The 288,358-nt window shown below is 40.8% G+C and overlaps 9 protein-coding genes across 24 annotated transcripts; 8 read left to right on the top strand and 1 right to left on the bottom strand.

Annotated features, from left to right (window-relative positions):
* Window positions 1-542: 542 nt before the first annotated feature.
* Window positions 543-5,794, top strand: LOC115045021 (uncharacterized). Of its 2 annotated transcripts, XM_029504474.1 has the most exons (3): window positions 543-930; window positions 1,219-4,427; window positions 4,590-5,794. In XM_029504474.1, the coding sequence occupies exons 1-3, from the start codon at window positions 543-545 to the stop codon at window positions 4,788-4,790; spliced, it is 3,798 nt and encodes a 1,265-aa protein (XP_029360334.1). In that variant the 3' UTR covers window positions 4,791-5,794. The 2 variants fall into 2 exon arrangements, with proteins under 2 accessions (XP_029360334.1, XP_029360333.1); XM_029504473.1 differs by having other exon boundaries at window positions 1,219-5,794.
* Window positions 5,795-6,892: 1,098 nt separating this feature from the next.
* Window positions 6,893-17,318, top strand: LOC115045528 (zinc finger protein 16). 3 transcript variants are annotated; one of them, XM_029505266.1, is made up of 3 exons: window positions 6,893-7,261; window positions 9,278-10,843; window positions 15,666-17,318. In XM_029505266.1, exons 1-3 carry the CDS (start codon window positions 7,144-7,146, stop codon window positions 16,907-16,909), a joined length of 2,928 nt encoding a protein of 975 aa, XP_029361126.1. In that variant the 5' UTR covers window positions 6,893-7,143; the 3' UTR covers window positions 16,910-17,318. The 3 variants fall into 3 exon arrangements, with proteins under 3 accessions (XP_029361126.1, XP_029361127.1, XP_029361124.1); XM_029505267.1 differs by lacking the exon at window positions 9,278-10,843; XM_029505264.1 differs by lacking the exon at window positions 15,666-17,318 and having other exon boundaries at window positions 9,278-14,135.
* Window positions 17,319-18,059: 741 nt separating this feature from the next.
* Window positions 18,060-28,851, top strand: znf576.1 (zinc finger protein 576, tandem duplicate 1). The gene is made up of 10 exons (XM_029505392.1): window positions 18,060-18,197; window positions 18,680-19,187; window positions 20,360-20,866; window positions 21,547-25,148; window positions 25,226-25,496; window positions 26,030-26,227; window positions 26,319-26,411; window positions 26,521-26,710; window positions 26,839-27,046; window positions 27,155-28,851. Exons 2-10 carry the CDS (start codon window positions 18,710-18,712, stop codon window positions 28,427-28,429), a joined length of 6,822 nt encoding a protein of 2,273 aa, XP_029361252.1. The 5' UTR covers window positions 18,060-18,197; window positions 18,680-18,709; the 3' UTR covers window positions 28,430-28,851.
* A 1,331-nt stretch (window positions 28,852-30,182) lies between these two features.
* On the top strand, window positions 30,183-33,730 carry znf576.2 (zinc finger protein 576, tandem duplicate 2). 2 transcript variants are annotated; one of them, XM_029504888.1, is made up of 5 exons: window positions 30,183-30,247; window positions 30,934-31,114; window positions 31,209-31,324; window positions 31,605-31,748; window positions 31,932-33,730. In XM_029504888.1, exons 2-5 carry the CDS (start codon window positions 30,970-30,972, stop codon window positions 32,772-32,774), a joined length of 1,248 nt encoding a protein of 415 aa, XP_029360748.1. In that variant the 5' UTR covers window positions 30,183-30,247; window positions 30,934-30,969; the 3' UTR covers window positions 32,775-33,730. The 2 variants fall into 2 exon arrangements, with proteins under 2 accessions (XP_029360748.1, XP_029360749.1); XM_029504889.1 differs by having other exon boundaries at window positions 30,246-30,374.
* Window positions 33,731-37,870: 4,140 nt separating this feature from the next.
* Window positions 37,871-42,473, top strand: LOC115045079 (zinc finger and SCAN domain-containing protein 10). 2 transcript variants are annotated; one of them, XM_029504571.1, is made up of 4 exons: window positions 37,871-38,847; window positions 39,412-40,373; window positions 41,046-41,217; window positions 41,311-42,473. In XM_029504571.1, the coding sequence occupies exons 1-4, from the start codon at window positions 38,352-38,354 to the stop codon at window positions 41,874-41,876; spliced, it is 2,196 nt and encodes a 731-aa protein (XP_029360431.1). In that variant the 5' UTR covers window positions 37,871-38,351; the 3' UTR covers window positions 41,877-42,473. The 2 variants fall into 2 exon arrangements, with proteins under 2 accessions (XP_029360431.1, XP_029360430.1); XM_029504570.1 differs by having other exon boundaries at window positions 41,046-42,473.
* Window positions 42,474-43,796: 1,323 nt separating this feature from the next.
* LOC115044417 (zinc finger protein 551) lies at window positions 43,797-46,725 on the top strand. The gene is made up of 3 exons (XM_029503389.1): window positions 43,797-44,007; window positions 44,166-44,424; window positions 44,497-46,725. The coding sequence occupies exons 1-3, from the start codon at window positions 43,981-43,983 to the stop codon at window positions 46,023-46,025; spliced, it is 1,815 nt and encodes a 604-aa protein (XP_029359249.1). The 5' UTR covers window positions 43,797-43,980; the 3' UTR covers window positions 46,026-46,725.
* Window positions 46,726-47,483: 758 nt separating this feature from the next.
* On the bottom strand, window positions 47,484-58,345 carry LOC115044415 (discoidin, CUB and LCCL domain-containing protein 1). Of its 6 annotated transcripts, none has more exons than XM_029503387.1 (16): window positions 58,278-58,345; window positions 57,279-58,184; window positions 54,429-54,650; window positions 53,758-53,895; window positions 52,468-52,519; window positions 52,313-52,385; window positions 52,087-52,220; window positions 51,893-51,930; window positions 51,591-51,782; window positions 51,070-51,182; window positions 50,779-50,953; window positions 50,563-50,661; window positions 50,361-50,454; window positions 49,884-49,921; window positions 49,698-49,805; window positions 47,484-48,247 (listed from the first exon to the last, which is right to left on the bottom strand). In XM_029503387.1, exons 2-16 carry the CDS (start codon window positions 57,379-57,381, stop codon window positions 47,805-47,807), a joined length of 2,022 nt encoding a protein of 673 aa, XP_029359247.1. In that variant the 5' UTR covers window positions 57,382-58,184; window positions 58,278-58,345; the 3' UTR covers window positions 47,484-47,804. The 6 variants fall into 6 exon arrangements, with proteins under 6 accessions (XP_029359247.1, XP_029359246.1, XP_029359245.1 ...); XM_029503386.1 differs by having other exon boundaries at window positions 49,698-49,808; XM_029503385.1 differs by having other exon boundaries at window positions 50,563-50,664.
* Window positions 57,827-65,542, top strand: LOC115044418 (glucocorticoid modulatory element-binding protein 1-like). Of its 3 annotated transcripts, none has more exons than XM_029503391.1 (10): window positions 57,827-58,214; window positions 59,471-59,612; window positions 59,843-59,901; window positions 60,153-60,274; window positions 60,437-60,540; window positions 61,092-61,276; window positions 61,635-61,781; window positions 63,093-63,230; window positions 63,369-63,485; window positions 63,572-65,542. In XM_029503391.1, exons 1-10 carry the CDS (start codon window positions 58,082-58,084, stop codon window positions 64,105-64,107), a joined length of 1,683 nt encoding a protein of 560 aa, XP_029359251.1. In that variant the 5' UTR covers window positions 57,827-58,081; the 3' UTR covers window positions 64,108-65,542. The 3 variants fall into 3 exon arrangements, with proteins under 3 accessions (XP_029359251.1, XP_029359253.1, XP_029359252.1); XM_029503393.1 differs by having other exon boundaries at window positions 63,420-63,485; XM_029503392.1 differs by having other exon boundaries at window positions 60,156-60,274.
* A 1,957-nt stretch (window positions 65,543-67,499) lies between these two features.
* Window positions 67,500-210,543, top strand: ptprub (protein tyrosine phosphatase receptor type Ub). 4 transcript variants are annotated; one of them, XM_029503380.1, is made up of 31 exons: window positions 67,500-67,666; window positions 111,527-111,658; window positions 142,450-142,721; window positions 149,591-149,672; window positions 152,273-152,388; window positions 156,901-157,075; window positions 159,446-159,739; window positions 165,853-166,170; window positions 168,301-168,410; window positions 170,693-170,894; window positions 172,473-172,575; window positions 172,673-172,946; window positions 177,696-177,732; window positions 180,920-181,058; window positions 182,047-182,070; window positions 182,311-182,465; window positions 183,131-183,318; window positions 188,977-189,049; window positions 189,155-189,231; window positions 192,052-192,069; window positions 193,621-193,657; window positions 194,496-194,593; window positions 197,246-197,362; window positions 198,365-198,519; window positions 199,270-199,405; window positions 200,103-200,252; window positions 201,815-202,129; window positions 205,708-205,833; window positions 207,884-208,041; window positions 209,846-209,981; window positions 210,093-210,543. In XM_029503380.1, the coding sequence occupies exons 1-31, from the start codon at window positions 67,597-67,599 to the stop codon at window positions 210,153-210,155; spliced, it is 4,350 nt and encodes a 1,449-aa protein (XP_029359240.1). In that variant the 5' UTR covers window positions 67,500-67,596; the 3' UTR covers window positions 210,156-210,543. The 4 variants fall into 4 exon arrangements, with proteins under 4 accessions (XP_029359240.1, XP_029359239.1, XP_029359242.1 ...); XM_029503382.1 differs by having other exon boundaries at window positions 67,597-67,666; window positions 182,047-182,065; window positions 182,297-182,465; XM_029503379.1 differs by lacking the exon at window positions 192,052-192,069.
* The last annotated feature ends 77,815 nt before the right edge of the window (window positions 210,544-288,358 follow it).

The following is a 288,358-nucleotide window of genomic DNA, read 5'->3' on the forward strand; positions in this document are numbered from 1 at the left end:
TGAAACTTTAATCCATATGTTTCCCGTGCAATTTAAAAGCATACATAAGTATGTGGGGGATATTTATTATAATCTTGCATGCAGTATGATGGATATGTCTGGTAGTTGCAAAGAAACAACATATGGCCATCATCTACATAGTTTTGCACAAGCTATATTTTGTAGATAGCTACTGTTCGGTTGAAATGTAACTAAACTGTAATAAATTCCAGATATGGACAGCAAATAAACCCAACAGATCACTTGTGAATTTGTCAGAGCCTATAAAAACCTCACTGTATACTCAATGGACATGTTGAAAAGTTTATCTTGAGTTGTGCGGAGAACATTTGCTGTGTCGAGCGACAAAACGACAACAGTGGCGGAAAGGGAAAGTTGTTGGTTAAGGCCCGGAGTTAAAATGTTCTGAATGGTGAACCTGAGCAGTCTGTGAAAAAAATGGGAGTTTTATTTTGAAAGTTTGGGCCGGAAATGTCATTCCACGCTCATGTTGGCTAACGTGATCCTTGTGTGCTTTGGACAAGGGGGTGCATGGGTGAAACATGGCCGCCGTAGACCCATCGGAGTCTCCAAACATACCCAAATCCCCTGCGGAGGAGGGGGAAAGCTCTGGGCAGAGGACCGGAGCGGAGGAGCAGAGAGACGAAACAACACACGCTGAACCCGCGGAGAGCCCCGACCGGGAGCAGGGGGCAAGTGCTGGTAATGACGGCGGGTGCGCTGCCAGCCATTCTGGGGTTAGAGTCGCGTCCGGTGCCGGAGCCGGAGCCGGAGCCGACACAACAACAACATGTAGTCCGCCGGAGGACCTGACGCTGGCTGGAAAAATGGCCGAGGCTGCCGGCGGAGAGCAGCGGGCTTTCGACTGGTCCGAAACCGAAGATGACGATGAGGAGGCGAAAACACAGAGGGAGGAGGATGAGAAGTGTGGTATGCTAACGTTGTTCATGTATTTCACCGTTAGCTTTAGCTTCCAGGCTACTCTGGGTCGGAGCTCTCACTAAAGGTCCAGTACACCCTGTCAACTCTGCTAACCCTGTTCACCTGAGCACAGCCGAGCTAGCATCCTGCCAGGCGGACTGTTATCTGGACCTGAGCTGCTGTGCTGTGATAGTTGTGTGCAGTTTGTTTGGCTGTCAAAACATGCTGTTTACTGTTTGTTATTATAACTATCTAAGTTATTATAACACCATTCTGTGCTTCCTCTCCCTTTTCCAGATCCCAATGCTGTTGCAGAGAGTGCTGAGAAGGTGCAGCAGGACACAAATGCTGACAATAACATTGCTGCTGATGCCAAGGATGTTGTCAAAGAGGAAAACTCGGATCACAACAAAGGGACTGCTGAGAGGAAACTGGCTGAGGAGCTTGTGGGAAAGGTGGACAGTGTGGAGGATGCTGTTGAAGATGATGAAGAGGCAGGCCGAGGAGGGGATGCTGATTTGGCAGCTAAGCCTAAAAAGTGTCGCTTGGTGTGCAAAGAGTGCGGGAAGAGGTTCAACCGCCGGGAGACATTCAACCTGCACCGCCACTTTCACGCACATGAGGATGAGCTCATGCCCCTCACCTGTAAAGAATGCGGCCTTTCCTTTCAGCACCGCAGCAGCCTCATTAAGCACAGAAATGAACATAAGGAGAAGGAGGAGCAACTTGTTACTCCAAAGAAGGAGGTGCATGCAACGGAGGAACAGACTTTTGAATGTGCTGAATGTAGGAGGATTTTCTTTACAGTGGATAAGTTGAGGGACCACAACTGCAGCAATACAGTCGAAAAGCCTTACCACTGCCCCCTGTGCCGCCAAGAGTTCCAGTTTAAGGTGTCTGTCACAAAGCACATGATGACCCACTCCCAGGAGAGCATGTTTACATGCCATGAGTGCAATCAAACTTTCCCAAACACCATGGCCCTGCGCTATCACCAGCGATGTCACACCGCTCTCAAACCCTATGAATGCCCAGAGTGCGGCATGGTTTTCAAACACTACTCTGTCATGGAAGACCACCGCCGCAAACACTCAGACAACCCACGCTCTCACCTTTGCAACATTTGTGGGAAAACCTTCAAGTACAGTAGCCTCCTCCATCAGCATCAGTATCTCCACACGGGCCAAAAGCCCTTCCGCTGCCCTGAATGTGGTAAAAATTTTGCCTTCGCTCAGAACATGAAGGCGCATTGTCGCCAGCATAGACTGCGAGAAACCAACTCTTCCAGTGAGCAGCCATGCAAGCAGGCCCCTGTGCCTGGACAGGAGGCAGTTAGGGGGCTAGGGAAGGAGAACGCACACCAGCGTGAGGAACCCAAACGCACATTTAAATGCCCTCTTTGTCCCCAGACTTACTGTGTGCCAGCTCACTTGAGAACTCACATGCTCATTCATGAGGCTGAGTATGAGAAGCTGGAGAGGACACCTCGAATCCCACGGGAGATTAATAAGTACTGGGAAAAAGGACACTCCTGTCCACACTGTCCATGTGTTTATCGTGATGAGTCCAGTTTAAATGTACACTTGTTAAGCGTCCATAAGTCTGTAGCACAATATTTAGAAAAGGTGGCAACACCACCTAAAAAACAATGTAATGTGTTAAGTAGCGATAACGTGCAGGGGAAATGGAGAAACGACGGCACAAGTGTTAAGTCGTATAAGTGCTCTGAGTGTGGGAAAAATTTCCGCCATCGCTCAGTGTTAGAGCTGCATATGCGCATACATTCCAAGGACAAGCCTTACCAGTGCAAAGTGTGTGGCAAGGGCTTTAGATTCAGTAGCTACTTACAGCAACATCTCATAATTCACACAGGCAAGAAGCCATACAAATGTCCCGACTGTGGGAAGGACTTTGCCTTCCTGCAGAACATGAAAACGCACCAAAAGCTGCATCAAGAGAAACCATTCCGCTGCACCAGCTGCCGTAAAGGCTACAGCGATGAGACCCAACTGCAGCACCATATGCTGTCCCACAGTGGTGACAAACCTCACAAGTGTGAGCTGTGTGAGAAGAGTTTTGGATTGGCCTATCTGCTCCGTGATCACATGAACACTCACACAGGAGAGAGACCTCATCGCTGTGATGAGTGTCACAAAACTTTTTCCTGGTTTAGCAGCTTGTTGGTACACCAGAAAATTCACACACGCAAGCGCCAAGGTTTTAGCCAGTATAACTCTTTACCAATTGGTGCTAGGATGAGAGGCAGGGGCAGCAGGGGGAGACGAGGGGGGAGGCTTGTGTGGAGCTGGTCTAGACCATTGGGCTCAGCGATGATTAACGCTCAGCCATCTCCATTTCCAGTGTCTTCAATAAGAGAGACTGAGTTGCATAGAAGGGCAATACAGCCAGAGTCTTCCATGCTCTCATCTCGCATGGATTTACAGAGCAAGCAGCAGAAGGAGCCATGGATGTCCAAGCTGCACTCTCAACCAGTGCAGTGGAAGGTGGATGGTGGAGAAGTAATGCTTGTTCCATCATCACAGCAGGCACAGTTTGACAGCCTGCCACAGTCAGGCCTGCAGCAGCACCATCATACAGGTTCAGGCTGGGCAGACAGCCCATTGATAACACAATCAGGTCCCAACTCTGCTCAGACTTTAGAATCATCACACATGAAGGAGAGCACAGCTTCTATTGTCAGTTCTAATGCATCATCAGCACCAAAAAAATCCAGCCCATTGATAGTGAGTGAGCTGGAGCAACAGAGACAGGTTAAGCCTGCCACTTGGAATAATGCAACTACATCCACAGCACTAGCTTCCACAAGCTCACTGCAACATGATTTTTCTGTTCCGTCTGCCTACATTGATGGGGCAGCTTTGTGGAGCGTCAGACCTGCTCATCTTGCAATTTCACAGAGTTCTCCAAATAAGCTTGGTCAAGAGCTTCAGCTGCCAAGATGGCCAGACACCCCAGTGTCAACACAAAAGGAGCCATCCACAACACCTAAAAGAGAGGACGATAGAGTGTGGGACGTTAATAGTCCTCAAGTAATACCATCGACTGTTAGCCAGCCGGAGAAGCCTTGGAATGGCTGTGAGCCGCAGAAACAATGGGCTTCAGGCTTAGCAAGTGCATCCACCTCAGCTCAAATAGACCAACGCAGTGCTATGCCAATTTCAACTTCTGTGTCTCTTGGGGTAGGTAGCACCTTGTGGGATGCACAAAAACCACCTGGGATTCCAAAAACTGTAAACTCCCCTGAGAAATTAGTAAATAATCAAGATTTGAAGCTGCAGCCAAAGCAGGTTTCATCTGGCTGGGCCAGTGTACAGAGCCAGACAGCAACACAAAAGGTTCCCATCTCCATTCAATACGAGCCTCATCGGTTTGGCCAGGGGATGGGTACACCAGTATGGGGCTTCCAAAGTAATCCTAGTCCTCAGACACTGCTCACTGGGCAACTCAAACCAGGGAATGGACAGGAGCTGAAGCAGCAACCAATGGTAACGGGCACTCAAATAATCATCAATCAGCCTTCTCCCTTTTTCTCAGCTCCACTTGCTCCACTCCCTCCTCTTGCTTTGCCTGGTGCTCATCCTCTTCACTCTGTCACAGTTGGTGCACTTCCACGACCTCCACACCCAAATATATTTTTCACACCACAGGCAGTCATGAGCGAGAGGCCACACATGCCACAGACCCTGCCCCTACCTCAGCTCACCCCACAGACCGAACCTCACAAACTTGGATCTCGTTTGCCTTTTGCCCCAGAACGACTTCTCCAGTGCATGATATGTGGGTGCTCTCTTCCTCGAGAGCTTGATCTACAGATGCACTACTTGCAACATGCACAAGGGGAAATTTGACATTTTTACACTAGCAACAAACGCATAGAATTTTTGTCCAATGGAACCTCATTCATTTGTCCCTCAGTTGTTCCGTTAGACCAGCTGAGTGGGTGGGCATTAGAAACAAAAAGATAAAAGTGAAACTTATTTTAGTCTGCACACTTGAAGCACATTTTTTTTTTCAAATCAATCAGAGTTCTGCTTTGTATTGAAGTGTGTATATATGTGCCATTGAATCAGTTTTACTTTTCCTTAAATTATGCATTATCAGTTATCCAAATACTTATCTGGTTTAAATAACTTTTGAGGATTGCAGATGAATGAGATTCCATGACATTACATTCCACCTTTCATCTATTGCCAATGGCATTTAAGTTTAGATAGTATTAGTACTTTTATAGCTCGGATCACATGTCCTGAACCATTTGAACTGTGTTTCTTCATGTACAGTATACTGTGTGCCTTTTATGAGTACAGTCTGCATGTCTGCTGTCTTGGTATTCTAGGCCTAGTTTGTGCTTAAGGTAGACTCAACAATGTGACCTCACTCCCAAAACACAGAGCAACTCTTTCTAAGATACTGTAAAGAAATGTAACTTTTTGGTTTTTGAGCAGGGAAGGGAGTTTGGGGAAGCAGATGTAGTGCTTACAGATTACATGTGTCTCAATATAAAACGAGAATCCGACAACAATATTATCCTGTCAGGAACCTAAGGTCGTTCCACAGTTAGTTATTTTGTGTAAATGTAATTATTGGGAAGCCAACGGAAAGTCACATCACTACACCAATTATATCTGACTCTATTGCCAAATAGAGAATTTTGTAATAAATTCAATTTGGATAAAAGAATGTTTTGTCATTTATATTTTGTTAAATGGCAAAAACATGAAAATGATTGTCAAAAATGTATGTTTTGCTCTGATCTATCCAGTTAAATGCAAAAAAATGTTGCAATGTTTCAAGACTGAACATATGTGATCACTTAAATTACAATAAAGCTAATCTGGTTGTTAGTGCTGAGCATCTACTGTAAACATATGAGTGCCATACAATGTGTGTCTCTTAACAGAATTACCATTCAGATTAGAATGTACCCATATTTATAAAAAATGCCACTTTTGAGTGCAATCCAATGTATTATTTGTGAATAGTGAATGATTTCATTCTACAACTGTAATTTTCGATAAATACAGAATCCTCTCGTCTGTTAATAATATGGGCATTTGAGAAGATTAAATGACTGAAAATCTTCATTACTACTGTAAATCAAACACAAGGTGAATTTGCTCAAGAAGAAAAAAATGTTACTGTGCGTTTGAAAAGTTTGCGTCTTGACATAAAAGCGTGCCCTTCTACCTCTATCTACTGTTTTAGCATGGAAAGAAATAGTAATTTCCCATGATGTCTATATATTGGGTGAAATAAAACTTGCCTTTGTTTATTATGTTGTGCTGTACAGTACTTAATAAGTTGTACTGTCCTTGTTAAGCCTAATTTGTAGGACATGAGCTTTATATGTACCAAAACAAAGCATTGAAAGAAAATGAGTTTATGATATGATTATACTATTCAGGGTGCTCCTGCAAGTGTGAAATGAATTTGGCTGCGGGAAATCAAAAACAAAGGAAACAAATATTGACCTAGTTAATTTCAACATGTTTTCTGAAATGCCGTTTGATTTTAACAAATATTCCTCACCAAAGACCTCAGTTTCATTGATATGGTAAATTGACTAAATTCTGAAATCTATCAGTATGAACTAGTAGCTAAAATAATGAAGCTGTAGTCAAATACTTGAATATTATAGCGATGTAAATAGCCTAACTGGTTAATTAATTAAAACTATTTTTTGCTGTGAAAGAACGAATTAAAATTTCATTTGGAAAATAGTCCTTTAATTGAATAAATGAATATATGTATGCATGTAATAAATATATAATATATGTAAAAAAATATAAATAACTATCATAACAAAATCAGAAAGGCTGATTGAATTGTTTAGAGGCTGCCTGCTGCATAAATTTCATTTTTAATAATCCTTCAAAGAGTAAACTGCGGAAGTGATGCATGTGGTGTCGTTCGGAGGAATCAAAACAGAAGAAGAAGAGTCCACTTCCGCTCAGAGGCGCTCGTCCCCAGTGCAGGTGTGTGAGCAGTACGGCTAACTGAGCTCTTCCTCCTCACACACATCGATGTAAACTCGGAAAGAAGCTGATCCGGGTCCGGCTGGAGAAGCAGACCCGCTCTCATCGTCCTCACTGCCTTCCGCTGAGGCTTTACGTCGATAAGGGAAACTCCAACAACCGCGGCGTTGCTAGGCTAACGAGGACTACCTTGACAAAGCTAGCGCCACCAACCAGCCACGCCAAGATGGACGGAGGCGCTCCCGCTGCTATCACAGAGGACGGGGCTGGGCAGAGACCCCTCCGTGGACACCCGGCAGCAGAGGACACCGACGGTCCGTCGGCCGAGGACCCACCGACTGACCGTAAGTATCCGGTAGCGGCCATTTTACTGCTAATTGTTCGCGCCGGTGTTATGACCTCCGATACTAACCTCAGTTTAGAAACATGGGACGAAAACAGCTACGTTTTTCTGCGGCAGACAATTTAGCATAAACTGCATTGACTTTCCCTGTTGTGTAGTTTTTTTCGCCTTTTCCTGTTTACTTATTGCCCTGCATTTAGTCAGCAGGCAAAGCGGATTTCCTCCAGGTGTTGACCATGTTTATAGGTTGGATTTCTAGCGAGCATGTTGGCAGATAATTGTGATATTGGGCTGCACAGGAGCAGGATCCATACCATAGATCCATTACACGCTGCGTACTCTTTTAACGTTGGGGCTAAGATCTACTCTTTCTGAGTCGAGTTAGAGAAACTATACAGATGAAACGAATCATTTGGGAAAGTGAATATTGCCTTTTTCTATTTGTTGACATTTTACATCAAGTAGTTCAAGCGCTGTGGTGCTATCCACTGTGCTAAAATAATGCTCATCATGCAGTTCACTTGGCGTGATCATCACTGTATGAATGTATGTATGTTTGTATGTAGGCCCTGGCTACCCCTCGTCTTATTCTCTCTCCTGGTATGTACTTTGACAGGTAGATACTTTATTGGTCCTTCTACAGGAAATTACTTCGTTGCAACAGCTAAATGATAAACAACTACACGCATTTACAATTTTGCACCTGTCTAACATGGCAAAATGTGTATCTATAATTGTCCTCTTAAAAAAAATAGCTAAAATTGCACGAATAACAATGGAGAGGTATACATGTGTACAAAAAGTATCAATGCACTGCAATAAATTTAGATAGCAGCATAGTACAGTCTGATAGCAGCTGGACGGGAAGACTTCCTGCTGTTGTCAGTCCTGCACCGCAGTGCTGTCACCCTTTGCTTGATATTTTGTTGGTATTAGCCGTTGAGCCACAACCAAACTTCACCAACAGTACTTTAGCTGCAAATGAAGATACAGACTAGCAGTTTGTCTTAACTTCTGCCTTAACTTTGGCACTTTGTAGTAGAAAATCTACTTGTTTTTCTTCCTTTAGCTCACATTTTTTGAATAGTAATTAATGTTACATGGTTTAAGATTCCTGTTTGTATTTGCCTGTTAAAGATGTGTTATAAGTATGTAATAAGTAATGGTAGTATGTTTGGTCATATAACTGCTTGAAGATGATTGTGTTCTAAATTGTCTTAAATTACATTTTGTCTTTATTTTATCTGAAGTCTTTATTTAATTGGCCATAATGTCTGCAATTGAGGGAGTAGATTCACTGCATACATTTTGCATCTCAAAATTCCATAGATATTGAATTTAGAACGTAATTGAAATTGTGCGAGTACGCTCACATCTTTACCAATGCTTACAGCACATTTATTAAAAACTCAACGATAAAGATTTTTTATGCTTACTTTTATTAATCATCAGTCTTTCTAGATCTGAAGGTTATTACTATGCTCTTCTATCAATAATAAATAATTTCTAATTCACATATGGCTGTTTTAAACTATAGATTTCATCTATTAAAATGACTTTACTTGTCTATTTCAACTTTGATCAACAAAAGGTCTCTTAATAATTTTTCCATTCGGAAGTTAGGCCAGGTTGGTTATAATAACCCAATTTACTGTTGCAAAGGCATGGCTTTAAGTAATCTCTAACCTTTAACCCTATTTTGCAGCAGCACTGCTTGACAAGTCTATTTAAGCTGTTACGAGGCTCAGTATACAACTTTTTTTTTTTTTTTGTGAAATTAATATATTTACATCATCAAATCTTTGTTTCTTTGGAAAATCTTATTGTTTTATCATACTGTAAAGTCAAATCAACTTGAAAATAAAGACAATTTTTGCATCCATTGTGGTTTTTTTTTTTTCCCCCCTGTTCTTTATTGTTTCTTTTTCTTTATTTTCCCCCCTTTCTTTATATCTTTCCCTCTTACTCTGGAAACAGGAGTGGCTTTGACCTCCTATTTTCCCCTTTCTATTTCTAGGGGTTGGGGTTTTCTGCTGTCAGGATTGTGGAGAAGCTTTCAGAGAGGAGGCAGTCTACTTGGAGCATCGCCAACAGCACCTACAAGAAAATGTGCATTTGGGTGACCAGTTGGATGGCCTACATGATGCAAAAAAGGACAGAGAAACAGTAAATTTTTGTACTTTATGTTCACTCTCATTTTCTGAACTGAGTGACTTCCTCTTGCACATGCAGATGAACCACAGCCAAACCTCCAAAAAGGGGTCTGGTATTCACATGAACTCTGGAATAACCAAGCAGCAAACCTACGAATGTCAAGACTGCGGGAAATGTTATGGTGTTATTGGACACTTTCTCAACCATCAGCGCTCACACAGACAAGCCTCTAAATCTGTATTTCATGACCTTGAACATTTGAAAAAGAAGTCGTTTCAGTGCGAGTCTTGTGGGCGAAATTATTCTCGTGCTTCAGCTCTTGATGCGCACCGTCGTTGTCATGAGGAAAAGTTAGTTAAGTCACGAAACAGGAGTTCAGGAGATTCCTTTCACACTGAAGATTCAGTTGTTGAAAAGCCCAGTGAGGGAGATAATACTTCTGAAAAACCTTTTAAATGTTCATGTGGTAAAGCCTTTTCTGCTCTGTTGCGCCTGAAAACACATCAGCGATTTAGCCGCAACAGTCAGTGCACTCCAGAAGAAATGAAAGAAAAGCCAAAGAAAAACTGGAGTAAGTTTCACTGTAAAGAATGTAAAAAGTCTTTCAATGGCCATATTGCCCTTTTCAACCATCAACGATGGCATGCAAATCACTCAGATGACTCCGCAAAAAGATTCCCATGTGAGGAATGTGGAAAAGTATTCATGACGTTAACATTTTACTACAGGCATCAGCGCATGGCACACAGTGATGAGACCCCAGCAAAGTCATTTCTTCATCAAGTGTGTCAGCTCCAGAAGAAGGCATTTGAATGTAAGGATTGTGGGCTGAAGTTTTCGAGGGAATCAGCACTTCACTCCCACCAGCTTCATCACACAGATGTTTTCAGAGAAACAGAGAAGGAGGCTCAGGTGGCCACATCTCTACCTCAACAAAAACGTTTGGAAAGTGAAAGAAAAGAGACTGATCATTTGGAGGAAAATGTGGAATTGGAGAGAGCGTTTCCTACCAATTCTATTGGGGAAGACATGCGCATAAATGAGACTGAAGAAGACTTGGAGAGTTATGAACCCGGGGACTTCAATGTTCAAGTGATCAGTGCGAGTGAATCTGAGGATGAGTCCACCCAAGACCCGAATCCTGATCTTGAGCTTCTGTGTGAATCAGATCAGGAAGTAAGAGACGATGGTGACACTGAAGTTTCCCACGGTAGTCTTGTTTCCAAGCCGGAGATGGACTTGAAGATTGTGCAAATTGACTTTGAGCAGGATGAAGAGCTGTGTGCACAGATAGCGAGGGAGACGGATAACGAAACCATAGAGGAAAGATTTGATTGTCCAGAGTGCTACCGTTGGTTTTCTAGTGCTTCATCACTGCGTGTCCACAGAATGTGGCATGGTGTTCATAAGAGAAGACAACAGTCTCAAGGTCAGTCAGTAGCAGTTTACACATGCGACATATGTGGGCATGAATCCAGTGGCTATACAGCACATTGCAGTCATATGCAGCAACACAAAGCTGAAAACCCAAGCATTAATGCATTAAACCATACAGAGGGATTAGAGAAGAAAAGCTTGACTTGCAGTGAATGTGGTAAATGTTTTTCACGTTTGTCTGCTTTAGTCTCTCATCAGTTACGTCATCCCAAAAGGAAAAAATTCCAATGCCCAGACTGCACGATGTCTTATTTGCATGCGACTAGTTTGTTTAATCATATGAAAAACTGCTCTGCGCACAAGAAAGAGAATATTTCAGGCCCCAAGAAAGAATACAATCCAAAGAAAACCCTTTTAGGCCCAAAGATTTATCACTGCGAGCTGTGTGGGAAGGGTTTTTGGTCTTTAGGAGCTTACTCCCACCACAAGCAAAATCAGACAGAGTGTTCAGATTTAAGGCTAAGAAAAGGTCTTGCAGGATCTGTGCACTCTGGTAATGGACACTCGCGCTCCAGTATTAAGGTTGCATGCCCAGTATGTGGGAGAACATTTCGCCACAAGGGTATCATGGCATTGCACATGCGAAAACATGAAAATGGAAACCATGTATGCGAACTCTGCAACAGGTCGTTCCGTCTTTTTTCCAGCCTTATAAGACACCAGGTTGTCCATAATGACCAGTTACTCCCACCGCCCATCAAGTCTTTTCAGCATCAGGTGGAGCAGTTGAAAAAAAACACATACAGCTGTCCTGACTGTGGGAAGCTGTTTTCCCGGGCAAAAGCACTTCAGTTTCATATGAAAAGCCACGGTTATGAGACTGGGCACTTGCCATCATCACCCAAATCTACTGTCATGCTAGAAGATCTTCAGTGTGCCACATGCCTTGCTCATTTCAGCAACAAGGCCTCATTACGAGCTCATCAAAAACTTTGCATGAAGAGAGACAGTCAAGCAGTTGATTGTAAGGCGGCGCCTGCCGAAATCACTGACACTGTGAAATTACACAAGGATGGTATGGATATCAGTACGCAGGAAAAGTCCGACCACTTAATTACTGCTCAAGAAATAAACAAAATGGACATTGGGGAGCTGAAGACAGAAGCTGAAACTGATATAACAGATTTAAAATACAAATGCAATAAGTGTGACAGAAGCTTTTCAGTGGTTGGAGCTTTGAATTTTCATAAAAGAATTCACACTGAGGCTAACAAATCTGTTACAAAAGCAAAATTGTCCATGCCAGTAATGCTAAAGAAACCTAAACAGGTAGAGCCAAGTAAAGGGCTGTTTCACTGCTCAGAGTGTGGGAGGCGTTTCATGTCCAACTCAGCCCTTGGCTCGCACAAACGATGGCACAAGGAAGGGACGTTTTCACGGTCCTCGCTAAAAGATGGTGATTTAAAATCTGTTAGCCACAAGATGGAGGATGGACCTTTTCAGTGCAACATGTGTGGCAAGCAATTTTTTAACCATTGTGTTCTCCAGCGCCACCAGATGTTTAACCCTCAGTGTCAAACCAAAACTGAGTCAGCAACTCATTCACGTCAAAAGGTGGCCAACAACAGCACCCAGGCTGAGAAGTATTCATGTTCTGAATGTAAAAAAAGTTTTTCAAAAGTCCTCCTTCTGGCTACTCACTATGAAAATGAGCATGGTAAAACAAGGGATCGTCAAGGAGATGAACTGGTCTCAGTAGACCATGTCCCAGAACAGATCGATGTTAGTCTCAACAGGGGTGAATTCAGTTTATCAACTATGAGCGGAAAAGTTCACCAGTGTCCCGAATGCTCTATGATCTTTGCTAAAGCAAGGGGTCTACGTGCCCACAAATGGCAGGTGCACTCAAACAGCAAAAATAAGGGTCGTTTTAGGACAAAAAAGTCTATTGCCATGAGCAGTGAATTCAGAAATACAAAAGGTTCGCTTGCTGCAGGCAGCACTATGGTGACAAACAGTTATCTTGTAAAGAAAACCAGCCCTGTTGACAGACCTGCTCCCTCCCCTGTCAAACACATCTCATGCCTTGACTGTGGAAAACTGTGCAGTTCTGCCAGAGCTCTTCTTGACCATAAGAAAGTGTGCCTGGGGGTAAAGCAGGAAGCCACAGTGGAGATCCAGGCTCATGAAGCCACAGCTGAGGTTTCAGTGCCCCTCAGCCGCCTGTCAGAGCATACAGTGAAATGCCTCTTCAAGTGTGATAAGTGTGGAAAGGCATTCCAAACAGAGGAGCAATTATCCACCCACAAGACCAAGGCAAAGAGCCGGCCTTATTGTTGTGCTTTGTGCTGCCATGGCTTTTGGACTGAGAATCAGCTGCAGCAACACCTTGCCTGGCATGACGAAGTCCGCTGTCGTCTCCCAAATGAGGTACGCTATAGGCTGTGTGCTGCTATGACCTCCAAGTCTCTAAAAGTCAGCATTCCTTCTCCTGATAACAGTGGGCTCTCCTTTCCATCGTTTACACCGACCCAACCTGCGCTTTCCTCAGACATCCAGTCTCAGAGTAGCCATAAGTGCCAGCATTGTGGCAAAGCCTTTCTTTCACCAACTGCATTAGAAAAGCATGAAACCCAGCACTGTAACACAGCCTCGTATCATTGCTCAGTTTGCCCCAGGACCTTCAGTGAAATACAGGACCTTATTGATCATCACCAGGAATGTATTGGTGATTACAAAGGGCAGAGTGATGCTCCCGCCGCTGTCTCATCAGGAGATGCAAATAGCCTTACTTGCCTTGAATGTGGAACTACTTTTTGTCAAGAAACTGATTTGCACCAGCACTATATTGAACATGCCAATGGAGTGTTTGAGTTAAAACTGTAAAAAGCTGGAAAGACACTGTAGATTGTGGGTTTTTGTTTTACTTTAAAGCATTGCCAAGTGTGTTGTGTTTGTAAAACATGCTTTCCTTAATTGTTCCTGTGTTGAGTTTTTTTTATATTTAAAAAGAAGTTCCTTAGTTTATTTTCCTGTTGCTCGACTTTCATTTACACTGGACTAGTATACGTACAAATGTGAAAGAATAAGCTTTTTCATGAACTTGTGACTTTACAAGTGCATAGCTCCGAGCCACTGTATGATCTGATGGTTACTGAGAAAACCTGTCATGAATGTCAGGTAACCCCCCTCGTTAATATCTTTTTGAACACTGGCTGAAGTGTTGAAGTTCAAAACGTCTACACACACACACACACACACACACACAAAAAGAAAGAGAAAAAAAAAAAAAAGATTTGCATGCAGGTCTGTCCAGAAATATTAAGGGATGTTGGCACAAATTATTGAAAAGTTTATCAAGTTATGAAGAAACCTAAATAATTCTGGGAAAGAATACTTAATAATTTTCCTGCTGTCATTTTGGATGTTTAAGATTTGATTGAATACAATACTAACTGCATATTTAAGAGAGATTAATTTGTAGGAAACTCAATGCACTGTGTGAATATAAATATCTACAATATTGAACATTACAGCTAGTTAACACCATAATACAAATTTCATAGTCAGTTAATTGTACATTATGTACAACATAGTTTGTATGATTCATTTATAAGTTCCATTGTCTTTTCCTTAGTCAGTATTTTGTTATGTTGTGGAAATCTGATTCATAGCCTAAACTAAAATAGAGTTTATGTTCATGTAGAATGCTTAGTTTACTGCACCACTTCTATAATGGAAGAATTACATGTATTGTATAAGAGGCATTACTTTGTTATTAAATTATGAAAAGCTTGTTTTTTTTCCCCCTAGATGACCAATATACCTTTGACTTCTTGTTTAACTTGCTGTTTTGGGAACAAAAAGAAAATGTTCACTAAAATTCAAATAAACAGATACATTTTCTTGTGATCCAATCGTCATTAATTATTCAGCAGTTTAGTTCTAGTGTTTGTTGAATTTGTTTTATTAATATTTCTACTTCAATCAATTGTACTTCTTCTAACTAGTTAAGTATCTGTGAAACATGCTACCAGAACAGCTTAAAATTTCTACCAAATCTAATTATCAGGTAAAAATCCTTTGGTTTTGGACCATGAGTTAGAAAGACATTTCATGGCATTGGTCTCTGCGCATCCCTCACCATTTTATGATTTTAATTTTTATTCATTTTTTTGTATGGCCTCTAATCGTGATATTCTATTCTAACATATAATAATTCCATTTTGTAATAGTGTTTGTTTAAAGCTGTATAGCTAATGTAGTCCATTCTACAGAGAAGCTTTAAATCAAATCAAATTTATTTGTATAGCGCCAAATCATAACAAAGTTACATCAAGGCACTTTACATATAGAGCAGGTCTAGACCAAACTCTTTATAAATGTATTTAAAGAGACCCAACAGATCCCCCGATGAGCAAGCACTTGGCAACAGTGGCAAGGAAAAACTTCCTTTAAGAGGCAGAAACCTTGAGCAGGCCGAGGGGGGGGCGGCCATCTGCCTCGACGGGTTGGTTTAACAGGATTATTTTAGCGTCCGTAGCTCCATATTTAGGTCACAAATAACCAGCTGCAGACATGGCCAGCAGTGTTTGATAGAAATGTTCAAATCTGCCACACTCTGAAATTTAATTGTGTTTATGAAGAGAGTTAAGATGGTCTGATCAGGCGAGATGAAGATGAGAGCCACCATTCAAGCTTGTAAGTTTTGTTTTACCAGCTGCAATTAATAATTACCTAGTAATTATCAGGCTTTTTCTGCAGCTGCAAAATATCAGCTGGAACATTAGTCATTTGTCCCATGTGATTAACAAAATCAGATGCTATTTGATCTTAACTTGTAAACTCAAAGCTCTTTTTCTTTCTTCTTGCAGCTCAACAGTGCAGCATTGTGTGTAAGGATTGTGGACTGAGGTTTACACACTGGCAAGTCTTCAAGACTCACCTGCATCAGCATGCCATGGAGGAGGAGGAGGAGGAGGAAGACAATCGGATGGGAGGCAACAAGAATTCTGCAGCAGAACCTAACCATGTGCAAGAAGATGGAGAAAAAGACAAGGTTGTTTCTGTCGATGGATGTGACACAAGCAGTTCATCGAAAACGAATCCCTCAGATACAATAGAAAGTATCTCAATGAAGAAACCTCAGAGGGGTTATAGTTGCCAGGTCTGCGGGAAGCTTTATACGTACCTGTCCTCTTTCCAGAAACACCAAGAGTTGCATGAAAGGCGTCCCTCCATGACAGAAGACCAAAGTGTGGAGAATTTGAATAAATATGAGTGTCCAGACTGTGGGGTGTCGTTCATCAGGCGAACACGGCTACTTAGTCACATGAGAGTTCACAGGTCATCCAGAAAACAAAAACCAAAACCACCTAGATGTGATCAGTGCAACAAAGACTTCACCTCTACAAAGTCGTGGATGAATCATAACGAGATGCACAAAGAGAAAACGTTTTGGTGCTTAAGTTGTGCCAAAGGCTTCAGAGATGACGTTTCATTAGATAAACACCTGCAGAATCACAGTCTGAAGCAACATAAGTGCAGCATCTGCCAGAAGCGTTTTCAAACGGCTGGGCAGCTCATAAGCCACTACAACACCCACACTGGAGCAAAGCCTTACCAGTGCTCATTCTGTGGGAAGAACTTTTCTGATGCTGTAAATCTAATCATACACAGGGAGAGGCATCTTAGCATTTCTTCAAAGAATTTAGGGATTTTCTCAACTAAGCAAGTGTTTAGAAAAAGTGTTGAAGAGGAGCTGGAAATGGGTGGGAACAAGGAGGAGCCGCTAGAAATTGAAATAGGAAAGAAAATTGCAAGAGTCGAAAATCAGGAAAATCCTGCATCTGGCAGTAATTTAAACCCTGATGATTCAGATTGTGGTGAGCCTATACATCGAATTACTGGCATGAGTAGCTCTAATCCACTTGATGAGTCGAAATTGGAAACTGTACGACAACAAGCAGAACGGGACCAGGACCAGAGGAAGCATAAATACTGGGAATGGGAGTGTTTTGAATGTGATATGGGATTTGATGATCTAGCAAAGCTCCATTTACATTATATACAACATGCTACTGGGGAGGTGCCTTTTCTACAGGATAATATTGAGTAATGAAGGCTCACAGAGGAGTTTATTTTCTCATCCTGGTTTTTAAAGGCCCCAGTAGTACTGACACAATGTGGGGCAGTGAAAAGCCTGTATCCTCTTTATTTTCTTCCTTTTTGTACTTTCCAAACGTTAAGAATTGTTTTGGTAAATGGAATAGGATTAGTAGAATTTTTCACTTTCAGTCCCTGTTTCACAACATTATGGGTAATTACTTGGAGAGAATATATTGAGTATCTACAGGCTCAGAAGTATCAACAGTCTAATGCTACAAGATTTCACTGCATGTTTTTTCTGTATGAGTTTCATAACTGAATTTAGATCAAAACTGTTGCAAATGTGGTCATAACCCAAGTGGAAAATGAGAGTAAATGAAAAATGCAAATAAAGCTACCTCATTGTACTATCAATAAGATGAAATGCATTCAAAATGTTTTTTTTTTCTTTCTTTCATTTTTTCTTGTACAAAACATGTACTTTGGATTGCTACACATTTGGACTTGTACACAGATAAGTAAAAAAAAAACTCAAATTTTTTTTTGACATTATTGTTGTAACAGGAGTAACTTGAATTAATGTTAGTGTAAGATGCTTGTTTTGTAAATATGTCATTGTAAAAAAGTTTAAATTTTATTTAAATAGTACAAAATTGGAACAAAGTAATTTCAAGGCACTTTGCATATAGAGCAGGCATAGACCAAACCCTTTGTGGAAGTATTTAAAGGGACCCAACAAATGCCTACATTGTCAAGCATTTGGCAAGGGAGACAAGGAAAAACTCCCTTTAAGAGGCAGAAACCTCGGGAAGAACCAGGACCAAGGTGGGCAGCCATCTGTCCATACCAGTTTGGTTGAAAGAGGGAAGAGGAGCAGACAGGGGGGAGAAACACAAAGTTAAAGACGTGGCAGTGACATAAAGATGTGTGTGAAGGAGAGAGGTGCTCACTGCATCCCCCAGCAGTGAAGGCCAATGGACACAGCTGAGCTGAACAACACATTAGTACAGCAGGTGATTACAAAGCTCCATCCTGCTCAACTGCAATGGAAAAACACTCTTAACACATGGTAACGGGGGCTATAAAAGCCTTTGTGAGAAGGAAACCACAACTCCCATGATTCCACCGCTGCTTTTGTCAGGCCTGACGTCACAGTGTCTGCAGCGTCTCCCTGTTGGCTTTGTGCGAAAACGACGCGGAGATGTTTGGGCGGATAAGTCAGCGGAGTAATCTTATATTTACCTCCTCCTCCTCTCACGTAGGTCGACGGCACTGTGCTTAAGGGCAGCACACACCAGGTGAGCAAATATTTGGCAGTTGTGGCGTCGGAACAAATGAGAACATGCTAACATCTGGACCCAGACTGTTCGCAAATCGCATAATTTAGGCTAACCCTGCTACCATTATATGTAAATCTGTGCTTACTACTGAGGGGGTGTGGAAAAAATATTAATTATTAATTTAAAATAAAAACACTTGCACGACCCAGCTCTTTATTTACATCAAATTAAGCCTTTCATTGAGATGAAAGCACAGCCCCCCAATGGCTGCGCTCTATGTCGATCTTTTGTAATTCAATTGTTTGAAGCCCATTCATTCTCTGCTTTTACCAGATATACCAGGACGACTCTTGTCGGCATCAAATCTGTTTTTAATGCTTCAGACGTTTACAATCCCTCTCAGAGAATAGTCCTACTTCCAAGGATGCACAATAAATGGGAAAATATGTTGAATTCATTCACATTTCTATTGTGTGTCTCTCCGGGATCTGTTTTCATAGACACATATGAAAAGGTACATTTGAGGGCCCATGGAGAGTCCTACCCCGGAAAACAGTGGGGCAAATCCTGTGACCAACGCAGCCCCAGGGCAGCCACTGAGGACCGAGGCTGAGGCAGCACCTGGTGAACCAGTTGCACAAGAGAAGGCTGAGTATGCTGCTCCTGATGAAAGTGAAACGCCAGTCTCACCACAGGAAAATCGAACAGGGGGGCAAATGGAAGAATCACCTGCAACTGTGGCATCCACACGAGTGGTGGAGAAAGAGCCTGCTGTTCAGCCACAGAGAGAGTCTTCAGAAAACTCTGAGGGGATAGATGGAGACTCTGCCACAAAGCCAAGTGCACCCACAGAATCTCATGCAAATACGGATCATCTGTGTGATGGTCAGACTGCAAAGAAGCATGGGGAAAGTCCACGTGCTGGCAGGAAATATGTTCCCTCCAAGAGGGCCATGATGGATCCTCTGAAGATGGACATGTCCAAACCACTTGTTATTCCTCTTACATGTAAGTTACCAAATCTGTGTGCGTGCTGTTCTGGAGTCAGGCTATAGCCAAGAGGTGTATCTGATTATAACTGATTATAAAGAATTTAGGATGACCGGTACAACAGTCACAGTTGAGTATGCTGGGAGATTCATGTGTTATATCAAATCTCAGGTTCCAATGTGGCAACCTGTGATCATAGCGGCCTTCTCAGTGCAGCACATTCCATGGAAATTATAATTATTTATCTGCATCTTAGATTTTTTTTCATTTACAGTGGCATCTTGATTGATTATTGCTGTCTAAAACATCATGAAAAACACTTTTTGGTTTAATATGAATGTGAATTAGGTGCGAGAGTAATAAAGGTAGCTTTAAAAAGTAAGATTTCACATTATTGTACTTACCTACAACACTTCCATTTTCACCAAATAGGTTCCTATCAAAGGTTTCTGGTGCTCAGAAGGAACCAAATAAACCATTGTGGGATAGAGTTGGATGAATACTCTGGGTTTGGCTGATATATTAGTTTATACCTTAGCGTCACATATGTTTTTATGCATGCAATAGACTGCATGTTTTAGCCCCCACAGAATACTGATAAGTACAAATTCATTGCTGTCACAATTCCTAAAAATGTTAAGACTTCTCAGCAAAATGAATGACTTTCTTGTGTATGCATAAAAGCACTGGGCTACTTATATTTTGTTAAACCACACTGATTTTGAGGCATAGTGGTTATAGCGCTGTTACCCCACAATAAGAAGGTTGCGGGTTCGATTCCTGGCCTGGGGCCTTTCTCTGCGGAGTTTGCATGTTCTCATTGTGCCTGAGTGGGTTTCCTCTGGTTTAGGGTTAGGGTTATCCTGCAGGTGTCTGTGTTCTGTCTGCGTTGAATGTTTGAATTCACAGAGGACACTATATTTTGTAAAGTTTGTAGATTCTGACTTCCTGTGTGTGTCAATATATGCAAAATTATCTTACAAAAGGTAGGTCCCTTTACCCAGACAGTATTTTGTTACAGTGTTTACCAGTTTTTAAGTCGAAGAATTTACCCTCCAGGCTACATTTTAGCTATATGTATGGAGCTGCAATTACTTTGTCACATTTTTCTTTTAGAAGGTCTTTATACTTTCAGAAAACAAAACAAAGAGTGTGTGCTACATGTTAACTTTCTCCCTGTTACCTTCTAGCATCGCAGCTGTCTCTGCAATGCACCCAGTGCCACATAATCTTTAGTGATCCTAAGAGCAAAGAGCGTCATTTGAAGTTGAGCCATCCTGAAGTGTATGAGAAGTGCATACTGAGGAATGCCCTTTTTGCCTGTTATGTATGTGATCGACACTTTACAAACTCCACTGAACTAATGGCCCACCAGAAAGCTCACACAGAGAAGAAACCCTTCAAGTGTCCCATCTGCTGCCTGGCTTTCAGCAAGTCATCAGAGCTCACCCATCATAAAAAAATTCACTTTGGCCGGGACGGTTACACCTGCACTGACTGTGGCAAAGCTTGCAAAACATTGACGTTACTGAAGTATCACCGGCGCACACACACTGGAGAGAGGCCTTATGTGTGCAAGGAGTGTGGAAAAAGATTCACCATGTCCAAAGCTCTGCAGAAACATATTCTGTCACACTTGCCAGAGGGAACTGAAGATGAGAGCGCCTCCAAACCTAAAGCACAAAACAAAACTGACGGTAAGAAAAAATTCAGTTACATTTTGCATTGTCTGACACATTGAATAAGTATTGTCCTTTTTAGCTCTGATAGAAACAGTGCTCTAGGGATGCCAATGTTTGATTTTCACTTTGGTTTAGAGGTTTCTCAAGTATTTTTGATTTCCACCAATGTTTGTAGAAAAATGTTCACAAGATTGTGAAAATTGTTGCATTACAAGTTAAAATGTGCCAATAAAATATCAAAAGTAACAGGACTTATATAAAGTCCAGTGGAAATACATGGATAATGTTATAGAAAGGCGGGGGGGGGCTAAATGTGATACATACATACATACATAAATTTGTCTGAAGATAATTGTTCAAAGCTGTTACCTTGAAATAGCTGTAGCAACAAAACATTCAGTGTCCGTTCTCTGTGATTTCTTTAATTTTACAAGTGCACTACTCATAGTGCATTTGTTTTTATCATGTTGAAAAAATGACCAAGATCCATTTAAAAATTTGAGTGGAGCACAAGTGATTTCCATGTCAGAAGCTGCAGTTTGCCATATATTTTGGAAATAGCAGCATGGGAGGTTGAACCTCCACACACTGCTCTGATTGCTGCTTGTTCATATTGAAATATTTTGTGCTTTTCATATTGTAATGCATGACAACTTTTTTTTCCCTTTTGTTGTGTCTGTCTTTATCTTCTACAGTTAAGTATTCTTGTTCCATATGCAAGGCCACTTTCAAGTCTACCAAGACACGGTTACATCATATGAAAACGAAGCACAATGTGCAAGGTGCAGCACGGAATGCCCTCCCAGCTCGACAGCAAGTGAAACAAAGTATGCCAATTATAACTCCAATTTCTATTTCCCAACCAGCGCTTCTACAGGTGGAGCCTAATGGACCTCTGCAAAAAGTTGATGCTAATATTGACACAGAGCAGATTTGCAGACTTATCGAATCTTTAGGAAATGTGCAGAAAGTAAATCAAGTTGTCATATTGGGACAGGTACCACCTCATGCCCCACCGCTGGAAGTACAGCAGGTATCACAGCTGGCAGAACCAGTGAATTTGAATCTCAGTCCACCACAGATAGATTTTCTACGACTGAAACAGTCAGAATGTAAGACGGTTGAATTGGACCTTTCAAACAACCAATGTAATTCACTAGAGCAAACCATTATACTGGAACCCATTACGCCAGATGGACAATTGGAAAACCCATCTTTCTCAGAACTAGGTTCCCACATAGCTGTAGGTGAAAATATAGAGCTAACACTGGTTCAGAGTGAACAAACAGAGCAGCAACCTGATGGAGAGGCAATGCATGAAATCCTCCAACAACCTGCAATTAGTACAATTCAGTCTGACCCTGTGGATCCAATGGTGTGTTCCAATGAAGATGCTGACCTCAAACAAAACCTTGAGCAAACAGTCATATTAGAACTGACCCCTGCTTTGATGCCAACTTTAGAGCTTGAACAATTGCAGAATGTGCCACAAAATGAAAACCCATCTTCCTCTCTGGTGCCAGCTGCTGAATTGGAGAAGACTCCCGATCAGCCTCTGCATCAGGCTGTAATAGGGGAGGAGGGTACCAGTTTGTCAGTCCCACCACTTACGCCTGTAGTTGAGTTGGAACTCACACCTTTACAAACAGAGCAACAGGACCTAACTTCTTGCCCTTTTGTTACACCAGATACACTCACACATACTCCAGGTGAATCTGAAAAAAATTCCAAAGAACATATTATTACCCAGATGGAAACAGCAAGTTTAGATCAACTGCATTGTGTCATTGATGAAGCAGCACCACAACAAACACAAAAGGCTGAAGAGCCAACTGAGCAAGAGCAATCTGATAATCTGCTAGAAACTCGCATGGAGGGCCAGGAGCAGTTGGAGAACCCGCCTGAGGTAAAGGACACAACTACTAAGGAAGTGGTTCCATCACAATTAGAAACCAAGAAAGTGCCACAGATCTCAGACTTGCCCATAAATGTAATGTCAGCTCAAGAACTGGTGAAAGTGCGGAAAAGAAAGCCAGCTAGGGCATTTATCTTTCAAGGATATATGCAAGAACTAGATGGATCCATATGTGAAGATTTACAAATTGATGCCCAACCTGCCAAACGTCAAAGAAGAAAAAAGCCTCATCTTGTTGTTAAATTTGGCCCACAAACCAAAGATAAGAAAAGCAAGAAACAGAAGATGCCACCGCAACGGCACCAGCCAACACAAGAAAAAGAGATAAATCTCTCTGATAAAACTGCAGCATCACAGAAGAAGGTAAGAAAGGGGAAAAAGGGAAGGAAAGTGGGGCATTTGGTATCCACAGCTGACCCAAAATCAGTTTCATCTGCTAAGGGCCCACAGGTTCAACAAGTCAAAGCCAACCCAAGAAAGAATAAGATGAAAAGGCAAAAAGAAGAGGCCAGGGAAGGTGCAACACATAAAAATGTAGCTTCACCAGTATTTAAAAAGAAAAAACAAGGGAAAAAAATGCAAAAAGATCAGCCCAAGGCTACAAGTGACGTGAAAAAAAAGGAAACCTTTTCCAAGGAGGAAAAACTCAAGACAAAAACAGTCCCAGCCTCAGTGGACATACTAGGCCCGCAAATAATACAAGATTCTCTACTTCTACTGAAAGGTCATAAACAGCCCCAGCTGAAAGTTTACAAATTAGACCCTTCAAAGACATCGGGCCAGACAAAGGACACCTCACTTCTTGAGTCCCAAACACTGTCCCAACAAAGTAAAGCCGACAATCACCCAACAAACAATCTAACAGCAGAAACTAAAAAAAAAGGAGGCAGGCCTAAAAAGAACCAGAAAGCCCTTTCATTGTTGTCCTCACTACAGATTTCCCAGCAACCCCCTGAGTCCCTGCCCACCCAAGCAAAGATCACCAGGAAACGTAAAGCCTCCTTGAAAGTAGAGACTGAAGGAATTATTACTGCTTCTCATTCCAAACGTGCCTTAGAGTGCAACGACTGTGGTGAGAGATTCAGTGAAGTCTCATCCCTTCAGAAGCATAAGGCAACAGTGCATATAGTAGAGAGTCCCAGTCTCACCTACACCAATGGTAACATCTTTGAAGGGGTTTCCAGGCTGGATATTTACCAGCTTCCGAAACATCATAAGGTTGTTGGGGTGATGGACGCCGCAGCAGATTGGGATACTGAGCCTGAGATGGCGATAGAAGACAGAGAACGAACTCTCTCTTTTCCAGCTTTGATCCCATCCCCATCTTTATCTGTTCCTCTTCCAGATGTTGAAGTGATTGCCTTTGGAGATAAAGATGGGTGTCAGTCGGGAGCAGATGATCAGTGTCATAGCTCTTCAATAGTTCACTCGCCATCTGGTCAACTGAAAAATAGTGAGATAGCTCCAGTTTTTCCATCCAAATCAGTTTCCAGTGCCTCTACTCATTCAAAGGGCTTTGAGACAAGAGAGGTATTGACATCAGATGAAACCAAGAAGGAAAAAGATATCCCAAAACATCTTGCCTTAGAATCTGAAGTCCAGGCTACAGCAGATGAAGATGTCAAGGAGGATTTACTTCTAGAGGTAGATTTAGTCACCGTTGGAGAGCAGAATGAAAGAGATAACTCAGTTTCTCCTCAAGAAACGGTTCTCCAAAGTGAGTCAAAAGGAACCCACAATTCTGAGAAAGAAAGTATAGGAACTTTTGTAGCAGCTGAGCAAACTGATGAGACAACACCTCAAAAGAGTCTGTCCCTGCAGACTGTGTCATGTTCCACACATCAAGTAGAGATCAAGGAGGAGGAGGAAGAAATGTTTTTCCAGAGAGGAAAAGAAAAACGGAAAGGAGCAGTCACAAGAAATGCCGCAAAGGGAAGGAGACAACGAACTGAATTTGCAAAAGGGGACAGAAATTCTAAAACTCTTTTAGGTGGCAATGTTGTCCAAAGAACAGAATTAGAGAAAGAGGAAGATGAATGTCAGGTAGTTTATGAACGACGTCCTGTATCCTCTGATTCAGAAATTCATGGCAATGATGAGATTGGCACAAAGACATCACAGCCAGAGACCAATCCTGAATGTGGGGCCAAGAAAGCTACCCCTCCTGCCACATGCTTTCCTTCCATGTCAGAGGAATCTCCTGAGCAGCCAGAAGTGTTAGAGCTGGACTCAGGTACCACTACTGTTGAAGAAGTAATAAATGAAAGAGAGGAAGCTGGCAGGGAGACTGCACAATCTCCAGGTATCATACAGAAGAAGATCCTCAGCTCTGGACAAAAGGACACTGCTGATAAAGATCCATGTCTGATGGTTGCGAGACAGGTGAGATACTGATTGTACCAAGAAATACCTTTACATTAATAATGAATTTAATTTAACGTTCAACACCATTTTTCCAGATTGTGGACACCATTGCTGTTAATGAAGTACAAGTACCTGGGAGTCAGGAGATCAAGGTCGAAGAGAATATCTCAGATCCACTTCTGGCTGCACCCACCTGCCAAAATAGACGGAGTGCAAGTGTGCAGCCACAGCACCACCGTGATATAAGGACTGTTCTGGTGAAAGAGGAGAGCAGCCTCGTGCTGAATGAGGCTCAAGCCTCTCCTGACAGTGGCCACATCAGATGGAATGTGGAGCCAGTGAGCCACAAAAACACTGCAACTCCATGTAAGTTGCAGTTTACATTTTTGAAATTTTAAAACAAAAGATCAGGGTTTTATGAAGTTTCGTGCTGAGTCAGATGAGAAGATGGACAGCTTTCTTATGTCTGCACATTTGGTTAGATGAGTTAAATGAGTTCAACTTAGCTTAGCATTGCCACAGAACAAATGGGGAAATGCAAATGTATTGAAGTTTTAAAGTGGATAACATGCCTTTTGGTTTTTTTTTTTCCCTGTTGCTTTCACTGCAAGTAGCAGGGATGAGTTATTAAATTATTAGTAGTCATTTCCTTTTAAATTTCAAATTGATGCTTAGTTCTTCCAGTCCCCCCCCCCCCCATGTTTGGCCGCATGTTCAACTCTTCATATAATCCACCATAGAGTACAAAATTAATACAATGGGAGAATTGTGTCATGCTGTGTTTCATTTCTGATTTTCTTGAAAACAGATAAAAGCTCAATGTGTTGCTATGTTGTACCTTTTCAATGCTTTATCTTCCCAGAGATAGGTAAATCACGTTTTAGGACTTGTGTTTTCAGTGATAGAAGGTGGGGAGATGATAAGCGACTGTCCCGTCACCCCGGAGTTCAACACCAATCAGTGTATCTTCTATCCAGTGAAGGAGGAGGAGCGGGAGGTTCTTCTGGGAGACAATCAGACCAGCAGAGGGAATTTAACCCTGGAGGGCTCTGTTGCAGGCCATCAGACCGAGGCTCAAACTGCAGATAGCACTCTACGTGAGTCTTTTTGTGTTGTGACCACATTCGCAGTACACATATGAGTATTAGAAAACCTCTGTGAGCATAATGATGAACATAATGTACACAGATGCAGGCAGCCATCCCATGCAGGACTGCCCAGAAGCAGGACTGAGAGGACCATTGTCAGAACCAGGAGTCAGTGACTTTGCAGATGGACAAGGTTTGTTTTCTTTTCTAAAATGACAAATAACATTAACTGCTTTGCTCATGTCCTCAAGCAATTTATAAAAATAGACATTTATATCTCACTAAAATAACTAATCTTACAGCTGAGGCTGATGGCGATTGGCCTCAGGCACCAGACCTCAGGGACTTTCTCCTCCAGAGTTCCGATGAAGAGGACACAGGTGCTTATAAACTGTCTGAGCCTCATTTAAACTCAGAGGCAGAAGTAATGGCCTACTTCTACAAGAACCAACCAACCTACAGTGCACAGCAGCCAGATCCAACGTCACAAAAGTACAGTGGAAATTTGTTTTTTGAAGTCTGTTGTCAAACATGGTACTCATGAAATAGTTGTGGTGATAATCTTACTTCTGATTTATGTCGGGTGCTCACTTGCTCAGGATGTTTTGTCTTTTTTCCAGTTTGCCAGGCTCAGTGATCCAGCTCAAAGTAACAAGTGAGGCAAACAGGACCAGAAAGCCCATTGATTATTTCTCCGATTATTTTGATTGGGATACCTGGGTAGATATTGCCAGTTGCACAAATAAACTATCCAACATGCCTAACCCTGCTACGGCAAGAGAAGTCGCACAGTTTGTTGGGATCCACATTGCAATGGGAACTTTGAAGGTTTGTCTTTCCTGCTAATGTCCTTGTTGGTCTTAAATGATCACTCTGTGATTTGAATGGGAAAACACCAATGGCTCTAATGTATTGGGTCTCTTGCTATTTTTTCAGTTTCCCAGTCCGAGGCTCTACTGGGAGGACTTGACTAAAGTTCCGTTAATTGCTGAAGCTGTGCCACTTTCACGTTTCCTTGAACTGTCAAGGAAGTTGAAGCTAGCTTCCCCAGCTAAAGACCTCGTCAGCTGTAATTTTCAGGAAGGACAACATGATGGTGGCTTGGAAAATAGACAGCAAGGTAAAACTCTGCTGAGCAGACAATGTCTCATTTCTCAGCATAGTTATGGACAATATCAACTTAACAAACTAAATGATTTGAACGATTCAGAGACACAGACTGATCCTCTCTGGAAGGTTCAACCATTACTCCACCGTTTCAAAGCAGGGTGCCAGTCACTGAAAAGAGAGGGCGATTATGCAGTCGACCAATATTTGCTTCCCTTGACCGGGAAGATAAACAACAACCTATCTCTCTGCTGCACTACTTTAATCGGATTTGGCGGTTTACTGTTGCATGTGGATTTTAAACTGGACCTTTCAGACAAAGAAAATGCTGTAGAAAAAATTGCCCCAAAAGGTAGTATGGTTTTTCTTTGCAAACAGGAGCTCTCCACCCCTGTAATGTTAGAACGCCTGCTGGTTGCTGGGGTTCATGGTGCGGGCAGGGTGGGGGGAGCACGGGGACAGATCGGGGATGAATTTGTGAGCTCAGATGGGAAGCTGATGTTACGCCGGTCACACTGTGGTTTCATACTTTCTACTGCGGGAAATAGCCAAAGGACCATGGCGTCACTCACTGAAAACTTTGAGAAAGCCCAAATGTCGGCTCGTCTCAGCCGAGATTTGCAGAGTCTTTATCCTATTCCGTTTACGGCGTCAGCTTCAACGTGTTGGCCTCAAGCGGTACTCTGGTACCTCACTGATGTGGCTCTGGTGAACTCCTGGCTCCTGTACCAACAGGATCACACAACAGCATCTTCACCTTTGACTTTCATGGCCTTCAGACTGGAGGTGTCCAAGGCTTTGATCTTCTCCAGTGGCTCTGATACTCAGGACTCAGTTCCCCCTCAACCCCCTACAGAGATCGCTCATTCAGCAAATGAAATCCCCAGTCCCTGCTTGGTGGAAGAAAGTCCTCTTCCTGATGCGGCCACACGGTATGATGGTTCAGGCCACTGGCCAGAGCAGCTCGCAGAGGGAGAAGGGGGCAGGTGTCGTTTTGGGGATTGTCAGAGAACATCTCGAGTCCTATGCCTTAAGTGCTGTGTCTTTCTTTGTATCTCACGCAACCACAACTGTTTCTTGAATTTCCATAACCAAGGGAATTAAGAAAAGGTCTAATTTTAACTCTTTTTATTTAAGGTGTTACTTTCTAATATAGAATGCAACAGTGATTTTGGTGTATATAAACCCAGCTAATCAAATCATCTCCTTTTTAACCTCACAACTTTTTCATGATGCACTCACTGACAGTCTCATTATTTTGTAGTATTATTGTGCTGCATTTTGAAAAAACAAATGCTTTGTGATGTGGCTTAATATGTCATTGAGCAAGTGTAAAAATGTATTTGCCTTCGGAAGGAATGTGAAAGACTATTGTAACACATGAACTTGAAATTGCTGGTACCATGTTATTTTTTACTGATTTCAATTTCCCATAATTGATATTCCACGAGGAGCCTGTTTTTTGGCTTGAATGTTAAAGATATTAATTTTGTTTCAAGAAAACAATAAAGAACGGATACAACGTATATTCATTTCTGTTATTTCCTTAGTTTAGGACTGCTAAAAAATGTTTCTATCAACAGCTTTTGTTTTGTCAAAGCAGGAAAAATGACAGTGAAGTAGGTGCACAGTAACAGGAGACTGAACCTGAAGCAGCAGCAGGGAATTTGTCTATAATTACTTACTTGAGTGACTCTAATTGTTAGTGTCAAAATGAATTAAATAAATGCAACAAAAGCAATATATCAAACCATAGATCACATCCTGGACAAATTTACTGTTCTTACAGTTGCAACTATTGCATTTGTCCTGCTTTTGTGTGCATGCACAAAATTATCCCCTCTTTTAGAAAATGTACAGTACAGGCCAAATGTTTGGACACACCTCATTCAAATGAATAGGAAAGTGTGTCCAAACTTTTGGCCTGTACTGTATCTTCCATTTACCTGCATTTAAAGAAGCATGTGATAATACCATTAACAGAAATGGTAACAAGAAATCCCTTATGGTGGCCAGTTATTTAGAAGTAATTAAAGTGCATTTAGAAGAAATTCATAATGCATTCATTTCCACTTTTAACAATGAAGTCAACGATTAAATAGCTATTGCTGATCCTGGTCATTGTATGCTTTGGACCAAACCCAAGTTATAGTATAACCCAAACGTAATTTGGGAAACTTTTTTAAGTCAAAATATCTTGTGTGGAAAATGCATTTGTACATGCCAAAGGGAAGGGCGGAATATAGTGTCGCTGAAACTGTTTTCCTAATTATACTGACACTGATGAAATCAAGTGTGAATTAAAATGATGATGATGCACACTTCTGTTCCAGAGAATCAGACGACATGCTAAATATGCGGTCAGTGTGTATCTCAATGAGAAAATGCCATGAATGAGAATATACTGAAGTAGACTAAACGAATTTAGAACAAGTAGTTTCTACCAAGTTGTTTCAGGTCACGTGACGAAGACGAATCATAGAATTGGACTCAATAGAAAAGGAGGTTCGTTCAAACCGGTGCTGATAATTGTGTATCAGTGAGACCGTGTAACGCAGCTCGTTTAGTCATTACAGCAGATTGTTTTGTGTGGTAACATCTCCAAAGCGGGTTGTATTACTGCAGTTTCACTACATACTGCAGGATAGCTGAACTCATGCCTTTTGTTTCAATTTGAGATTTGTATTATGGTCTGAAATCCATAACACTGCTCTTTGACAACTAAAGAGCAACTTAACGTGTCTCCGTCCATCATCTGAAAATCTCCTGTTAATAATAATCAATAAAAACATAGCAGTGAAAAGTGTCCGGCAGCCATCTTAGCTGTACGGGCGTCTATCACAACATACGCAGCCGATCTGTGTGCTGTATTTCTGTGGGGTCAACTCTCTCAGTCAAACTACCTTCAAAGAGCGGTTAGAGGTAACGCAAACGTCTACTCACTTCTACATTTGTTCCAGAAATAATCTGCTATTTGTACAAATACTAGCACACGTAACAGCTATTCGCGGCGGATGCATGCATGCTCCAGATAATGAGTTTAAACTCGGTGGGTGGAAAGGCACGAAAAGTCTTCAATCCGCTTTGAATGGCACTCTGTGTTGTTTGCGCTAACTGGCTAGCTAGCCTTAGCCCGCTCGGTAGCCAATATTTTTAAAAATGTGTTACGATTCGCGTTAGTTACGTGCACGTTTACTAAACTAATGCATCAAACTTACCTATAAACTCGTCCAATTAGCCAGTTGGGACGTTTCGATCAGCCAAATAAAGGCTGGATGCTTGTTAAATTGCGTGCTGCTAGTTAGCTTAGCTTCGGGGCCTTGACGGCAGTAGCGTACGTTAGCGTTAGACAGGATGAGCCCAAACTTAGTGATTCCCACCGGGAGGAAGTGGATTAATGTCTAAATGGGAAACACTGGACTCAGCATAGATTGTATAATAATGTCTTAACGGTTTTGTTACCCGAGCCTGGCAGTTTATTTGTAAATTTATGTGTGAATGTAAATCCTCATTATTGAAATAATAAATGCTGTTTCCCGCAAATTATTACATTGCTGCTGTTTTTAGCGGATGCCTCCCCTTCATTGTTTTTTATCTTTACCTCTAAGGAAATTTCGTGAATTGAGGCCACCCAGCATCCAAGGATGGACTCAGAGATTCTGAATATAGAGGAGATAGTGATGGGACGAGGATTGCCCGATCCACCTCCTGAAGCTCCCCCTGAAAAGCCAGCTGAACCATACAAACCCATTACTTTGAATGGCCCACCGCCCCCCCCTGTTCAATCCTGTAAGAGTCACAGTGATAATAATAATAATAATAAAAAAAAAGATTAACCTTATTTTTCTGCAGTCTCACAGTTTTCCAATCTGTCACCTTCCAGACCAGCATGAAAATTTGCAGTGTTTCCAGTGCTTCATCACATTCTGCAGTGCCAAAGCCAAGGAAAGGCACATGAAGAAGAGCCATCGGGAGGAATATAAGCAACAGCTTCAGCAGGTAACCATAACATTTTTAGTTTTTCCTTTTCATAAACAAAAGTGACAGTTTATAACTCATGCATACAGGTAAATGTATATGAATGCAGAAAAAAATCTAGTTTCAATGGCAAGCTACCACAAGCGAGTATGCCTTTGTAAAATTTTGGGCTCTTTTATTGAGTTTATTCATGGAATGCAGATTTATATTTTGCAAACATGTTCATGGGTACATAAACTCCTGCAAATCTCTTGGACTTGGAACATCAATCTTAGTCTTTAATTATTTTATTTGTTCACAGGGAAACACATTGTTTACATGCTATGTGTGCGACCGCACATTTCTGTCATCTGAGGAACTGACCCAGCACCAGCCAACACACAGCAAGGATGACAAGCCCTTCAAATGTGTTCACTGCAAGGAGAGCTTTAAGACATTTTCTGAAGTGAGTTTTGTAGCTTTTTAGAAAATAACTTCTGATTCATTGTTAAAACTGAATCACTCCATGGATGTCAAAAAATGTGATATTGGAATATAATAAAAAAATGTCTCAAGTTTTAAACATTTAAAGCTTCATAGATTGTATTAAACATTTCTCCTTTAAACTTTTTTCATTTTCTTTACATAGCTCACATCTCATAGAAGACAAGTGTGTCCAGAAAAACAGTTGGTATGTAAAGATTGCAATGAAACCTTCAGGAGTGCTGGACTGCTGCGTACTCATCGCCTTACCCAGCATCCCCGCCCAGATGTAGAGACTGCAGAACAGCCAGAGGACTCCACAAAAACTCATCGCTGTAAGAAGTGCGGTCAGGGCTTTGAAGCAGAGTCGGAGCTGATTGCTCACCAGGAGAAGTACCCTGAAGGTCAGCAATGCAACGGCAGTGCTCCATCTGTGAAGAAACGTGGACGGCCTTCCAAAACCGAAGACCCAGCAGGTGCTGAGAAAAAGGGAAAGCGGAAAAAGAAAGATGAGGCAGAAATCTCTGAAGAAGAAGTGAAAGCTAGCAGCACATTGGAGTCTGCAGCAACCCCAGCAGAGGAAAAGGGAAAAGCAGGTGGAGCAAAGCGAGGCCGTCCTTCTAAAGCAGCAACAAAGTCAGAAATGGAAGATAAGAAGAGTCCTGAGGAAGACAGTCAAGGTCCAGGGAAGGAGAAGAAACCTAAAGCAGATCCTGCACCTCCTCGTCAGCACCCATGTCCTGAATGTGATCTCTCTTTCTCTAGCTTGATTCAGCTCCGTGCTCACAAGAAGGAGAAACACGCTCCACGGAAAGCCCATCCCTGTGATGAATGTGAAGAGAGTTTTGCTCGTCCTGAACAACTGGATGCACATATGTCACGGGTTCACGCCATTGGCCGCTTTGCCTGTCCAACTTGTGGGAAGAGCTTTGGCCGTGAGCGCACCTTAAAGGCTCACCAGAAAAGCCACCCAGAGGAAAAGCCTGAAAACCCAAGTGCAAAGAGATAATTTGGACATGGGGACTCTAAGGAATATGTATGATTTTGAAGATTTTAGTCAGGAATTGCCTTTTTTGTTCTTTTAACATTGGAGTTCTGATGCTCCTGATCATGATTTCAGATGAGTTTGAAATTGTTTTGACAATGTTTTATCAAATTTGGGTTTAAAGTTAGGTTTTGATCAAGAGCTGACAAAATTATGGACAAACAGACATCTTCTAAATTGACTCACCAAATCTTCTAAAATCCATCTGTTACACCCTTTGTCAGATACATAGTTTATATGTAAAAACAAACTCCTTTGATTAACTTTTTAAATGATTTGTTTGTTGGTTTTTTGTTTTTTGTTTTTTAAGCGTGAAAAGCGTGTGGTGTGAATTTATTGCTTGGTGTCTTGAGTTTAACTCCTTTTGTGGTTAAAATGCATTTTCCCCCCATTCTTTTTTTCCTTCTTTTTCTTATTTCAAAACAGATTAAGTACATATTTTGAAGAAAATTAGATGCCTAGTAAACATACTGTGTTTGAATGTTTAGACAGCTTGTCAAAGAAATTTGTTATGTACAGCTTCTGGTTCATATTATGCATTTTTTACACTTAATATTTTGATTATGTTTATTTCTAAATTAAGCTTCATTCAGGAGGAATTTTAAAAGAGCAAAATTAAGTTCTGCTACATTTTTACGAGGGCAAAGTGCTCCAGATTCAATGTGGAGCATTATGCTTGTGGACACAAATAATCCACTATAATACTGATTTTGTCTTAGATTATAATTATTATTTTTTTTTTATTTCATTAGTTAGAAGATTCTCCATTGGAATTTGAGTTCTATAAAGAATTGTATATCCTGTTATCACTGATTGGATTGTTTCTCTCCCCATTACAATGTGTCTGGACACTGCAAAAAAATTTAATAAATCATGGTATCCCAAGGGAGGCTGCTGAAGAAATAATCTGACTGGTTGCCTTATTTCTCATTTCTAATTTGGGCACACAGCCTGAAACATTGGAACATGGCTTAAGTACTCCAGCGAGTGCCGTTGGACTGCGATTAAAAAAAAGATCAACATTAAAAAAACAAACCTGTTGATGCGGGATATTGTCCAGTTGTTCGGAGTCCGGACTTCACCTATCAATACAGTGAGAGTAATGCAGCTTTCCCTCTAAACCAAACTAACACTAGCCAAACAGCAGGGGTAACAGTAACAAAGTAAATTTACTTGAGTACTGCAGTGAAGTACAGTTTTTGAGTATTATTTTTGGGGGATACGTTTACTTAGACTTCACTACATTTGAAGGACAAATATTGTACTTTTTACTTCACTACATTTCTATTGAGGCTCTTGTTACTCGCTACCTTAGCGCTAAGTTCAGTCAAATTTTCTGTCAGTTTCAGTTTGTTTTTGAATTAGTTTTATTTTGGTTGTCACTTCCTGTTTTATTTTGAAGTCCTTTTTCCTTCCCTCGTCCTGGCAAGTTCCCACCTGTTGATGGCCTTCCCTGTCCTAATGTGTTTCACCTGTGTCTTGTTGTCTCCCTCCTCTTGTGCCTGCACAACCAATACACTCCCTGCCCGCCCGTCTCCAGACCTGCCCCTTGTTGTCTCGTTAAGTTCAGTTTGTATTTAAGTCTTGGTTTCTGTCCAGTCCTTGTCAGCTCCTCTGTTCTGTTATGTTGGAGAGCCTGTTTTTGTCCTGTTTTCTGGAGAGTCTATAATCTTTGTGTTCTTGAAAGCCCTGCTATGTTTTTGTATTTTTCTAGTGTCCTGACTCTTTAAACTCCTGTTTGTTTGGGTTCTAAGCCTTTGGTTTTCATTAAAATATTCAGCCTCACCTTCACCCCGCTTCTGCCTGCTCATGCCTTTGGGTTCTCACCCCTGCATACAAAAAGTGACAAGTCTAACATTCATTGTTTTTAATTGTAATTGTTTTTGTAACACGCACACCTCTGTGTGTGTTCTAGGTAAAAATATGGCCACGATGTATAATCCTCATCCTACCTGGATTATTTCTCCATTACTATTGGCTCATTATACATTGTGGCCATATTATTACCCGGAACACACATTAGCTTGTAGCCAGAGTTTGGATGTCTTCTGTGGACATCACTACAACACGGTCCAACTCCTCATCACTCACAGCTGAATACAGGTCTGTCTTTCTGCACCCATGAGTAATGTCCCGGTTCTCGTGTGTGTTGTTGTGTCTGAAGAGGTGGAGTACTTCTTCTAAATTTGTGGCCAATATCTTTGTCAGAAAGTGTGGAAATAATGCCAACAACTTAAATAAATTCCCCTCAGGACCCTCCTCGTCCCTCTCTCTGTGACCTGACAGCAGCTGGAGGTCTCTCCTCTCTGTCTCTTCTTTCTGATGGAGCTACCAAACTCAGCTGTATCAAAGATAACGTTTTGTGTCGGGCTTTAATAATACCTAGGCTAGGCTAATGGACGTTAGCATTAGAGCTGGCCAGTTAGCTTACACAAGCTAACTGCGCTGTTTCTTACCTTGCTCTATGTTTCTCGTCCCAGCTTCAACACGTTTTTAAAAAATATTTGTTCAAAAAATTTCTTAACCTTTTATTTTCTTATTCTCTTTCCTTCCTGATCACCGGATTTATGCTGACTAGACATTTTCCTATCGAACTTCTGACAACAGAAAACAGTCTAACATAGCAACAGTAACCAAGGGGGGCGGGGCTTAGCGAAGGATCGCGCTTCAATGGGTGAGTTTGACAGATAAAATAAATTCATGAAGCACTACAACAGGAGCCTGAAGTTATGAATTCAATTGGGAAATAATTCTATATATTTTTAGATTTAATGAACTGGTATATTAAATTCCCTTTTTCCCTCCATAAATAAGTAATCTCAGTGGGTGATATGTTCCGTTTTTTTCTGGTCCATACTCTCTGGTCTGGTCTCTTTTCTATTCCTGTTGCTGTAGCCCAGTCACTCTTCACCAATTGACCATCTGTCCCTACCGGGAATTGAACTCATGCCATCCTGCTCCAGTTACCACATACATTTACATTACTTAACCTAGGAATGTTCAGGTGCCACACTGGGAATCGAAACCTGCCCTCCGGGCGGCAGCACTAACTGCCACTGTGCTGCTCAAGTTTAAACAGCAGAAAAAAATCGGTAGATCAGAATCCTCCATCTGTATTTTTCCTTTACACCCCAAAATGGGAAACAGAATTTGTATAAAAAATATGATATATATGATAGATATCTACTTTATTTATCCTGAGGGAAATTCACTTTCATGCATCACTCACACAACAGACAAGCAATAAGACAGAGACATTCAGTCTCACCTTTACACTGCAATGTGTGTAAACATGACAGACACACAGCTCATTTTTGTAGAGATTAGAAGCTGAAAGGTTTACAAACACAAAATAGGTTCAGCATTGGGGAACTATATTGAAAATTGTGTTGATACTTGTGGCACATATTGGGATACTGCCCTTGTTTTTGCCGTCATCCTGCATCCATGACAAGAAGTACGATCATAGAAGGAGGCAGAGGAGGAACTAGACATGTGGCACACAGCACAGTCTATTAATCAAGGTGAATAGCAGAGACAGCAACACGAGGTAACACACAGCACAACCAGCAGAGACCGGACCTCCACAGACTGGACCCCCAGAGACAGGACCGCTCCAGAGACTAGACCAGAGGTCTCCAAATCCGGTCCTGGATGTTTCCTGCTCCACCACACCTGATTCAAATGAGTGACTCCTGATCAGACTTCAGCAGAGCTTGATGATCAGGTGTGTTGGAGCAGGAAACATCTAAAACATGCAGGACAGTGGCCCTCCAGGACCGGAGCTGGAGACCTCTGGACGAGACCGGTTCTTGTCGGGCCTCTTTAACTGAAGGTATTTTTGAGCTATAAACATGTCTGTAGCAGAATCGCATCAATGTATTGTATAATGACAATGAAGCTACTTTCCTTTCCTGTATTTCCTGAGGTATTTTTTTATACTTTTATTTAAATAATATTTTGACAAAGCTTGGGAAAAATAAGCTCCAAGTTGTCAAACTCGGGAATTACTGCTTCCAAAATAAACATAAACGGCTGCTGCACATATTTTAGCGTCCGAAAATGATGGCAGTATGCCAGGCTTATTTTTTTACCCTACAAGTTGACCTGTTGCGTGAACGCTATGATATCGAAAGTAGGAAATAAAGCATTCTCGGTTCCGAGTTTTATGAATGCAACATCCAAGTCGGCGTTTTTTTAATCAAAGTCACTGTTGAAGATGATGGAGAGTAAGTTTATGAAGCCAGGGGAAGACGTCCTAACAGACAAAGGACTCAAAATAAGTGGATAGAAGAGAGGGGCAGAGATGACAAGCCTATTGGTTATTTATTACCTATGTTGTATTTAGAATAAGAATTAAATAGTTTACTATTGCACACCCCTGGAACAAATTTCAGGCTCAGGATTTGTTCTTACTTTAAGCCCTGTAGGAAATCACTGATCAAACACAGTGTGTTTCCAGACTAGAATAACTTGAATTTTACTAATTTTTAAAGTAAAAATGCTTATCTGACATTTTATACACTAAATAATCAACTATTAAGGTATTTAGGAATTAATGTGAGTTCTTCTTTATTGGGCTAAGCGCTCTGGATTTAATGAGGAGTGTTAGGCTTGTGGGCAAAAATTTTCTACTATAATACTGATTTGTCTATAAAGGGTTGTCCCCTTCTTTTCTCACACACAACTTAAAATTTGTTTAGTGAAATGATTATTTTATTATGTGTTTATAGATTTACTTTATTTCTGGATTTTCGTGTTAGTGTAAATTGGAGTACTCTGGTCCAAGAATTTCCTTCAGGATTAATAAGGTTTTAATAAGTGAAGTAAACCGGGGGTTATTAGGGGGCTCTTGGGGTCTGGAGCCTGCTTTTTCTGGTAAGTTATCCTGCACATAAATATTGTATTAGGTGTATTTGGCCATATTACCCAACGCACTGACAGACATGCTGAGGAAACTGCTCATGCTTGTTCCGATGTTTTTACTTATAGTGCCACTCCGAGACACCGGAGGGAGCTGGAGCGCATGCGTAGGCTTCCTCTCTCTCGCGGTACTTCCTTTGTTTTCCTTTTTCCTCCCCCAGCTGCTCTTCATCATCAGAATAAGTGAGTTTTCGGTGATCTGCGGGTCGGGTTGTTGTCTCTTTGCCTTCCAGGCGAGCGGCCGTGTCGGTGAACTCCGTGTGACCAAATGTCGGCTTTAACTGGGACGAAGCGCCGGAGGTCGAAGCGACTGTCCGCCGTCTCATTGTTGTGAAGCCGCCAGGTGAGCGGTGGAGATGACCAGCCGCCCCTCAAGGTGTGCCGTTCGACCATTTCCGCGGAGAAGTCGTTTCGCATCTTCTATCGAGAACTAAAAGAAAGAAAAGCAGCAAACGAGGAGCCAGCAGAGGAATCCCCGCTACACCCAGATGTAGTCTCTGGACAGGTAGGGCGGCAGAGGTGTCGGTGAGCGTGCGGCGCGTCTCGTGCACCGAGCTAGCCTCCGATGCTAGGCGGACACCTGCCCCGCGTTGTCTCCTGTTGACTTCCACGGCCGCCATGTCCATTGAATACACCATCGACATCCAGCTGACGGAGCTCGGCTTTCCGGACATCCTGCAGCAGCAGGAGACGTCGGTCAGAGAGACAGCCAGTCGCTCCCCCGCCCCACTTGCAGGCAAACAGAGACTAATATCTGCGGAAGATGCGGGTGCGAACAAACGGAGGCCACGTGCTCATCAGCCCGCCGGCTCTCCCGCACCACCGCGATCACAGATATCCCTCCAGCTGCAGGATGGACAGACTGCCAAAGACACGGTGCTTTCGTCAGAGGACCGTCCCTCTGCCGGACCGGACCCTGCACACTGTCCTGACGGGGACAGTGGGAGAGACTTCCGTGAAGCAGTCCCTGCACTGGACAATTCAGCAAAGGGGCAGCCCGATGAGGAGGAGGACTCGGATGACAGTGAAGTGTCCGATGTGTATGAGGAAGAAGAGGCTGAGGATGATGATGATGAGGAGGAGGAGGATTATGAGGTCGAGGAAGGCCAAAACGGTATGGACCATTCACTGGACTCTCATTAGAAAAGAAGCAGCCTCAACGAGACACTTTGCAACTGGCTTGGTTAAATTTGATATGAATTTGTAAACATTACATTGACATTGCACTGATTTGAGATTTTATCTATTTGGAGACCAATTTTAAAAGGTTAAGTCGTGTGATGTTTTTCCAATTTCTAGTGAAGCACAAAATGACCAAAGCACGTTAATCCTCATGAAAATAGTACTCAATGAGCTTATTTTGTCCAGTAACATTTGTCCGAATCCAAAGTGCCGAGCTGTCGTTGCATAAAAAACCCCCCTCAAATTATACTTGTACATACATATAAGTAATTATGTTCAATATTTTTTTTTTGTTGTTACGTTTGTGAGATTGTGTGGGAATGAAATATTTTGAGAGTGAATAGCATAGTGTAAGTTTTTTTTTTTTGTTTGTTTTTGTTTTTAATAATTTGTCATATTTATTTCAGAGTTTTTATGCTTGTTGTATACCTTTTTTTTATAATGATCTAAACCCTTGTTAGGTAGCATACTTTTAATTTTCTGCTCTTTTCACCAGAGCCAAGTGAGCCATGCAGTTACCACTGCAACCTCTGTAGTCTGCAGCTCCCCTCAAAGTTCAAACTCCAGGACCACATGAACTTGCACACTGGTGCACGTCCATATTGCTGCGCTGAATGTGGGAAACGCTTCTGCCAGATTTATAACTACCGTGTCCATCTTCGCACACATGCGCAGACCAAGGTGGATCGTCTTGTGTGTCGCATCTGCCTGGTGGGCTTTACATCGCAGGAGGACCTGCAGGACCACTTGTCGAAAACTCACTTTGAGGATGAGTTTTATGAGTGTGACCTTTGCAAGCGCGTATTTACATCCTTGAAGGCATGTGAATCTCATGTGATGTTGCACAAATGTATGCTTGATGTTGTTTGTGAAATATGTGGTCGCAATTTCTCAAATCCAAAATCTCTTGCACGCCACCGGAGGAAGATATGCAACAGCAAGTTTAAATGCGCAGACTGCACCCAGATCTTCACCAAGAAGAATGCCCTCTTGAAACACAGCTTCTCCCATCTTGGTCTGCTGCCTTACACATGTGTACGATGCAACTGCCACTTCCGCTTGGCAAAGTTGTACCGCCAGCACAAGTGTGAACCTGAGCGTATCCACTGTGTAGCATGTCTTAGAGAGTTTGTCAGTCAGGCAGACTTCGAAAAACACAAGAAGGACACAGGCTGCTGGGGCAGCCAAGGCTCTAAAGGGGACGAGATCAGATGCTTGGAGTGTGGAGAGAAGTTTGACAGTTCAGAAGAGCTGAAGAAACATGCTGGGGCTCACCAGAGGGTGCTGAAATGTGCTGAGTGTGGGAAGGGTTTTCGGTCAGCCCTCCTGTTAATGTCCCACATGGGCGGTCATGCTGGCAAATCACCATGCCTTTGTCAGATCTGTGGACTGGGATTTCCCCACCAGCAAAACTACGACAGCCACCTCAAGACCTGTGGACAAACACCACAGCCTGTGGTGAGTGTGATGGCAGCTGATTGAAGGACCACATCTGCCTCTTTTTTCCTTTTGCTTGCATTCAATTCAAAGCCTACATTACAGCTACCACCAATTTTTCTAAAGCATTTTCTGTAATTTTAGATTCCCTACTTTCCTGCTAGTTAGTAGTTCACTGTTAAAGGGTAATCTGTTTTAGAGGTACAACAAAGTTATTTTCATTATTGACTAATTTGCCAAATATGTTTCCATTAATCGATTTTATGAAAAAGGGTCATAAATCCATGGTGATGCTCTCAAATATCCAGTTTGTATTGGACAAAAAAATAACTCAAATGTATATTTACAAAAATGTGATACAAGTAGATGGTAGTTCTTCACATTAGAGAAGCTGGAACCTGTAAATATTTGACATTAATATTTATTAATCAAAATAGCCACAGATTATTGGTATCTTTATGGCCCAATTGATTAATCGATTAATTTTCTAATCTCTAATGTGTATTAACACCAGGTTTCTATCAGTAGTCGGCACAAATAGATTTCTTGAAATATGGATTAGGGTAATACTTCATACTCTATTTCTTAGAACTCTGAAGTACTCCATTAAATCGATCCATTTGGTTGTACTGGCATGTTTTGCATAATTAATTTGGTAACTGGGATGCTTTTTGTTGTCTTTTTGAATTTTAGAGTGCTCCCAAGAAACGTCAGGCTCCAAAGAGCTCTTCATCAGAGGCAAAAAAGCTCAATGCCAAACAAGACTTGTCACATCAAGCAAAAACGGTGCTCCCACCTGCTGTTGATTTAAACAAATTTGCTAAACCCGTTGAAGACCCAGTTAGTCCAGGCGTTGTGACAGAAGGTGTGTCTCCTAGTTCTGGCCCAGATGGGTTATGGAAGCTAACCCTTGACAAACAGCCACCTCCCGGGGTTAAACTTGTCCTTTTTCTTCCAGTCAGTCCAACTCAGCATAATGGCCAGGCTGTTTCATCTGCAGCCCCTCAGACACTCCCAGCTCCATATTTGGAAGTCCAGTCCCAGGTGTCTCAACCAGCTGTTTTAAGTGATGGGCACCTAGGACCAGGAAACAAGCCTCTGGATTTGGTAACTAGGATTAACCAGGATCCTGAATGTGAAGCACCGTTGGATCTGTCTAAGAAGTGTAACTCGTCTAAGTCTATTTGGAGTGACCTTCTTCTTAGCAGTGTTAAAAATGAACCAGAAGAGTTTGAAATTGCAGGAGAAGTTAATCGACAAGAGCATAAAAGCAGTGACAGCAAACTCACAATAAAGATGAATCCAGGAGAAGCCGGTACAGAAATTACACCAATGAAAATGAGTCCCATGGATCTCTCCCCTCATGGTAGATCCTTTGGAGTGAGAATGAAGAAAGAGCCCCCTTCCCCTGGGTCTGACTTGTCGTCATCAAAAACCTACCCACTGATAGACTGGAAGTCGGAGAGAGAAATAAAGATGGAGGTTGATGTTTCACCCTCCGCCTCTGTAGATGAGGAGAAATGAAATGCAGTGTAGGTAGGCAGAATGGTACTACAAGTGCAACTTTCCACAAGTATGCGTGTACTCCTGGGGTATGTCACTGTCACTTGACTTATGTCAACATATGACTTTTTTTATTCTCTTGGAGCGAAAACATTCCAATCTTCCATTTGTTTCACTTGTTTTTTGGGTTCAGGTTTTCTCTGGGTTTTGCAATGAGAGAAAAGCGGTATATTACCTGTTATGAGGTCTATGCAATACTGTGCAGGCTTTTTCACAACATTTTCAAATATTTCTTAGTTCTACTTTTATGTAGTAGTCTTTGTAAGGGGAGGGGTGGGATTGCCACCCTTGGGTTTCTTGATGTGCTGTAAGTTAAAATGCTGGATTTGGAAATGTGTTCAGCTTGAAAACTTGAAAGTTTGTGTTTTAAATATATATGCACTTGACTTAAGTACTGCGTTAAATACTTAAATTGTGCAAATAAGGGTACTGATCCATACTGTCTGTTTGTCAATTTGTGATTTACATTTGCTGAGTCTTTATGGCCTCCAGGTAACTTTTCATGTTTTTCTACACACTAATAAAGACTTGTCCTTGAGACAAGATCAGAAAAGTGAATATTGACATTGTGTTTCATTTTTAATCTACTAGATTGACTTTGTGTGTTTTTGTACATGACGGACTTAACACATTGGCTCTACAAGGTCCTTCTCTGTAGTGATCAAAGCTTAATCAAAAAGGCCTGTTGTTCCTGCAGTTACTATTTAGTGTTTGATTAGTGACACCAGTAATAGTGGTAATGGTCCCTACTGTGTTTTATGTAAATTAAAATAAAGATTTGTAAATGATTTAGTTTTTAATTCTTGAAAAGGAAAAGCATTTTTCAAAACATTAAGTTCCAATCCAAACAATTAATTTCTTCACCACAGATTGGAATTTCTCATTCATTAAATCGAATTGCATGTTTCAGTAGTTGTGTGCAAAAGAGTCAGTGCAACTCTACAAGCTGCACAAAAGCCCTTTGTATATGTTTCACTGAGCAAATCTTGAGTCATATCAGTCATATATACTGTAAATATCTATGACATGTTGAGTGTTTGCTCTGTCTGCTAAATTGGCGAAAGACCTGTCAGGTGAGAGTAATGGACTAACAATCACAATCAAGTTTGAAAGCATATCTGTGCAACTTGCCCACAGAACAGTCTCTATCATCGCACGTGGAGGAACCTGAACAGCAGCTACATGTTTGTGGACAAAGCAGAGGAAGGAGGTAAGGAAAGTCTGAAGAAGTCACAGCCAGACCAGTGGATCATGCTGTAAACCACTGACTTTTGGCAGCAGAAGCTTGTAGAGCAGTACAGCCCAACAGTTGCAGCACAGAAATGAATTGTGCTTCCAAAAGTGCCCAGTGTTTTTGTGTACTGCAGTGTGCTCAAGGTACACTCCAAGTTTACTGGGAAAACGTATGAAACGTATTTCAAGGATTGACCATCAGGCTGAAGAGATTTACCAGAACGAACCAGAATCTCAACAACTTTTTTTATTTTGGTGCCATTGGCCGATTAACTGACCCAAAAACTTGGTTTTAAAACGTAAATGAAAAGGTTTTGGTGAATTTGGGTGAAAAGGGTTAGGGTTAGGGCGATAGAGCTTTGACTTGCCGCGGTACCGTTGTTACAATTAAAGTTCAGAAAATGTTAAGTGATTTGAAAAATGTGCAAAAACCATGGAGGAAAAACTTTAATTGTAAAGTGAAAACACGTTATATATATAATTAAATTGAAATTACAGGTACGTTAAAACAATCCCATTTACTGTCCTATTCTTCTGTCTAAGCAGTTACCTGTACTGCGATTTATTCCGATATATTTGTCTGTATATGGAAGAGGAGGCTACAACTCCCGTCACGTGATTACAAAAACCCGGAAATACAAAGTGTAGCTTTGACGTCACGTCTTCACGGGGTACGGCTACAGTGGAGCTGTTATTATGAAAATGGAAAAGAGGTGTTTTAAGCTGTATTGGTCGCTTTGAAGCCCGGACTGTGAAGAGCTGAGGTGGTTGATGTTGAGCTGAGCGGTGCAGCTCGGACATTTGGCGCCAGCAGCAGCGTCTGTGTGGCTTCATGGACAAAGACAAGTGTACCGACATTGTAAGTAAACGACCCCGTTAGCTGTTTTCTGAGAGAACGGCCCAGCATCGCAGCTCGCCTCCAGCCCTCCTCTGAACCCACACCACAGGCTGTACTTTCACTGGACTGGCAGCGCAGACATGCACACTGTGCACTCATGCTCTCTGTGCCTCTTGCAGCATGGTCCCTGCTCCTGGATGGAGATGCACCAGTACATCGGTGACCTCATCACCTCTGGAATCACCTCCAAGGATCAGCCAGATGTGCTGAATGCGGCGTGGGGGCTGGCTGCAGGGGACCCTGCCGCTCTGGGGTTCAAAGCTGCTGCTCTTGAGCCTCTACCACATCCTACACCAGCTCAGGACAAGGCAGAGGCAGCGCTGCACGTCCCGCCTAGAGCCACACAGAGCAAGGGAGAGGCCAGACACCGAAGAGAAGGTGAGAGAGTTGTTGTGATTTGCTTTTAAATGTTATTGTTTTTATTGTGACTCGTGTTTCCTTCATTTTTAGATGTGCCTCGTACCTGTACCTGCCCCGGCTGCCCTTACTCCACTTCCCCACCTTCCTTTGAGACTTTAAAACCCAGACAGTCTCTGTCCTCAACATCACGTTCACAGGCAGCTTGCCACCCCAAAGATCTGAGCAGGACTGCTCCAATGAGCCTAAGCACGTGCCTCCCCAATACCAAACAAAGCAGTACTGCCACATCCGAGTTAGAGATTGGGACGCCAAGCCGACTCCAGGGAGAGAATGCAGACCGAGAGTCTCAGAGCCCGGAGCCTAATTCAGAGTCTCCTCCAACCAGAACGTCCACAGGCACTTTGTCCAGTCTCTCCATGTTCCCCTGCTTGTGTTGTCACTGTGGCCTCCAGACCTGCACCCAGATACTGGGCTCCCAGGACAGCAGTGACTCCCCTTTTTCTCACACCCACGCCCATCATCATTTCCATCACCACCACTGCCCCATAGCTTCCTGTTTTTCATGCCCTCAGCTTGCCCACTCTCACTCCCCACAGCTCTCTCGTCCTTTGCCCTGCTTTTCTTGCCAGCGCTCCTTCCCTACCTGCTCTCAGGTCTGCCAGCACCAGAGCAGGCAAACGCAGCAACAAGAGAGAGGCAGGACATCCGCATCCTCATCATCACCACATCCCTGCATGCACTGCTCTGCCTCCTTCTCCAGGCCATCCCAGCTGCTGCAGCACCAGCGCTCTGAGCATGCCCACAAACCGTCAGGCTTCCTCTGCACAGAGTGCGGCAGGTCCTTCAACTCACACAGCAACCTCCGCATCCACCTCAATGTGCACACGGGTGCCCGGCCCTACACCTGCTCTGACTGCGGGAAGAGTTTTAGCCAGTCAGGAGCTCTGAAGATCCACAGACGAATTCACACAGGTGAAAGGCCATATTCTTGTGGATTTTGCGGTAGGGGGTTCCCCCATCTGGCAGGGGTTCGGGCTCATCAAAGGACCCACACTGGTGAGAAGCCCTACTGCTGCAGCCAGTGTGGGAAATGTTTCACGCAGTCTGGAGCTTTGAAGATTCACACTCGTATCCACACAGGAGAGAGGCCCTTTATCTGCAGCATTTGTGGGAAGGGCTTTTCGAACCGCTCCGGGATCCGCTTTCACTCCCGCACCGTCCACGGGCTGACGTCTGAACATGCTGGAGAAGCTGCAGTTACGGGTGGATATCGTGGAGCAGCAGGCTGTGGTTATTCACCTGGGCATCCCAAGACTTTTCTTCCCGCTAGCTTCGGTCCAAGTGTACCTAACAGGTCAGGCAGCAATCCGCGTGATTCCCCAAACTCTGGCGGTGCTGCTGCATCAACTGCTGCTCAGTCTGAGACAGGAAACGCTGGCTCTAACAGAGAGGGACTTCTGTATGCATGTGAGGACTGTGGCTTGCGTTTTAAAGATGCCCCCTCGAGAAACAGACACCAGACTCTGGTGCACTACTCCTCTGAAGGGAGAGAGGAGGAAGGGGGACAGAGGAAAGAGGTAAGTACCAATGAGAGCACCCAGAGTAACAGCAGCAAGTGACTTAACATTACATTACTGAAACTCTACAGTACATGAGCTTTTATGTGTTGAAATCATTAATGCACAATATGTTCTTTTGGTATCATGCTTATCAATATGGAAAATCTTGGAAATTGCGACAGACAGTTTTATGTGATTCAAGGAGTTGGACCTCAACCATTTTTCTGCTTGTGAGGTATCCAGCTGTCTATTTGTACAGATTCATAACTGCTACTGGCTGAAAGTGTAATTTAAAACAACCAATCACACACACCAGGCTTACTACTGAAGACCTTTCAGTGGGTTTATTGTGCCTTATCCAGCAGTGGAAGAAACAGTTTTCATATAGTATGGCAAATAACTTGCTTAATGTGGCACCAAAAATTTGTCAAAGCATTCCCAAAGTAAACAATTTTTAAAGTTTTTTTTGGTTTGCTTTTTTTTAGAAATGACAAATGGACTTTCTGCCACGTGACTCTTAATACAAAATGCCTTGTAGTAGGAAAAATTACAATTTTCTAAGTAAAAATCTATTTTCTATTTTTCCTCTTAAATTGATCAATGAACAAGAGCACTTTTATTTCACTTTATTTAAATAATGTTATTTTGTAGTTTCACCATTTGAGATATTTTCCAGGGAAAAAAAAGTAAAAACTAAATCCATTGGACTTTGCATGGCTTTGAAAAGTAAGTTTGGGGAAAAAAAAAAAAAAAAAAAAAAGTTAAAGTAGGTACTATAGAGTTAATTTAACATAGTTGTAAGTTTTTCTTGGTTTTGTTTTTTTTTTTTTCATGTGAGAAAGTTGTTGTACAATGGCAGAAGCCCAGGGAGCACATCTTTCTTTAATGTTACGGATGTGTGGAGCACTCCTTGTATAGCAGTTGCATTAACACCATTAAAGAGAATAATGGTGTTTTTCAGACTGGTGGGTAACAACTTGTCAACAACTCCGTAATATTGTTGCGGTCAAAGACACTTCAGTAGGTTGATCACAGGGGCATTTGTCAATAAGTCCTATCATTACAGAGGTCTGTTGTGCCTATCTGTGATATATATCATCCATGCATTTATTATAAACTGATGTTTGTTTGTTTGTTTGTTTGCTACCTTACTTTGTATTTTATCAACAATGATGTGAGCTCATCAGAGAGGACCAGCACACAGGTACACAATCAATTAATGTTAGATGTTCAACGGGAGCCACCTAGTGGTTAACTATGGTCATAACATCATTACCCCCAAGTTAGTGTACTATTTATAGTGCTTCCTAGATCTTATTTTTGTTCCCCATCCCACATATACATGTTAAAATCATTTGTTGTGAATACAATGTTTTGTAAAGACAAGTAACATTGTTTCCTTTTTGTTGTGTCAACCTGTTAAATATACTGAATCATACATTGGTGTGTATTTTCTCAAAGTGCAGCTCGTGATTAAACATTGCATCAATAAACAGTATCTCTGAGATACTATTCAACCTTTTTTTTTTTTTTTTTTTTTTTTTTTTTTTTTTACTTTGTGAATCACAGGATATCTGTTCAGTGACATACTTCCTGGAAGGAAGCATCTGTGTCCATATGGCTCTCAGATTATTCTGTCCTCTGAGGAGTGTACCCTCACATGTGTAATGGTCCATAGTGTCTCCTCTCTGGAGGTTCAGTTCTGTCAGTATTAGTACACTCTGAAAAAGACCGTCCAACTTAGCATCCACATGAGATCACCCCTATAGTCCTCTGGTCTCAATCGACATTTGAGTTCAACAGAGTCTTTATTTTTCTCTGTGACTCGGCTTGCTGTTCTCACAAAGGCTCCTCATATGTCTGCTTCCACAGTAAAGAGTCACATGACTTGGGCTCAGCGTAGACCGTGCTCAATGGTCGTGGCCCATTGGCATGGAGAGCAGGAGTGCAGTAGCCATTGGACAGTATTCTGTGTGAGGGGCAGTCGTACTGAGCGAGGCTGTGTGTTGTCTCTGGACCTGTGGCAAGTGCTGGGAGAGAAGGTCTGTGTGTATTGCTGTGAGGCATCCCCGTCAAAGTCGGCAGGCTGGCCTCAGAGGGCTGCTCACTGAATGGTGTGGCGTACTCTGGTTCTGGGGGAAGTGGCTCAGCATACTCTGGCAGGTTGCCCGGAGTGTCATAATGATTCAAGATGAAGGGGGTGGTGTAGCCCTCATCTGAGGAGGGTTTAAATGTCGACCCAACCTTCTGTCCGATAGCTGCAACAGCGGGCTCTGCATAGTCTGCAATGGATGAATGACAATGTATGTAGATGACAAGCAGACAACAAACACTGGCATTTGATGGTGATCAGCTGAAATCAGATCATATTAATTTGTCTAGATAATGACCTTAAAAATATATTGTATAATATTGGGCCAGTTTGTGGTGCTCACTGTCACACTCCTTAAGCAGTTGCCAGGCAACCAGCAGAGACTCCAGGAAGTTTCTGGTCCCAGCTGAGAAATGAGACTGGCAAGCAGTCCATGGGACCATTCATTCAGTTTTTGTATTGATTTTAAGAGTTGTAGAGCTTTGGAGGAGCTGGTAGATGGATTGTTACTACTGGACAGAAGCGGAGTGGTTATTTCCAGCCCAAAACTAACCGTATGCTTGTTGTAGCTTTACATGCGGGTGACATAGAAGAAGGTCACAATAATAAACTCAGAAGGCAAATAGGCAAACTTGGGACTGTTAGTTTGTCAAAGATTTTTTTTCAACCACTAAAGCTGCGATTGTTTTCATTGAAATTTGAATCTGTCAATATTACCTGTTATTGTTCAAGACTAATTCATCATCTTAGAATACCTTTAAAGCACTGTGGTAGAATTGGTAGAACTTGAGGCTTGCTTACTTATTTCCAAACTTTTGGTTGTATCTCACTGCCTGTTTTAGCTCTTCACCTTCTGAAGAAGGCGGTGAAACGTTATTGAAAGCTTTGGGATTTCTTTCATAGCCAGACATGGCTAGGTGTGTCACAGCACTCTGACAGTGTTTCAGTTCTACATTTTAGGACTCTTTGAAAACAGCTAATATGAAATGTCACACATTTTATGACCTTTGAAAACTATGGGGGACGGACCAACTTCATTTGCGCAGACCATACTCTTTACCCCAGCAGAGGGCTGTGGTGTGGGAGGCCCCGACCTCACTCTAGAGTCCACAGGGAGATGCAGAGCTAGAACTGTTTTAATTAGACAGGCTTTGGCGAGGGCTTCAACTGTCTTAGTGTTGACCCTCTGTCCTGTTTATCACTGGACCTCTCAGGGAAGGGCCCCCTCGCGGGGGGAGGGGATGGGGGAGTCGGAGAAGGTACTGGTGGTGGGGAGTAGGCTGAGTACTCTGTATCGAGCGCCAATTAAAGGGTCTCTTTCAGAGAGGCTCTGTGGACCAAAGAAAGGAATGTTTATACTGTGACTGGGTTGTGGGCCGAGCCAGAGCGAAGAATGGACAGCCCGTGGAGAGAGCTGTTTGAGGAGCTCATGCCAGGCCTGACAGGCAAACTGACTACTGGGGCCAGAAACTGTTTAGAGTGGAAAGATTGAGGGGAAATCTTGAGACATCTAGTAAACTTTGAATGGGCTTCAAAAGAAAAAAAAAAGGTAGCTACAGCTGATGGCTACTTGCAACACAAGTGTGTAGCTGTCAAACTGGAAAAAAACAAAACATTATAACACTTTTCTGAATTCTCACCATTTAGAGGAGGACTAGGTAAAGCATCATGGACATTTCGCTCCAGAGGGTAGGAGATGAGCTCTGATTGTGGACAGGGGAGACTCTTTGTCTGGAAACCCTGACAATCTGCTTGACACACAGAGACAAGACAGTAAGAAGTGTTCTGGCAGACGATTATAAAATGAAAAAGAGCACTTGACTTACTTGTGGGTAAAGTGTACTTCTTTTGTGAGTCTTTTTTCCTAAATAGAGGACATGAACACAAAGCATTTTAATGACGTGTGCCAATAATGGTACATTATCATTAGAGCTTAAAAAGATGATTTCTTGTGACTGCAAGGTGAAACACAATCAGACCAACAAGTCAACACTTCAATTTGAATGGTTTGTTTTGCAAATAAAGCTTTTTCCCGCTCATATTGAGGTAAGCAGTTCTCCCAAGCATCCATTACTCAGATACTATAGTTCAAGTTTTTGCATGTTAATTCAAGTTTACGGAGCTGAAACAACTCATTGATTATTGTTAGCCAGAAAAATTCTAACAAACACTATCTTTGATTTATATACACTTTGGTCAAATGTAACAATAATTACACAAGGCTCTGATTACCATTTGATAACTCAAGACTGAGTGTGTCTTTTAAACCAGTTTAAAATTCTGTACATAATAAAATGTGGTACCTTCGCTTCCACCAGACTCCAGCCAGCAAACAACTGCCACACATTATCAACCCCAGCACCACTCCCACGGCCACTATCACCGGTTGACTGGCGCCTAGACGAGCGTAAGTGTTACAGTAAGTTAACAGTTCCACAGGTGTGGGAAAGGAATGCTGTTTATTGCAATGTAAATAACGGTGGGTGTGAGATTTGTTTTTCATACTCGGTTTAGTTTCCATTAGCACTGGGTCCTCTTCGGGAGTGGAGGTGGGGCTCGGGTGTATACCTCCTGTTCCTATCTTTACTTTTATGGATGGAGATTCTGCTGGACAAGCACCAGCACAAGATAATTTAAGAATCATCAATTCTCCAGTGCTGAATAAATCATGTCAATGGATGACATTTCCTTTTGGGAAAATAGGAGATTAATAACACCTACCTCCAGCAAAGCGGGATCTTGGTGTCACCTTTGTGAAAGGACAACCCAGGACCTGGATCTGAGCTGAAGCTCTGCCATGCCAGTGCAGTGGCTGTAGCCGAAGAAATCGAGCCACCACAGAGGGAAACAAACTGTTGCGAACCCTGAGATGGCCGTCAGTATAGGCCCGAAACACCTGGGAACCAATAACAACCACATTACTTATTCACAGAGAACAGGAAAGCTCCAGGAATGACCTCACTGCTATATAAGTTTAGGCGTGTTGGACCATCAGTCCACGGCAGTGCATACCTTTTTCTCTCTGCTGAGAGTGCCTTTGTAAAGCTTCCAATTCTTTCTGTCCTTGCTGAAAAAAAGGATGTAGGATTCTGTGTAGTACTCATTAGACCCCATCGTTATTATTCCTGAGTGAGGAAAAAAACATATTTTCAGATCTTAGAACAACTTTAAAATGAGATAAAACTCGGTTCACATAACACAGAAGAATGTTAGAAATTAGGCTTTACTTTGACAAGAAACGGAGGAGCATTTGAATTTGACCATTTTCAGTGGTGAAGCGATAACTAATGTGTAAACTGGTGTGGTCCTATTTATCTTAATGCAACATCAGGACTCATTTTGAGCCACTGAGCAAAATTAATTGGCTCAGAGGAATAAACTAATGGTTTTGGCTAAACAGACAGCCCTTGCTGGTTGTTTTCAGTTTATTGCTGAGTTTGGTCTTTACACTGAATATGCTGTTAATATGCTTTCATGTTAATAGACAGACTTTTACATGCAAATGTAATTTATGATTTAGATTTTCAACCTACCGGTGACAGTGCTTTTATCGCTCAGCTCGATTTCCACCCACGGGTTGGGATCGTTTCTGTCAGCTGCCCAGGGCAGGAACCCATGGCTGGACTCCATGTTTCTGGAGGACCAGAACATTTTGTGCTCTTGACTGCTTTTGCTCAAGAAAGATGAGGCGTTAAAACCAGAAATAGTCAGGTTATTGTTGCATTCTGTTTGGAGAGAAGTACATAATTCAAGTGAAAGCGTACAGCAAACACGGTAATTCCAGCATTTGAAGAATTGGTAATGTGTAGTGATGAATGTCTCATCTCATTTGTACCTTGGTTGAAGAGCAGTTTCTTTTCAGATAATGATCCCCTGTAAAAAGACACTAGTTAAAAAGGTAGTAATCAACGTACGTAATCAATTTCAGATCAGAATTTCAATAAATCCTTTTGTAGTTTACTGTCAGCCTCTGTGATAAAACACTCATTTTATTTTAATTTTGGACCACAAATAACTGTAGATACACACGTTTTAGAAAGGATCCCATTGGCAAAGGTGGCTTCATATAGTGTTAGACTTTTCCTGCGAGTTACAGTGACACGACCTCCCATGTTATCAGAGGCAGCTCCAGCATGGATTGCAGACTTACAAAGCACTGAAGTCTGTAGACGAGAGCAAGATTGATGCACTTCAGATACGTTTTTAATATAAAATGTCTAACACAGATTAGCTGGATGAAATGTAGGTTGCTTACATCTCTGTAACCGTGTTCAGAGTTCCCCCACACGTCCCCTGTGACGTTCTTGCATCCAGCAGGGCAGTAAACACTGAGAACAGAGTAACGTGTTAGAAACACTCCTGTACAGAAACTGACTCCATTAGGGTAAACGGTAGAAGGCAATCACTTACCTCAAATGCTCCGAGTTAAAATGAGATCCTTGTTGCAAACAAGAAATGAGGTCTGTAACAAAAACAAATTGACACAAGTTGTCAATGACACAAATTGGCACACTTTAAAATTGCTTTAAAGTTTTCTTTAATAGCATGGTGCAAAACCCAGTATCTCAGGCTTACATAATACACCCGCCATTCACTCAAAGACACACAAACAGATTCTGTTTAGGACTGTGTGCTAAATTATGGGATGAGTGGTCATCACTGTTGATGTGACTAAGTCCTTTGTTACTGTGACTTTGTCACAGTTCACGAGTACAGCGAATGGTCCTTGTGTGATCACAGTTAACAGACAGTGGTTTCTATGTCTGAACACAGGCTTAGCTCCAGACGCTGCAGGATTTCATAAACAACTCAGTAAAAAACAGGAAACTGTGATACATATTGTACAAGACAGATTACCTCATGCAGAGAAAAGGAAATTATTTCTAAGTATAGACCAGCATTCAAAGTAAACATGGCCGCATTCAGTCAGACCAATGTGTTCCAAACTGATGAAGCCCCTGGGATAAGGAGGTGAAACGTCTTTGACAAACCCAAGTCCTAAGTCCAGTTGAATTCAATTCAATTGTTGGCCGGATATGGCTGTATCGTCATTAAGACAGGAGAAAACTGAACGTTTACATTATTTTGTGATTGAATGTAAATGATCCAGGAACACTGAATTTGTAGTTCAATCCCTAACTAAATGTACGTATTTAAATGTTACAATCTGTTACAAGAGTGAAAATATGGACCACAGAATGTGTACTTGTTCGCAGTTGAATCAACAGCTTCTGGGCTGTGATGCCTCACGGTGACAAACATGGGAATGAGCTCACAGTGGTTAACAGGCTAATGACGAAGAGGGGGTGAGAAAAAGAAAGCCAGCCACTTCATGCAACAGACTGGAGCCTGAGGCCTCATTCCATTGAGCTGGAGAGAGGGATTTAGACTTTCTGAGCAAACACGCCAGAGCAAAGATAGTGATGGAGGGGTGCATGCCAGTAAGAGGTGAGTAATGCATTCACAACCACAGTTACGTACACGTCAACACACAAGTACACATACAATTGGACTAATCTTCACTCAGACGCCGGTGTTATAATTACACCAGTGAGAATCTGGAAATCGGCTCATTTTAGAAACTCTATTTAAACCACAATTGAAAAAACACAGACATCATTCATATACTTATCATAATGACATATTACATTTATTGTGACATGTATTGCTGAAATCAGTATATGACAATTGCTGTCATACCAGGATACTGGTCTGTGGAATAGGACAGTAGAAACCCTCGTCCAGAGCGGTGTGGGCCTGACTTGAACGTTATTGTCACTTCATTGCTTTGAAGTGTCACATTTTTCTGTGATGAATCAAGCTTCCCACAGACTGGACCTGTGAACATGCAGACCCACAAACATTGAATGCATTTCTAAAAGAATGCAAAAGCATATATGCAGCGCAAGAAGTGTATTTCCAGTTCTTAATAATGGTTCAGTAACTGTCCAGAAGACAGTAGAGCCATATAAACTGTAATGCAACAAAGAAAACTAAATCCAATCACCATGTAGGTTATGTGGAATCCACTTGTAGGCACAAAGGATTGCCTAGAAGAATACTTCAGTGAAATGAAGTTGTCACATTTTATGCCCTGAGGACATGACTTAACACACCTGGTTGGAAAACATGCATGTGTCAGCTGTGCAACTGGGTTTGCCTCGACAAATCAATACGTCAATGGAGTGGGATGCTTTTTCTGTATTCCATAGGCATGACTGTGACAGCAATCAGTAATTAAAAATCTACCAGCACATATTTCAGCGTTATGGGGACACAGGAGACATGAGAGGATGTCTTTGATGTTCGGGGCTATTGACAAATGGACACAAATATGACATCCATTTAAAGACCACTGTGAACAAACTTACCAAGACTATATTCTCCATTGTTGTCTGTGATTACAAGTGAGCCATTGCTGCAGCCTGGACTGCTCTCAATGTTAAAATCCCCAAACAGCAGTCGCAGCGTGCGATCCTCTGGCACACGAAGCCTCCATCTACACCAAACATTACTGGGATAGGTGCCTGGATAGTTCTGAGAGGCCAAGGTGCCGGACTCTGTGCCCAGCAATGTATGTCCACAGCCATTACCTAAAATAAATGTAAATTCACTAGTGAGAGAATAAAAGGGGACAGCACATTAAGAAAATCCAATCTCAGCTTGAATGTTTAGCTGATTCCATCCTAACAACTTGCTGTTCATTTAACATGCTCTTAAAAAAAACAACAACAACAACAACAACAAAAAAAACAGCTTGGATGGAAGTCAAGATTAATCTTTCAGGTTTTCAGTTACTTTGTGAGTTTGTAACAAATTGTAGTGGCAAAGACTGAGTTCCTTTGGTTTTTTTCTTTTTTTTTTTTTGACAATTTAAAGGAAGCTGCATATCAAGTTAGGGTTAAGTCAAGTTTAGGGTTTTACATTTAAATTATTTACTAGATGTGTTGATGTTCATACTAGTTCTTACAGTGTTTGTTGCCTGAAATATTAACTGATCCAAAACCCAGAAGTGTTCAAACAACCTGAAAATAACAAGGATCAATTGGGATTGATTATTTATGATGTGAAAAACCATAAGTTGTACAATGAGGCTTAATCAACTAATTACAGTGTACTTATCAATCCTTAATTTATAATGCAGCTGCTAAATGTGACATTATTTCAAAACTAATATTTTTCACCTCTAAAACAGCTGTGAGAAGAGAAGCGTAATCAGCTGAGCACCTTCGGTGAGGCAACTGCAGATCATTTTATCATTAGTTTCCTTAATCAAATACACTTTGGGCTTTTGAAAGCCCATTTAGGGACAGATGAGTAATAAGTCTGTTCTATTCTGAACATGCAAGTCAGACCAGAACGTGTTTATACTCTACAGATCATGACTGTGGAAGGATACAAGTTCTGGTGTGAAAAGGGCTCAGCTCCAAAACCTATAACCTGTGCATTGATATCACAAAATATTTAATAGTCATTCTACAATTTAATTGTAAAGAAGGCAGTTCTGATCTTGAGAGAAAAAGCAAGAAGAAGAATACAAAGAAAGTTTTTCTCAAAGTATGAAAGTATGAGTTTATATTATGAATAATACTTCTTAATGTTGAATCATTATTCCTACCAACCTGTGGTTGCTGTGACTAACACTGTGAACTGGAGTCAGAAAAGCATAAATATTTAGATTGTGTAACATCCCTGTGGGTCACAGAAAATAAATTAGTCAATTCCTAGTGGTCAGACGGAGATAAGTGCTGTGGGGGCTGCAGACTCACCCTCAAAATGTCAAATTCCGAGAATGGTCAAAACACATACACAAAAAAAAAGGCACCAGTGTACATCAAAGCTGACAAATCAAGCCTGTCTTGTCTTCCTTATAAGGGTCTTGGAGATGTGTTGAGGGGAAACAAGAGAATAACCTTCCACTTACTCTGTGTCACACACACATCCTGTATCACGCCAGCTGTCCCCCGCTTCCTACCAGTGTCTCGGTTCCTTACACCATAAACCTTTGGATGTTATTACCCCACCTCAATTCCCCAAAGGATTCCCTGGAAATGCCACACCGACATACTGAGACTGCGGTCAACAGAGCGTTGATCTGTCACCTTCCGGTGGGAGGCCACAGTGGCAGTAATGCAGAGGAAGTTATGGGTGGCCGGGACTCTTTGCCTGCTCACTGAACCCTTTCGCCTACAGTCTGTCTCCAAACCAATCTGTTTCGAATTACTGACAGTGAGGGGTACGTGTTCAGCCATTTGTGACCGCTTTAAACATTTAGATGGTGATTTACAGAAATGTGGCGTCAAACTGGGTGGCAGGAGAGCAGACAGTCAATCAAAGGCACCCCAGCAGCACTGTTTTTCCAATTGTGGCTTTGCTGACAGGCCCTTGCAGGCCCACACTAGCAGACAGGATGTTCACCTGTGTTACCTGTCAATGCATTGCTTTATTTTGTCCTGTGTGTGTCAATCATAACATTACAACATGCAAGCTGAAATCTTTCCCCCATACTCTGGCCCCGCCAAAGCTCTTACTGCATATTACCAGCAAGTAACAAGTGACTCAGAATAAATAATTGACCCTGGACTTAATCATCCTGTTCCATCCGATCCAAAGTCCCAGAGTCAGTTAAAAACAACACAAAAAGAGAAGGTCTGTCGTATGTCTCAGTCTTGGAGTCATACTGTAAGCTATTTTCTGTATGTGATTCATACTGTACATGGACTTGACTGCTGTCAGTGGGAAGGTGCGCTCAGAGCTGGGATCAGTAGGTAAACACGGACAGGGGAAGAGTATGTGAAGAATGCTACCATGACATTACACAGTCGACCTTTACACCCTCTTCAGTTTGACATACCACATTTTGTCCGCTGACCCGACACACAGTGAGGTTAGATGAGTTTCTCGCGCTTGATAAAAATGTGTGTGTATGTATGATTTATATATATATATCAATCAATCAATCTCCAAAGTATGAGCAGCTGCTGAAGTTGATGGTTCCGTGTAAGAGTCACATCTATGAGTCTGAGTAGTTTGCATGGAGAAGATGTTTCTCAGCCAGTTCTTCATTTTCATTTCACTGCATGAAAATGATCTTACACCATGAATAAAATTAAAAACTATACTGGCCGCTCGTGACCGTCCGGCTTGCAGCTCGCTAACGACATACTTGTAATAAAGTCTTTCGTCAACAAAAACGCCAAACAAAACGGGACTTTTCTTACCTTCCTGTGCACGAACAACCGCGGAAAAGACGCTTAAAGTGATCCACAAGACGGCAGCGAGAGACTTCACGGCATCTCCGATGTTTCCACACTTGGTGAGCATGATTTCCAGACGTGTGTGCAGGAAAAGTAAGGTGCAAGCCCCGCAGGCTGGAGGCTCTGCCGTCTGGACCGAGTGCTGCCTCAAAATACTGCATATTTACTATTGGTCACGGGACGCCAACTCCGCTCCTCATTGGCTGGCCCGGCTGTCAATCACAGAATCCCAAACATTCCATTCCCAAATATGGGCGGGATGATTTGTAGGTGCGCTCTGATCTGACACTCTGTAGTTCAGAGCGTAGTTCAGTCCTGTCTGGCTCTCCACACACCTTTCTTTTTTTTTTTTTTTTTTTTTAATGGCCATGTCACAAACCAAAAATCAAAATGTTGTTGTTGTTTTGTTTTAAATCACGGTACACATTCTTGAATATTTTTTTTCTTCAAACCAAAACTCCGCCCCCTGGCGGCGAAGCGCGGGCAGCAACATAAACACAGCATGCAACCGTTTCCCCGGCAGGCAGGTTTTATTACACGGAGCGCCAGTAAAAGTGAACCACACAAGCGGCAATGGGAAGTACAAAGTGTGCGTTAGGTCTGAAGCCGGCCACGGGACTGCCTATGATTAAAAAGACATTTCCGCTTCTCCCTTTGGCGGCTGAAAACACGGGTTCCCGCCGCGGCTCAAACCGAGCCACATAACGGCAGTTTGACCGACTTACGCATCGCGTGCGAACTAACCACCTCTCGTGACAGCGGGACAGATGCTTCTCAGGCAAATGCTGCCTTCACTGCAGGAAGTGTCCCGGAGCGGCACGGCGCATGCTCTGCTGCCTCTCCGACGGGCGGAGGATGAATTATCCCCTGCTGTGAAAATAATAAAAATAAAAAAAAAAGGTAAGTCAAACTATGTCGGTGATAAAGTGTTGAAGTGGTGCGTTTGATGTCTTCGCCGCGGACCTGTGTGTTTGCTTTGTGCACCCTGAGCGGTACGAGGAGCGCGCGCCGCCGTCTCACTGTTGTTGTCGGGCTGTGCGTGCCGCCGCGCCGACACACGTCAGTTTGAGTGGGAGAAGGAGGGTGAGAAACACACACAACTGTCCGTGTAGGAGTTGGTGATCTTTATTATATCAAGTGCCGTGCACATAGATCAGAGCGGAATATGTTTATCAGCTCACTGTGTGCTGCTCTTCGCTGCATGGAAAGGTCGCCTGTTCTGTTTCTCTACCAGTCAGTGAATAATCTCTCCTCCGTTTCTTTATAAGCTGTTTGATATTGTTGAGCCAACGTCTCAGATGTTGCGTGTGCAGGACCAAAAGAGTGGTTTGGTTTGGGTCATACTGCAACTGATGTAGTGACAAGGTGTGTTTTATTGTTTTGTTAATGTTTACTGAGTAGTGGTTTTTTTTTTTTTTTTCAATTTTTCTAATGAGGAGAGTATTGCAGTTGACGGTTGAGTCACATTTTGCCAAGCTAAAATGTATTTAAATGCTGTATACCTTCACTGGCTCTTTGTAGGGGTATGCAATTACTTTATATGTCAACTTTTAAGGAACTGAAGTCTATAGACCAGATATATAGGTTACTGATCAGTATTACAATAGAGAGAAAGACCTAACATTGATAGCTATGTGGATTTGATGATTTGATCAGTATGACTTGGAAACAGAATTGCTGCTAAATTATATTTGTTCAACAGGTCAGTCATTGCTATCATTCCTGTACTTGTGGTCAAAACAGAGGCATGATGCAACAATGTAAAATATGAACGCAGTGATATTGTGTGATTTGGTAACTTTACTTCAAATGTATTAAAAATAACATTTAGAATAACAAAGTTTCACCTGTTGAGTCTGCACTGTCTATCAAATAGCTGCACCCGTCCTACAATGCAGACCTATCTCAATCGGGTTTAAGCTTTAGTCCCATCATTTAAGATATTCATGTACATTCTCCACAGCAATACAGAAAGCAAAGCCTGCCTATGGGAGGATTATGCCATTTTAAGCTCATTGTGGATTGATTTCAATGACAGTTGCATGCCAGAAAAGACTTGGGGGAGGCTTTCATTGATCTTTGCATTAAATGGCATCACTGCATGCATGTGTGTGCTTTGGATGTTAACATGCGTGCTTGGCCCTCTCTGCGTGCAGCTCTGTGGGGAGGGGCGATGGCGGGTTCTGAGGTCAATGTGTCTCCAGGGGAACTCATAATGGTAAAAGATGAGGAGGGGGAATCCAGTGGCAACAACCATAAGACTCAAGTCATCCTGCATCTGCAACCCCTCCTGCACGGGTAACATGCCATATTATCAATCAATGTGAATTTTTTTTTTTAAATTATTATTTTGCTGCAAAAAATATAGAGGCAGTTTTAGAGAATGCAGCAGTAAGCACCTAAATTAAAAAGATGTCAGACATGCAGTAGTTATTCACATATTAAGATGTTAATTTGAGAACTACTAAACTCTGGGTCAGCATTCAGTTGTTAGTATTTTGCATGTGAGAAAATGTTGCCCTCTGCAGGGTTAATGATGACATTGCTGACACTGGCACGACAGTCCTGGCCATAGAGACCCATCATGGTAAGTGATGAGAGACTTCCCTCTAATGCTGACATTCCTCAGACACAAAGCATGTTAAATCAACAATTACTTAGATGCCATAAAGATATTTAGTGCACAAATCAGTTTCTTGCAGCACATTTGAAGCTGAATTTGTTCTTTATTGGAAAACGTTTCTACAGAATACTGAGACACCTGTGTATGTTGTCGCAGATGTGTATGAGTGTACTCTATTGGTGGCTATACTCATGTTCTTGTTCTGTTTTTTCTAGAAGACAGTAAAGCAGAAGGAGAGGAAATTGAGTATGGCTACCCAATCACTTGTGGAGACAGCAGAGCTGTTCTGCTATTTAAAAAGTTTGTGTGTCCAGGAATCAACGTGAGATGTGTCAAGGTACGTTAACATACTTTGCGTGATTAAAGTGGTGAATTACTACCATGTTAAACTTTTCTCTTTGAACAAACATGATTATTTTCATCTTGTTTATCATTTATTTCTCATTTTTCTCTTTCTATGTGTAGTAGCTTTCATAAACATGCTACTCTTCTCTCACAGTTTAATGACCAGCTCATCAGTCCTAAGCAGTTTGTACACCTAGCCGGGAAAGCCACTCTGAAGGATTGGAAACGGGCCATCAGACTGGGAGGTGTTATGTTAAGGTAGATGTAATAAATTGAAACAGCTATTTGCCTGTTGTCTTTTCCACAGCTGCTGGAGACACACAGGTGTGTAAACCTGAATGACCTTTCAGGGAGTCCTTCACTCTTATGTTGGCGTCAAGACTTAAAACACCTCAATCTTATGCAGCCAACAGCGTATCTCAGCATATAATTTCACTCTTCACATGCTGAGTCTGTCTGTTACAGGGTTTGGCACTACATTCCTGAGGTAGTCGGTAAGCAGCATTATCATGATAGGAGGGTCAAATAACATACAAGCAGACTGCTGGGTGATACTTCTTACCCCTTTATCGTGTTTGCACTTGTTCTTGCTGTTGCTGTGAGTCATTAAACTGGCTCAATAGGCAATATTTGTTCTTTTCATCTTTATTTCTCTAAAGGTCAGATCAATAGGCTTTGTTGTCAACAAACATCTAGGAAGGCATTGGGATGGTTTGACAAATTCAGTCCATACTTTAACACCCTTCAGCAGCCTTGAAACAAAAAAACATTTTCTTGGACATTTTTAACCTCCTTCTCCCCATACACAGGAAAATGATGGACTCTGGCCAGATAGATTTCTACCAGCATGACACCTTGTGCAGCAACACCTGCCGCAGCACTAAATTTGATGTGCTGATTAACAGCACGCGGCTTCCTCCAGGGACCTCAGTGCAGCCAAGCCCATCATGTTTGGCTCTTGACCCTCTTGGAGGACAGGTGCCTCCCCTGACAGGTAGACTTCAGTTGGCATTCAGTTTCCTGTTTTTCCCCAAACATATGCCAGGGGTGCTGTTATTCTCATTGTGATGACACAGACTAAAAACCTTGAGGCCACCTGGGTGTATTTATTTGTAGTAATAAAACAGGTAAAGCAATATCTTCAAATGTCTTTAGGGTCTTATGGAAAACAGTAAATGATGAATTGAGCTTTGCATTTAAGTAAAAGCATGTGTCGTAAAGATACTTTTAATTCTACAGAATGATGTGGAGATCCTTGGCAGGCTTACTTACCCACATTCATTTGTAATGTGAGATGTTTTTGTGCCGTATTTACAATATGTGCCTGCTGTTCCTTTTTCCATTTCCAACAGAAGTAATGCATGACACAGCAGAAGTGGAGGAGGCTATGGGGCACAGGTTTAGTGCAACGGCAGAGTGGAGCCCTGGTCCAGCCCGGCGTGTAAACTCTGCAACAGCCAATGGACATGCAGCAAAGAGAAAGAGGGCAGAGATGCCTGGTAAATATAAGACATAGTTCTGTTAAGCAAATTAAATAGGTTGAGGATTAGTTTGTATGAAGCCAAACAAATGGGGTGAATGATAGGACAAATACCTGACGATTCAGGGTCTATATGTAGCATGTATTTTGTAAAATAGGTGGCATAAATAATTACAATCTAAAATTATATTTGTCAAACTAAGTTGCTGTGGTGCCATCGATAGTGGGTTTCATTTTCTTCCGAATGTCCTGTGACCTTAAAAAGTTGCTGATCCCGGCGAGCAAAGAGTGCTGTCCCTTTATATTACCATCTACTGCCTCTGACATTTCTAAGTGTGTTTTTTCTTTTCTTGCAAAGACTTAAGCTTTGATTTAAGGGCTTTTAAAGGCGACCTGATTGGGCATTGCACCAGCTGGGCTATAGTAGGTAAAACAGCTTCCAGTGGTCTTTTGTGAGAATGGCAAATTGCAATGCCTTGCCACAAAAGCAGTATTGCCTGTTACAGAGCTTTAAACAAATTGACACCTCAGAGTAAAAGCACCCAGCCAGTAACCACGCTCTTCTTTCTGCAGGAATGTTCTACTTGACATCAGCGTAGATTACTGAGGTGGAAAAATTAATTAATTTAGCTTCAGATAGCTGCAAATGGGATTTGGAATATTTTTATTGGGCACATTAAATTTATGCTGACATACATTAAAGCAAACATAAAAACAGCCACATTTCTTATAAGATATCAACTACATCTGACATTTCATCACTGTAATACACTCAATACATATATTGTGCAGTTTTGCACAGACTCCAGGTCAATTTTCATTCTTCCTCCGATCTGCAATGTCCTTTCTCTCCTCCAAAAGCCCCATTATTCGAACCCATCTTTCTTCTTTCCTACTCAGTCTTCTCTCTCCCTCTTACACCCATTTAACATCTTCTCCCCAAGTGCTAAACCTCTCTCATGTTTTCTATCTCCCTCTATCTTTTCTTCATTGTTTCTCCAACCTTGTCTCCTCCTTCTGTGTTTGCCCTGTCACTTTATTACTCTCATTTCCACTCCCATGATTCTCTTCAACTCTCAAGCCTTCATTGCTTTTCCACTTAATCTCATTTATTCCCCATTTCTAATTGGTTAAATATGCTTTGTCTCTGTTACTGTCCAACTGCACAGCTCACACAGGAATAGATCCTTACAGACATATACAATCACCTCTGTGATTGCTCCTACATGATTTTCCTTTATCTCTGTGGCTTTTTTTCATTTTAAGTGCTAAGACAAAGAAGCACAGTTATATGAATACATAATAGCGACCTTCATGATTTACAATCTAGATGGAGTACTGAAGCTGTGGCAGGGTGTGGCAGACTCAGGGCTGATGGGGCACGTCCTGTCCGGTCTCCAGACTGAATTCTTAACCGCTCTTAAAGGAGTGGAAGTCCGCAGTGAGAAGGCTAACCTGCAGGAGACAGGTAAGCTCCTTGAATAACAGTCAAGCAAAAATTACAGGATAAAATCAGTCTAGTAAAACTGTACAAATTGATATAGATAAACTGATAAATGAAAATTACTCAAGAGTTGCAACTGATAATTTTATTTTGTTTTGTCAGATGCCATCTTGCTTAATTCCTTGTGTGAGATGTTTGGTCTTGTTGACTCAGTGAAACAAACTCTGGACCTGACACGCAGCCAAAATGAAGACAGCAAAATCAAAGACAGTATTTTTGGTGAGAAAGCAGTTGGATGCAACATACAGTATATACAATAATGTTTATGTATTTATTTAACTGATTGTTATCATGTTTTTCATTAGCATTGGATGAAATTTTGGAGGAACGGCAGAAACAAGGTTTTGAAAAAAGCACGTGTTACAAACATACATCATTGAAACACTTTCGACGCCAACGGCAAAATCCATCAAGCAACCCAACCCAGACTGTGTTGGCCCCCGTGAAAACAAGCCCATTGACCCAGCCTATCTCTGTCAGTGGCTTATCTGCTGAATCTTTTACTCAGCTCACTGGCAACCCTCGTCTCTTCACCCATTTCTATACCTCCACTGATCAACATCAGCATACCACAGTTGGCAGTGACAGTGAAAGTACTACGTTGGAGTGGGACCATGAGGTCGGTGAGACAGGTAGCCGGGACAAGGCTCACCTGCTGGGACACAAGGATACCAAGAAAGAGGACACCTCAGGGATCTACGAAGAGTCTGGACAGAGGAATGTTAAGTCACAAGGAGATCATCGCCTTAAAAATGAGGAGGATGAGGAGACAGAAGGCTTGCATGACACCGAGAAGATAATTATAGAAGGAAACGTATCAAAGAAACATAAAAGTAAGTGAGTGAGAGAGATGATCCCTAAGGGATGCTGAAGGAATGTGCCTGAGACCTGAAGACTGAAAGGATCCAACCTCCAAAAACAAAGTTACTTTGTAAAACTGTTTTTTTTTTTTTTTTTTTTTTGCTTGTTTGCTCATATCTTTACTGTAATTATTTTAGCTGGGTTGTGGTTACTTCAGTGGTATTACAGGCACAGCTTAGCTTTTCACAGAGACTATTTCATTGTGCTTTTGAGTGAAACTCATTTTTTCATTGATGAGTAGACTAACAGAAAATAAGTCAGCAGCAATTCAATAGATTCAACAGTCAATTAGACAATTTTTATAGCAAAGAGATTTATAAAACTTGTTCAGCCTCTCAAAAGTGAATATATATATATATATAGCTGTTTTATTTTGTTAGTCTTGCCCTTAGGTTTTGGACCATTGGTCTGACAAAATATGCAGTATTTTGCAATATATTGCAATACTTCCTACTTTCTGGAGAAATGTAAAAGACATCCTCTTTCTTTTTTCTCCAATACCTTTTTCTGTTTTTGAAATTCTTTCAGTATTTTATAGACCAAAAGTAATAAATCAATTAGTAGAAAAAAAACAAACTGTATTTTAAATGACACATGACTTGCAGTCCTAAGAACCTCTATTGAATAAAGAAATAGAAATCTAGGTGGTAGTGATTTAACTCTAAACTACCTCTGTAACAGTTTCTATTTAAAAATCTGTAAATATAATTACTGATTCTTTACTGTACTTTAAAGTCTTTGGTGATAGTATTTCCCCAGCTCAAGCTATTTGTGATACATTTACTAAATATGTTTATAATTAACATCCAACAATATTTGTAATTTAACATACCTATTTTGTGAGTTCACACTTGTGTCTGGTTTTTCTTCATGACTTGGGTTTCGTGAAATAGTGGGTACTGGGCTCATGTTTAGGCCCTTGCAATAATGACCAAGCTCTATGCACCAGACACTCACTGTCTATATATAGAATAAATATTGTGATTGTTGACATTTATTGTTACTTTATACGGGATACTGTGTACTAATGTGCCACAAACACAGAATCGTGCTGACTGACCTCCTTTTACTATTGAACAATCCGTGTGTTTTTGTTAGACAATAAACAAAATTCCAATAAAACCACTCACATGTAGAGTTTGAACAGAAACTGTGTTTCACTAGTGAGATATACAGTGCTGGTTCGACCCTTTATTCATCTTTTACTGCTTTAACAAACCACTGATGTGAATGCTAGTTTCTCCAGTTACATTAATAAACAGAGATTAATGGCTAATTCAACAGCACAAATGGGAATTAAACAGCTGCCCTGTGAGTTCACCTCACTCAGCATGTCTAACAGACGATTACATGACAGTCTCTGTTGTCAAATATTAATTTTTCATTGACAAACATGAGGAATCTCTTGTGATATCACTGACTGCTAAAGATACAAGTGTAGCAGCAGTTTGCTGCTTCTGTGGGATTTAACATTTGCTTACTTTTTGAACACCATGCTGCCTGACAGACCTGTGCGATCGACAGTGGTGGTTTGATAGCCAGCTTGACAATTTCCTTCACAAGTATAATGATGTGTTATTATAAAGTCATACGCTGAACTGCCTGTGCAGATGCATTTGTTTGTGAGGGGTTGTGAGTGGCAGATGATAAAATACTTGATAAAATGACTTTCATCATAGTGCAGCTGTCAGCAGCCCTGCTGATGCCTGTCCTGTTGTTGGAGTTGAACAGCATTTTTGCAACATCCTGTCACAGCTTTACAGCAAATAAACCCGTCGTACAGTTGAACAGATTCAGGCCAAAATACTTGCTAGATTAAATTGCTACTCTGTGCCTTGAATACCAGGGTACATAATGGCTTCCATACATCAAGCAGGTGTAATTACAGGTGTTAGCTCGACATATGCTGTGCTCCTCTGGTTAAATTAAGCAATTTGCTGAGCAGTCCATCCTTTCGCTGTCATTTTGGCCAAACAGCATTAGAGATGTGCATTCATGTTGGGAGCCCTACATGTGTCTGTTGGCCCTCTTTAATTCAATCCGCAACTCTAATGTTTACACACAACAGCGAAATGATGAATAGTCTGTCTGATGGTGTCTTGATCCAATCAAGACTCCTTGAGCCACAGTTAAGTGTGTGAGCCCAGCTGTGATTTAACATCAGTTTGGTTCATGGAGACGAGGGTTGGCTACAATGCCAGCAGTGGTGCAAGATGTTTCATTTTTTAATTCAAGCCACAAATGCCACAGAAACCTCTGATTGAATACAACAGGACACCTTGTGGCATGTGAAGAGCGGCCAGCAATTCATGATGAAACACAACATCAAACCCTACACGTGCTGTGTAGCAACATACAAACTGTGCATCTAATTGTCAAAGTAGCCTTTTGGGAGATTACGTTAAAGCCAAGTGTCATACTCCTCGAATGAAACCATACCAAATGCAAAATTAGTTGACACCCAGCAGACTAATTTATGCTTTGCACCTGTCACTGGGAGACATAAGGCAAGCTGACCTCTCTGTGACGTGTGAATATATGACTCAGGTGTGAAACACCCACAAGTGTGACAAAAAAAGAAATAAACATTTCAGTATATGTTACAGATACAGTAGCTGGATTAAACACACCTCAGATTAAATGATTTTGAAACTCATGCACGGAGATACTGTTCACAGATTTATTTATTTTTTAAACACAAGCCTACGTGCAGTTCAAGGGCATAAGGGCATCTCAACCTGCAGGATTAAGAAAACAAAGTAACATTTCACATATAAAAATGTTTTAGAAAGAAATCAGCGCCTTGTCTTTGTCTCCTCAGATACGCCAACAAACACTTACTTAGGCAGAAAGAGCAATGAATTGACCTACCTTTATTTTACGGATACTTATCCTAACCCTCAACCATAATCCCTACACACATACTCACGTTTCTTAGCTGAATGAAGTCTCGCGTTCATCATCCCAAATCGCTGCATACCTAACCCTAATCCCCAACAACACACTTTATCTGTTAATCTACATTAGCCACACTTCTGTTTTCTTTTACTTTGAGACGAAGTAAGCACACAAATATCCCCGCTGTGTGAGACTGAAACGCCTGGGCCTCACACAGACACACACACCGGGTCGTGCTTGACCGACGCTTGAGCACCGAGGTGTCGCTGCCGGGCGCCGCCGCTTGGAGGCGCCCGCCTCATGCTGAGTACTCAGAAAGTGGAGGCTGGGAAAGGAAAGTGGGCTCGGGAAAGAAATCTCTCCCCTGAACTGTTTACCCTGACGTCAGTTTGCAGAAGTAGCTCTGCCCTGTCTGCCTCAGTGTCTGTGAAACTCCGCTCAGTGAGAACTCGGGGGGAGGGGGGGGGGGCTAGATGCGCTCGGCTATACTAACTTGCGCGCCCGGAATCTCGCGGAGTTGAATGAAATGATTTCTTGCGCACGTTTAAAGTGGACTACAAACAGCTGAACGATGAACACCTGCGCCTTTCTCTTGATTTTGACTGTTCAGATCTACGCCGATGGCATCGAGGGGCCAACAGGTAAGAAGCTTATTCATGTCGGTCTCCTGAAAGCAGTTGGGAAGTTTTTTTTACTTGTGGATGAAACTCTACTGAGAAAGCGAATCAGGTCTGGTCATGTGCCAACTTTGTGCCCCCTCTCTCACGACCACATTGCTGTATGTAACTGCAGTGTACTGCTGCTTCGGTGACTTATTATTGGGACAATGTAAGCGGCACACTAACAAAAACAACCAAAAACAAACAAACACAAACTTATTCACTTATGGACAGGAAATGGGACGAAACAGGACAGCCTGGGTGAATCTACGCTCTCATTTCCCCAAACAGACTCTGCTGCGCTGCTTTTTTTCTCCTTCTGGATCACATTTAAAGGAGCCAGGTTGCCTGATAGGTATTTGTCATTGTAATCTAAAGTTAGAAATGCGGACTGGACGACACTCCCGCCGCCTTCAGGCAATTTAATCAATATTTGTGACTGTAGTCTGTGATGACATCCAGAGACGCTAACCTGGAGCTGCTCCATGCTGCCTTTGGGTTGCATAACTGTGGACTGGGTGGCCTCTCTAAAGTTCATATTTGAATCAAGGTATTTTGGCATTGTAGTGCGAAGGTGTCGAATTTTCTTCCCCCCTGATTTGTTTGGCTGCCTCTGATGTCTGATGCGCTGAGTCTTTCACGATGAGGGAGGTACAGCATGTATAATGTTTGGGCGAGAAGGTCCTCCTTCGAGCAGACAAGCAGGTGATAATGTCCCTTGCGTATAAAATGTTGAAATTTGAAGCAATTTCTAAAAGTAACTCAGAGTTTTTCAACAGTTCGTTTTCATGGAAGTGTGAGAAATCAAACTTTTTGATTGGAAAAACTGCCACATATCGGTAGAGGGAGAGACAGAATAGTAAAAATAAACATCTCTCATATGAATGTGGCCTCAGACCTATATTCACATCTTTAGTTTCAAAATTTAGTCTGTTCACTGACTTGTTATGCGGTGCAATCACAGCTGTATTCTGGGTATATTGTGGAGGAGCTGAATTGGTCTTGAGTCACACACGCACACACACATAATTTTACCCCTGTGGAAGATAAAACTAGGGCAATAATATTGGTACCATTTACAGTGCAGGCCGATTCAACACTGTATAACAATACAACGCTGTGCTTGTCAAACCAGTGTTGACTAAAAAACCTGATTGTGCTGAGATGACAAGGGAGATTGCCTTGATATTTGGCAGCACGGCTCTTTCTAAAGAAATGGCAGAACCTACCAATGTTTGGTACCGTGCTTATTTGTATAATTCATTGTGAAAGGAGCACGAGGAGCGAACAAACAAACAAGATGAGAAACGATAGAAAAACAACATATCCATGCAAGCAGAATGTGTATGGCGAAGAGTTGAATGGAGCAGATCATTATGAGGAACGGGCTGAGACATATGAATGATTAAATCACACAGGTAATTAAAAGAGCTGCCTGGAACCACGACTCTTCACTGAGGCTGCACGAGGGTGTCTGTCAACAAAACAATGTGCATGTTGAGGCTGTTTATCGTTTGTTAACTGGAGTGCCGCACGCTGTGCTATCTGCATGCTTACCTTCCCATTAGGCTCGACTAGTGAATGCTGCTGCTTTTTTTTTTTTGGTTTCTCCTCTGTGTGACTGATCTCCTAACCTGAGTGCCCTCATGCCTCTGCACCTGCCTGGGTCCTATAAGGGGAGAAATTAAAGAGCAGGCAGCCTCACAGTGTCTCCTTTGATCTATGCTGGCTCTATTGCTGTGGTTTTGTGCAATGACCACACCTTAACCTTGACTTGAGAGCCTCTGTGTGCTGCAGATTTCTTGCCTTTTTCACACAGTTTAATCTGTGACTTCCACGTCTCTTCCTCTCTTGTGCGGCGGTCGGTCCGGGCAGTCAGTGCAGAGGAAGCAAAATTATTAGAGGCTATGAAATATGGAGGCGCTCTGCTGCACTGGACTGACTACAGGGAGGTTGATTAGGGGGTGGTGGGGGCTAGGAGGGGAGGGGGGCGGGCTTCCATTACATCATATTTACTCAGCCACAAAGAGGTTATGAACATGAAAGTCCAGTTTGTGCGTGAGTGTTTATGTGTTTTTTTTTTTTTTTTTTTTTTTAAATCCCATAAAGCCCACTCTGACACTTTACTCCTCTGTTGTCTCTTATGGGAGTAGAGTGGATGTTCACTTACCATCTGTCTCCTCTATTAGGAGCAAATGTTGTCAACTAAGTGCTGTAATTATCCTGTGACTCATGACTCATTTCACAGTTTGATCAAGTTAAGGCGGAAGATCCTTTCTTGCTTATTTCAGTGAAGATAACACTTGGACTGGGATGAAAAAGACTGTGAAGACCCAGACTGACTACTTAAGGCATGGGACAAAATGACTAACTCTTCAGGGCTCCAAGTTTACTGAGAAAAGTAGTGCGCTATCACGGGCACATACAAGCATAGAGGGAAGAGAGCTGCAGCTATGTTTTAAACACCCACTGGTTTCACCTTTTTAAGTGTGGAGAGCTGATACTTTTTTGTTATAGATGATGGTAAATCGATTATCTTTTGTGTTAGAGGATGCTTTGAACACACTGATACATACAGGAAACAGACATTAGGGAAACACTAAAATGATTAAAGAGCATACAGAGAACTCCTCAAAAGAACTGTCTTGATTCAGTTGGAGTGCAATTACATATGTATTTTAAATGGCTATTAATGGCAAATTGGTACCTGTGAATGCATTGCATGTGCTCACTGTAATATACATCAAGCTGAATGGGGCGGGGAAAGGGAATGAGATACATTTGCAAAAAGTTGGAGATAAAAAATAAATAAATGAAAAAAATGTAACCATCAAGTAGAAAATGTTGCTGTGCACCACAGAGCTGCAGCAAACCCACCAAGTGGAAGTGTTCCCTGCAGGAGACAGGCCACCATCTGTGGATAGAGGGGCGCTGGGGAATGGGCCTAAATCAGACTCCTGCAAAGACTGGTTGGGTTCCATCTTTGCGGGATCACCGACAGTAATTCAGTGAGCAGATGGAAAGCTTTGCAAGGAGGAAGGAGACTGGAGGGGAAGAAAAGGGGGAGAAAATTTTTTCGATAGAGAAACAGAATGACAGAGGGATTTATTCCAATAGATTGTCAAGATGGTTTTTTTTTTCTTTCTTTCTTTTTTTTTTTTTCTCTCGACTCAGGGCACAGGAGGGTTTTTTTGTATGTCGGCCATTCTGCCCTCAGCACACTTTTGTGAGATTGTGTGTGCGCATATGTGATTAAACTAGGCACTGATGAGAGGAGTCCTCTGCTCCTGTCTCTTCCCCTTTTCTCTCTCTGATCTATTGTAATGTGGGGTAGTCTGGAGGAGAGCCAGCTTCCCGATTGGCTTACTCTTCTCACAAGAATGGGAGATGAAACATATCCATCCACTTCTACACATTCAGGGGATTTTGCTGGATGTGCAACGCTTGGTTCTACTCATCACTAGAAGCCTGAGACCAGTTGTGGGCCTCCTCTGTCCTCAGCCGGTCACATTACTCCTGTTTTGGTGATGCATCTCACTTAAGTTCATGTTGTGCTGAGGGTGCACAGCTGCAGCCTACACACATCTTGTGATTGTTGTGCTTAATTAATCCAGCTAAGCGTTTTTGCTGTTCTCTTTTAATTATCGTGTGTTACTATTCTGTTTCCAAATCAGTCCCCATATGTTTCTTTCTTCTTTTTCTTTTTTTTTGTTTAGGGTGCAGTGAGTTGCGGCTTATTTAGGCAAGTAGGTTGGTCGCCATGTTTCAGTTCCAGAGGAAGACCTTTGATGGCAAGTTGAGGTCCTGAAAGCACAAATGTTTCTGATGTATATCTCATTTGCCATTTCTGTGTGACCTATTTCGCTCTTATAAAGTCCTGCTGGCCAATCCTGCAGGCCAACAATGAGCTCTGAATGGAACCACCAGGAGGGAAACCGGTCAGATTGGAGATAATTGTGTGACACTTGTGACACATGTATGTGACACAAAGGGTCAGACATCAGGACATTGAATGGAAAACCAAAAACTAATTCTCTCCTTTAGAAAAGAGTTAAATTACTGTGAAAAATGAACCCATGGTAGATTAACTTGACAGCAGATGATGCTTCCATTAGCATTAAGGTGAAAATGATCGTGCTATTATTGTGCTTCTGTCCTATGTTTGACTAAATATTTGGCAAAGAATGCTCCATGTTTCCTCCTTGTCATTTTCATTTTCTTGTTTTTTGGCAAAGCTTTTCAAATGTGATTCAATTTCCTTTGCAAGCGAAGCGATGCACAGCCCACTTGCTATTTTAATTAGAAACTTGCACTCTGTGATGTATGCTATGAATGATTTTACATAGTGATGAAGATACAGTGCACAAGTCTTTGTGTGTGTTGCTTTTTACATTTTGGTGCATGCATTGGTCATTTATCAGTGATCTTGCTCAGTAGTGTCTTTGCCCACAAGAACAGGAAATCGGGCGCTGAGGTTGTGCCACGAAGGAAGGTCCCATGGCGTTGAGTGACTCAACCCTGACACTGATCCTCGCAGGTGGCTGGAGCTGCCACTACTATGAGCTCCTCAGTGTGACTGTGACACCTTCCAGCACCCTGAAAGAGATGCCAAGACTGAGAGATTTACAGTCAGAGACCTGCCTTGGCCTATCTCCTCATTTTTACTCTGCAACAACATTGGGGGGTGCAGACGGGTGCAGCTCTTTCAGCCACGCGTTATTTATGTGATATTGATCCTTCAAGCTCCAGCAAGTCCTTTTTACTTAAATTTGATCAAAGTGGCATCCCAACTGTGATTTTTCAAGTTGGTATAGGAGGTGTGTATCTGTATGTGTGTGTGTGTGTGTGTGTGTGTGGGGGGGGGGGGGGTCTGTGTGCCAGCACCTACATGAAGTAAGCAGGGGAGGAATGTTGGCTGCCATGTGTAGAGCAAAGGGCAGAAAAAAAGTAGAAATCCTCAGAACATGATAAAGCAAGACTCAATTCTGTTACAAGACTGCATACATTACAAATAAGCTCGAAAATATCCCATTGATGTGCTTCTCTGAAGTGACAGGACTATTATGTTCATTATCGCTTAAAAGCGTATGTTTTACTTGAATAATGGACTCAGAAATTTATCATTCAACACAGATGGGCCACTGTTTATAGCCTGCACACAAAGAGAGTGAGACTGCGTAGTTGGAGCGCACACACACACAGATGTGTAATTATCTAACAAAGGAATAAGCAGAGCTGTGAGTTGCTGCCGCGCCGTTTCTCAGGTTTTTTTTTTTCCTTCCCCTGAGGTAGCAAGCTCCAGACTGCAGAAAGTGGGTCTACAAGACTGATGCAGTGAGTGCTGCTCCTTATCCTGTACCCAGAGGAAAGAAAGCCTCCTGAGCAGTTTATATTTAGCCCACTGGCCGTGTTTCAGTTCTTTCCCTTTCTGTCTGTGTCAACAAATTTATAGCCAGATTCCTCAGGGCCTCTGTTGTGGCGTTTGTGGTTTGTAACCATTGCTCTGATCGCCGAGTCAGGGTTCAGGATTAGGGCAGGACTGCGGTGTAGAAATCTGACCTGTCCTCTACATATGAACCCCCCCCCAGTGAAATATGAACTGCTGACACTCCTTTAGAAGTCAAAACAGAGTCTTCCGGACATTTTTCTCTGTGTCGCCGTAATGGATGCAGGTCTCAGTTGCCTTTGTGCCATGATGCCTGCATATTATGGTAAGTGGTGTTTCTGGTTTGATCTGTCCTTTTGGGCAAAAAAACCCCAATCCAAAAAAATCTCCACAGAGACCCAACCTGAACCTGAACTTGAATACTTATCACTCACCCTGACGTGTCTCACACTTTATTAGACTGACACTCTTTCACATAAACTTTATTAGAACAGTGGAAATTGAAGGGCATTAAAGTGCAACAGAGCATGGATAATGTCTAGTGTGATGATTTAAAAGAGTGCAGCATTTGAGGCTGTCACAGCGTGAAATCTAACTTAAACTGGGCTTCTTTAAGAAATGCCATATCTGCTCAGTTATATAGCCTCCAGCTAACATTGCACATCTCTGATGTTGCATTGAAGGCATTTTGTCCCCCTCTCTGCACCAAAGTCTCGGCGTAATAGCTGCTGAACTGGTGGGTTGAAGGTTTGCTGTCGCCGTTGTGGTGGCGGAGGTCAACTCGACTGATTTCAAGCCTGCACAGTGCAAGTGTGATACTCTCTTGACTTTTAAAGCCTTTTTTTGGGCAAGAATGTAATCTTGACAGCTCCTGTGCAAATGTTTCTTTTAGCTGTTTGTCCTATAGATGTTTAAATTAAAATTAAAACATCCCCGCAAACTAGAGTTGTGCGGTTTCCATTAGAGAAACATGTGTTTCACTCAGTTTCATCAGTTTTCACCAATGAAAAATTTCATTTTAAAAAAATATTATTTCAGAATTCATTAAAACCTTATTTCGCTCTGGTTTTCAGGCAATTTGTATTCATTCTTATTTAAGTGTAAACAGAAACAATGAATATACAGTATGGGAGATATGTTGACAGCGAAGAGGTGGATGATCCCTGATTAGGATGAAAAGCTTGTGTCCAATGGTTTTACATCGATGTTGCTTGGCCTTGGACGCTCTGTTGTGATTCAGGTGTTAGAGTAACAGAACAAAAGCAGCACCTATTGATTTCTGAAACACAGCCTGTCACAGTCAGCTTATTGTCTTCTTCCTCTTGAAACTCTCCTTTCGATCTTACATGACCCCCCATCACACTCCTCCTCACTCGGGCATGCTGCTCTGGGGTTTTGTGAGTACCATTTTCATAAAAAAACTAAACAAAACAAAACAAAACCCCAAAACCATCCATTTCCCCTGCAGCTGTCACTGCAAGATGTTTTAGTGGCAGGTGGCCTCAGGGTTCCACTATTTACCATTTCCTTTGTGTCATGCAATACAGCACATACAATTGAAGTCACTCATTAATAGCTGGCAAGTTGGAAAAAAATGTGGCTCATTTTAAACAGATTTCACAACATGACCATGAAAAAGACCCATGATTATGTCAGCTTTGCCTCCGTTCACACCAAACCAAAGAAATCTGGCATGGTGCTGCCAGACGGTGCAAGATTGACAATCTCGCCAAATCAGAGGTGTGATACACCTCTTCTATTGCCAGGGTCTTGCTAGAACAACAGCAACCCCACCAAGTCCGTATTCACACATTTTATTCAGAATGCTGAGTTTGACTAAAGGCACAACATTCCCACCTCGAACATGCTAAAAGGGGTTAAAGTTAAGGTAAGATTAACTGAGGGCAAAGAGATTAATCTACATTTGCTGCCCAGTGTGTTTAGTGCGTGAATCCGTTCTGCCAGGACACCCACGAAAAGAAATGGTTCCTGGCTAAGAAAGTATGTGTTGTCTATCCCCAGATCACGGTGCTACTATTATGTTGCTCAGAAACATGTAAATACCATTCCCCATAATGCCTGCATCACTGCTTTCATATGCAGGTCTGTTTATACACGGGGGCGAATGCCAGGCGCAGTAGCCTTAACAAACCTTCCCTCGGGGCACCCTCCATTTCCCTCCGGGGTCCACCTGGACCCTCCTGGGCTGTGGTTATTCTGTTGCACAGGGCTCCTGAGAGACAGCTCTGTAAACAGTTTGAAAGACCTTTGTTTTGTTTTTCCTGTGATGCCTGCCAGCTCGCAGCATTCTGTACACACGACATATTGTATGTCTGTCCAGGAGGAGAGATTCCTCCTCTGGGCCTCTGGAGTTTAGTTCGCTTGTTGAATAGCTTAGTTTCCCTTTGGACATTTTTCCCCATCTGAAAAGAGCATATCAGATTGGAGGATGTTGTAACTTGTACACATTGTGAAGTGTCTGAGACAAATTTGTGTTTGTGGGCTATATAAATTCAACCTACCTGACATGTCTACTCTAATACAGGCAGATTTGAAAATGCATTTATTTTTGGCCCACAGTGCATGCTAAACTGCTCCTGTTCAAAAGAACTGACCCTTTTAAAAACATTTTCCATGGATGACCCCCAAAATGTGAACATGGGAAAAGGATGCTTTCCAAAAATGCTGAAACCAGCATTGTGAAAGGATCTATTGTAAATCTGTCATCTCAAAGGACACGCTCATACCCAGCATAGAGGATTTCTCTTTTGTTTTTACCATTTATGATGTGAATGGCAAACTTTTGGACAAAGGCTCATGTCAACAGAAAGCTTTCATGCCATTTTCAAATGATGCGGTCAGCTCGGCTGCAGCTGAAGGCAGTGTCCCATTTGCATGCCTCACATTAGCACAAGAAAAATATGCAAGAATGCACAGGGGAACCCACAGGGTGTCATTTACAAAGGGCTTAATTCAGTGCCACCAATCAAAGATCCCAACTACTGCTTGGGTCTTCTCTGCGCATTTATGATTTGTGGGTGTTTGAATGCTTGTTTTCTATGCAGGCTGGCAGGAGCCAGCATGTGTGTTTTGCATGTATGTATAAGGGCCAGAACTGTGATTGCTCCCACCTGATCACGTGTAAATATTTGCTGAACCTCTCTGCCCATTTTGAATTTATACCAGCCACAGTTGTTTTGGATTATTATGAGGCTCTTGCTTTACTCCTCCAAATTGAAATAGCTAAAGGAAAAACGCATTGCCTACCACACTTAAAACATATTATTCTGATGATAAACACATTGCACTGCAAAGAGCAGAAAGCCGAGCTTTGGCACTGTTGCTGGCGCCATTCGGTGTTAAAAGAGTATAGAGTGCACAGCATGTCAGAGACCTTGGAGAAGGTCGGTCCTGGCCTTTGTCTGTTTGGACAGCCAGGGTAATTAACAATCATCTTAGACTGGGATTATGGCTGCGAGTAGGCTGATCACAGGGACAGGACAAAAGGCGTTAGGAGAATAGCGGTTAATATGGGAATTACTCTGCTTAGCAGTGGTATCATGTGACGGTAAGACAGCTGACAATAGAAACAGGTTGATGCTGAGATCCCTTGTGCCGCTCTAATAGGCTTTCCTCTAGATAGCTTTGTTTACCCCCAGCATGCAGTACTCCAACTTCCTGCTTTATCTTCTTTACTCACACATTCAAACTTTTTCATACTTTGTCTCAACCTAATTAGAAAATGGTAATATTTTGCTGTACACCTCCCTGAGGCATTTTAGCAGTGTTCAGATGTATTTGCCTTACACCAGCACCTTTGAAACGAAACATGCATGATTGTTCATCTCTCTTGTGAATGCACACATGCACTCGCTGTTTTTGAGACATTTCCGTGGGATTTAATTAATGTTCTCATTAACTGAGGGAACGAGTTGCAAGGTGGAACTAAAAGCTTGATACTCTGGGGTGCTTGTCCTCCGCTACTTTAGGAAACAGGGTTTTCAGAGAAAAATAGCCTGTCTTTGGCAGGGGAAACAAGGAGTGTGGAGATAGTTTCTTTCTTGTCAGTCCAGCCTTTTATTGTGATCCACATGCAGAGGTAATCGGAATCTCAAAGCTTATGCAGCACCTCCATAAGTGAAGCCATTTGTTGCCCTTTAGAAAAGGATATGGCACCAGGCCAGTGTGAATAATAACAAAGCAGGGAGAGGGTCTATCCAAACACAGAAGGTTAGCTCAAATGGCCCACCTAACTTGTCGCATTACTGTTATTTACAACAAACCTCCTTGGTATCAGCTCCTTGTGGATTTCAAAATGTCTCTGCGGTTAAATAGTTGGCGGAATTATCAGTGCATGACGTGACATAGCAATGCTTTGTTTTGACCTGACTGAGAGGGAGCAGGGATTTGTTTTCTACAGTCTTTAAGAGCTAATCCCATCAGAGGGACTGCATGGAGGGCTAACTCAGTCACGTCTGAGGCAGAGCTGCCAGAACAAAAGGCAGACAGGAATGTGTTTCTCTGGCTAACTTGGCTTTATTCACCCCTGGCTGCAAAAGCAAAGGAGGAAAACTCCTCCCACCCTACTTGACTTCTTAATTCCTCTTTCTGAGACAGGATGAGGAGTGAGTGTCTGATTCTTTGAGACCCTATATGTCGGTGAAAGCGGGGGACAACTTTTTGATTGCGATTCAGTGGTGGTTTGCGATGATGTAATGGCAGCTCAGACTGTCATTATGGCAGATGAATTAACTGGGTTCTGTTCTCAGAGGAGGGCTCCTCGCTTCACTGGATGGATGTTGGCTTGGTTAGACATATGTGCTCCTGGGGGAATGGGCTTTTACAGTGCTGAGGCCATGGAGATGAGGATTTATCCCAGCAGCGAGTCTCTGTGGCACCACAAGCTCCTGCTGAAGGATTTAACATCAGTCTGTACGTGCCTTTTTCCACTGAGATTGGGAGGAAATATTTTTTCAAGTTACAATAAATATCTCATTCCTGGCTGATGCGTTGTGGTTTAAATTAATAAGGGGAGAACTATGGGTAAAAGTTGAGGTTCACTGGAGTTCTGGATGATCAATTCACTCTTTGAATGTTGAACAACAGCAGCCTGGTGGCATAGTGGTTACCGCTGTTGACTCACAGCAAGAAGCGCTTGGGTTTGGTTCCTCCAGGTACTCCAGTTTCCTCCCACCGCCCAAAGACATGCATGTTTCACTTAACTGGTGACTCAGTCTGTAGGTCTGAGTGTGAGTGGTTGTTGGTCTCTGTCTGTCTCTGCCTGTCGGCCCTGTGATGGACTCTTGACCTGTCCAGGGTGAACCCTGTCCTTGCTCATTGTGAGCAGGGATTGGCTCCGGCATCCCCCACCATGTGAAAATGGATAAGCGGCAGAAGACGGATGAATGAATGTTGTGAGAAATCCCCTTGGCTAATTTTCGTGTCCGGAGTTACATATCTCAGTAAGGTATTTGAAGAAGTTGTACGTGGATGGATATTGGTCCAGCATCTCTGTTCCACAGGGTCAGAAATCAAACAGATTGATTATTGGGATTTTCCCAATGAATTGAGGAGCCAACAAGATAAAGTACATAGCTTGCCAGAGAAATGCCAGACATATATATTTTTCAGCATGGCATCCCAAAAGGTATCAGTGGCTGAAAACTGATCAATAAAGCATTAGCATTTTATTTACAATCAATTAATATAGCAATGATTAACAATTTACCAACTCTAAAATTTGATTCCTTATAGGAATGTGTGTGTGTGTGTGTGTGTGTGTGTGTGTGTGTGTGTGTGTGTGTGTGTGTGAGAGGTAAAAGGGACAGGTGCATGCCAAAACAAGAGGACATTGTTTGTTGTCGCTTTGGCCTGCTGATTTAGCCTGCTTACCAACACCCTCAGCAGTCAAAGCTACAGCTCTGGTTGAGACACATTTCATGGCGCCCAGTAAGGTATTTTAAACCCTTCATCGCCCCATAGCTGCAATGTGTGTACAACAATGTGTTCCTCTGTAGAGCCATTCTGACCTACGCTGGCTGAGCCTCCTGTGCCTCCAGTACTTGTTTGGAACTAATCCACAGATAGTTTTCTCTCCATTCATTAGATACTGCAAACAGGAACTGTTTTTTTTTTTTTATGGTAAAATTTGGTATAGAAGTCGAGGCCGTTCTCACAGTTTAGAGAAAGATATTTTACTCAACTTATTATTTCATGTGTTTCCTGGCAAAGCATGAGGCTGAAGCTGGTGCTAAAGGAGCGGCATGGCTAACACCTAGTACAACTGTCCAAAAGCAACTTCAGCCCAATCATCAAAATAACTTCAGTGAGTGCAACTCAGCACTTGTTGCGGTTACTTTGTAGTCATGAGTCACCATCTGTTTGTTTGTTTGTTTTGTTTTTTGTTGGAAGGCTTTTATTATAAAACAGCTGCAGAAAATGTTGAAGACTAACTTGGAAAGCATCTGCTTCCTCACACCTGTTGTCTACTCCTTGTTTTGTCCAACCACGCTGACTCATGCTGATGAGTAGTACATTTTTTTTTATCAGGCATGTGTTGATTGTAAATGCCTTGATTAGCCTCAGCTCTGATCCTCTGAAAAGCACCCAATTCAATAAGCCATTTTTCCCCCATTCATTCTTTTGTTCATCTTCTACTGCTTGCCCATTACCGGCTTGTGGAAGGTGCCGAGCCAATCCCAGCTCCCACTGGGTGAGAGCAGGGTACACCCTGGACAGGTCACCACTCCATCACAGAGCCAACACACAGTGACAGACAGAGACCAACAACCACTCACACTCACACTCAGACCTACGGACAATTTAGACTCACTAATTAACCCAAACATGATGTCTTTGGATGCTGGGAGGAAACCAGAGTACCTGGAAGAAACCCAGGCTGGCACGGGGAAAACATACAAACGCCACACAGAAAGGCCCCAGGCATTCCTGGGCCAGGAACCAGGTTCGGTTTCTTTTGTGTCATAGACTGAGCATGAAGTTAAACTAGATTTTTCACCGAGCTTTGTGAAAGACATGTCTAATCTGTCCCTGGGTCAAGGAGCTTTATCACTTTTCGATGCTCCTTCCCTCATTCCTGTATGTATCACTGTTGTCTGTGCTTGCTCCTAATCTTTGTCCTTGTCCCATCAGTTTGGGGCTTCTCAGGGATTTACAGTATGCTCTGTTTCTCCGTATTCTACAGTAGACAGGGGGAGCACTGAGCTCAAAGCAGGCCTGTCTCTGTGTGTACGAGTGTGTATGGGTGTTTGCCCGCCTCCCCAGGCGCTCATTAAGCTGGTGTGTGAAGGTGTGTATTTCCGGAGGCTGTGTGGGGGGGAACATGAGCGCATGTGGAGGTTAAAAGGCCCCTGACAGAGACATAATTTCCCAGCCTGGGGCTATGGGAGATGGTAACTTCATTAGCCAGATCCCGCTGTACAGATTAACTTGATTATACTAACTAAGTCTTGATGGCGACAGCGGTTGCGGAGTACAAATGTCACACCTGGAACTAAAATCTACATGCCTTTTTTTTTTTTTTTTTTTAATGGCAGTTATGCCTGCATGTGTGGGTGGATGTGTGAAGTGAAAAGAGGGAGAGAAGGAGGGCCTATTCATACACCTGGAACATCTGGCTGCTCTGTAATTTTCAAAGAGACTCATCGAGGGGTAATGAGCATGTGCCAGTCTAGAAACTCCTTTTTATAATTTCCCTGATGGAAGTCACACTTCTGCTTTAATGCATCGTTGTGCATGTTGACTCTCTCTCAAACACTCTAATGGAAGCGTCTCTGACTTTTGTTACACCTATACCCTTAACTTTTAACATCCCCACATCATTGCCACATAGAATTTCTTTCACTTAGATTGTACCTGCAGTACCCATCAAGCATTTTTATATGTGTAATATGCACAAACATTCACAGTCATGCATAGTCACACACTTGCCCTTTCATTACTCTGAGGGCAAACAACATTAACCCCTTTTAATCCAATGCACCTTTTGACTTTACTCTCTACACGGGCTGAATAGGCAGCCGTTGGTTTACAGATATAGATACAGAAACCTCTGTGTGCCCCCGGGGTGCTCCTTCATCAGAGAAATTTAAGATAAGTTAGTATCACTCACAGGAAGCAGTTCACTGAATTAATCAGTTGCAATATCTTCATGGCCATTTTTGCAACCTCGTCCTTCCATTCTCTCAGACTTTATTGACCAGAAAATGAGGGAATCTTGTTTCTTTGGGCCTTTTGGATCAGAATTGCCTGTGGACGAATGAAACTGTGGGCTTCAGATTAAGCACTTTAAATGTCTTGAGGGAGTTGTCTTGAAGGCCACTTTCATGAATAGATATGGCTCGGACCCTGGAATGCATTGTAATAGCTTTTTGTCAGTGTTCACCTGTTGAAATCGAGCATTTTCTCTTCTTCTCACTCCATCTATGTGTGTTTATTTTGTATTCTGCACACACACACACACACTGTTACAATATGACATCCATAAGCAAGGCTTTACTGCCAGTGCAAACTAAAACGTATTCCTAAGCCCTCTGTCAGACTCCCAGTGAGGCTATTTTTTCCTGACCTGCACACTCTTGGACTTGTCAGCTCCCTAGTCATGTATCCTGGTCAAGGTGAAAAAGTGCGAAGGGGAGGAGGGAGGGGGAAGGGAATGGTGGGTGAAGGGTGAAGCTGGAAAAATACAGACATGGAGATGAAAGGAAGGCACGAGAAAAGGAAAAATGCATCATCCCACATGTCCTTTCGACAGCCGGCCTGCTGTTGTCAGTCCTGAAACTGACACACCAGATTCAGAGGGATCTAGCCGAGGTGCCACTTCGATAAAATGTTTTCAGGAAATGAGGAAAGCTGAGCTGACTGCAACCCCTGGCTTTAAAGAGACAAAACACGATCCTCGTGAAAATGAAGTTGTCCTGGAAATGATTGCTGGAGGAGTGTTTTGGGGGTAATTTTTCTTTCCTCTGTTGCTGCTCGGCAAAGATAAGAGATTTAGGAGCTGCAGGGTAAACGAGCCCAGGGACACATATATGTTTACAAGTGCAGATTGTAATTTGAGGGAAATTACATCTTGGACTCCTCCAGTCATCTCCATTATCGTGGCACGGTGTGTGGCACAGGTTTACAGTAAAGCCACCAGGCACCAGCAAACCTAGACAAAGACAGTCACTCAGATAGATCATTAGTGGTTATATCAACATGAAAGCTAATAACACACTGTGCTATGTGATTATCTCAGCAACCACTACGCTCACATGACTTTGGCCTCTAGCAGTACACGGCGTGGAGAGCTTCCTGTTGCAGGTTATGCTTTCCCTGCCATCTTTTCAGAGCCGGGGTTCAGCTGCCTTTGTGGAGAAATACTGCCCTCTCTCCATGGCCTTTGATAAAATTGTCCACATCATGAAAAATAACTGCTTTCCCACAGGAAATCCAGCAAAGAGTGGCCGCATAATCAGGACCAGGTTTTTCTTTTGCCTGCAAATAGGTTTATATTAGCAGGACGGGGCACACATACAGAGAGGGGTTTTAGAGCAGGTTGGACCTTTTGGCTTACCGTGTTTTTGGACCAAGGGCCTCATCTTTGACACAGATAATGGTGTTTGTTGTTATGACAACATACTGTGCTCTATAATCCTCACATAGGCAACCACAGTGTCTCTTCATTATCTCTAGTTGTACACGACCATTTCATAGCAAAATAGTTTGTTGTTGAAATTATTGAATATCCAAAGGTAAGTGAGTTGAGAGCGATTCTATATTATATCAGGATATGGAACGTAGTCTCTCGACTCAATTCTCTTCAGATTTTTCAATGACCTGGATGACCTTGATTTGTTGCTTTACTGAAAAGTAGTTCAGAGTATTAATACAGAGTCATTTATAAAAGTAATATATCTAGTAAAACTGCAAAATATATTGCAGTGAGATTATAAATGTAATGTCTCCTGAAATATCTCCTTTTCACAATTTAAGGAATTTTATAAGCTAATTAATTTCTTCATGACTATAACAATGATAAATTGAGAAATAACTATTTTTATAAAATCATTTGTTTTATCAAATGCATGCAGTACTGCATGTTTACAGGGACATGTCACAGCATCTCCGGTGAGGTGGGTTGGGACCTTTAAAATGGATACACGACAAACACAAGAAAACACGTCAATCAACACAAAATGCAAGCTTTATCCGACTGATCTTCACTTTTGAATTTGTGGAAATGAAAAAGATATATATTAATATACATCTATTATTCTAATATTCATAATATGATATTGCGATATAAATTGACTGTTCATGAACATTGATAGCTAAATATTGCCCATATCAGCCAGTGCTGTTAGACCTACATTTATCATATGTGTGTGTATCGCACTTAGAACTGTCACTAACAATTCCTTTCACTACTGGTTAATCTGTGCTCTATTTTCCTGTCTGATTGATTGATTGATTATTTTTTATTTATTTATTTTTTTTGTAGTAAAACATCAGAAATAATTCTGAATACTGTTGAAAAGTTAAAATATCTGTCATGTATGTCTTGCTTTATCCTAGAAATAGTCTTAATATCATGAAATATTCAAATGAAATTAACTAATATTAATTAATTAATAGAAATGGCAATTGAAAGGAATCAAAATCTCAGTTTGAAAAGCTGTGCAGCTAAATATTTGACTACTCAACTTGTGAAAAGGGACTTAAATAATCAAATGATTATTGATTTGGTTGTGACCCACCTACATAAGTACACATGCTGCTGCCTTTTCTCTGTCTTTTCCACTCATGTTGTAATTCACAATGTAGTTACAAAGATAGCTGTTATCCCAGCAATGGTGCAGCACATATCATTTGTGCTCCAGCAGAGCGGTGTGTTCATTTTGTGCCTGAAGGAACAGGATTAGTATGAAAATACTGCGGACTGCTCCTTTAGCATCTGCCAGAGGTTTTCCTAGATTGTGCATTCACCGCTCAGTGTCTTACCTTCTTTTAATGATTTGGCACGCTCAACTGAATTCCTTCTTACCTGGATGAGGGATGAGAACTGAGGGTTGAAATAGTTGGTGATACCGTATGACTAGTCAATCTTCGCTTTATATGCCATACTTTGTTTTCACACGGTGCTCCTTTCACATCTTGATTGACCTGATCTATTCATTTGACACCATTCCACCCTCCTTCCCACAAACCCCCAGGCTATGTGTTAACAGGGGGCCTCTCTATACACAGCCGCCTCCTTTCTCTACATTATATTCAGATGTGCCACGGCATGTTCTTGGCAGCAGTGGGACGTTTGCATGTCTTTAGCGCCCACAGCACACAACGCCACGAGTTGAAAATGTTTCATTTTTCACAGCACCGCACTTCACATGACTTTTCAGCAGTGTCACAGCCAATAGGAGCAACCTGAGCATGCATGTGTTTAGTGCTGCTGGAGCTGAGAAAGAGGTGCTCAGTAGGCACAAGCTTCCCTCTCTAGTCTTGCTCTGCCTCTCCCGGAGTTTAACTTTCTCACCTTCCCTTTCTATCCCTCATCCTCTGTACTCGCTTTGCTTCTCCTGCTGTCTTTCCTTCACCACCCCACCCTCTCTGCCTCATCCTCTCCCTGTGAATTTCCAGCCACAGCATGGTGAGATCTGACGCTGTCCCGTGTGCAGCCTCAAATCAACACCAGCAGCAAGACCGGGTAGGGCCGATGTCATCCTGCAGGAAGGCCACACAGTGGTGTGAGATTGACAGGCTGTGTATCCAGATGCGTTCTGCTTCACTGCACTTTGTGTGTGTGCCTGTGTTTGTGGTTTGTGGGATGATGGAGGGGATGGATTCACAGAGGGTGAAAGAGAGAGAGAGCGACAGAGAGATGAAAATAGAGGCCAGGGGAAACAGCTTTGCTTTTCCTGGGTTTACATAATGAATGTTTTGTTAAACAGAACAGTGTCTACACACTGTATCAGCCCTGATCACACATGCAAATATTGTCTGGGGGGAAAAGTATGCAAAAGCTCAAAAGCTTCACATTTAGCCAAATGAAGCTTCCATATACATTCATTACTCTGGTGTTTGATGGTAATTAAAATCCAGGTAATGAAAGCTGAAAAACACCCATTGAAATGCTTCTGAATCCTTGTGTGAATATATTTCACCGAAAAATCCGAGACACATTTTATTATTTCATCAGTTTCTTCCTTCCTGCTCACGTAGTCATAAGATTGTTTGTCTAAGGGCTTAACTGACAAATCTCATATGGCTTAGCAAAATCTCAAACTTTTGGGGCAGTATAAATGAAATCAGTATTATGAGTATATGTATGTGTGTTGTTTGCCATTCAAAGGGAGAGGTGCTCCAGAGAGCCCACTCCAGAGAGCCCCCCCCCCCCCCCCCCCCCCCCCGGGACAGTATAGCTTTCTAGGACCTGCTCCGTCAGCAGCAAATAGGACATTTATCACACACTTCATCTCACACCCACACAACCCATACAGCAACGAATCATGCTTATATATCTGTATATGTACCGTATGCAAACACAGATATAAAGATAATGCATCCCAGTGCACTGGTGGTTTGGAATTTTTCATTTATAATATACACACAAATGCAAATTTCCATAATGATCAGCAGTGCAGTCAATGTATCAAGGGGAACGTCATGCTTTGCTAATCATAATGAATGTTAATTTTCACACACGGTAGTCAATCCACACACACTCAGAGCACCCACTTGTTTCACAAGTCCTGAACAACTCAAATTGGACTGGTGCCTTCTGTGTTGCCATGTTAAACCTGACTTCATTGTTTTTCTTTTTTGGGCAACAAAATGAAAACACAACATTGTCCTATAGTGTATAAATTGATGTGATGAGTGTGAGGCAAAGTGACTGACTTACACATACACCAACCTCAGCTTCATTTGTTGTCTCACCTTGTTAGTTATTTACTCTCCTTTAAGCTTTGTTTTTGATCTCCACCACCTTCTGAAGTAAATATCAGGCTATTTAACTAATTGCTAGGTAAGTGCATCTGACATTTGGTGCTTTGTAGGTGTGCTGTCAGTTTGAACAGCTTTTCCACCGAAAGCATCCATCTGGTTTGGTTGACAATGATTGACTGTGACATCAAATCACAACAGAAAAATGTTGTGGATTAATTCTACAAGGCAAAATATGGCAGCGGCAGATAGATAATGTTCACAAGTCGCCGGTGAACATTTAGCAGTTAAAGAAAGATACTCTCTCAGGATTTCGTTAAGAATTAAAATGACGACTCAGAATTAAAGATAATGTTGTTCTGCATCTGCTGGATGTGTAAATAAGGAACTCTTTGCTCCCAAGCTTTTCAAATCAACTTTAAAAGTCAATATGTGGGTTTACTAGTTCTGCTTTAATGAAAACTGCCACTAACCATCGTTAGCTTCAGTGTTCAGTTGTCCATAAAACTAATGGACATGGTGCTACTTGTTACTCTTTTACCAGCTAATAAAATTTGAAAAGAAATAAATAAATAAACACAAGTCCAAGAGTGTTTACCAAGTGGCATTAAATTAATCTCATTACCCAGTCTCTGCAGACACACGTTATTTATTTATTTCCGTGAGGAGCAGAGATTTAAAGCTGTGATGTTGAACCAACGTAGCAGGAAACATTTTTAGAGGAAGAAATGAATGACAGTGATGAATGACAAGCTGTACTCTTCCAGCTTAATTAGATCTACACAGCATAATGTACGGCAACAAACACATACTAACAGACACGCGCGCACACTCAGCTGAACTATAGCTGGTTTTGTTGGACTCTGGCATGTGACTATAATTCAGCCTCAGAGCTCCATAAGTCATATCCATAATGCACGGCATGCAACTGCAAATGGTAGTTAATATTACTGAATCACTTTGATGAATAACCGCAGATGAAATAGCTTTAATGTGGTCATGACTTATTGTTGGTGGTTCATGATAACCCTCTCAGAAGCACTGCAAAGGCTAGTACACTTTACAATTCTGTTTGGAGCCAATACATTAATAATATTGGGAACAAGTTTTGCTATTTTATCTTCATTAGCTGTAAGTTATTTGTACATCCTACAATGCCACTTATGAAGTTATTTAAGAACCCAGGATGTGTTTCTCCTGCAGAGTAGAGTATAACATTTTCAACAGAAAATTACCGGCTTCTCAAATATGAGTATTTTCTGTGTCTTGTTTGATTTTAGTAATTTAAATGTCTGGCCTTTAGACTGTTGCTGCGCCAAAACAAGCAGTTTGAGAAAATGGCATTAATTAAACCGGGTTATGAAACAGATAGCTCAAATCAAGCAATCCGATTGGTTCATAGGTGATGTGTAATGAGCGTATGCAGCAGTTATGATGTCAAATTACTTTTCAGTGACCCGTATCACTAAGCAACTGACAAACAACATAGCAACATAGAGAAAAAACACACAGGCTATCTAACGGTTATTTAACAACCTTAGAAACCTAAGCTAAAAAAAAAAAACAACCCAAAAAACAAAGTGATGAAATAAAATCGTATGGCCGTCTGTTGCATAGCAACCACCATACAGTATGTTCAGGCAGCAAGGTGGACCGACTTTTTTTTTTTTTTAAACTTTCGGTTACTTTTTGCTATACTTCAGTCAGTGATATGCGCTTAACATATCACATAAAGGGAATCATCACATCGCCCCTTAACTGTGATATAATAAGTACACACCACGGCCTGTCGTGAGTTCCTCCTTAAGAGAGAGCATTCATTTGCTGAAGGGTTTATTGTTTGTATTGGCCCTGTATTTGGTAAATGCAACAGGTTAATAAAAACATATGCTGAAGAGCCTATTACAAAAATTGATTTTCCATTCTATAAAACACAGAGTTTCTGTAATTGTATTTTCGCTGATTACGGGCTTCCTTCAAACACATTGCTAGAAAATGTCCAGTGTGTGTGTTGAATTGTTCCAATGATTCCTCCAATGCTGTCACGCTGTTGTGTGTCAGTTAGATTCCACTCATCATTAGCTGGAGGGTATAAACAGGATTCTGGGATCGATCCACCGGCTCTCTGCAGCAGTCTCTCGTCTCTCATCTCTCATCTCTCACACTCTTCCTCTCTCTCAGAGAAAGTGTATTTCTATGACTGGCTGCTTGTGTGAAGTCAATAACACATTTGTTAGAAGCAGGCTCTAGCCCTCACAAGAGGGACCACTCTGGGTTCATCATTGGCTTATTAGACATACGTTTGTCTCCTATCGACCTGTTAGGCCTGCTGCATGATCCACAATGTTCCCTCTCCGGCCGCTCTCAGTTTTTTTTTTTTTTTTATCTCCGCCCACCTCGCTGACAGCACACTGTTTGTACATAAAAGTGGCATGGAGACTGACAACAAATTTGTCTTGCTGAGGTTTTTGGCTATAATTGTGCCTGGAGATATGATGACCCATTTTGAGGGAATGAAATGATAAGTGACGCAATGCAAACTGTGAATCAGTTTTATGGGAAGCGAGGAAATATTCAAATGGTGATACATAAAAGTTTTCAGCATTTAGAGATAATCTGGGCCCCTTTTGACATGTAGTAGCTTGATTTAGTCTGCAAAAAATCACTTTGGAATTGTTGCCCATGAATTATTTTTGTTCAGTTCTCATTAGCAGTAGGTAGCTCTGTCACTGTACATATAAATCATTATGCTGCCCATCGTCTAATTGCTGGTCCAGACTGAGATTCTTCACTTAAAAGAAAAAGCTGCAAAGCCTTTCCTAGTTTTAGAAGTTTGTAAATAAAAACACTAAGCCTCCAGTTGCTTAGGCTTGAACCAATCTTCCCTTCTTCTCTCACAGGACTGGCAAAAAAATCCAACAGTTATATTTCATTGTCAAAACATATTTGAAAGTCTAAGGGTCCACAATAATTGGAAGAGTTCTTTTTTTTTTTGACTCTGTTTTCATAACTTGTGTCCATTAATGGCCAAATTGCCAGACTGTTAGCTTCTTAAGTGGTGAGATATTGCTCTCAAGATGGCCTACATAAATATCTGAATTCATAAGAGAACAAACAAAAGTTTACAAAAGACAAAAGCATCACAAAGATTGCACTAAATGTCGCTGTTGTTTTTTTGATTCTGGAGCATGATTAAATTGCTTGAGAAATGACTGCAGTCATTTTTCAAGGACACTGAATTTTTGTTTGCACAGACAAAAAAAGAATTTGCAATATGCTCAACACTAATTGGTACTGGAAAAAGCTTCCTGTTTAGATGTGAGGCAAGCAGAGTTGTTATTACTGTACCTCTGCAGAGGGGTGACGGGGCCGGGTCTCAGGTGAATGGCTACAGCGAGTCATTGTCAACAGGAGACAGAGATCACTTGCTGTCTGTCAGTGTCAGGCAAGGCACTAGTCAGGGTTAGTGATGCTTTCAAGGTCCTGTTCCACTCGGCACTGTCCTCTTCAGTGCCAAGCTGGGCCTGAAAATGATGCTAATCACTTTTAAGGCAAAGGAGGCAAAAACAAACCAATCAAGAAATGGGCAATGTGAAATGGCCGTACATTAATTTACTTTTGGGAAGATTTCTCTCTCCTTCTCAAACAGACTTTTCACTGTGAATGATGACGGGCAAGTTCCTTGTTTATGGTGAGGTCAAACTGCCACAGGCAAGATGCTAGGTGTGATTCATGTTCAGAGACTTTGTCTGTGATTGAAAAGGAACCCTGCTCTTTGATTTACCACGGTGCATCAATCAGTCAATCATGTGTGTGTGAGTGAGTGAGCCTCAGACTGAAGCGTAACTCATCATTAGAGGTTCATATGGGAACACTTCACATATAGTAAAGGTGTAGTAGCTGTTTTACATCAACGACATCTCACTCTACTCAGAGATTGCAAACACACAAACCCTCTAAAACTTTCAAAGCATCTGATCGAATGCTAATGACATATGATGACAGCTTGTGATTGGGGAAAAATGAGACATTTGAGTTTACTGTTGTTTGACACTGCTCTGCCGGTGTAAAATGGATCCTGCTGTTTGTTCCTGTGGTGTGATTTCTCTCTTGTAAAAGTCCCACCGCTCGCTGCTCCAAGTCCCTCGTTATACTCCCTCGACAGAAAGGAGGCACTTCCAGAAAGAGAACAGAAAGAGCAAAGGTGTAACTGAATGCAAAGTTAAATAGGTCAGGGGAAAGTAAATCCTTTGCACTTCTAAATAGTCATAATACCTTTAAAATTCAGACAGCTGCAGAATCCTGGTTAGTGTCCTAAAGTGCAAGGTAGCGATTTCAATTCTCTGTTTTGTTCTATTTTTTCTTTTTTCTTTTTTTTTCAACCCAAGACACTAGAGCCAATTAATTTGGATCCAATTTCTTCTTCCAACAAATCGCAACAATTTTGTTCCAACAATTTTTGCTTATTGCACTTCATGTCCCCCCTTTAAAAACTGAATCTCTAATTTGTTGGAATATTGTCAAAGCAACAGCTCTGTATGATAAATATGTTAAGTAGGCAAAGCTGTGTTGGATGTGTTTGTTTCATGTTGGACTGTTTGCTGCATTTTCATGGACGTGTATATCTCTACTCCTCTGTGTTTTGCTCTCTTGCTCTTGGACAGTTGAACCGCCCTGTTGATAGGCAGGTTTGTGCTTGCCCATGACTGACAAACATCCCCTCTTTGGTGTCTGGTCCCCGGTGTGTGGTTGGGTTAACAATAGAAATACCCAAGGACACATTTTTTCTGCATTTGAATACAGTAATTGGTGTTCTGTTTGATCTTGATTTTGAAACTGTGGCTATTCATTTTTTATTTCTTTGATTTTAGTTAACATAAATGTGAAGTGAAGTGTTGGACAGGCTGTATATTGGGAAGTAATGATGGGAGTGTTGCTGAAGGACGGATTTTTGTCGATTAACTCTCAGCAGGAACATCAAATGGGAAATAGGAGTGTATCCTTCCAGAAGAGAAAGATTCAAAGCAGTGACCAAACTGATTACCCTTGTGTTCACCTTGTCATCTGATAGCTCTGTGAAGAAAAGAGGAGACATGGAGGAAGGAATGCAGGAAAAAGCCAGTAATCTGTTATGAAAGATAGATACCTTTTTATGTAGATTGGATGCAGAGTATTTTTAACCATGCAAACTCTGGTGGATAACAAATTGTTTGTTTTGGGGCTTTGACAGTTTGTTTGAATATGTAAATATTACAGAGAGAATAGAGGAAGGATAGGCAGGCAGAGATAACGCTACACATTTGCCATCAAGTCTTGAGAGCAGATGATACTTGTTGGAATATAGCCTGCATTTGGTGCTCTTTGCCTTTTAGTAACCAGTAACAATTTTTGCTAGCCTTTTGCTAGCACATATTTAGCTGAAAGCATGTTCCTGGGCACAGTTTAAAAGCAGACGCTAGTATATACTCAGAAATGTATCAAAGCCTGGGACATGATGGCCACAAATACCACACGGAGACTGCAAGTGGTTAGTTTGGCCAGCTCCCATACATTTCTGACACTAGCAGGATTATCATAGTGAAGAACGATATGAAAGTGTGTCATCTCTCTCATGGTAGCTGTTATTTCCCCTTTGGTTGGTTAGGGCAGGTTAGGTGAACTTATGTTGGAGCTGGAGATGCTATATGTGGATCTGCGGTACCACAACAGCCGAGCCAGTTTATGTGATCTCCCAAAAGTTTCTGATGAGGCAGGTTTTACATTGCAAAGACAACACTGTTAAACAGAAGAATAGATGGGAACAAAGTAGCTGTCATCTCTGCTGCTCCCAATGCAAACACAGTAACTGAGGGTAATGCAATTAAACCATGACATGGCCCTATCACATAAAATACACCCGGCCAACCATGGTGCTATCACTGGTTGACGTGCGCTGCTGAAGTGTGAATCCAAACCCACGCAGTAGTTATATCTGACAGGCCGGCTGTTGACCTCTTCCATCAAGTTAAATTCAACTTGTGATCACAGATCCATGGAGCTGAAATTATTTTACCTTGAGGCTGGAAACCTGGAGAAGAATAGCTAATCCCGCTCACTGAAAAGTGTCAGGGAGTGTTTGCCATAGTTTAGATGAGCTGTCTAGTCTAACCTATGGTGATGATTTAGGATGCTGTAAGATTAAGGCATGCACAGCTGGAGACCCTGGGTCACACCCTGAGAAGGCTGAGGTGGCCCATCTGGTGTAGGAATGTGTCCCGATCCCTCTGGAGGAAGTAGAGGTAATGGTCATGGTCTTCCCCAGCTGTATAAATGGCAGAAAATGGATGGATGGATTGAGTTTGTAATGGCCCACCAGAAAGCCACTGTTCTTACGGGTTAAAACCAGATGAACTCCATAGCGGCTTGATTGTGGACCGCTGTGTCCAGCTCTAATTAATTTCATGCTGGGGTCATGCACATCCACCCCCTCAGACGCTACACTCACATCCCACCTCTCCCCCCCTTGTGTTCATGGTCTGAAATCAGACTAATTTTGGAGGTGACCTGCTGCTCCTGGGATTAAGTTATGTATCATTCTCCTAATCCTTGCTGACAAGTGTGTGTGAGTTGTGAAGCCAACTTCTGCAGCATGTCATCCACTAACAGATGGCATAAATCATTCTCTTAAATGCTGCATTAAGTATTAATCATTTTCAGTGCTGTCACTGTCACACTGCTCGGTGGGCCGTGGGCGTGCAAAGTGTGATTAATGGAGGTGGCGATTTAAGGAGCCACACTTGAGCCCCCTCAACCCTTTTACCTACCGTCCCCAATTGGCTGCGGCAGGACTAATGGGGGCACCTGCACTTCCACAACAATGACCTCGGAGAAGTAGCCACATGGATCATAGAGGTAATTCGCTGCCTCTGGTGTGGCAAAACCCAGCTGTCTCATCTAGGACGAATGAAGCAGTAAATGTACAATTTTTTTAAGATTGGTGTGTTTCATTTTGAGTTTAAGAGTCTATTTGCCTTTCTCTGTGGTTTCTTTTTCTTTAAGTATTGGAAAAACCTGACAAACAAAGCCAAGGCAACGTGGTTTAATACAGTGGGAGGCACATGATTATCCGTGGGAAACTATCTAATCCTTTTCATCATCACACCTTCATACTGAGGGTATTATTTCTGTAATATTTAATCATTTGGAGAAAACTGATAGTGTCCATTGTCTTTCTAAAATAAGATTTCATTAATCTTTCTGACAAAATGCAATGTGAAAAAACATGAGAAAATTCATTTGAGAGTAAGGGTGTAACAGTACGCTAGTCACAGTTCGGTGTGTACCTCATTTTTGAAATGCGGTTTGGTGCATTTTATGTCATATTGACAACATAAAACATTAAACAATTCCAGAAACAACGGATTGTTCTTTAAAAATAAAAACATACCTGGGTCAATAATTAAGTAATTAGGAGTGCGGCATGGAGACAATACTGTAAGGGTTTTCTACTTCACACTCAAACTGCTCAGTTGAATAAAAAAACCTCTTTGGCTTTATCGTGCCAGTTGAAATAAACTTGAAATCTTATTCACATGCTTAATTCTTCAATGTAGAGAACAGAAAATATGTACTTCATGCTCCTCTTTGCTAATGCTAGGTGCTAAAATTAGTTGCCAGGCGGTTTCACGTGGCCCCTCTTTACTAATGTTAGACTGGGTCGTTAGTTAGTTAACTCAAATTTGCTCGGGTAACGCCCTGTACAGAATGGTTTGGTATGAATGCACGCACCGTTACACCCCTATTTGTGAGCAATGAAATATTTACCAGTTTTCGAGGTGGTTACCACAGAGCATTCAGCTGCATTATGTCATTTTATTGTTTGCTCTATTTGGGTTTCTTCCAACTGAAGACAAGTATGGAATCTCCTAAACCCACGAACTGAGGTAATTTGTCAGTTTTTTGAAAATGCTGTTCCACGTCCTTCTTTCAGGTTCCTTTATTTGAACAAGGCTCTCCCTCTGTTGCAACCTGAACTTGAGATAAACTTGAGAAAAACAACTGCATTAATGGTTTCAGCAAATGCCCTGAAACAAAGTATGTTTACATTAAACAAAGTTGCTGTTGGGTCCAAAGAGGAGGAGGTAGCATGTTGATGATGAAATATAACTAATAACTAAAACCACCATGTTTCCCTCATTTTGACCAAAAATGACCTTAATCTAACTAAACCTGAATTATGGTGACTGCTTACAGAGGACATGAATGTCTTCCTGCTATTAATACTAACTTCCAACCTGGTCATCTGCATCAGCATTCAGATTCCACAGACCAGGATACATTTTTCCAGTCTTTAGTTGTCCAGTTTTAAGTCTGTGCCCACTGCAGCCCCAGATTTCCACTATGGACACAATGGGCCTCTTGATTTGGTAATCTGAGTTACTACAGCCTTTCTAGATAAACCAGATAAAACTGGTCTGGCCATTCTCCTCTGATTTCTCTAATTTTTTCCTTTTATTATTATCATGCTGCTCATTTGAAGTTTTTAGTTCTTTTTTTTTCAAAGTCTGAGTGAACTTTTATAGGTAAAATCACAGGACATGAGCGGCTTTAGAAGTACTCAAACCACAGTCCATGGTCAAAGTCGCTGGGAGGATACTTTTCCCTAATCTGATATTTGGTATGAACACAAGCTGAAGTTCTTGAGCTGTATCATCTCTTAAACTCATAATAATGTCTGTGTTTGAAAACACATGGTCATCTAATAATAGTGGTTGTTAGCACAGGCCTAATCCTTTGTTATGGCGTCAGGTTTCTCGTCATCGTCTTCCATCCTGTTTTCAGTCTCATAAAAGGACTTCCAGTCATGTGAAATGGCAGTGCTGGCTTCGGGATTAGCACGCTCCTCTCTTGCCCCCCACACCCCTTTGCCACCCTTGCCTCTCTGTGCCTTAGTTCCTGCTCCTCTCTCCAGTGCCCTTAATCTGACGTTGATGCAAAGTGAAATACCACTGGCGCTCCTCCGACATCCCTATTCAGTCCCCTCTGTGCCTGGTCTCCAATCTACTGCCTTTGCATTGCAAGTGCTTAGCTTCAGGCTGTGCGCTTCATCTCCCTCACCATCACCCTCTCGCTCTCGCTCCGCTCCCTCCCTCAGCTCCACTGCTGCTGGGATGCTCGACGTGGAGCTGTAGCTGATGTGGTTTGGCGAGCCGTGCGAAGTGAGATACAATGCATAATTATGTTGTCAGAAGACATCATGATGGAAACATCTCAGTCCGTAGACATCACTGTGGGATTCTATCACTGTACCCTGCTTCCCTCTTGTCTGCAGTTTTATTAAAATGGAGGCGCACTGTGGCCTTAATGGCAGCTGGAGAGATCCAGTTGGTGCTTGTTCTCACCAAGTATGCAGCTGTCTCAGAAAAAAGCTTGTTCAGGAAATTCTCACTAAAAGTCCTTATGCTGTAACACAGTGAAGGTATCTATTGTGATTGAGCCACGGTTGAGCTATAGTTTCATCCTTGAGCCTTGCATGTATGTTGAAGCAAATCAATATGAGGTTAGAGCATGTAGCGCAATTACCAGTAGAAATAACCTGTGGGAAGTTATCGGACATCTTGTTTCATCGAGTCTGATAATGAAGCCATGAACATGTTCATAAATGTCTGGTAATTTATTTTATTATTTTTTTTATTTCGTTTCATTTGTCAGTTGATTTGAAAGTGCAGCGTTATGGTTGAATAAGTGCGTACTGATATGCCAGTGATCACAAGTCATTGTGTACAGAAACGGCCATCATTTGTAATGAAGGAAAACAGAAGTTGTATAAACAGGATATAAACAATTAACAAAAACTGTACAAATGATTCTTGTTCTTATGAACAACAGAGATTCAATCAGCACTCACTGTGAAATTGTAACCTCATAGAAATTGTTGGACATAACAATAGCTGCCCAATTTCAACACAATTAGATTTTTTAATTGGAAGAAGAATGGCTCTGTTGGAACATTTACCAGGTCGTAAGCTAGAAGGACGCTCACTGAGAAAACGCGACGTGCACCAGCAGGGACTCTACCTATATGAAAGATAATGGCATTCTGGAAAGAGGATATTAGAGAAAGAAACCTCATAAAAAGCCTCTCTGTCCTCCACTCCAGCCTAATGCCAGATCTCCCTCGGTATTTCTGTCTTTAATCATCTCAGTGAGAGGTCTAAAACTACTTGATCCCTGATTAAGACCTTTAACTCATTTTATCTTGGCCGTGTAATGAGGCTGTAAAAGTCCCAATGTGAATATTGGTCGTAGAATGGCTACTTAGATGCTGTCAGGAAGTTGTTATGCTTGAAAAATATTTCAAAACTCATCTGGTCTCCAACACCATTGGTTTGATTGTGCAGAGTTGTGCTTTCCTTAAATGCAAATTAGAAATTTAAACACCCTACCGAGGATTTTTACAGAGTAACAATGTTTTCCTGTCTCTCAACAATTCATTTCACCTTTGAAGACCCTTGAAGATGAAGATCATGGCCTGTGGAAAAGGATCCCTTTTTGAGCTGAACTGTAGCAAAGTTCTGATTCATTTGTGTTCACAACAAACTGTTTTGGCTTTTGAGATATAAATTTTTGAGAAATCCACGTGTTTTTCAGCGTGACTGGACTTGTTTCAAAATGCAGCGTCTCTGAATGCAGGAGCAAAATGGATGTTGTTCTTTAAAAAGGCAGTACATATCAAAAAATGTCATTTGAAACGATTAGAGCCTTTAAGATAAATAGCATACCAGTCAAGTTTCTATGACTTGGACGATACTAATTGCTACATATTTGATTGTGGGCATTTCATTCGGTGTTTGATGTCAATGTTCGTTGGTACTCAAAAGGGAATTCTGAGTACTCGAAGAACTAGGCCATCTCAGATTAAGTTGAAGTTGTAAAATGAAAAATAGATCCATACAGATAAACTTGTAAGAAAAGCTGAAGATATTTTACATGCCATAGCTTAAATTGCTGCTTTATCATTCCATCGTAACTAGAAACTCAAGTTAATGAATAATGCAAGTGCATCAAATCTTCATCTTAAAGTTGAATCCAAATTGCTCTGTAGCTGTAGTCCTCCTGATCTCTCCTGCCAGCCATCTGTGGCTATATTACCTCTGCTTTCCCGAGCGGGGGCCCAATGACAGTTGCTAAATATATTGGGGGCACTATGCAAGTAGCCTGTGGGGTTCTCTCTCAGCAAGACTGACCAACTGGGGCAGATTCACAACTGACGCACCAGGATGCATTTATGTCTGAGGGCTCTGCATGTTCTTATGTTGGCTTTGTTAATGTTCAGGGTTACACCCTGCATTAACAGCTGATCAGAGAGCCTGCTACGGGCAAAGAATTTCTAAGAAATGGTGCTGCGGTGTTAATGCACATAATGGAGCTGTTCTTCATGATTTTCTAAGAATGGAATCATTGGTTGATTTTTAGGGATATGTAAATGTGTTAAATGACATTTTAATGCACAGCTATGTATTGTTTGGTACGTGCATTGATTTAAATAAGAAACTGTGAATACAAACCAATGAAAAGCTGTAAGTAATGTCTTCAAAGTAATTTGGGAATCATTCTGAGAGTCAGATCTCTTCAACTGTTTTAAAAAATAAAAATTTTAGAGGAATCTGGATGTGCAGTCAGAGTCCACATTAATGTGCATGGCCCTTACTCTCCTGGCCAGGAGCCATATATAACAAATGAACCCCTTACTCACCATCTTCCAGTGCCGACCCTCTACGTCTGCCAACAGAATGTCCCTATTCTGCAGATTTCTCCAAATTTTTCTTGGATCTCATAAATTATCCTCAGCAGCAGGAATAGAGGGTTTCTCAGAGTGTAAAGGAACCAAAGCTTTGCAGGGCCCAAAGGAACCATTCTATGTCTTCTTAAATGGATTTTCTTCATGTTGAATTTCATATTGGCAGGAAAGTCTGACAAACCTGCTTAGCTCCTACCTGTAGATTTACGCTTACAGTTCTGACTGTTGCAAGTTGGAACATGGACTAGAACAATATTTTGACTATACGTACATAAATCTCAGTATTATTTCGCAAAATGAATGAAAGAAGCTTGCAACTCATCACAGCCTCGTGTGTCACTTCTTGAAAGCAAAACAGCTGCTGCAGTCTAAGTCGGTGATAGACGCTCCCATTTTCATACCCTAATAAACCAGAATGTATAAGCACAGATGCCGGTTATAGACAGCACCGCTGGTCGTCAGCGTACTGTGAACATGGCCACAGATTTAAGGCAGAATTTATTGTGTGCTAGATCTTTGTGCGCTCCTTTTTAATGTGTGCACACATTAGTGCACTCAGCACACCTTACACAGGCCACAGTGATTTAACCTGCAGAGGAATTTCTGCAATTATTATTTGAACATTTGTACTGAAACCACAAGAATAGAGAGAGATGGGGGGGTAATCAGCAAAAAAGACAGGGGTATGATGGAAAAGCCATCGCTGGCCTGTAAAATCTGTGTGTGCAGCTGCTCTGACGCTACAGAGGTGCTTCCAGGGGGGAGCTTGTGTCCATTGTTCAGCCTTTGCCTCCTTCACAATGGGCCAATAGTTTAATTAGCTTTGTAACAGCCAGTCTTGGCAGCTTTCCCCCTCTCTCTCTCTCTTTCTCCTAGTGTTCTTACTTCAAACGCTGTCCCTGCTGGCTGGCTCAGGTCCAGTATAGAGTGCCACTCCCTACGACGTTTCACACCACGAGCATTCACGTTCAACTACAAAATAAAAATGCAAAGACTAGAGTTAAATTTACTTCCACTGGTGTTTGCTTTTATTAGCAAGCGTGCACCGTCGACCTTCTTTACGATAAGCCTATTAAATATTTTTCTAGTCTCATTTCTCCAAGTGTGAATTGGATATGTGTGCTGTTCGGTAACATCTGACTTCAAACCACAGGGAGAGAATGGAAATGTAGATTTGTTCAAAAAGGCATTTTCCACCCTGAGAGCGTTGAGCCAGTCTTCAAAGTGCTGTGACTGAAGCAAGGCTAATCAGTTAAAACAGGGCTTTTTGTTTCTGCCTTCTTCACTTGGCCTAACGTGGGAATTTGGTTTTCACATGTCCTCGTCTCTGTGCTGTCACACCCAGCCAGCGACCTGTACATCTCTCCTCTCCTCTCCTCAGCCAATGCTCTGTCAGACTTCTTTGATTTACCCCCCCCAAAAAAAAAAAAAAAAAATTGATGGAAACACTTTCAAAAGTCAGAGAAGCGGCCTAAATATAATGCTATTGTTTTTCTCACTGTGTGTCTGGAAGTCATTTTGGCTGGGAAAAAAAAACAAAACTCAAACCACGCATTAATGCGAAGTATCAAGAAGCTGGTAGGTGGCAAAACATTCAATTAATAAGATTTTTCACTTTCCACAGGAGCAGCTAAAATAACGAGGATTATTCAGGCGTCAACACTAGGCAGGAGAGGCAGAACACTAAACACCGAAAAGCCACATACGCAAGCAGTGACATTTCACAGAGCCCTCGAGCACTCGAGGTCAGTTTAATCACCTCTGCTGTTTTACCTTTTAAGAATTGAGGAAGGAATGAGAATTAACACTGAGGTTGAAGTTTATGCGCCATGACAGTTAAGATTTAAGTTCATTTGGTGTGTCTGTGCGGATCAGGAGTGAAAGCAGATCCTCTTGTTTGATAGCTGTATGTCTGGTCCCATTTCTCCACATGCCCATCTTTGTTTGAGTGATGGCCTGTCTTCAGTGTGTGGGTCCCTTGCGGGAGCAGCATACATCAGCATACATATAAATGAAGGCATACAGACGGAAGCAGGGAGCACACATGCAGACTCCAGGGTATGCATTTCTAAGCACGTCATGTTTGGACACATTGGACTGGCCACTTGGCTCCAGCCACAGTTAGATTGATGCAAAACACCACGCGACTGGGCAGGTGGCAGCTGCACCGGGAAGTGCGTCCGCAGCAGGCCAAAGCACCATGTGCTCACAAGAGCTGCCCGGATATGAGGAGATGATCAGGTGGGCTTTGACGGCTGGCTGGGTGGTAGCCCAGAAAGGGTGGCAGAGCAGGTGGACACTTGAAGCGTGTCTTTTTAGTCGAGCTTAACTTTTTGCCCTCCGTTTGATTGTCCTGGGTTTATTTTATTCACTTTCAGTGTCGCCTTTGTTGACATTGTTGTCATTCAGATTGGTGTTGTTCAGGAGCTGCCTCACTGGACACTGTCTGCTCCAGATGGAGGATAAGGTTGACTGGTTTTACAGGAACTGAATTGGTTTTCCTCAGTATCAGTTGACACAAACTCTTTCCTTTCCTTTCAGTAATGCCTCACGTCCTTCATAACACACATAATAATAATGAATGAAGTGGACATCTTGTGTGATGTCATTTGACATTATCGACATGTATAAAGTCCTACATTGGCAGTTTTTGCACCTATATAAAGCAACGTATTGTTTTTAAGCTACATGTCACGCTCTGGTAGAGTCCTCTGCTCAGTATGGTTTTGAATGACAGCGATAAGGTTTTTGGAGTGGTTTGCTCCTTTGATTCTAAATCTCTCGCTCTCTCTCTCTCTGCCCCTGATGCGGGGGGTGCTGGAGCCGATCCCAGCCAAAGTTCTGGTTGAAGGCGTTGTTCACCCCGGACAGGGTGCCAGTCCATCGCACAGCTGATTCCATATCTTTGCATTTGAATATTACCATCCCAAAACATGCGTATATGCCCTGACGAGCACAAACCCCAGCGTGTGTTCAGTGCGATCTCTCTGTGCTGATAAGTTGTTCAGTTCAGTGATCATGTCCTGTCCCTGCACTAACACTGGAAAGTTTCTATTTAAAGCAGATTGAAAAGACATACGGGCACCCCTCTGCGCACCTGCAGCATAGGTGCCCCTACCTTTCTTCAGTGATAATCCTTTGTAAAATGTCAGGCCTAAGTGGGAGGCTGCTCCCTGTCTGCTTAGCTGTGGAGTCACCAGACTTAAATACTTAAATACAATTCACTCCGACAAGACCATTGTATGTTTTAAAGTAATTAGCTTCTGACTAAACAATCAACACTGTTTTGATGTTTTTGGCATTTGCAGTCATGCAGATTTCTTATTTTCATGAATGTGGTAGATTTACACAGACCGCTGCTCCATCAGTTTGCATTAGAGTAGCTTAGCTGTGGCTTAAAATGGCCCTTTTAAAGCATTTACAAGTTATGCATCTGAATGCCAAGTACAATGTGATTTGTCTCTCAAAGTCCCATAGACCTGTTTTGTGATTTCTTTTTTCTTAAATTTTTGGCAGTTAGTTTAAACTGTTGTTTTTCTTTTGGTTTATTTTATTTTATTTTTTTTTATGAGAAGAAATACAATTTTTTTCTAACTTTTCTCATTTGTTGGAAGTGGATGTGGCTCATTTAAAATCTAAAACCTAGCACTGCGGGTTCAAATGTAAGAAAATAAAGATTTGCTCCTGTTTCAAAAAGTTTTTCCACAACATAGTCACATCATTTTCAAATATAAAAAAAAAGAAAAGAAACATGTTCTGGGAAAACAGACAAGTTTGAACCTCTGAAAACTGATCGGACATTCGCTGCAAGTGTGTGAATTACGAAGACAGAAAACTTAGACACTAAATAATTTTTACGAGGATTACATTTTTTTCAGCATATAAAAAAAAAAATGATGCCTTCAACCTTCAGTCTTGCAAAAAAAAAAAAAAAATTCATATTAGATTTTAAGCTTTCAAAACTGTGATTTTCAACATTAAAGAGCTTTTTGCTAGTCCTCAGAGTATGACATGATATTCCTCCCGCAGCTCTCAGAGGCTTTGAAATTTGTATTTGCCCATAAGTCATGTCTTTTGGAACTAAATACAGATTTGTCTCACAAAGACATTTAAGACAGAGCCAGTATTAAAATGGAAGATGACTTTTTATGGTGGGATTTATTTGTTCGCTGTTAAGAAAAGTGAACCGCTTCCTTGTTTGTTTTGAAGCAAAATTTGAATAGTATGATCCTGTTTGATTTCTGTGTCACTGTGAAATGATCCCATGACAGAGAAAATGAATCTTTATTTGTTACGCGCTTCTACAGGTGCTCAAAGACGCTACAAACTGAACACAGAATACAAGCAAAGTCAATTTCAAACAAACTACACACGAAAAGCCAAACTAAGAATAAAATACAAGAAAAATTGATCACATAACAGAAGAGCTAAAATTAACACAGTTAATTGCACATTACAAGCCAATTTAAAAAGGTGGGTTTTTTAGTAGGGATTTGAAGGTTTGAATGTCCGTGCAGCGTTTGGGTAGTGAGTTCCAGAGGCAAGGGGCGGCAACTGAAAAGGCTATTGATTGGGCTTTCAGAACAAGCTGTACTTTTAACACTTTTTTTTTTTTGCACAATAACATTTTAATCTTTAAAAAGGCTAAATGATCCGCTCTCTGTCTCCTTTTCATTGACGACAAGTACAGAAAAGAGAAGAGAATGAAAGCACTCACATCTAAATGGAAAATAAATAATGATAATGATAAATCACGAGGCAGGAGCAAGAGATTTAAAAACATAAAACAAACAACAAAAAAAAAAAAACAAACAAACACTCAGTTATATACTCCTTTACTGCTCCCCACCATTCATGGAGTCCTATACGGGTTAGTGGAATTGAAAGGCTGCAGGTTGTGGAGACAGCAATTGGCTGCCTTTGTGTTAGTGGAATTGACAGGCAGCAGAGCGGTGAAGCTGCTACAGGGTATGTGGTTTAGCTGCCTTGATAGACACTAGTTTATTTTTTTTAAATTTATTTATTTTTTCCAGTGAGTCAGGACGCTACAGGCAGTTTGATTAGGATGCATAGTTGAATGGAATTGGCTCAGCTTGTTAGGGGCTTGCGTGTAAGTAGCTGAGGTCAGTTGGGGTGCCAAATAAGAGTCTGTAGTTTGTGTTCGTGAAGGAAATTTTAGTTTACGAGAAATAATTGTCGACATTAAATTCAGGCTGCTCATGTGTGACCTATCAGTGAACCTTTAAATGTTTTCTTTGCTTGCACGACGTGATCTCAAAGCTCCCAATTGCACAAGTCACCCAACTGTGAACCAGGAAGTGATGTCATGCTTAAGCCGGAGAAAGGATCAAATATTTACTTTAGCTGTTAAGTTGTTGCAGCAACATTCAGGAAGTGCTAACAGGTGGAAATTTTCAGGTCAGCTTGGTTTGGCTTTTCATTTACTCACATAGTCCACTGTAAGCCTTTGTCCTGATCCTAACATGCTGGTGCTGGGGAGTGCATTCACCATTAAATATGTGTTATGTTTGACACATCAGACACACACACACCACCTCTTGAATGACATCGTCATGCTAAGATGGCTTATGAATCATTATAATTGGGTCATAACATGTTAGTGTCTAAATTAAAGACATCAATTATTTCTCAAGCAAGGTGTTTCACGGCATAATATTTATCTCCTTTTTATGAGTGCAACAACTGTCACAACATGATATATTTTCAATCAGTTTGCATCAAGCTATAATGTTGACATTACTCATTTGAGAAAGTACTGTAATTTACTAAACAGATCTGAAATACCAGTTGGGGTTTATATACAAAAATATGTGACACTGGCAGCATGCTTTCAAAATAGATTGCCGTAGTCTGGATAAAAACATTATGTGAGCATGTGTTGCAAAAGAAATCCAAATGAAAAATTTGCTGTTTTCAGATCATCTTTAATTATTAAAAAACAAAAAAGTTTAGGAAAGTGACGAAAGAAAATAAATCTTTAGAACTATTATTGAATTGAAATGACCTTGAATTTTCACCCTGTAAAATCTTCCTTCTTATTATGACTCAGCGTCTTCAGACTCCCTGTTATATATGGTCATCAGTCAGGAAGATTCATAACTGGAATGTACAGTTGATCATCATGTGTGACAAAATAAACAAAACGGTAGCTGCAGATGTTAGATCGAATAATGGAGCCATCTTTGTATTTCACTGACCGCATATCCTTCCATATCCATTTTGTAGTCTAACGTGAGTGAATATTTGGCATTTTTTGAAACATTTCATCAGTTAGTGAAATAATTTTTAACTATCTTTCATATTATCACTTAATCAAATGGGTATGTATTGACTGTGTGTATATGTATATGATTTTTCTAAATGATGAAAAATGCGGTTTAACACCCAAATTTGAGCTCTCACATAAATAAAATTTTCCTCTGCCACAGTCGGGTCTTTCACGGGTTGAAGGAAACGCGTTTTATAGGCCATCACTGTGTCAATCGCCTTCTTCGCTATATATTACACTGCAGTTTTTGTTCCCTTGTTTTCAACTTACATTTGCAAATTAGTTCCTTTACAAAGTCTCCTCACATCAATGCCACTCTAATCTAAGAGAGAATTCATCAAGCTGGATCCTAAAATGAAACGCATGTTGAAAAGTGGTTCACCAGATGAGAGATTTTCTCCTGCTAATTAAACTGATTTGTTGTATGGGCCTCTTCACTCGTGCCCCAGATGTCATTTCATTTTCTGTGGAGGTGAAGTGAAATGCAAAGTGAAGATGAATGGCACTGCAATCCAGCCCTGTCTGAGAAAAGACAGCAGCTCAAAATAGATCAACATTTTGAAAAAGAAAAAAGGGAGGAAAAAAAACCTCCAACTATAATTAAAACCTTATCAACATTGTGAATTGAGATTCCTCCTCCTCTCTACCTTAAACCCATAGGAACCAGGAAGTGGAATAATTGATGTTTTCTTTCTTTATCTGAGGAAAAGAAACAGCTCAGATTGCTTTTGTCTTAGTGTCCTTGTTTTCCCACCATGTTGCCCTCAGACTTGCGAAAAAAAAAATAAATAAAAAAATCTGACTCGTATTCTTCTGACATCTTAGATACTTTCATCTTCATCCCACCATTGAGAATGAAATATTCTGCCGCTCTTTTAAAGTAAAGGCAAAATTAATTTCAGCTGAGATGATTTACAGCTAACTGGTGTGTCAGGGTTCAGCTGTGGGATGCTTTTTTGGTGTTTGTTCTCCATCAGGATGAAAAGAGAAAATGTTCTTGAACTGCTGAACTCATTGAATTGGCAGGATGGTATGAGAAAGGCCTCTCTGGGGAGCAAAGAGAGGTCAGAGAGGGGAGTGTTTTTTTTTTTTTTTTATCCTACACTTAGGTTTTATTTAATTAGCAATTTGATATGAATGTATATGTAACATATTAAAATAAATTTTAAACCTGATACTGTGAGTTTAATTAAGAATCAATCCGATGACAGCACTTTTGAAAACGTTAAACACCAAATGCCATGCTCTCTCAACTCCCTTAGATTTATTTAAGAACTGCGAATCCGTACAAGATGCTTACTTGAATGCAGCATTTTGTAATGTGAAAATAAACTGGTGGAAAAATAATTAGAATTTTGCATCAATTATTTCTTACAAATATATCTATAATTTACTAATATTGGGCAATCTCAAGGCATACGCAGTCTATTGGCCATTATTAGGTCATCATAGATTGTTAATATATTAGGGGGAGTGGGCTGCAGAAGAGGGAGGGTCCAAAGAAGATATAATAAAATGCATGGAAGGTTCAGATCCCCACCCCCCAGACCAATCATTTTCATACAATGCCTTATTTTCCTCAGCATATTTCAGTGTAGTGTTGCCTGAAGCTCAGCACTTCTCTACCTGTTCACCATCTCCGGCCCCTTCTTCTCTCAGTCTGTTTCCTGGCCCTCTGTGTGTGGCAGGGCCCATCCAGCCACTGGGGTTGAGTTATTAATGCCTGGGGAGCCGGAGAGATGATTTCATTGCGTATTCAGCTGTGGGGATGGATGGCTTTCAGAGGCAGCCAGGGGAGTGCTGGGGAGGAAAGCCTCTGTAGAGAATAAATATACCTGTCTCCTGCTGATGCATCGGGCCACACTCACTGCAATGCAAATCGAGCACACTCCTCCTCCTAACTCCTCCAGTATTACTCACCTATTCCCACCTGGATCTCCACCAACCAGACACTCAGTCACCCCAGACTTAGATGAGGCTTCCCGTGTAGAGCCAAAGAGCTCTCAGATACGAGCTGCCTTGCCAACGTGGTATGGTACCCATTTGTAGACGGTGATGTGACAACTATCCGTGCCTGATCATTACGATGCATTTCCCAAGTGACTTCGCAGGTTCTAGTATTCATTATCCATCCTGACTGCCAGATAATTAAGGGCAAAAGCTTGGAGTTGGCGTTAAAAGCAGAATGGTCTCTTGGTGCAGCCCACACATAAGCCTTGTTTTTGTTTTAAATTAGAATCTGGGCTTTAAGTGTTTTACTCTGTCTTGAATTTTCTTTTAGTTTTGATAAGTCTCAGACCATAACGATGGAGGACTTTATTTCCAAGGCCGCACGAGTACCCAGCTGTATGTGTTCATCACTCCTTCTTGCAGTTTTTTTTTTTTTTTTCATTTTCTTTTTCTATTTGGCTGGTTGTGAACCTTTCTCATATACAAAGTCGCACACTGACTGGTAGCCACAATCCAAGGAATTTCAAGGAAATCAAGATTAAAACGTGACTTCAGTTATTTTTCATCAAACTTTTACTTGTTTTCTTGGTGTAGGATCACCACCTACTCACTTTCTTGTCAAGTGGAATTTTAGTGCATGACATTTTATGAAAATATGATGATATATGATAAAAAAAATTAAGTGAAGAAAGCACGATTACCAATCAGCTGATCAAGCTGGAGCTAACAGGAAACACTAAGCCAAATATTCTCTAGTTACTTAAATAATGTGTTGACTTCCTAATAAAAGATAATTCTGGGAAAATCTGTCATTTCTCCATTCATTTTTATGTTATCTCATCTTGTGTTTTTATTTGTATGCTAAAAAGCAAGGCTGGACAGAGATCATGTAGTTCATACTGCACCTCCCCAAAATTACATCTGGTGAGCTAATTTCCATCACTATTATCACATACAGCTTTTACAACCTCTGTGAGTAGCTTATCTGACTGTTTGGTACCCAAGCAAGTACTACAATTTGCAATTTACAATTTACAATCTGTGCTAGTATTGCTCTGTGGTGTTGACGGTCTCTGCAGTAAACTGCAGTGTTGCACTCTGTATCTAATGATGGATCATAAATTGCTTTGGAATATTAGGAATGAAAAAGTAGGCATTATAAAGCACTTTTATGCCTTCACACTCTTCATTTAGGTGATTTTTGCCTTGAACCTTTGGTACTACTCTTAGTTAGGGGACAGCTACCTTTTTGATGTCAACCTCTCCCCGTTTTGCTGTGTTTGATTTAGTCAAATGAAAGTACTACCACCTTAAACAAGCTCAGACCAGCTGCCTTCTGCTCAAAAAATATGCAAATAAAGGGGATAAACAGAGACAATGACAATATTCGTTGTGCATAGCTGACACTCTAATTAGAAAACAAGGCAAAGGATTATACAAGTAAACAGACGAAGAGATACCAGATCTTAATATGTGGGGCAGAATGTGACACGATCAACTGATGAGCAGAGAGACACTCACAGTGTTGATGAACAGCACACATAAAAATAAGGAGCGTTTTTTACGTACCGCTACAAATCGGTGCGGCAAATTGGAGTGTCTGGTAAACAAGTTGCCGCCTTTTGTTTTATGTCCTTATGAAATGAAAGAGGAGCTACTCCATCCATCGTCTGACAGAGCAGGGCTCCTCACTTCCACAGAGTAAATGTGACAATACTTTGGTTTGGCAAAAGTCAAAGAGGTTGAATATGGATTTATTTACCGGTTGATCTGTATTAGTGCTCTCGAGATCAAGTTTAGATTCACAGTTAACACTCGGATAAGTGCTAAACAAACTGACACCATGTTCATCATCACACGCTCGTGTTTTCTCCTACCGGGGCAGCTCAGGACTGCAGTCCATGGTACCATTTGCTTCCAAAAAGTGAAGCCACGTGCTCTTTCTGCAGACTTACTTTAATACTGCTGCAGATCTGCCTCATAATGAAAATGGAAAGCCTTGGAAGTCTCACAAGCATTTTAATAGTGTATGTTCTATGAGTTAGATAAATTTGTTCCCCAGAAATTGCTTTTCCAAGGACAAAACAGTGATATTAAGTATCAATATTTACAGTAGATATGAAAACAGTTTTTAGATGAACACATCCAAAGCTATATTTTTAAAATGGGTGGTTGATTTATCTCAGCAAACGACATGAAGCACAGAAAAAACTATGAAACATGAGTGAACCTCAGCCACGAAATCTTGGCAGTGTCTTGGCTTTGCCCTGGTCAGTGCACTAAATTATACTGTAATTATTCGGGTAAAAAATGGCCACTGACAACCCCCCATACTCCAGCATGAGCTGAGGGGCCTGAGTGTGATTGTCATGATAGATGAGCTGGATGTCTCTCGGTACAGTCTGAAGAGATGACATTCCAAGGCAGTGCTGACCTCAAGTCCCGGCTTCCTTCTTCTGCATGGCGAGGCTTCTGTATGGGGAGGAGTTAGTAAGCTTCATTTACTGAAGCAGCAGGGAATAATATAGTGCCAGCGTTTGGATGTGTCGGGTCTCATATCTCCAGCTGTTCTATTAGAAATAGACCCTAGTGCAGGACAATTAACCCCTGGCCTTACCAGCAGATCTGTGCAGTAAGAGCCCAGTGTGGGGCAATAAATCAAACCTAGAGGGAGAAGCCACTCTCCCTCCCCTGCTGGTCGGCTGCCACCATCACCCTATGGACTGAGCTCACACGATGGTGGATGTACGCTGTACTCTGATTTTAGCGTATAATCACTTGTAGGGGCAAGAGTGATGTAATGGGTTAGCTGTGGGCAAGGCTACTCTGAGGGCGTTTGTGCTGCAGTGAATACACCATCTGAAAAAGTTCAACACACGGGACCAACCTTAACCTTCTAATCCAAACAACAAGAGCTCATTTTCTGTGTTATCAAAGAGTCGGGCTCTGGTGGACCCTGATGCTGCTCTGGAGAGCTAACTGAAATTTGCCTTCAGCATCCAGTGTAGGAATCAATGGTGCAAGTTAGCTCTGCAAGAAGGGTAATAGACCCGAGTTAGCTATTGTTACCTGCCGGTGGTGTGGCTGCAGGACTGGCAGTGTTGGTGTGAAAGGCAGCGTAAGACAACCTGCTTTATTTTGATTGGTGATGAATGAACTCAGTAAGTTGTAGTTGTTGTTGTTGTTGTTGTTGTTGTTCTTCTCCTTCAGTGAAATGTCTCAACAATTTAATGAATACCTGTGCACACATTCACGTCATGGATTGTGATAACTTTTATCTGACACCATCACATCAGGTCAGACTTGAAATTGGTTGAATCAAATACTTCCTGACCTTGACTTTGATGAAGAAATAGCAAATGTTAGCATGCGATGTTCTTAGTTTGGAATTAATATAATTATTTATCCCACACTGTCCTAAATGCATGCTAACTACTAACAGATGATTTAGTAGGGCTCTTTTATATATATTTATATATATTTAGTAACCAGAAAATGAATGAGAAGAGGTGAGAGAAACAGCTTCCTGGAACGTTGTGGTGCATAGTCAGCCCTCAGTCTTGTTGTTTTCTTTTGTTTGTCTCAAGTCACATTGTTATTTGTCAAAAGTAGGAAATTGGAAAATTCTGTCAATTTTTAACAGTATTGCATTTTCAGTTTAAAATCAAAAGTTTGGAAAACATTACATGTTTAATGACAGATTTATTTTTAGGAAGAAATTTGGTGCACCACTTTTTTTTTTTTTTTTAATTGCAATTTGTATTTACCTTAATGTTTCATTCTCTCTAGACTGTAATTTAAGTAATTTAAGAAAAGGATACTCTGAAGTGGCCATTTCCACACACACCCGCATCTGAGTTATTTAGCTGTGTGAGTGTCTTAATGGAAATAAAGTTTTTGTTCTAACATTTATCTCATATTTCAAGCCCATCTTTTGTAGCCTGTAACATAACAATCACAATAGTCTATAATGGTAGCAAGCTGTGGATCTGATACATTGGTAGTAAAAATGGGACCCATGAATCCTCACCACAGAGAAGCCACCTGTATTTTTCTGCAGCCTGTCATATTGAGACCAATTGTTTAATGGGAGATTAGAGAAAAGAATGAGCAGTAATAAAGCTGTGAACCACAGGGGTCACCTTCAGGACCAGCTCATGGTTATTCCTGTCATTAGCATGCCATGACTCGTGCCGTCCTGCTCCAGTCATGACTGACATAGGATGTAGTCTTATGATTGGATGTCCAAGCTGCCCACTGTGAGACTGCAATTCTCATGCTGACTGACTAATGTGAAATATGGCAACAGATGCAGAGAGCAATGACTGAAGCACATTATTCAGGACCCAAGGGCCATTAAAGCCATAGCCATTAAATATAATTTGAAAATATTAGCTTTTTGGCACATGGAATAGCAGGTTGCGAGGTATTATGGTAATCACTAGATTCCCTAGGGTGCACGCTCTCTCCAAATGTTATTTCTATTTGTATATGCCTTTGTGAATGGGTTTTGGAATCCGTGGTCTTGTTTGTGGACGTTTTATGGGAGGGGTAATTCTCCTCAGATACTGGGGCAATTATTGCTTTTGCCAGAGCTTGTGGTCTTTTGTTTGAATCTAAAATAATTATTTCTCACTGGTATTGTGTGTTAGATGAAATGAATCTGTGCACATGTGAACACATTTCATTTTTAACCCACATTCCCCCGTGTACAACATGAAATGATGAACTGATGTTCTATTTGCACTCGACCATTTATAACAGGCTGATGGACGCAAGCGATGTTAACTCCGGATCACAGCTGCCACTTCTAAAAGCTGCGTATTTTGTGTGTCGCTATAGTTGCTTTTCTAATGTGTGTACTCTGGAGCTCCAGTGCACTGGTTGGTGCAGACAGATCACTTGGTCTGTTTAACTTGAATGTTTAAGTATCTTTGCAATCGCAAATATTGGAATATTTGCCTTACAGGGCCACATGTTTCTGCTCTGCCTGCTCCGAGAATACAGTATTTATCCAAAACACGTTATTAAACTGACCCGACATCAAAGCCATGCTTTAGAGCAGCAGTGCAAAGCTGAATTGTGCACACATGCTCAAATCAATAGTAAACACAGGTCACTGCTTTGGCCTTTAAGGCTAGAGAAGTGGTTACTGTGGCTGTGCTGAGTGTTTCATTGTGGCTGGCTGGGAAGATTGGCTCGACCTTCAAGTGGACGTAAAATATGGGAAGAAGTTTTTTTTTTTCAACAAGACAGATTTTTCTGACACTGTACATTATAGCAAGCCCTCCGTTATGGTGAATGGACTTCCAAGTATTACATTTTCTTTTGTTCCACCTACTCAAAAGGACATATTTGCTGATTTTCTGTATTTTTTTCTGGTGTTTAGAGAAGTTTAAATTGAGAATTTTGATTCTCAATCGTGTTTTTAAATGTAAGATATTCAAACTAATCTACAATGACCAATGTTTTAATATTTCCCTTTGTTTTCAGCTGCTGGCTGCACATTTGAAGAAGACTCAGACCCAAATCTTTGTGACTTCACCCAAGGGGAGGACGATGACTTTGACTGGCTGTTGTTTCGGACGTACAGTTCACCTTATGCCAGCTCTGACCTCCTGCGGGGTGAGTGCTCCTTTCTCCTACAGTGCCTTGTGATTGCCTTTTCAGGCTGCACCCATTTTGTGTTGTGAGACTTGTGTGGGCATCCTTGATTACATAGAGCTGATTGGGAGCTTGGCCCGCTACAAATCTTTCTCTGAGACTTATTAAGGAAGAATTTTCTGGGGCATAGCAGCAATTGATGTGTACTCTGTTTCTTTTTAAATTATCTGAAACCCTAGGGGGAAAAAAAATTGACTGTTTGTGTCAATATGAAAGTTAGCAGTAAAATGCGATGGTGAAAGTCAGAGCTCATGGCTGTCCAGTGTTCATTATGCATCAGCTCTGATGAACCACTCACCCCAGTTTTGTCTGCTTCCCGCCAGGATAATTTTATGTTAACCAGCCTCACAGGACTAATGGAAACCAGCGTTTTCCTGCCATCATCCTCTCTACTTGTGGTTGCCAGAGGGAGATGGCATGCATAGTTTATAAGGTGCTCCTCCATCTCTGCATTAACAAATACCTACAGGGATCTGACAAAAAAGGAGTGCTGTTTCAGCTTCTCAGCAAAAATATCAGTGATGGCAGTGGGGTCTCTGCTGAGATGCATCTACAGTGGAAGCTTTGCAAAATGCTGAACTCCCTTTAAGCAATCAATCAATCGATGATGGGATGATGAAAATTCAGCCAAAGTATGACAAAACCATGGATTTAAGTGTTCCTTCTACATGAGAGGCAGCAGCAGAAAGAGGTGCATGCTGAATAGCTGCAGCAATTTCAGAAGCCTGAAAGCAAAGAACCAACATCATACATGAAGGGGAACAAGATAAGGAAAGATTAAAAAAAAAAAAAAAAAAAGATAAGGAAGGACAGATTCAGATATTGTAGATCATTTCCAAAAAAAATTTTAGGCCCCAGGGCCTCAATAATTAATCCAAAAATTTTCACTTTAGCAGCGTTTCAAAAATGCTCTCAAGTTCCATTCAGGAATAAATGCAGTTATATTTAAATTCTGGTTTACACTATTAACATACTTTCTTGTCTACCGGTGTCGATTCAAATGGAACTCAGGGTTTTATGAATCGGAAATTTAATCCCAACCTCTTAAATCGCATTTAGTTCACCTCCACGTCATCAGCATTCACGTGAGGTTCTGCATGCACCCATAATCCAATTGAAGGCAGGCGATGGGATAATTAATACTTTTCCCTTTAGGTTTAATTAAAATTTTGTGCCATGGCATTTACAGCGATCCAGGGCTTACAGTGAAACGGGCTGGTGCAGGTAGATTGATGCAGGTGGTGCACTGTGCACATGATGAGATGCTATGGGACCTTCTGACCATCAGCTCTTGATCAACCAACTCTGAGCACAAGGAGACAAATTCAGCATAATTTATTCCTTCATCTCCATGAAGAAGAAGCGGTGTGTCACCCATGCTCTATTGCACACAGAGTAGTGTCTATTCCATGTATGCACCAGGACATTTTCCCTGTATTATTTAAGGTAGATAACCTTCCCACAGATACAGGCAGAGAAGATGTTTTCATTTTTCTTTTTCTTTCTCTCTGACTTAATCCCCCTGTGTTGACTTCTAACCATGTATCACATTGGGCAGCCATAGTAGAGGGATAACAAGAGTTTATGAGATAAGGCTATTTACATTGGACCAGCATTAACTTTGTGGGGCTGAGAAATTGGTGTCGAGGGAAGATTAGTAAACACAGCTGAGATAGCAGCAGCTTGTGGCTCCCAGGAGAAATTAGAGACTACCGTTCCCATGAAAGAGAAAATCATCTTGAAAAAAAAAAGGAAGAAAGATGATAAAATGTGAGATCTTAATAAGAATGGCCCCTTTTCCTCGCATTCCCCTTTGTTTTGGGTCAGTTTGGAGACGTCAGGCTTCTATTGATCATCTTCAGCCTTTCTGCTTTAATGAACAAGTTGGGCTTGCAGGATGATGACCTTGTAAAGAAGAATAGGTCTGCGTTACAAGTACACCTTGTTGTTTGAGAGGGAAATTCATTAGTTCCAAAGTTATGTCTGCTGCAAAATCCATTATAGTGTCTAGTATAATGTAGCAGGCTTGCTTAAACGGGAAATACATTAAATGTGAAGGGAAAAAAAACTGTTAATGGCAATTATTTTGCTCTTTCAGCTCATGTTGTCAAGTGTTCTCACTATTTTATCCTTATGGCCCAAAGATAAGATATGTGGGAGACACAATGTCTATATATTTACAGCAAAACAAGAAAGAAGGTTGCGCAGAACCTCTTTAGCTCATTGTTTGGTCGGGATGGTGAATTTAAAGCCCAGACAGGAACAGACACACATCACGCTTTTGTGTGGACAGCGAATGACAGGAACACAGAGAGAACCATTAAGGGGACTGAGTGGGTGGTTGTATCACCACCTCAGAGCAATGGCCTTCTGGGATTTGTCTTGGCATGCCCAGTGGCCAGTCCAACTGTGAAGGCTTTTGATATACCTTTGTGTTGTGCACCTGTAGTATGCCAGTGGTTGGAGGGACTATCAGGGGATGATGCTAACAAGCTAAATCTACGCATCTCTCTCATATCATAACTGATCTCTCTCTTTTCCTGTTATCCCTGTCAGGTGTTACCACCTGTCACCAGTTACAAATCATAAAGCATGCAGCTTATTGTGTAGTTATAAATTCATGACATTGCAGCTGTGGCAATGATTTTTGCAGCAGCGGCCAGGAAGCATGAAAACTGGAGTTTGACTGATTGAAGTCACTACAAAAGATAAATTGGCTGATATCCAAAATGTCTTCAAGACTTCCAACACTCCTTTGAATATCACAACTCGATAATGTATACGAGGATGAATTTGTCCTTTAAATTGGATATTAGAGACAGAAAGTTCCCAATTCAACCCTCTGTTCTGACAGGTGTTTGTTCTTGTTCAAGTGCCATTGAGAACAAAATCCTCACTCGGTTTTTCCACCTCAGCAGCAGTGTCTCTTAGATGTTCAGAAATTGGAGCTTTAGTTTCCAGTCGAGTCAAACAGAAATTCTCTGACACCACTGATATAGTGCTGAAATACGCTGCTGCTTCTTTTTCCTCACCTTGTGCTGCATGCTAATTCAGCATATCACCCCCCCTCCCTTTTTTTTTTTTATAGTGTGTCTGCTATGCTGTCTGATGGCACTCAGACAGTAGAGGCAACTTTTAAAAATAGGCTCTACAGCAGAAGAGACTCCAGCTCCATGTGTGTATTTTACATCACAATGCTAAAAGCTACAATGTCAATCAACTGACTTTTTTAGCAGCTATGAGCACAACAGATCATTAAACGCATACCCTAAGACATTCTGAATGGACTCTCATGTTTGATGGGACCTGGAGTTCAACAAAGGTTAAGACTCACGTGACGTATGGTTTTTCAGCATGGTCATGGGGTTAGAGCCTGGTCAATCGGCGCATGCTGTAGCAGCAGGCCCGGTATAATGACCTTAACGGATTTAATTCATACAATAAAACACACGGACAATCCTCCATCTGTATCTCCAGCATCGTCTACCAGTCAGCCATGGAGGACGGTGTCATATCTTATGGCCCACGCTATCTGTCACCTCTCACCCCTGCCTGGCCTCAGCCACACGCTGCAGATTGGCTGCGCATTAGTGTGCACGCGTGTCATTGACAGTGACCCGAGATTCATCTGCATCTGTGAAAGGAGGAAGTAGAGCGACGAGACAGATACATCTGCTGCAGGAGAGGTGTTGTTATCTGAACTGACCAGCCGTCCTCGCTGGCTTAATACTCTATTACACTGCTCTCTGCTACCTTTGCCCTCTGGCAGGCTGCATTTACCATATATATCCTGCCCATATCATCCCATTTCAAATTTTCCCATTTATTCTAAGATTTAAAATTCGGTTAGTTTTACTGATATGACCAGGTACATGGCTGGAAAGTTAATATGTTGTACAGCTACACTGTAGGTATAGCTATCCTGAAGGCGCTTTGTTACATTTTGAAGCGAAGGCGATTGCTGGAGCTGTTTTTATGGCATTGAACAACATGAATGCATTGAAATCCTAAAGGTTGTGACGATCTCTCTGTTACTAATGTCGTCCATCCATCCATCCATCTTCATCCGCTTATCTGGGGTCGGGCCGCAGGGGGTAGCAGCTTCAACAGGGAGCCCCAGACTTCCCTTTCTCTAACTACTAATGTCATATTTTAAAAATTTTTGAGATTTCTGTAGTAAGTAATCGTAAGAAAGACTCTGATTCGTTTACCAATATTTCAATTGTGGTTTAAACTATGTTTGATGTCTTCAAACTAAACCAGAGGCCTGCATTAGTGAAGAGAACTATCTAAGAGTGTGATTATGTATCAGGTTATTAATGAATAGCATAATTGCTGTTCAGATTTTCAGTGTGTGTTCTTGGACCATTCATTTAGAGAAAATATTTTTTTCAGCAAATGTCCCAAAATGACAATTTTAGGTCTTTAAGCTATGTGATGGATATTGACATCTGATGTACAGGTGATGTTGTATATCACGACAAACTCGAGATTTACTTCTCATCTGTCAACGTTGTTTCTTTTAAGCAGTTGTTGGGGGGTAAATGACAGGGACAGATGATTCACAGAAAATATGTGAACCAGGTAAACAGTAATTCAGAATCAATCAGCTATAGTTAACTGGCAACTTTACAGCCACTGGAAAAAAAAAGCAATGTCTTACTTACTAGAGCATTTAAAGCACAGGTACATAAAAAGTTAAATAAAAAACTGTCTTGGTCTTGTGGTTTCGATATTGCCCGTTTTCAAACAACAGTTTAAATATTAAAGTGATCAATTATCCAGCCATACCTCATTTCTGTTTCATTGGAAAATATCCAAAATACTGAGTGTTCAGAAAGCTTGAACTCTATTTACATATTCAGAGAAAGAAGAGCTTCCCTTTGCAGTGTTGAAACATTTTTCTCTTGTTAGGGTAAAAAAATAAATAAATAAAAAAGAAAAAGAAAATGACTCTGGACTTGAAACGGGTGAGCAGATATATGGAGCTTGAAGTCATGGTTGAGTAAATCTTTATAAACGTCATGTAATGGCCTAAGCAGTGCATAAGCTTTACAGGAAAGCTCAGCTTCAAGGATAAAAATCTGCGATGATGAATGAAATTAGAGATGAGATAAAGTGGCCTGTTGTTTATTTCTGGGGAACATCATCCTGCCGAGGAGCTATATTTGTCATTTAGCTTACAGATGGTTACAGAGAACAATTTTCCCTTGAAGAGAGTTGTGTCTGGCTATGCGCCGTTTAAGAGTCTGAAGGGTTTCATTTCAGCCAAATGTTCCACTATCTGATTTCACTAATTAACAAACCTTCAGTCAGAGAAGGAACAATTAGTGGAGTCAGCAGTTGTACTATTTGGTGAGAATGAAAACCTGCAGTCTTCCATGGCTGGTGTACTGGACAGCCTTGGCTGAAAGGGAAAATGGCTTACGACTCATTACCTGAAGGCATGGAAGTTCACATTTTATTGATCACCGATGCGGATGTGCCATATAAATAACTGAAATCTGTGTCCCCTTCAAAGTTTCTCAAAAATAGCTGTCTTGTCGAGACAAAACATTTTAAAAGATAACAAATCATTCAAATTCTTTTTCTGGCAAGCCAGTGCAGGATCCCTTTATGCCTTCTCAACAGGGTAAAGAGGCATCATTGTGCCAAATGCAGAAGCTTGCAGTTTAACTGGAATATAATCTGCAGTTAGTTCTATTCTCATTTTTTCAAACTCGTACTCACAAAATGAGGTGATAGGTAGGCATGGTAATACAACCCCTTTTTTGCTGTAGTTTTCGTCTAATTAGAGTCGCTTCAGAGGGACAGACACAGATACAGGGCTTTTAAAGTGTAAGGTCGCTGGTTTAACAACATAATTGACGCTCAGGGAGCGCATTTGGGATCATTGCCAAATGGCCTTAACTCAGGATGAGTTGAAGTGGCAGGTCACTTGGCGTGTAATGGATCAGCTCATGAAAAACCAGATGTGTAACACCAACAATAGTACACATTTGTATAAATTTAGGGAATTTTGAATTTTGGCTCAACTGTCGCTTTTTCATGCTCAGGCCTCTAGCTTTAATGCGGCGGCAACATGGTTAGCGTTTGAAAGACTTTCTTCTCAGTTTATTATGGAATGAATAGTACAACAAGCTGAACTGGACGGCTGTAGCATTAGCACATAGGCAGTGCAATCGAAGCATTTCTTGTTTTGTTTAGCAAAACAAAAAATCTAATATAGCATTTCACTGGAACATTTTCATCACCGTGGACTCAGGAAATGCTGCCAACCTTAGAATATAACTGAATTAGGCACAGTGTATAGCCACACTGTGGCTCTCTGCAGTGGAGAGGTGTATTGAGCTAAATTCTAATGTCTGGTCACATTGACAGTACATATGATAATCATAGTAATATACATGTTAGTATGGTAGCATACTAATATTTGTTAAATGCCCATTGTTGGTTTTACACTGTGGATATATATAACTTGATAGTTAAAACATTACCAGGTGGACAGTAGTGCCAGCTGAGTAACCGTAACAGTAGCAGTACTAAGCTTGGATTCATAAAGGTATCCAAAGCTTTTTTTATGTTATGATAGTAAAACAAAAACTCTACTTCAGATGATCCAATCTGAATTTTAGGGTGAACTGTCACCATTATAGAATATTGATTTTGAAAAAAATGAATATCTCTGACAGCTATTAATATTTGGAGATCCTACATTGATCTGGGAAATGGAGGCTTGGAGCTCAGAGTTTGGGGGTTGAAAACATGGATGCTCTCAAAACTATTCAAGATTTTCCATCACTCAATGTTAGGCCCTCTGTACTTCGTATAAAAAAAGAAAAAAAAAAGAAAAAAAGATGAAACTGAAGATGAAAAACTTCACTCACAATCCTTTTCCTGCCCACTGACTTTGAATGGTCTTTAAATATTTAAAGTTTTCGGTCTCTTATCCTTGTCCTCTTTTTTGCTAATCACACATTCCCTCTGTGGTGATCTGGTGATTGGATTAAGCGTTGTATGTGTACCTGAAGTGGATAGTTTCAGTATGTGCATTTAGATATCTCCCAGCCTCTGTGCACTCCTCTGTGTCCAACCTTTGCTCCAGCTGTCTATGAATGTTCTCCCATCACAGACTTGGGGGCCTTGGCACTTTGAAACCAGAACAGAAAGTATTTCTAAAAAGGCCAGCATTTTGCTCCTTCAGTACACAAGTTAGGCCGGGGAGTGAAAAATTCTAATACAGTTTGAAGTCCCTATCCAGGGAAAGTCATTGATATGCCATTCTGAGCTGTAGCAATTGCAATAGAGGGAGAAATATTTCAAACCTTTGGGACTGCTTGAACACAAGCAAGTGGGGTGTCAGAACAAGATGAATGCGGATTTGCCACTTTGATAGTGTCATTAATTTAAAAAGGTTGAAAGTCTTGACAGCTTTCAAGGCCCATCGTTGCTCCAAGCGTACGAGTTAAGAAAAACAGGGGAGAACTTGCAACTAAAAACACTTTCCCGCAAAACATCAGCAGACCTTGACCATCAAGCATTTTCCTGAATGTGCTCGACGCAATTCAGCCTCTGGGTAAAAACATATTTTCAGTGGAGAATAATGCTGGAGTTGCTCGGTGGCCATAAGATCAATATCACGTCAGAGGAAATCATTTAGAATAAAAGATAGAAATGGTGTCATCGAATAGTCAGAATTTCAATAATGCTAAAAATATTTTATTGCTGTAATTGTCATGTGCTATCATTCTTATCAGTTTAAAAGCTTCACTTGTGACACCATAGGACATAAAAGAGACATCTTTCGCATGCAGATCTGCAATTAAAGGTTTGCCACTGGATGCTTACCAGTAAAATAAAGTATTCACAAAAAATGAGCTGGGTAAATTTCCCAATAACTTAAGACTTACACTTAACAGTACAGGTAACTGCCCCAGCTTGGTGCACTCCCAGGAGGTCTGTTTATATTGCATAATTCACAATTTACCATCAAGGTCAAGTGCAGGATGCAGTAGATTGTCTATAGTGTCCATGCAGATTCAAATTTATTTTAGTAAATTGAAAGGGACATTTTCATGGACTTCAGTCAAGTGTTCCATCTAATTCCTCTTGAACATCACTATCAGTTACAATCAATATTATTTTAAAATAGGTTTATATGCTAATAGGAACTCATAGATTAAGTTGTGTATTTTACATTTATACATAATCACACACAGGAAAAACATCCTAATAATCAAAGCCCTTCCAGTCAGGAAATGAAGAAGTCAGTGATTCAAGGGAGCAAAATAAACTATAGAAATAAATGGAAGAGCTACAGTAATCATGCTCCAGGACTGGTTTAGTACACCAGTTGGTGCAGAACCAAAAGACAAACACCCTTACGGTGCAGAAGAAGAAAACAGAAAAAAAAAAAAGGTACAGGGAAGAAGTGAAGAGCAGCTGCAACCGATTGCCTGCCCATATACAGCAGAAGCTTTATCAGCAGTTTGTGATGACTGGTGACCTCCACAGTAAATTCTGCTTAGAGCACTGCAAATGTTAATTTAAACTATGTTACAGCTCTGAAATGAAAAGTTTAAAACTTTATAAATTAGTTGTGTTAAAATTCAAGACAGGAACACTAAAGTCATCTTCCTACGGGATCACACTGTTGCACTTGTTACTGTCGTTTTGCTGATGATGCTATTTGAATGGCATTATTCTCCACTGTACGCTTTATTTACATTTTGAGGTTGACTGCTTTTCTATTGGGAAATAAAACTCTGCAGTGATCTCCTGTGGGAGTGCGAAGCCTCCACCATCTGCTTATAAATGTAGTGCCCCGTGTCACTCTGGGAGCCAACTTTATGCTTTGGATGTCCCTCTGGGAAAACTGGTAGTGGCTCTAAGCATTTGCAAAGCAGGTCCTCCGGCCCCACAGCACTAACAAATCAGCCGTTCAGCAATGCACAGGCCCCGCGTTATAAGACTCATAACCGTAGAAGATCTTTTCTGTCTGACTAGCACTAATATTTATATGACTTTGTAGAACAACACACACATTTCAATTGTCAATCCACTTAAAATTAAGTATCTGTTCCATATTTATATCTGTCCCCACTTTGGCTGAGTAGGTGATGAATGCATCATTTAAGGCTGAAACTGCGGCATATGCTTGAAATATCCTCGACAGGGATAAATAGTGTTAGATAATGCCGGGGATAAACATCCCTGCAAATGCCATGAGAATCAGAAATTGTATGCAGCCATTGATTCTCTGCTGCGAGACCTAATGATTTCAGCAGATTCCGTCCATAGACACAGTGGGTGGCACGCCAGTTGCCAGGAGGGCTTCTGAGTATAGGTTATTTCATCTCCACTTATTGGAATAACATTGATTTGAGATGTAGGATCCTCTTGAGTCGGCAACTGGTTTGAAGACTCATGAAGTGCCAAGAGGGTCCTTCACACAAAAAAGTAGGAGGGACGAAGCATTTTATTCCACTTCCTCATGTTCCCTTTTCATCTCTCCTCCTTTCCTGCCATTCTCTTTCACGGACTTCCTCTCAGGTGCAATTAATTCAGCAGTGTTACTATAATAACTCTTGTCGTGCACAACACCCTGTCAGTAATTGATATGTAGGCACTGCTTCTGGGTGGAGCCATTTGCATTATATTGTGTTAACTGATATGATAATGAATGTGAAAGGCCTGATGCAAGCAGAATGACTAACAGGAGATGGATGGCCATTTGAATTATACACAATAAGTAATATATTATATCAAGTCTCAGGAGTCCACAGCTCTTCTCGCATTTGTTGCCTGTCTTTTGCTCAGCTCAGCTTTGGCTTCTTGGATATATTCTTGACTCCTCGGGCATCTCCTTTTTCAGTCTCCCATCAGCTATCATGTTTCATCCAACCGTTCTTAATATCTAATGAAAAGAGAAGTAAAAAAAACATAAATAAAAATGTGCAAATTAATTTTCAGTACTGAGATTACGACACTGAGGTGGTTGGTTGGTGGCATATTAATAAAATGGTCCTATCTAAAAAAAAACGAAACAAAAAAAAGAATAATCATAATAAAAAATAAAATAAAATAAGTGGCAAAATGCCTGCAGTGTCTTTTGTACAAGTCTGTTTGGTATGCGGTCCGTCTCCGTACTTTTAGCCTGACTGTTGATAATTAGCTCCTCAAGCTTCACCAAACTTTATTATTCTCCATTAACACATATGAAAAGCTTATTGGCTTTCAGACAAGTTATTACTGTGTGAAGGGCTTGGATGAAGATGGTGACACAAAATTCGGCTTAAAACAAAGATAAATTAGCTGCAGATAAGTCACTGACAGTTTAAATTATAATACGTTTTTTGATTTAAAAAGTTTTGTGTTAAGTTTGATCCTGTCCTGTACATCCTTTTATGTATATTTTAATTCTGCTTACTTTTCTAGTTAAATGTGGGAATGATTTATCAGAATTGTTATTGGAAGGGAAGTTTGCATACTTAATGAATCTTCATAAAGATTTGTATGTCATTCTTAAATAATGCAGCTTCCATCTTGACCACTATGGTAAAGAGCCAACAGGAAGCAGTGAGCAAATAACGACTGGTACTTGGAGAATTCCTGTGTCCAGTTTCATCATATAACTAAATTGATCAAATTGGAGAGAATGCGATTTCTAATGACAATTTTCGACAGACTGTTCTTGACACATAGAACATACTTGTCATCTTCACCCTCGCTTTAAAATGTGGAACATAAGGATTAGAAGAGGAAGGAATGATTTACATGGGGATTCTTCACTGTCATTGGAGAATGAGGGATGATTATGTGTCTGAGAAGATTATATGCGTGAGAGACAAAAGAGCTTCCCTAAAGCTGGACGTGGTGGAGATAGAACATTTTTGCTGCTCCAACTGTAAATGTCAGGGCAGACGGAGAGCGTGGAAATAAAGAGAATAGAGGTTACAGCAGCCACTGAAATGACAGATATTCGTTTTGAGAAGTGCCTTGTGTGCTTTTATGGCATCTGTAGGATTACTGCATTCGATTCCTCTCTCACAGTCCCAGTCATTACTGTTTTTACTGCCTCCATCAAATCTGTTCAGTACCTCCCACCTTCAGAAATATTGACTGCAATTATAGAGTGTGAATGGCATAAAACCGCGGCTGTCTTTTGCGATCATGATCAAAATGTGGCTTGTGCTGGTTGCAGCTTCAAGCCTTTCAATTGTTTTGGGTAAAAAAAAAAAAATCCCTACAGTCAGAGTATTTCAAGCCTCACAAAAAAATATCAGAGATGGTGGTGAGGTAGCTCGATTCGTGGTCCCACTCTCTGTGTTGTTTGTAATTGCAGTAAATAGCATGTCCCTCCGAGGAACATTCCCAGGTTGTTACAGCTAATGATTGCTGGGGTCCACAAGGAGCTGTCTGACAGCATTTGCCCAGATAGTAATATCAGACAATGGGAACGGGGACGATGGCAAGCGCTGTGCTGTCGCAAACACAAGCGAAACACGTCTAAATAAACTTGGCATGGGAACTTGGAAGCACAGCATCATGCATGCACACAGTATGCTGACTCTTATTTTCTATATACAGTAATTGATTTATGCAAAAAAAAAAACATGAGGCAGGCGTGCTTGGAGAATCAGCTGCTTTGCCTTCTTGTCAGTTAATGTGAGTTTTGAGGCGATGCCATAAACTGAAATCTGGATGCTCTGCATCAGTTTTATTGTGACAGTACAATTATGAAGTTCCAGCTCCCACTGTTATGTGGGTTGCTTCCTTGTCACCTTGCTAAGGGCCACTCTCTAAAGGGAGCAATAGAAAAAGCCATAATCGTAACTTCAGGGGAAACTCATATTCTTTTATATGCTTTGCTTGTAATTTTTTCAATGCAGAGAAAACATGGAATTTGAAAATTCATTTTGTGGGATGCAAACTATTTCAAAGGCTTTCCAATGGGCCTTATTTCTGTATGGAGGCAATGCTGCCCCTATCCAGCTCTGGTGGCAAGGACACAGAAAAAGGTGCCTTCTCAAAAAAATATGGACACGTGAGACACAAAAACATGGCTGGCATGGCTACTCTGAAGGCACCGGCAAATCTAAAAGCAGATGTATAGTTGCACTTCAGATTTAAAAACATTTAGCCATGACAGTCAAGAGCTGGACAAAAATGAAGAGAGATGCAAGATGTTCAACAAGATGTGTGTACCTGTTGGTGCACGTAATAACTGTTGTACTGAGGTGCATTAGCAATGCACATTACTTAAATAATGTCAGTGTAAGACTAAACTGTCGCTGTTGTTAAATAAAAACACATCAACTGAGCTAGTGCTAATGAATAGAATATGAAATCTCACTGAATCAGGGCTTTGTGAATCGGAGGATATCTGGAAATCAGAGCCAGCACCAAGTCCTGTCACACATACTTCCATTTTTAAAGCAGTCCTCCGACTGCATTTACACCAACATCTCACCTCTTCCACACCTTATCTCTAACTCATTGGCTCACTCGCTTCCTTTCTCTTTATTGATTCTTCAAAATATTCTATCGCTCCCAAAGTCTTGAGTTTAACTCCACAGCCAGCTGTAGCATTATATTGCATGATATTGAGAATGCGCTCAAATGGCAGTTCCCTTCCTGAGCTGTACTTGGGGCATTATAAATGCCTATACTCACGCAAGCTTGCTGCAACAGACTTGCAGAGCTAGACTAAGATATCAACAGCGATTCCCTGGAGAGGCAAGCTCTTTGTGGCATGGCAGCAGCAGCCGAATACTGCTATTCTAGCCTGTGCTCATTGCTGTAGGCATATATGCCTCTGGGTGTGAGGGCATCTGCATCTGCATCTGTTGTTTTGTTTTTTTGTTTTTTTTTTACTGAAATGTCTGCTGGTATGTCAAGACACTCCATCTTCACTACTAATGTAGAATAGTGAAGATGGAGTACCCAGAGTAGGGGTACTGAAATTACCCACACAGTTGAAGTTGAGGCGGTCTGCAGTTAGACACTCCCCCACTTTTCTCTATTTCTTTTTTTTTGTTTTTTGTTGAGGTACTGTCTGTCCTCATAATCATAATCCTGACCTCCCTTACTCTGTCAGGAAAAGTTCTTAAACAAATACACACAGTCAAGCTCGCTGCAGAGTACAGCCTGCCAATTTGAGACTAATCTAATGATGCACAACAATTTCCACAATGTACTTGCCTATCTTTTTATTAATTGAATTAGGAGAGGAGTACAAATAAAGCAGATATTCCCTCCACATTTCTCTGAGCTTGATTACAAAAAGCACAGACTATTAAAAATTCCAGCGGTGGGGTCAGAGTCGTGCTATCTTCTGCTACGATTAGAGAGCCAGATAAGCAAGATTTATTAGCCAAACATCCCGACAATTAATTAGGAAGTGGGGCTAGACTAATCCTGTTTCCACAGGCTTTAGCGGGTCGAACCTGCTTACACTACCAAGAGGAGCAGAAGAACACTTCAAAGACAAAGCAAATAAGGGAAGGCTTAAATCAGCACCCACATGTAAGCGCATGTGTTGATACAGTATAATTACTTTGTCTGTTGCTTGAGTTTGTGAGTGCATGTGACGGTGCATATACAGTGTGTGTGAGGATAATACCCTGCAGCAGTTATTATTATTGTATATATTGGCACTGGATGGACACATGTACAGGCCAGGCTTGCTTGTTTACGGTGCAGCTGCAAATCCACCCTCTGACGTCTTAAGCGTGAAGGTTTAGCCCACTCCTCAGTTCAAAGGCTTGTCTCTAATGCTGTTGGCTTTCGGGTTCCCACTCTTTTTCTTTTTTATCTTTTACCCCCGTGGCTGTGCTAGGCTTCATCTCATGGAGGCATTGCGCCCCGAGAGGCTCGGCAGATCGAGGCCCTATACGAGTGTGCACTCTGCTCTCTTTGTTTCGGGACTGCTTGGCCTTTGGGCTCACTAGACCTTTGGCTCTTTAAACACAATACAGACCAGCAAACAGATGGTTGAGAAACTTTGTTTTAGTTATAATTAAACCATCCGCTCTGGGACTGGTGCTATTTTTTGAGTACAATGTCAAGTAAAAGTCAAGATGGATCACTTGCAGGCACACTATGTGGGCGGAGAATCCTATGGAATCTGTAGTATAATTGTGATTGGAGCAGTTTAACTGAAGGTCTGTCAGGGCTGTGTATACTTATAGGTTATTATGCACTGAGCTGAAGTAAAGCGGTACCTGAGCATATGGTACAAAACCCTTGAGGAAATACAAATCTGTTGTTACGACGTGTGCTGAGTCTCCACCTCACTCATCTGACAGTAACCACATTGAGCTTTTCAAATACTCCTGTTTGCGCGACAATATGTTGGCTTATCCTCAGCTCTGTGTCTGCATCTGCATGACACAAGTACAGCAGACAGTCAAAACAAGTCAGTTTTATTAATGTCGCACATCTGCCTCCGGGGACTTCGCAATCTGGACAGCATTTTGTGTTGATAGTTTGATCAATGTCTTGGACAAGTCCCGGAAATGTCCTTGTCTCGAAGACGAGCCAAGAGACAGTCTGGATGGCTGGTGGGAATTCAGACCACAGAGGATAGTAGTTGTACTTCACACCCTCCATGTGTGAATAGTGGGCATGGTGTGAAACTAAGGAAAAACATGTGTGCTTTCAAGTTCTGGGGGGTAGAGACGGACATGCCTGCTCAGCAAAACTCCTCTGGCGAGAAGGGGATAGCAAACAGACTCTTTGAGTAAATCTCTGCTTGCACCTGTCCAGACCTGGTAAACTAAGGTCTTCATAACAAAGTAATTTCTGAGCACCATAATTCTTGGCTGGGATTCATATACTGGAAAACCAGCCAGTGAATCCTTCAGTCTCTGTCCATCTGGCTCCATTGTTAACTGCAGACAGACTGGCTGATGAGCGTAGCCTGGACGTAGAGGCAGAAATGCAGCCCCAAGCTCACAGGAGCCCCCTTAGGCTGGAGCTTGGCAGGCCTTTTCAGAGCCGCTCTCTCCAGCACCCTCTGAAAGCGAGCACAGTAGTCTCCACGGTTGCCTAATGGCCATACTGCTGCTCTTCAGAGTTTGGCAGTTGACAGTTTCTCATCCTATTTAAGCAAGAGGTGCAGATAAAAGCCCTGGCAGGCAACAAGGAGAAGTGAAGTCTGAGTTGTCTGTAGAGATTTAAAAACTAGGAGAGTTGAGGAGGAAAAAAAAAAGGTTTTGTCTGCCATGATTTATTGATTACTTTAAAGTTAGCTTTGTTCTGATACCAGAAAATGGATCCTCTGAATACTGACAATACCTGAGGAAGGCAATATGTTCACATGTGACTGTCTTATTTCTCAGTGGACCACTTACAAGGACATACTGCATCATCAAAATGGACATTCACAAAATAACTTCATTTTTATTTATTTATTTATTTTTTTACCTCAGCCTTGCTCCAGACCATGCACGAGGACAAACATCCAAAAACTGGCCCCTGCCTAGCCTGTCATCTGTAACTAGCTCTAGATAATTTCCTCAAGTAATGCACATAGAATAGAGAGGAATAAGAGAATAAGACTGCAAAACAGAATTCCATCTAGGTAGAGGAATATTAAAGGCAAAACTGGGAAGAAAACAGAAGGACAGCAGATTACATGCAGTAAAAGGAGAAAGCAAGAGAGTCCAAATTTGTTTTCCCTGCGTCACTCTTCATTGTATTTACTGTGCATAGTTGTGTTACTAAGGCGGTGTTTGAAAACATAGGCTCAATGAGTATTTGGCTTTGCAGCCTTGCTGCATTTTTCTTTTTCTTTTTCTTTTTTTTTTTTTCTTCCTCTGAAGGTTTTTCTTCCCCTCTCCTAGTCTCTTTGTCAAGAGAAGGATGTCACACCATAGACAAGACACCACAAAGAGGGCCAGAAAAAAAAAAAAAAAAAAAATCCCTCTGCTCTCAGCCAGCAGAGGTGGTAATCGATGGGAGGTTAAACAAAAACAGAGGAAGAAAAGCACACTTTCTGCCAAGCTTTGGAAAACAGGAACCACAAAAAAAGGAAAAAGAAAAAGTGTGCCTGTACTGGCTCAGCTTTTCTGTTATATTCAAATGTGATTTTTTTTTTTTCTTTTAAAGCAGTGGACAACAGCGAGAGTTGACACAGATGACGGCCATTTGTGTCAGTACAAACAACAAACGTGGAAGAATTTTACTTTGCCTTTCTGTAGGTGTGGGTCTATATACATACATATATGTATATATATATATATATTTAGTTTTGTATGACTAGCGGCCTTTGTTTTAAAAATAGTTGTGTACTTGGTAGTTAGTTGTCACAGTTTCTATAGTGTGTCATTATGCTGCTGCATGCAGACTCACAGAAGGTGTAACAGGCATTTCTCATCAAGCACACTCACTGTGAAGCACTTATGATGCTGCATCCTTTAATTTGCATAAAACATCTCAAATGAACACTCCAGTGAATTCCTCACTTTTTGCATATGCAGCCACGTATTTTCTAACCAGTTGTTCTCTGCTGGCTCCAAATACCTTTCGTGGTTAGCTGTATTGCGTTTCAGCTCAGATGATCTCAGTTATAAGGTGGGACGCTGGCTCACCAGCATGTTTCCATTTCATATCCTCATATAGGAAGATGCTGATATTTAATCTTGCACTTTGATAATGGAAAACCATCAATTCTTGAAGCAATATTTTGATGTAAAATTCAATAGTTTTTTAAAAAATTGGAAGTAGAATTCACAGTATTTTTTATTTTTTTTTTATACAAACAAGTAAACCTGTAATTTACACATGTATTTCATACACCAACTGCCTTCACTCCCAAACAATACAGGGGAATAGATTATGGTGTGGCACCGACTGAAGGGCGACGATCAATAGAAACTAGTTCCAGTAAAAAAGGTTTGTGGATTGTCAAGCGTAACCTCAACATCATTTTAACTCGGTGGTTAAAGCACATGGATGGCTGGCATCGACAATAGGAATTTTCACAGTCACAGTTAGACATGATGTGCTGTCCTGTGTATTTACAGCTACCTTTTTTTTTTAGGTACATTTTAACTTTGAATGTTGAAGTAGAAAATTTGGCAATTTGAAAAAAAAAAGGACAAAAAACAAAAAAAAAAAGTCATAATATTGCAAAAAGAAAACGTACAAAAAAAAAAAAAAAGTCACAAAAGCCGAATGTGCCACTTCAAAATTTGCAAAGTGGGAAGCACAGTACACAAAGCATGAAACCTTGATAGTCATTCAACAAACTGAAATGTGGACAGGTTTCTGATATAAAAAAAGAGAGAATAAAACTAATGTGTCGTTATTCTGTATTAATTGCTTAAATTTTGTGAATTCCTTTGAAAATGTCTGTTCCATTCTCACCAGAGGCCAAGGTCAGGGCTACTGTAGCTGTCACCATGATGAATGGTTGTTACTGCGCACCAAACAGGCGCGGATTGACAGTTAATCACAAGCACATTACACCTCAGGGATGGGCGGAACTGCAGCCTCCTGCCTTCAGCTTCTGCCTGACCATCATTATGGTGGCTCTGCAGCCTATCAGTGTCTCCCTCAGATTTATCTATCCAGCGCTATGCTGTGGCCTCATCTTGGGCTCAGCTTGGCACCTGTCCATCCATCTTTTTCTAAAGTTTTCCTCAGGCGCAGTGGACACAGTTTCTCTTTCTATGCAGCTCCTTTGCTGCCATGTGGCAATATGATGGTTCATTTAGTTGCTACAACTGAATAAAAGTGATATAGAATTTGCGCGTGTGGCGATCTGCCCCTATAATATAAAGCTGCAGAGCGCTTTATATAAGTGTTCACCAAACTCACCAAACATTCACCAAGGAAAGGGATAGTGTGGGTGGACAACTTTGCTGATGGAACTGGTTAAGGCAGATTAAAACAAGCAGAGTACTTACTAAAAAGCATGCTGAAGGCCATTTAGGCTGCAGCTGTTGACAACACTGACACGAATTTCGAGAATAGGTGTATTTGTGTGTGTGTGTGTGTGTGTGTTTTTGTGAAGAGAGGAAACAAGCAGATCCTATGTATGGTTGTGTTGCTTGAATGGCTTATTATGTTGATTTACTGTAGCACTGTTGACTCTAATATCCTGGGATATAGTGTGCCTACAGCCATTCAATTAAATCAGTACAATGTTGACTTTGAGCGCAGCTTTGACAACGACAAATATCTTTCAAATGTGCGCAGTGTGACAGTTCAGTTTGCCTGTCATGCAATTAATAATTCTTATGCATGTCAGCATTAGCCAACTGCCATTCATTTCCTCTCGTGACTAGCTCATTAGCTTCTGTCACAACAGACGACCAAACCATGGTGTATGTTATTACACAGTCCCCCCCCCCCAAGGTTCCCTGAAAGCCTCATGGTTTAACACACGGCCGTGTCGCCCATGCTGACATGTTAATGGGATCAGCCATTGATGACAGGGAGCTAATGAAAATCTAATCAGAAAACTAGCCCGGATGGCTTGGTCATCTTCTCCTGCTCTGAATGTCGCTGACACGAAGCTGTTGAGTTTCTCCCCTGCGTCCTGAGAGAAAATAACTGTCTCAGGTCTCATTACCTGCTCTGATTTGTTGAGCCATCCTGAGAGAAAGGCAAAATGCCCATTCATTAATTGATTGATTTATTTATTCACTCACGCATTAATTTTCTATACATCTTGTCCCCTGGGAGATGAAAAAGTTATATCAGAAATGGAGGAGGAAACGCATCAGACAGATTGGGCTTTCCATTGCAGCAGTGTTAAATTTAGCTCCACATTTTGAAGCAGCATGCAGGTGATGAGTTATTGGAGCCCCATTAATTCATTCTATTTTATCCTCCACCTGAGAGGCAGGACAAAGAGGAGGTCAGGGCTCAGGCCAAGATAATAATTTAACTATCCAAGGAGAGCAGACATGACAGATCTGTCCATTAAACATATAATCCCTCAACAATTAAGGGAACATAGATTATAGTTAGCATATAGTTCCACTGCTGTGACAGAGGACCAAGTGTGTTTTCTCTCCATGGCCAGGCAGTGTGACTCAGAGGAAAAACTAACTGGGATGAAGCCCTCAAGGCCTGGATGCTGCACTGAAACTAAACAATCAAGCTTTCCAGAGGAATGTGTGAATGCCCTGTAGGCGTTAAATGTAGGACAGCCATGCAGACCCATCTGTCTGTTGTTTTGAACGGTAATGTTGCACCTGAGTTACATATGAACATATGCTCAGCGATTAGACTAACGTGCAGATAAATTTCATACTACACAAATACTCAGTTCCAAATGTCCCAGTAAACATTTTGGCATTCCCGTTTGCTTCTTCCTGGGAGTTTTGTGAGGGAGACAATGCAACGAGCAGGGAAGGCGATTCAAGTTTATTTAAGTGGATCTGAGTTGACACACTTCACAAAAAGGTTATGGAGCTTCTTAACTACAAATTGTGCCTTGATATTGTTCAAACCTAAACTGGCAACAGCTATATTTGAGCAATTTAACAGATTGCATTTCAATGATCAATCCATGGATTAAAGATAACACTGTGTCTATTATTTGTGGTGGATGGTGATATAAAAAAGGCCTACAAACCCAGAGTGACATGCAGCACTTAACAGTATTGTATGTTTTGTTATGAAAGCCTTGGGGTAATTGTGTTGTAGACAGAAAGGATGTCTTTCAGAGCCATGCAGTGTGTTCTCTGAGGGTGATGACTGGCTGATGAAGTGCTGCTGAGTGCTCCAGGGCCACTGTTTTGGGGCACTGCGACACGATGCAGCCATAGCTTGAGCGGGATGACAACAAGGTGCCAGCTTCCTTCTGCACATATTCAGAATATGTCCTTTCTCAGCTTCTTGGCCTCTGGCACGTTCCACAGGGAGGCAGATGCCTTGTCCCGCATATCACAGCCAGCTGTCCATCAGCTGCGCACAACAGTAAATCAAATTCCTTTACTGTAGTGTGGCACACATGCAAATACAAGAACTATTAGCAGGCGATTGCTGTCCTGCAAAGTGCCATCGGTGCAATGAACAAACGCATCAAAATGATGGTTCTTCTGTAGATAGCCTTCCAATATCTCAGCAACACTTCCCCTTATGATGATCTTGTGGTTCATTTATGATGCCATTCTCAAGTAGTTCCTTGCTTATCTGAAGGGCCATCTGACACGTTCATTCTGCAGAATGGCAATGTGGGCTTGCACTTTGACCAGTCTGCTAATGGTGATACATGGCTCATTGGTGAGAGATAAATAAATATATTTCTTTCTTCCAGATCAAGTGGAGACAAAATTAATTTGGGCCCTCTTGGTTATCGAGTTTGTCTGTCTGTGAGGGAGGTTATAGCCTGACCACATGGTTGACTATATCCCTGACCTACCTTTGGAGCCCCAGGGGCGATCTTATCCTTGTAGCCAGGAGAGCACACACACTGATACGGAACACGTCGTGTGACAAAAAGCTGCTGTGTGAGCTCCAGGCAGCACGCTCCTCTAAAATCAGCAAGGATGTGGAAATGAAGAATTAACTCTGTGATGTATTCAGGTCATATTTGACTATATTTCACTCTGTAGGATGTTCTCAATTTAGCCAATTATTACAAGTTGCCCATTGTTTGCTGCACAATGCTTTTGTGCATCTGTGGGTGGAGAACTTCTCCTGCTACAAATAACTCCAAACTGCAAAGTTTATCAGTGTCTCAGCTCAGTTTTTGGGGAATCTTATGAATTTTAACAGTGCAGAATACATTAAAAGACTAATTTGCAATTATTCTATTAATTTGCATTTCTGGCAGTTAAAGCTGAACTAATCCTTTTTAATGACTTACTAATTTGAGTCATATGGTCAAGATCTGGTCCAGTGTGTGAGGGATTTTCTACTGCCTTTTTTTTTTTCAGGACTACATGAGACACCACCTCTGTGTGTCTGGCTATGGTTTGAGAGGACAGCTGGTATGACAGTCGCCCAAAGCTAAATATATTTCTGAGTTGGTTTGTCCTCAGAATCAAGTTAGTTCCTGTATTTCCAAAAAATAATAATCATGTTTATTATTTTTAAGAGTTGCGTGTGGTGTAGTTGACAACATGAAGGGCGAGTCATGGTCATTGCAGTGCGGAAAGTAAACAGGACTGGAGAGTGTGATTTTACTGTTTACTCTACTCAGGATTAGCACTGTATCCTTATTGCTCATCATAGATATACACTTTATAGCTATCAATGATGGCGCAAAACAACATCATTCATGCATTCACTCATCTAATACATCTGTTTCCGGGTTGGGGAGGGTGTTAGAGCCAATCCCAGCTCCCACTGGGTGAGGGTGGGGTACACACTGGACAAGTCGACAGTCCATCAAAGGGCCAACACACAGAGACAGAGAGAGACCAACAACCACTCAGACCTACAGACAATTTAGAGTCACCAAGTAACCCAAACATGCACATCTTTGAACGGTGGGAGGAAACAGGAGCACCTTGAGGAAACCCACGGGAAGCACATGCACCCTAACTCCGCACAGAAAGAACCCCCAGGCCGGGAACCAAACCCGAGAACTTCTTGTAGTGGGGCAACAGCGTTAACCATTATTAACTATTAAACAATAACAATTGTTTAGATGACAAAAACTGTGACCTGTTGTCCTGTCGAGGAAATCACAAAGGGATTAGAAACAAGTGAAAACTAACCGAAAGATGACATGAAATGCTGAACCTTTTTATCTGTAGGTCACAGTGAGTGAGTAACCTTGTGAAAGGCTTTACCTCCCATATGCAGAGAAGCTAAAGTGTCATACACTGCCCCGGCCGTGGCAAATATTCTTACAGATTTAAGATGTAAACTTTAGTCTGTCATTGAGAACTACAAAGTGGCATTTTATAGGCAGCAGTGGTTAATTTATGAGAAAGAAAGTCAGATTATAAATTAATAGTGATGATAACGATGATGCATTCTATTTATGCAACAACCTTCTTGCAATTCAATTTTTCCACAGTTAACTAAGCAATTGAGGGATGACTGAAGAGATAGCCAGTGTAGAGTTATTTCACTAATTTAAACCAGACGTCCACACATGGGGACATACTGGTGTTTCAAATGATCATATGATCTTGGTCGTCATTGAAAATGTCCTGAAACCTTGTTTTTGGAGTTGTAATTTTCCAAGACAAGTAGGCTGAGACATATAAGAGTTGTTCGTCTTCTTTCCTTCCTCTTTTTTTCTCATGTGTTGGCTTAGCTGCCTCTCTCCTGGACAAATCTGGCAGTTGATTCCAAACTGCCTGGAGGACAATTGTAAAGGTCAGCGCAAGCAGACTACTGAGAAAATGTACCTTTCCTCCTCTTCTTTCTCCGCAGAAAGAAGACAACCATGCTTGCTGACATTGCCTTATCTTTCTCAAGGCCCAAAAGACACAAGCTTCTTCCACAATAGCACCACTGGTATTTCAAGTCAGGTCCCCCTAATTTCTCACTCGCCATTTCTACCCTGTGTTCACACAGCTGTCCCTGAGAGGTGACAAAAATGGTCCACTCACCTTCCACTTGCGGCGATAACGCCCTGCAGAGAAACCAGTCACTGATCAAAATGAGGAGATGTGATGGAGTTAGGAGGAGAAATTGAGGATGAATTGTTAGGAATGTAGACAAAGGAAAGCAGTGGGGAAAAAGGTTAAAAGTGCCCTGTGGCGTCTCACAGACTAATTCAATACTTTACCTTCTGTCACTTTTTAGTCTGTTTTTGCATTTTAAATCAGGACTTTGGAGAACAATGAAGCTGTAAAATGAGGACAGAGGGCACAGTTGACTGAGAATATTTTAAAGTTCTCCAAATTGGATAGACTGCAAGCAGATGAAAGCAATAAGTTGATGAAGTGAATACTGTTCCATTATTAACATTTAAAAGTGAATGACAGAAGAGATGTCATTTGATATTGATCTTTGGTCAATGAAAATGCCACAGCTAGAGGGTTCAGATTGTTTCAAAGAACAGAAAATGTCAATATCTTACTGTGCACTCTGAATATTTTAAGGTTGTTTGAGAGAGATAGGGGAGAGAGAGAGAGAGATACTGCTTGACAGATCACAGCAGTGATAATGAAAAATGATATGAATGAGAGAGAATAAGTGAATGAATGATAGACTGAGTAGGGGGTAAAATTGAGATTAGGTTTCGCACTTGAGGTGGCGTGTCAACCTTGGAAATGGAAAACCTGCCAGTCTTTCAAAACCTGATACAAAGCTAGTCGGCTGCTCTATTGATCCAGCTGCAAATGGAGAAAGCTCTTAGGCAGCCAAAGCTGATGTTTTCACTTGTCTAACATCACAGTATCAGTGTAGGTGATGAGTGGTGAGGTAAATGTGATCTGGTTGTCATAAATGTTGGATTGCAATTAAAATTACATAAGCAAGTAAATATGCCATTTCTGTTTGAAATACTGTATGTCTATATTTACAAAAAAAAAACAACCAAAAAACGCACAATCTGAGTGAGATTATATTTACTGCTTTTGTGACATCCTGATGTGTTTCTCTGCAAAAGGAAATGGATTGAAAGTTTGCTTTAACTGCTGATTTTATGGCCTGTTGAGGGCAGCACAAGCAAGCCGAGAACACAGCACAGACTAATATTGAGTTGTTTCATTTTTATTTAATTTTCACTATAACATTTGGGACTATGCTTACTTGCTTTGTTATAGAGAGTTAGGGGAGAAGACTGATTTCACTCTGTGATTTAATCCTTTGCTGATTGAATTTTCTTATAGCAGCCTTAATATTCCTTCAACACAGTCAGGCATGTGAAGTGAGAACTCCTTCAATATTGTGATGAAATTACTGCTGCATATTTCACGGAAACTGTGCCGTTGTTTTTCTCTTTTTTCTTTTGGGATTTGAATCCACTCTCAGCCTGCTGTGAAGAACACTGTCATTGTATGTCATTGCCATAAGTTGATTAAGTCTCTATAATATCTTATTACTGCTTTGTCCCCTTTTAAGAGATGTCTTAATTGTCATTGTGGACATCCAACAAAACTATGCTTGTTAATTCTCAGAGACCACCAGCATTGTAAAAGAAGATAAAACAGAGCAAATGCATTTTCCACTGAGAGAGAGAGAGAGAGAGAGAGTCATGTCCCTCCCCTTAATGGGTTTACTAATATCCCTGTCTCTATTTTTACTATACAACTCAAGGCTCCAAGGTCAGAGACGCAAAAAACAAATAAATGCATTGAAGAATTGCAACTGTTTATTTATTTATTTATTTTTTATTTGTAATAAACACATTAATGTCCAGTGTTTGCGACAGGACATTTATGTCTGTGATTGCAGAGTCTTCTCCTAGAAGCTCTCATTGCTCTGCTAACAATTTTACTGCTTGATGGGGAGGCAATTTCACATTTGTGAGCTGGTTTCCTCAGAAAGAGCAGACAGCAGAAAAATTACAACACTAATATGTCTTTAAGGCCAATGGCCAGAGCGCCTCTCTTCCCACAACTTAGCACTTCATTTATTTATTTATTTGTGCTGAAGGTTATTGTGGATGGAAGCAAATATACAGTTGGGAGATATTGCACCCTCAGAAACTGAGTCTGAAATCCCACACAACCTTTTCAGATGAATGCACAGGGCAAAATGACGGCACCGAGTGAAAAGACGAACGTCAAAGCTGATGTGCTGAGAGCTTGTCGGGGGTTCAGGCAAGCAGCAATTGCACAGCAAGCAGCATCAAGGACAGATCTTAAAACCTAACACAGCCATTGATCCCATTATGTTCAGACCTCTGGTCTCTCTAGTATTTGAAATTACTTGGACTCTGGCCTTGGATGTCAGAGGAACAAAGCTATGCTGAATGGGTCACAGAGAGAAAGACTTAGTGCATTTTAAGCAAGAATAGAAAACACTGAAAGTATGCCCTAGGCTTCTGTTCTACTTTGATGTTGTTTCCCCCCCCTTTTTTTTTTACCCTCTCCCATGTGAACAATTCCACGTCTTATTTGCACCCTCCTGTATTTTCCTGATTCCGTGTTTATGACCTAACCTCAGTGTATCAATGTTGCAAGACACAACCCTCACTCTCTGTTTATCGTGCTCCTTTCTTTTGTTTGTCTGTGGTGGTTTGCCAAAGCTAGTGTCACCTCCAGCCTGTGACCACCTCGTCATCCAACAATGCTCTGTATGAATTATGATGTGCTGGATCACTCCTAATCTTGTTATGGATGTTCTTTTGCCCTTGGGAGGGGCATCAATGGATGGATAGAACTTTATCAGATTTCACAGTAATTCATGGAAGATGGTGTCCTGTGTGGTGTGTGTGTGTGTGTGTGTGTGTGGTTGAGGGGCAGCAAGCATTGTAACACTACAGTTTGATTATTTTAATTTAATATTGCTTGTATAAAAATATAAACATGAGAAACAGATGAGGAAACAGAGTAAAATGAAGGAAATGCACCGAAGAAGACCATTACTTCACCCTGGTTTTAAAATGCTAGTCAAATCATTTGAGATGCTGATACATGTATTTCCAAACTTTTGGATTTTTGGGCAAGAACTACTTTTCACATGTAATATATGAAAGCCACAGCCTCTGAAATGATAATATGGCCATTTGGGAGCATATAGACGATAAATAAAAAACAACAGCAGCTCTAATAATGATTCACGAGGAACACCGTGGCCACATTGTGTGAAGCAATGGTTTTCCAACAACAAATATGATAAAAACACATTTATACGTTGAACAATATGAGATTTACATTCTGCAGTTGCATAATGTAAGTCTCACATAACCGAAAGAGGATTTAAGTGACAGAAAGTATCTCGTATTTGATTTAAGTGGCTGTTGATTTTAGTAGCAGCAAAGCATCCTTTTTATACTTAGTGTTCACGTTTACATGAATCCTTAGATTTTTAATCACATTCTGAATGCAGCTATCAATTTATATCAAAACCTTGTAAGAAGAGGAAATGTTGAGTTTAGAAATGAGTGAGGGTAAATCAGTCTGCCAATTCTATTTTGTTTTTTAAACAAAGGAGCTGCTATACATGAGTTTAATGAAACATGATTCAGGCTGGAGCTGATAATGGCTGAAAAATAAAGTCTGTCAGATCTGTGCTAAACAAACCTAAGTGCTGATGACTGAAGTACCATTGGGTTATGGCTAAATCAGGCATTGTAATAGTCATAGAGCACATACAGAGCCTGACAATGTCTCATCACAAAGTACTTTCCTGATAAATCCGAGGATTTCTCTGAGTGGCAGTGACTCTCACTCTGACCTATTCTTTACTTTTGATAATGACATGGTGAAAAGTAACAGCTTCTCCAACTCCCCTGCTTCTTCTGAGGGTGCAATTCACTATTTCAAGGTAAACCTCAACTTGGGCAAGTATGTTTCGTCTGTGTCTACTTCACAATGAACCTTTGACCTCAAGTGGGGCTTCTTTTTTTTTTCTTGCTGTTTTACCAAATATCCATGTTTGCCTTGACATGCCATTTGCTGTCAGGAAATTCAGTGGGCTTTATTCCCCCCTTTTATCATTTTTATGCTCAACACGCCACTGCCATTGTTCTGGGCTGTACTCTGTAGTGAGAGTTGAGAGGGTTTGGGCAGAGTGCCAGTGCTGAACAACTTTTCTTGCACCATCATCCTCTTAACTACACTGCTATGTCACCCTGTCAGAGGAGAACATGTTGAAATAAGTACCTGGAGGTTTTATTTCCTGTCCTCCCCTATGTCTGTACGAATTTGTATCCTATCCAAGGCTAACTCTTTGCCATGCTTTCACAGTGATTTTATGATACATGTGTTTTAGGCATTGGCATAGGTTCATTAAGTGTTGTATCCAGGACCTCATTTCAATTCATCACATTGTTTAATTCATAGATATTGTCATACATCAGTTGCGCTCAGATTTTTTTTATTAAAGACTGGACTTCAGCAATGTTTGATCTGAATCTTCACGGAGGGTTAAAGGGCAGCAGAATGACCAGTTTGTATGTCCTTGTGTGACCTTCTAATAACTTCAGTCAACACAAAGGTGTTAATAAAGTCCAAATATGAAAGACGACAGCTACCCATTGAGGATATAACCAGCAGTATCGACAGCACAGCTGCAGCTCCTCATCCTTTTGCTATTATTTTATGAGTCCCCTGCGGCTGTTGAAGGTGCAGCAGAGGAGACGGAGTCTGAAAGATCTAATTAAGCAAAGCATAATGAGAGTGCTGAGATCCCCAGAATAGGACAAGACACAAATCAGAGGATGTGGACTGTGGGCTGCAGGGCGATGGGGCCTTTACAGTAAGGGGCTACACACTAGCCTCCAGATAATGACCATCCCAACTTCTCTGTGGTCCTCAGTTGAACTTTGTTTATAGCCTGAGGTTAGAGGTTGTGAATCTAATTGTCATTATTTTTAAAAAATTATTTGAAGTGTTTTGTTGTACTGGTTGTTCCCTCAGAAGTGGTTTATTGTACTGTTGGAGAGCAAGATGACCCCATCAGGTATGCAGTTTTGTCTAAAGGAGTTCTTTTCTCATCATTCATGTCAGTCACTGTTTTAACGGCGGGCGGTATAGAAGGTAGTGGGGTACATTGTGTGCTCTCTTTTAGAGGGGATGTTTCTTACTTTAGAGGTGCAGACGGTTTGGTTGTTAAGAATTCCCTCTCAGTATGGCTATTCAGCATTCACATGCCATTACATCTGAGTGGAGAACAAATGTCTTCAGGACACCTTGCACCAAGCTTGTGACTGTCTGATCTCCTGGGCTAATTTCTGACCGAAAAGAGAAAGACCTTGGAGTACAAAGACAACAGGCTTGATTATGTGAGTACACAGGAAGGTCTCCCAACATTGTTGTGCTAATCATGTTAGTGGGCACAGACTCAAAACAGGACAGATGCTAGGCAGAGGGCAACGGGGTTATGTTCTCCTGATTAGGGGAGGCTTTGTGAATCTTATTTCCTACCTCAGTGTCACCTTCCAGAGGTAAAACTGCTGCTGTTTTTTTTTTTCTTTTTTCTTTTGCTTGGCCTGTCAGCTTCCTCACCAGTCCCTCTCTGGTAGCTTGTGTCTAAGCCAGCCCTGACTTTGTCTTGTTTAATTTGACCAGGTGCATTTATTTTCCTGTTATCACCCACCCACTCACAGCAGTGGGTTGCTGAATAATACTTGTATTTTTTTTTTATTCCTCCTTGTGGTTTAACCTTGCTCATAGGCTACTAGTTAAAAACAAATTTGTTCCTTTGTGACTAAGGGAGCTCTGATCACAGTTTTTGGGGTTAATCTCTGATTGCCTGAAACTGTTTTGCATGATACACTGATTACTGGGTCTATTTGAAGCCTTCTGTTCGTTGTGTGGCAGTATGTATTTTTTAAACTGTGAATTATTTAATATGTAGACAGACATACATTAAATATTAATGTTCTCAGAGCTAAAACATGTTCTTTTTTACATGTTCTAAAAAAATCCGTCCAATGTCTCACTATGGGAGCAAGCCTCATAGCCATCCTGAGAAGTATTATTCTGATTACACCAATCCTGATTGGCTGGTGAAGGTAGAAATAATGTGTGTGACTGGCACGACTTCATTCAAAACCTCTTCCCGCCCAGAGCCTATAATCCATTGGCATTTTCTAGCTTAAGTGCCCATAGACAAATCTTAATCAGCATCTGTCGATGGAAGCTAGCTAACACTAGCAGACTTTGCCCTTGGTCGAATTAGTTTGGCTTCGATGTGCTTTTTTCCTCTCCTCACCTTGGCTTGGATTCTCTAACACCTTGACACTCCTCCACAGCTGTTCAGGTTAAGGATCCTGTCAGTGCTGCTGTGGGAATAAAATCCCTAACAAAGATATACACCAGATCTCATCGACCTGCTTAGGTTTGGAACATGTCTGGCAGATGATCCATGAACTTGCCGGCACTGCGCTGTGTTTGCTTTCAAGAGTCTCTGCAGAAGGCTAGCATGCCAAGCTAGGTTGTGTGTCCATGGTCCTTACATCCCTACTGGTGACCAGATTGGTGAACACACAGAGGAAGAGGAAATCACGTTGAATGGAACAACAGAGGCAAACATCGACTGGGCCACCCAGCCAGAGTATCATGACGATATCTTGGATTTTAGAGGATGATGATTAAGATTTTTCCACCTGTGGACTGGCAAATCCCTAATGAAGATGGAGACGAGAGGAGCACACCAGCTTTTCCTTTCACCATACACCTGCTCAACGTGTGCGAATGTGTGGCAGAAAAACAGGATATCCCCTGTCCGGCCAGTTGCTGCTGGCTAAGAGCGCAACAAAGCATTCTGCCTTCCCAGAACTGCTAATCAAGATAGCATGCCCTTGGAGAGACCATCTGTACCACAGCACCATTACCTGGCATTCCCTAGACTGTGAGGCGATGGAGGGCTGGACTTCTCCCTGTTTCGAAACCTCTGGTGCCCCTGAATTTGAAGCATCTGTCCCATAAGACAGTTTGCTGCGATATCCATGCACTTTCGATGAAGCCATCATGCTCACAGTTCGCTCCAGGCAATGTGAAGATGACATTTCAGCCCAATCCTAACCACCATAGCCTTAGGTAGTTGGTTTATTTTCACCCTGGTATCTTTTGCTGTCTCTACCTTAGAGAAGCGGTCACCTGTGTTATGTCCTGTGTGTGCTTCCATAGATAGAACAAGGGGTTTTAGGAGGAGTGATCAGCTGTTCGTTTTGAGTGCTAATCCCCTTTCTCCAGAAGCCTGTCACGAAGCAATGCTTCTTCCAATAGGCATTGGAGGTGATTGCTTTGGCTTATGCGGGTCTGCCTTCCTGCTCGGCGAGTTTTGCTTTTCATGAATGAGGTTGAGCCATCCGAACACATCTATAGTGGGTATCACTCCTAGGTGCCGATGAATACGTTCACCAGCCCATCAGGATTGGCGAAATGATTTGTGCCTCTGAGGGTGGCAGTAAGGCTTTCTCCCATAGTGGGACATCTCACTGAGATCATTCAAAGAGCTGTTGTGTAAATAAGTTTTCCTCCCCTTGGCTCATCTAGTTTTCTTGTCCAATTTTCCTTCTCTAACTTTAAACAACAAACATTTTTCAGAGCAACCTTTCATAATATATATATGTTGCAGTGATGAAGGGATAAATAGTTGTATGACCAAAGTAAATAATGAAATAAAAATTTCAAATGTATTCACATCGTGCACTAACTTTTTAATCAGCCCACATCAAAAACAATACTGCGCAATTCCCACTGCTCCAACAATGGAGCAAGAAAAGAAGCTTTTTTGTTTTAGTGAATCATGTTTTCTTTTCCATCATATGGATTGTTGGATGCATATACTTTGCTTAGGTGTATTACCAGAACGCTTCATGAGAATGGTTTGAGGAACACAACAATAAGTTTAAAAGAAAGAATTTTCCGGTACATAAAAGAAAGATTTTTCATGTACATAAAAGAAAAAATGCTGATGTACATAAAAGAAAGAATTTTTAGGTACGTAAAAGAAAGAAGGTTCATACTTGCTTTCTGTGGTCCCACAGCCACATGGAGGTCCCCCTCCCCCTCAGAGATCTAGTGGATCCCATACCTCCATGCATCAGGGCTACTATGTTGAAAAAGGGGAACTGTACAACGCTAGTAAGGCGTTCATAATGTTATGATTTCATTGATATACGTAGACTGACTTCACATCAAATCACCTGCCTACCACTACATACGTGGAACATTGTGAATGATTTGCATTTTTTCTGCTTCTTCCAGGATCTTATATGTTGGTGAACTCCTCCCAGCATGCAGTGGGTCACCGTGCTCAGCTGCTGCTGCAGTCACTGAGTGAAAATGACACCCACTGCGTCCAGTTCAGCTATTTCCTGTACAGTCGTGACGGCCACAGTCCTGGAGCCCTAAGGGCATATGTGCGAGTTAATGGTGGCCCGCTCGGAAATCCAGTGTGGAACACATCCGGTACTCATGGAAAGCAGTGGCATCAGGTTGAGCTGGCTGTCAGCACCTTCTGGCCCAACGAGTACCAGGTACGGACTTGTTCATTCTAAGCTGGTGATTGCACAAAAAATGTATGTATCTGACTTCCTGTTAACCATCATGGCCTGCAGTGATTTGACCTTTATTTCAGGATGTGTTAATGAAACATGATCCAGAGAACGTGAACTGTCAAGTGGTTCCTTTTTTCGTAATTAAGATCTGCAAACCTCATTGACTGACATGTTATACTAATTTTAGCCTGTTATAGTGGATGTAGTGTTAATTACTTGCAGTTGCAGGTTAATTAGCATCGTGTCCCTTATGAATAGAGGTAATGATAGCACTCTAGGGTCCTTAGTAGGTTTCAAATGGTATTCATGGTGTTCATCCTGTACAAACTGTCTTGTGGACTTCACCAGTTTACATGCCATTGTAAATGAGTATCAAACTGACATAGGCTCATACCTGTGGTTTCTTTATGCTGTGGGCTATGGAGCAGTCAGGTAAGCATGTTGGATATCCATCTATTAATCAAATTTCTTCTGTCAGCAAACTCTGCTAAGGTGTCAAAAAGCAATTAAGTTGAGTAGTGTACCTTTTATCAACCCCCCCCCCAACTTAATTAGATTCTATTTGGCCCTGAAAGAGCCGACCTTCACTATGTAAATAATAGTCTCACATGTCTAGATGTAGAGTGACGCTGTTTTACCAACACAACATGATCAAATCAAATCAGATTTATTTGTATAGTCACATCAGTCACATCAAGGCACTTTACATATAGAGCAGGTCTAGACCAAACTCTTTATAGAATTATTTAAAGAGACCCAACAAATCTGATCTGAAAATAAGGTATGTTGGGTTACCAGCAACAAACATCTGTGAGAATGTTTTATTGACGTATGCAGAGGATGTATGTTGTTTGCTGCTACGTGATAATACAAATTCAACAACTTGCTGCTTTGGCCAAGGTTATAATTGTTTTGTGTCATTTGAAAAGATAAAGTATCCCTTGGGTCTTAAGCGTTCTGCTTAAGTGAATTACAAATTTTCTGGCTTGAACTTCATTTTTTGGATAGAATGTCAGGACTGGTATGGCTCTTCACTGCTTTTAGGCATAAAACCAAAGAGGCGTAGTTCCCAAATCTTCCTATTTCTTATGCCAATGCCAACAAAATAGATGTCCTTTTCTCTGTAAATATGTTAAAGTGTAGTAATCTCTGCAGTCATTGATGTGTATTTAAATTGAAAGCATAAATCAACAAAACATAACTTGGAAATCTACAAGGAAAAACTGTTAAGCCACAGATGGTAGTGTAGTGTTAATTCTATATTTTACAATACCCCTATTAAATGCACGAAATATTTATTGCTACTATGTTGAATGTTTAACGAGTGAGCTGACAATGGTTGAGTGTTGTGCTAAAGAGGGCGTCACTGCTGCTCAATACACTGAGGACTGTTATAATACATGCCATCAAACCACTCCTCTGCCCGATCACCACATTAGGACAGGCAAGTCACGAATATAATGACACGTAATATCCTGCTTTGTCTATTTCTGTCCTCGCTTGCGGTGCTGTTGAATTTGCCTGTGCACTCAGCTGCTCTGTTCTCCATGTCCTATCTTTTGCTTCCTCAGTGGAGTGCTTTCTTGTCTTACATTCCTGCAGGCATCCCAATAAACAGCGATGGCTCATAGGTGAGTCAGGAATGTCCCGTAGCTGCCAATGAGTAGCTCTTGTTAGAAGAGGTAGGTTGATAATGGACTTATGAGGAGGAGTGGAGGACTCACAGGACAGGCTGGACAAGATAAGGAGATGGACCTAACACTTAAATTAACATTGACGGTGCAGCCTTTTAATAAAAAGCTTAAACTGATATCAGCTTAACGTTTATCTGATATAGGGGAGGGCAATATTGGGCAATATATTGGATTGAATTTGTTAATGTTGAGGTTTTGTTCACCAGGTATTGGTACCATCAAGGAATACATATTAAAGCACAGGATGTGGGGAAATAAAACAATACTTTGTTACTTAATTCTCCCTCTTTTCTACATTTCACTTGTGTTTCTCACTACAATAAAAGCTAAAGAAACTGCCCACACAAAGTCACATGCACAACAGCTTATATGGATAATCCTTAAGCAGTCAAAAACCCTCGTCCTGTCTTGTAACACGTCGCCACACAGAACAGCCAGAAAAGGGAGACTGGGGACACGTAAGGCTGGTTTTCTTTAGTGGCATCTTACTGCCCACTAATCTCCTTTGTTAAACATCAACAGTGCAATGAAAACAGAAAGGCGAACTGAAAAAAAGGTGAACAATGGAGTCTGTTAAAGCCTGATGCACTTCTGCAGTTCCCTTGTTATTCACCCACAGTTTTAGTAAAAGGGGGTGTTAGCTGCAGCTTGTGTGACTTTATATTCACCAGGGGTTTGGCCATTTCAGCTCCATAGCAAGCTTAATACAATCACTTTTGATTTTAAATGATAGGCAGTCAGATTTACCCTTTCATTAAACCCGCAAAGCACTCTATTAAAGCAGAGGTGGAGAATAGGCACCTCTTATCATAGTCTCTAAGTAAAATCAATCCCAGGATGATACACATCATTTTGGAGATGGTTTTCAAATCTGCCGTTGTTTTTTTTTTTTTTGTTTGTTTTTTTTTTCTCTACTTATTAGATTTCATTGCGTATTACAGCTCCCAGTTCTCTTCCTAGAGCACAACGATACCAAATCAGTGCAGTGCAGTCCTTCCACTGCACAGATACAGATGTTACTATCCAGAAAGTTATTACATGATTTTAATGTAATGTAATATATTGTTACAGCACTCACAGTCACAGTTTATGTCTTGAAAATGACATGTAATTAAAACAGTCAGAGCATTTCTTGATTCTGATAATAACCAAAACAAGGAGGCTTCATATACTAACCAAAATCACTCAGGTCGTATTTGTTCACCTGCATTGTAACTTCTAAGCAAGATTTTCTTGTTTGACATCTTTGGTATGATGTTCTTTTTACATTTGTACGGGACTTTGAATGCCTATAAGCTCTTTTGTTGCTTTTTACATTAATGTCAGGAATTAACAAATCTTGAGGTGGAAATCTTCAAAGAGAAACATCAAGTTGAAATGTTTTCATTGAAAATGTTGTGTATGTGTATTGTACATTGCCTTATTTATAGAAGTGTTTTAAGTACCTGGAGATCCTTTTTATAAAATATTGAAAATGTTATCCAGCCCTGCAGGACTATGTACCAACTAGAGCCAGAGACATGCCACCCTCCACTTTTTTTTTCCCTCTCTTCGTCTCTTTCAAAATGTCAGAATATTCTCCAAAACTTGCTTCTCTAAAGTGTGCCGTTGCGTTTCCCTTTCCCTACTTTTATAATGATATTATTATATCATGCCGATTATTGATCTCCTATTTCTCTACGCCCTGCCCCAGGGCTTGCTGCTCAAATGGTAAGAGAGGAGCGTTTTCAGTGTTTTCAGTTGCACAATTCTCACACTTCATGCCAGGTACACGCTGAGAATTATTTCTGCAGTGCAATCATTGCTGCTGTCCATTCTAGTCATTAAATCACTCTGACCCAGCATGACTACAGTGTATGATGTTACAGACTACTTTTCTGCACGCATGTATTGGTGAACCTAAGCTGATGTTAGGCTTAAGCAGTCTGAGTCAGTCAAACTGAGTGGGTATCTTTGGCCGGATGCTTTACGTAGGTTTCAAAACTACATGCTGCAGCAAACCTCAAGAAGAAGGCCTACTCCTCTCCCACATCTCAGGTTGCCAGATTTGGCATCATCATGCCTTTGCAGAGACCTTCACTAATCCCGTGCTTACTGTCTGTTTCTAACAACTAAAAGAGCTGCACAACAGCTTAAATGCTTCACCAAATCAACTTCACTGAAAACCACAAAGTTAAACAAACCAGATTCCTCCCAGCGAAATATGCAGTTAGAGCCAGGCGCCAGTCTTGTTATAGCTTCCTTTATCTTTTGTGATATGATGTGGTAATCATCGAACTCTGGAGGTACTTTTACCTCCAGGCAGAGCCAGAACTAAGCTGTCTCACCCTACCCCTTAACTAGGATAGGCTAATTGGAATTGATCTTCTCCCGGCAGTAGAAAGAATACAAATAAGTATATTTCACCAAAAGATGAATTATTTAAAGCCTTTTCATCTAAAGGATTGGAATATTTTGTACACATCAACTTGTTTTTACTTCACCTTTCACACCAGATGAGCCCACATCAAGACTTTCCCCATGATGCCATCTTGTTTACTTATTAGAGTCATTATTTTATTTTATATTTTTTAAATGAGCAAGTTAGCAGCAGGAGAGGAGACACATCAAAGAATTGTAAATAAGAATCTTTATGTCTCCGCTGTGTCTGATAGCATCTTTTTTTCCCAATACTGAGAGTCCTCCAAGCTGAGCCCATAACTTCGGCAAAGGGATTTTGTGAAATGCCAGAGAGTGCTTATTGAGATTCCTAACACTCAGACACAGACTCTTATTTACTTCAACATGTAACCTTTTCTCTGTGAGTAGTTAAAGGGTTTATTTATCCTGAACTGCACATAACACTGAGTGAAAGCCCCGTTTGCCTAATGGTGACTTCTGACCAGAGTGGAAAAGGTGGGAGCTGGTTTATCGAGCCAGATAAATCATCCTTTGATATTTATACATTTCAGCTGATTTTAAAAGCCAACATTACAGGGTAATGTAATATGCTGTCCGAAGAAGCAGTTCATATTTGTTGTATATCATGGTGTCTCGCGCGTTTATTTTTCTCTCAAACTGATTCCTGCATTTATACATTTTCATAATTCTTCATAACACTCATTTGGCTAAAGCACAGGCAGATGGAAAATTTCATTGGGAAAGTGGCTTTCAATAAAAATCTGGGAAGGTTATTTATTGAAACAAATGCTCAGGATGCCTTGCTCTGAATAGCCACCAATCTTAATGGCTAAGAGGACTGAGGATTAACCAGCAATCAATCTCTTATTGAGTGCTTTAGTTCAGCAGAGAGTAATAATACCTTCAATTAGACTTTCAAGACATTTTTTCTCCTATTTGTGTGCCATTAAGCCTCATCGGTGCTTTCTAGCTAATTTAATGTTAGTCTAATGTCATGGCAATGGTGCTCGCAGGAGGTAATTATTGTCAATATATTGAAGCATACTGTAGGTTTAATCATTGCTTTAAAGGAAGTGCATAGAATGAAAGGAAAAAAAAATGGGAGGTGAAATAAATCAAGAAAGACAATGAAAAAAGGAACCACAGAAGAAATGAGACACAGTGGATGATCTTGCATAGGCTTATAAAGAAATATACCAAAAGTGAAAATAATTGAAATGGGAAATGTTAATATCCATTTTGGTGGCGGCATCTTCCAGCTCAGGTTCCAACAGTGTCTGGAAACAAACAGGGAAATTGACTCTGGCAGAAGGAGATTAGTCTCATTGTTCCTCCCTGAGCCAGAGGAGCCCAGCCAACTACAGACACAGCGGGGTCACTCTCCAGCAGCCAGCTCCAACCTTTTCCTTCTGCTTTCCCTTTGACCTCTCCTCTTGTAAGCTTATAGCCCGCAAGCCCGGCCCTCTGTGTCTTGCTCTCTTGAGTTTTTCAGATGGCGCCAGTCTCCTCACATCCCACCGCAGTGTTGTCTGGAGGCGTTTTGGGGAGCCAGGCAAGGCCTTGGATACTATTGCATGTTCTCAGTACGCAAACTCCTGCTTCCTCATCTGCCACTCCTGCATCCTCTCACAGTCCAAGACATGCAGTGTTAACTCAGTTAGAGGTGGTTCATCTCTGTATGTAGACCCTGTGACCCTGCGTGATTCAACCACCGTTAAAATGTTAAATACATTTGAATGACAAAAACACTCTAATGTGGAAGACTGGACAGATGCTTGAACCCCTTTAAGAGTATCATGAGAGAACTTTACTCAAAGTCTGTGTACAACCTTTTTTCTAATGCTCTCAAACACATTGTGGCATGAAAGATAATTTTAAAAACTCTCTTTGTTGACCATGAGAATCTTTGGCCAAGCTCCTTCTGGCCTTTAAAGTTAAGAGACTTTGATGATGAAAGGGGAAAATAAAAGATATTTGTATAGGCAGGAAAAGTCAAAAAATGTAGGATGTAGGTTTCGTGTATGAGTGTGATGAGTTCAGTAAAAATCAAAAGCCAGTGATAGGAACCATGTTTTAATCATTTGGTCAGAAGATTATGAGAAACAATAACTCACAGCTGGCTTTCGGTCAAACGTGTGGATGGAGGACTGTCCTTGCTTCAGCGAAAAACAAACATCACCCGTGTGTCTCATAACTCTCTCACGATTACCTCGGATGGTGATTTGATATTGATTAGGTTTCATGAGAGCCCACTGCTCATCCAGCTTATTGGTCTATAGGATGATATTGATGTTTGTCCTCCCTTGGGTCTTGTGGCCCTCTGAAAGTTGTATTATGTTCTGTTGTAACTTGCGCCCTGAATGTCCAATGGGACTCATGACTCAGGTGGCACATTGCATGCTTCCTGATAAAGCTATTACTTCTCATGGGCCTGTGGACTCAAGAAGAAGTTATTCATCTCTTTATTTCTCACGCGTCTGTCTATCTCCAAATTCTCTCATTGTCTGTCTTGTTGTTTCAGGCCAGCAGATGTGAAATGTTCTCTTGATGGGCCAGTTTGTAATTAATGCATCTGTCACCAAAGCAGAACAAGAGCAGGAGAATTCACACACAGCCTTCGATCCTCTTTGGGAATTTATGATTGTACTTCAGCTTGGAGAGCATTACTTGAGTCACATATGCTTCTGCCGCTGTGGTTTTAAATTAAATCTGTTCATCATCTATTCACATTCACTTCAATTTTTGCGTCTGCAGGTTCTGATTGAGGCAACAGTTTCCAGGGAGCGGCGAGGCTACATTGCCATAGATGACATCATGGTGCTCAATTACCCCTGCTGTAAGTACCACTTCTGACAATGGATTGCAATTATAGAAGGGGCCGGAGGGAGAAAATGTATTTCAAAGCAGCATGAAATAAATAGGATGAGCAGAAGTGTAATGGCTGATTGACCTTTTAGATTCGTGTGTGTGTTGTCCTGAGGTGTCCTACAACAGCAGTGCTACTGAAAAACTGTGACACCCATTTGCCAATGCTCCAGCTTTTCCTGAACACATGCACCGCTCTGCCTCTGGCCTTGTTTGACAGGCAAACTGTTTTGTTAATCAAAAGCAATCTTAAATCCTCTCTTTGAAAACTTCTACACTTTCATGTGCTCTAGCCTGACTGGAAGTGTGCTGTAGCTTTTTGTCATGAGTCACTTTGTATGGCATGTTTTCTTTTTTTTTTTCCTTTTTTTTTTTACCATCAAGAACAACATTTAAAAGCTTTGCAAAAATGTCATCTCCTCAGGGTTTTTTTTTTCTTTTGGAAATGCGTGCACCATGGGCTGCCTGCCATTAGAGGCCTTTTTGTGTCAACCATAGAAAAAGTAAGGGCGTGTTTCAGCCCCCTCAGGATGTTTGGTAAAACATATCCTTTAAGACCCCTGAGCTTGATAGCCAGACAAAGTGTTGCGGTGTAAATCACACACTGCCTGTTGAACCCACCGCTGAAGTGCTCATGACAGCTCACTGGACATTTAGCTCCAACTTTCCACATTGCTTTCAAGTGACTTATGTAACTGACACAAGGCTGAAGGATATTTAGCTCTCAGGGGATTCAGTGTTATTTGCTTGTTAACAATTATACATCAGTGATTGCTACCAGCGAAATGTTTGGAGATTTTAGAGATTAGAGATTTTTTTCAGAATTTGCCATGCTACAGAGGATACATCCAGTGATTTTACAAAACAAACACTGGCAGTGAGATCGGTTCGCACCCCAACTGTATGCATACCGCCCAGTCAGCTACCCTGTTTCTCCCAGAGACAGCAGATGGCATTTTGTGAATGCTCACACTGTGGCCATTAAATAATTAAGACTCTCATTAAGACCTGAGCGTGCCTTATGACGTGGCACAAGGCCAGCCTGAATTATTTGGTTGCAAACAGTGGGAGTCGAGAAGACAAATTGAAAAATTGCAGAATAAAAAAAGTTTTCCGGAGTTAAAAGTGAAATGAAATGAAGAAAAATGAAAATAAAAGCTTGACAAGTATCTTTTCTGAATTGCTGTTAAAGCTTGGTTGGCATTTCTTTAGTGCGCTTCTGTGTCCCAATCTTTGACTCCGAAACCAGTGTCACAGTGGAATGAAATATTCATCTCGCTAAACATTCCTGGGGATAAGATCTGACACATTTAGCTGTATAACACTGTAATTCTTGCCAACTGTTTGTTTATGTTTTGCTCTCAGGCATGAATTATGAATTAACCTTAGGAGGGAGAGTCTCTAAAAGAAAACACGGCCACCTGTGGGACAACAAATGCAGACCCTTTTTCCCCCTCACTCTTTACTCTACACAAACAAGATCCACAAATTGCCGTCACCTTCCTCTACGAGATAGCAAGGAAGTGTTATGTGATACCAAGCAGGGGAAGGAGCCAGAGCTGAGCATGTGCTTCTCCCCAATGCTTCAGCCTCACCGTTGCTCTGCCATCTCTTCCTGTCAGTTATACGGAGCTGACATGTCAGTTTGTCCTAACCCGTTCGTCAGATATGGCAGGCACTGCTGCTGCTGTTTACCCAGTGATTTCGCTCCATGATGGTTCGTTCGCACCGTTCTTGTTAATGATGGAGTTAGGTGAGGGGGCTACTCCCACACACTGACTCATCATCCGCTCCACGCAGCATGCTTGGGCATTATTAGTCAAAATGTGGAGGACTGATACACACTCAGGGGCTTTTCCTCTGCAGATTCATTCTCATATTATGCTCGTCCACACATTACACCCAATCTGGGTAAGGTTAGGGTTGCGGGAGGTTATGGGACGCCTCTGGGAGCCCGTAATACATACTTTTTTATTTAAAGCTACATAGTGCCATATTTTTGTTTCCTTTAACAAGGTTAGTGTTATAGTGTGATGATTGACATATGCATCCTGTCTGTTCTGTGCAGAATCTGGTAAAACAAGTGCACAAAAATGTCTATCACCCAATGTCAACACAAATACGCAAATAAATCAAAAGAAATAGAAACTTTCTTTTTAAAGAAAATTTCTAAATGCATCCATTCATTCCCCATTTTGCTTGTTTTTGCCTATTTCCTTTACTTTCAAAATTCATGAACTAAAACAACATGAAGTGGATATAAACTGGGAGAAAAAAAATGTCAGAACGAAAGTTGAATATTGTTTCAAACTTTCATCTTAAAAATTTCTGTGGCTGAGTTACGTCCCTTGTGAATATTGCTGAATTAAAATTAATTATGATAAAACATTTGACAAAGATGTTTTTTTTTTCCCTCCCCAGCAGAAGTTACTGAGATATCTCCTTAATATAATTGGAAAACAAAAAACAAAGCGCCCTGATAAAAACATGCCCTGCGCAGCTGACTGATACTGTGAGTGGCTGAAAGGTAATGGAGTCTTTTGATCTCACTCTGTCTGTCTGTCTCACCAGATAAGGCGCCGCACTTCTCCAGGCTGGGAGATGAGGAGGTCAATGCTGGGCAAAATGCCACCTTCCAGTGTGTTGCTGCTGGAAGGGCAGCAGAGGCAGACAAGTTCCTGTTGGAGGTCAGTGGTTTAATGGTTGCTTAAGTAACCTGTGCATCCGACTCAGACAACAAGGAGTTCGTACAAAAAAAATAATAAAAGAATAAAATAAAGATTTAGTCAGCAGCTCAGAAGGAAAAACTAGTTCTGGTGTTTTTCACACTTTCACGCACTGATAAATGCCTTATAGTTTAGAAAAACTTGAGGTCATGGATGGATTATTAGACAGCGGGTTTTCTGGCATAGAAATGTTGAAGGCTCCAGATGGGAACAGAACACCCAGACTGAAAGAGACACTGAACTACAATAAACTGATCTGTCATTTTTTGTTTGTTTTCATGTTTTTCATAGTTATCCCTTTCAGCCTTTTAGGTTGCCATACTTGCCATACTTGCCATACACTAGCCTGCTTGTGGTGGGATCACTAAAAATGCATATTAATCCCATCTCTGAGCAGGGCTTATATGGCTGCTTACTACATCTATTTATGGTAATATTTTATGTACTGTAGTGTTTGGTTGTGCTGTATGATTTGTTGTTGCTTTGACATTAATTTACTGCCTCTTTGGTGCTTAGCACCTTACTGTAGGATTTACCATATTTTGGGGTCATTTTGAGTCTCTCTTTGTAGTCTTCTGACAGTTTGGAGCAGCGCAGCCCCTTATCTGTTAGGTCAGTTTAGTAATCCATTCATACATTTTAAAGACTTCACCTCAAATCACAAATTGCGTTGGTACATGAATACATATCTGAGCTGAGGCTGCTTCTCTAAGCAAACACTGAACAAAATTTCATCTGATTTTGATTCATGATATGTCTCAGACATGCTTGTGTCAAATAGATGCTGACCAGAGCTTGGATGCTGTGAAGGTCGTTAAGGCTGTGAAGCCTCTTCCTGTGACTGCCTTGGGAAAAGTTACATTGCTTATAGGATCATAGTGTTCTCGTTTCCTTTTTTCTTTCAGTTCCACCAGTTTTTCTTCAATACGCTGTGTTTTAGATATTAATCTTTTCATGTAGAACAGCTTTCTCAGTGACGGTCAGAGAAGTCCTTAAGTCTGGCAAGAATAGTTCTGTGGTCTTACCGCCCCCCCCTCCTCGTTCTGATTAAAAGAAGCAGGGTGCTGTAGAAGTTTCTTTTTATCTACTGCTGCAAATACACCCAGTGCTAATCGTGTTGACCTTAGGCAAACCTACGGTATTGTTTATAACTAGGAGATGTGTGATTTATGTAATTGAAGTGTCTTCATTCCTACGTCTTTCTGAACACTATCAAACCGCTCGTTTGGACACAACACAGTAAGGTTGAAGACAAATGCTTTAGGTAATTAGTTGGCATATCCATACAGGTGCTCCATATAATGAGATCTCTAGGCAACTGATGCTATTCTCCTGCCTGTCCTGTACCAGTTACTGTCCTCTTCGCCTCTCTCTGCCTCATGCACATCTTTGAGACCTGTTTTTACCATATGAACTCGTATCACAATTACTTGTTGTAGCCAGTTTAATTTTGACAGGCGATTTTAGTTTTAGTCATCCGAAATGCATTAATTGTGTTCTAGTGTAGTTGACAAAATGCCATTATGATTTTACTCAAACAAAATATACAGTAGCTTTAGTGGACTAAAATCTGAAAGGTTGAGTTGAAGTGCTCGGCTCTGCACTTATTGGGAGAATCTATTAGCCTGTTAAAATGAAATGGTATTAACGTTAAAAAATGCATCACATGACTTTCTATCCGGCTTTTTAAGATAGAACAGCTTGAAGACGGGCAGGAAATGGAGGTGAGGAATTGGGGAATGACATGCACCAAATACACTGGCCGGAACCAAACCAGCGTCATCAACGAGCACCTTGTAGCTTCCTGTTTATGGGGTGCACGCTTTACTCGCTAAGGCACTGGCTCCCCAGATACATGACTTTAAGTGTAATGGCTTGAAACTAGCCTTTATTTCAGCAAATCGTAAGGTCAACTACAAAAAATAAATCCGAAAATCAGACGTCCGCTCGTCTCTTATGACCAACCGTTGGTTTCAATGGCCAGGAAGACATTTTAGCAGAGACTGGCCACCGTCGACTTCCCCAAAGTCAAAGTGTTCGAAACTCCGGCCACCACCGCAAAGAGATTCACTCCATTTCCATGAAAATGAAAAAACGCTTTGGTTGGCTTTCATTCAAACTCGTTGACTGGTTCTTATTTGCTGATGAAAATTTCAGTGACATTTTATTTAGTTTTAGTCAACATCATGCAGGTCACATTTTGATGGAAACATTTTCATGACCAAAATTAACACTGGTTACAGCACAGTCTTTGCAGTGCTAGCCTACCCGATTACTCGATTGTTTTGTTGTTTCCTCACCAAAGGCAGATTTTATTATGTAACAGGAAGTTACAGGGTGCACATTTGATTTCCGGGCAGCACAGCAGCATAGTGATTAGCGCTGTTGACACGCAACAAGAAAGTCACAGGTTCAGTTCCCGTTCTTTTCTGTCTAGAGATGGAATGTTCTCCCACTGCTTGCGTGGGTTTTCATCCACTGTCCAAAGACGTACATATTTGGGTTACTTGGTGACTAAATCGTCTGTAGGTCTGAGTGTGAGTGTGAGTGGTTGCCCTCACCCAATGTGTGCTGGGATTGGATGAAGCACCCCCGCGACCCGGTAACAGATAAGAGGTGGAAGAGGAATGAATGAATGAACATTTGATTTCCTATAGTTTCTCCCGCCTCAACCCTGTAAACCACACTAGCGAAAAGAAAATATAAAAGATGCAGGAAGGAGTATGTGGTTGAGGGTTTTTTTTTTCCTGTTCCCGAAGTCACAGGTTTCATTGCCTTCTTAACCCTAATCACTGGGTGTTGGTTTATGCATTTGTTTTCGAATACTTGACCTGAGGTTTGTGTGGTCTGTGGGATTTTGATGGGCCCCGATCAGAAATTCAGTAGAAGTAGGGATAGTGAAGCAAAGCCCAAAGGTCTCCTTGTTAATGCCAGCGTGCACACATACTTGATTCTATAAAAACTGCCAAATCAAAAGGATGAGTATCAAGATTCAGGTCCAGCGTTTCACACAATGAAATGGAGAATAGCCTGAAAACATGAGAAAAACTGTCAGATTGAATGTGTTTTGTTGAGGCTACGTGGACTTGATGGATGCTAGCGGTTTTAATGGTGTGGAACAATGTGAGAAATGCCTCTCGCAGTGCAACAGCGAGATTCATCATGCAACATTCATTTGAATCAGCTTCTCTCTGTGTTTTTCCTCTCTTTCTGTGTCATATTCCTTGTTGTTTTTCGTTTGGTCTCTCCCACCCTCATTTTTGTTTAGGTTCTATTGCTGCGTTATACCAAAGCGAACAGTTGTCTCAAAGTAAATTCTACAGTTTCAAACCAAAACACAAGCCTACGAGCTGCTTTTTATCCGTTCAGTCTATATTCTAAACTGATTAAAGCTTAATGCATTAAAGCCCCTCTGTTTCCTACTCCCAGCTGCTGTTTGGTTAAATGTTTTGGTTCAGTAACGCTGTGTGACTGAGGCAGAAGATGGGCTCCATTAAGGGATGACACTCATGACATGTATTACCCCCATCATCATCATTATTTTAACAAGATTTCATTTGTTTTATTAAAGCATGTCTGATTGTCATATTTTGTGATTAAATCAGATAGATGGTCCAACCATTGTAATTAAATTGAATACAATTGAATCCCCTTCTTTTTTTAATCACATAATTCTAATAAAAGCCGACCCAGATAGCAATCATTTAAGTGTTTTGTTGCATTATTAGCTGAGTGTCCCTGGAGTTCACTGGGCATTCGAGGGCGAGGTATGGTGATATGACAGTGTTTGTGTATTGTCTACTAACTGGGGCGTTTGGATTGTGGTGTGTGTGTGTGTGTAAATGTTTTTAGTACATAGCACATGGCTCTGCACAACACGCAAAATGACTAATAACTAATGTTAATGTAGGTATTATGCAATAGATATAGAGAAGAAAAGAAATAAAAATCCACTGGCTATATGCAGATATACAGGAGAAATAGGACACAAACACCTCTGTTCTCACTGTCTTTAGACACTTAATGTTTAACACAAAGCTTGAGTTGATGAATGTAGTCATTTGTTGAGGCTGGTCGGAGGTCTTCATGGCTAAAAGGGACACTTCATAATTATGCACACTAACGCTAGTTTTCCGCTGCTGTCATGGAGAGAGCTCCTCAGCTTTTAACAACGATTGTGTTTTGACTTCTGTGCCTCTGGAGACCTGTATAACTAATTTGTGGCATTAAGTTTTGAAGGATGTTGGATGCAGGCAGGATCTAATGAGGAGGCTATACTGATTTGTCTTACGGGAAGTGTAGGACTCATGGTCTACAGTAGCTCGACTCCCTGATACTGTACGTACAGATCTGCCAATTCTCACAGCTGTGACAGCAATACCAATGCTATACAGTATGTATGAGGTGAGGTGTGTGAGCCCGACAAAATGAACCACTCTGTCCTCTCTCACTGTGTGTTTTTCTTCTTTCCAGAGGCACAATGGTGACATTTTAACAGCCGCGTCAGTCAAGCACCTGAGTCACCGGCGCTTTGTGGTGTCCTTCCAGCTAGACAGCGTCCAGCGAGCAGATCAAGACCTATACCGCTGTGTCACTCAGTCCCCCAGGGGTTCGGGGGTCTCAAACTTTGCTGAACTCGTTGTCAAAGGTAAACACTCTCACTTTGATGTTTCTCGTTGTTCTCTTTTGCTTTTTGTTCCTTCTCTGTTTCTCACAAGCCAAGCACCATTTTCCTTGCCGTGTTTGTGACAGCATATGATTATCTGCTGTTAATGATCACTGCCTGGGATTCAAAGACCAATTTAAAAAATCTAACTCATCCCTAAAAAACAAGCTGTATCCTTTAATCTGACGATATTAAAAATCACCTATCATTTATGCCTGACGGTGTAAATTATAGACAACTATTTCAAATTCATTTCTACAAAGCTCCATAATCACAAAGCGTGTGGTACTTGACTCACATGATGGCATCTTTACACGGTGAATACAATCTGCCTGACTGCATTTTTTTCTGAGTTGAAGTTGTCAAATAGGCTGCCACACTCCACTCTTCAGCTCTCTGTCAAAAAGCTGTTCTTTTGACTGGGACTCCCACAGCCCCTGTCATATCATGTACCACAGATGGTGACCTCACTCCCATTACTCACTCCAACCTCACAGCCTGACACCACTTTTCAGCATAGTAATGACATGGGTGTGAGATGGCTTGTTGGCATAACGGACTCCAGAAAAGGGAAGATGTGAGAAGGAAATAACAATGAGAAAGATGCTTATCCTCCTTATGCTCTGTCATCCCCCCACCACCAACATTAATACAGTTTTTTCAAAGTCTGTTGTTGTTGAAGCATTAAATAAGTCCTTTTGATTGATAAGCTAGCACAGCTTATGTTTAGTGTTACGGACTGATCGCTACAGTTCAAAATTGAGCCGTTTTGGCCAAGATGCTGCTAAACCCTCCCACCAGCAGCTACTACTAAACCAGGAGTCAGTGAACATGCTGATAGAAAGCCATGAAATCCCATTTAATGTGTTCACACCCCAAAAATGAGTACTATTGTGACCATGTGGTGGTTGCTTTCTGTCTTTAATTTGTAGCCAGGACAAAGACGTTATTTCTGCTATTCTGCTCACTCTGCCTCACAAATAGTCACGTTCAAGTCAACTGGCTGTAACTCTATAATCTATTACACAGGAACTGAGACTGAGTCCTAAAGAGACTTTCATAAATCCCTTTACCCACACTGCCTTGCTGAGATGGGCCTAATCATCCCCTTAATGAGTTGGCTCCAGTCATTTCAGGACCTTAGGTTGCATACAGAAATCAAGATGAAGCTCTCTTATTGCCCCGTAGACGACAGAAACATGTCCACCTAATGAACACATTTCCATTCTTCTTTTAAAGGGGCTGGATGTCTCTGCCTTTTGCTGGGCCTCATAGTTGTTATTTTCTGATCCTGCGCACATTTGGGGATGTGTTTCCAGGGATTTTCAGCCTGTTAAAGCATAAATCTCAGTGCAGAGAGATCCTTAATTAAACGGAAACTGAGAACGATTCTTGATATCAGAATAGCTCTTTATGCAGAAGGAAACAGTGTAAAAAAACAAAAACAAAGTAAATGAACAAAAAAATAAGGAAAGAGAAGCTGGAGCATATTGACTAAAATGCTGAACTTTAACCGCAGAGGACATGAGTGAGTTGTTTTAAAGTCGTCTCCTCTTGCTATTTACTTGTGCCCTAAATTTGCCCTTTCGCTGACAGCCCTAAGATGAGTTGCTTCTGGCTAAATCAAGGCAACGCAGGGCAGAGCAGAGTAGAAGTAAGCTGCTGGTATCGTTGAAAGCCCACATAGAAGAAGACCATAAAAGAGAGGCGCCTCTGCAAGAGTGAAGGATTAGTCACAGCCACAGATCAAACTCTGATCTTTTCTTATGGCTTGTCCTCATTTCTTCTGCATTCCTTCCACTCTCTCACACTGTTGTCAGTGTAATTGTTCAGTGACATGGACCTGCCAGGAAGTGACATTTTGACCAGTGGGGTCTGGATTTAATCCTCAGTTTGGCGATCTTTACCGACAGTGATGTAGTCTCCTCTTTCATCACCATGACCAGCTGCAAGGACAGAACACTCATTCTGTGAAAATATGTACAGCACTTAATCCTTTAGGTAAAAAGATCATATACATTCAATGTGCTGCATGCACAGCTGTATTTAACCTCACCACTTTGCTAAGATGTATGCAAGGCTGGAAACAATTTGTTAAAAGGTGTGACTAATATCTGACCACAGTTTGACCCGCTCTCGCCCAGCACCTCCTGGGGGACTCATTTAAGACTCTGGGTAGAAATCTGTTTGCATTCAACCGATTTGTAATATTAATACCACAATATGAAGTCCTTTGTGTGTGTGTCCAGTGTGTAAGTGCTATGGATATGCCAGCAAATGCTTATAGCAATACAAGTGTGTATTTAAAAAGCGAAAACAAAAAAGTGAACCTCTTTTTATTTCCTCAAACAGTACCACCATCCCCTATCGCACCACCTCAGCTGCTTCGCGCCGGCTCCACTTACCTGATCATCCAACTCAACACTAACTCTATCCTGGGAGATGGCCCCATTATCAGGAAGGAGATTGAGTACCGTGCCAGTCAGTCTCCATGGTCAGAAGTACACGGGGTGAACATGGTCACCTACAAGCTGTGGCACCTAGATCCGGACACAGAGTACCACATCAGTGTGCTGTTGACACGACCTGGCGAGGGAGGAACTGGCCCTCCAGGGCCGCCACTTGTTAGCAGGACCAAGTGTGCAGGTGTGCCATTCATCTATTAAGAAGTTTCCATGTTTTTGGCTTGTGACAATTTTTTTTTTTTTTACGAAAGTGTGATGTTTCCTACTTAGGTTCATTCAAAGATCATTTTAGGTCCAAGAACCTCTTACAACAAAGATTTAAAATATTTACCAAAAGTTTTTCAGAATTGGAATCAGAAATAGTTTTATTGCCAGGTATGCATAAACATACGAGGCATTTGACTCCAGTGTTTCAATCTGGGACAAGGGAAAAAGAAAAACAAATCAAAAGTAAAAAAGGAAATAAATATACATATATACCTTGAAATTAGAAATATTTGTAGTGGGATATGACAAAATGGTGTAATAGTGCAGTAATGTGCAAATTTGTTCGTGGGGTTGTCAGTTGGCTTATGGGGAGATCTGGGGGACAGCCTTGGGGGAAGAGAACAGACTGGATGATGGCGGTGTAGAAGATGAACAGCAGCTCCCGAGGCAGGTTGAACTTCCTCTGCTAACGCAGAAAGTACAACGTCTGCTGGGCCTTCTTCCTGACAGAGTCGATATGGGAGGTCCACTTCAGGGTTAGGGTTAGTCCACTGTCATCTCTCTTTTTTTTTTTGTATCAGAAACATGTATATTGCTTCTTTAGCCTTTAGAGATCTTATGAGTTCCTTGTTTGCAGCCTATGTCTGGCGTTGTCCCCTTGTCCCATATAGCAGCAGATTCCAGGCTTTGTTACTGAAGATAGGAGCTCTCACAGCTTATGTCCAGGCAGATGGCAACAATAAAATGAGTTTAACGACACTATATACAAATACAAATCATTAACATACAAGATGCAGATTAAAAAGGCAAATCCATTTGAAACAGAAGATGAAAGTTTTTTTCATCTTGAATTTAAATTGCCTGAGTGCAGAAGAATTTCATAGTCAGAGCTGAAAAGTTAAAGCAGATCTTTGAAGCTCAGTATGAAATAGACCTGCAGTGAAAGTCAGCCATTCAACAGACTTTTATATGGTGCAGAGGTTAATAATGCCTGACACCAGACATAGAAGTGCTATTGGCACTGCTATACACTGGCCAGGGGCGGCTGCTGCCTTTCAAGCTGAAAGCACACCACCAACCTCCTAGCCACCATCAATATGTTATTTGTTTTACGCTGAATAGCAGAGGGGTTATTTGCCATATCACTTACATCTTTCCCACTGCCACAGCTGAATCTTGTAGTGTGTTGACTTCTTTTTAGTGATAACGGTCTTTTCGTTGGGATGTTGCTCTGAGAGGAGCCATTATGCCACAGGGAGCACCGAGGGGAATCACAGTGAGCACTGTTTAAGTGATGCATCGCCCCCAAAATGTGAAAAGGGGAATATAATGTGTTGAACACCTGGGTCTTCACAAGATCCCCCAAGTACAGGGCAGCAGGGTCCTTGTTACAACCTGTGCCATGCTGCTCTCTGACTTTATAAATTGCATCTTTTATTGTGCCTGAGATATTTTGTCTAGATAAGCAATTATACCCCAAAATTTGCCTTGTTTATACTTCGGGAGGTCACTTTATAAAAGCTCCTCAGTTTAAAGTGCTGACATCATGGGACTGCAACCATTCCAATGTTCTGCAAATTCAATTACAAGTGAAACCGAGAGACGACTTCTGACTCAGACACTAAACTTATCTCATAAGAAAAAAACAACAACAAACAAACTGTGCTTGCTACCACTGACATTCTCTGAACTCTGGGGATAAGGAGAAAGAAAGGAAAGTATTTTTGTTGCCATTATTATGGCACACAATATCTAGATTATTAACTTAACTACAAATTCATATATATATTTTTTTTGAGAAATGAAAAATGATTTTCTTCATTAAATTATAAAATGTGAAAATGCACACTGTCACATATGACAACCTGTAACTAGTGCATACTTGACATGTTGAAATGATGGAAATGTTTAATTGATTATAAAAAAGTGAATTTTCTGTCAATCAGTCAGTTTGAAAATAGAGTGATTGTTTTAGTTCTACTAGTTTGCTTTAGGCCTCCTGTGTTTGTGTTTTCTATTGATTCACAAAAAGCTGATTTTCTGTCTTTAGAGTTTTTAAAATGAATAATTTTTTATCTCCATCAAGTGAATGTTTTCCACACCAGGCTTTTTTTTTTTATTTTTTTTTTAATTGAGTATATTCTTCTATCTGATGACTGTCATCTGTTGTAGTGCAGAGCCACAACAGGCAGGGAGGTGAGCCACCGACAGGCCACACCCATCCTCACTTTTAAATTTATGCATACTCAAAGAGCACAAAGACTATTATCTTAATGCAGATGCACAGACAGTCATTACTGCTGGCTGCATCTGCAATGTGTGCGTCACAGTCACAGACAAACGAAATAGAGAGCTTTGTGTTACCCGAAGGCAGTCTGTGGATTCATAACTTCCATGGTCATCACTCTTTTCTATGCCCAACGGTCTCCTCCTGCCACACACCATCCCTCATATACCTCCCTACTCTGCTTCAGTCAAGCTTCCCTGGCCCCCTCTCCAATGACATATTAAAGCTACTCTCCTCTCCCAACAGCCAAAGACACCGCTCATTCTTCACGCGCTCTGAATGAGCTCACAGCCCCCTCTTTCCAATCCTTCCCCAGCTCAAGAGACACAGCAGATTCACAGTAAAAAAGTAAAAAAAAAAAAAACCAAAACAAAACAAAACCCTACATCAGCAAGAGGAAGAAGAGGCTGAGGTGTGGGAGTGCGTATGTGGGAGAGGGTAGTTTTTAAAAGTGAGAGAGTGAAATGGTAAAAATGAGACGAGCGAATGTGGGAGAGGTGAAGTGAGAGAGGATTCACAACATACGGAAATTGCTTTCACGGTTACTGGTATCGGTTTTTGTGAAAGTCACCAAACTCAGCCTTTAATGATGTATTTACATTTCAACCACTGTGACATTAGCTTGTTCAACCATGTGTGGGATAAGTAATACTGCTGTGTTTGCTGAGCTGTTAAACAGGTCGTTTAGATGCAGTACTAGTTCAATACAGAGGAAATACAGGTGAAATTAATTTTCCAGTCGTGCTTTATTGTGTAATTTTCCCCAGGTATCTGTGAAGCTGCAGGCAACTGATGGTTGAATTTTGTTTATTTTTATTTTTTTATTTCAGCCACATTTGCATTTGACTGACCCCTGCATAGCTTGATCAGTGTTTATACTTCTTACCTTCGGCGTGTTGATGTATTGTACACTTTACAATAAGATGCGACCTCCTACAACTGCTGTATGTCACCTTCTTGTACCTCCAAGAGACTGTAATCACCACCTGGTTCCCAGAGCTCCCCTGACCCAACTTCCATGCCATCTGGTCTACACTACACCTGCTGACCCCATATGCCTCAGCTGAATCCTTATGCACCCCTGCTGCCCGCTCAGCTCACCTCTTGCAGTTGGCGTTGTTGGGTTTAAGAATGAAGAAAAAGATTGTTGGACGGATGCAGTGCTTTCGGGGAAGTGGTAATGATCATGTGCACCAAAGGGATTCTTGGACCCTATTTGTGTTTAGAAGGAAAGCGAATTTCCCCCTTTTAAAAGCTGTGTCTTGTAACTCTGACTATTTTCACTCTTTGGTGGTCATGCTGAATACTTCCCTCCCTCCTCAACATGTTGGCTAGCTGGCTTTGGCATGCACATTCCCTCCCTCACTGAACTGAGCTGTACCCATGCGGGTGCTGTAAAACTAATGTCCGTGAATGTGAACATGGTCTCTGCCTGGCTCTGATGGCCATCCAGGTGTGCTTGATGAGCCATTGCTGTGATTATCAGCACGGTGCATTAGCACAGCTTGAAGCAACTCAAGTAAATCAGAGAGGAGAGACGAGCATTTGTACTGCAGGTGGTCTCCAAACTACGTTAATGGGCTTCCACCTGCTGTTGGGTCACTAAGGCTTCTGGTGAGCCCCTTATTTTGGTCTCTTACAGGAAGCCAGCATTGGAGTTTGACTAAAATTAGGCACATTAGGAACACAAGTGCTTTGCCTTTCTTGGCATGTCGTTCATCATGTCTTCCTTTTAGTGCCAGAATTCCCAGTGTGTGCATATTCGGGGTATTTGGAGTTATACATGCTTGTATTTTTATTTTTTCCTTGCACGCGACAAAAGCCGTGCATGTCCATACAGATTTGGTGTTCCTGCCTGATGCAGTTAGCCCAGATCCCCTCCATGGATACACGCAATCAAAGGCAGCTCTGCTCTGTTGTGCTTTTGTCCCATGTTGCCATTTTTAGGGAGTTAATAAACCAGAATCTGTCACATCCACTCTGACTTTCTATCTCCAAGGATCAACATAGTGCTCAGGGCTTTTGGCCATGTTGGGGCGACTGCAGCTTTCACACTACAGGGAGCCAGAGAATGGGTCCCCATTGCATGTGGACAGATAAGACGAGGCAAGGGGAAGGGGCTGGCACAAATGTCCACTTTGAGAAAATCCACAATGGGCACACTGTGGCCTTTTTGGCGATGCTTTCATTAACTCAGCAGTTAAATGCCTCTCTTTATTTAGCTCTCAGACTGTGCAGACTATCAATTGCACCATTAAGACAATCCTCAATCACACTGGAACAATGGAACATTAAAATTTCTTTCTGGGTGCAGTACACTACTTTGTGATTACTGAGCCCACCCATTTATCTGCTGTCACATTTGTGTGGATGAGGTTTAGATCAATGCTGTGGTCATATTTCCATCTAGTATGAGATGCCAGACAGCAAATTAAAAGAGAAAGCTGTTGACTGTGGAGGCCTTCAGTATAGATTGGGAGTCTCATAAAATTGTACTTTCAAAGAATTGCTGTACTGTAGGCAGTAATAAGTGTATTAGACACTGGCCGTTATTTACATGGCTGTGTTTCTGTGTGAATTTGAGAATGTGTGCAACAAAGGGAAAAACAAGGAGGGAGCCGAGATTTGAATTAATAAACAATTAAAATAATACAGAAACAGGGCTGAATAATAATATTGTATAAAGAAATAGATGTTTGTTGTTGTAGCCCTCATCAGTGATGTATTAGCTCCCTTTTTTAAGTCCCCTGCACTAATCTGTGCTGCAGTGAGAATTCCACTGAGTGTGCGAGTCAGTAAAGGAATGAAGACCTTGGCCAGTAACCTCAAACTCTGCTGCTCCCTCCATGTACCCCATATCTCTGCTGTCATCCCCTGGCTCCCTGTGCCATTACTCACCACACCCTATTAAAGAACAAAGCCATACACTACATTATGTAGCATATTGCTTGACAAAAAGGCGTTGATTGTATTAATAATGGCTGCTGATAAATGCCCCCATTGATACAGAGGATGTCCTTGGCTTAACTCTGCCTCTCTTCAGTTTCCGACATCCTCCTTAACACTGGCTAGTCTGTGCCTCTGTGTTAAAGAGGCTCTCTGTGTCTTTCAGCTTGCCATTACATTTGTGTGCCATTTATGAAAGACAGAACTGTTGTTTACTTCAGTGTGAGTCGGACAAAGTCAGGGTTAACGTGGCAATGACTAGAATTAACCTTCTAAAAATATGGACATTGCAATGACCCAGATGTAAAAGTCACCAGTGGAAGTGAATGCCCTTGTATAGCACTGGCATTATTATTTTTTTAAAGTTTGTGTGTGTGTGTGTGTGTGCGAGGATTAAACCACAGGGCAACGATATATAACCGCTGGATAGTCCATTTGCTCGTAGATGTGGAGGCGGAGACTGGTGGGAGTGCAGTGGCAACCCGCAGCCTGTCCGATTAATTAGCGCAATTGGCATGAGTTCCTGCTCTGCCATGGGGGATGTGGGTGTGTTGTGCTGGCAGCAAACGGTTGACCTCCATGTTGTGCTGGGGCAGCATGGATGCACATTAGAGAGAAGCCAGTTATAACTGCCATTCCTGGTAGTCCTGGGATGTAAGTGATACTGTAATTTGCTGGTCATTCTTTCTAAAAATTCATTACCTGTGCTTTCGCATTGTAAAAGTCAGCATTAAGCCTTCCGGAGTTTTCCTGTGATATTACTCAATTTAATTTAATTTCTGCTTTCTTTGTGACTCAATCTCCCACCCCCCCACTCTCCCCTTCTCTCTCTCTCCAATCTTACTCATGCCCAGAGCCCATGCGTGCACTGCGGGGCCTCACAGCAACAGATATCCAGGCCAGGCAACTGTCCCTGCAGTGGGAGAATTTGGCGTTTAACCTGACACGCTGCCACACCTACTCAGTGTCCCTTTGCTACCGTTACACCACGGCAGGAGGTGGCGGAGGGCACAACACGACCGTGCGCGAGTGCCTGGCAGTGGAACACAATGCTTCACGCTTCATGCTGCGTGATCTGCCACCCTACCATGGCATCCACGTCCGCCTGTCACTGGCCAATCCGGAGGGGAAGAAAGAGGGCAGAGAGGTCACCTTCCAGACTGAGGAGGACAGTAAGTCCCAGAGGAAGTTATAGAAAAGTCGACACTGAAACACATGGCGAAAAACCTGAGAATGACATTTTGTATGAGAGCAGTTTAACTAACTATATTTCTTAAAACTGTGTGCTTTAGTAAAATTTTTTGGTAGTTAAATATCAGTGCAGAATATTTTCACACAAAATTTATTTGACTGCTATAGTTACTTTAGACTAGAAGTTAAACAAATAAAGATATATGATTATGTCATAAAATGCAACACATTTTTTGAAGGCTAAACAACTTTTGACCAAATTTCCTGGGTTTTTCCATGACATTTTCCTCTTTTGGGTGGGGCATCTGACCCCTAAAAAAACCCCCAAACTGCTCACTCTGGGCCTCTTGTCAAATGTCCATGACTTGTTAACATTTCTGCCAGAGTGATTTCCCCTGTAAACCTTTCATGGTTTGTTCTTTGAAGCATGGCTGGTTTTATTTAGATAGCTGGCTCGTGAGATTAAACTCTGCATCTATTATTACAAAAAAACAAGAATTTTATGAATATGAATTAGTCTAACAAAACTTATTTTTCCCTTCCCTCCCACCCAATTAATCATCTCACCACCCCTCAGATTGATTGTGCAACCCTTTGAGTGGGTCTTGCCTCCCAGGTTTAAAAGCACTGGACTAAAGTATGTCAAAAGCCCACTGAAGCATCGATGCGTCAGTTCTAACAATATCATCATCGTTATTATTATTATTATTAGCCACAGGGGCATGGTGCAGAACAACTGCTGTTACTTTTCATTCTGAACATGCCTGTGCACTGATTTTATTTAATTTCATTTACAATGCAGTCAAGATGCTGACAAAACAACAGCCATCCAGCTTCATGTGCATGCTATTGTCCTTTGTAAACTGAGAAAGAGACATTACTGTCACATCTAAAATTGGTTTGTCATTTGTAATAGCTACTGCACTGGAAAACATCAATTTGTTTAATATTACCATAGTAAATGTCAGAGTAGAGACTGTCCAGAACTGAGATATCCTCAAATCTGACCTATATGTGGGCATTATCTTGTGTAGTGATAATACCGTGAGTAGATTTTATTATTTTTTTTTTTTTGGACTCCACTGCACCATTGGTGGCTAAAATATCTATTTATATCGGTTTTGGTTTATTTCTGTTAAATTGGCTTAATATTTCAAAATGGTTAGCACTTTTACCAACACGTCTTCCACAAACATGTTATTAGATTTATGGTGACCGTCTGGCTAAGTCTGTCAGCATTACAAAATATCCTTTTCATTTATCAGATGAAAATAACATAGAAGAGAAAACATTATATCTGAGTTTCTGGCAACCTTAAGACAGGATTTTGTGCTTATTTATTATCTGCTATTATTCTTTTGTGCCATAGCACAGCTTCTGCACAGTGACTGGGGGAGAAATCAATTCTTCTGTGAAAAAAGAAAAAAAAAAATCAAAACAAACAAGATTGTTCAGAAGAAGATATATATACAGAGAGAGATGGGGGAAAAAAAGAGAAAGCAGGAGTTTTTCCGAAATGAGAAAAGATTCATATATGTATATAGAGACACAGTACACGTCAATTATAAATGCTTTTGCCAAAAGCCTTAAAAAGCAACTCTGTCCTCCAGACTAACTCAAATCAGAAATAACAGCTGACTCGGCTGTTTGGCTTTTGCTTCAGCCTCAGGCCTGAAACTCACACAGCAGTCTACCTCTGTACAGCGCTCACACAGACTGTGAGGACTGCTGCTGAATGTCCCCAAAAATTGTTAACACTGTATGTAGTTGAATGTGGAGACACTCATGGTGCCGTTCAGAAACAAGTTTACCAGCAAGTGTCTGACATGCTCAACATATTTTAACTCTGACAGAGGATCGTTATAAAATTATAATATCCTTTTCTGCCTTTTGTCTGTATTGTGGTTTTCCTAATTGATACAGCTCATAAATAAACTGTGTCCTTATCTGATGTTCTCAGCCTGCTGCTCTCTGGCTGCCTGAGTGCCTCGTGTGGTACAGCGTTCTGAGTCACTGTGACAATCATTTCTCTTATATTGACAGGAGAGGCTCACTCTGGGATTAGCACTTCAATTTCCACAGCAAATGTTTGTTCTGACAATTTCCCATAGTTCCTGGAGGCATAGCACCAGAGTCGCTCACTTTCACCCCGCTGGATGACATGATCTTCCTGAAGTGGGAGGAGCCTGTTGAGCCCAATGGCCTAATCACCCAATACGAGGTGAGTCCAGAGAGCTGCTCTGCTGTATTGCTGTGACCTTGCTCAATATATGACAGGTGATGAGTAAAAGGAATAACCAGTACGAAGTGCCTTGGTATAGAGTCAAACAAGTCTTTTGAGCTCTGCCAATGAGAGGAATGCCATTCTCCTGAAATAAGTTCTGTCTAGACGATGGTGGAGGAGGGTGCAGTGAAATGTAGCGGACCAAACTCTTCCATAGATTTTCAATTGTGTTACGACCTGGTGAATGTAAAGGTGTCATTATAGATATAAAGTATTTGAGTGGCGTCATTCAAATACTCATTTTTTAGTGACTCGTATTTCCCATGGTTCACTCATTTTTAGGTTTTTCCTTGGAATCGTCATCCATCTGTAGTTGGTGAATTTTCCTGTTATCAATAGAGCAAATTCATGCCTGCATCAAATTACCAGCTCACTATCACTGCAGGTCAATTATTATTTTTTTTTTTCATACAAAACAACAACAAAACATAACAGAACATCTCAACTTTAAAGCTAGCTTGGATAAAATGTTTTTATTGGGAACAAATTTAAATTTGAGCATCATACCAACTGGGCAAACTTCATCTACTGAGGAACTTAAGAGATGACAAGGATGAGTGATATGATGTTGAGCTATTTGTTGGCAGATGGTTAGGTCAAGCGGATAATTTGGGGTTTTCAATGCAGTGCGTTGTTTAGGGGCTTGATTTGGTGTTACACATTTATTTTTGTAACCAATGCCCAAATTCTAATAATCAAACAGCACATAATCAGTACATCCCCAACCACTTTGGATTTAATCTCGAGTAACAATCCAACATTTGAGGATCATCCTGGAACTGAAATGTTCCAGGTTTTTTTATTTATTTTTTTTTTTTTCATGCCTTTTGCAAATTCTCTCCATTTGTTGAGTCATTTCAAGTCCTTCTGCAACTCTTTGCTTTAATGTGCTTAGTCGCCAAACCGCTCCGCTTTTTATTCCAATCCATCAACTGAGCCGTTGACACAAGGTGCACAGCACTAGAAAAAAAATACCAGCAAGACAAATGACACTGACCCTGTGTATATGGCCCTGAACTTAACGCTGGGTTTGTCCCATTATGACAGGAGCCTGTGTGATAACTCACCTGTGCATTGTGTTATTGGTGCTCCGTTCTGTGGACAATGATTTTATAGCCACTGTATACTACAGCGGCGGCGTAGTGGTTAGTGCTGTCGCCCCACAATAAGAAGGTCGTGGGTTCAGTTCCCAGCATGTGTCTGTGGTTAGGCATCAGCAGGTGCCACCGCCTGTGCTGAAGTTTTCTCTCTGCTCTTCCAATGTTGTCTGAAGGATTTTATTATATAGGATTTGTGTTTTGACATGTAAGTGGAGGCTGCTCAGGATTTTTTTTTTTGCTCTGTAGTGTGCTGATCACCCTCTATTGACAGAGAAAGAATTACACAGAGCTGTAGAAATCCTTTTCATTTCTCTCATACTAAACCATTGACCACTCAGCCTGAGCCCATCGACCGCCATGTATTCCTGCCCGTTCTCCTTGCTGCTCTGAGCTCCGTCAGGCATCTTTTATGTCTGCCTTTGTAAAGGAAACAGAGAGGTCTGTCTGTGTTTAGTCTCTGGATGGCTAATAATTCCATCTTCACTCGAAGGAGGCATGAGCAGCTTTTCTTATGATAATCAGGACACCCTTTGGTTTGGCTTGAGTGATTTCTTCAGTGTGTGTGGTAGATGTGTGTGTATATACACTCATTCCTTGAAAGAAGTGGATCTCTAATGTACATTCTAATATAGTCACCCTTGTGTGATTGCAGTAAGGTTATTTCCTGTTAGCGCTCTACTCTTTTAAAGAGTATAAGTGGAAATTCTCATGAGAGCACTGTGCAGGCAAGAAAATCACCTTTCGAGGAAAAACTTACAAAAGATTACACTTTTAAAGGACACTCATGCAGTGTAATTTTTGTATTAACAAGAGTGGAGAGAACTTATGAACACTTAGGGGTATTGATTATAACACTTGAATGCACTTGTCAGAAAATAGTAGTTGAACAAGTATTTACCTCTCAGAATGTTTTGACACTTTCCAAGTTTGACTTTACCTTGATGTCGCTGATACAAAGTCCTATTGATCTAAAACTATGAACCTCCAGAAACAACTAGCACAGAGACTTAAAGTGAAGTGTTATAACACCGAAGTCACAATTTATGGATGAGTCCTTTGGACTTCTGCTGATTAGTATAAAAGGTGACCATTTTTTATTTTTATTTTTTTTTCTTTCAGATCAGTTACCAAAGCATTGAGTCATCTGATCCAAGCATCAACGTGCCAGGACCTCGTAGAACAGTGTCAAAGCTGAAGAACGAGACCTACCACATGTTCTCCAACCTCCACCCTGGAACAACATACCTAATCTCCGTGAGAGCACGTACAGCCAAGGGCTTTGGCCAGACAGCCCTCACTGAAATCACCACTAACATCTCAGGTAGAGACACTGACTGCCAAACCAAGTGAAGAGGTAGTCTGTAAAACAGAAATGGCAGCTTCTCGGTGTAGTGGCTGCTCTCTATGCCGCCTCTTACGCCACATACAGGTACTAGCACTCAACTTCACCCACCGTGTGCTATAATTGGAACCTGAGATTTCTCCCACTTGACCTCAGGATCATTTGTCTCTCGCAGAGGCAAAACTACTGCTCCCAGTGTATAAGACTTATTTTCCATCGGCTCTCTAGAATAGTGGCACATTGTCATCTTTGAGTTCTCAAGACATAAATTAAGTGGTAGGGAGTTGAGAAACACCACAAAGGGGGCACTACTGTGTGTTATGTATAAAGAAAGATGCAGTGCAATCTTGGGACCGGAATGTCACTTTGGAAAGTCTCAACGCTTATTAGTGGTGATAGAAATCCAGCCTGTGTGTTTCTGTTTCCTTTTAATGATGCATTTACATTTGTTAAGGGATGGGATTACACCTCTTAGGAGCACACAATGCAGTGACGCCCTCTGTGTTATGTTCAAACACTTGCTCTCTCTCTCTCAGTCCTTCTGCCCCTCTCTCCGCACAGATAGGCTTGGCTTGTTTGATCATAGATTTAGCACACAATCAGTGCTTACTGGCTATATTTCAGACAGAGCGCTGGCACAAAGCCAGACCACAGATAGAGTCAAAAAGTCTTTGCAGATCATCCTCAACCACCTCTATTGGCCTGCGGTGCTGAACATTCACTTTCACTGAGCCTCTCTCAAATCTGCATTGACAGCTAGCAAACACTGAACACCTTCAGCTGCTACTACTGTCAACATCTTCAAGCATTACCCACCGCAGCGTATCAAGCAATACACACACACACATGCACACACACACACACACACACACACACACACAAATGCATATGCATATGCATATGGACATGTGCTCCACCGTGGCTGATAAACAATCATCCTTCAAACAGATTCTATCTGGCAGCAGGCATCAAATTCTGTTTAAACTCTCTACAAACCCCAACAGACCTTTAATGTCAACAAATGCAGGTCCAGTTTTCCTTATTGGCTTGCCTTAATTGATGTAAACTCTTTTCTGGTGCAGTATTAGCGAGCCCCATTTAATATGATAATCATCGATTTTTCATGAATACCGTGCTCCACTTTCCCCCCTCACTAATTGATGACTGATATTAAAGAGAAATGCGCCGCCGCAGCTCCAGGGAGAAGCACGACTTTAGCCAAATACTTTCAAATGAGGAACCCATTCAATTTAGGCTCACTCCCCTGATTTTTAATTGGGCTTCTATCCAAGACAACTGGAAGGGAAATTCAAACAGTACAATGAATACTAGAATATGGGTATTGGGTATATTAGCACTCTTTGCCATTTATGCGTAGAGAGGGTTTGCTCTTTGCTAAAATTAAACGGTCTGTCTGTTTCATGAGACATTGAGGGGCTGAGTGCATTTATGCGGAACGAATAGAGGGACAAAACTGAATTAAAGTGGCCTGAAATAGCAGCAGTGTGTTTGTCTATTTTTGACATGTAAACTTGATGCGTTTCTGCATGTGCTCAGCTCCTACATTTGATTACGGGGACATGCCATCTCCCCTGAGTGAGACAGAGAGCACAATTACTGTCCTGCTGCGCCCTGCCCAAGGTAGAGGGGCTCCTGTCAGGTGAGGAAATGATCTCAAATGCATCCCTTGATACATTTTTTTTACATTTTTATATATAAAATATAACTTATTAAAGGTACACATCCGCTCTGTCCAGCACATACCAGGTTGTTGTTGAGGAAGAAACTGTGAAGAAAGTGAAAAGGGAGCTGGGTCTTCAGGAGTGTTTCCCCTTACCTATGTCTCATGGCGAAGCCCAGGCCCGAGGCACACCACACTACTACACAGCCGAGCTGCCACCCAGCAGTCTGCCGGAGGCCAGTCCCTTCACCGTGGGTGACAATCACACTTATAACGGCTACTGGAACAGTCCTTTGGATCCACGCAAGAGCTATCTTGTCTACTTCCAAGCTATGAGCAACTTCAGAGGGGTGAGTGATTGTCAAGTGCCAGTGGATAAGCAGATCAGCCAACACGAGCTTTCCACTAGCTGCCCGCATTAGTATTCGCAGTCAGCAGTGAATGGTGTTAATGAATATTTGTTATTACAAATGCTGTGGTGGACAGTGTAGGGCAGTTCACATTGTCTGGGCTCACAACCCTTGAAAGGGTATTTATGCAGTGAAAGGGATTGTTGGATGAAAGCATTCAGCTGGCAGTGTAACTATTTGGAAATTATGTATGTTTGCATCCCTCTCTTTTGATTCTCTGCAAACAAAGGAGGCCTGAAAAAGTGAATTACTCACAAGCTTTACTTACAGCTATCGATGCTGCAATTAGCTGGAGCTACTCAAAGTCAACAATGTGCTACCTCATTCATCTTTCATTTTCTATCCTTTTCCTCTTCTGGCTTAGTCCTTTCATTATCGCTTTCACACACAACACTTCTCTATTTCTTCACACAGCGAAACAGTTGAAGGCCTTTGAGAGCAGCAAGTGATTCCACAGGAGAAATGCTTTGATTCTTGGTTATCCATCCTTTAGCTAGGTAGCGTGTCATTTTGTGCTATTATATTACCACCGATTTCACTGTTCTTATGCATACACAACCTCCGGGTATACCAGGAGGATGCCACATTACCTCACCAAATTCCATTACCGGAAGCACCGCTACCTGGGTAATGCAATTACTTAACAATAATTGGGCACAGGTGTAGATGAGCAGAGGTGATAAGCTGCAGCTTTAATAATCGCCGACTGCAGCGATGTAAAATACTTTGCCGTAGGTAACGCAGCCCTCTGAAAGCATCAGCTGGGCACAAACACCTACAGGCTGGTTTAGCAGCCCGTCCGTAGCTGGTACTTTGCCATCGTGTCACTTTCTTTTTCTTTCTTGTTTTCGCATCGGACGTCTCTTTTATTTTAAAGTCCCGTGGACAGAGCCCGGTGGCTCATCCCCACCAGTAGCATCTTTTTCCAAGCCAGTGGAGAAACACACGGAGGGAGTGCAGTGTGAGCACTTCACAAAACCAGGCTGCTAAGCATGGGATTAGATGGGGGAGGCCTGGCTTTACCGGCGGATGGGATTAGGTTTTGTTTTGCCTGGCAGGAGGCCAGCATCCATGACCCACAATGGATGGGGTGCATTGCCAGATCACACACCCAGTACTGTTTTCCTGTCTTTTAAACACTGTCGCCTTTACATGCGAATACACTGGCAGTCAGAAGTCTGTAGAAATCTGGGCAACAGTCCTGTGTTAGGGCTGCAGGACTGAAACGACTCCTCTTAATGTGCTGGGAGGGCAGCAACTTAATTTGCAGTTATATTATAAAATCGAGGGCATTCACTTTTTCAGCATGATTACAGTCTCAGTTTGAATCTGGTGTCAATATTCCAGACACCAGGGCGTATGTTGCGTCTTTGTTGTGGATTTTTTGTTTCATGTTTTTAGTCACAAACATTTTTTTTTTTTTTAAATCAGGGGTTATTTTGTTTGGGTGTCAGCTAAAAAGCTACTGATTCAACTTGATTGAATCCATGCTACACTTTTGAAGAAAAGTTTGTCGCTGTGCATATAATAGCAAGACACTGACAAGTCACAGCAGGCCAATGACAGCATGGATTGAATCCTCGGGAAGAAAAGTGCTAATTATCCAAGTAAATTGAAATAAAGAACTGTAAAATAGCAGCAATTATGAAAAGATTAATACATAATACTACACTCTTACTTTCTTTCAGGAATGGTAACATTATTGACATTACAGCGTTATAATTTTTCACTTTACACTCTCCGGATAGCAGTACAACTCTTGGCTCATGCAGTCTGCACAGACTGGAAATACTCAGTAATTGTTAAATGTGTTATGTGTCGTTTTGTATTTCCCTTGTATTTTATCTTCCCACTTCTTTTCCATGTGCAGTTCCAAATTTCAAACGTTTTACTGTTCCAAAAAGCTCTTCTTTTGGAAGCATAAATGTCAATATGCATTTACTTAGCAACATTTTTGCAGTAATCTTTGGACTGTATACACAAGAGGGAAAAATAATTACCACATGCCTACTAATTTTTAAAGAAGAACAATTGCATACCTGCTCTTGAACTAAAAGGTTCGCTGGCGGTGAAAGCAGCTCTCTCTGAAGAATGGAACATAAGAAAACAGCCACAGATTTTCTTGGTTAAAACCATTTCTGATAATGGTTTCTGTGTAAGCAAGTGGTGATAAAGTTTTCATCTTTGGCAATCACTTGAACACTTTATCAAAATATAGAGTGAATTGTCAGCCTTCTTGCTTTATCATTTAATTGTACAGCATAATAAGTCAGTCTGTGTGGTCCCTCTCACTCTGTGTTTGCCTTTGATGTCTTGGTGGAGGGGGCAATGTTGCACTTAATCATTGATGAAAGCAGTAACAATGCGAGTGATTTGAACAGTATATGGGACAAATAATATTTGGCATTTATACACACTAATTATCTAAAAGCTGGCCGTCAGGTCTCCCTAATTGCTTTGCTTGATCCTTCTAAAGGAGTGCTTGAAATCCCGTACAGAGCATTCAGAAAATTTGTGGTTTTTTCGAGGTCACAGCACCTTCGCCTTATTCTGGATTTCCCAATTTTATACACACTGACATGTGCACAAACACGCACTGCAAAGCCAGTTTGGGCCATGTTGAATCTCAGCGTTTGTGTTCTGTCTTAAAAAATTGCAAAGAAACACCAGCCCCTCTGGTGTGATGTTGTGCGGTGTGTCTCCCATAATCTGGCGCTTGCCAATTAACTGTTCTACTGAGCCGGCAGCACAATTCAGATGTGCTGGTTTTAGATGAAGTAGAGGATTGTAGAGGCACAATGGCAAAGAACAAGCGGTGCATTTAAAGAATGATTATTAATTAGAATATGTCATACAAATAGAAATAACACCAATCATTTTCAAATGCAGCTGTTGACCTACCTACAACCCCAAAATATCTACCAACGCATATTATTCTTTGCTTATATGAGAGGTAAACTTTTTAAATGCAACTTTTTTGTGTGATGCGAGAATACAGTCAGTCGCCATGGTAAGCACCATCATCAAGGGAGATGTCTCAAATGTACTTCTTGTTCTTAACAAATCTTAGCATGCCAACATACTCTACAAAGATAGTGGGCGAAGTGCATTGAGAACATTGCAAACATTATGAATTCTTAAGTTAAGGTAAGGTAAAAACTTTAATCTCCCTGTGGGGAAATTTGGTTTACAATCAGTAGTCAATACGACATACACAAACAACAATAAATATAAACAAGACACGACCCACACATCCCACACCAATAGATCATAATAATAAAAAACTGACATCAGTGCTTATTAAGAGCAACAATATCAGAGGAGAACAGAGACAATCTATACATTTGGGGCGACTAAACCTGCGTGCTGAAGGAAGCTTGTAAGCTTGTAAGCATAACAAGTATGTTAGCACGCTAATGGAGGCATCATTTATTTGCATAACATTTTCATTGCAAGAAAATCATTTCAGCTCAATCGATCTTTGCTTCATCTTTAAAAGATGCACATAGTTGGGTTATGTAAAATGAATAGAATCTATCTTTTAAACAGAGTGGAAAATGTCTTCGTTGTCCCTTTCAGGAAATAACTTGCAGCCACAAAAAGACACACATAGCACACGGTCCTGCTGTTTTACATATCTAATTATTTTATGCATTTGCATCTTAAGACGCTTATTGCCTTGTCTCTGTCTTTTCAATCATATAGTGCAGGAATGTAGATTAAATTAACACAATCAGACAATTTCCCGTTGGTGAGCATAGCAGACGTCATTCACTGAATCGGTGCGGTTGATTGGTTTTTGCAAATGAAATGAAAAATGTCTGCTAGACAGCATGTTTGTCTGCAGGTTGTGCCTGCGATTGCAGATCATACTGTCAGGTTAAGAAATTGGTAAAGTATCTGTCAGCCTGAAATGGATTTTCAATTAAAAAAAGGCAATTAACTGGAGTTTAAGTTAAAGTGCTTTTTACTAATTTCTGAAAAGGCAAATTTGCATGATTGTCCTATAATGCCTGAATTAGCATCTGTAAATCTTAATTTCATAATGCATCTCCAAGAGGTTGGAATTGGATTACAGTCTTGGATCTCATTAGTGCTGTTTGACAAAGGTCCTATTCACAACACTGCAATGTCATCAGCTGAAATTTGAATGAAATTAATTCCTTTTCATTGTGGAGCATTAGTGTGAAACCCTCCTCTTAATTATACTCTCTTCGTTTCAACTCTCATCGTTTCTCCTTCAGCAAGAATCTCTAATCTTCTCAAACACGTCACCGCAGCACTCAGATTTGAGATACTTTGTAATTTCATGTCATTAATAGGCATTTTGTCCTTTTTGCTTGACTAATTTTTTCGTCTCCATCATGAAGTGAATTGTTTTTATTTCGAGAAGAGTATTGCAAACTACTCATGATTTGTAATTTGAGAAGAAGAGAATGGTTGAGAAAAGACAGTGATGTCAAACCGTATTTTGTCCAGACTTGACGTGTCATCGGGGGAGGGGGGGAATATTGTATTCTAATATTCATTCAGAGTGTGTGTATCTGCTGTAGTCTTATTTTAAAAATGATATATATGTGTGTCATTGCTGAATATTTCACATCATTCTTTTCTTTTATCACATCTTTTTTTATGAAAAATACAAAGGAGCACTCTCCCCTCTGACTACGTGTTTTCTTTGTTTTTCAGGAATCCAGAATAAACTGCATCCGCATTGCTCGCAAAGGTAATTTAACAGAAATATTTTTCCTCCCACAAACTCTGTAACTTTGAATACATTACAGTGCTTCATCTCAATAGTGCCTACCTTCCCAGGTTTCTGCGATAAGAAATTATGGAATTAATTTGCAACGCATACCGTACTAGCTTGTGATGTTATTCACCTCTCTATCTGGACAAATGTTCTCTGACGGTCCTGGTTGTTTCGTGGTGGGCCCCAGAGAAAAGGGCAACAGGCAGTGAGGGATTGAAGGTCAGGCTTTCATCCTGTTTGTTTGGGGGCAGACGCTGGGACACGCTGTATCAAAGACAGTCTCTTTGTTCTCATCAGTAGCCCACTAGATGGCTACATCTGAGGGCTTTGACCTCAGCATGGCCCAGAAGGGTTCTTCAGATCAAAACTTCCAGATGGAGCTACCTTGGCCTATCAGTATTAGAAAATCCTGCCCACCAGCTCCTCCACCCCACCCACCCTGGTAGCTCAGCTTCTGGAAATATGAAAAGGGCACTGAAATTGACTCTAAGTCCCAATGGCAGGAGAGCCTCTGTGCCATAATACACTGTCAGATCACGCATAAAAGTCATGTATTTATAGTTTTCATAGCGCCGCTACAGTAAGCAGAGCCTTGCAAATAAATTGACTTGGCGGGGGGGGGGGTATTCTTTAGTAAAGGCCTTTTTTGTGAGTGAAAAACTTAAAGACATGAGGCTCTCCTCAAGCATAAAGCCAAAGGCAAGGCCAGCCATTTCAGCACAGTGTCTCACTCCATCTGTGCCTCCTTGTTGGGCATTGATTAATTATTCTTTCACATGGCAAGGTTCTTTACACCATGTAATCCTCTTTTATTTCATGCTAAGCAAATTAATTTGCTCATGCAAAAATGCACAAAGGAACTTTAGTTTAGTTGCAATATTAATTTGTTTCAATGCAATGATGAAATCACTTGAAGAGGAAATAAGGAGGAAAATGGACAAAGGGGAGAAACATTTGTAAAGAAAAACCAGCATTACATCATCCCATACAGACTGTTGTAACCAGGTAACCATGTAACCATGAGGAAATTACCCATGAGGCAAATTGATGGGGAAAATGTCAAGGTGATTTCTAATTGTAAGGTGCGCGAGGTCAGTGTTTTTGTTTTTGTTTTTTTGTTTTTTTCCTGCTGTTTGAGAACCATGTGATCTCTCTACCATTAACATAGTCCCTGCATCATCGGTTCCTAAGCCGTTATTATCATGCAGCCCATCACAAGTAAAGTAGAGGCAAATGATTCTGGCTTGGATAACAAAGCTGGAGATTACATTTCAACTTCCAGGTGACAGTTTAATTAAGGATGCTCTGGCAGGCTCAACCCAACAACAGACTTCCATTTCTCCTCTAAATGCCAATTTCCACCATCGGGCAGCTGGCAGGTGCATGGATTCATGTGGAAATCTATTTCATGCTCATGTTTGGCTTAATGGAAATTTGTGGCTAAGTGTGGCAAAACCACCTTATCTATCCTAAATGTCAGAAAAGCGAAATAGATTTTTCACCTCCTCATCCACATTTTTAGCGAGTATAAAGCACCCTCGTATTTCACTTGTCAATGTAATTTTAGATGAAGTCAGAGTGTAAAATAAATATGGGGTTCTGAGTTTGTGACTTGGGCTGTTTTTTGAATGGAGCAGTGACAGACAGGCTGATATCAGTAGCTCACAGGTCCAAAGGCATTTTAGCATGATAGTGAGTCCCTGCGTAAGAGTCGAAACAAAAAAAATTCTTCTTTGACTCACAGTGAAAACTACAGTACAGCCATCAAATATGCTGTCTATGTTCGTTTCTGTATTCACATGTGCCAGAATGCCCATCATTAATTAAAATATCCTGCCAAATTATGAACTGATATTGTCCCACTTTCCTCTTTATTTAGGGTGAGGGATATGAGGAACCCATAAAGCGCCCATGGCTGTAGATAGAAGGGCTGAAACACGGCTGTTTTTTTCATTCCCGTGTCCCAGATCTGATTCCTCCCCAGCAGGCTGCAAGACACAGCTCTATCCCCAGGCTTGCTCTGACTTTCCGCAGCTCTCCACTTAGGTTGTGCTGTTCCAATAGGCTCAGAAGGGCTTGTTTCAAGGCTATCAAGGCCTGGAGGACACGCTAACACACACGGAAAAAAACTAGATCAGTGGGCCCCAAGAACAAGACAAATAAAGGCCCACTGCTCAGCACTATTTACATAAGTATGATGATTTATTCCAGAGAAATGAATGACCTGCTATTATGATTACGACCTCTCAGTAGCTCTTACTCATCAGGGCACCTTGAGATTGTATTGCACGGCTGTGTGGATGACTTGTCAGTGGGGAAATTTTCGTATTTAACTTAGCGTTGAATAGAATTACATGTCACAGTTTTATGCCTCAAACTATAGCACAGAAATGCATAAGTGCAACACCACGATCATAAGGACTCATAAGGACAACTGCACAGCAGATGGAAGAAAACTGGACTCTCCTGTCATATCTTGGCATATTGGCAATACTTGTGCAAATCTCCCACACCAATTTTTAGGAGTCTGTTCCTTCCCCCATCTTCATTCAGTCTCTGTAGCATCAGCACACATTTTGAGCACTCAAAATAGTTGGATGAAAACCTCCCGGATAAACAAACATATCCCTAACTCATCCTCTGTGCAGCTGGGGCAGCCGTTTTGTTTGTCAATATACAAGTTGTCACGTCGTATCTCTGCGGACTGCTGGTTTGTTGGCAAACTCAGACGGAGACAGAGGCACTGCCTACCTTGTTCAAAGCATCGCGTCTTCATTCACGACTCCTCACTGACTGAGTGGTGTAACGGAGGTGAATGTCTGCATTGTCGTGTGAAAAGTCTACAAGTGGGGAAGAAGTTCATTGAGTCATTCATTCGTCTTCTACCCCTGTATCTGTTTCTGGGTTGTGGGGGTGCTGGAGATAATCGCAGCTCTCATTGGGTGAGGGCAGGCTACACCCTGGAAAGGGCGCCAGTCCATCGCAGGGCTAGGGCAGAAGTTGTATTTGTAAAATAGATAAGACAAGTAGTGAGGCTAAAATATGTTTTTATATATTATAATATTCACAATGTTTGTGTTTGTTCCACACCCCCACTCCCTTATTTGCTCCATTTTGCATTATGCTTTTCTAATGATCATGTCTTTATCTCCGCTGCTAGTGGCCTGCAAAGATCACCGCAAGGCTCTGGAGGTGTCTCAGCACTCGGAGGAGATGGGGCTGATTCTCGGGGTGTGCGCCGGAGGTCTAGTAGTCCTCATCCTTCTGTTGGGTGCTGTCATCATCATCATTAAAAAAGGGTAAATGTCTGCTGACAACTGTTTAGTGCCGAACGTACCTCATTATGCAAAATCATACTGCATCTCCCACCTTGATTTTCCCTTTGTGTTTTGTTTTGGAGCACTTCAGTAATCAGTTTTTATACATGCTGAACTTTGTGAAAGGTCAGGCTCGTTTAGGCAAAATGCTGGACTGACAGCCGAAGCTGCATTGTTTTCACTCCCTTATGGTGCACCAGAGGGACCAAACAATTCTCATCTGCAGAGCCTATCTGAGTGTGAAGTATTTAATTAAAGGCGGATGCAATTCAATTAGCCACTTAATTACGCACACCAAGCAGAGGCCTGACCCTTAAATGAGATGCTAATTGGTAGGGAAAAGGTGCTTCTAGAGATTATTAGCCACTTATCCCACAAAAGTCTACAGTAGCTCATCTACACCTCTGGCTCTGCATTTGCTTAGCTGCAGCTATGGCCAGTTTTTCAAACAAGGCATAGTTGGCCTCACTTAAACACGGTACAATCAAATCCAGAGAACCTGCCATGCTAAATGTGAAGTTATGGGGCTGCAGGAAACATAATTAAATGGCTTCAGCGATATCCAGGCCAGGAATTCATTGAAGTTGAATTTTGAAAGTCACTGCAACTCTACATGTTGGTCCAGGTTTCTCTGCTAATCCGCCATGAATCTCGCTCTTAGGGAATTGATTGCTAAATTTGCTGTGACAGGAATCCACGTGGTGTAGTCCTTGAAGTGTAACGCTGAGACATATTCGATTGAAAGAAACACACATTTTTCTGCCTCGCTGCAATTTGGTTCACATTGCATTTGCTTGATGCATTTCCATGTGTCACGCGGCCACCTGCAGAGCCGAGCTCATGAACAGGATGGTGCTCATTTTCGCTGTAATCAATGCATTCTGCCCTCAGCTGACATTGCTTTCATCTTACATCTCTTCTTTCTCTTGATTTTTTTCCCCCCCCCCTCCTTCTCCTGCACTCTTACCAGAAGGAACTACTACTCTTACTATCCGTAAGTGACACCACCTCTATGCTTTTCCATCCCCTTGTGATCCATCATATACATGCTTGTGCTCTGGCTGTCATAAGTCATGGAGGGAAAACCATAATACTTAATCAACTTTGTTTATCTTCTCTATGTTATTTTTTCCTGAACATGATGTTTTCTTTCTGTGCCTCTCTCACTTCTGTCTCCATCCACCTTCTCCCTTGTATGCCTATTTTCCATTTTCTCTTCGTCATACTTTAATAGGAAACCAGTGAACATGAATAAGACACCGATTACCTATCGGCAGGAAAAGAGCCATATGGGCTCCATGGAGCGCAGTTTCACAGACCAGAGCACCCTACAAGAGGATGAAAGAATGGCTCTGTCCTTCATGGATGCACACACCTGTGGCACACGCAGTAAGACAAATGCACCGGCATGTGCACAATACAATGTAAACAAACCTACAATTGTACCTGAGCAACATAATGCGATTTCCAAACTTGACACACATCATCCTACTTTATAATCTCTATGGCTGTCATTCATTCCTTCCATGTCTGAACAATTCAGGAAGATAGTTACCACCGTGCATGAAAATTATTCATCCGTACACTCGGCTTTCACTGCCTGCTGGTACACAAAGAATATTGCAAGATTGCAAAGAAATGAGAGAATTTCACAAGTGAGGTAACATTTGAATGAATCAAAAGAAATTATTTGTGATTGTTGTCAGCGCTTTTCATCCTGCCCTACTTTCAATATCGTCTGTCAGCGAAAAGAGAAACATTTGTGTTCAGTCTAAAGTTGATACAGATCCTGGTCTGCTTCACCCACCATCAGAGACAGAGCTGCTGCCATATCTGCACGAGATCTAACATGAAGACATGTTTGCAGAGACAAGCCTTATCAAAGTGACAAGCCTGTAACTGTAATGTGTACTGAATATCAGTGTGCAGTGACTCATGACGAGTAACAATAACCAGTGCACAAAAGCTGACTCATGTTTTATGCAATAATCGGTCTTGCACATGAACTTTAACACCTGAAATTGCACCAAAGTTACAATTGTGTCGTCTTTCAGGTGATGCTCGTAGTTCAGTGAATGAGGCGAGCAGCTTGCTGGGAGGCTCCCCGAGGCACCAGTGTGGACGTAAAGGTTCCCCCTACCACACAGGCCAGCTGCACCCTGCAGTCCGAGTGGCAGACCTTCTCCAGCATATCAACCAGATGAAGACTGCCGAGGGCTATGGCTTTAAGCAGGAGTATGAGGTGAAGTGTCATCATTAAACTCCTCTCTCACTCACATACTCAGAGCAGTTTGTTGTTGGTGTCATGGATCAAGTCTGATTGAACATTACTGAAGAGGATTTGGGCTATATTATTTAAAAAATGTTCTAGATTCACACTGTTTAAATTTTTAGCCAACAACTTTTACTATAAATTCAGCTACGTGAACACCATACAGGCGGTGAGAAAACTAGAGTCAAGAACATTCAAACTGCAGATGTTTAAAGCCATTATTACAACCTTGCCTTCATTCTGACCCTGTAATTGTAAATGCGTCTGCTCAGCTTCAAATATATGCAACTTCCTTTTTGTTTACGTGCTGCTACTGTCAGAAATGCTGCAGCATCTTGTTTCCATGGAGAGAGAAGCGTGTTGTGTCCCGCCTGTATTGGGACCCAAAATCTTGCTCTGTCTCGTATTTTCAGAGTGTCATGCTGAAACTGTTGTGGTAGAAGGACTTGAGATGTTGAACTCCTACCTTACACCAGGCTCTGCCAGTGTCTTCTAATCGTCACCAAAATATAGCCACAGTTTCATAATAAAATAATGACAGATATCATATCACATAAAAATACATCTAATTGGATTTTTGCCGTTCAGCTCAGATTGTCTCAGCCCTTCCTTTCCCCTTGGTGTGCACAGAGCTTCGATGTGTGTTTGTTAGTTTGACTGAAATGCATAGTGAAGAGAATCGTATTCTGTGTGAAACAATGTGCCATTATAACAGCTGTACATCAAGGTTCAAGTGTGCCCAGCTTTTTAAAGCAATGGAGATGATTCTCCGATTTACATGTTGTGCAGAAAACATTCCCATGAGTAGTTAACAGATGTGATTTTATCCTCTTCAGCCATGCTGTCAGTGTAGGGATTGGTTTCTCTGCTGCTAAAATAGCAAAAGGGATATTGACATGAAGTTGCTTTGCCAGCTTTTTTAATGATGCACATGGTTGCTGTCTTAATTAAAACTGCTGGTCTGTAGACATGACTAATAGGTGTCTCACTGTTACCCATATTAATTCATCATCAAACTCAAAGCCTGCAGTGCGTCTGTCTGTCTGCCAGTCGGTCGGTCCATCCGTTAGTCACAGAGAAGTAAAAAATGTATGTAAATAAATGTACATAAAGTAGAAAAAGCCGATATTTTAGCTTTTGATATCAATGATCCCATTCTTTCACCTACTGCTCGGGGCATGTTGAGAGTTGCAGAAAAGTCATACATTGTTTTCTGGGTTAGGTCCCGCTCCAACATATGGTTTGGGACGTGGTTACACTGATGTACTTCCATGCCTGGTTAACCTGGTACTCACAACACAGCAGTGGAAAAACCAGGACGTTATAAAAGCTACAAGTGTGGTACTAAAAGAACAGAAATTATGACTACAAGAGATTTTTATTGTACTACTTGGTGCCACAGGAGGGGATGAAGGTCAGTCTCTTGGCCTTTCTTGGCTGGAGCATTAGACTGTAATTGGCACCATTGTTTGGAGGTAGGGGAGGTATTTTGGGAGAACTTCAAAACCTTGACAGCAAACTATGCTGCTCTGTGCTGTGGGCACGTTTTGATGGTTCTGGGAATGTTTGAACTTCTACTCTCAGCAATGGAAGTTGTACCAGTCAGAGAAGACCATTGCAGAAAAGACTTATGCCAAGCCCCACGTTAACTGTGCGACTGAATTTTAAGGATCTTCTTGGTGGATGTAAACTTCTGCCAACTTCCAAACTACACTGTGGGAGCATCTGTGTGAGTGATTGATCAACCTTATTTTCCCTAAAAGAAAATGATTTGCAGTGCAGACACACACACATAAAAATGTAAGAATTCAATAAAAACACGATGAAGATAAGTTGCAGATATAGTCCACAGCAAGATTTAGAATGACTATGGAGTGTTTAAAAACTTTTTGGACCCTTAAAGTTGTGTTTTTAGCTCCTTCATTTCATCCCTCACCAGTTTGTGATATTCCTGGACATGATACCGAGGGTACTGTGGTCGTCCAAACCAAAACAGTTTGATTATCTTCATTGGCTTTTTGTCAGAAAGAAACATTGTGTGCAATTACCGCATGTTATGAATCTTCTAGCCTAGGAGCCAGATTTGTTTAAATCTACTTGCGTAAGTGGAGGCCATCAATCTTCCAACACTCAATCATCCATCCTGCCTCACCATCGACTAAAATTAATTAACAGGGTTAAAAAAAGCAGCTGGATCACAGTGTTGCTGAGCATATGAATAAATCATCCTCATTTGGGTCCAAAGAAAATCTCTGCCGTGATGGCAGGTCTGATGAGGTTAAACCTCCCTCAAGGTGTCTCTAGCTGTTGAGTCCCCTGTCCCTTGCTCAAAGATTGTAGGTTGGCAAGTGGAGGACAGCTGAGTATGGAAGGGTTTAGTGTTAAGGGAGGAAGGATGAAAGGGTGGGATGAGAAGAGAGCTGTTGCTCCTCACCCTGTATCCTCTAAATAACCCCCTTTCAGTTGCAATATTAGTATTTACCTTCCTCTGCAGAGCATAAATGCTCTGTAATTCACAAACTTGCACACTTCCCTGAATGATGGCTAGTCAGTGGGGTTCAGTCCGAAGGCATTTCAGTCGTTCGAGTTCTCACACAAGTGACAAACATCAAGCATGTAGGAAATAGGTATCAGACGGGAGTGATATTTGGAGGTGAGAGGATGACACACTCTCATGATGGATGTCTGGTGATTTTCCATAATGATCTGGTGATGCTCAGATCTTAAAAACTTACTCTCAATATAAATCAAGCCGGTCAGCGAGGATTTAGTTTAACTGGCTTGACATTAATATGGAGGAGAAATGCTTTTAATTGACACTTACTATTAATCACCAGCTTATTGTTGAGGAACTTACCACCACTGTGCTTGCACCATGACTGCATTTAAATCGCTTGTCAGGTAATTGCTTGGCAAGTTTTTTTTTTTTTCTCTCTTTTTCTTTTTTTTATTCAGCCAATGCACAATGGAGTTTTAGCCCTGAATGGAACCACAGTACAAATATTTTTCTTTTCCAGAACATTGCTCTTCCTCGTCCCGCTGTTGTAGTGACTGCTGTCTCTAGTTGTATGCTTCATGGCACATAATGAAGGGCCCATATCTCTGAATGGCCTTCCCCAGTGGAATGATTGTGGCTGAGAATTTAGATCGCTCCCGGGAGAGAAGTCCATCCCTGTCACCCACAGCCTATGGCATTGGTGGAAAAAAAGAGAACGTCTTTTGTCTCCAGCTCATAGTTTCCCCCTCTGGAACTCTGCTTGTAGACTCATTAAATTGTCCCTCAAAGGCAAAACACATTCCACTCAAAAAAAAAAAAAAAAAAATCAATACGCACCTCTTTGTTTTTTTGTTTTTTTGTTGTTGTTTTTTTTCCTTTTTCTCCCTTTCGGTGCTCGAGTGTGTGTTTTGATGGAGTGTCTTGCTCTATTATGAAAGAAAATGATGAGGAGTATCAAATTACACACACCTGGAAGGTTCAGGTTTTTATTTCCCTGAAGAATACCTATGTTCTGCAGAAACACTGATCAAAAATTTACAGTCAGTTGTAAAGGGGCTTGTATGTGTGGCAGCTGCTGTCACTGCAGTCATATTGGTTTTATTTTGAGTGCTTGTGCGGGTTTCTTTTACTTTTCCGATGGGCAGTGAACTGTCTCTCTAGAATAAGTAACAGTGTCGCACAGGGTCCAGGTCTTTATACAGTTCATATTAGCAGTGTCATTTGGAAATGAAGCAAAGGCCATATTCTCCGGAGCTACAGGAGCTACAGATAAGGGTAGGACAGACTATGGACTATGGAAATTTATCATGTTTCCATTGTACAAGGAAAGAGGGGCAGAGGAGAAATACCTTGCTATTTTGATAAATGAAGCTGTGGATGATGGCCATGTGATTTAAACCATCATTTTATTTACTTTTTTTTTTATTTTTATTAAATTTATATATTATCTCAAACATCTTGGATTGGGAATTGACTGAATGAGGGTTCATAATTAATCTCACCACCACCATTTCTTATATATTACTATTATTTGGGAAAAGATAGTCCAGGTCAAAGTGAGATGAAAAAGGTTGAGTGACAGAATGTCAAGTTGTCGAGGACCGCATGCCATCTATTGGTTTTTCATTGAAGGGAAACAATAATGCACATATGATATGATGTGATATCGATAACACTGTGCTTTGTGTAGGACTGCACTGTACTCATTTTATGTGATCCTCTTAAACAACCATTGCTGCTGATCCCTGAGGCTTTCTAATTAATCAACCTCAGGCCTATGTTGTTCCCCTTCCCTTCAATATTCTGAGACTCTCTCATACTTTTGTATTTTTCCTCTCCCTGTTCTCTCTTCTCTCTAGAGGGAAGGCTGAGCAGAGGAGGGGTGGGAGCAGAGAAACATAGAGAACTCTTGAGGTCTAATGCCATAAACGAGGAGGGGAAAGATAGAAAAAGTAGCGAATGAGAGAAACGAGGATGAAGAATGTTGAAAAGGGAATGAGGAAATCAGAGAGAGAGGACGAAAAGAAGAAGAGGAGTGAGGAGGAGGTTGTAATCCGAGGCAAGATTTCCCTGGTTCTTGGCTCTGCGGGGAGAACTGCGGTGTAATCCTCTGCTCAGCATGCAGACTTGGGCAGTTTCACCAAATTCCCCCAGTGGCTGAAAACCAAAAGAGGTTAACGGGTTATGGATGTGTGTGCACCATGTTTGTAGATTCAAGGGGCTTTTTACAGGCTTAATTTGGCCCCAGTGGACCCATAAAAGTGGCTGATGGCAACGTGTGAGAGCGTTCACCAGTAAGGTGAATGATGAGTATCGTGTTATAATACGACTGAGCGGTCACGCAGCAGGTTCAGGAAAATTTGTCTCCTTTGACTCTTTCAAACAGTAATGTCATCCAGTAACCATGCAGTCATTTAAATATAGAAACCTTCAGTAAGTTACACAACAGTTAACATTCTTAATACTTCATCCTATGACTCATAAAGGTGTAAAAATTTGTCTCGCAGAGAAGGCTGACTCTCAGACTCCGAGCTAAAAGCATCAGTCTAAAGAACAAGCAGTTTTTAATGCATTAATGCATTCCTCACATTTTGTCTCTTGTGTTAGTTTTGGAAGAAACACAGCACTCCAAACTATTGAAACAATAATTGCAACATTTATAACACTTATAACACAATATTCTGCAATTTCCAAACTTTGCAGCACCTTCTGTTTCAAGATATGTTGTCAACAACATGATAAGATAACGACAGCCTGTGGGGAGGGGTTTGACAAATGCTACAATTGTGAGATGTCTAATTATAATTGACTGCATAAACCTGAATGAGCCTATAATAGATGGAGGAATGCAGTAATAGTGTTTCTCTAGAATTATAACCTTTTGGAAATGAGGGATTTCACAAGAATAGGCGCAATGATTAATGAGAGCTTGGGGATCTAACAACAGCAATGCTCAAAACATTGTTTAAAATACATACGAAGCACCAAAAACGTTCTTCAACGAGTTGTGTTGATAGGCTCTTGTCATATTAACCCACAAACTAAAAATTTCCTTATCATCCATACAACAAACTAAAATGCATGTTGAACTCTCTGAGAAGTCTGAAAGCAGAATCTCTTCATCCCTACAGAGTTTCTTTGATGGCTGGGACTGCACAAAGAAGAAGGACAAAACCAAAGGGAGGCACGACACTTTACTGGGATGTAAGTCATTACAACCCATTTTACCCTGTTTCAAACATAACAACTTAATAAATATTATATACCTTTTACATCTCAACGTGTCTTTACCTTTTTAATCTCTCTCAGATGACCGCCACAGAGTCAAGCTTCACCCTCTCCTGGGAGACCCCAACTCGGACTACATCAATGCTAACTATATCGACGTAGGTCCAATCTTGTTTTTCTGCCTCTGTTTGACATGGGATACAAATAGTCAATCTCTGCTAAGTCTCTCACACCCGGCAAAGCCACAGTCCATCACTGCCATTTCTGTAAACCCACCAGTCTGCTGGCCCACTTTCAGCTGGAAGCTTACATCCAATCAAACACCCTACTGAGCAGTGTTTTGTCAGATGCCATGGTTGTCAATTGCTGCACCGAATCCCTGACCCAGACTGCTATCACTTTTATTAAAATGGCGTGGAATCATTGAATTTAATGCCTTGCAGAGGAGATGAACCTTTCTGTAAGATGCCGCAAATCCCTCTAAATTAAATAGACATGATTGATGTTATTCAATCTGTGGATGGGCCAGGAGGAGATGATCCTTTCCACCGTTCACCTTAACTGTCTGCCACACATGCAGTGCCACAATAACATTCTCACTGATCATAAGAAATACATGTATATGTTGCTAATGTGTCTCACACAGTCTCATTCGTGTGTGCTTTCATTCATAAAAACTGGAGGAGGCTTTTCCAGATGGTAGAAGAGGCAAAGGTTACTGAAGAAATCAGCTCCAATTTTGAAATAAAATGCAACTACTATCAGATATACTGTAGAAAGAAACTTGTATTTTGGGTCCCTTGTGAATTTCCTGCTATATTTCTCAGTTGTTGCTTGTCATCTGAGTTATGTCAAGGGAGGTCTGAAAGCCTGATACAATTTCTTTATCTCATGAGATTTATTTTGCATGCTTTTCATTGGGACAACTTTAAAGTAAATATGGCACTCTTTGGGAAGACGAAGCAGGCTGATAAGAGATTGAAAGATAATGTAAGAGTGATAAAAATTTTTTTAGAGAATTTAGTTGAAAAACACTTGAAACATTCTTTTTCAGTGAGAAAATATTTAATGGTGTAAAAGTTGACTTTTTTTTTTTTTTTTTACTTGATTTTGGTTGAAATATTCCTTTAAGCTAAATTGTATCATCCAAGTACTTGACACTACAGAGCTTTTTGCCTCTCTTTTATGCCGCTGTAGAGAATGGCTAACAGCGAGATGCTTTTAGAGAGTTCATTATAATGAGAAGGCATTAAAAACCTGGCCTGCTGTTAGGATTGTAGTTATTGTGAGGGTCTCCATTAGCATTAGGGGCGCGGAGGTGCAGGCATTAGAGGGAAAACACCACTCAGCAGCCACTACAGTGTCAGTGTCAGGGATGTTACTCCCTGATGAAGCTGACCCGGCAAGCTGAACATTAACTGCGTAGCCACAGTTTGGGTATGTTTTGGACAGCCTGTGATTATTTTAACTGAGGTTAAATGGAAAAGTTTTTGTCCCTTTGAAACATTATTTCCTTTTCAAAACAGAGGTCGGAAAGTGTGAGCTCTCTGTTACCTTGTTCTCTGTCACTTAATGGTGGAGCCTTTGCTTTTTGGCGGTGTGTGTCGCACAGTTTTGCATATGTTTGACAGCTTGCAGAGCAGCTGAATGTGCTGTGGCTGTTGGGAATTTTAGACTTTACCCTTAGAGTAACTGGGCTTTACCAACAACTTAGGCATGATCACAAAACCAAAAATCCACACATTAGGCTGCTAATCAGTTTTGACTGCTGTAAATGTACCTAATGTATAAGCATTTGTCTTCATGCAGTCAGCTTCTTACTCTCAGCAATCAGGACCCACATGCACACAGAAAGTTCTGCATGGATAGTTTTTGTCCTAGCTTTTTTTCCCTGGAAAAATGTCGAGATCACATATTTTCTAGTGCCAGCACAGTTAGTCCAGAGAAAGGCCCAGTGGTAGGGTTTGACTTCTATTCTGAAATTCCCATTTCAAGGTTTTTCATAGGATTATGGGAGTCTCCTACATCACGTAATCACCACAGAGGTTGCTGTTATGGCCACCAGTTTTAAAAGCGTAATTTTGGAGTCAGGTAGGCATGGCAGATCAGGTAAATACAACAGCACCCACGAGCCTTGGCTGCTGTTTCCATAGGAGGAAGCCAAACCATTCAGGGGACAGGAATCAGAGCAGCGGCCATTTTATTAATGCTTTGTCATTGAACTTGTGAACAAAACAATTCTGTGGTCTTTGTCTGCATGCCATTACTGGCACATTTAACAAAATTTTGGGCTTGGTAATTGGATGCTGAAATGCACCATGGGAGTTTTAGCTGTTAAACCACCTCTCCCCAAAGCTTATATGTGTAGGCTTGTACTTTCACTACTGTTTTTTTTTTTTTTTTTTTTTGTACTGACAAGTCTGAAGAGTTTCATTCCATAGTAATATTGTCTATTGGGAAAGATGAATGTGACTTTTAATTACAAAACCAGGCATCCCTGATATCTTGTCCCACTTCACAGCTCTATTGAAGTTTAGCAATGTTGGAATCAAATAAGATTCATATTCAGATTTTTATTGTCCCACGAGGGGAAATTCCGCTTGCAGTAGAAAACACACACATATACAACACAACGTACGAAAGGACAGTCACAACAATAAAACAGTAAAAAACAACCATAAATAAGAATTCAATGAATGAATGAATGAATAAAAAAAAAGACAGTTGTGGGGTTGTGTGCCTCTTCCCATGGCACTGTCAATCATATCTGATCAGAGCACGCTCACACAGCTCTGATGAAAGGAAGCTTTTTACATATAAAAGAATACAACTGATAAATAGACTCGATTATAGACACACACACACTTCTTCCCATCTGTGACCATGACTCCTATTTACCAAAAGCTTCTTTCATTAACTAGCCTATATGTCTTCTTTTTCTACTCCCCTTCCCACTTCCTCGACCTTGGACCCTGTAGATTCGGATTAACAGGGAAGTAAGTACTTCACTGCTCATTCTTCTGCCTTTCATCGCTCTGTTTTCGCTCTCTTCCCTTTTATCCCTCTTCTCTTGCCACGCAGCCCCTATCCACAAATGCTCAAAGGTCAATGTGTTCAAGGTGTGTGCACATTCACAAATCCTTCAGTTTTTTTTTTTTTTTTTTTTGTTAGTTCTCAGTGGCCAACACCCAGGAAGTGTAGTTACTCCGCTGGCCGTCTTAAGTAAATGGATGGTATCCTGCTGATAGTATTTGGTTAGGGCCAGAGGAATTATGGATAGTAGGCTTCACAGCCCTGGTCACCCATCTCCATATTAAATACGGCCCCATTTATCTGACTTTGGTGCAATTTAGTTTGGTTATCCAACAATGTGGACGGATTGGACACATATTAGGAAGATGCCCTCTGCAAAATGATAAAGACCTCTTATCAATGTGGATTGCCCATTCATGCTGATGTGATGAAAGCGGGTGGGCCGGGGAGTTTATTCGGATATTTCCTGACCTGTCTTCTCCGCTCCACAGAGTCATGCAAAGTAATTTGAGCATCAATTACTCTTCCAGCTGGTCCTCTCAAAATGAAACACACAGTGAACCACAACCTCCATGTGGTTTTCTTGGTGATGTTTTCATAGACACTTAGCTCATAAGGTGAGATAATCAGCATTCACTTTCAGGAGGAACAGTTTTTTCGCCCTTGAAGTGCTTAAAGTCCCGAGGGTGACCTTTTCCATGTTTATTGTCCTCATGGCTGTAGAGGTGGCATCTCATTGTTCATTCATTGTCATCCCATGCTCACTGTATGAAAATGCCTTTCTATATCAGAGGTTGTCACACCCTTTGATATAAAGGATCTCAAAACGCTTCTCTCCACGTACAAGAGTTTGCACGAGAAGATTGTTTATGTTGTTGAAAACGTTGTCCATACATGTGAAACCTGTGTAAGATACTCTTCAAATTAACAAGAGAAAATAAATGGAAAAAGAAGAGGGGGGGAAATGTGGTCTCAGTTTGTTAATACATTGCCTCAGATATAGTAAATATGGCTCCAACAACAGAAATGCATTTCTTTTTTTCTTTTTTTTTTGGGACAGCACTCTAAACGAGCGTTTGATAAATAAATTGGACATCTGAAATTGAAGAGTGTGCGCCTTTAGTTTCTTTATCATATCTTTATTAAGCTGTCAAAGGGATTCAGGCATTGTTCAGTCAACTCACGCGGCTCAGAAATGGCTTTTCTGTAGATTCATCAGCAGTATTTCAACAAGCAGTGTTTACAATTTGTTGCCTCAACTGCTCTGAACTCTCTGTGGATTCTCTTTGTTCAAAAACATGGCATTGAGTGAGCAATAGGACATACAGTGCATGGAAATTGCACAGGAAATGTGTCACATTTGCGGACATTGGGTCAGTTGGAGAGCAGAATGCAGAGGAAAAGGGCAATTAAACCAAAAATAATAGGGGCGAGACAGAGAGAGACCCTCCCATACAGCTGTGCCTGAGGCACAGATGACTTACTCAGCATGTCGTCCTTCTTCTCTCTTTCAGGGCTACCATCGATCCAACCATTTCATCGCCACTCAGGGTGAGTATCCCAGCAAGGCTATAGTGTGTTTGTGTGTATGGACTAACGATGGTGAGGTTGGTGTAATAAATTGAAGATGATCCAACCATTGAGTCTGCTCATGTACCGGCCAAAACCATCTTCATGGCCAATTCCGAAGGTGATTTTGCAGCTACCAATCCACCAATATTGTGCTCATTACATCAGTGAATTAATCATGAGAAGAGGTGAATAATTCAGCACATTGATTATAGCTTCTCAGTCTCTCCGACATGTGGAGTGGTGTGTTTATTGTCAGAGAGAGAAAATGTAATTCCACACTCACACTCAAACACAAAGCTGCTTCTAATGGATTGTTGGATTCTGTGTGTATGTGTGTGTTTGCTTGTGTGAGAGTATTTAAATTTTTTATACTCAGAAGAGTGTCAGTTTCTACAAAGCCCCCATCACAATGTCACTCAAGGTATGCTCATCTGCTTACTGAGCACCAGCATCCATTTTCCCCAGTTAGAGCAGCAGATGAAACAAACAAACAAACAAACCAAAAAAAAAAAAATCTCTGCAGTATTTTTGTGTATCTGAACGTTTATTTCCTACGTTAACCTCTAGTTGTATGTGGCTTCCTAAACATGTCCTCCACCATATGGCCATGTGCAACTATTAGTCCTGTGAGCTTTCATGACGAGCTGCTGCTGTTGTTTTGTCACCCATTGCCCCTTTCCTCCTACCTGTGCCCCCCAATAACTCTATTGATGGTAGTCTCGGGTCAAAATAATACCAGATTTCACAGCAGCAAGAACTCCTTTGTAGTGAGGACAAGCTTCTTGGTCTCTTTCTGCTATTTATCTCTTTCCACTAGGACCCAAGCAGGAGACTCTGTATGATTTTTGGAGGATGGTATGGCAAGAAAATTGTTTCAGCATCGTCATGATCACTAAGCTGGTGGAAGTTGGCAGGGTAAGTGACTCTCCCCTCCCCAACACCGTGCTGTCACCACATAGTGCTCAGTGACACCCTACATTTGGACACATTTTGATGTTTATTTGAAAAAGCCTTTAATGTCTTCTCTACACACTAGCTGCATACTAGTGACTCCAGTAACAACCCTGTCACATAACTCTTAAAAAAAGTTTGTTTCACAAGCTGTCAAACTCCCTTTAACTTTTTGTACCACATGCCTTTGGTGGAATTTGAATATCAAGAATCATCGAAATGTTTTTATTTAATTTAATTACATTTTTTTTTTGCAGGTCTACCCAATGTCTCTTCATTATTGTTCCATTTTTAGTCGGCCGTATTCCGTATATGTCACATGGATTATCCCTGGTTTGTCTAATCCACAAAGGGTCAAAATTATACATTCAGGCTCAAATATATACACACATTAACCAAAATATTTTAATAAGTGGTGCTGAAGGTTTTAGAATGTCTTTTAACTTGACAAGGCCGAGCTCTATTAATTTCTCATTAGTGTTCATAACTGACTGCAGCTTCTCTTTGCCAGCATAAAAAGGAATTGTTTGACAGCACTCATTGGATTGATCTGTACTCAGAAGAATGGGAAAGTCCGAGGAACTCAGTGAAGCTCTAAGAAGGAGAATTGTAGATTTACACAAGTTGAGAAAGTCTTTTGGAGCCAATAATAAACAACAGCAGATTCTAAGATCATCAGTTCATACAATTGTACCTCAGTACAAGTTCTTTAGATGTGTCGCCACTTTGCCAAGGACTGGAAGACGACCCAAACTGCCACCGTTACATGAAAGGAAATTGGTTAGGATGTTCAGGAACAACTCAGGAACCTCTAAGGCTCAAGCCTGCCATGAACTTGAAACTGTTGGAACACCAGTATCACGGTCCACAGTGAAGGTTTAAATCACCATACACTGAGAGGCTGCTGATCAAGAAAGAAGCTCAAGCTCGACTGAAATTTAGAAATGCCCACATGGACAAACCAAATGCCTTCTGGACAAAAGTTTTATGGTCAGATGAGAGAAAGTATGTTTCACAAGAGGTATGTTTGGAGGAGTCGAGGTGATGCTTTCAAACCTAAGAATGCTGTATCAGCTGTCAAAGCAAGGTGGTGGTAGCATCATGGTACCATCATGGTACCTCCAAATTCCTCAGATTCACCAAGGTCGGCACCTTCTCAGTCCATGGCGTCCATGCCAGGAAACTAATCTATTTGAATTAACCAATTCTGCCAAGAAGAGTGGTCAAATATCCAACTTGCTAAGGGACATTTAACCAAATATTTTAGCCTGTATGTATAATTTTGACTGTGTGTGGATTAGAGAAAACCAAAATAAATTCAAACTTGTGGACCTATTTCTTGTTTTTTAAAATCATTGAAAATGCACGTTGTATAATCATTCCACCATGGAAAAAGAAGAATTCAAATAAATCATTAAAAGCTGCAAATAAATACAGTATGACACTCATTCCCGTGATGAGTGTATGTAAACTTTAATGAGTTACACGTTTTAATGTCTACACTGAAGCCGAGCCTGTACCTGAAGCATATGAATTCATCAGCAGGAGAAACATAATACCTCAGTGGTTAAAATGACACCAATTTTCCAGCAGTGGCCCTACATCCAATTTGCTTCTCCATCCCAACAATTCAGGGAGCAGTCAACAAATGTTGACTGGCCTGTGTGACTGAATCAAAATAAAAGCTGTATCAGATAAATACAAATTACCGCCTTTGTGCCCGATGCTGGTGAAAAAAGATTGCTGCTGTCCTGTTCATTATTCTTCTCACCATTATGTGATTATTGTGTTTTTCTTTTCTATACCCTGCAAGATGAAATATCTGCAGAGGAGCAGGTTGTTTTTGTTCTTGTGCAACATTTGAGGCGTAAGCATATAAGGTTTATTAAATTTCCCATCACCATTTCCCTTTTCTAGTTAAACTACAAAATGAAGTTCAATATATATATATATATATATTATCATTATCCTTTTATTCTAAGATAGAAATCTTTTGTTTTTGAATACATTGCTAAAACTAAATTTGTCAAGATACGATGCTATTATTTGCTTTTGCAATCATTACATTTCAATACCTGTTTAAATTCCAAAATACAATGAAAAATACTTTTATACAAGTACAAAACTGGAAGATGGCACGCAACATCATAATGGGCTGGGTTCTTTGAAGGATGAAGCCCATTATATGAGCAAAATAAAGCGGTTGTTCCATTAAATACGATAATAACACTACCTTTATTTAAATTGACATAGTCAACAGGAGCGCATTAACCTAAAGAACCTTACCAGCTGTTCAAATGCAGGGAAGAGACTTGTTGCCTATTTTGTGCTGCAAATTTTCGTCTGGTCAGTTCTTATATTTATGAATTAATAAAACGCTTTATTCATAAAGAGATGTAGCGATATTGCTCCTGAAAACCTGTTATGTTGAATCATTAGGAGCTTTTCCAAGTCAGAGTTATCCTTCATATCATGGGATGGAGCAGATATGAGTATACCGTGTTTTGAAAATGTCAAAACAGCACAACACTGTATCAAATAGATGATATCATGCTGCATCTTCTAAAGTTGCCTTGATGTGAGGTTTCACTTTGTCGCTTCCCATTTGATGAACAGGTGAAGTGCTGTAAATACTGGCCTGATGACAGCGAGATGTATGGTGACATTAAAATCACTCTGCTTAAGACGGAGACACTGGCTGAATACACAGTTCGTACCTTCGCCTTGGAGAGGGTGAGTTTACCCAAGATTTACAATTTCTCAGACCTCTTTTTGCATTTGTTAATATGCGATAGAATATTCTCAGTCTCTGAGGGTAAAAAGCATAATAATGCAGTGCTGCTCCAAGCTGCATAATCTTTCTCTTTCTTTCTGTGATGTACTAATATATAAATAAGTAATGGAAGTTTTCTACGTATTCCTGTTAACCTGGAGAGGCAAGAATTAAAATGGGAACTAGTGCATTAATAGAACAGATTAGATACTTGGCAGGACTTAGTGCTGATGGGCTTGACGTGCGCATGTTAAATTTAGAGGAATTAACCCCAGCAGATTTGTGAATACCCCTGCTGTCTTTCTAACATAGCTCTCGCAGTGTCAGTGCCCCCGGTGGCCTCCATCCTGTCAGTCTCTCAGGGGATCTCTGTATGGACTGGTTCAGAGGAACACTGGAGTGACAGTGGCACAAACACAGCATTATCATCACGCTGTCACAGCTGTTCTCCATGGGCACACACTGCTGCTTATTCAAATCGGCACAAATTTGGGAGCCGGTGACAGCTTGTTTTCCTATAGCTCCTTCCCTTTCTTTTTTGGATTTCTGTCTTCAACAAATCTTTGCTTTGTGTGGCTTTGCGTTGTCATCTCTGTACAGAGGAAGAAATTGCTGTGTGACTGCAGCAGTCTCCCAGCAGAGAGGAGAAACCTCCCAGCCCCTTTGAGCCTCAGTAATTTCTTTCTGTGTGTCTGTCATACTGTAGCTGCTTCTAGCATGTGATGGCCAGAGGCCCAACTGTCCGAGAAGACCGAACACCCCACATATATGATGCCCTGGTTGTCCTCACAGTGAAAGAAAAAATCTGCCACATCTTTTGCGAATATCATAGGGGGGTGACTGTGAACAGATGGGAGTGAGCCTTTGACGAAATCGTGTCCTGAGGGCTACTATGGTCGAGATGCATAATATATAAGTCTAGTGTTTCACATGAAACCCTAATGCGTGCAATTTGTCAACAGAGAGGATATTCAACCAAGCACGAGGTGCGTCAGTTCCACTTCACATCTTGGCCTGAACACGGTGTGCCGTATCATGCCACTGGACTGCTGGCCTTTATACGAAGAGTGAAAGCCTCCACACCTCCAGACGCTGGCCCGGTGGTAGTCCACTGCAGGTAAGGAGACGCATCTGCAGTTCTAGGAAACTATTTGTAATTGCAATTTATTTTTCGTAATATGTTAAATATATAACGGTAACTTCTATTGTGAGATTTAGTACCACAGGTGTAGTGAAGTAACTGAAGGCAGTGAATGTCCGAAGGATAATTTTTAGATTTGCTAACAATATTATAAATAAAAGTCCAGCGCCCCCATTACCCAGAAATGGATAAGCGGTTGGAGAATGAATTATAAATAAAAGTCTTCTCACATGAAGACTTGTTTTAAGGTTTACAAAGATTTACATCTTTGTTTGACATAGAAATTAGAATCTAACCATAATTGTCTGTCTTGTATCAGGTCAAAATTTTTCAAAATGCAAAAGGCAGTAAGAAGGGGAACACCCCTGATTTACTGAATATACTGAATAAAGATAAAATATGACATACTACTATTGTTAAGCTAATTTAAATTTGAATAGAGTTTTAAAAAACAACGCATGATACCTTCAAATCAAAGGCCTCAACCAGATCCTCCATTTGGCCCGTGGTGGATGTGCTAGCTTTGCTAATTCCAACTTTCACTTGACCCTTGCCTTGTACATTGTAGTCGCCTTCAAGACTCTCCCATTTTCTTTTAAATCAGATACTGCTAATAACTTGCTAATAACAGGCTTCTGAGCAGACACCAATTTTCCTCCAAACTGCTTCACGAACTAGTAAAATGTGCACGATTCCCTATGAAAGATGTATTTTTTGTTATTGCAGTGTGGGGGCGGGCCGCACTGGCTGCTACATTGTGCTGGATGTCATGTTGGACATGGCAGAGTGTGAAGGCGTAGTGGATATCTACAATTGTGTCAAAACCCTCTGTTCACGACGCATCAACATGATCCAGACAGAGGTCAGGTTGACCGCATGCACAAACAAACGCTCATTTCTTCCAATTTTCTTGAATTTATATGTGCGGGAGGTGGAAACTGTGGACAAATTCACATGACCTCAGTCCTCGTGGAGAACCTCTGAAGAGTCGGGCTTAAAAAGCATTTGTTTTCCTTTCTCGTTGTTCAAATTCAAAGAGCAAGGAGTGTGTTATCATGCTTCCCCTCTGGGACTAAACTAAAGGTCATTGCAATAGTTTTAGAGAATAGACACACATTGTCTCTTCGTATCTTTTGTAAGCATAGATTATGTTCTTTAGATGTGGAGACGATTGGCATATTCACTCCTTATTATTTAAATCCAACACTGCTGTTTATTACATTTGTGGCAGGGAGGCCTAATCTAATACTCACAACATGTGTTTGTTTACTCAGGAAATATTGATTTATTCCCAGCTTTGATACATTACCAATGTTTGTACTTTGACAGCACTTTTGTTTTTAAAAAAAGTCTTCTGATCTTCTTTTTTTTTATTTTTTTATTTGCGTCTACGTGTGTTTATCACAGCTGCCCAAAGGCTGTTTGTAATCTTCTTCTGTTTTAACCTGCCTCCTTTGCAATGTCAGGTTCACTGTTTGGGACCATGTAACACTACAACATTTTACCTGACGTGAAGCCCAGGCATGTGCATCTAACCGTGTTTGCTGTTGTCCCTTCAGGAGCAGTATATTTTTATCCACGATGCCATTCTGGAGGCCTGTCTCTGCGGAGAGACAGCCATCCTGGTGAATGAGTTTGCCGTTACCTACAAGGAGATGCTGCGAATTGATTCCCAGAGTAATTCCTCTCAGTTACGGGAGGAGTTTCAGGTCAGCGTTGTGCAGAACAGATTTAACTTTTTACGCTCAGTTTCATTTTTCTATAGAGGTTTAGTCATTCATATATGAAACATAAAAACTCATATTCTTAATTGCACAGCCAACGCAAAGTAATTTGCATTCATTATGTGGTTTATTTAATAGTGTCAACAAAGTTTCTTTCATTAACTTAATGGAACTTAACTCCTGTAGCACCTCAGCAGCTACAGTTAAAATTAGTGACAGCAATACTGTTACTAATTTGGCAAGTGTTATATGTGTTGGAATACTACTAATGCTACCTAATAACAGCATGCATATTTTATTTGTACATGTCAAACACTGTTTCTGCTGTTAATATTGTAAGTGTATAACGGACAAAAGGGTGATAGATGGGTGACAGACAATACAGTCACACTATAGACAACTAAATAATTTATTGTATACGTGCACTATGGGGATTATTGCACATTGTATCTGTATTGCATATATTCTCTGTGTTTTGTATGCCGTAGCTACTCAGGAAGGTCACAAACAGTCTGCTTGGTATTCACACAGTTGCATAAACAGGTGACAACTACATCTGCCCTGTTCTGGAAATATCCTTGATAGTACAGGCAATTTAAAGTCACGAGCATGCGGGAAGAAAGAGAACATTCGTCATATTTGTTTTTGTGTGTGTTTATGCAGTGCGATTTTCCCTTTTGATACTGCGTATATGTCAATGAAATTATCTGCCTGGTTTGTAGGAATGCAATCTCAGAACATTAGATGCTGATTAGGAAAGAAGGGAGCCAGCTGCGTTCACCCACACTTTACCTGCCTCATCCACCTTCCTCTGCTGCTCAGCCAGCAGCCTCCGCATTGATTCCAGGTTTAGCATTTCAAAGTAACACAGGAAAAGGCTCATAAACGTGTGTTAATTTTACACAGTCTTATCCTTGTTTACGACACAGGAACAGTGATTGATGTAGTGCTTTGGATTAGGCATGGTACGTTATGTTGGAGTGTGTTGTAGGACACAAATTTAGTTCTTAACAAAGGAATACATTACTTATCTTCGTGTTTGCTTATTTTACTGTCATCCTGTAGACAGCAAACTGGTAGGACTGAGATCAGCAAGTCACAGATCTATTATTGATGTGCTGTATTAATGATCCAAATAATTTTTTCAAGTTGTCTCATGTAATTACAGTGAAATGAACAGAGATCTCATCAAAGAAAATTTGAATGCAATATTTCCTTTTGATTATTATTTTTTTTACTTGATTACATTTGCTTTTATACATTTAGCCGAATATATGCTTTATACTCAAATAAATTTTGTCAGCATTACGTTCTGAGTATTAAAGATTCTTTCAATTGACATTATTATATTTGTAGCATCCACTGTGTTGCTAAACTTCCCTGCTTTTGTCTAATTCACTTAGTTTTCTTTTTTTCTCTTCTCCGGAATCTCTGAGTCTGCCGCTGAATCTCACCATGCCTCACGCCTCCCATCTTTTTAATGGTTGCTACTTCATGTGTACTTATGCTCTCTGTCATCTCACCTATTTAACATTTTCATTTTGCAGACACTCAACTCTGTGACCCCTCACTTGGATGTGGAAGAATGCAGCATTGCTCTGTTGCCAAGAAACAGAGAGAAGAACCGCAGCATGGATGTTCTGCCGCCTGATCGCGCCCTGGCCTTCCTGGTTACAACAGAAGGGGAGAGCAACAATTACATCAATGCTGCTCTTGCAGACAGCTTTCATCGGCAGGCTGCCTTCATCGTGACCCCTCACCCTCTGCCTGGTACCACTGCAGACTTTTGGAGACTAGTTTTTGACTACGGCTGCACTGCAGTTGTCATGCTTAACCAACTTAACCAGTCAAACTCTGCCTGGGTAAGTGTAACTATGGTTTGGAGGAGTCACTGTTTACTGTAAAACATTCTAATCATAGTTTGGAGGTTATCTGAACTTCACTGAAGGTTTTCTTGAAATATCCTCCCCTCACTGTTTCTGTATCTTGCACTGCTCAGGATTAGTTCCTCCATGCCATTTGGTTGGGCTTTGATCCCTGACCACATTGATCTCAAGGCATGACTAGATAACACCCGCCCCAGTTTTTCCTCCCTCCTCAAGTTACATATCTGAAGAGTAGGCTTGTCTTCCCTCCAGCCACATCTCAGGGCTTTTTTTTTTTTTTGGCGTTCCACTTTTTCTCATGAGCATATGTCTCTCTCTGTGCTGCAATATTCCCTTGTTAACACTTATAAATACATACATATATATATGTGGCAAGCCATTAAGGAAATTATTTATACAGTTCATGGAATATATGAAAACAAAGTTTGAACATAGGGAATGCAGTTTGAATCACATTTCCTCAAATAATGGCCTCCATTCTTATAGACGCTAATAGATGAGTTCTGTCAATAGCTGTTTTGACCAAAGGTGTTTTGACCAAATAAAAGCCTCTTTTTAGTCTTGGGAAAACAAAACTGGTAGTGCCACTTTGTGGCTGTAACTACCTTTAATATGATATTTGATACCTCCATTTACTGTGGAGTTCAAAGAGAAATTGCTGCTGTATGCTGTGGAGAACTGATGAAATAACGGCCTATACAAAAGTGTTTAAGTGTTTTATATATATAAATATATATGTATGTGCGTGTGTGTGTGTGTACGTGTATACACATTTACACACACACAAACACATATAAATAAATGCATGTGTGTGTAAAGTTACTAGTTCATGATTGAAAACACAATGAAACACTAACACCAAATGACTGAAATAATAAAATGGATTCTCCAGTTTAAAAGGACATTTAAAAGCATTTGCTATCTCAAGCTTCGGCACAAGCTAATTCATTGGGTTGGAGCTCTTACAGCACATAAAAGCTTTACAAGATAATCAGGTGCCATACCAAAGAAACTGTTAAAAGTCAGCAATAGATGGCATGGGAATAGAATATATATAGTTGAGTTATTCTGATGAAGACACAAGAATGGATTATTACAGCCAAGCATTGATGGAATAGTTGCAAGTAAAATAGTCTGAGTTTTTTAAAGACTATATAGCACACTCTGTTAAAGACCCAAAGGCTGACACAAGTTGACTACAGATGTGTTCAGCCAATAATTAAGAACTTCATTTTGTTGACATTAAGCTGAACAAAGTTGGCAGCCATTCAGCCCCTTAATGACAGATGAATGGTTGTGCAGAAATGAAAATGTTGCTGAATAATTCATTTGGGACAGGTGTAATGGAAATGCTGTCCAAGCAGAACATGTGAGAGAAAAAATAAAATTGGACCTTTAATGGATAAATGGATGTGGGGCACCATGCACAGATGTGTGCCTCATGTCTTTTTTCAGGCCAACTAATGACCAGTTCCCAACTGGAGACGGTTCTGGAGATACTCTAATCTCTGAATAAGCATATCTTGCATCATGTGTGTCTGTAATGTACAATTTAATGTACAAGATGTACATGTCCATTGTGTAGATTTGGTTTGTCAAACTCAATCACACAAGGGGCCAAAACTCATAGCACACATTAGGTTGCAGGCCAAACAGACTAAAACTAGCCATGTTTTGAATAAAAATATGAACTGAAACAGTTTGCCCCACCAAAATAAATAGACTTATAGACTTACAAATATTTTGTTCTCCCTAAGGGTGAAAAATTAAAATTCTTAGCTCCACAAACACGACACCTTTTGTACACAACTGAAAACGTCCACAGATGCCTGAATGGTGTGTCATCAGGGAAACTTGCAGGTAGCTTATTGGCATGGCAGCTGTTGTAGTGAATAACTTTATGGGATTTGTAGTATGAGTGTTGCCGGCGCCTCATACTGGCGAATTCATACAAAGATTCAACATATGATATGATTGTATCCCGGGCCGGAGGTGGCCCGCTGGCCTTGAATTTGACACGTGGTGTAGAAATTCAGGAAAACAAGTACAGACCATTAGGTAGCATGAGTCTTCATCAATTAATTACCTCTCACTTATACTGGTGTCCTTAACCGTGCACTAGTATAAATAATTTGTGAATGAAGATCAAGTGAATCAGCAATGATGGAGCCAGAGACATTGAAGATAATAACTTGGCTTTGGGTTTTAGGCAACATTTACAAACTCAGAGTTTAAATATTCACCATCTGCCTTGAATATGAAGCGCTAACTGAAATTATGGCTATTTTCAATCCAAGGTCCAACTTCGATTGTAGTATAATTAGTATATAAAATTATTTTATATATTCATTGGCCAGTAGTCCAGAGGTGTAGATATATTAACATCATAGGCATGGAAGCACTTAAAATGGAGGTGGGGCAGTCTAAATGGTGGCACATGGGATATATGTAATTTCCTGTATTCTAGTGTCTGGTTTCTTCTCACAGGTCCTTTGATCTGACTATGCTGTGAGAATGATGGAATCATTTTGTAAATAGATATTAATTTAATGACTAATTCAGATCCAACCAAAGGACCGTCAGCCAAAAGACAGCCCAGACTAAACTACAGTAACACACAGTGACATGAGAACTTTGGTAAAGTAGCATTAGTGCTTTTTAATACTAGAAGTGCTGGAACATCATGATCATGCTGTGAATAGCCGTTTTGATTTCAGTAAGTGAAAAATGCCCTGAACATTTTATCATGAGTTTGACCCTTAATTCAGCTATCTAATGTCTACGTCTGCAACAAGCATCGGCAGCACCAAGTGTACCTGTGAGTGTGAGTTTGTGATGTGTGAAATGGGGCTGGTACAGTAGCAGTGAAAATGTGGACTGGAGTTTCATTGATTTGGGGTTCCTCTCTGGAGCAGATTTGATAATGAAGCACTGACACAGCGCTCTGAAAAAAGGGTGGACTGGCTGATGTACTTATCAACGTGGGGAAAATGGAGGGGGGGTGATAATTTACTGGTATAATGGTAGCTCTGCCCATAGGCAACACTAATGGAAAAAAACAAAAACTTTTAGGGAACCCTATAGGTTCCTGCTTTCCATCTACCACCAGAATGTTATTCATTTTGTGTCTTTCAGTTCAATTCAGTTCTTTTTTTTACCTGAAAATTGAGTTATAACCACATGCAGTTCCTTGCGGATCTTGTTATGAACCCTGGTGCAGAGTTCATTTGTAACTCTGGAGCACTCTGTCTCCCTCTTGTTGTAGTGTCTCAAAACGCATTATGTCGCTCCTTCCCCACAAAGTTTTTCTCCGCTTACATACTAACGCCACTATATTTATTACTGTTATTATATTTGTGCCTCTCTTGAGCCTCTCAAATATATTCTAGTCCTCATATAAACACTATGCATAGAGGCAGCCCGCTGCTTTGGCAAGCACATGCACAATTATATCTGGCAATCAATAATTTTAAGTGATTGACCGAAGAATTATTTCACGTATTGACATGCAATATTTCTTCATAGAAAAAAAATTTTCTCCTCTCTGCTTGCAGCCCTGCGTTCAATACTGGCCAGAGCCTGGTTTGCAGCAGTATGGACCCATGGAAGTGGAGTTTCTGTCCATGTCGGCAGATGAGGATGTTATTACTCGTCTGTTTCGGGTCAAGAACGTCACACGGGTGAGTAATTATGGTGCAGAAAAAACTCCGGCTCAGAGTGTGTTTTCCACTCAGCGGCATTTCTCAAATGATAACTTGAACCTCATCAGAAATGCATTAACTGAGGTGATCACTGGTAATTCATGTGTGACATTTTACCCAAAGTACATTTAGAGCTGCCACCTATAATGTGTATGGAAAGTGCTGACACAAATCCTTAAACTGAACGCACTACAGGCTTGGCTATAAACATACTAGGTAGCTGTGATGTTCAAATGAAGATCTGTTCCTATCCCGCTTTGCGTATGCATGCAACTTCAAAGGCCGAATGCCTCACTTGATTCTGGATTTGTCTCCACGTTGTTGTTCGTCTATATTGCTTTCATATGCATACACAACAAAACTTCTCTAATGTGAGCCTCATGGGACACGAGAGGTTGTCAAAAAAAATCAGATTTTAAAATATAATCTGGAGATTTCTATTGAAAACAATGGCAGATTAGTAGAAAGTTATTCATAGGCTGTTATTCACACGACAAATGATGATATTCTGATATTCAGCAGTCCAGAAAATTGAGCCGGACCACCCAGTGTTCCCATAAGGGCTGTACATATAATAAGAATTTTCTTTTCAATGTAAAATGCAACAGAAACATATTGGCATGCATGCTATAAAGGTCAGTCCCTCCCTTTTTCAATTTCTTCTTGTCATTACCGAGATAGGCGTCTTCCCTATCTTAGGTGCCACTTAGCATACTAAGAGGGGATTTTCATCATCATAATGCATGTCATATATTCAAATGCATGATACAGTTTTCAGGTGGCAAAGTAGACTTGCTTTTGATTTCTTTATAAAGCCTGACACTTAAAAAGTATAATATTAGTCAGAACCAGCTACATGGAGCAGAGGAAAAGTCAGACATGTCTAAGTTCAGCTGAAAATATGTATTCAGCTGATGCTGAAGTACCACTTTATATATATATATATGCATCTATATGTGTGTATAAATAAATACATATATATGTTATTTATATATAAATAAAATAAATATACGATATGCATGTGTTTTTATAAGGACATACACTTTTATATCTTGTTTCCAAGTGTTTACGTTTGTATGTATCCTTTTAATATACATTGTCATTTTAAGCTCACACATTGTGTACTGTGTGTTTGTGTGTGTGTATGCGCGCGTGTATCATTTTATTCTTGGTTTTTGCATAAGCACATGCATGCATTCTGCTCAAGACCGCTGTCAACCAATTATAGAAGAAAAATGTATGCAACACATTCATTGCGAGGCTGCCATTATAAACAGCGCAGCAGGCAGTGCCCACAACTTCCTTTTCTTGATTGTCATTCTAGCCTCCTGTGTTGTCTGCCCTTGTCATTCCCCTTTCCACCTATGACGTCTCTTTTTTTTTTTTTTTTTTTCTTTTTCCCCTACTCAGTGGCAAGGGGAGGGCAACTCAACACAGTATGGGAGAAATAAAATCACAGAGAAATAACACGCACCTCTCCTCCCGTGTGCCTCTCTCGCTCTGTGAATTAGTGTGTCTTTTTCCCGTGTGTGACAAAGATATACAACAGTAGGGAGTAAAAGTCAAAGGAAGTGCCTTGTAAGCACGTATGTGCGGCTGGGAAAATAGTGCAAAAAAGTACATTGTGTAAAATCCCTCCTCCACTGAGGCAATCCCTTCATATGTCGTTGGTGTCTTTTCCAGCTCAATTTGCATGACTTACAGTTCTCCGTTGGTCCTTAACTATTGGGTTTCATTGTACAGGACAAGGTTATGAACAAACAGGGACCGCTCTCACACACAGCTTGGGTCCCACTTAGACCTGCAGATCCATATATCTCAAAGTCAGTCTGCTGAGTGAGCACAGCTGAGAGTGCCAGCACGCAGCCTGGGGAGCACTCAAGCACGGGCGTTAACTGGCACATACAGAAATACTGAAACAACCGCAGGAAGTGTAAACACACAAGCAAACGAGAGCTTGTGCAGGTACGTCCACACGGCACAGTAGACAAAGATTTAATACGCTTTGTGATTTCTGTTGCATTCAAAGCTTCAAGAGGGCCAACTGGTGGTGTGTCAGTTCCAGTTCCTGCGCTGGTCGGCGTATCGTGATGTTCCTGACTCCAAGAAGGCTTTCCTAAATCTGCTGGCCCAAGTGCACAAGTGGCAACGAGAGTGTGGAGAAGGACGCACTGCTGTCCACTGCCTGTGAGTCATCTCTTAGCAGCGTGCACCATGGACTGGAAATTAAAACACAAAGTGAATTCAGTTTCTCTCTGCAAAAACCTCTGAGATGTTTAAGTAGTGTTGGGAGTGACATTTTAAAGTGCATTTAAAACCAAAAACGTCTTCACAGAGGGGAGCACTGCGAAAAGCTCGGTCAAAACATGGTAAATTTTTTGTTGACGAAAGGCAGACCGTCACATTTTGTCTCTCTGGTGTTTTGTGTGATTTGGTGCGATGGGACGTAATGCGACGTATTTTTTTCATGATAAAACTCGTAATGTAGAAAATCTAATTTTGATGTAATGTGATGTGCTGTTGTGTAGTGCAGTGTGTGGTGTTGTGTGCTCCTCTGCTGTCCTACGCCCCTGGAGTGCACACCCGCTGATGAATATGAATGGGTCATCCTGCTCATTGCCGACCCGTCACACGTTCATCCCCACCGCCCCCTTCCAAAAGCACATCAGTCAGCGCTGTCACACAATGTTACCCACGACAACTAGGGAAGAGATTATGGAGATCAAATCAATTATGGCCTAATACAGAATGCGATGGGTCTCACTACAGTAAATGCAGGACTGCCACAGCGCTGATGACGATTGATTACCTTAATATTCCTTGTATACACTGCCGAGCCTTCTCTGCCCACCTTTGCAGCATTCGTCTCAGGAGAGAGGAAGTGGATTGTCCTCCAGTAGTTTATTGATATTGCCTTTCATTTATGATGACCCGGCCAATACTTCCTAAGAAATGTCACTCCTGTTATTTCTCAATTTTCTCTTCCTCACAACTCATCTCGTGCAGCTATTTTTGTATCCCACCATTGTGAACACAAGCAGGGTTATCAAATTACACATATTCTACCCTGCTCATGCTTTATTATGGCCCTCAAGAACCTGCTTAAACACACTAGATGGCCCACGGCCACTGGATAGGGAGATGTAGATATATGTAGTGCAGTTGTATGTCCTGTTTTACAAAGCATGCTCTGGTGCTACAAGCCACACAATATGATTTCAGCCAATTAAACTGGATCTGAATTGCTTTGCACTGACAGTGAAGGTCCAGGCCTAAACAACTTGCTAAGCGAGTATAATTAAGAGACGAGCACGCCACAGACCAAGAGCTTTCTTGTATCTGTAAAGATTCTTCTTCTGCCCCTTTGACGGCCTTTTGGGGACTTCAACATACCCCAAACTCGCAAAACTCAGACAGCATGTCGATTGAGCCCCTTGATGAGCCAAAATTGGTATGTATAGAAGACAATAGAAGTTCAGATTTTTACCAGTTTTGCAGATTTCAATGCTTCATTCCTCAACAAACTAGTCAAAATGATTTAACATTTACTCCGTTACACTTGGTGGGTGTGGCGGTGCAGGCAGTTTTTGAGGTTTTGCCATAAAATAGGAAGTCCAGCATACGTTATCTCATTGGCCTCAAATTGGCCGCCTTCAATATTTCTATGTGTCAGTACTGAGCTAGACTCAAATTTCTGTGCAATCCATCCAATGGTTATTGAGTTATTAAGCTAAGCTATAGTTATTAAAAAACAAAAATATCATACGGTGGAAACAAAAGACATGAGAGGTTCAGCAAAGTGATCAGGATTCACTCTTTGGAGAACTTAAATGTCTGTACAAGATTCCAGTGCAGTCAAATAGAAACATTACAGTCAGAACTGAAGCGACGGCCACGCTGACAAACTCCCCCATTCCCCACTCCCTCATTTTTTCTATCATTTACTATCATCGTTTTCTTCAGTGTTCGTGACCCTTCTTTTCCTCTGCAGTAATGGCGGAGGTCGCAGTGGAACCTTCTGTGCCTGCAACATTCTCCTTGAGATGATCCAGTACCAGAACATGGTGGACATCTTCTATGCTGTCAAAACCCTTCGCAACTGCAAACCCAACATGGTGGAGTCCCTGGTAAGGCAGTCTGCAGATAAGTTTTAAAAATGTCTTTCAATGGTTGAGAATATTTTTGCAGTTATCTTCATGTAAACAGACATTAACAGAACATTATTGTCTATTTCTCAGGATCAGTATCGATTCTGCTACGACCTTGTTCTGGAGTACTTGGACTGTTTCGAAGGGAGATAGCAACAAAATGTTTACCACAGCAGTGAAATGCCACGCACTGGAGATTTGATTTAAGGCCACCTAGTGACCCCTTCTACTTTATTGTTTGGACCTGTAAACTTGGCATTGAAAAAAAGAAGAAAAAAAAAAAAAAGCTGAAAAGAAAAGCTGCAAAGGAAGGAGAGGGGAAAAAAACCTGTTCAAGGTTCCAACTTTTAACCTTTAATGTACAGCTGTGATTTCCTTCTTGTTGGTGATGTTTCTCTTTTGATATTTTTGTGCTCTTCTTGGTCCTCTTTGCCTCCTGGACTTCAGTTCCTTTTGTGCTAAAGGTTTCAGTAGCAACAAAAAAAACAAAAACAAAACAAAAAAAAAAAAAAAAAAAACATGTTGTGAGCTACAAAATGGACCTGTCTGTTCTGAAGAACGGTCCCTTTGGCTGTGTTTCATCGTTTCATTCAAACAGTGAGGGGGCTGGATGTCTTTCTTTTCTCTCTTAAGAGCTACTTACAACAGCAGTCCACCGTGGTTGTGGCATGACTTATCTTCCATACCATAAACTGCCTTATTCTGTGATAGGACAGACTTATTCAAATCACTGAAAGAATCTAAAAGGTAGTCATACTGGTGTACTGAGTGTAAGAGATTTTAACAAGAGACCTACTGCATTAGGATAGACCAGCCCACTCCTCAGTAGTAATGATACAGAAACTGTACAGTATTGCAACGTGATGTATTTTTGCCACATTGTTTGTGCTGGATTACCATGTGTGCTATAGGTGGATGTTTCCAGGAGCGGCAGCACTGCGGGACATCCCTGTCTCATGGCTGTCACAGTGCCAATCCCGCTGATTGACTTGAATCCTCTCTTTACTTGGTTCTACTGCTTCATCCTAATATATGCCTACAAACATACAGTATGTACCACATCGGCTAATGCCCTTACTCCGAAGTGATTGTTTGCATTTTGTAGCCAGTGGGAAAGAAGAATGAGCAGGAAAAACGATACTGACATGCTGTAGTGGCAGTGGAGGGGTGAAAACTTCTGTTTCATTCATGCTGTGGTGAAATGTCTTGTACTAGTTTGAGTCTGCTGTTATTGCTTTACTCCTTTGTTGTCTGAAGCATTTGGTTGTACTGTAAACTGTTGAACCAAGCCAAGCCAGTTTCAATTTTATTCCAGCCCTGTCAGGCAGGGGGTTCATTTTAACAATTCTGACGGGAATATTAGTTGTTGTTCTTAGTGGTGTTATAGTGTTGTGAGATATGCACACACGCCTACACTACCAGTCAAAAGTTTGGACATATGTACACACACATATGTAGATACATAAAAGAACAGGGCATTAACATTGTGTAGAGGGAAAAATATTTTGCTTCAAATCATCAAACAAGATATTGATACTTTCACATTGAAAGTCTCTTTTTGTTTTCAAATAAAATGTGGTTATTTTAAACAGAACAGATAGGAAAAAGCTGTTGCCCGGCGATCTTGTTATCACCGAGCTAATGGAAAAGGCAAAGCCACTAGTTTTAACTGCTGGCCAATTCCTGGAGACCACTGGAACTGTTAATGTCTGAAGCCCAACACAGAAAGAATTCCATTCTTCCCCCCCAAATTTTTGTTCCATAACCAAGAGTATATCTTTTCTGCACTAGATTATTGCCCTTTAAAATATGTTATGCTCCACCTTGTCTCCAAAAACTCCTTTAAATGCAGTTTTTTGTTTTGTTTTTTTTTAAGAGGAGGGAGGAAGAGGTATCCCTCCAGGACCTGCTCAAACAAACAAACGAAAGACACATTGAAGCCCAAAGCAGCTGAGAAATGGCAGCTAGGCAAACTCTGCTGCTAGTTTTCAGCTCTCGGCCTGGTCGAGATGGGAGTGCCAGAATTATGTAAGGAATCTTACAGTACGCCAACGTCACTGAGCTCTCCTACTTCGCTGATAGGGAACATTGTTTTTGATGAGGAATGAGGTAGACGCGGTGTAGTCAGTGGTCTGACGATGGATCACTGGTGGAAGTGCCTGGCCACTGTTTCTTGAGGATGAAAGGAATGTGTACATACAGATGTATATTATGTTATGTGAATATTATATGAATAATATACTATATGTTTGCCCACAGTAAAGACGTACAGTAAGTAACCACTGCATAACCACAAAGCTGAATGTGCTGTAAATGACCATTTTGTGAGTTTATTGCCAGAACTTTTAACACCTGAGTATGAAGTTTCCCTGAGTGCTCATCCCAGCTGTCTGAGTAAAACAGGTCTGTTAAAGCATGTACAAAATCATTGTCTGCTTTACTTTTCATTCAGCTCATTTCAAAAAATCCAGATCTGCATAATTTATTTCAACTATTGTGTTGTCCAACAGCCTCAACAGATATTTCAGTACATTGTACTTTTACCATTCCAAAGCTTTTTATTATGCCTGCTCTGCGGCCTAATTACAGCCCAGAGAGCACTGTTGATTTCATTTGTGTGTTTCTGTATGAACCAATGGTTCATGACTACTGTGTTTTTTGAACATTGTGTTTGTGGGGGGCAAGTTGTGTATTTAATAAGACACAGAGAGGACAGATGTGATTTGAGGTTAGGGAAGGGTTTGTTCTGGAGGGTAACAACCATCAGAAATAAACAAGGGGAAAAAAACGATGTGTAGTTGTCATCTTATCATGGGGTTGTCAGTCAACAATGCATACTGTTGGAAAAAATTTGTGTTTGTTTTTTTTTTTTATTGGCTTGTCAGCAGAAGCAGAAAACTGACATGGGCATGGACTTCCTGCTTCTAAGCCTCTGACCCTCCTGCAGGTATGGGATCGTGTAGCCGCGCAGTTCTCTTTGCCTTGAACCACACCAACCATTTGATCTCTCCACTCTGGTGAATTTTGATTCTTTCCCCTTTTCATCATACCTTTCACTCACCTCTTTCCCTTTTCCTCCCCTCACCCTCGACGCCTCTTCCCTGGCTTTAATTTCTTCCTCTCATCCTTTTCCATCTCTTTCGCTTTACTGCTCAGCCTTGAATGAGGTGACTCCAGACCACAGACTTCCTCTCTCAACCGCAGCTATGCTGAATAATGTAGCAGTCCTGCCATCTGATCCAGTGTTTTTCAGAGGAACAAGCCAGATTAAATAAAGGACAAGACCCCATCCTGTTGGGTTGAGGACAAAGTAGGCCATATGGATTGCCCTTAAGTTTGTTTGGAGATTGATTACGTTTCTAAAACAAATTGTCAGATATGCTGAAGTAGTGGGTTGGAGAGCACAAATTCTCTTCAGATGAGATTTTTCATTTGTCATGTCAGCTGGATGGAGTAAGAAGGCATTATAGATTTAATGTGACATAGATAAGGAGCTTTTTCACAGGCAGGTCATTCACACTCTCCCATTTAATACCTGCAAGGTTTCTCAATTTCCTTTTTCACCCACAGAAAGCTATTACAAAATGAAATTCTTAACATCAGCCCCCACCATCCTTTACTACTCATATTTGACTCATAATTTAAATTAGCAGGGAATTGGAATCTTATCATTTAATTCTCATGGTGAAATGACAGTGATGGTTAACTTATCACTCAGACAAGATCCTATCTGGGCTACCTGCCTTCTACTCCACTGCTGACAGTCTCAATAGACGACAACCTCTCCCCTACTCTCACCCCAGATTCACTCAACAGGTTCTTAAAACAGCATGTAGGCACCGTGCTACAGTGCCCGAGAAAGTTCACTGCACTGCAAATGACTAGAGCGAATTAACAAAGCTGCGATGCAAATAAATTAGGCGTAAGTGAATCGTTTTTATAAACTAGTATTAGTGAGAGTAATTGACTGGAATGTGATATATTTCAGTCAATGCCAAACTTGACATGATTAGCTTCTTGCTAAACCTGATGCTAAATGGCATCGAGGTAAATAAACGTGCTGCGCAGCTTTTTTATTTTTATTTGCATTGTGGTGTTTGCAGCACAGAAGGCTTTCTTGGCCAGTATACCGACAGCTTGCAGTTATGTTATTTTTGATATGATTTTATTTAGATGTTTTGTTTTTTTTTATTAGTTTATTTACTACGTAATCTGGGACAGAAAATTACTACTTGATGAGAATAACAGCTCTAAAAATTGTGCTCACTTGTTGTCAAATAGCCTAGGACACACAAGGCTGAAAGCTCGAGGGGTTTTTAATCATTGGTAGAGTGGTGTATCTTACCAAATGTTCAAAGTTTCGTCTTTCATACCAAGTGCTTTGCTAATAGTGAAGGATAAAATCCAATGTTCTCTGTGCGAATATTGTCACAAGAGCTTTTGTGGATGACCTTGGCCACGCCGCAATCAATAAGTAGAAAGAAAAGATTCATATCCTTTAACATGCTATGGAAATATCACTAAAGGCTTTTAGAAAAGAGAAGGAAGTTGTGGATCTGCATATCATATGATTTCTTGAGAGCAAAACAAATTTGTAAACAAATCTGGCATTCTGCTACTCTCAAAGGCCAACTTCTCTACATTTTTCCTAGCAAATACACAAGGTGAAATGTAAATGTATGCACACACACACACAATCATGTTTTACCATCCTGTTGGGGACTCAAGTTTTGGTGGAGACTGCTGCAGACTGGACAGGTGGCTGCAGCTCTGTCTCCAGCAGAGCGAGGACTGAGCAGAGCTGGCTCTGTCCGCCATGTTTTCTCACTGGTCCTACAGCATCAGCTGTTCTGGCTGGAGCCCTTATCTCAACAGTAACACTCTCAGCTCAGCGAAAGTCATGGTTCACATGAACAAGAGGAAGACACGAAGCTCTTGATGGCTCCAGCCCTGATCACTGAGGCAAACAAGAGGGTGGAGACAGATAACCAGAATCAGAGGACACACGGGTGACTCAGTCAACCCGCACCTCTCTATCACACGAACCTTTCCCTGTTAACCAGCCCCACCGCACTCTGCTTTTTCCACCGACACAAGCCACTTTTAACTCTAAATGCTCTGACCTGGATGATTTTGTGGCTTTGAATTCAGGAGTTGAATTAAGCCAGTGGAGGGAAACAAAATGGCTAGCGTGAAATAGCTGCTGTCAAATAAACAAGATGGAAAGGGTTTTTGAAATCCAAAGGAAAAAAACAATCCAGTAAGAAAACATACAATGCTGAATTTAAGTTTAAAAAGCAAGTTTCCTCCCCACCTCTCCTTTTGATAACAGTACAAGCTGAGGTGCAACAGAGGCAGGAATTATCTTTACTTCTAGGGTAATCTCTCGTCCTTAGTACACATATAGAGATGTCTTGGGGGCTTGATGTTATGTCAACATGAGCCATTTCTAGGTTGTGGCAATAAAGCATCTTCAAGATGCCATAGGCTTGAGCGATGGGCCTATCAAAAGGTCAACCCTGTGAGGGACTGGCTTAGCAACTGGATTTATCCTTCAGTTTATTCAGAGCAGAAAAGTGGGGCCACGAATGACAACCAGCATCCATCACACCTCACTACGGTTCTTGACGAACATCAACAAGAGGGGACGTCTTTTTGATTTCCTTTAGGTTTGAGGACAGTTAATCTCCCTTTCTTTGCTATAAAATGCTGTCAAAATTAACCAGAAGCACAAAAGTTGCAGTGGGAAATAGAAAAGAGCCAAAAGTATAAGCCTTTCCTGAAAACTAATCATGCATGTTGCTTTTTTAGATTTGAATTCATTAATTCACTTCGGTCAAAATGAAACATGCTTTTCCAAGATCCTTAAGAACAACAGAGCGAAGTCTTTCAGTCTCTTAGTATTTATTTTCATGTTTTCTTGCTCACACTGTTTGGCCTTCCTGTCCTCCTTTATCCATCTCATTAGTCCCCCCTCCATAATCTCCCTCTTTTTGTCCGTCTTTTTTTTCCACGATTCATTTTCCTCCAGCAGTTGTGGGAAATAGATGCAGCAACATGGGGACAGACGTGCAACTGATAGTACTACATTTAACCTCAGGGAGAACATCAGTCGTCCTCCACTGCCTCATCTCTCTTCTGTAGCAAACCCCCTGAGTGCAGGATGTTGTAACCTCACTCCTCTCCGTGTCATCCCTGGAGCCCTGCATCATGTAGCCCTATAGATATAACCCATCTTTCTTCAGTCATGGTTGAATAATGCCAGACTTGTTGAGAAAACAGGTTGTTGCATTGTCAATGAAAATGTGGCTCACACCTCTGTATCTCAACACAGTGTCTTTCACATCTAGTGTACTTACTGCCATCTTTCATATTCTCATTTCATTCCATGCGGCAGGTTTTGGGGAGTTGTCTTTACATATGACAGCAAGCAAAGGCAAACTCAAGCAAATAAAAACCCGCTTCTGTAACCGGCCTCTTATTGAGACTTAAACACAGTAAAAATCTGTATTTTAATAGTGTAACTTTAATCAGAACTGTAAAGTACTCTCTCTTGTAAGGTTTTAGCATGCAGGACTTCCCCCCTTGAAAAGGCAGTTTGTTTTTCCTTCTTTTCTTGTGAAAGTTGCTGTGGCCAATAATCAGGTGAAAAACCTTCAAAAACCAACACCAGCAGCACTTTAAGGAGATGTACAAAATATTCAGTCAAACATGCACTGGACTTTTAACCTTACAATATTAACAGCTTTTGAACTCTTTTAAGTACACACAAATCACAGATCAAATGAGTCTTGTCCCTTGCCAAAAAGCAGGTGGTAAAGAAAAATGAATTTCTATCTATGGCTTTTTGATTTAAATACTCTGGCGGACCACAGGCAGTGAGGGTTACACTGTCGTGTCACAGAGGCCAAGGCCACGGATCTACAAGCTTAAAGATATGAAACTCTTAAATACCTGATTCTATGGGTGGGGCTGGTTTTCCTCCTCAGTGACTTCTGGCAGACGAGAAATAATGAATTCTACTGTTTCCCTATGTTTAAATCTTTTTCTTTTTTTTGTGTGGTTGCCACTTGTTATCAATTTCACTGCCTGTCTGCTTCCATTTTAACATCTTCTCACCTTTTTTTTCTCCACCATCTGTATCTCTGTTCCTTTTTGCAAAGTTTCTCTCGCCCTCTTTATCACCTCGCCTTCCTCATTCCTTCTCAGCTAACTTGTCCTTTTCTTTTCGCTCGCAGCATCTCAACTGTTCTGTGTCATGTAAGAAGTCTGGTGGAGGTGAGAGTCTCTGACAGCCTCTAGAGTGTGGAGTGGAGATCTCGCCTGCCCGCCTGCTCTTCAGCTGTCTGGTCCACTGTGTGGCCGGCGTGACAGGGTCACGGCCTGCTTTGCCGAGGCATGTTTTTGATTTTGTTGTGTCACTCAGACTGGAGAGAACAGCATCCTCAGTAAGGAGCACCTGCACATTATATACTATTACAGCCTGCCTACTTTGCACCTTCCCAGCAATGCAGAGCATCTGATTTTAGTATTGGCGATATGGCAAAAAATCCATTATGTTGGTGACATATTTATTTCGGATCTTGTTACTGTTATTTAAAAAGCAGCTGCTTCTCATTACAGATTCATTCCAGGCAGAGTGAAGAGAATAAATATCTACCAAAGAAAGAGTTCACTCACAAACCAAAAAGCTAAGTCACGTTGTCCTAGGGGTGAACAATAACTAGACTTTTGTGCCTGTACTTACGCATTGTTATTTAAAGACTGAGTTCACTGAAGTAGCGTGGCATCCTTTACTCCATGTTTGATGTTAATCTGCTGGAATGAGTCGAAAAACAGAAACACATTGAACCATGTTGCATATTGCATTGAGTTTGACATGTGTCTCTAAAGTGGCAGGAACTGATTGTGATTACCATGAATGGCTAAATGCACACCTAAATTATGGATGGAAGAGGAGCTAGTTATGTGATCCTCCTATTGTAGCTATTTTTCTTCTGTCCTGATCTCGAGGTAAATGTGTTCCGAAAGAAAATGGCATGTCTGTTGGCCAGTGAGAGGAGAAAATGTCACAGTCCTGTGCTGTCTAAGTAGCACGTGGGCGGGAATATGCCTGTGAAGGTACTTTCTACTTTCTCACCTTCATTTCTGCTGTTGTCAGCAGGCTGTAATGGCGTGTACCAATGGGGCCACTACAAATGCAGATTGAATGCATGCCGACAAATGAGGAGGGTTCACTCTACACAAACACATCAGATCCTGTTAGACAGCGGCAGAGACACAGGATAACACACATGAATGGCTTTCTGCAGCCTCACCACGGGCAAACTCGATTCAGCGTCTGTCTGTTGGCAGGGTGAAAGTCTTTGACATATTCAGTGATTTGGACGGGTTCAGATTCACTATGTTGATTTGTTACTCCAACCTGCTTTTACCTTGTCGGTCACTTGTGACCGCATGTGGAAGATTGTGCGATCTCAGTAGATGGCGTTATTGACTGATGAAAATAAAATAAATAAACAGATAGATATATCGCAAGTTAAATCTGGATAGCAGGTTCTACGATGGCAAAGCTCTCACTCTGATAATCTCCTCACAGACATGCACCATTAGGGGTAAAACAACACGGGCTCGTCTGTTCTCCTTAGAACAAATGGTAACTCTGAGATTTTGCTCCATGAACAAAAGCTATTTGTCACATTTAATTCAAATTAGATTAACGTGTAGCTTTGCAGCTAATCCATACATTTCCTAATGATGTTTTTCATTGTAGTGGGCTGCCTGTGGTTCACTGTGGTGGCATGTTAATTCATTTGTTTATAATGACGTTATTAGAAAACACTGTTGTTAATATGAGTCCATTGCTCCAAATGGTTGTAACATTCAGCTTTGGGTTTGCCTAAACGAAACAGAACTCCACCTGGACCTCCTTTCAGGTTAAGGTGCAAATTGAATAGCATACCTCCATCCATCTGTCAAACTGAGCGAAACTGAGTGAAACACTCCCACCTAATTTTCCGCCCTGTAGCTCTGTAACATCTGCGTAATTAGAGGTGCAACTTGACAACACCATGCAAATGCATACACATCCTCTGTGGCTCTCACACCCCCCTTAAAGAAAGGCCTCGTATCCACACAGACTCAGAGTGACACTATATGCATTCGCTGTTTTCATTTTATATCATTACAGCATGTTAAAATTAAGGTTTTCTGTTGATGCAACACTTTCCGAGCACCCGTGCTGACTTAAGTTATTCCTCACCACCTGTTTTTCCTTGTTCTAAATAGTTCAGCATTTTCTCACCTGCCTCTGAGCTTTCATGGTTCGGGCTCTTGAGCTTTGTGAAAGCTGCTGCTTAGAGATTGTTTGCAGTTGCAGACACTTCCAGCTCAGTTCCAGGGGAAAGGAAAAGCAATTCCATGCTTGGGCCACAGTGAATCCGTCTCTGTCAGTTCCGCTTCTTGATGCCCTCAAATCACATATGCCTCCCCCTCCCCTACCCATCCACTCTCCCATCAGCCCTTGCTGTTTTTGTGATCAGGGAGTGGGAGAGCAACAGCCTGGGAGTGAAATGAGGATGTGCTTTACATGCTCCCTTACCATACTATCCTCCTTGATGTCATTCACTTCTGTTCCCTGGCAGTTGCAATTTCCTGCTCTGCAATGAAACTTCATACTTCACGCAGTAGTAGGCACCGCCTTCAGATATAATATACCTTCTCCACTGTCTATCAGGCTACATGTAGCTAGTTGTCATCCTATGATAAATACAGCTTTAGTACCCGAAATTTCTTCTGTTGTAGCACAACGAAAAAAAATCATTATGTAAGTGAAATACAGTGGTAAAAGGCACAGTGTGGTGCAATGGTTTTCAAAACCTAAATTACATTTCTTTTCAGTTTTATACCTGAAACTTGAGAACTGAACACCAAGTCCTGTTCTTGTTGCCAAGACTCTGTTTGTCAAAACTATTAAAACTTTTCCTGTGACAGAGGACATATGGATAGCTCTTTCTTGATTCAGTTTTGTGAGCTAAAATTTTCGATATTTTCCTGGTAGACGTAAAACTCAGATGCTCTGAGCTGCAGTCACTGAATGCACATTGCTGTCATTCATTTCAATGATTTGACCGGAAGATACCTGTAGAAGTGACATCCTACAGAAGTGAATGCCTGTAAGTTTATATTTGAACTATATTTATTCTGCAGCTTCCTGACATTTCCAATAAACCTTTGAAACTACCTGGTGCTGATTACCAATCAGTAATTCAAACGTGCCTCTATCAAAGTTTTATTTCCCCACTCATTTTACCTTCAAACTCTCACTAAATTTGTAGCTTTGCCTTTGTACAAAACAGTGACACATCATTTTTGAAAGTGATGAAGACACACCGAGTGATTGATGGAAGTATATTGGATGGGAAAATAACACTCTGGACCGTTAATTTTACAGAGTCAAGGAAGCAGCCACAGTCTGTCAACACAGGAAATGAGTAGGATTTATCGCTGGCCTATATATATATATATATATATACACACACAGTACAGGCCAAAGGTTTGGACACACTTTCCTATTCATTTGAACGAGAAGGTGAAACACTGGAGTCAAATTCCTAGTATGTTTAGACATACCTGGCAATAACACTATTTCTGATACTAGTATATTGGTAGCTCTCTGGCAATGTAAGTATTTAGAGGATCTACTGTGACCTGTTTCAAACTGTATAAATCTTTGTTGTCTTTGTCTGTCGACAAAGTGGGCTTTGAAGTACGACCTCATTATAACCTGTTTTTTTTGTTTGTAGCATTGTAGCAAAACTCACGTAACTGTCATTCTTTCTGCATTTCACATTGAAACAACGCAAAACAGCAGAGGCTTACTTGGGGTCAGCGTCTACTATACAGTTGTCAGTCTGCCTGCTCCCTCCTGATGTGAGACATGTGTTTTGTGTGAACATTGTGTTCCACAATTTTCCTTTGTCAACACAAAAACAAGCTGCCATGCTGTGCAATGCAACAATAAAACTTACAGTGCAGATGCGGCATGGCATTATTGATGCGCTGTGGAAAACTGCTGCATTTAGCATTCAGTTTTATAAGGTGAGCTCAGCCCAAATATTATGTTAATATAGTGAAAAGTGGGTATATGACTGAATATACCAGAAACATTCCTGTCATTTGACAGCCTTATATGGAGAGACTGATATATTTAAAGCATGATACAATCGCAATGCTGCAGTTTTTAATTCTGTTCATATCTACAAGATTAACAACATCCATTGGATTTGGACTAAAATGAAATTCAAAAGACAAATATTATATACCTTGTTAGCACAGGTTTTCCACAAGGTTTCTAAAGCTGGACTAGGTGCAAACGTGATTTGCTCAAGGTCCTTAGTTTACCTCTCAAAATTGACATTAAACATGTCAAAATTTAGTCCTGTTTGTATGTTGGAGATTGCAAGCACTTGGGACGTTGGTCATACCATATCAGATATAAGGTATATATGTGATAGTGTAAAATGGATGCAATATAACACAATTGTAAATACAGTGCAAGGTAAAGTGCAAGGCATATTTTTAGATGGCATTCCTTTAATGCCTTTGGAAGATATAATTGATCGATGAGACTGCATTCTTGCAACATTCAGCTCCTTTCAACCAGAAAGGTTGAATCACCAAGCATAAGGCTATAATCACCAGCATGGTATTCATTTGTTGGTCTTGTTTCATCAAGAATGCGCCTACGTCCTTGGCCTCTTCTTCGTCTTCCAGTCTTTCACTGTGCAACCTTACTTCCTTCCTTCAGAAAGGAAAGAGAAGATGCAGAAAGATGGACAGACGAAGGGAAGCAGGTGATGCTTACTCAGGATTAAGAGAGTCCAGAGGAATCCTTTGTAGCTCTCTGGAGAGATGGGAGTCCGGGTAAGTGAAGGTGTCCCAAAAGAGGAGCCGAGTCAAAGATGGAATGCGTAGTGATGGAACAAAGGAGCAGCTCGGCCCATTTTAGGCAGGATTCATCAATTCTTCATGATGTCACCCAACACAAGATAGCTAGTGACACCACACATGCATGTGGGTATTCCCTAAATATGAGTGAGACCATCACCAGGGCCCAGGGTTGGATCAGGGGCCCCGGCCTGCCACCCTGTGTGTGGGAGCGCATGAGGCACCAAACCCAGAGAGCCACCACAGCCCCCAGAGATCCAGGGGGACAACGGCGAGCACCACCAGACCAATAACAGAGCCAGAAATTCTCAACTGGGGCAGCCAGGAGGGGCTGGATTTTTCATTGGGGGGGGGGGCTTACGAATTTTAACTGTTTGTCGGTCACACAGACACAGGCACTCGTGTAACTTTTTCTTAATGAGTGATTTGATTGGTTTGATACATGTTACAGCTTTGACAGCTCTCCCAGCAACGGCATAGCAAGGCAGAAGTTGATAGTGGATGCTGCTTACAGTATTTTTATTTCTGCTTGGGGGGGCTTAGGGGGGGCTAAGACTTTTTGAGGGGGGCTTCCCGCTGTCAGTGCACCAGAACACATGAAGGGGAACGGCTGCAGGGGCAGAGGGCCACGGTTCTGGACCCACGCCTCCGATGAACACAGAACAAGGAAACTGCAGAGGATGCCTCTTCTATTATTATTGCACATTGCATATGTGCTGTGCCCTTTTATGTTGTACAATGGTCTTAGATATGAGGTTTATGACAGATGCCCAACTCCTACTGGCTATAACTTTCTGTATGTGTAGCCAGCCAGCCAGCCAGCCAGTCAGTCATCTTGGATGGACATTCACAATTTATTTATTTATATATATATATATATATGAAAACAGATCAAGGTTCAGGTGAATTATGTGAATTTAATGGTGTGATGGTATATATGGTATATATGGTGGTATATATCCAGGACAGTCCTGAATTTTAGCAGTTGTCCTGAATGCTGAACTTGGTTTCATCCATCCTGAAAAGTAACCGTGCTAATTTATAGTAATTTATGTTATAAACAAGCTGGAAGGAAAAGTGTGTGTTTGTGGGCAGTGATTCCTGCCTTTAGGAGTTTATGTTAAACTGGGCCATTGATAATGCACCTTCCACTGTGGGAATGAATTTGCTCCTATGAAAAATATCTAATGTTGCAAGCAACATTATAATGACCACCTCATGTGATCTCAAAAGGCTGAAGCACACCTCAGATTTTTTGGTGATGTTCCAGTCACACAGTGTTTCCCTTACCATGAAAGTTGGTTTTTCTTTAACAGATGTGGGAAAAATTGTCCAAAAATATGTTAACACATATAATTTGTTTATTTGTGTTCTTGAGGGATCACTTGGTGAATCTCTGCTCTAAAGCTCTGCTCTTGGAATGGCCCCTGGTCTTTCATATATTTGTGGCATTGCATGTATTGGAGGTATCGTAGCTTCGCTGCCAGGGACTTCTGGCTGTTTCAGATGTGATTGGTCTCCATGAGAGCAGAACAGAACTGATGTGAGCTGACGCAAACATTTTCCTCATAACACTTCTGGATCCCCTCCCATAAGTCATTGTCAGTGGCCCCTGAGTCAGGAGAGAGGTGTGAGAGAATCATACACTCTTTCGCAAAGCTGCCGATAAATCTTATTGTGGGCTGTGTCAACACCAGTGTCTCACCAGGGTTGATGTACTGGAGGGCGCAGTTCTTCATGACGTTGATGTTGATGGCTCGAGACTGTAGTCTTAAGATGCTTTTGCATCGGCATTTAGAGACATTGTCAACCTTATTTATTGAGCCAACGATATGATTTTTGTCATTCACACATTAGAGCTTGATCCTGTGTTAAAATGTTCTGTCAAATCTGCTCCCACTTCGTTTTAGTATTCACAGGCATGCACAGACTGGGCCATGAAGACTGTCATTAATATAACATTCTCAGCACTTGCAATTTCTTTCTTGTGCTACTTTACAATTTGGGACATCCAGCTGCAACCAATTTTATGGAAAAAGATTATTCTTGGACGCTCCTCTATAGAATTTATTGATTAGATATTTGCAAACTCCAAAATATACTATTTTCCACATCAAACAGTGATATTGTGTTGAGCTCAAAATACAAATGTATATTACATATTACAAATTAAATGTATACGTTGGTGGATACATTTTTAGATTTAAGTTCTGTTCACTCCGGTTAAAATAAAAATGAATGTCTAAAGACTTAAGACTAAATTAAAATGATTGTACTGTATATGTTAATTTCTTTCGGTCATATCTGTGCTGAATCTGATGAGTAGCAAGCTGTAGTTTTATCAAGGAATAATTGCTGAATGAGAATTCCTCCATCTATAATGCTCAGCTAACAGTTTCCTAGATATTGAAAACTGATTTCCTCCCAGAGTTGTTTGGAGTACATTGATTGAAAATTTCTTGGTCAAAAGGCTATTTCAAAGGACTGCACTGGGCTCAGCAATTATACACGGTCCATCTCATTTCAGGTTTTGCCTCAGTAATTTTGTGTTTTTGTAGTGTTTATTGAAATATTTTTATGAAAGTTTTATGAAAAATAAATGTGATTTCTACCCACTAGCTAATAAACTGGGTTACTTCCTCATCGAGAGCTATGGAACAAGGCTTGCTGGCTAATCCTCAATTGACTAATGAGCATTCTTCCTGTCATTTCTGATAACTTGCTGAGACAACACAACTCTCTCACGGGAAGGGAGTGCACAATTAAGTTAATTAGATAAAAAACAAAAAGTGCTGCAAATTGGACAGATTGTAAAAGAGAACACGGTGTTTCCTGTTGTTACACACGTTGGAAGCAGTGCTGAGGTCTGACGTCAGAGAGAGCAGCAGGCCCACAGATTTGGACTTGAGCAGAATCACTGATGACTTAACCGAGTGCATAGAGCGATGCAGAGCCCAACCAATCAGAGGCAGACAGGGGCGGGATCTGGCGTGGTAGAATTGGTAAATTTGCATCTAGGAAAGGCCATTGGAGTAGTCATTGTTTCCAGAAGTAGTGTCTGTTTGTGGGTGCGCGTACATACGAGTGTGTACTTGTGTGTATGTGTGCGTGGCCGTGGTGGTGTGGGTAGACTACAAATCCAAATGATATCCATGTTGAATATGCTATGAGTTACTGCTTCATCATATAGTTAATTTTAAATAGCTTTAAAACGCCTGCAACTCTTCACTTGCACAGCGTTTTTATATTTAGCACATATTGAAAGCTGTATCAATATTTTTTGGAAACGTTTTGCTCTTCATTATCATTATCATTATAGTGTAAGTCAGACTCTTCTGATGGCAGTGCTTCGAAGAAAAGGAAAGCCATCTCCATGGAAGTGAAATTAGATCTAATAAAATGCTCGGAAAAGGGCGAAACACCGACGAAACATCGGCTGGTTGCTTTCATGAAAGCGTACACTTGGATATCTTTTTAAAATTTAAGTAAAGCGTAAATACATTGACGTAAGTTGATGACCCCCAGTAAACACCCTGTCAATCACACAGACTCCTAATTTTAGGGAAAAATATAAAGCGATTGCCTGAATCGCTCCTGGTTGTCTGAGGGCTTGAACTCAATCTATGTTGTGGAAAGACTTTGTAGAGTCCTGGCACAGTGGATTGTTATATTGTTCCCTCCTAGTGTTAAGGGTGAACAACTGGACACTACAACTATTATTACGATGTTGTTTGTAATTTCAGACAGAACATGACAGGAGAGTGGCGAGTGTGGGGGTCCGTTGCGCCCCCAAAGGAGACTTGTCGTACTTAACCTTTAAAAGTGCTTACAAGGCACAGCTCCATTCCCTGAACATATTTTCTTTTGAAACAAATGCAGGCAAATGAACAGCACTGCATCTTAATTAGTTTTGAAGGAAAACGTATCAGCAGTGTAAAATATGTTGTCACCATATCACTGCATGTAGAACAACATTTATAGGTTTCCAAACATGCCGATAGCTAATGACTCTAACAAACAGTGAAGGCAGTTGACGACTTGAGGCTGTTATTACATATGAAGCCACATATACAATTTAACGGTCCGGTGAGGAGGTTCTAGCATTCTGCCATGTGCTGTATTCATGTTAGCATTCTTAGTGTAGCTCCTTAGTCCAAATTACTTAATGATTGAAATTTGACTATTGCGTAAATTAGGGGTGGGAATCTTTTCCAATCTCATGATTCGATTTGATTCAGATTTTTGGGGCTACAGTAAGTCGATTTTGATTCAAACGATTTGATTCATAATGATTTCTGCTTCAATCTATAGGTGTGCAGAGGATCCTCATGATCTACTGCAGTCTGCTTTGCAAGACAGAATGACAAATTGAGACATTAAAGTGTCTTTTACGCATTTATTAAGTTTTAAACATTTATCCATACTTAGATGGAATTGTTGCAACTGTTGCATAAAAGCAATATCACATATTGCTTAAGTAACAAAAGTAAAAGTGACTCTTCGTGGAAAAAAAAAAAAAATAGTGCAGTTAAACATACAGTAGATTCCTCATTTTGCAAACCTTGCACACTGTGAAGCTCATGTCAAGCTCGGTCTTCCTGGGCATTCGGTAAATAGGGCCCTATGAAATCAGCAATCACGGAATTGGACATTAAAAATGGAATTCATTATAAACACGGAATAAAGTGGAACTGGTCAACATTTTACATATTTTTTTTTTTCCTAGAATAAAAAGGAACGTATCTGTCAGGAAAATTGTCTAATAATGCCCCCCCACCACCAGTGAAGCAGCTGTCTGAGTGCTAAGTAAAGAGTCACTCACTGAGCTCAACACAAAGAGGTTGACAATCATGTACTTCAATGGAGACGTCAGTAATCCGTGGAAAACCAAAGAGCATGGGGACAGAAGAAATTAAAAAGTTTACAGTGGATTTGATATTTCTACTGAAGTTGTGGAACGTATGTTTCATTGTTTTATTGTTAGTTTTGCTTAAATGTGTGGAAACATTAAAACTTTCACCGAAAAACCGAAATAAGTCAAAATCTTTACCTTCAACGAGGACGGGGCCGGTTGAATCCCTCTTTCCTCCATTATTGTAGTTCCCTCCTTGCTTGGGTAAGCACCCAAGCAAGGAGGTAAGCAGAACCGGCTCCGAGGTCCCGCATCCAAAATGGAGGCAGACAGCCAGCAGATTTGTTGTTGTTTTTTTTTTTAATCGATTCTGAATCATAGGAAATGAGAATTTTGATTTTTTTGGCACACCCCTAGTGTAAATGCATTATTATCCTGCAAGAAATCTCTGTACTAGAAATTCTTTTATTGATCTCATTCTGATTTTCCATAACAGAGAAAGCAATGGTTTAAGAAATGTCTGTGATGCAACTATGATATGCATCAGACCACAAATTAACATTATGTATCAAACATACAATCGGTAAACATCATCTGACAGGACAGTGTTAGCTGTGAAAATGAAGGCCCCATTAGAACGTGTGTTGTATTTGTTGTTTACTGGCAGGCATTTATTAAAATGATACAATATAATTGTAAAACCAAAATAACATAATCAAAATATACACCGGTTCTTGTCTGATTACATGCAGTAGAATTTTTTTTCCTGATAATTAAAATTCAAAGGATTTTAATGAGCACAGTCAGAGGCACTTAGCACCACACGGTGCTACGTGCTACCGACAGGGGAGCTTTTAGCTTTACTCAGGAACCACATATCTGCACAACTGGTAAATGTTGATTTGCATTTCTCATAAATATGAAGGGAAATTAGATTATTTTTTTTTCCATTTCAGCCAAACAAACAAGATAATCTATTATTTTGATAACACAGATTTAATTGGCTATTCATGTGTAAAAATTATATATTTTACACAAAACACTGTTGCTTTGGATTGTCGTGACGGCCCCTGATTCAAATCCCATTCTTGAGCAGCAAGGGGTATCTGTAATGATGGCGTGTCTTATATAATACCAGGGTAATTGTTGCAGAGAAAAGCCTTTGGCTGGTGTTCTCCATTAGGGACAGATGGAACAGGAGTAAATGCCCACAGCTTCAGAAGCAGCATATCTGACAGGCTTTGTCCAAATGCTACTGAAAACACTGGTCAAGTATTTTTGTTTATTTATTTATATGATTTGCTTTTGGAACTATGAAGGTATTGTGTCTTGGATTAGTTGGCGCTGAGAGTGCATAACAAAGGACAATGTCAATAATTTTAGCACGGTTAACTCCAGTTTTTGGTTTAATAAGATCAATAGCTTTTGTATTCAGGTTTGATATTGGGTATTTTTTATTTTCATCAGTTGTCAGTGTAGATGTACTCAATATGTGAAGATTTAAGATACAGCTTTATTTTACCTTCGTACAGAATTTGATTGAGGAAATGACAACCTTGCAAAAACAATATAATTAACCTTGCGCCATCTCATAAGAATTTAACAGAGTAGCCGGCAGCATGATGCAGTAGCTATATGACCAGGACAAATGGACAGATAATTAAAAAGGAATAGATCTTCAACCGGGGCTTATATAATGACCCTTGAAAGACATAAACAATTCACATTATGACTCTGCCAACAAAGTCTTTGCCAAGATGAGGATATAATAATAGGAATGACATAAATGTTAAAATCCATTGATCTCTTGGTTTTACCACCCACAGCCGGCTGCTCTTGTGCACCCTGTAGGCTCAAGCCATTAGTCTCTAAGTAAAGCATCGTAAAAATAGCAATTGAATAGATCTGTGAAGCAAATCTCTACCCATTAAAGCGTAGTTATGTCAGAAATTGTGTTAGAATAAAATAAATAATATATAAATAAAATAAAAAAAAGACTGAAGTTTTAATCAAACAAATATATGATCAGTAAAACTGCCTGAGGGGAAAATGATGAAAACAAGCCTAATCATACTAAATCCTGCTTTTCTGGTTTTTGACTGTAGCTGAAGTTGAAGTCCTTAAGTTGTTGTTGTTGCTGCACCATCTGCTTTGGATGTTGTGGGAAGAAAGTCTATCTGCCTGTAAAATCCATTTGCTCTTCTTCAGTCTGGTCTGGACTATTCTGGTGTTGAGTACCCAGATGTTCATAGTCCTTTTTAAAGGACAATACGCTTCAAGTGTCCACTACAAACGTTTTTAGTATTTGAGTTTCTAAAGCATATGCTAATTTAACTCCTCACTGTGTTGCAAAATCATGATAAAAATTGTGTATCATAATGCTTTAAAAATATTTTTTTTTGAAAGCAACCAAGATCACATTTCTCAACAGTAAATTCAAATGACATGAATTAGAGGAGGTAAAAAGATTTTTTTTGCCCCAACCACTCACTGGAGAACATGAAAGACCTGTTTTGGAAATGGGAGAATGGTCTGGTGGGGATGGAGTTTGAGAGACAGACAATCCCTGTAATCTTGTCTGATATCAGAGCCTGGTCCTCGGCAAGGCGTTGGTGATTATATTACACAAAATGACCTCTGATCCATTCAAAATACATTCTGTTAGTGACTGAAAGGAAACGGGCTGGTTGAGCTTCATGAAAACCTGACTCTTCAAAGGCGAAAGTTTTGCTTTTATTTATATTTTTATTTATTTTCCTTTCCACCCTTTAAATAAAAGTTCTCCTTTTGGTTAAAGCAGCAAAGCGTAAAAAGTTTTTATTGCTTATTTCGTGTATTCTTATGAATTGCCATTTTTGTGCAAGAGCAGTTGCCATACGGGAAAAACCCAGCTGTGCATCGTTCTGAACTATCTAAGCTCATGGAGATTGCCAGCGGCGGAAGTCAAAGAAAAATGCAATTTTCATCCAAATCAAGCTGAACTGCAAATTCGAATGAATCGATTAAACTGATTTGTCCCTGAGCCCCCATTTAACGTATTTCATCACCAATTCACATGTGCATGGCTTAGTGTGATGGGACCAGACCCAGCTCGAAGTGAATGTGAGTAGGCCTGACTCTGCGCTCTGCCGGATGTGATTACAAACACATTGAGGGGGTCAATGACTTACTCACTGTATCCTCTTGGTCTGTAACCCCGTTTCCACAGACTGCTTCCTGACTGCTCGAGGGCACCCAACAATCCTCTAACACCTGTCACAGGCAGAAAGATTGTCCTTCACAGCAGCACGGTGAGCAAGAAGCCTAAAGGTTTGAAACAATATCACGAGTCCAGTGATTTTATTTATAGCCTTAATACAAAGATGAGTTCTTTCTCTCATTTCATCCCTGGGGCTTATGAGGTCGTCCAACAGTGTCATAGAATGTTCTGGCAAGTGACATTCCCAGAGACAATGACCCATGGCCTTAAAACTAAACGGTGAACGTAGAAGGGCCTTCTACATTGCACTGTGCCCATATTCAGGTATTGAGTAAATGGTAAAACTTGAGTAAGTATATCAGGGTGTGTGTTGTTATAGACGTATTTCTGCGCCCGTGCACATCCTTTGTGTCTGAGTGCCTTCCACTTTTGTGTTTCAAGGGTGAAAGGATGCATTTTTAGAGAGAAATTGGCAGGAAGCAGCTGACAACGCACCAAAATTCTCCTTTAGAACAGCCTCCTCCTTGTTTCTGGGAAATATGCATTATGCACATATCTTCCCTAAACAGTAAACACAGCATGTTGGTGAGGCCGCAAAATTTTAATCATGTGAAAAAGAATTGTGTTGCACCTTCTGACCTCTCATACCACCCTGACCCGAGTTAGAAAGTTGTCACACTGGTGGTTGTAGCTTCTCTGTCTCTTCAGACCCACTCACCCAAAGCTGTAATTATTCATGCCTTTCATGCCTCTTCCAGCAATTAATACCTTTTTTTTTTTTTTTTTTAATCAAAGAGTATGTAGACATATGTATGGGAATGTGGTCTGAGAGCGTTTTTAATCAGGTGGTAGTGGTATGTGGCCTGTCAGTCTGCCGTTTGACCCTGATCAGGTTAAAGGTTAAAGTTGGACATTTTCCCCTCACTGCAATAGAGGACCCAGACTTTCAAACACGAAATGATGACGGACAACTGTACAACACATATATAACCACAATCCCTGCCTGGTATATAGTATCTGATGTGCTGTAAACAGAACAGGACAAGAAAAGAGAAATGACAAAACTCAGAAGTAATAAATGCGCATTTTGGCAGGGGTATAATGCATTTACACACAACTTTACTGGAAAACTATGACATACTCTCCTACTCAAGGTAGACATGAGAGCTAAATCAACTTGCACTGAAGTTACTGTTTAAGTTGCTGAAGGGACTGAGCCACATGAATAGAATCGGTGGAAAAGAAGTACGACGAGCTTGGTTCAATGTCTGGCAGCAGAGTTTGGTCCCATTGAATAAAGCTGCCAATGTTCTCAGATGACAAATTGTAGAGGGAACAAGTCCTTGTACAGTAGCTGCTGCACTGCAAGCAGCTATATAGACGACTTCCCACTGCCAGTGCCAATCCATCTTTTGCATCACTAGAAATATTCTTATGTCTATTTTTTTTTGTTCAACTATTACCCTTATTTATCCACACATGGATGCAATTGCTATGTGCATGCAGTATGGTATAGAAACACGCATACATAAAGAAATGTAACATATCAATAAATATTCTGCTTTGGAGGAGAAAAGGAGTTTCATTACACAAGAGTGAATGCTTTGAATTGGCTGACATTTGAGGTGAAACCAAACAGCCACAGAGTCCTCAGTTGGTTTTATCAAATCCCCAGCACTTGCTTAAATCCCTTAAGAAGATCTTAGATCTTCTTAAGGGATCTGAGTGTCTCAAAATGTAATATTTTCATGAATGCTTAAAGGGGAGGCAGACACATATGTTTTCTCCGTGTTCTTCTATCAATTAGTGTCATAATGGCTTAATGACCGTGCTACTTGTCCTTAAGCCCAATTTATATTTTAGATGGATAGAGAAATGTGCAGAAAAGCTGCAGGGGGAAAGGATGTTTTAGCGGTCACGACGGGAGGCTCCACTGCAGTCAGTATGAAAAACATGGTCTGGCCCATTGGATGTATACTGTGAGAATGCGTTTCGATGAGGATTTGAATTGTGCGATCACACAGTTGATATTTGTCTTTGTTGTTTTTTGTGATGCTTTCTTTTGAATGGAAATGTGCCTGTTCTTCCCCTTTTTTTAGACGGTCCTAGATTCCCCATGAAAATTTTGGCACCAAAAAAAAAAAAAAACTAATTTCAATTTCCAATTCTATTTAGCAGAAGCACCGTTGCTGCTCCCTGGGATTCACTGAGACCAGTGTGATTGTGATTGGCTTTAAAGAATGCAAGGGAGTGTTTTCACCTATAGCTGAATGAAAATGGGTGCAGTCACTCCTTTCTCCACTACCGCAGAAAAGGTTACCAAGCTGCTTTCAGCAGCCACTTGGTCATGTCCCGTTTTTGATTAGAAGGGCTTTTGTACAATAGTCTGAAACTATGTTGGAGGACATTGTTAACCAAATCATATTTTGCCAACTGTCACATGTCTGTGTTTTCTTTCTTCCTTGCTTTTCTATTTTTCTGTCCTGAGACACCACTGGATGGCTTTCTATCCATGGGGGATTCCTTTACTTAAAAAGCCAGAGCTAGTGGAGAGCACTCTGTATTGAGCTCTTAGGCTCTTTCAATTTCGGTGTTATAATAGCTTTCAAAATATCGTCAAAAATCCTCAGCTGGCAATAATCGACCTCAATTCCATTGCTGGCTCACACGTATCCCATCAAGTGACATTGCCTGGTCTTTTGGACATCCCTAGATAATATTATCTCTCCTTCCCATACAATTGTTATATTTCTACAGCTTTCTGCGAATGATCGGTAAATATGCACACAATTTTCAGGCAGGATGCATGCACAAGTGTAGTAATTAAAGATGTGTGGATACACCCAATTAAACATGCACACAGTCACACAACTTACACTTCAGGATATGTAGGGGAGTTATGAACAGCTCACAAATAGAAGCTTCTTCACTGGCTTAGCTTGTCATTTAGCTAGTAGACTTTATTAAGGCTGAATTTTTTTAAATAACACAATTCCCCATTTGGAGAAGAACCAGTTCATTTCTAAAGCTACTAGAAGCACTCAGTCGATATCAACCAAGGCTGACGTCAGCACACATCACTTCAAAGAAAGAAATGATTGTAAATTATTCAGATTGCTCACAAAATTGAATGGGCTCCTCTTTGGCCCATTGGCCGTCTCTCCAATGGTGTAAATAAGTCCTGTAAGCCAAAATGCATAAGCAAAAGAAAAATAAACATGACTCATGAATCATGACCTTCTTGGCAGATGTTTGGTCGTCTTTGTTTGAAGGGAAACAGACTAATGCTGTGTGGTCCGTCCGTTCTTTAGCTGTTCAGCAAAAGTTATAAATTCTTACATTGAAAATTGTGAGTGTGTACACATACACATACACAGTATGAATATATTAATATTAATGCCTACAGTGCAGGGGAAAAATCTGTTTACACCCAGGGGAAATCACCTCTCACTGGGACAGGAAAAGCTTGTTTTGTAATATTAACTGTTAAATCAGAAGGTAAACAGTTGGAGTTTGATTAAGGTTGCATCTAAGGTATGGAGAGTGTATGTTTATTTTTGCTTTTACAATATCTCGCAATCCTCGTGTATTTTAAAGAAGAGGCATAATTCTTAACAAAGGATCTCAAAATTTAAAGGGTACAGTTGCATAAAGAGGTACAATGTCCTCTGAAGTAACTTCAAGTCCACCTGAGAACGAAAAAAGATCCTCATATCACACCCTCCTACTCTGTTAAACTTCTTGAGGATTGGAAAATAAAGGAAGTAGAAAAGACAATAAAATAGGGATCTCCAAGGTTATTAGACATTCACAGACAGAATCCATTTGCAGCAGTGTTTTTTTTTTTTTTTTTTGTTAAATTGTATGTTTTGTTTTGGTTTATTTTTATCAGACAACATTTTAACTTTGTGATTAGCCATTCTCGATGCCATACAGCAGGACAGAGAAACAAACAGACAAAGAACAAACAGATGGCTGGGGAAGCAATTGTGTAAAAAACATGATAAAACACAATGTAATTGTGGCCATTACATTACACTGCACAACTCCAGGTTTCTCTCATAGATTTTAATAATGCCTGAGGGAAAGCACTTTTTGAAAACCACGTAATACGTTTGTTCATTTGCACTCAAATAAAATCTAAACCCTTTTTCAAACAAAATAGCGGAGTTAAAATTACATACTCATAGCTTAGGGTTTAATTTCAGTTTAATTACAGTGACATACACACACACACACACACACACACACACATAAAATGGATAGAAAAGCCAACCCAAGTGAGAAGTATCTCAATGTTTTTCAGACATGCACTGAAGATTATATCATGTTTATTTTGTGCATGGGGGTAGATTATTTGTTATTAAGAAGGTCATACAAAAATTCATGGAACTGATATTTTACTGAATGTCATATCAAATCATAATTGTCAACGTTCTGTTTCTCCCAGTCCTGAAACTGGAACTGGAGATACTGTGGATTTAAAGTTTGGAGGGTGAAATATTTTCCAAAGCCAAAGCCAACAATGCATCAACCACAGTGAAATAATAGCAGGCCACTGCATAAATCTTACTATTATTAATGTGATGGGTTGTCACTATCATTACCTACCTGCAGAATTTGTGGCTAAAAAGTAAAGGTCCATTCAAGGCTCACACAGACACACTGTTCCATATGTGCTCAGTTGCCAGTATTTTTTGTCTGTTTGTGTGTTTATGTGGCTTTTTATCAGACTGGAGGAGTTACTACTTCAGCAACCCTAGCAGGTTACTCAAGATAGTGTTTGCAACACTGCAGGGAAAAAAAAAAGCCAAACTTTTTTTGTGTTGGCAGTGAAAACATACAACTACTCGACAAACGGAACAAGTCGGCTAAGATGCTGATTTTAGCCTTTTTATGTAAATGTGCAGTGTGTGACTTCTGCTGTCTTTCCATTGAAACCAAACTAAAGGACCACCGGGAGAGGAATAAGCCTCTCATGGTGTGGACTCACTGTTCATTTTTCAGGAGATTGTTTTTGCACCAGGAACAGGCTTTCCTTCAGAGGATTCCTCCTCTTAAATTATAACAGTGGAAGCACTAAATAAAACAGATCCAGTGTTGCTGCTGTTTGTTTCAAGCGTTCCTTGTAAACCGGATGTTCAGGATAGTTTTAGCACATAATTCAGAAATATCTATAACATAGAGTTTGTCATTTTTAGACATTTTCATGTTGAATTAGTCAACAAATAGAATTTTTATCCAGCTTATTAGGATTTCAATCATGTTTTATCATTAACATGTCTTCTTCAAGAATTATTCTAAAGATCCAAACCTTGTCTTGGATCTTTGGCCCTTGAGTGCATATTTAAGACGTAGTAACAGTATTCAGTCATTTCTAAATGAGTCACCTGGAAACATTACAATGTAATTTTGATTCACAGCAAACTGGACTGCAGCTACAAAGAGATGTGTGTTCACCGGGTGAACCGCATAATTCAAGAACCTGTCAAATGATCAAAAAGTAAACATACATTTTCATCTTCATGGATGATGAGAGGGTAAGTCCTCCATACAATGGAAAGCACATGCAACTTCTGCAAGTATGTACAAAGCAAAGATGCAGAATCTATAAAAATCTCAAGAAATACTAGTTACATATACTGCAATAGCATCTACTGCATATTTTATTTAAAATGTTAAGAAAACAAGTTAACACTGCAGTTTCCCCAGTGTCAACTTTAACGCTCTGATTAGAGTTTATAGCCTTTGCTCTCGTTTCTTCGCATTTAGAGATGAGTATTGATTTTAGCAAATATTGACTGAGCTAAATTAAATCCCAGTCAGTCATTTTATGTAATTATTAATCCACATATAACCACAACCTCCAATGCATACTAACAAATATTTTGTTGATATTTTATTTATTTATTTTACATTCAAAATAGCTTGTGGGAGTAGTTGTCTGTCGCTGTAGTTATTGTTTTCTGTGAAGTTCAGGGTATGAATGTGATGAAATAACCATATGCCAGCAAACAAAGGAGATGTGTAGTTCAACTTATTCCCAGTCACTTTAATGTTCTTGTGTTTAACATTTACAAGGGGCAAACTGTTCAAAATGCTTTGGGTTGTCTCTGGAGAATCACCATGGGGTGTGAGTAATCCTCTAAATCAAGGTATGGAAGCTGGCAAGCTCCAACTGTTGCAAAGTGCTGCTCTTACTGTGGTGAACCACCTTTGAAGTGACGGAGAATTTATTCTTGCAAATCCTGGAGGAAGTCATGGTCCACTGAGCCCAACGTATAACTCTAGTGAGAGTAAATTGTTTCAGAATAGGTCTAAATGATGTGATGGGAAGAGGGATTACTTTCTAATCCAGGTCATTGTGCCATATCATCAAAAATGTCCAGCACATTATGACAAAGATTCAGAGGTAATCTTGGGTTATTTAGGATGCCTACATAAATCTTTTACGCACTGGGTCATTCAGCTGTTGTACTGCTGTAATATGGTATCCATATTATTCTCCCTGCAGGTGACCATGGATGAATTTACACAATGTAAAAAACACAACAAAGACAAAACAAATCCATCTATTTGTGCATTATCTACACTACTTATCTGTCAGGGTTGCAGTGAGGGCTGAAGCCAATCCCAGCTGAAATGAGGTGAGGGTGGGGTAGAACCTGGACCGGTCCCCCGATATCATGGGCCCAGCATTTAGAAACATACAAAGAAAAACAACACTCTCACAGTGACAGACAATTTATTATCACCAACTGACCTAAATGTGTGTCTTTGGACTGTAGGATGAAGGGGCAGAGCTTGATGGGAAGTCACGCAGGCACAGGCCTGGACCTGTGGTTCAGACCCTGAGCCTTGTTGTTCCGTTTAAAAATGATAAAGCCAAATCGGAGCCAGAGTTTTCTGTTGGGGCTGTAACTAAATCTTGATCGTGTGCTGCTCTCAAACTACATGCACAGTTTTGTCAGTGCTGTGCGGTATCTTAAAGCCAAAGCGAGACACGAAAGGAAACAATTTGTGTTGCTTTAAAGCATCATCCTCCCCCATTCTTGTCTTTGTACCTTCATCTCTCAGTTTTGCGTGGCATGTCGGAAATGCTGAATCCACCGTACAAGCTGAGCAGTCATGCACTGAATCCTTAAATTTTACACGTTCCATCTTATTGGGGCTTTACTTCGTGTCTACTGACACAGCCTCTCTTTATGGTTGTGTGGCAGGAAGGTGGAGTTTCTTTGAGTCGCCACTCAGGCAGGTCATGAATATGGATTTTTCTCTAATACACAACGTATATGTGTATATGTTAATGTGCACTGGTCGTATGATCCAAGCAACACTATTTTATATTAAAATAATACTTCACCCAAAGTCTTACTTTACAGTATGAAACACTTACCCCCTGTAGACTTCAAAGGGTCCAAAAAGGCTGTAAAAAATTTACAGCTTGCTCCTTCATGAAGAATTGAGGCTGTAGTCAGCTTAAATTCACTGCAGCTGTGATGGATTCCAATAGGGACTACTTTTCATGGTGGAAATAAAACATCCGTAAAAACTTCCCAGTCCAATCCTTGTGGCATAATCCACTTCTCCACGACCGGTTTTATGTCAAAATGCGACTAAATATGTTGCTACGTAATCCTTATGTACAAACCTGTCAGGCTTACAAGTTTGCATCAGCTTTTCTGTCATACTCTTCCATTGGTCAGAATGTGACTTCTTGGCCCACCTGATCTGCTGAGTGAACAGTGAAAGAAAATTATACCAGGAGGCCAATACAACCCCACCCTCTCTCAAAAAAAACAAAAAAAAAAACAAAACAAACCCCCCCCCCCCAAAAAAAAACATGCCTGCTAACCAATTGGGACACTTCAGTATGACTACCCACCTGCAGCTAGTTAAAGGTGGGCCTTTCAGCCATTTATTTTCCTTGTGTGTCAGCTAAGTGCCAGACTGTACCTTTGAAGTGCCTAATTGTGCACACAAAAACAGAAGGAAAATACATGCGCCCCCCCTCAGTGATGTATCCTGGCTTGGCAAATGCCAAAAGGATCAAACAGATGCTGAAACATCTGTGAATTTAATTCATTGACTGGAAACTCCATATGGGGATTTTCCCTAGGTGGTATGGGTGAGAAATAATTAATCCTTTTTATTATTCATCATTTTCACATCTCAGTGCTTTCACTCATACTGTGGCAGTGGCAACGGCAAAGACTCGTTGTCTTGTTGTACTCAGTTGATTTCAAACAGGCTATGCTGATGACTTCAGAAAACGTACAATATTTTCAGCAAGGTTAGAAATGAACATTGAAAACTGCATGGGAGAGAATACAGGTTGATAGATACCACTCATTTTAAAAATACAAAAAATGTCATAAGACACATCTTTATTATACAATCTATTTAAAATGTGTATTTCTAGGTTGTATTCGTGGAGAATAAGTGACAGTGCCAAGTATAGTGAAAAGCCCCCTCAAAATTACAAAATTTGAATGTCACCATTAAATCTCTCTTCAGCAGTGCCAGAATACATCATCTGGTGAAATTCTATCAAAATAAGATCTCTGGGGCTTGAAGTGCTCCTGCACCTGAGACATCGCATTCAAGAACACTGCTTGATTAATGTTCCCTCTTGATTTCATTGTGTGGAAGACAAATAGATACCACACACAGGGGCAAAATAAAATAAGACTGTGAAGTGAAAAAAGACATAACAGATCTACAGTTGATCATAGACCTTTCCAAATACAAATTAATAGTCAACCCATCCAAGATATATATATATATATTTTTGGGATAAATCAAAAATAAAAAAAAAAAATGAAATATACAGATGGTGGATGGAAAATGAATATTTGCATATGTAAACAAGAAGTTTTTAATTGAATTTCATCCTGGACATATTAACCATAGCGAATTGTAGTAGATTATTAATAGTTACTGTGTATAAAATTATCTCTTCTCTTTTGGTGATTGGAAGCTCATAGTTGCTGCCCTCTATGAGCTAACCCTTCAGTTTATAGTTTGTCCTTTTAATAAAGATATAAAAGTGCATCTCATATCAGATCCTGTCATTTTCTAAATTTAGCTGTAATGGTGCTCTACGGAAGCACACCTTCCGTATGCTGTGTTGAGAAATGTATTAATCGAAGGATAACAGCTTGAAAAACTTCTCTCTGCAGCATCAATTTAATATGACCAAACTTTACAATCAAAGCAGAGCACTGCAAATCACTGATCGCCACTACAGATGTTGGAGGCAGAGCTTGGCCCTGCTATATGCTCACACCCTGGTGTTCTGCAATTTTATTTTATTTTTTTGTTCTCCAACTACACAGCAAACTATGAATCAAGGATGTTTTCATTCTGAGAGTTGTAGCCTGCAAAACCTGACTTCTTTGTGATGAGATCATATCCCTGAGAAAGGACAAACAATGTTAACTCACTGTAATTCTGCTCCCTTACAAACTCTGTTCCAGGCTGTGCCGACATATATGAGCCCAAAGTGGTACAAAAATGGATCCAACTAGCAATCAATTTGTGGACCAGCAAGACCCAGTTGACCAGTTAGTCCTCTGTTTCCTCCCTGTTGGTCTTATTGACAAGCTGTGCTGTCAGAAGACACCCTGTTTTGTTTTTGTTTTTGGGTTTTTTTTGAGGTAGACAATAGATTAAAAAGGAATAAGCTGGACACAGTTGATGGGCATGGATTCCTGACTGGGCACTGGGCAGTTTACAATGCAGCAGGAGATGAGATATTGGCAGCTACAAGAAAAGACTGAGATAACCAGAGCTGCACAAAGATTGGGGTTGAATGGTTGAGAATGAACCCATATGAACGAACATGAGAATGTATCTCTTACTCTGATGTCAGGCGTAAATTAAAGTGTGAGTGCATCCTTTGTTCTCAGAGACAAAAAGTTGCTTTGAAATTACTTTTTTTTCTGTATGGATGGAGCCTACCCAAGGTAATTTCTTTGAGACTGCTTACTCTTCCATGTCAGCTGGCTGCAGAGCAGCAGGAAAACACAGGAGACAGGAAGAAAACTGTGCAGCTGTGAAAATAGCTTGCAGAGGGAAATGGTTAATAAAAACAAGCAGTTGAGGACAAGCAAGGATACGTCCTCTGCCAGATAGAAATGCTGAAGGACAACATCACCTTCTCTGCCGTAGATGTAAATACTTGTTTATTTCAATACAGGAGTGGTTATTGTAAGCCTGCTCTGCCAGCCCAAATGTGGGTACTAGTTTGCTGTTGAGCATGATAATGTGAGCCACGTTTGTTCAAAACTACTTCTCTAGGGAGGTCTATTAGAGAATATTCATTTTCACTGACCCACAAGGTTTTACCCATTCATTTGCTGGGCTTGATTAAAATGAGAATTTTTGTTTATTTAGCTAAGGCGGAATGGTCATGGCTGGGTAGAGGCAGATCTTCACGAACCTGGGTTTTACACGTAGGTGTTGGCAGGAAGGGAAACGTTTCTAATTATTTCGCATTGTAATCACAGCAACACTAACGGCCTGTGGGCCCACTTTGTGGATGTTTTATATTTCTGACTTCTGATGGACCTGCCAGAATAAAACCACAGCAGAGTTTTATTCTATAGAACAGCAAGGAAATTGCAATATAAAAAAACCACAAAAAAACAAACAAAAACAGCCATTACAGACTATTAGCAATAGGCTAAATTCTGGGTCATTCAGGGTTAAAACTTTTGCTAAGATGGGCACCAGGATGTTATGAATTTTAAAATCTTGCAATTAAATTCTGTCTCCAAAAAGTCAGTAGGGAATAATGTGATCTCGTTTAAACCCCTGATGTCAGAATTGGGTGTGCATACGAGTGCAGGGACTCTAATGAGCAGTGGTTCTGCCAGACATAACAATTGGACTCCCATTTGAACAATTTATTCTAAAAATAAGCAGGGATTATTGTACAACACGGCACAGTTTAGTGTCTAAAATGGCAATTAACAGAGATAATATTTTTTATTTTACATTTAATGAATGCGTTTTTTGAATGTGCAATTTTCTTTCTCCTTCTTTCACTCTGTGAATGGCTCTCAGGTCAGAACATACTTTGCATCATTTGTAGTTTGTTGGATTGAGAAAACATCATCGGCTAATTTTCCTACGCTTCTGATTTAAATGTTTTTTACCTGGGCATAAGAAACAACATCATATCTTAGTCAAAGTTGTCCTTGTTGAGACGCATTGGTTTGAGTGTGTTTTCACATTAATAGTGAATATATCAAAGAAGCAGCATCTTGTTACATTAACTTACTCCTCCGTTGCTTCCGTCTCTTCTCTCTCTTAAGTCTCAGTACCTCTCTGTCTGCCACTGTTCCTTGGCTCACTTCTTATCAGGCATGTTCAGCTGTCGGTGGAGTGTCCAGAGACTGTCAGCGTACCAGGCCACTTGGCAATGGTTGAAGCGTTTAATTTTTTCATACTTTACTGTAGTTTTAAGTAGTTTTTATTCTCCCTGTAATCTCGCTTTTCACTTTTACGCAGGTGAACCATGTCTATAAATAATTGACAGGGATGCACACCAGCTGTAAGTGCGTCCATGGATTTGCATGGTTATTCTTTTCTGCCTGATTCCACCTGGGAATTGTTTCCCCCATTAGGTTGTGTCCACGTCCATATTAAAAGTTTAGATGACATAACTGAATGTGTGTCTAACATGGATGCAAGGGTCTCGCTGTTAGGTAGGCAGATTGTTAAATGCAGTTTTAATAACTAGTCGACTAAAAAGATATCCAGAATGTTACACGACAGACACCAAATGGACGGTTATAATGTGTGATATTTCTTCTCAAAGTTACTAATGTAGCCTGCCAGGAAAGCTCCATGGTCCAAATGCAAAGGTAATACTAAGATAAACTTATGAAAATGCTAACATGGTGTTAAAGTACAGCTAAGGTTGATTGGGATGTCTTTATTTAGCTGTTTGACCCTAAGCCAAAAATATTTGTCAAACCAGAATTCTGTACTGATGAAATAGAGGCAACGGTAATGGATCATCCAAACGATTATAATTCATCCAACATGGATCATGAACGTCAGGAACCAAATGTCATGGTAATCAATCTAATGGTTTATTGTAGCGTTCATTCCAAATCAGAAATGCTTGGCTCCTGGTGGCACCAGAAGACTAGAAGAGAGGGACTCACCAAAGCCATTATGATTAATCCTTGAGTAACCGCACATTTAACCAGAGAATAAAACAGTCTGGAGTTATTTCCGTGCGGATCAAAGGGATCATTGTGTATAATTGGCAGTCTTTTGCACCGGAACGATAAACATGCTAATTAGAAATGACTAGTGTTTAAAAGACTACATGCTGTTTTTTAATCTTTAACCAAACAAAATGTCTTCACAATTCAGCACAGACTATATCAACAAGTTAGATGCTGTCATCAGGTTAATGTCATATCAAACCGTCTCATATCAGCCTACTGAAACACATTTCGCATATACTTCCCAGTGATAAATACGAGTAGCATTGTGAGGTATTCTGTGGGCTCTGAAAAGGATCTAATTGCGGGAGATTGTCGGAACACATCCATCGATGATCACTGACAGCAACGGAAAATGTTACATTCACAGTAAAGCATGGCAGAATTTAAGAGTTGTAATTTACTCTCTTATTTAGCATAGATGTTGCCTGACACAGGGAAGTGTGTGAGACAAGTGTCAGACCTCTGTCAATGTGTTAATAGTAATCTCTTTGTGTCAGTATTTGTTTTAATTAGCTTTCTGGATGCTGCTAATTATTGGTGTGCCAAAAAATCAATTCAGATAAGTATCGCGATTCTCATTTACTACGATTCAGAATCGATTTAAAATGTCCCAAAATAAATAAATAAATAATAATAATATATTAAAAAAAAAAAAAAATATCCGCTGGCTGCCTCCATTTTGACGTCACCTCGGAGCCGGTTCTGGAACACACGCATGCGCGGTAAGCACCAAAGCAAGGAGGGAACTACAATAATGGAGGAAAGAGGGATTCAACCGGCCCCGTCCTCGTTGGTAGGTAAAGATTTTGACTTATTTCGGTTTTTCGGTGAAAGTTTTAATGTTTCCACACATTTAAGCAAAAACACAACAATCAAACAACGAAACATACGTTCCACAATTTCGGTGGAAATATCAAATCCACTGTAAACTTTTTAATTTCTTCTGTCCCCATGCTCTTTGGTTTTCCACGTATTACTGACGTCTCCATTGAAGTACATGATTGTCAACCTCTTTGTGTTGAGCTCAGTGAGTGACTCTTTACTTAGCACTCAGACAGCTGCTTCACTGGTGGTGGGGGGGCATTATTAGACAATTTTCCTGACAGATACGTTCCTTTTTATTAAAAAAAAAAAAGACTGGGGTCCAGTCTCTCCTCTGGTCTGGTCTGGTCCATTCTACTCTCTGCAGGGGTCTGGTCTCTGGAGGGGTGTCGTCTGGTCTGGTCAGGTCTAGTCTCTGGGGAGGTCCCGTCTCTGGTCTATTCTAATCTCTACTCTCTAGATTCCCACCTCTACTGCTAATATAGCTTGCTTTGCTTGCGTTGTGTGTGTCAGAAAACATCTCTTTGAGCTGAGAAATGCTGATGGTTTGAACATAGTGAATGTGATGATGTAATGAAGACTTTAGGGTTTATCTCATAACATGCATTTTTTTCATCATTGCAAGCAATAAATTGTCTTATGTGTGAACATTGGCAGCATAGTGGTTCGTGCTGTTGCCCCACAATAAGAAGGTCGAGGGTTTGATTCCCATCCTGGGGCCTTTCTGTGTGGCGTTTGCATGTTCTCCCCGTTTCTCCGGGTACTCAGGTTTCCTCCCAGCGTCTAGACATGCATGTTTGGGTTAAATAATGACTCTAAATTGCCTGTCTCTGTCTGTCTCTGTGTGTTGACCCTGTGATGGACTGGTGACCTGTCCAGGGTTTACCCTGCCCCCAGTGAGAGCAGGGATTGGCTTCAGCACGCCCATGACCCAGAAACAGGTAAGTGGTTGAAGACGGATGAATGAATGAAATCATTTGATGGGTTTGCGAAAGTAATAGCTTTATGTACAGTTTCAGGAGACACATTTGGTTAAGAAGTGGACTTGTGTGGCCTGTGGGTATTCTTGTCTCATATTGTCCGTGTATGCTAATACACACACACACTCTCACACATAATAAGCAAGACTAAATTAAAAAAACAAAAAAAACTAAACAAAACTCAACCACCATCACACTGGCTCCACTGCCAGTAAACAAAGTTGCTCCTCAGTGATCTGCCTTTAAATTTCTTTAAATTGCTACAGCAGCATCACAGGGTCTGTTTCTATCTCGCAGTTTTAGCGCAAGCCAGACCCAAAGGAATGGACCCTTTAACACAGATCTGTTTAATCTGGCTCACCTCAATTTCAGCACATTCTTCCCAACTAATGTCAGCCATGTTTAACAGGCACCTGTCTTATCACATGTACACACAGATAGCATGCTCTGGCAGTGAAATCAATCACGTATAGGACCTGTATCAATTCCCAGATAGAATAGGAAAAAACACATTCAGAAAACTGTCACTTCCGATGCAATTTCCTTAAGTAAATCTTGACAATTGACGTTCCTTGAGAGTCAGGGCATACTTACAAATATTAATTACATTAATTAGTGCTGATTGATAAATCATCATTGTGAATTGTGATGTAACTCACCAGTCCTATACAGTAGATGCCACCATGTTAAGAGCAAGAGTGAAGTGCATGTATGTTACAGTAGAGGGCTAATAAAAACACATTAAATAGCTCGAGTTGCACAATTAAACAATGATTACTGGGAATATTAAAACTGTGCTCACAACAAATTATTAATCATTCCAACACATATGCTGTCACTAGCTGCTGGTAGCCTCTGAACTGCTCAATGAATTGAATCATTAATAGGAAAAGATTAAAAGGCATCAACCTTCCTTTCATTCATCATTCACTCTTCTGGTGTTTCTATGAAAAAGTCAGCCTGTAGTACTTGTTGTGACCACCTGCAGGTTGTGTTATGTTGTGTTAACCTGCCAGCTCTGCAACTTTTCATGGTTTAAGTTACTCAAAAAATGAGCCACAGTCGAAAATGTGATTGTGTGATCACTGTTTACTAATGTATGTACTATGTAAATTTGCGCCCTTGCAGAAACAGTGCCGAAGATAGAACAAATAAGCATACTGTAAAAGATTGAAAGAAAAAATTAATTTATTTGTATTGGGGGGTTGAGGTGCAGTGCCTGAGCCAAATTAACTTGTTCTCTTCATTTAGCTTCAATCAGCGTTTTCATGTCATTATTGTTGCTGCTGCTATAGAAACAAATTTAGTACTTATATATGTATATGTAGTCAAGCACGATATAAATTTGATTCTATCTTTCTCTTTCTCTCCCTCTCCAAAATAATATTGAGAATCTATAGGAATGTTTATGAATTTTATGATAGTTTATATAATGTTATGACTTGCTAAATTGACTGTAGGTGTGAATGCGAGCGTGAGTGGTTGTTTGTCTGATTGTCTTTGTGTGTTGGCCCTGTGATGGACTGGCGACCTGTCCAGGTTGTACCCCGCCCCTCGCCCAATGTGAGCTGGGATTGGCTCCAGCAGCCTCGTGACCTGGAAACGAATAAAGGGGTTGAAGATGAAAGAATGAATGAATGACTTTTGTTAGTGTTGCTCAGTAATTTATATCACTGAAGTCTCATTCACAGTTAGCATTTTGGGATTTTTACATCTACAAAGCATTTTGAGGGAAGAGCAGTAAGCGTCTTTGTCGTGTGGAGTTTCTATTGTTGTACTTGTGGTTGTCATCTATCATCAGGTTTGTGATAAAGGTATTGTTTACTCGTCCTAACAGAGTTTCAATATCACTCTGTTGTGCAGCAATAGAATGGGCTCCACATTATATTCAGTTATTTCCATATAAAGTGACTATTACAGCAAAGATGGTCTCTCTCTGTCACACCGTCATCGGGTTGAAGTTTAATTTGTGGCTGAAAAATTTAATTGGAATTGAATAATTGTTTTGAAGGTGACATGTTATCTCTCCCCAGTGATAAGGCCCTAATTTTGTGATTATAAAAAGCTGTGGGACTATTTTTCTTCACAGTATATGCACAACCTGAAATAAAAGACAATCAACACTTGTGAAAGTGCTTGAGACAGGAAGTATGTGTATTAACATAATCAAGAAAACCAATGACTATTATTGAAAATTATTTCCAGGAGAGAGAATTGACTGACCACATGCGGTAATGAGAACAGAATATATGACCAAATCCACAAAAATAATCTAACTAACCAAAATACATTTTAATCATAACTCAGTAGAGAAAGAACAGACCTTATTGTCTTCTATGTCACACTGTCATGAGTCACAGGGACATCTGGTGTCTGATCAGTAAAAATAAACCTTAACGGTATTTTTCTGAATTCTGTTCAAATATCAGTTATTTCCAGCTTTTATTGTCTTGACTGGGTTTCATGTCATGGTATTATAACGTGAATGAGCTGTCATTTCAATATCTAAGCAAAGCTGTCACCGCATTGCTGGGTTGTGCTTGATTGGGGCATTTACAGAAAACAGTGTGGAAATAGCGTGTGTTCCTTTCTTGTGATGAGAGCAGTTCAGTATTATCTGAGTCAATGTAAAACTACATATCAACTAAAAGGTGTTTTTTATATTTACAGTACATAAACTATATATGTATGCATAAATAGATAACAAAGAACTCTTAACGGCATCTTGACGAGCACAGACCAAACTGAAGCACGCCTCATTATGACAAACGGATTTCTTTCAGATGAAGTGAAAAAAAGAACAAGAACTGTTTGCTCGTCATGCATGAAGGGAAATTTGCTCACACAACCCATTTTTGAATATTGGAGGCTATGACTGTGGAGCTCTTAGATGCTAGATGCATTAGATGCTAAGATGCTCTTAGATGCATTGATGATATGTGCACTAAAAATTTATGGAGAGCTTTAGAAATGTGTGACGCAGACAGGTGGTAGTCAGTGGATGCCAGGACATATAAGGGGGAATTTGCAGCACCAAAATAGGATGTTAGCCATGTGACTCATGTCCCCAGAACTCTTTTACATTCATTATCACCCTACATGTCAAACACAGCTAGAAGCAGCAGCAAAGAAGCCATTAAGCCTTATCTATTATTGAACAGTTGTAGAGCTTCTAATGGTTGGAAATCGCTGACACCAAGACTTTTTTTTTTCTTTTTTAAAATTGTATAATTTAAATCTATTGCAGCTTCAAAAGAAAATATAGCACGCACACACAAACACTTATGCACACATGCACACGCGGAATTGTTTTCATGAGATCTATATCTTGAGCAGTCAGTGGTGTGGCTTAATCTCTTCTCCGTATTGGTCGGTGCTGTGAGTAGTGTAGTTAGCTGTTTAGCCGTGTGAAAACTCTGTCTGCGCCCTCTAGATATTTCACTTGTATGCACTGCTGTAGTGGCGTTATTATTTCATGTGGTTAAAGACATTGAGAAGACAGAGATGGCAGCCCTTTTCGATTCTAACTACCGAGTCTGCGATGCAGTACCACTGTCTGATCTAATGTGAGTTGGTGGGTTCACTGCATTAATGCGACCGTTCAGAGGAGATGTTCCCAGGCCTCTATGAGCTGCTGTGTATTTCCTGACCATTTAGGCTGACAAGCAGAGGCGCTTCAAGAGTCTGGGGCAGTTGCATACTCACCAGGGAGGAGTTTCACAGCAGAGACAATGCTATGGTGAGTCAAAATAGACCTTTCCACAAGCTAGCTTGACAGTGGCAATTTTAAGTTGAAGTGCACTGTACAGTAATTTCTAAGATTAATTCTAGCAGCTGCTTGTGCACATAGTTAGAGAGGAACGGACTGCAACCAATTCTACACACTTGAGAAAACAATTTCAGCCAGTTGATTTGATAGGTGGAGCTTTGGTCTTTATCACATGAGCTTCATTAGTCGGTGGCATTGGCCCGTGTAGAATTATAGATCTTCTGCTTTTCAACCAAAATGGGCAAAAACTGCTTAAAATATTCAGAATAAAGCTTGTGTTCTGAAATTCAAACCAAATCAGCTGCTAAACAGACTTGAATGTGCAACTTCTCAGGCAACACAAAGCGCTGAAGAAACATTATTTTAGGTTCTTTGGCATCCAGCAAACACAAACTTAAATTTGTTTTTTTTTAATTCACATCTGTATATTTATAATCCAGTGGGAAAATTATTTAAGCTATTTGAAAACTGAAGTATGGTTCAAGTTTTGTAATTCTGTCACCTTACTTCACATCCACTGTTTTTCAGACATGTGAAGTTGGTCAGGGGTCATTTTCCGTGTCCTTGATTCGACCTGAGACTGTTAGTGGCGAGTGATGGAAAATAGGTAAGCCCCGCCAAGTTAATGTTCGGTTATTTTCTGAGGAGCCAGGGCGTTAAAGTGAAGGAGGAGAGACCTGTCCCTCGAGTTAAATTAGCAGCCCAAATGGAGCGATAGCACCTCGGGTCTACTGTGCAACTAATGAGAGGGCAATGCTAAAAGTGCTGTGAAAGGCCTGTGAACAGAGCTGACTGGTGTAAGGTGAGAGCTAATCAGGCCCTTTCCATGCTCTGACAGCCCTGTATGCCTCCAACAATTACAATACTGAGGATAAGAGAGTTGCGCTGAAACACACAATATGTCAAACTGCAATAATTTAATGATGGTTCCTCTTGGCTGCCTCTGCCAAAAATCACACGCTGCATTTTTATGTAAATGCAGGTTTGTTGCAGTCCTGCTTCCGGCATAATTTTCATCCATGTCTGAACGGTTATTTTTGATGTCAGAGTGCAGGATTCACAGCACTGGTTTCACCGGGACAAAACAGGACACCAACGCACTGATTATTCAAAACAATGTGCAAAATGCTGAATTTTATTTAGTTACATAGTATTGTGTATTACTGTTGGCAAAAACCAAACATATATATCAAGCAACCATTTCCCAGACAATCTACAATGCACTGATGTTGTTTTCATACTGACTCGAGTGTGCTGCTTTGACTCTAAGACAAAGGCACAATTTGGTTTAGTCTGAGTCATTAATGAGATGACTCCCAGATCAATTCTTATCGACTGAAGGCCTCCATTCTTAGCTTGTAAGACATTACTGTTGTTCCATTATCCGGTAATTATATTTAAAGGAAAGTACAGCTGGGGCGGCTCCCTCTCCAGTACTGTAAAAAAAATCAGACAAGCCAAGGTAATATTCATAGCCTCTAACAGCAGTGGCCTGGGGTGTTACTGCCTTTCTTCGTGTAGTTCAGTGGATTCTTTTCGAGACAAAAGTGGTTTATCTGTTCAAAGCAAAAGAGCAATAATTTAACGGAAAAAGAACAGAGGAGTATCATCTTGCATTACTGTGTGTTGTGGAGAGTTGAATATTTTTAAGGGAACAAATCAGAATACAGGGGAAAGCAGTAATAATATGAAATTGAAATAGTGATTGCACCTGAGAAATACTACTGTTTTGTGCAGTAGGTTGCTCTGGGAGACTGTGGTTCAACAGAGATCCTTGCTGCTTCTGCAGATAATATATTAAGAATAAGAAAATACACCGAATTTAGCTGCCACTGGACCCTTGCACCATACACTATCCTTTACGAGTTTGTTGTAAAAGTGGCAAAAGAGGCACTGCTGTTGTATTATTTTGCTATTAATATGTTGCAGTATCAGTATGGGTAAGATTGTGGCCCGGTCGTTAAGTTCAAGGTTGTAATGTTGATAAGAGTTCTCCGAGTCATCTGTGTCACTTGTAGCTCCGTGTGTAAGCAGCCATATCCTGAAATTAATGGCAGATAGCCGATTTGACTGCTGTGGCCTTGATACAAGCTCAGGGCTCTTGTAGTGACTTGGTTTCATCAGCTCATATTATTCAGCCATTAGTGGCCTCTGGTATCCCTGTCTCCATGTTTCCCAGACTTTCCCACAAAGTATAAAACTTTGACTGCACATTGACTGATTTACATACAAGACACTTTCACATCCATTAATGTTTTTAACTGCTTTAAAAGCACAGTAACATATAACTTTAATGTTCATGTGACTTCCAGTAAAGTATGAAAATGTCTGCAATCATTTGCCCTGTATCCGCCTCTTCAATTTATAAGACTACTTCTCCTAACTATATGTAAAGTTTTATTGGCATGGTTTCTTTGTTTTCATCTAACTTGAGCAGCAGATATTTCTGCAACAATCGACTGACCCATTTTTGAAGTGTCATCCATCACAGCTCCAGAAAAAATTAAAAGTCAAACTAAAATTAAAGATCCATTTTAATCTGTCAATATAAATAGCCAGGAGCACTTTGTACACTTTTTGGTGGAATAACATTTTCGATAGTACGCACACACTAATGCCTTTGAGATGGTGGCGGTCAGGTTTGGTGGTCAGAGCTGGTGGATGGAAGGTGTAAGAAGGAGGGAGAGGGTGCTGGTCCTTCCCGTTAGAGATAAGAAAGTAAAGAGTGATGAGGCCAAAGGCCAGGAAAAAAGAAAAGGGCAAAGGGCACATTGAATTCAACGTGAATACCAGCAGGGAATAAACAAGATACTACTGCCCACCTCTGTGGCCTACACTTTAACATTAAGCTGTACTGGCAGTTCGAGTGGCTCTTGCCTTTTGTGTTGTGATATTTTAACGGGTGAATTGTATCTGCTTTCTTTTGTTATATCCCTACCGTATGAGGACAGAGGTTTTCATTGTGTAATTAGAAGATTTAGATAGATATCCCTCCAGTGTGCCAAATGTTATTATTGAAAATCCACAGATCTAAATGTCACTCATGCTTTCTCCCACTTTTTCTTCACGTGTACGGCTAGCAAATCAACCTCCGTGCTCAAATATGGATTTTCTCATATTATACCTAGTTGTCTGGATCCCTCTGCAGATTACCTCGTCGTCCTCCTGTCATCGTGATGGTCCCTGTTGGTGTCTGACAGGCGATGTAGCTTGGAGTTTGACCTCTGAGAGTGTTCCTCTTATGTGAGAGCATGAGCTGACAGCAGCTCAATGCTGGTGTTAAGGCCTGGCTGTGGAGGAGAAAGAGGAAAAAGAGAGAGGGGACTCCTGCTCCATTGCAGATCAGTTCCTTAGCGAAGCAGCTATCTATAGCAACAGTCCCATCAGTTGTCAGTGAAACCTCCGCACGCTAATTCTGTCCAAAAGGAATTTAACAAAACCTCTCATTTCTCCCAGTATAAAATGTTGCTTCTTCTCTTTTTTTAAATGGTTTTATTAATTTTAACACCCTTTTCGTTGGCCAATCATAAATATTCTTTTTCTTGCTCAAAGTTAATGATCACCTTTGAGTGAAACTCACCTGTTTTTCTTGCTTTGTGTCGATGGATGATTTTTATTTAGCTTTCAGTGGATTTGTGAGCAAATCAAACTCCCACCTACATGATGTCATAAATATAAGTCATAAATATGGAACAGTAATTCACGTGAAACGTATATCGAGGCATCTCAGATATATTTGAGCTAACCATCTCCACTGTACTGGATTAAAAAAAAGCCATATACATTGAAAGTAAAGTATAAAGAAAGAATTGAGATGAAAAGAAATGTCAGAGAGGTGAAGCTTGTTTCCTTGGAGCTATGGTGGGATTTGAGAATACAAAGAACTATAATAACATCTTTTTAATCTCTGCCCTACCTGATATTGAAAGGAAATTTGCTTTCCCAGGTACAGTCTTTGAATGTGACACTATAACACTTACTGATAGAAAATACCAAAAATTGTTAGCTTTTTTTTCTAATTACTATTATTTGGCAGCATAGTTCTGTATTCAGTGATAATATTAAGATAATTAAAGAAAGATTATAGCAACAGAGCATTACGTTGTTGCTGCAACTACAAACATTAAAAATACCTGCACAGTGCATTCCTAGTTAATAATAACTTTGTAAAACCTGACTTAGTCACAAGGTAACAATTGGTTGAGAAGAAGAATTGCACATATTATACAAGTAATAAATCCTGACATACTTAATGCAATTTTCTTTTGTAGAAATTACTATGGCTCACATCATTCAGCTGAAAACCACCATCACCTGCAATTTGCTTCAGCTGGGCTGAAATAAGCAAAGCTTTGATATGCGGTGGGGGAAATGGCATGAACGGGAGGGCGGGAGTCAAATGTGCAGCGATGATTGCTCAAGCTGAATGGATGTTATTTAAATCCCCTATTATTTTCTATTACAAAGATGTCACTTTAGCCATCCCTCCCCCTCACTACCATATGAGTCCAGCATCGCTTTCACCGAGTTCCAGCAGGAACATCTGAACTCCAATCAAGCAGTACAAACAGCAGCCGAGGAGGTAATCACTGATAATCAGTATGGCTTTACAACATTTTTGATCATGGGCCGGTCTATACAGCTCTATTCATGCTGCTGTCCTCAGTAACACAATGTCAGTGAAACACTGGCAGACCCCAAACCATCCAAACACTATCTAATTCATGGGCTATTGCTGGATAGATTATTTGTAATCAATCAGTAATGAAGAAGATTTGATGCTCACATAGGCTGTGAAAGAACATTTCCCATCAGCTAATGGGGGCATCCAGAACAAAATGGGGGTCTTTTTGTAGTAGAATTGGAAATAATGCTTTCTGACAGAAGATTCAGTGCCCTCTTGTTCTTTCCCACAGTGTCTTCCTTTTCCTACACAGACCTATACTACCTTAGCATAGTGTTTTTCTGTCTGATGAACGTGCAAACACCATGGGCATTTCATATAACGTAGGACTACAGTTAACCTCATCCTATTGAAACTGTGCGAATATGTTCCCCGTCTAATTTCGACACTATTTACAGTGACCTCATTTCAAAGTTCAGAATAGATACTTGAAATACGTACTGTTTTGGCTGGTCTGCCTTGATAGTGAATGAATGAATTTGAAAGATTTTGGAAGATAATATTCCTTCATATGACTTCTGCTGGTTTCTCTAACATTTTCTAAGCCAGTTTTTTGGGTGATTTGCTTGTGTTTTTTATTTTTTCTTTCACATGGCAGATCCATGCAAGTTATCAAAATTCCCTACCAGGTCCCTCAATGCTCAATAATGAACTTATATTTTGCTTTTTAAGTCTGTACTAATGATGTGTTTAAAAAAAAAAAAAAAAAACACATTGTGATTTTATGGGACATTATGAGCTGGATTATGCATTTATTTATTTTTGGCTCTGCTGGTTTCCAAACAATCTCACAGCGACAACAACAAAAAAAGAAGGTACTACACTTTGCCAAGAAATAAGCGGTCTCTCAGAATGTGTTCTTGTCTGAGCTTCTGTTCTTGTGAAACATCATCAGTCACAGCCAAAGGAGTCCCGAGTCCACATCTACTCAAGTACAGGCAATATCCCTGAGTGTTCTCGCTCAACCGCTTGGGCAAAAATGCTTGAGCCACTTCCATGCCGAACTCAAGGAAGTGATGTCATTTCTAGGTGTACCACATTCAGCGTTGTCTTGGCGATACAATAACCAGCTGCAGGCCAAAGCAAGATCAGTGAAGTACGTCAGAGTCCAAATTGTCAACTTCTTGGTTGGGACACTCATTCTCATCATCATGTCTGCAAAGTCAACCCCTCAAAGCTTAGAGTAATACTACCACACAACACATTGTATGATGGAAACAAGTTGCTTGGATGTTTTGCGCCATCTTGAATGTTCACTAATCATTGGTATGTGCTTTTGAAACCACAAGATGGCCGACAATGTATCCACAGATTAGGTTAACAGGTCCAAATAAAGCAAAATTGAGTACAATGATGCAGAGAACCCAACATTTGATATCCTTGTATGAGGACACAGGGTTTAAGGATTAAGGACATTTTTTTGTGCTGACCACACCTATTTGCTTGTGCATTGGTCTGTTTTAGAACTTGAATGGCGAGAGTTTAATGGGCTACTGAGAGGATATTGGGACAGAAGAAGGTGCTTGCCTCAGTGAGTGTGGGATTGAGGCACTAAATTGAAAGACAAGATAATAGGCGAAATCCAGGTAGAGATTGCAAGATGTCTGCTTGAGAGAGAACTTCAACAAACCTGGCCCTTTACTCATCTTTTTCACACCCTTTGACCATCTCCTGTGTCTCATTGGCTGCTATTCTGGCAGTATTTCAAATTGTGCGTGTCCTTTAATCTTACACTGCTGAATCACATGCAACACCTTCCCCTCCGGAGCTGGATTTTGACCAGCTAAATCTCCTGTAGCCATTTAAAGCGTTTCTTCAGATGTGTGTTGGGACTGGCTCCAGGTTGAGATCATGAGGTTGGTCTGATTCTGCCTGTAGATTAAGGGCAGAAATTCTCAGGTTCAGCCAGATAAGTATGGAACAGGTGACTTTAGCAAAAATCTATCCCTGCTGGGAGTTAAAGAAGCCTGGTTATCTGATACTAGAAGCTATAATCAGGAGATACGACCGTGGACAGTGTGAAGTGTAGTCTTCTTGCGTGTGAGGTTATCTTTCCACATCAGAAAGGGCAGCTGTGTTGCTGTTCCCAAAGGAATGTTTTATTTTTTTTTAATTCAGCAGCAACTGGAATCAAACCTGTGGGTGTCAGCAGGTAATACTACTATCAGCCACTGCAGCAACGTGAGTGGTGTGATGAGGCTTTAGCATTCAGCAACGCAACAACCTGTGATACATAATTGATTTATGACACACTGGATTGATTACCGTTTCTCAGTTCTCGTAAAAAAAAAAAAAAGATCCCACTGTTACTATAATAAAGGACGACATTGATTTTGACCTCTGGCACTGTGGTACGAAGATGGATTAGCAATTTCACAAATACCTTTGGAAAGTTTATGACACTTATTCAGTTGTTAAGGTCGTTATGTGTGTTGTTGAAGGCTAAGAAAAACATTGATCTTATGGAACATTTTCATATTATGCTATAGGAAGGCTTCCCCTTTCTATTACTGCTTCTGAATTATTTAACACCATTACACTTTTATATGATGGACACATCATTTCATTCCCAGTAAAGTCTGCACAATTTCTGCTATTAGTTATAAAGAATCACAGTCCAGACTGAATGTGTTATGAAATTGTTATTGTTGTTCATTTATTGTGTCAGACAAAACAAAAAAACAAAAACATCCTATGAAAGCTTTAGTTTGGCCACATAATAAACCAACCACAGCTTTCACAGAAATGGAATCATCTTCACTTTGACTGATTAAACTCAGCACAGAGCTGATAAAAAGCAACAGAGCAGGAAATAATCAGAGTAATAATAAACAGAAAAATGGGAAGCGATGCCCATGTGTCAATTTCTGTAATGTTTTGAAGGGATATTGGATATTGAAGACGTAAATTAATACCTGTTTCATGTGCAGGTGGCAAAAGCCTTCCTCTCATCATTTTATTTTGAGGAACTAAAATTGGAAAATAATTTATTTCACCATGAAAATCCCTGTTAAGATTAAACTTCATAATCCCTTTTCACTGAATAATTTCACCATCGTAGATAAGGGGATTAAATTTGGTGAAACGGGTTACCCAAAATTTCATAGAGGGTAGTTTTCTCCAAGTTAGGATAATCCTTCCTACCCAACTCAATTTCAATTATTGTTGCCTAATACTCAATATGCAATATTAAACATATTTGAGGGAGAAAACATTTAGAGAGTCTGTGAGGCATATACAATTTAAATATTGAACTGAAGAAGGCAAGGAACTGTATCAGGACTATATGAAGCCTCTCTCCTCTCTTGTGGGTAAAATATTACTGTAAGCATGCAATATTCAATGTGTATATAAGGAGCACTGAATGCTTCCGAGGTTGTTTTCTGTTGTTTCCTGTTTCTGCGGTGTTACCAAATTGAATTTAAGACATCAGGAATTAGAACTAGAAATGAAATGCATTATTTGTATGATTAAATTACCAATGCTAACAAAATAATACATTTTCCAAGAACCCAGCAATATCCATTTGTAATGAGTGCAGCATTATTAAAATGTTTTGTGGTTGTGTTTAGCCCCTCACAGCACTTTGTTAAGAAGAAAGAAATTGTTCTTGTTATTAAACTGCAAAAATCTTCACAGTGACTAAAGAGAAAAAATTCAGTTGTTCTGTTTATTTTGCTGTCAAGCCAAACCACAGACAAGAGTCCAGATACAAAGTCTCTCTGATGTCACAAACACACTGCTTTTTATTCCATTCATTGACTCCAACTACCTCCCAGCAAATTCACTGCTGTTAATAAATGTTTCACATTACTCATTAAAAAATGATGTTGCCCCTGAACATAATATAGCCACTGATTAAACCTCCTGCAAAACATGTTATTCCAGTGAAGTTGTATTGAAATGTAATAAGGTTGCTTAATTATCTCAATACAGCATACCTTCATATGACTGTTGTTTTTTGTTTGTTTGTTTTTTGCCTTTTGTTTATTTTTGCTTTTATCATACTTACAGGGACAGAGATACATGAAAGTTGAGAAGGAAGTGGAAAAGGTGTAAAGCCAAGGCCCACGGCTCTATAAGGTGAGCTGCGGTGTCTCAATGACACTTTATAAGGTGTCATCAACTGTTAACACAAATACCTAGTCAGGTAATCACAGGGCACCAACTTAAGGCATTCAGGCATGTAGACATGGATGAGAGCATATGCTGAAGTTCAAACCCAGCATCGAAATGGGGTAAGAAGGGGATTTAATTGACTTTGACCAAGGCATGTTTGTTGGTGACAGATGGGAGTATTTCAGAAGCAGCTGGGACTCCTGGGACTTTCAGAGAATGGTTCAGGAAAGAGAAAATATCAGCAGCTACCACGTGATGCTATCAATGTACACCCAATCCCAGAGTCGAGGCAGTTCTGAAAGCAAAAGGAGAGTAACATATACCAAATAAAGAAGCAAGAAAGCATGCCTAAAATAAATTAGCAACTGTTTTATTATCACCTTCACAAGTACAAATTTGGCAAAAATGTCTGTCTATAGTGGAATGGGACTTGCATCTCGGCTCATATTGTAGGACAGTATGGTACAACAGGGAGAGGCCCTTTGGAAAGCTAAAATATATTAGAATCATTAGTGTAAGTTTTCTACTTTTGATTGTGTGGGTGAAGCTCATGCAAACATTACAAGAACAAAAACATTTGCACATGTAGGACTTGAAAACATGCAAATTCTACTAAATTCCTAAATCTGTTTCGCAATTAAGCTATAATTGTTTGAGAAAACCATTTCATGTTATCACAGTAATGAGGCTATTAAACTATGATCATGAGCAAAAATGTTTGACATTGAGATAATGAGATACTTCAATCATGATCTCAAGATAACGGCTAAAATATAAATTTGCAACCACAGCTGGCCTCAGCACAGAACTCCTGATGCGGTAATGTCATTAAGGCTGTATAGACAATTTTCTGTTTGACACACTGATTGATGTGAATTGTACTTCAACAGCTTGTTAAATGAGAAAAAATGTTGCAACTATTTAAGTACATTTTAGATTGAGCCTGCCTCATATTTTTTCAAGTGGTTATCTTTTTGTGTCTGACAAAACCATTATGTGAACTGAAAACATGAAGAATCACATGAAGATACTTAATCAACCCGTCACTATTTTGAGCGATGGGCTGATAAAGTACAGTCTATGTTGTACGTACACCCAGAAAACTTGATCAAATTATTTAAGACTAATGGAACAAATTATAGAAATATACCTTTAAACATTGATTGAACATTATGAATAACTGTCAAATCAATGCAGTACAGAATATAATTGTCTGTGAAGTGTATTCACTGGGCTAATTAGTTGTAATTTTGCTAAGTTGTAAATACAGCATGCTCACAATGATGATCCCTTAAGTCCGGGCGCTTGCTCGGAAAAGTTTTGCCGTGGCTTTGCAAAGTGTTTTTACTGAACTGTACGGTAACTTTGACCAACTTTCTCCTTTGATACTTTTACTTTAGAGCAACCTTCCATTTATAAAAAGCTGACTAAGTTTTGTTTTTCAAAAAAGGTGCAGAGCTGACTTGAATGGATTATTCAAAGCTGACATCCTATTTTTAACAACTGGGAAGGCTGCAGTGTTTATGTCAAGGCATCAGGAACTCAATAAAGTTAGATTAAATTTTCTTTAATTGTATCTTTATTTGTTTGAGTTATTGACATTTAAATCAGGGTCATTTGAACAAGAGCAAGTTTTGTGTCATATTATATCTTGTTGGATAACAGACTCTTCTTTCCCAGTTGAAGTCCCATTGATGATGACGCATCCTCTGCAAGGCCGTGGCCCTGAAAACTGAAAGTTTATTAATATAACAATAAGAACAAAGTTTCTGTACACCTGCTGCCATTCTGGAATTAGGAGACATTCCTTTATGTTGTTTCAGTGCATAGGGGCCTACATCGTCATTAGGGTTACCCCTAAAACAATCAAAGGACAACTCAATAAGGCGCAGTATATGTATATATATATACACATATAAAGGCAGATCCTGACCTTCTGTGTTAGCACAGTTTCAATATAAGAAAACAATGATTAATTAATGTATTTACGTTTTCTGAAAACTCATTAGTGCCGCCTCCAATAACGCCTCCAATAACAACATCCCATCAGACTGTACACAGCACCAATGTACGAAAATAGAAGTGTGGGCAATAGGAGGGGCTGGGATGCTGCCTGAGCATGTGTGTGATGTTGAGAGGGAGCAGGCGGAGGAGTCATTCTCTGTGCTTCCTACGAGCCCCCAGTCTATTCCCTTGACACTGTGCTTGCAAGTCTCCTCTGTGCTTTATGTGAAAGATCAACAGAATAGACCCTTGATGACGTTAATAAGGACTCTGCAGCTACAGAACAGACACAGCAGTGGGAGGATGAGAGGAAGCCAATTTCTTTCCTGATGTTAGTGATCCCACAGTGCCCCAGGTGGTCAGTCTGTGAGAACTTTGTTACCGTGTGTCATGTAGGTGTTGCAGGGGAACAAATGGTAAACAGCCAATCATAGATGAGTCTACAACCTTCATGAGGACAAAATAAACCAAACCAAAAAAAAAAAAGACTAGTGAGGAGCATGTTGCTTTTCCGTTAAGTCCGATACAATAAAAAAGACAAATCTGTTGTTTTCTCGCCAAGGATTTAGTTCTTGGGAGATTTTATTAACAAAATTTCGTCAAATGGCATCACGTATACCCAATTGCCAACCGTAATTCTGAAATGGTTGATGTATGTCGTTAAAACAAACTACAAAGAATACTAATGATTGTTGGCCTCAATATACGAGTCATTTCGAGGTTAAATTTCCATCCCCTCAGGCTGTGAGCGTCCAGACCCAGCTCCTCATTTTCGGAGAGAGAAATATAACAATGCCTCTATGCTTTCACACAAATAAAGTGCATCTGTTTTGGCTCCTCATTTTCATGCAGCTTTCTGGGACTGGGAGAGCTGATGATAGATCAGCTGACTTCCAAACGAGTTTCATGAGAGCAGACACCTTTTTGTGGTGAAATCCAGTGCCTATCAAGAGAATAGTAGCTCTTATAATGAGCTAGCTGCTGTCAGAAAAGCCTGACACAGGTGATGTATGGCCAAATCTGTCATACTGTTATCATGTATTTATTATGAGCAACTTTACATTGTGGTAATTTCAATAATAAATGGGATTCTATGTCTCGTAGTGAAGGTGTGGAGCACCGGCTACGTCAAAGCTACCTTTGAGCAGTTCTTGTTCTGCCGCTGAAGCTCCTTAATGAATCCATCCATGGCTTTGAATATTGAGAGCGAGGAAGGACCCACCGTGCCGCAAGGGTAACACGCTGTGTTATAAACGCACAAACACGGCAGCCCCCATTGAACGGCCATCTCCTGCAGGACTGTTCTGTCTGCCACAGATGGGTTCAATGTCTGTTCATACCGAAGTGGGCTGACTACCACCCCTGCTATAATGGGCCTTATCTGACAGCAGGATTAGTGTTCAGCAGAGCAAAAACACCATTTAGCCATGGTCAGCTGGGAGGGCACCAGGAACCGAAACAGTGTGATGCATTGGATTTGTGATCTTTCAGCAAATGAAAGGAAATGGGGGAGCGCTGACTTTGCCTCATCACTGTAAGGCATGCATTTATTAGAATTAGTGCGGAGGGCTGGGTGCACACAAATGGCCGGAAAGCCTTGAAAAAATGCAAAAGGATGAGAGCAGTTGCGGTCAGCTGAGGTGTGAGAGTAAATAGCCGCACTGTGACTGATGTTAGAATTAAGAGGCCACCAAAATCACATCACAAATCTAATCCTTCCTCTTTTTTTGCACCTGCTTTTACACTCTGAACAGCAAATGAAAGATTAAAAGGAGCAACTACTGAAGTGGCCAGTGGCAAATATATATAAAAACAATGCATCTCAGCTGTGCTTTGTTTGTGGGCGGAGCTTTTACATGGGCCAGCAGCTTTTATTTTGTTCCACTTTAAAGGATTGTCTTCCATTAACCATCATCTTTTGGCAGTTTGGTGGAATGTTTGAAAATGCCACAGTATGTGTTCAATGTTTTTCTCATTTGACCAGGCCCCTCCACCTGCTGTGTGCAGAGAAAAATAAAAGCCTGGTGTTTACCTCACCCTGACTTGTTGGAGCAGTTAGCACTTAAACACCAACTCTTGCATGTATAAAAACAAAAGATTAAAAATAGGGATGAAACTTTATTACCCGAGGAATCATGTCCAGACACACACACATACGCACATATCGCATTATAAAGGTAGGGACGGAGCATATGACCTATCAAAAAATAAATACAAACCGGGTCCCTTAAATGTATCACTGTTGCTATGGTAGCAGTTAATGCAAGGCATCTGAAGTGAACATACAACCAAAAGCAAGATCCCTGTCATTCAAAAGAATATCCGTCACAAACATTGTGTTTTTACCCCACAGCTCTACTGGTTCGGAACTGACAACTTAGCGTTGCAGCTGGCATTTCTTTGACCCCTGTGTTGGCCCGCTGTGCCGTCAGACTGAGCGGTGACGATTCATCTTCACATGTTGGCCTTTGTCTCTTCTCCAGGAGACGATCTGCTCAGTCTACCAAACAGTGAAGATCAAAAAAGCGCTTTGATTTTCAAAAAGGAAAACAATTTACAGCACAGCAATAAACGGCAAATGAGTGGTTATGCTTTGGGGCTATTTCTATACAATAGGGAAAGATGTAATTGTTGAGTTTGTGCGTTTATTGTTTACAGATACATATGCATCATGATTACAAACACATTTAAATTCACTTAAAAGTTTATGTTTGTCTCAGCTTTGATTTATTATAAACTCCAAAACTTTTACTGGATTTATGACTCCTTTCAGTTTGTATCACCTCTTATAGCTCCTAATTGTTTCTGGTAGCTGTGGTGGCGCCGTCCGTAGTTGTGGACTGTGACGCCTCTCTGTGTGGAAGGCTCCCTGAGATGGCTTTTTCTTCACCTGGTTCCTCAGAACCTTGTCCTACTTATGTGTAAATGCGTATGTTGCATATTTTTGTATTTCTTTTACCTCGCATTCGCTCTGCTCTTTCTTTCTTTGTTTCTTGTTTAAGCGTTGAAGAACTTTATGTTGCTTACTTGCAGAAAAAGTGCTTTACAAATAAAGTTTGATTGGATTCGTCTAGTATCACTGGATCGTGGCCGATGTTAACTTTTTCTCATCATTCTGCTTTAGCTTGGATAACTGCGTTCTTTTTCTTTTTTAACAAGTAACAAGGATAATAATCACAATTGTGAGATCTTAAGTATTTCTCACTTCATGAATCAAAATATTGAGATGAAGCATCACATTGAAATCTTTTCTGTCTTTTTTGGGGATTTTTTTGAGCTCTTTAATGGTCCAAAGAAGTTTCTGCAGCAACAACACAATTCGCCACACTGCTTCTACATATCATTATTCCTGTAGAGTGTCTTAGTCAAAGGAGGGAAGTTAATCAGTTTGTGCAGGGTGATGTATTACACAGAGGCTTTGTCTTAGCACCTGCAATTGATCAGCCTGGACTACGGAAATACAATGTGGTTAAGTTGTATCAGATTGCCAGCAGATGTCCTGTTATGTGAAATCTAAGATTTCCTTTGTCCAACACTTGGCAGGATCATTGTTTTATTTTAATTTTGTAATATTTTTCATTCAGTTTTCCCACGCATACTCAATCTCCTTCCATTCTGTTTTCCTCCTCACATACACTCTGCTTACATTTCATTCAAATGGGGTTTGCAGCTTTTATTGCGTTGATATGACAACTGACAGCACTAGCAAGTTGTTATTGATCTTTGCAGGCTCGATGAATTAATCATCTGTTTCCTGTAGTAGCATACATGCTGAGCGAAAATAAGGTTCTCTCCCCGTCTGAGTTACTACTTCACTGATCTCACCAGAGCATCTCCAGCACTGTCCTTTATCTTTTGTACTACCCATATAAGCTTGTCTTGCAGGAACCATATTGTTCTCCTAATGCAGGTGTTGCCAGCAGAAGACAATCAGAGGTGACAATCAATTTACCAGAGAGACTGTGTGTGTGTGTGTGTGTGTGTGTGTGCATGTGCATGCGTGTCTGTACATTTTATCATGTTGTTAACTCTTTGATACTCTTTCTAACCTGCGTCTGATTAGTCTGCTGTCTTGTCTCTTTATTACCTTCACTGTTTTTCTATCAAAGCAAAATTTAAATTAATACTCTCTAAAAGTCCGTTTTCCGAGTTTTTCGGTCTCTCACTGCTGTTTGTTCCCCTGGGCTGAAATGTTCTGTTGTTCAAACAGCACAATTTGTCAAAATAAATCAGCAGGAAGAGCGAATCTTACCTGAATAATTACATGAGAAACAATTTAGCTGTCTAGTTTTTTTTATAGATAACTGACACATAGCATATTTTTTAACTTTGATTTTCTTTTAATCCTTCCAACTAGGGCTGCACAATTAAATGAATTTAAATCACGATCACGATTTTGGTTTCTCACGATCAAATTCACGTGATCGAGCGATATTTAAAATGCGTCACTCTGTTCATAGAGAGTTTTTTTCCAAAAAGCCAGTCTAGCACTCCATAAACCACTGTGTGATCACATGCCTGGCATGAGCCAATCAGAGTTGTTCCCTGCACCACCGCACAGTTTACTTCCTAGATATATTACTAGTCAACAGACACTGAGGGCAGAGTAGCAGTCAACTTGGGGAAAGTTCCACAGTAGATAGCAGTTGCCGGTCAGAAAGCAATAAGCTATTCTCACAAAGAAAACATCTAAAAACTTGTAACGTAGCAGAGGGCAAGGCCGAGGGGCTTGTCCTGAGAATGGGATCGCCATCCATTGTGTGGAAGCGTTCTGGGTTCAAGGCACGTGACACAAAACAAGAACAGGTCATATGCAGTTTTCTTTTTTTTTATTCTTTGGTGAATAAGACCTTTTTTATTTTTAATGCACATATTTGTACATTAGCAGGAATGTAGCACCATATGGATGTGAAAGCAGTTATAACGAGCCTATTGTATGCGACAATAACATTTGTTTTGGTTAAAATATAACAAATAATCGTGATTATCGTTTTGGCCATAATTGTGCAGCCCTGCTTCTAGTACTTGAAAACAAATCCTACACTCTGAAGTTCTGCAAAGCTAGTTTAAACACAGAACCATAATCATGTCACTCTGCATCGCTGGGTTTTGTTTTGCTTTTTACTCTAAGCCTTGTCGAGCTGGCTTGTAAACAGGCCAGGCTCACGTTGAGGTCACAATGAGGTGCTAGTATCTGGAGAACAACATGTCCCTATCGCAATATTTCAACCCTTACACTCGTGGAGCGGCACAGCACAGCAGATGGTGCAGGTGCAACACTTTACCTCTCAGACAAAGACGAGCGAGAAACGGCAGCTAGATTGAGGCACATATGGGCGAAGAATGCTGTTCGATGAGACCTCGTCGCTTTAATCAATCACATTAACTGGTGACAAACTTCACCTCCATTAAATGAGACCCTCGTCACTGGTACTTACAAGAAGGAAACCAGGCTTAACACTGACTCAAGCCAATGAATAGCAACAGAAACATTTCTGTCAGATACACTGGAGTATACATTAGAGTCCACAGCCATTATTATCATGATTATTATTATTTGCAATGTTTACTGGGTGGATTTTACTAACTGACCACAAATCACACTGTCCAATTATGTTTAAAATATAGTAATTTGCGAGCAGTCATCATCTTCGCTGCCTTTGCAAGCAGCTGAGCCTCTTAATATGTTAATATATGTCAATCAGCAGAGTAGTGGGAAACCTAGAGCAAAAAGGTGTTACACATTGATAGCATTCGTCCGTAGCGCTCCCAGTGTTCCGCATTCCAATGGATTAAACATTTTTATGGTGCTAGACGAAAATCAGCAGATATAGTCATTTGCTTGCACTCAACTTGAACTCTTAATATGATTTTTAGCTATATTCTTTATAATATGTAACTATTAAGGTGAAATACTAAAGCGATAGGAAAAGTAGCACAGTTAAAGTACACCACATGCAGTATAAATGAAATGTAAATGCTACTTCTTCACATGATTAAACCAAAGCAAAAACTCAGCCTGGTTTTACAGCTGACTGATCCAAGCTGCATAAAACTTTGCTAAAGTTCCACTGGTGATTCAATATAATCCTCAAATGCTTATATGTAAGTGGCCAATTCAGTACAATTATCTCTTTACTGTTTTCTCGTTTAAAAATAATAGAAATCAGATCAGTCCAGTCAATCTTGACCAATCATAGAAAGGAGAGCCCTTTATCCTGTTACTGAGACTCTACGCTGGCTATGTTTTGGATCTGTGCTTATAATTTGTAATAACTTTTGAATTATTGCTTCAACGAGCAGAACTCTGAGGTCTTCCAGCCTTCTTTTTTTCAGTCTGTATCTACCTATCTTTGCCCGCGAACAGGAGGAAGAGATGGTAAAATGAGAGTAACAAAAATACCTCAGAAGGCAACAGATGTGAATATGTCAGACAATGGGAACAGGATCAAACTGTGAGGAGGGTCTAGCACCTCGTCAGAGTGCCATTCACCCTGAAAAGCAAACGATAATGTGACTGGCTTCCTGTGTTTTGAGCCACTGATAGTATTTTGGCTGATATTGATCTATTCCCCTTCAACTGAAATGTTTACTGACAAGGCTGATATTGAATTGTCATGATCCAATTACTGTGTCCGTCAGTTATGATTTCTTCTAACACAGCCTAGCAGTTGGGCCCTCTGCAGAAGTTCTCATTTGTTTGGTCTAGGCTCAGTGTTTTCAGCAAAAACACTGTTCATTGAATCCGAGTTGATGTATTGGTAATTCTGCCCTCATTTACATGGCAATTAGAAGTCTGCAGAAGTAATCATCACTCCATACGCAGAGCAGAGCATGCTTGAACAAATTATTGATAAACCTTATTGCAGGAAAATGAAATTCGAGGCAGGCAAGACCTTAAGAGGGAGTTTTCCCTCGAGGATGGTCTGTATGTAATGTCCTTGGCAGTCAAATATGTATTAACAATTCACAAAGAAGCAGTATAGCATATTTGCTGTAGTACCCTGCTAATCCATTGGCTCTGACTGTTGGGATTTATTTAAATTCCATCAAAGAAACATATTGGTTATTACAAAAATATTTGTCGTCATGTGCAAGGAACGTACTCCCAAAGAGAAAAGAGAACAATAAACCACTCTAATACCAAACTCAGCGTCGCACTGTCCTGTTCCTGGACTGAACCCAAAAACTCTTTAAAAAGATCTACAATACTGAAGTCTCAAAAAAACAAAAACAAAACTGGACTTCATTCATTTCATTAGTTTGCGCCACTCCTCGAGGGGTGAAAAAGATTACACAGTACCGATCAGCACTAATTAATATTGATTAGGATTAATCTAGTGGAACAAGGCTAACATGTGGGAGCTTAGGTGATGTCCTGTCAAGAGATTTCTGAAAAACCTTCAGTGACTCATTTATGTAAAGGCCATCGACTTCCAGCAGTGAGATGCTGTCCGTTGAATAATGAATTATGAATACTTGCTAGAAGAGGCCCCCCCCCCCCCCCCCCCTTCTGTATCAGCTAATAGTAATGCAATGTAACGGCTGATATGGCCATGGTTTTCTTCACAGACCTTTACAGACATGGCTCCAATGCAGCAGGGGACAAGGAAAGTCAGAGCAAGAGAGAGATGAATCAGAGCAATCATGAAAGCTCCCCCATCAGACTGGGTCTATAACACCATGACTGAGTGATGGCCAACTATAGGCCTTGGTAAAGAAGACATTTGTAAGCTCTCTGTCGCTTTGATGCAGTTCACTCATCAGCTACATCAGTCTCGCAACTCTTAATGCAGTTCATCCTTTCCCCACACAGATCGACATTCTTCAATTCGTATGCACGAATCCCAATAATGGCCACGCCATATTCCTAGAGGCGTTTTCTCATGGTGGTGATGCATTTCTCATTTGACTCAACCAGTTCACAAATGCAGTTTGTACCTTTTATCAAACACAGCCGCTCTCTCTCCTTGATACGGTGCTGCATTAACATAGTCTTTTCACACAAATCACTTTACATTTTCTTTCGATATTTGTGAAAGAACAAAGCCAGGCTCCCCCGCTCTTCCCCTCTTCCCGTCTCTCTTTACTGCTGTGGTATATGGAGAGTGAATTTACTTACTTGCACATTTGTCTTTGTCTATTTCTCAGTGCTTAGTTCCATGTTCATTATAAATCCTTCCTTAGTACAAGTGCATGTTTTCCACTTGCTTTCACTCATCTTCATAAAGTGTCGTTTCACACAGATATAAAATTGCACACAGAAAAATATTACTGCACTGAAAAATGTAAGAAATTTCCATCGAGCACTTGCTTTCCTGTGTAAACTGGGTCTGAATATTTGGTCCTCCATAAGCTTGTAACTGTGTTTGTGGTGAAGTGACAGTATGTTCCAGGAACCCCATTCTGTGGGTTGAAATGCACTGGAAATACTGATGCAATGTTGAAGTAGAATAAATTCATTCTATTTAGATGTTACTGTTGTAATAGTGCGGTAGTCATTAGAAGGTGCTTGTTCATTAGGGATGGATGCACCTGAAACCTGACTCACAAGGAGTTGCGTTCTCAGTCTCTTCTAGTGAGAGTAAATTATTCATTTTGTTTGTAGTGGAAGGCTCTTGTCTTTCTAGAGTCAATCAGGTTTTTGTTGAAGTTTCAAATACTAGTCTAAAACTGCAGGTGAGAGGCTTTATTAAGTGGCAACGAGTGGTTGACTGGCTGCTTTTTTTGAAAGCTAAACAAGAGTTTCATTGCTTTTGTGGCTTTTGCCAGGTAAGTTCATGTTTATGAGAAAAGCATGAGCTGTTATGAGAACAAAATTAAGAGCTGCAAGAATGATGGGTCACTTGCAGAAAACCTAAATAGAAGGAGCGTGTTTGCCTTCCGGAAACAATTAGGGCACTGGATCCACGGGAGAGGATCCTCATACCTTCACGCTCTGCCCTTCTCTGAGAATGTGGGAGCCACAAGCAGGCCTGAATTTAGAAAGGGCCATCTTATTTATGGAGCTACAAGCTCTTTCAGATCATGTCTGACCATTTATAGCTTTATAGGTGAAAGCGAGGGTGTTCAATTCTGCAGTGAATCCAATACAGGAGATATTTTCATTTCATTTTGACAGTCCTTGTTCATACTTATGCTCGAGCATTCTGAACCATCTGAAGGCTTTTAACTGACTTACATCATGGAGCTAAAGAATTACAGTAGTCCAGTCTAGTTGTAACAAATACACAGGCAAGTTTTTCAGAGTCCTTTTGACACAGGACGTTTCTAATGTTCACAATATTATGTCAGTGGACGAAGGCTGCCTGAGATGCTTGTTTATGTCTGAAGGAGAGGACATATTTTTGCCAGGTCAAATTTAGCGAACTCAACGTTTTCACTGTTTCACCAGAGGCCAGAGTAATACCACTCAGGGTGAGTACGCTATCAGATGAGGTATCTCAGAGTTGTTAAAGGGAAAGCAAACTAACTTCAGTTTAGAAAAATTGTCTGTTCCGAAGGTCTTTCCAGGACACAGCTGAAGTTCAGAAAGTATGCACAGTTTAAAATGCTTATTCATTCATTTTGAACCACTGACCCTTTTCTGGGTCACGCTGGAGCTGATCCCAGCTCACACTGGGTGAGGGCAGGATACACCCTGGACAGGTCGCCAGTCCATCGCACACTCAGACCTACGGCCGATTTAGAGTCCTCAATTAACCCAAACATGCATGTGTGTGGAAGGTGGGAGGAAACCCCCGCAACCCCCAATTCCCCACGACTTTCTTATTGTGGTGCAACAGCGCTAACCACTATGCCACCGTGCTGCCCTGGTAAAAATCAATCACCTAAAAAAATGCATGGAAATACAACTAACACTTGAATATTTAACAAAAATACTCACAGACAAAATAATTTCATATTTCACCATTTTAGATGTGTTTTCAATTTGACCATGACACAGTAGATTCATACAAAGCAAACACACTGTTATTTTTATGATGGCATTTTAATCTTCCGAGCAAAAATACTGTTTGTGGAGCTTCAACTGCTAAAATTAACATTTTATTCACAACAAATTCCATATTTGACAAGTATTGATAATTTAGTTGCAACTCCATGCTTTTACCCAAGCCTGCAGACCTTCAATGTTGCTCTTACGTAGGGTGCTCAACGTACTACATCAATATAATAGATCCAGTTGTGCAATAATTCTTTTTTTTTTTTTTGGTCTACATTTGTCCTCAAAGTTTATCAATATAGGGTGTGTCAACATTTTATGAGATTGATATAGTTATATTCCTCCACCTAAATATGTTATTATTTCAGTGTGTGTGTGTGACCATCACCAGCCCTCGCTGGAAGCTAGTTTGTCGATCTTTATTGAGTGAAATGACCTTGTGAGGCAGGGAGGGCAGTGCTACACTTCAGTGAAAGCAGGGGGGGGATAAAGGACAGAGAAGATGGGAAAGGATGGACAGCGGAAGGGAAGCAGGTGATGCTGGTAGGGACTAGTGGAGTGAAGGATTAACAGAGTCCAGAGGGTTTCTGTGTAGGAGAGATGGGAGTCCAGATAGGTGAAGGTGTCCCAAAAGAGGAGCTGAGTCAAAGATAGGATACGTATGATGGAGTGAAAGAGCAGCCCAACCCATTTTAGGCAGGATTCATCAATTCTTCATGATGTCACCCAACACAAGCTGCCAAATGACACCACACATGCATGTGGGCCCAGGGTTGGATCAGGGGCCCCGGCTCCCCATGCCCACCACCCTGTTTCTGGGAGCGCATGAGGCACCAAACCCAGAGAGCCATCGCAGCCCTGCGGCACGCCACAGCCCCCAGGGACCCACGGGGGGTAACAGCAAGCACCACTGACTCACCCAAGCAAGCCAACAATGCCCCTGCAGGCAGACACCGGCAAAGCACCTGAAGGGGGGACAGGCTGCAGGGGCGGCAGGCTGTGGTGCTGCGGGGTGGACTCACGCTCCTGACACACACAGACCAAGGAGCCTGCAGGAGAAGGAAATCTTCCTTGCATCAGGAGAAGCCCCCAACGCCCCTTCAGAAGGGAGAGAGGAAGTGGGGAACCATCACAGACCAGCCAGCAATGGACCTACCACATTGCCTTTCCTCTATTTAAAGCATATTCTCTGTAATATTGGAGAACGTGAAGAGGAGAGAAAGAAAAAGGGAGAAAAATCAATCCTGGTGATGTTTAAAATTTCCTTGATATTAGAAGACCAAAGAATTAAGTGACTCTATTAAGGAATCTTATTTGTACCCTAAACTTTATTCAACTGCAAAATCCATCCCTGCAGGTATGGTTACTACTACTAAACAATGTACTGTATGTATCCATCCCATTGAGCAAGCAACAAACACAGTTCTGCTTCTCGAGGACCGTCTGCAGTTATCACTTCAAATAAATCCTATTTTCTTCCCCACAGAAGCAGCGTGGTGGAATGAAAAGTTGAGTCAGGAGAAGCAGTGGTGTATGGCATTACTTATGCTCCGGTAATTTCATTCTACCGACTCTGGGCAACATGTTGTGCCACGCTCCTGGGGCAGGGAAATATCAAATTAATAATTGCAATTGACAGGCAGTCCATATGTCACTGTGTAGAGTTAGATGCTTTGGCCTGATTCTCTCTTTCACTCACGCCAGCTTTGCTCACTCTTGGAAACATCTGTGCAGCTAACAAACAGCAGGCCTGGCACCAGCCAACTGCTGAGACCATGTGTTTATTCCTCATCTTATATATCCACAGGGCCCGCAGTACAGGGCCTACACCGTGGATGTATAGATCCTCTCACTTTTCTGTCACTGCTTGAGAGACCTTGAGAGAAATAACTCCAACTCCAATACTTTGGAAAACATTTCATTGTTACATTGTTTGTGCTTAACAAGAACCAATTGCTGCTTCTTTATGATACACTCTAAAGTTTAATACTGTGCATATATCAACTGACTTGGCTCATACGGGAAAAGAGACCATGTATTGCCAAGAGCATTTAGTTTGGTCTTTTAGTGGGATGCTACTTTTTGTTCTGGTTTTATTCAAGACTCCTTAATTCTAGTTTAAAGAGTTTGCTCAAACATTAACATTAACATTAACATTCATCCAGAGGGAGAATAAAATTTTTTAATAAACTGATAAAGCCGGTGTGACCTGCAGTCGGTAAAATCTGTAACCCTTTTATTTTTAACAGCAGAAAGCTGGAAAACAACTCTGCTTTTGTTCACCACTCTTCTTCAACCTTAACTAAGCGCATGTATTGATTCATTTGAACAGAAAACTTCCAATTGAGGAGGCAAACTTTTTTGAAGTCAATGGGCAAAAATGTCCATGATGTCATTAGAACGTTCTTTGGTAGGCAGCCTCTAATTGCTTGCATCTGCTTTAAAGTCTATATTCTCATATATACTGTAGTAGTATTTTTTTTTTTTCTAATGAAGCTGGTCTCCATGAAACAGCTTTTTTTTTTCCTCTCTCTCACAAAATAGCCTCTCTGCCTCTCACTCAACAGAGTGAACAATGTGTCTCTCACTCACATTGCTGATCTGGAAACTCTTTGGAAAAAAGGCACCAGGCTTTTTTTCTAAAAGTTTCATTTTATTATTTTTTTTATAAATTGTTCACAAAAGGTTTCTGAAAAGTGCAAAATTAAACAACAACATATTTATTTTTTTAATGCAGAGAGAGAGCTTTCCTCTTGATTGTTCTACGAATGCAGATGTAAGGGTGCGTCCCCTCAGAGGAAACTTTATCTGTGACGGTTTCAGAGTTTCATGAGTTCATATGAGAACTTGCTGCGGTTTTCCTGGACAGATTTTTGTTTTGTTTTGTTTTGTTTTGTTTTGTTTTGTGTTTTGGTTGGTTGTGAAGGGAGAGCTGCCATAAATGCAGGAAATGAGTGGCTATATGTTAATGTTGCTAATAGATTAACTTTTGGCTAACAGACAAGAATCGCAGGAGGGAAGGCTTTCTCCTCAACTTCTTTATTCTTTTCTTTTCTCAATTTCTGCCTACGCAAGCTGTAACACATTTATGATATTTTAGGACAAGGAAATTTCATTTTTCATGTTTCAAAGAGAGAACTAGTGATTAATGCGGCATGAGGTGATATTAAAAATACGTTTGCCTCCTGGAGGAAGCGCAACCCACAGTGCAGCAATAATGCTCAGAGAAGGCAGCGTTGAACTGCGAGGAGTCACAAGGCTGCTTATCGAAAATATCTAAAAAAAGAAGTCTGATCTGGCATTGTCACTACAGTGCAATGTGAAACCTGATCTCAGGTCCTGCACAAGACAAGTGAACTCACCACAGGCGAAGGAAGTAGTGGGAGAAATTAAATGCCAAGTGTCGGCCTTTGATGTAGCACTTAAGCAAACTGACACACAGCGTGTGGGTCTGTTTTCTGGATTGGGCGTAGACAACACTGATTACTCATGATGCAGCAACCATTCCTGCAAGAGTTCGTGCACAAGTTTAGGCGAGGATTTATTTTAATTTCCAAACCCAATTCATTCAGTCATTCATCTTCTACTGCTTATCCAATTCCGGGTCGTGGGGGGTGCTGGAGCCAATCCCAGCTCACACTGGGTAACAACGGGTTACACCCTGGACAGGTCACCAGTCCATCACAGGGCCAGCACACAGTGACAGACAGAGACCAACAACCACTCACAGACAATTTAGAGCCACCAATTAACCCAAACATGATGTCTTTTGACGGCAGGAGGAAACCAGAATATGGGAAGAACTTGCAAACTCCATTCACAAAAGCCCCAGACCTGGGGATCGCACCCACAACTTTCTTTTTGTGGGACAACAGCTAACCACTATGCCTCAAACTCAATAAACTCATTAATTTCTTGTTGTGAAACGCTCAAAACATTTTTACATCAAATCGTAAAAACAGTTCTAGAAAGAAAAAGAAAAAAATGAAAGGGTCTTTTAAGTCCGTGAATGTGTTATTATTATTACTTTGTGTAAACATCTCAATTGCCATAATTACAAAGTGGAAAATTACAAAAAGAAGTTTTGCAACCTCCTTAATTTCTAAAACACATTTAAAGTTCTAAGTGATAAAAATAACTCCTGCGGTATTAAAGCTTGTCTTTGAGGGGAGTGAAGCAAACGGCAAGATGATGGCTCGCCAAGCTGTCTGATATCCATTTCAGCTTCCTGAAGACTGTCACATTGTCAGCAGACAACAAGCTACTGATGCTCATATAAATGATCAGTCAGAGTCTTCAGTGTCTACATGAAATGAGGGACAGTATCGATATGTCACTATAAATTGCGCACGACAAAAGAATCTCTGCCATGACAGAAAAGCATCATTCGATATTAAGAGCATATGTTACATCCTCAACTGTCCCCAGCTGGAATGTATTGTAGCTCTTTTTTTAATATCACATTAAACAGAGTAGTTATTTATTGCAGTCCTCTAATGTTGTATATTAAATCAATGTAAAATTTGAATAGGATTTTAAATTGAAAGATAAAGGCATCATTCATGTTTTTTACATAATGCTGTCTAGCTGTTGTTGGAGTGCCTGACCGCATGTTCTGTTCTGCGTTGTGCTATTTGCCAATAGCTCTTCACTGATACACCAGAAACTAGTCACACAACACCTAAATGACTGAACACTGCATAATTAAAGACTTTTGTCAATATTGTTTTGACATGGTATGATTGCTACCGTACTGAGAGGCCAATACTGACATGTTAATTATTCACAGCTCTAAATGTGGCTCAGATAAATAATTAACCACAGAGAGTAAGCTCAGCTAAAAGCATAGTGGTACTATTAGATTACACTGATACAGCATTTTATGTAAAGCAATTGAGACGCAGATTCAGGTTGGAGCTTTGATTTGATTCCCATGGATCACTTGGTTGAGTCTAAGGGGAAGGGGCTTTTTAGTCAAGAGGTTGTCTGTGTCTGCTTGCAGGAACGTGTGTATCATCAGCTTTACTACACTGGCAAAGCATAATTAGTGAATATTGCCCTGGGCCTGTCAGCTGCTGACATTGTTTGTCCTTCATAAATGCACACAGTTTCTCTAAATGCGCACACAATAGATATTTAATTTCGATTAACAAGTGAAACAACTCAACAATTCATTTATTTTTCATGGCTGCAAAACAGCATCATTTTGTAAAAACACCTGTGCATACCAAAGTATGCAAAGCAATAAAACTAATGTCCTGTATTCAATATGTTGCTTTACAAAGGCTTTGCAGCTGTGTAGGTCTGTCTTGTTGATGTAAATAAACAGTTAATCACTGTAGAAATTATTCACATAGCACGTTGCGTAAGCAGTATCTCACCATCAAGGTTTCCTTTCATGGTGCTTGTTTGCTCTCGTATGTTTGTATCTTGTGTATTTGACAAGGATACACATATTTCTCTGATTTTAAGAAAAAAAAAAGCACCAGAAAATTGTGCCCAGCCACCCACCAAACGTGCAAAGACTGACAAATTCTCTTTAAATAAAACAGCAGAATTGTCTGTCTTTTATCAGTTTCCGTGTTGCGGGGAAGGGTTGGGTGGAGGAGCCAATCCCAGCTCACATTTGGTGAGGGTGGGGTCAGCCTGGACAGGTCACCTGCTCATCACACAGCCAGACAAAGACAACCACTCACTCAGATCTACAGACAATATAGGGTCACCAACTAAACTAAAGGCATGGGGAGAACATGCAAACTCCACACAGAAAGGCCCCAGGCCTGGAAATCGAACCCGTGACCTCCTTGCTGTGGAGCAACTGCGCTAACCACTATGCTGTCCAAGCTGAATTTTATCAACCTGAATACCAAACTTTGAACAGGTGGGAACGGTGCATGGATGACAAGACACTGTAAGATCACTTAGATTTTTGCCTAAAGCTTGTCAGCACGATTCCCTTCCCAGCTCCATTTGCCCTCAAAACATGGTTCTACCAAAATGACGTTGGGAAAAGTAAACGTCATCTCTCCTGACTGATGCACAGCCCCTTTGCAGCTAACACTGCCAAATCTGTCAACCTGCATAATACCTGCAAAAGTAAGTTCCTTAGTACTTGTAATAGTAATGTTGAAAATAACAGAACACAGTGAGGAGATGCATTCATACTTTCAAGGTCCAATCTTAAAATTGCATCTACAATAAAACACTTTGTCACCCTGACAATGAACAAACAACTGCAGCCCAGACAGCCATTATTTCACAGCTGCATTAAGACACTTAAGAACTGTAGACAGCATGATTCGTATGCTTATATAGATCCACACTCCCACACACCCACCCAGTACTCAGCTTCAACTGTGGCAAACCTTGATTTTTTTTTTTTTTTCCCCCATCTTAACAAAAGAACAAAATGCTCCATTATTAAAGGATGTTCTAGTTTGGTTCGATAGACAGACAGCTTACTGAGAGCAGCCACACTACACCGTACCCTCTGACACAGTTGTGCTGCACTGCCGGCAATTCTGTGCAATATTCTTTCTGTCTGGGAGAGGTTAACACGTCTTGTCCGACAGCAACCACTGCACCAGTCATTTCCTGCTGTGCGGCCGAAAATTACATTCAGCCATTTCAGGCACAAAAATCAAGCTGTACAGTGACGAATGCGGCCCCTCGGTCCAACCACAGCGATGCCAGTGACAGAGTGTTCCTTCAGCTTTCTCATAATTCGAAATTTGGCTTTCTTAGCATTGCGCTACCGTAAAGTCAAAAGCAATAATGTTCTTGTTGTAAAGTTATAGCTGTGGGAGGAGATAAGAAAAGATGAGACATCAAACCTCCATGGATTAATCTGGGTTCTCGCTGCCTCACTAGGTTGTGGTTTGACGCAGGGATTTCCATGTTACGTAGCCAATTGATGAGTAACAAACTATATTCAGTGAAAAACATAATTTTTATTCAGAATCAAGTGGAAGCTCCAAATTGTACAAGTAGATGGCGAGTTGTTTTTGAAATAATTAAGATTCATTTATTGCCATACAAGCCATTCCTGTTTTGTGTTTTGTGTTTTATGAGTCTAGTTTGGAAACACTTTGCAAACATAAATAATCCTTCAAGTGCTGAGTGTGTCCTCAAAAAATATGTAAAAGTGTGTAAAGCTAGAAAAAGCTGAAGCTAAACTTTTGACTGACATTGCATTATCCCGCTGTCTTCGGTGTTATTCTCAGGTAAACGTGGGGAAACCGTCTCCAACCTATGAAAAGACTGACACCACAGTAAATTCTCACACAGGCATTAGATCAGACCCGAGTGCTGTGCTTACTGAGCTTGTTCCTCTTTAGCTTGTATCTCTGGGGCAGTAACTCTACGCCCTTCTCTTATCTTATCACAGAGCTGCATTTAACACAGCAGCACACTGCAGAAGTCACCTTGGTGCTATAAGAGATGCAAACACTGCTCCAGAGAGGCCTGTCATGATGTAGAGATGCGTGCCGCTGCAGTCAGGCTGTTCAAAACAAGCCTGGGGTTCTGGCTACATTACTGCTGGCTGCTAGAGGACTATCCAGTTAATCCAACTCCATCCTAATCTGAATCCATGTCTAAGTTTAAGTGAAATTTGAGTTTAGTCAACCTAAACCAAACTAAGCTTCCAATTGTATCTTATACCAGACTGCAGCGATCCTCCAAGCATAGTTGTTGTAGTTGAACTGTAGTAAGTGTTCATGTTGTGTCCTCAGCGATTTGACAAACTAAACCATTGTCTTGGTAAACACTGTGGTTTACCAAAATGATTATGGTCACTGTTAAAAGGAATCAATACTGAGTTTTGGAAGGTGATGAAACAGAGATCTCTTGTTCCAAGATTAAGCACTTTTTTGTCCGCAGCAATCCGCACACACTGCCTCCACAAGAGCTTCAGCATTATATTGATTCTCGTTTCCATGGAGTTTGCTTGATAGGAAAATGTTTTTTCTTAGTGTGTTTTTGACCAATGACTTGTCCTGTCCCACTGCTCGGCGCGCTCAATATCCAAGTTATAGCTGCAGGAGATGCAAAAGTCACTTTGCACAACCCACATAGAATTAAAACAGTTAGCAAAGTTAGCAAGCAGCTAGCTGGTGTTATACTTCTTTAAGAAGTTTGTAGTTATTGTAGTTATTATTTGTAGTTATGTTAAAGCCGATAGACCTGTCAATGCAGGTTTTAATAGAAATAAAGTACATTTAAATAAAATTTAAATATCCTGAAATTATTAATTCTTCAAAGAATGTAAATGCCTGAATTCTGTTTCAGTGGCAACTTAATGATGTAGTACACCAGAGCATCATTTTATATGAGTCAATTTATCAGATGCGTTTTTCAGTTGTCAGTTTTTCCCAATAAAAGTAAACTTATTCTATTAATTTCTTTTATGATTTTAGAGCTAAGAAGGATTTATGGGCATCCAGTGTAAAAGTGGATCTGAAAACATTCTGTGTCAGCTCCGGTGGCCATATGTGTATCTGAAAATTTAATAATAAAAGAATCCTATCTACATGAAATACTGCTACAATTATGAGATTTAAAAGTCAAAAAATTGGATTTTAAAATTACTTCACGATACACGAATAGATAGCAGCCATAGAAAACGTCAAACTGGCTTTTCTGCTCAGTCACAAAAATGATTTTGTCATTTCTATTCACAGAAAAACACCGTTATCAGCACAACGATGTTCCATTAGTTATACCCAATGTAGCTTTTGTAGCTTCATTATTTAATAGGATAATTTTGGTTGCAATAATTCTATTGACTAAACAACCAAAGTTATATCTTCCGGCTGTTATTAAGAAGATTTTTTTTAATCAATATATATCAGTGTTCGCTTGTATTCTCCATGCAGAAAGGGTCAGCCAGTTATTCAGGCTCTCATGTAACGGACAGAGAATGTGTGGAGGGGAAAGAGAATCAGGACATGGTGATTGCATCTTTTATTGTTTTGTTTCTTCCAGCTAATTAAGCAAATAAATCTTGTAGTCAGTTGTGCACCACTGGAAATTGACGCTTCTGTGTTCCTATTGATTGCCATGCTCCACAAGTAAAGACCATGGACAAGTGAAAGGAGACAACGATGTCGTCCACTTCTTTTGAGGTTTTATCTGCTGCATATAGTTTGTTTGTACTACCAAGATTCTTATTATTGACAAGGAGGGGAAGGCTTTTGAAGCGACTGATTAACACGTCTGTGCTTTATTCCTAGGAAACTTCTTTTCATTTCTTCAGATGCACAGAAGGCAAGGCAAGGCAGATTTTTTTTTTTTTTTTTTCCTCAATAGCACATTTAATATCCAGGGGCATCTCAATGTGCTTTACATAAAAACAAACATTTAACAGTTGGAAAGATTAAAACAAAGAACAAAATAGAAAGAGGAACAGAACAAAACTGTTAATTTTGATTCTCTTGCACAAGCCCGATAAGTCTCAACGCACAATTAGAAATCAGTCCTCCCATCCCTCTCAGTCTGCTGAGTCGATTCCAAAGACAGTGATACATGCTTCAGATGTTTCAGCAGCTAAAGGGAATAATTAAGAAAAAGCAAGGTGTCTTAGAGAGAGTGTCAAACGGTTGATTTATGTGTTACAGGGGGATTTTGCGCGCATAACCCCCCCCCCCGTTCCCCTGCTGCTGAGGCGTCTGAAGTAAGCTTTCCTGACTGACTCCCACTTAGTTGAATGAAATGATACAATCTAAAGTCACCAATATCCAAAGAGGGCAGTGGAAAATTGTCCCCAAGGCACGGCCACAAGGTGAAAGTGATAATCCACACTTTTTATTAATGCCTTTTCCTTGTGAACATCGTTCTGTGCCACTGCAGAATGTGTTTCGCAACAGTCTCATTGTGTGACCTTGTCTGCAAAGGCGTGGGATGGTATAAAAAAGTAAGTAGAAAAATAGAGAGAAATGATATTATCTTCACTGAACTAATCACTTCTTACTTGAACGTTTATAAAGAGACAACTGGGGAGTGCTTCGGAAAAGGTAGCAAAAGGAACATGAGTCGCATATCAATGGAGGGCACATTTTCTATTAACTGTCCAAAAGTGAGTGGGATATGTAAATTTGAATATATGTCTTTATACATATGTGATTTTATGCCACTCTTCACCAGGATAAGATAACAAACACAACATATTCCTCTGTGAAAAACATACATATCATCCAGAACAGCATCCCTCCTTTAAAAGGCGACCCCATAATTCTCTGGCCTTGGTTCATTTTTAATGGCATCATCTGCACACGTACGGAAGATGTACAAGAACAGCCTTTGGTCAAAATACTGTCAAATATTCTACTGCATCATCCAAATTTAAACAACAAGACATCTGTGCACGGTATACTTAATACACAGTGTACAGTAAACATAGTTCTCTGTACAGCTTTGGCCTGCAAAAGCACAATTCAAGTACAAAGACATCAGCATTACTCTTCTACAATACAAAACCATCACCAAGAAAGTAGTGAAGAAAGAGAGCCTCGTCCTACAGTAACGATTTTTCTCAATTTTTCTCAAAGTAAACCACACTTTTAACTAAATTTCCTGAAATTAGAAACATTAATTTGAGAAAACTCAAATCAATGCATATTTCCATCCAATAGCTTTGTTCCAATAATGAGTAAAATGGTCGGTGACCCTAATTTTCCACAGGGCTGCCTGGAAAGTTTTGCAGAAGGAGAGGGCACAGCAAATAATGACACCAAATTATAGCTCAGAACCTCCGATTGTGGAAACAATGTAAAAAGCATGATGAAAATATATTGTTTATTTTTGTCTCATAATTCGAGCATTTTCTTCATTATTGAACACAGATCTTACGCTTTTGTCTGCGGCTGAACTTGATTGGAGCGAGGGCTTACAAACAAAATGAACTGCATGCCTGGAATGCGTAACAATTTAATTTAAAGAATTGTATTCTTTTTTAAAACACATTCAAGCGTGACATTTTTTTTGTTTGGGCATTTTCATTAATGATTTTACTTTATTTATTTTTTTATCTGTAAATTGAATGTGTTTAGAGGCACATCTCTGGACAGCCATGACAGCAAGCCTGCATGAACAGTGTCAGGACCGTTTAAGAGCCAGTTTTCATTACTTTATTAAACTTGTGCTTATCTGCGTGTGACATGTCAAAACGTCTTCTGGGCAAACAGTTATGATGTGACAATGCCAGCTCATTTCTTTCTCTCTTGAGCTTAATGTGACCATTAAGCGAAAGTGTTTGAAGGATTTGAAGGATCTTCAAATACTGTTTTGATTGTAGGTCTCATATATTTGAACTTTGTCAGCATAATACGCTGCACATACAGAAACGTGTGTGTCTCAGGGCCCAATTGTATTATTTGATGCATAAAGCCAGCTTTTGGAAAGCATAATACATGATTACTTACATAATGCATATAGTAGTGTAATTTTGGCACTGAAACCAAAGATGCAGAAACAGTGCAGGATAAATGCAGCTTTTGAAAGAAACGCTTTTTTCTTCAGGAAAGAAACTAAAAGACAACAGAAAGCATCAGCAATTATTGTCCTGAATAGAATTTACATTTTAAATTCTATATTATTTTAATTACAGTGCCACTATATATATATATATATATATATATATACACACACTCCATATATACTCCTACATAGTAATCTTCTTTTTAAAGCATCCTTTTTTCTGCACATGCTTTGGCCAAGCACCGCAAAAAAACATTTAAACTGCTTTGATGAAGCACTCACATTAAGTGGGGCAGATATGGTGGGAGGATATTCAAAAGGTCTTATTCATGAGATTACATTTGTCGGCATGCTTTATATAATACACACAACTGTACATATGACATTTCATGATCTGTATTAGAACAACACAAAAAACTAATTCAAAGATATTTTCCATCATGTCAAGTTTAGAGGTAGATATACAAAATGTAACCAGCAAAAAATGTGATTATAAGGATGATTGACTGAAAAGTCAGAATGGTAAGGAATTAAAAAAAAAAAAAACAACATTTGCATGAAAAACACACAAGGCATTCCTTCCTCTCAGGGAGAGAGTTATCATTCATCTTTAAAAACTAGATGGGGAATAATGTTATGAGTTAGATTTCCATTTTGTTCTTAGAATATAAAGAAGACAAAATGTTGTGTACTGTCTGCCTTCTACAAATGTTGCTGTTGCTGTTTACTTGAGCAGCGCATTATTGTTTGTTTGGATAATTTTTTTAAGGCCTGGTCCCGAGGGGTGGCGGCTTTTGTCCTGGCAGCTTTCTATTTATCTGGGCTCCACAGGGAGTTGTCTGATGTTTTCATTAACCTGCACCATGCTTGTCTGGAGCCTGCAGGGTGGCTTCTGGACCTTGGCACTCCATGCCTCATGCACCTCACATGCGCCCAGGAGAGTTCAATCAAATGCCCTGCATGGGGGCCGAGATAACTGGTAAGGTACACTACAGCCGTGGAGAAGATTTAGGCTGTATTTCCAACAGTTCTGTTAAATGCATACATGTAACAAGTCTGAGTTATTTGCATAGGTAAATAAATCTGGGAAACGTTGGACGAAGACAGGTCGGGAGGTGCTGGGACCAGAAATAATGCTTTTAATATTTTTACATCTACAGAAGGGTCGGGGGTGTTCACGTTCGGACATCTCACATTTTGCATGCTGGACGTGCTGGCATTCACCTGACTGTCCCGAGGTCAGTTTCCCCGCTGAGTAAATTCCTCCGAGCGTTGCATCTCAGTCAGTTAGCTATTAAATGTTTCTCCATCTGCACTGATGGGCACTGCCCCTTATTCCTCCAACGTAACGTGATTACCCAGTCTTCCTTCTCAATGATGACGGCACTTCCTTTCCAGTTCACAAGAAGTGTGTGAGTCTGTTTTGTTTGAGCTAGCAGAGAAATGACATTCACACATCCCTTCTCCTTCCTTGCAGGATCAGTTATGAGCACGGCCTGTGCACGTGTGCATATGGCATGGCATGGCGTGGCATTTTCTTTGTGACATTTTGTAAATTCCTTTGAGCAACACGGTGCTGCGGTCATAACGCACTTTGAGATGCCAGGGGTCGTTTTTGTTGTGCGTTTCCTTGGTTGGGTTGGTTGGGTTGTTAAGAAAACCAACAACAAAGATGTACTAAATAACTAGAAATGATTGATTTGTTAGTTTCAAAAAACGTTGTGCGTCACTCTCAATCTTTTAAAAGTTCTTTTAAAAAAAAAAAAAAAAGTTGAAAACTTGAACTTCAATCAAAAATAATGTTTTTAAGTAAAAACATATGCTTACAAATCAGTCCTCTGCTTGCAAGTTCAAAAGTTTTGCTTGCGAGTTCAACTGTACTTTTTGGGTGGGGCCTACGCGGATGGACGAGAAGTGTGAAGCAGCTCCAAAGCAGGCAACACTGTCCTTTACACCCACAATTCCCTTTCTTTATGAGCTTTATGAGCTCCCGGGAATTAAGTTGATAGTCTATTGCTCTTTGAAATTAAAATGTAATGAATGAATGAATAAGTAATGAATTATAATGCTGGTGTCAGAACACAACAGACGAGACAAAGCAGAAGAGCGCAACAAATGTGATATACTCGGATGTATTCCCAGCGGCTTCGGGTTGACCTCTGCTTAAACTGCAGCTTTTTCTCTCAATAGTTCACATACGTAAAACAAGCATAGGGAAAAAATCAAAGCATAAACTTTGCAAGCTGCTAAATTCATGCTATCTTCTAACCCTCTTTGTCTGACATTGCGTCACATTCTCAACGTGATGAAATTGTTCAGTCAATTTAATATTTAATCATGGCCAACTGATCTATGTAAAACTGTCACTGTAAGAGCTTATAATTTCCAAAACAAGCTGCAGTTTAATGGTCCACATGCAGGGAGGTGCTAAACAAACAGCTCTACATTTCACATCCTCACATCCCATTCACATACATAAAATACAGAATTTCACAGGCGATATAATCTTTTTTTTTTTTTTCTTTTCAAATGGATAATTGATTTGGAAGAGTTTGCCATTTTTTGAATTGTGCACCCCTAATAGACAGTGAGCCTGCCTGAGTGCTATTCAGTACCAAAATGCTGTCTCTTCATAGTAATGTCATGTCAAGAGAAAATGTCTGCTATGGCTTTTCCAGGAGCTTGAGCCTCTTTGTAGCATAGTTGGAATAACTTGTGAAGTCAAGTCTTTTAAAGTATGACATACATGAACTAACCTCAGCTTCCTGTTCCCCCTGCACTGGTGCCATTTTAGGACAGAACTCCGCCAAAAACCCCTGTGATTTCATTTGGATACTTTTCTCCACTTAATGTCAACTGTTTCTCTTCCAGTCGTTGCAGGACTCGATGAAATATTTCATCACGCTGCCATTTGCTTTTATTCGTGAGATGGTGACGGCATCAGACATGCTGTGAACTGCTGTAATGTCACCTTTAGCCCATTAATGTGCGAGCTGCTAAGTGCAATCTGTCATTTGTTGCATGATGGTGTTCACCTCATCAATAGAGTCTACGTGAAGCCATCTCCAGCACACAGATCTGTGCTTCCTTCACCTCTGTCAGTGGTTATTATCCCTCAAAAGTCCTCTGTAAGTGGTTTTGTGGAGGCACTTCCTTCTCCATGTGGTCTTAATGGTCCTTTGTATCTTTCGGCTGTCAAAATGTAGACGCGTTAACAATGTTACAGGAAACATCACAATCTATCATCATTTTGACTTGCCCATCATTTACCAGTACAGGTTGTATTCAATATTTAATACTGATGCTTTTCACATCACTGTGAATGATACTGTTAAGTATAATCTGGGTCTTCCCATTTTTCATCCTCCCTTCAACAGGTCCTCTCTCTACCGTTTGCTTTTGATTCGCTGTCCTTGCAGTTCTGCGCAATGGCCTTGGAAATTCTTTGGGAGATCTGCAAGTTCCAGATTTTTGTCAAGCATGAGCAGCGACATACAGTGTTTGGTGCATTTGAAGTGCAGTTTTCAATAGCGTCACGTGATAAATTGTCCGTTTTAGCGCCGTACTCCCATGGGGTTGTGAGCTTTCTTAATCTGCTCTCTGTTTAGCGCCGGTTCAAAGTCTAATTTCTCCTCCATGTCATCTAGCATGTGGAACAATGTGGTGGACTCAGGTGTGTGTGAAGTGCAGCAGCAGAACCTTTCTCTGTGCATCACTTAGGAGGAGTATGAAACTACTGACTCACTACTTTATTGACATTTATCAGCACACTGCAATATTTGCTGAATCGGACTAATATCTCTATTAGATTGAACTTCAAGATGTAACCAGTTATTTGTGGATAATAGAAGCTTTACCAGTAAATATGTCTTTTTTCTAGCCAGCCCCACAAGAATTTGACCACTTAACTTTTTTTTTACCTCGGCAGCACAGCGGCGTAGTGGTTTGCAGTGTTGCTCCACAACAAGAAGCTCATGAGTTCTGTTCCCAGCTCTGACGAGTTTGCATGTTCTCCTCATGCCTGTGTGGGTTTCCTCCCACCGTGCAAAGATATCATGTTTGGGTTACCCGGTGACTCCAAATTGTGAGTGGTTGTTCGACTCTGTTTGTCTCTGTATGTTGGCCCTGTGATGGACTGGCGACCTGTCAGAACCTGTGTTCTGCGACCCAGAAACGGATAACAGCAGACGATGAATGATTGAAAGAGCTCTTTACCTCCACGATGTGACCTCATCTACATGAACATTTTTTCTATTTATCTGGCTGGAATAACTCGTCACTTATTCACTGGGAATCACTGGGAATCATGCTGTCAGTGAGCACAGAAGGGCTGGCTTCTTATTGTCCTCATCCTGTTATCCTGACAGTTCAAATCCTGCTGTGTTTGTGTGTTTACCTACGAGACTGCTACCATTTTATTTCTCTAGCTCATATCTGTGGATTCTTTCTGTAATGATTGTTGTTTGGTAGATTGGTACAGCTGATGTACATTTTGTGGGGCGGACTCCTCAAATCCTGCAGAGATGAGCTTGTTGCAGTCACAGAGGAACTGTACAGGCGCGAAATCTGCTTTCACACTGCATAATATGCATTCACTTAATGAATCAATTTCTCATGTCCTGGCTGAATGAACGACAATGAAGCATAGGTCAGCACCAAACTTGGGAACAAGTGGAAGACATTTTAATGGTTTCTAGTGGGCAGTTTGGGAGGTGACTTAATGTTCTCCACAGTTTTCGATTCGGAATAAGTGATTTGAAATCTGACTGATCCCTCTAGTTTGTTCTTCAGTCAAAAAGTTTCTACATCCAGATAAATCGGGATGATGGAATGATGCCACAAAGTATAAAAATTAGTTTGGTCTTTTTGTGTGTGAATCAGCACAGTCATTACTGCTTCGTGAGTGAAATGTATTGACTAAAAGCAGCGTTTGTTTGCATCTGAGTGAAGCTTTCTTTTGCTCCTTTGAGCCCATTTCCTCTGGGTCAGACACCAAACTACATTAAGATTAAAAGAAAAGGTAAGGATCCACCATGAATGCTTTCCTCTATTATGTTAAAGTTTTCAGATGTTGAGATCTAACGATGTACCTTTTTAGAGGCTGCATGTTGACAGAGCATACTGTGTTTATATATATATACATATATATATATATATTCTTCTCTGTTTACTAGCATACTATTATTTTCAAAGAGATATTCACAGGTATGGAAATATGAACGGTATTCTCTGAAAGGAAAAAAGAATTTTCAATAATCTAAATGTACAGAATGTCTAAAAGAGCCTGTAACTGAGTCTGTGCTGTATCAGAATGTAAATATATATGTCTTAAAAGGAATTCATCTTAAATGTATACATCTACCATTTCAAAGATTTTCTCCACTTATTTCCACTCTCCTATGTGTTGCACTGACTAACTTAAATCACAATGTCTGGTGAAGCAATGCCATGTGACTAATGTTGTAGAGGTGAGAAAAGCTTCACCAGTTAAAATAATATCAATGTCAGAGGAATAGCAATGATAGTGGAATAAATGTTCTAATTTTCAGTCACTTATAAGATATATATCCAAGCCCGGAGCCGGGCCACTCCCACAAGGGAACCATTTGTCCTTTATGTGGACCTCAAAACAGTGACTGGGAGACGGATAAGGCGAGGATGTGACCATACATTTAGAGAGTATGCGGTGGAGGGCTGGCAGGGAATGAGGGGTGAAAAGATGGGGAATTATATTCAAAACGAGAGACACTGTGATTACATGGTGAATACCTGAAACGCATAGGGCGCTCTTCAACCCTCCATCATTTTAATCTTGATGAAGGTGTAATGAATCAACCCTGTGTCCTATGAATTACTCGGTACTGCATCTCTAACAATTCCTCCAAATGAAATGAAAAAACATCTTTGTCTGTGGAACGACACACAGAAGCATTTTCTGATCAATGGGCCTTGGCAGGATGACCTCATTTTCCCTTGCTGTTTAAGAACAACAAATATCACAGCTGATGATCTTTACGCACGACCAGTCCTGCAGCTAAAGTTCAGTCAGACTCTTAACACATAAGCGACAAGCTTTGGCTTCATGACTGAATTAGGTCATATATATATATATATATATATATATATTTTTTTTTTTAACATCTTTGACTGGTGAGAAATGAGAAACAAAACAACTGTATGTAATGAAATTAATGTTCAGGAAGAATTGGACAAGGTTAATACCAGGCAAGAGTTAACTGTTAATTATTGTGTCATCTTGAAATGAACTGAAAACGGCTTGCTCAAAAGTAAGAGAATAAATTCTTAATTAAAGTGACACCTGTGAATCTGAAACAGCCGGTGTAGTAAAAACAAACACCGGCACACGGGGCAAATATTCACACAGACCCACAGGGGGTCGTATTTCAAATAGATTAGAAAATTAAATTCATGCATCATAAAACTTTTAGCACTGACACCCAAATCACTGTTAGTAGCCTGAGAATTGCTCCCTTTCCCCTGTGTGTTTAACTAAGCTTCAGTTCATACTGTAGATATAATGTATGAGGATAACAATCTGTCAGTGTTACCTGACTGCAGGTTAATCCTCCTCTCACTTCCTCTGAGGTCTTTTCACACACCCAAGTGCAGCATTATATTTCAAGCTGCCGTAGTTTCCTGTTCATTTCCTCCTCAGGCTTCTGAAGAATCCCTCACTAGTCATTATCTCAACTCAACCTCAACCTGCTTTAAAATCTTTTACACTCAATTCTTTTTACATTACTGCCTTTCTGGGGAAGCTAATTAAAAACCAGTTTAAGACTCTTAGCTTTGTTAAATATTAACTCGGATTGGTGAATACTGACTTTGTCTTTATTGGATTAATAAGAAGGAAACAGGTGACCATCTCCCCTGTTTATTAAATAATATCAAATACTTTATGCCTTGAAATTCAGTCAACTCGATGCTCAAAATGTGTGCGTTTTTTTTTTTTCTTTTTATTAATTATTATTATTATTTAAAATATGCACCAGCTCATCTAAAGCTTGTCTTGTGGGAATAATCAATGGATCTGAAAAAAGTCAGCAGGACATCAGCCTCTTTGTACTTCTCTGTGTGTGATAAAGGATGCATACATTTTTTGATTAGAGCAACTCTCCACCCCCTGCAGTTTTTGTTGGCTAATAAGTGACAACTTAATAGAAGGCTGTTTCGTGTAAGCCAATAACAAGACACAACAAGACGAAACATCAGATGATGTTTGTATAATTATTTTGATATTTTTTCATCTTCAAGGTCTTGAGATGTGTACGACGTGGAAATTTGTGTAATTGGGCAAACGTTGTATCAAAATGACTAACTGACTCCTCGTTTTTGCTTCGATATAGGTCCATATGACTTTTTTGTGTGTCTGGGCAGGATACATGTGTATCATGTGCTCGTCTTCATCATTAAGGGGCTCAATTTTCCTGCTTTTCAAGGTGGCCCCGGTGTGTCGTTTTGTTTTGTTCATTTCTGTAACAAATAAAATATCACATTTTTCCAGTCCTGATGGGCTGACTGAGTTTTATGAGTTTTGGGGTATGTTAAGGTCCCCAAAAAGCCTGTCAAACAGCGGCAAAATAATACAATTTAATTCGCACTACACATAAGGGAGAAAGCAAGCACAAACTCACTGAGGGATCACAGACATTCAAACTTTGTAAATCCAGTTAAATGAAAACCAGCAGGTTCTTTCAACTTGACGACTTCATTAATGTGCATGTCAAGAGAAATGAACTTCTAAGAAATCCTATAGATTTCTGGTTCAGTCAGGGCCCAGTCAACAGACTGTCAGCAGTCCTCTAGATAGGCCATTGTCACAAGTTTCTTACTTTTTCAATAATTTCAATTTGACCAGTCTAGACAGATCAGCAGCACGTGAGACATGCTACAACAATTTGACAAAGAACTAAAGGCTGAAGGGGGGTGTATGTAGATGGCGGGGGGGGCTGGTCACAGACACAGGTGAGGCACATTAGAGCAATCCCTGGAGTGGGAAACACAAGGGACCAGGAAGTAAGGTGACCTGAAACAAGAAAGAATGTGACCATCAAAATAAAGGCACACAAACACACAGAAGGCAGAAGACAGTCATGACACTTATTCTACTCTACCTTCCTAACAGATGATCTGAAATAACTTTGGTAATCCCCTCATCTTGTGTGTCTAGCAAACTAAGCCTTATTGAAAGACTAGTTTGGATTAAGAACCGTATTATTTTAGTTTTATTTTCAAATTCCTTTATTTGTTGATCCTATAAATGTTGATTTCGCCAGTGACTTTAAATTGCT

The sequence above is a fragment of the Echeneis naucrates genome, chromosome 6 (assembly GCF_900963305.1).
Source record: "Echeneis naucrates chromosome 6, fEcheNa1.1, whole genome shotgun sequence".
In the NCBI taxonomy this organism is placed as follows: Eukaryota; Metazoa; Chordata; class Actinopteri; order Carangiformes; family Echeneidae; genus Echeneis; species Echeneis naucrates.

Coding starts and splice junctions, on each gene's coding strand:
- LOC115045079 (XM_029504570.1), top strand. CDS start 38,352: ATGTCCATTGAATACACCATCGACATCCAGCTGACGGAGCTCGGCTTT. Junction 38,848..39,411: donor GGTCGAGGAAGGCCAAAACG/GTATGGACCATT, acceptor TCTTTTCACCAG/AGCCAAGTGAGCCATGCAGT. Junction 40,374..41,045: donor GACAAACACCACAGCCTGTG/GTGAGTGTGATG, acceptor TTTGAATTTTAG/AGTGCTCCCAAGAAACGTCA.
- znf576.1 (XM_029505392.1), top strand. CDS start 18,710: ATGGAGAGTCCTACCCCGGAAAACAGTGGGGCAAATCCTGTGACCAAC. Junction 25,497..26,029: donor CAAAAACACTGCAACTCCAT/GTAAGTTGCAGT, acceptor TTGTGTTTTCAG/TGATAGAAGGTGGGGAGATG. Junction 26,228..26,318: donor AACTGCAGATAGCACTCTAC/GTGAGTCTTTTT, acceptor TAATGTACACAG/ATGCAGGCAGCCATCCCATG.
- LOC115045528 (XM_029505264.1), top strand. CDS start 7,144: ATGGACGGAGGCGCTCCCGCTGCTATCACAGAGGACGGGGCTGGGCAG. Junction 7,262..9,277: donor CGAGGACCCACCGACTGACC/GTAAGTATCCGG, acceptor TTCTATTTCTAG/GGGTTGGGGTTTTCTGCTGT.
- LOC115044415 (XM_029503383.1), bottom strand. CDS start 57,381: ATGCTCACCAAGTGTGGAAACATCGGAGATGCCGTGAAGTCTCTCGCT. Junction 54,651..57,278: donor GGTTGTTCGTGCACAGGAAG/GTAAGAAAAGTC, acceptor CATTTATTTTAG/GTAATGGCTGTGGACATACA. Junction 50,954..51,069: donor CTCTCAGCAGAGAGAAAAAG/GTATGCACTGCC, acceptor ATTGGTTCCCAG/GTGTTTCGGGCCTATACTGA.
- LOC115045021 (XM_029504473.1), top strand. CDS start 543: ATGGCCGCCGTAGACCCATCGGAGTCTCCAAACATACCCAAATCCCCT. Junction 931..1,218: donor GGAGGAGGATGAGAAGTGTG/GTATGCTAACGT, acceptor TCCCTTTTCCAG/ATCCCAATGCTGTTGCAGAG.
- LOC115044417 (XM_029503389.1), top strand. CDS start 43,981: ATGGACAAAGACAAGTGTACCGACATT. Junction 44,008..44,165: donor AAGACAAGTGTACCGACATT/GTAAGTAAACGA, acceptor TGCCTCTTGCAG/CATGGTCCCTGCTCCTGGAT. Junction 44,425..44,496: donor GGCCAGACACCGAAGAGAAG/GTGAGAGAGTTG, acceptor CTTCATTTTTAG/ATGTGCCTCGTACCTGTACC.
- znf576.2 (XM_029504888.1), top strand. CDS start 30,970: ATGGACTCAGAGATTCTGAATATAGAGGAGATAGTGATGGGACGAGGA. Junction 31,325..31,604: donor ATAAGCAACAGCTTCAGCAG/GTAACCATAACA, acceptor ATTTGTTCACAG/GGAAACACATTGTTTACATG. Junction 31,749..31,931: donor GCTTTAAGACATTTTCTGAA/GTGAGTTTTGTA, acceptor TTCTTTACATAG/CTCACATCTCATAGAAGACA.
- LOC115044418 (XM_029503391.1), top strand. CDS start 58,082: ATGCTTCTCAGGCAAATGCTGCCTTCACTGCAGGAAGTGTCCCGGAGC. Junction 58,215..59,470: donor AATAAAAATAAAAAAAAAAG/GTAAGTCAAACT, acceptor CTCTGCGTGCAG/CTCTGTGGGGAGGGGCGATG. Junction 60,541..61,091: donor CTGGGAGGTGTTATGTTAAG/GTAGATGTAATA, acceptor CCCCATACACAG/GAAAATGATGGACTCTGGCC.
- ptprub (XM_029503382.1), top strand. CDS start 67,597: ATGAACACCTGCGCCTTTCTCTTGATTTTGACTGTTCAGATCTACGCC. Junction 172,576..172,672: donor GGTAGAGGGGCTCCTGTCAG/GTGAGGAAATGA, acceptor CGCTCTGTCCAG/CACATACCAGGTTGTTGTTG. Junction 198,520..199,269: donor CCGGTGGTAGTCCACTGCAG/GTAAGGAGACGC, acceptor TTGTTATTGCAG/TGTGGGGGCGGGCCGCACTG.